The sequence below is a fragment of the Plectropomus leopardus genome, chromosome 7 (genome assembly GCF_026936395.1).
Source record: "Plectropomus leopardus strain MGB_pleo_1.0 chromosome 7, ASM2693639v1, whole genome shotgun sequence".
NCBI lineage: Eukaryota > Metazoa > Chordata > Actinopteri > Perciformes > Serranidae > Plectropomus > Plectropomus leopardus.
Window position 1 is genome coordinate 20,013,980 of NC_142182.1, and position 260,151 is coordinate 20,274,130.

At 37.7% G+C, this 260,151-nt stretch overlaps 11 protein-coding genes and 1 long non-coding RNA gene across 19 annotated transcripts; 7 read left to right on the forward strand and 5 right to left on the reverse strand.

The window, feature by feature from the left end:
• The first annotated feature begins 1,465 nt into the window (after positions 1-1,465).
• On the forward strand, positions 1,466-45,083 carry LOC121950145 (chemokine-like protein TAFA-5). 2 transcript variants are annotated; one of them, XM_042496063.2, is made up of 4 exons: positions 1,466-2,376; positions 15,418-15,567; positions 29,455-29,582; positions 32,709-34,632. In XM_042496063.2, the coding sequence occupies exons 1-4, from the start codon at positions 2,286-2,288 to the stop codon at positions 32,739-32,741; spliced, it is 402 nt and encodes a 133-aa protein (XP_042351997.1). In that variant the 5' UTR covers positions 1,466-2,285; the 3' UTR covers positions 32,742-34,632. The 2 variants fall into 2 exon arrangements, with proteins under 2 accessions (XP_042351997.1, XP_087936288.1); XM_088080162.1 differs by lacking the exon at positions 32,709-34,632 and adding an exon at positions 43,091-45,083 and having other exon boundaries at positions 1,506-2,376.
• A 40,893-nt stretch (positions 45,084-85,976) lies between these two features.
• LOC121949941 (zona pellucida sperm-binding protein 3-like) lies at positions 85,977-92,058 on the forward strand. Its single transcript, XM_042495809.2, has 9 exons — positions 85,977-86,164; positions 87,629-87,936; positions 88,641-88,759; positions 89,031-89,134; positions 89,784-89,961; positions 90,106-90,223; positions 90,414-90,496; positions 91,093-91,181; positions 91,947-92,058. The coding sequence occupies exons 1-9, from the start codon at positions 86,020-86,022 to the stop codon at positions 92,009-92,011; spliced, it is 1,209 nt and encodes a 402-aa protein (XP_042351743.1). The 5' UTR covers positions 85,977-86,019; the 3' UTR covers positions 92,012-92,058.
• Positions 91,578-95,734, reverse strand: LOC121949940 (E3 ubiquitin-protein ligase TRIM21-like). The gene is made up of 2 exons (XM_042495808.2): positions 95,607-95,734; positions 91,578-94,027 (listed from the first exon to the last, which is right to left on the reverse strand). Exon 2 carries the CDS (start codon positions 94,016-94,018, stop codon positions 92,369-92,371), a length of 1,650 nt encoding a protein of 549 aa, XP_042351742.2. The 5' UTR covers positions 94,019-94,027; positions 95,607-95,734; the 3' UTR covers positions 91,578-92,368.
• Positions 95,735-100,552: 4,818 nt separating this feature from the next.
• Positions 100,553-122,219, forward strand: LOC121950743 (ceramide kinase-like). Of its 2 annotated transcripts, XM_088080163.1 has the most exons (14): positions 100,553-100,893; positions 105,219-105,257; positions 106,774-106,914; positions 107,166-107,288; positions 107,378-107,503; positions 107,595-107,661; positions 107,957-108,102; positions 108,958-109,032; positions 111,256-111,408; positions 112,054-112,159; positions 112,336-112,415; positions 113,327-113,532; positions 113,651-113,865; positions 113,948-122,219. In XM_088080163.1, exons 1-14 carry the CDS (start codon positions 100,758-100,760, stop codon positions 114,033-114,035), a joined length of 1,701 nt encoding a protein of 566 aa, XP_087936289.1. In that variant the 5' UTR covers positions 100,553-100,757; the 3' UTR covers positions 114,036-122,219. The 2 variants fall into 2 exon arrangements, with proteins under 2 accessions (XP_087936289.1, XP_042352776.2); XM_042496842.2 differs by lacking the exon at positions 105,219-105,257.
• Positions 122,220-123,958: 1,739 nt separating this feature from the next.
• On the forward strand, positions 123,959-127,267 carry LOC148189177 (uncharacterized). Its single transcript, XM_088079433.1, has 5 exons — positions 123,959-124,047; positions 124,266-124,369; positions 124,799-124,897; positions 126,151-126,294; positions 126,860-127,267. Exons 2-5 carry the CDS (start codon positions 124,296-124,298, stop codon positions 126,948-126,950), a joined length of 408 nt encoding a protein of 135 aa, XP_087935559.1. The 5' UTR covers positions 123,959-124,047; positions 124,266-124,295; the 3' UTR covers positions 126,951-127,267.
• A 1,890-nt stretch (positions 127,268-129,157) lies between these two features.
• cdhr5b (cadherin-related family member 5b) lies at positions 129,158-184,847 on the forward strand. Of its 3 annotated transcripts, none has more exons than XM_042496608.2 (15): positions 129,158-129,439; positions 133,754-133,932; positions 134,009-134,065; positions 135,242-135,331; positions 136,957-137,043; positions 137,251-137,352; positions 137,982-138,167; positions 139,627-139,717; positions 139,828-139,925; positions 141,380-141,583; positions 143,411-143,521; positions 143,610-143,676; positions 145,461-145,748; positions 181,676-181,845; positions 182,850-184,847. In XM_042496608.2, the coding sequence occupies exons 1-15, from the start codon at positions 129,418-129,420 to the stop codon at positions 183,393-183,395; spliced, it is 2,298 nt and encodes a 765-aa protein (XP_042352542.2). In that variant the 5' UTR covers positions 129,158-129,417; the 3' UTR covers positions 183,396-184,847. The 3 variants fall into 3 exon arrangements, with proteins under 3 accessions (XP_042352542.2, XP_087936292.1, XP_087936291.1); XM_088080165.1 differs by lacking the exon at positions 129,158-129,439 and adding an exon at positions 132,092-132,345; XM_088080166.1 differs by lacking the exons at positions 129,158-129,439; positions 145,461-145,748 and adding an exon at positions 132,085-132,345.
• Positions 175,570-181,566, reverse strand: LOC148189178 (uncharacterized). The gene is made up of 2 exons (XR_015777004.1): positions 181,439-181,566; positions 175,570-175,990 (listed from the first exon to the last, which is right to left on the reverse strand). It is a non-coding gene; the product is annotated as an uncharacterized LOC148189178 (long non-coding RNA).
• Positions 184,848-185,482: 635 nt separating the features above from the next.
• Positions 185,483-210,385, reverse strand: LOC121950505 (GRAM domain-containing protein 4-like). 3 transcript variants are annotated; one of them, XM_088080167.1, is made up of 20 exons: positions 210,163-210,385; positions 205,783-206,015; positions 204,410-204,515; positions 203,014-203,134; positions 202,812-202,879; positions 201,538-201,670; positions 200,685-200,710; positions 200,357-200,448; positions 199,657-199,748; positions 198,670-198,718; positions 197,017-197,088; positions 196,884-196,927; positions 196,661-196,770; positions 195,373-195,527; positions 195,183-195,200; positions 194,283-194,430; positions 193,261-193,354; positions 191,790-191,880; positions 191,373-191,441; positions 185,483-190,001 (listed from the first exon to the last, which is right to left on the reverse strand). In XM_088080167.1, exons 2-20 carry the CDS (start codon positions 205,966-205,968, stop codon positions 189,894-189,896), a joined length of 1,782 nt encoding a protein of 593 aa, XP_087936293.1. In that variant the 5' UTR covers positions 205,969-206,015; positions 210,163-210,385; the 3' UTR covers positions 185,483-189,893. The 3 variants fall into 3 exon arrangements, with proteins under 3 accessions (XP_087936293.1, XP_042352459.1, XP_087936294.1); XM_042496525.2 differs by lacking the exon at positions 195,183-195,200 and having other exon boundaries at positions 210,163-210,383; XM_088080168.1 differs by lacking the exons at positions 204,410-204,515; positions 205,783-206,015; positions 210,163-210,385 and adding an exon at positions 204,090-204,394.
• Positions 210,386-210,472: 87 nt separating this feature from the next.
• Positions 210,473-215,030, forward strand: LOC121950439 (cytosolic 5'-nucleotidase 1A). Its single transcript, XM_042496435.2, has 6 exons — positions 210,473-210,659; positions 211,774-211,887; positions 212,300-212,435; positions 212,666-212,788; positions 213,433-213,557; positions 213,676-215,030. The coding sequence occupies exons 1-6, from the start codon at positions 210,624-210,626 to the stop codon at positions 213,919-213,921; spliced, it is 780 nt and encodes a 259-aa protein (XP_042352369.2). The 5' UTR covers positions 210,473-210,623; the 3' UTR covers positions 213,922-215,030.
• Positions 215,031-222,330: 7,300 nt separating this feature from the next.
• Positions 222,331-235,998, forward strand: drd4a (dopamine receptor D4a). The gene is made up of 4 exons (XM_042496558.2): positions 222,331-223,056; positions 225,912-226,024; positions 230,640-231,229; positions 235,048-235,998. Exons 1-4 carry the CDS (start codon positions 222,814-222,816, stop codon positions 235,263-235,265), a joined length of 1,164 nt encoding a protein of 387 aa, XP_042352492.1. The 5' UTR covers positions 222,331-222,813; the 3' UTR covers positions 235,266-235,998.
• Positions 235,999-238,144: 2,146 nt separating this feature from the next.
• On the reverse strand, positions 238,145-252,386 carry deaf1 (DEAF1 transcription factor). Of its 2 annotated transcripts, none has more exons than XM_088080171.1 (13): positions 251,842-252,386; positions 250,144-250,241; positions 249,711-249,837; positions 249,340-249,489; positions 248,644-248,783; positions 248,402-248,467; positions 247,754-247,789; positions 246,972-247,095; positions 246,277-246,423; positions 240,922-241,214; positions 240,588-240,686; positions 240,233-240,322; positions 238,145-238,873 (listed from the first exon to the last, which is right to left on the reverse strand). In XM_088080171.1, the coding sequence occupies exons 1-13, from the start codon at positions 252,038-252,040 to the stop codon at positions 238,772-238,774; spliced, it is 1,671 nt and encodes a 556-aa protein (XP_087936297.1). In that variant the 5' UTR covers positions 252,041-252,386; the 3' UTR covers positions 238,145-238,771. The 2 variants fall into 2 exon arrangements, with proteins under 2 accessions (XP_087936297.1, XP_087936296.1); XM_088080170.1 differs by having other exon boundaries at positions 247,745-247,789; positions 251,842-252,376.
• A 745-nt stretch (positions 252,387-253,131) lies between these two features.
• bet1l (Bet1 golgi vesicular membrane trafficking protein like) lies at positions 253,132-258,031 on the reverse strand. The gene is made up of 4 exons (XM_042496222.2): positions 257,898-258,031; positions 256,184-256,269; positions 255,830-255,886; positions 253,132-255,469 (listed from the first exon to the last, which is right to left on the reverse strand). The coding sequence occupies exons 1-4, from the start codon at positions 257,914-257,916 to the stop codon at positions 255,302-255,304; spliced, it is 330 nt and encodes a 109-aa protein (XP_042352156.1). The 5' UTR covers positions 257,917-258,031; the 3' UTR covers positions 253,132-255,301.
• Positions 258,032-260,151: the final 2,120 nt, after the last annotated feature.

The following is a 260,151-nucleotide window of genomic DNA, read 5'->3' on the forward strand; positions in this document are numbered from 1 at the left end:
CTGTTTCAGTTTGTCTCCTCATGTTTTTATATGAATAACACACATGTCCAGCTAGCAGTTTCCCTCTGCTTCTGGTCTCTGGTTGATGCTGCTGCTACAACTGCATTCCCCCTCTGACAACCAATATGTCTAATCTAATCATTTCACCATTTAAATGTACATAGAGACCAACTAATTTTCTAGCATGAAGGGCAGTCTAGAGGGCACTTTAACATGTTTTATCTGCCACAGGGAGGCGTCCAACAGGGCCTGGTTGTGGCGTTTGTTTGTGGGGCTAACATGAGTCCATAAGTGCTGTTAGCAGACATTAGCTATTGTGATGAAGCAATCATGACTCTCCCATTTGGCTACTTTGGAAATGATTGTTTTGCCAGCTACAATAATAAATCAGCTTCTAGAGCTACACATCAGCATTGTGGTGCTCAAGATCTGTCATTTTTTGAAGGTCTCATATTGAACTCAACCATGTTTTTCTCAGCCTTGTCCCAGTCTCAGAGGAAGAGGACTGTGAATTTTATTCAAAGTACAATCAAGCCCGCAGTTGCAAGGATATCACTGATGTGTAAAAAGAAGTGTTGCATTACTTACGGTGAAGTTGGTTTGAAGCTCCTTAGAATTTGTATTTCTTTCGTCATAGAAAACAGCAGGAAATTCACACACATTTGCCAAAATCATCACTGCAATGCATTTTGATATTATCAAGATACTTCTCATGATGCACTCATACATACACACATACAAACAATATGCATGCAAAAAGATGCAAGAAGAGCAATCTTAATTTGTTGTTGATGGTTTGCATTTTCCAGTTATCATAAAAAGTTTGTTTCAGTGTTAAACTTGCAACAGTCTGATCATGACTTGTACTCAGTTTAGGTGGACTTGTACAGTGGCCCTGAGGGCCAAAACACAACAATTATTCTGAAAACACCACAACATTTCCCGAAACATTTTCCAAAACACTACACTATTTTAGAAAAGTCTTCTTCATTTTCCAAAACACTACATTTCTTAAAACACTACAACCTTTCAGAAAAACAAAACATTTCCCAAAACAAAATTTCCCCCCAAAAAATGAAAATTATTTAATTAAATTAACATTTAATTAATTTAAATGTTGTAGTGTTTTAGGAAGGATTTCATTTTGGGAAATATTTGGTTTTCTTAAATGTGTTTTGCTTTTGGAAATGTTGTGTTTTAACAAATGTTGTAGTGTTTTGACCCTCAGGGCCACTGCAGTCTTGACTGCAATGCTGCTACATATTTTGCAAAGAATCATGGTTATGTTCGGCTGTGAAGATGCTTTAATGAGAAAGAAGTCTGACAGGTTAAGAAAAACGAGTGGCCAAAGTTATTTTCACTTTTTATTAATCTGCTGAGCATTTCCTCAGTTAAACAAACAAACACACACACACACACACACACACACACACACAGAGTGACCCACAGATTCCTGTTTTCCGCCCCTGCTGTACAGCATCAGTCCCGGTACCTTACAGCCGGTGGATGGATTTGGATTTGACACGAGTTATTGTAACCGGCGTGACGTCAGTCAGTGAAAAGACAGACAGAGAGAGAGTGAGTGAGAGAGAGAGAGTTAGTGTGAGGGAGAGAGTGAGAGAGAGAGAGAGAGAGTCGGTGTGGACGCTGCAGATCGCGGCGGATATTCAGACCTGGAGGTTGCTGCTGCATCTTCTTCTCCTCCTATACTCTTCACCACCGGACAGCCGGGCAACGACCTGCCGGTCCGCGGGGCGACATACCCGGCGAAAGAGCGTGCAACATGCCCGCTGAGCAGCTTCAGCCGGGCCCGGTGTCGGTTTTTCCACTTCTGGTGGGATTTACGTGGACAAGCGGACGGAGACTCCCGGTGGATCCGAAGCGCAGAGAGCTGTAAGTTGGAGGTGGAGAATTGGAAAACTTCACACCCGGAGCAGATCTTGTATTTTGATGAACATGCTGAAGTGAAGGGGATCCCGAAGGGCATCTGCTGCCGCTGGCCGCTGCTGCGCACCGTGACGCGCCGGGGAACGCGTCGAGGACCCCGGCAGCTTCTCCAGGAGTGGGAAAACAAAAACCTCACAGCTGCTTAAAAATCTCCTCCACTGTGGATTTGTCACTTCAGGCTCGTGTGTGGTTTTATATCCCAGAGATGCCAGCCGTCTCTGCTCTCCATCCTCCTCTGGGTCGAACCGAGATGGATGTGGCGCAGTGAGGAGGCACCCGCCTGCGGATAATCACAGTTTGGACTTTTTGGATCCCCGTGCGGCTCGCGGCTCTCCCTCATGCAGCTCCTCCGGCTGGCCTGGGCTCTGACTGCCGCTGCGGTCTGCTTCCTGCTCCTTCTGCTGCTCCACAACCACATCCTCAGAGAAGGTACAGCTCTGTAGTCCGGTCACAGACTTTGTGTGTGTGTGTGTGCGCGCGCGCGCGTGTGTGAGGTCAAGTGAGTATCCAGAGTGCCTCAACAGGTCACAGAGAGGGTGTTTTTTTCTTTTAATTTTTTTTTAAAATTCTGATTATTTTAATGCTCTAACGATAGAGCAGAGATAAAATCTAGCCTACATGTGTGCGCGCGTGTGCATGCGTGTTTTGCGCACCTGTCGTCCCGTGTGCGCGTGAGCAGTGGATGACATGCTGACAAAAGGCGGGAGATAGAGAAGAGATTAGCAGTAGCAGCAAAACAGCTAAATGAGCACAAGCTTTCGACCAGGCCGGACTGGGCCGTTTGGCCGGGCTGTGGCGCTCAGGAGGAGGACTGAGCTCCAGCGCAGGTCCGCTATTTTTTTCTGGAAAAATCCAGACCGATTAAAACCAGATGATAGCCTACAAAGAGGAAACACTATGACTCTAGCTCTCTCTCTACCTGACTCTCCCTTACTATGAAAAATGTCTTTAAAACTATAATTATTATATATGTAAAGCTATGTCACAGGAAAAAACAATACAAAAACACTTTATGTTCACTTTTTTTCCAGACATTTTTATCTGTTTGTTTTGTCCTTTCTTTTTTTCTCTTTTATTTCCTTTGCTTATTTTCAGGTAATTTTCTTGTAACTTTTTGCAGATTTCTTACTATAATTTGGGCCATTTCATGTTAAGTAGCTCATAGCCTTATTCCCGTGATTTTGAAAGAAATACAGTCAATTTGCTGGGGTTTAAAAGGGTTAATCAATATGAACATAAATATATTTTTTACATATTCATAAATGGTTTACTCTATAAAATGTCAGACACTTAAGAAAAATATCCATCCCAGTTCCAAATATCTTGTTTTATAGTTATGTTAAACAGCACATCATAAAGAAGCTGACGTCAGAAAATAAAAAATAAAAATAAAAAAATCAGTTTTGAAATAGCTGGTGATACATTTTTGGCCAAGTGATTAATCAATGAATCAACCAATTGTTTCAAGTCTAAAAGGCAAAACAGTCTCTGTAACACTTTACTGAAAGCATTAGAAATGACCTGATACTTAGTGAGTTGTTTTCCCTGCCACGTTCCAACTCTCCTCTCATTTCAGATCCCTCCCTCTGAACATCCCCCATCATCACCTGAATCACCCGTCCACCTGCACACCTGTTCCTTCTTCCACCATCAGCCCTGCAGTATAAACACACCAGCCTAGTCCCATCCCACTCTTTGCCAGATTGTCTTTTGTGCTTCTGCTCTGTCTTCCCAGCCATCTGTTCTGCCTGTTTGACGCTTTGCACCTCAGCAGCCGCAACCTATCTGGATATGTTTTTTTTTATGCCTGCATGCCAGTGTTGAAGGAAGTATTCAGACCCTTTACTTAAAGATGAAATCAGTAATTCTGGAGAAAGATTGTCAATATGGAGTTTGGTTTGTTATTGTGTGTTAGATTTAATGTCCCTCTCGCTCCTACAGCCTTTCTCCTGTCCTGTGCACAAGCAAGAACACCGCCAGTTCCTTATTTGCTGGAATAGTGTTGTGTGGCTCAGTCTGCGCCACTTTGTTTGTTCCTATTTAGGAAGCCTGTGCCATTAAGCAAGTTAGGGATACACAGGATGTTTTTTTATCATGTGGCTTCAATAAGCAGTGTACGCTTGTCTGCGAGGGTCTGGTTTGGTCCTTGGTAAAGAAAAGGCAACCCACCCCCACATGTTCCCATTCCAAGTCATCACATATTGCCACTTTGCAGTGGACTTTCCTGTCTATATATTGCCGTTTTAGGTATCCTCTGTGTCTGCCCTTTAAATTTCGGGATGTTGCTACTGTGATGTCAACACAAGCAAATGGTGGGATTAGACTGCACGTGGTTATGTTTAGGCAACAACAGCACATGGTAACCAACGCCGGGATGCCAACAAACGCACATGCACCGATGGTTAGGATTAACATTACATTCAGACGGGAAGCGAACACCAGATTCATGGAAGTCTAGGGTTTGTTGGACTCATCCATCGCCCCTCCCACCCTGCCTATGGATGCCCTTGCACTCCTTATACTACATTGTTACCGGCAGCTTTTTAACTGGACGTGGTCTTGCCGCATCTCATGTTGATGTGGCACCACTTGCATTTCGAGTGTCTACCTTGAAACTGTGCTGATTACATAGATCTTCTGTGCTGCCGGAGGGAAGACGCGTGTGAAGCATGCATGTTTTCACAGACATGGATGTAAACTGTAAATGCCACTTGACTGGTTTGCAGCATCATATTTTTGGTAATGTTACACCTGCTGGCATGTACTGAGAAATACATTTAAAGTCCCTTTTAAAGACCCTAACGAACCTGTTTTTGGAGTTAGTGTCTGCTGGTGTCTCTTCTTCACTGGTCATCTCAGTGTGAAAAACTTTAATGAGCACAAACTGCAGACTAAATTTCATTCCTCCATGCTCTCTGTTTACTGTATTTCTCTTTTCTTTCTCTCTGCCTGTTCATAAAGCTCATTTAGGTCCTGGAAACAAGCCTATTATGCAGCAGATACACTGTTGTGCCTGTGGTGTAGAAAAGCTTACCTAAGGAGCCTGCAGAGTCCAAATTAATTCTCAATGCTCCATTAAGTCGAGCACATATTCATGGGAATTATGAACACACTGAATGAAAGAAAAAATCAGCAGCTGAGAGGAAAAAAAACAAAGCAAAACACAAACAGAAATTAACGGAGCAAAAAGCTGCAGAGGGTGTAATTGGATTTGAATAAATTCATCTGGAGGAGGAACGTCTGCGTGTGATTCAACAGTGAGCATGAAAGTGAGGCTCTTTTTAAAATTTAAATCACACTGTCCTCAGCCCCTCAGCTCACCGAGACAAAAACAAGATGATTAACTGCTGTGACACTGACAGACTTCACAATAAGACTCTCACAGCGACAAACAGTAAAGTCTGGCTGAAAGTTGTCATGGAAAAATGTTTTTACAATATAGATTAAACTCCTTTTAATAAATCACCGTGTTGCTACATGATTCTAGCTTTGTATTGTGAAACATACCTTTACCATAAACATCAGTAAATCTTGAAATTGTCCTTTAACAGGAGAAAATATAATACAGAATTCATTATTATAATTGAATAACAACAACAACAACAACACCACCACCACCACCACCACCACCACCACCAACAACAACAACAACAACAACAACAACAACAATAATAATAATAAAAATCATTGTTCTCCAAGTTACAAGTAAATCTAAGGCTTTGCACTCAGATCCAGTTTGTATTTTGCTGACCACCATTTACAGTTTGCATGCAAAACTTACAATTCTTCACGTTTCTCATCTGCAGCTTGACTGGATGCTGCTGGATTGGTTCAATCAGAGTGGATCTGGGGAATTAAGTAGTGACTCGCTGGTTATTATTAGTGTTAACATTAGATGATTCAGGAAATGAAGGGAAATCAACTGTTTTGTGGCATACTTTTTAAATAACATACTATTTAATCTTTGGACTTGGGGGAAGGTATAAAGTATTCCAAACAAAAATGCTTGAGTCAAAGTGAAGTTGGTATTAAAATCTATGTCAATTTGCTAGCCTTTTTTTTAATTATGTCAAGTCAGGTCTAAAATCATCAAATTTGTGAATTGAGTCCGACTTGAATCCAAGTCCCATGACTGAAGTCCAAACCTCTGATAAACACCATGTTGCTGGTCTGTTTAAAACTTAATCCGTTAGTCCCTGTCTCCTCTGAGAAACATCCTCTATGATGGTGGACCTTAACTGATTTCAGGGTTACGGGCTGGAGGAGGAGGAGGAGGAGGAGGAGGCAGAATCATCAATACAAGAAGCACAGTCTGATCTTTGACCTCTCTGTCTCAGTGTCACTTCCTGTTTGAAAGCTGCTCTCAGTCATCTTGTTAAAACACGCCCAACAGTAGTGACCTTGACTCGTATTGAAGTCCTCTGCAACGGTTTCTGTTTCCAAACAGCTTCAGAGACTTTGTGTTGGATTTGTGTCGTGCTGCAGAGACTCATTAACCATCATCAGAGGATCAGCAAACCGTTACGGCGTTGCATCAAAACCAATTTTAGCCTCATCATTATTCCTTTGTCTTCCCTCTCAGGACAAACACGGTGACTCCAGTTTCCCTACTCGGTGATTGTTGTTCTTATTTTCAATTTGCAGGGGATTTTAAAAAAAGGATGATGGATAATAAAAACTAATATCAACTAGATGTCGGTGTAGCACCCTTCCTCTCGTTCAGGAATAGATTACACGTCAGCTGTGATTGAGGAAACAACAGTCTGAGCAGAGAAAACAACGTGCTGTAATTTCATTATTCTGCTGTAATGTGAGCGAGCTGTTCCGAGACTTTATGTTGATTCATTCAGCCGAGTCGAATAAGAGTTTTACTGCACACATCAATCCCTGCAGGCAGGAAGTCATCACACTTAGATTACTGCTGTGAAAAAGGAATAATAATAAAGTTATACAAGATATAAAAAATTGAATAAGACATTATCTGTGTGGACAGTTTTCTTTATGAAGGTAATAAAGATTTTACTGCCACTGGAAAAACTGCATTTTCCAAACTAAAGTTTGGAGCTGAACTGAACTTAACACCAAATCTGACTTCTGGCAGGAAGCTGAAACATGTGTAGTATTACATGTGTTCTTAGCTGATGGACAAACATTTTCACATTCAGAAAAAGTTAATGTGAAGAAGTTCGACTAATGTTCCTTGTATTACACAAAAAATGATTTAGGAAAATACATAAAACACCCACCCACCCACACACATATGTTTTTGCAATTGAACCCTGCGTTTGAACTTTTGATCTTGTGGACCTCAGGTACCAACCCAATCAGAAGAAAAACTGTTTGTATTATATGTCTATGCAAACCACGTATTTGTTACATTTGTGCATATACTTTGAATGTTTTAGTCGAAATTTTGAAGGTGTAGTTAGGTTAAGACACTAAAACTACTTGGATATAGTTAGGAAAGGATCATGTTTTGTCTGAAATACCCAGTGTTTCCTGCTGGACACACAGCGCTGTCTAAACAATGCAATCTCTTTCGGTGCCACTTTCGGGTCACTACAGTACTCTTATGTGGACCTTTAGTTATTTTTATGTGTCAAAAAACAACTCATCTCATGTGACTCACAAGTAAAGCTAACAGTTAACAGTTTTGTCAAGAACACCTGGTTGTCAATGTTGAATTAAAAAGATTAATATTATAACCTTTATTTATTTACCATTTATTTAAAAGGGTCACAGCATATTAATGAACATTAGTATAAAATACAAATGTAAATATGCCGAACTTAGCAGGAATGCTAATTTACATTCGTAGTCCCTTGGCAGGTAACAGACAATAGAAATAAAGAACAATATGGCTGTACAAGAAAGCTGAAGTAAATAGATGCAGGTGCGTTCGCTGTAATATTAATGGCATTTATTTTTTGACTTTATCTTGACTTTATTCTGTCCAGAGGTTTTTTTTATCTCAGTAGTTGGAACAGGTTATTCATTTTTTAAAGAAAAGTTTGAAGTTTATGACACACACTCATGTCCTCACAACCTTCAGTGCTATCATTAAATTTTAATGCTACTTAATACATCACATTACTTTTTATTACACCACTTTATTTTTAATATGTTGCACGTTCTGTTCAGGGACTTTGGCTGCAAATGAGCCCCGAGCTTACCGTGGTAGGACTGGTTTTAAACTGGACATGAATACATAAAACTGTAAACTAAACAAAGAACACAGTGAGGTGCAGACACAACTTCAGTAATGACATTATCAGGGTGTCGGTGGCTAGGTGGATAGAGCGGGCGCCCCATGTTCAGAGGCTGTGGCCGAGGGTTTGAGTCCAGCCTTGGCCCTTTGCTGAATGTCATCCCCTCTCTCTCTCCCCCTTTCACACTGTCCTGATTGATAGGACTGCTGTGATATCAATTAAAGGCAAAAACACCCTAAAAAATATCTTTAAAAAAAAAAGCAATGACATTATTGTCACAATCATTACATATAACTAACACTCGCCAACACTTTTGACAACCAAATTCTTATCAGTTAATTCCTGTGACCTTCCTAAATCTCTTTTTGGCTTTATTTCAAGAAGAGCCTCAGTTGTCAGATTTCCTTCATTTTCTCCATCTTTTGTTTTCTGACCATTTCAATGAATGCCGCTGTCTCTTTAATCATGTTTACAGTGAACACCCTGTTCACTCGTCTTCTCCCAGCATCCTCTGCTCATACCAATAGAGACGAGACGATAACAGTTTCCCTCTGGTGTGTTGCAGCAGATGGAGAGTTAAAGAAGGCTGGTGACGAGCTGCAGCTAATGAGCAAACAGAGGCCCACCGCCGCTGCCTCTGCTGCTATCTCTGGTTACTATGGGATACCTGTTCCTGAGCAGTGTCTCTTACATCATCTACATGCAGACTGAATCCCAATTATTGTAGAAAGCTCTGGGGCTTCTTGGCCCTCAGTAGCTCCAAGGGCTTAGGGTCGTTGAAAGAGAAAAGTGGAACTGTAATACTGATCCTCTTGATTTGAACTTTTATCTTTTTTTTATTGACTTCACTTTAAAGGCTCGTCACACCCAAATATTTGGTTCTAGATGTTTGGTGACTTAATGACAGCAGTGGAATGCATGAGAAACGTCATAATGTTATCAATCTTCTCATCTAATTCTTCACAAGAGAGTGAATAACCCTATGTACCAAAATGTTGAATGTCTTGTTATTTTTTGATAAAGTACGGATGTCTCATGCTTCAAGTCATTGTTGACTTTTCAAATCTTTAACCAAGGTCACCATCTTTCCTGGTCTGAAACCTTAAGCCAATGCTGAAGTGCCTTAAACTTGTAATTATTTCTAATGACCAGCAGGTGGTGATTCCACTTGCTGCAAAACAAAGTCTGATTGTTAAGAAGTCTGAAAAAATAACCCCACTTTTCACTTGATTAAACAGGGGTTTGTCATTTTGGGTTCTCAATCAGATTCACCCCTCACTCCTCAACAGCCCCACCCTCTTGTCTAAATACTATGATCACTTCTGGTTCAAACATACCAAGATGGCATTGATCAAAGTGCAGAAGTTGAGGTCTGTAATATGGTAGTCCACAAATCAATGGTTGATGTCATGATGGCTGTTCTCATGCACTGTTTGTACATATACCTACAAAAATTATTGCACTAGAATTTGTGTATTACCCACGTAATAGGGAAGACTGCAATGACATGACCAACTTACTGACGGGAGTGATGTAGAAAGTAGTATAAAGAGCAGAAGTCGGCAGCATGGTGGATGGGTCAAACAAATACAGGACTTTCCAGACCAGTGTTTGTATTCCATGCGAAACCAAGTGAGCTTTTAGTTTTTTTTAAGGTATGTATGTTGTCAACATATTTGTTTTTCTAACTGTGGCCTATGTAATTTAACAATCCTAAATCCAGCCTATGAGACTTGACTTTCCTTAACCACACCTAAGTGACTTTTAATTTAGTACATTATGCAACAATGCCAAACCATGTTCCTTTTTCTAATCTTAAATAATATACTTTTACTTTCTGAAACCTACCTTACTTTTATAAACCTTACCTATGCAACTATATTTTTGTAAACCAAACCTGTTTGACTTTATATTAAGTACTTAACATGACAACACCGTCTGTGTGCTGCTAACTTTTTTTACATTTCATTCAAACAGTGGCATAAGGATACATTGTCGTCTTATATACAGTTATGCAATATGATATGATAACACTTAGTGGAGTGAATGTTCATATCTGATGGCCAGGGAAACGCTGTGTCCCTGGCCATCAGATATGAAATTCCAAGACTTTCCTTTGTGACCTGTAACCCTTTAAACATCAACGTATATTAAGTGCTGAGCTCACAGAGCTCTATCTGTATTCATACAGAGAGCCGGAGGAGGTGATAACCATCATCACAGCAGCTCTCAGACAGAGATGAGGGAGTTTATTAGCTTACATGTAGCCTCCAGGCTAAGAGGAGGAGGGGGAGAACACATCAGACAGAGAGCAGAAGTCGTGTTAATGCACGCTGTCAGATGTAATTATGAGCTTCATTAAAACAGCGGAGAGTCTCAACACAGAGATCTCAACAGTGTTAGTGTTTTTAAGAGCAGAGGTGGTGGAAGTAATAAAATCCTTTAATGTGGTGGAAGTACGAATACTACACTAAAGCCATACTTTAGTAATACTATGTATTGTCAGCAAAACGTACTTTAAGTGCTTAAAGTAAAAGTATTCAACGCAAAGTAAAACAGTGTTCTCCTATTCTATCTGATGTTTTTGGATTAATATTCCTGCAGCATTAATATGTATGCTGCATTGTACTGCTGTAGACATTTAAGGTAGTGCTCATTTTAATTCCTTTGTATCCTGTTGGCTATTTAATCTACAAATCTGAAAAATCACTGAAGCTGTGACACAAATATAGTGGAGCTACAATATTTCTCTCCGAGATAATGTGGATAAATGGACATACTCAAATCAAGTACAAACACCTCAAAATTGTATGGTATTTAACTACAGTACTTGAGCCAATGTACTTAGTTACATTCCACCTTTGTTTGAAAAAAACCATCAGTCTGTTAAATCTGTTTTTTTATGAAACATAACTAGTTACTACTACGTGAATCCTTTAAACTGGAGCTCACAGTCATACAGCAGTATAACTCCAGTAATATTATTGGCTATACAATGTTTTTTTAAATTTTGTCATGTCATTTTCCTGTAGCAGTGGAAGAGCTTGTGTGTTTTGGCAGGAAATTATTCTCGTCCTCACACAGACATTAATCCTCCTGAATGATAACTCAGCTGACGGACAACATCGATGACGCTGATCTGATAGAAACAACAACAAAGGTCTTCATTAATGTTTTACAAAAACGCTGCTTACAGGGAAACGCTGCTCGCCACATCAAAACCTGACGCTGCATTGTGTTTCAGGCTGAAGCTTTTCACTCTGACAGTCACGACTTCAGACAGCTACAGCTGCAGGAATGACAGAAAAGAGTAAAAAAACAAAGATGAGGGAAAGAGTGGCCTTTAAAACTATAAAATAACAATTTATACTCAACAATTCCCTTACAAAGCTTTTGTCAAGAGAGGATCTCTTACATTTCACCTTAAACGCAAGATAACCAAGAAAAAGCATGTCTCCTCAGAAATATTTTAAAATCTCTGTTTTATCTGGTCTTAGCCAACTATTATTTTTGTTATTTTTATTTTGCATTTTTTAGAAATAGCAGGGTTCATCCTATTTTATTTTATTCTGTTAAGTACACCGTAACAGTGTTAGTGCTATGAAAGATAAAGTTTTTTATTATTATTATTATTATCTTAAAGGTAATTATCGTACTTTCACCCCACTAAGTCTATTTGATATCTTCAGTCACTTTGCAGATTTACATTTTAATGCAAAATATAAATGAAATTTAAAAAATCTGATATATAATTTAGAGGTTAAGACTATCCAGCAATACATAAAGGAATTAAAATTGGCCCCACAACATTAAATTGAATAACACATTATGCACCATGAATTATAATCTAGTAACAGAATATATTTGGTTCTAAAATGTGCCATTCTGCATAATTTAACTTTTACTTTTTGTACTTGACTTATATTTTAATGGTAATACTTTTTTACTTTTACTTATGAACTTGATAAGCTGCCTCCATTGATCATGTGACCCTCACCTCGCGGGTTGTTGTGATCCCTCAAGGGTCCCTGTCTGTATCACTGCTTCATGGAAGTCTATTGAACCTTTTTAGTAGTTAGTGCTTCTCAGAAAGACTAAATGAGCTGCTGCTGTTGTTGGCTGTTGTTCCTGCTCTGACCCCACTGCCCTCCGTCTTTCTGAAGAACTGCTCCCTCTGTTCTCCTGACTCTGAGGTCCTGGTCCTTTCTGAAGAGGGGGGATGCTCCATGGCTCTATTGATGACAGTTCATCAGCATGCAGGAGGGGTTTCTGCCATCACCACAGTGACCAAATACAGCTTCTGTCCCCTCTGATTCACCCAGCACTCATCCCTCCGTCACTTAGCCTCAGCCTCAGCTGAGCACAGTGGACATTTCTATTATCAATACTGTGAGTCTTCCAAAAAAAGTCCAAAGAAATTTTTCAAACTTTTTTTAAGACACTCGAGTTGGGTTACAGCGATATTTCAGTTTCAAGGCATACCATCATATGAACATTTATGGTTATCATACTATGTACATTTGCTTATCTATTGTATTGAAAAACATATGCAACTGGTAAGCATATGCAAATGGAAATTTGCACCTTTATTTTAGTTCTTTTCAAATGAGAGACTACACATACTTTGGCTTTAAAAAAAAGTGGTTTCAAGTTCAAATTATAGTGATAAAACATACTGATATGCGACAGGGTCACACCCCAATATTTTCTCAGATGGTTAACAAACTGGAGTTTGAATGACGTGTGATTTATGATAACTTCACAGGAAAAAGCCTCGTCAGTCTTCCGTGACTGAGAGAAAGTTGAATTCAAAAGCTGTACAGTTGTGTTTCTCTGTTAAATAGGGTATGAGAATAATAATTTTCTTAATATTTTGTCGGGTTCTATAGTATATTTATTAGACTTGGCGCTGCACACTTACGCCTTTATATATATACAGTAGGCCCATAGCCTACCTCAGTGAAATTTCAGGAAGGTATGAAGGCCGACTGCCCAAACCTAAAAGGTAATAAAGTGTATTGGCAAAAATTACCATTTTCAAAGCAGGGTTCCCCAGAATCTTAAAAAGTCTTCAAATTCATTGAATTCCTGAATAGAAAAAATATACATTAACTGGCAACAAAAACTCTTAAATTGGTCTTTGAAAAAATCTTAAAAATAGGAAGAAGAAGAAGAAGGCTAATTGTTCTTTTATGACACTGCATTTAGGTCTGAAACTAAAACCCAATTATGCAAACTGACTGCATCAAAGCTTCTTCTCTCCGTGTTTGACACGGATGATTATCACTGTGGCACAGCGCATTTACGCTGTTAAGCGCGAGACCGAAGTGACGTGAAGACGCCACTTCAAAAATAAATACTCAAAACAGACGACTGCAAAATGACGGAAGAGAGAGAAGATATCGAAGAGAAGAGACGGGACAGAAGTATTGACAGAAAGTGTCCAAAATTTTGCAGTCAAGTTGACACAAAAACTCTGTACAGTTTTTGTCTGTTGTAAAACCAGCAGGTTTACGGCGTCGCAGCAGTCCACGGAGCTGACGCAGCACAAGGTAACATTAACATCAGCGTTAACGTGACACTGTCCTCCGGGCTGCCTGCGCCTTCAGCCACCGACTCCCCGCTCCTCCGCCGGCAAAGGTCCGCAGGACGACGGGGAATCCGCGGGGCCCCGCCGGCAGGTGAGCGGGGAGCCCCGGGCAGCACGGAGGGAGGCCATACACCATTCACCTGCACAAACAGCTCACACTGCGGTGTAAACAAAGCAGTATGTAAATCTGCAACGTTTCCCTTTTGAGAACATAAATCAGTGATTTTGACTTTCACAAAGTGAACACAAAAGTGTTTTTTTACCCCAAAACCTTCATGCTGACTAACACACTTGAACAAAATTGGTTTCATGTCGTACACCGATTTTCATTAATAATGTTTAAGTCATTTGTTTTTACATAAATATTTTAATAGAAAATAATGGCAGTTTTTCCCCAATAATGAATGGCTACACTGGACGCACATGACAGGGCTCTTCATGTGGTATTTTAGTCCTTTTTCTGTTTTTTAAAATATTTTTTATGATAGAATTTACCGTTTAAGCCAGCCGCTGCTTGGATTTTGATGTCTGTCTGTTACAGTAGCAAAACACTGTTTGATGTGCCCCTTTTTTAACTTTGAGCACCTGCACCTCTGAAGGTCTCTGCGTGGGTCTGCGTTCCAGTCGTCCTTCTGATGCTCAGTTATCCTCAAGACGGTTTTAAATGTTGCTAAAGGGGACTTAAAGGTCATAGAAGAGTGAATTTATTGTGTAATTAGTGAAATCCCCGCTGTTGCTTTAATTACCTGCAGTTTAATACAACCTGAACTCTGATTTAGAGACCTGTGTTTGAGGTGAACACATATAACACTTGACAAATGTCTGCCTGCCAATCAGAGAGCAGGATTTTGTTTCTATGGTTACTGCGGTATCATTTCTGTGATAGGTTGGATGAGGACGGGGTCAGCCGACTGACAGGAAACAATCAGCTGTGGGTCAGTTCAGACTGTCGGCAGCCATCAGTCAAAACTCTGAAGTGTTGTTTTAAAGCTCGTGCAGCGGTGCAGCAGCAGTGAAGAGGAACACTTATTTCTATCTCACTTTTTAAACTTTCATCTCAGGAGAGAATTGCAGCCTCTAATCGTCATGTTTCAGCTGATGGAGGCTGAAGTGGCTGAAAAACTGTTTAATAATTCACCCAAACTCAGAATCAACCTCTTTCCATCAATAATCATTTTGAGAACTGAATCTAATTCTGTATTTTCAGAGATGTGATTTTAACTCTCAGTCTGTCTGTAAATTGGTTTCAAATGGCAGCAGTTTGCCAGTCATGGCACGAATGAGGGGAATATCAAAATGGAAGACTTTGCCGTGTGGAGAAAACAGCATGAAAACAATACTGTCACACACCTGCTGCTGGGAAGAGATGCTTTAATTTTCATTCATAGACAGGAAATAAATCCAGAGGAGCACAAACACGAGTCAGTGATTCAGCTGATGACAGTCACATGACCACAGTGATCCTCATCTAGTCTTTATTATTATTCACCATCAATAACTATTTATCAACTCTCAAACTGAGGCCACTGCAAACTGATCAACAGCAACGGAACAAAAGCGCAAATTATAGCAAACATTACAAATTATATTTTGAGTGAATATAAAAATTGTCCTCAAAATTAGAACAGTAAAAATATTTATCTACATGATGTACTTTTATTCTTTGCTCAGGTCAGCTGGCGGCGGGGACCTGTGAGATTGTAACCCTGGACCGGGACAGCAGCCAGCCGAGGAGGACCATCGCCCGACAGACGGCCCGCTGTGCCTGCAGGAAGGGACAGATCGCTGGCACGACACGAGCCAGACCCGCCTGCGTGGACGGTAAGGCACTTGTTGTATTTTGACGGCTGCTGCCAAAAACAACAAGCTTTCCGAATTAGACAAAATATGCTGTTTGTCCATGCCCAGCCCAGTCACCAGGAGAAAATGGTGGCGTTTTACGTTTCTGCAAACAGAAATTATGTCTCATTTGTACATTTCATATGTACTGTGTCTAAAACAAAACTGGTTGTGTTTTAGCGACTCGTTCCATTGGCTGTATAGCTAGAAAATGTAGAGTTTTTTTTATCGACACATTGCTGTTTTTACTGAAACATTTCAGCGTCTCCTGCCAGAATAGTGCCAGGAAAACCTTTTTTTTTTTTTTTTTAACCAAGACATTGGTCAGTTCCTGCCAACATAGTGCCATGAAATGAAATGCAGTTGTTCATTACTGTCACATCGTTGCGTTTCCTGCCAGAATAGTGTCGCAAAAAGTGGTTGTTTTTATGGAGACATTGCTGTGTTTCCTGCTGGGATAGTGCCATAAGAAAAGCTTTTTTTTTGTTTTGTTTTTTTGACGAGTTACTAGGTTGTTGCTATTTCCCGCTGGGATAATGCTGTGAAAGGCAGTATTTTTACTTTTAACCCAAAGTATGATCTTTCCATAACCCTGACCACGTGGGTTTTGTGCCCTAACCAAACCACGTTAACCACAGCGTTGTTGTAGCATAAAGAAGAATAAAGTTTTAGTGGATCCACTACATAATAGCAGAGAAAGCCAGTGTATTTGTGGTTTGAAAAAATGTTAATGCCAAGATTTTTCCTGAAGATCGGGTTGCCATGTCCTTGGAAATTCCATTAAGCATTTTATGATCTCAGGTCTATCAGTATGACGACTTAATTTGTCTGTGTGTTTCAAATCAATTAATTCGCTTTATGAGGTGACAGTATTTGGGTTAAGGTTTGTTTAGGTTGAGACACAAAAACGACACGACTTGCTTTGTGTGAGGTAAAGGTAGTGGTTTGTGTTAAAATGAACACTTTGTTAGGGTTAGAGAAGAAGCAAGCATGATTTGTTCATGATGATTTGTTCAGCAGTTCATTCACCACGACCTCCTGCCTACGTGTTTTTCCATTACTGTCTCTCCTGTCTCGCTTTATATTTACTGCAGTTAACAAGCTCAGTTTATGGTTCTTATTTATGTCCATAAAGACCACTTGGATAATTTAGGTCTTTGGTGTGTGTTTAGGGCTAAATTAAGAATTAATAGTGGATATTTCAGTGTGTGAAGATGTCGCCAGTCTGCAGAATCTCTTCTGAGGATGAAGGTCGGTTCACAGCTTGAGGCTAAACTTACAGTTTATGAAGAAAGCAAACACACAGATATCTGCAGCTTCCCCTCTGAATCCTCCACATCTCTTCATCTGGACGGCAAAGTTCACAAAGTCAAAGCCCAGATGGGAACAGCCCAGAGTTGCATTGCATTTCATCACCTGCTGTCTCCTCCTTTTTCCTCCTCTCTCTCTTTCTGCCATCTGGAGACGATGACAACAGCTGGAGGGATTCGTTCAGCTCTGCAGGGATTTTACAGGCTCTCCTGGTGATTTTCAGAGACTGTGAACAGTTGTTTGGCTGAGTTAAAGAACCTCTGCAGTCTCTCCTGCTGCTTTCTCCTCTGTAAAACTGCAGGTGAAATGGAACGTTTTTACTCACATCAGCATTGATTTCCTTTAGAGCTGTTACAGTTAGGACAAACTATCCGAAAGTATCATATTCAGCAAGATTCAACAAAGATTGTTTTCATGTAATCAGCAGGGGCAAGAGGAAATCAGATACCTTTGGAGGTGTTGGAAGGTGGATTTTTAAGTTACAGGACTGTAAACAGCTGGCTGCCAGCAGGCAGAGAGAGATCTTGGGAAATAACAGCATGTTTTGTTTTTTGTTTTTGTTTTGAAACATCTAACTTGGTGATTTAAGGATTTATGTCGACCAAACTGTAGCTGGTTATTGTTGGAACAGTGGACTTACTAACTAGATTACTAGCAAGAGTAACCAAGGTGGTTTGAGTGAATTTTATTTTTTTCTGTTGAGCTTGATTAAAGTCTATTTTATGAGTTAACACGCCAGTTAAGCCTCATCAGTCTTCTATGGTGTTGTTCTCTGTTTAGTAAGGGAAGGAGGGTGTAAATATAATGCTTTTCTTAACATTTTGTTGATTTCTATTGTATATTTATTAGTCTGAAAAGCTGCAGTAAATAGTGCACTTGCTGTCAGGTGGTGTCAGGGATGGAGGGTGTTTGCGCTGCATACTTGTACCGTATAAGGAAGGTATGAAATATTACACACCTCGTTCTATTGTACATCTAATTGTTTTTAGCTGGACTGCAGCAGAGCAAGGCCAGTTGTATAAATGTAAAAGTCTTGAATAATGACACACTCAGTGAGTGATGAGTTACAACATTGGTCGATTGAGTGTAGGAGTTTCCCCATTGGCAGGTACTCTTTCAAAATAAAAGTAGCAAACACTCCTGTATTGTGTCCCATCATGTGCTTGTGTTGACATCACAGTTGCGACATCCCGAAATGTCAACAGCAGATGTAGGAGGATATCTACTGCGTAATATGTAGACAGGGAAGTCCACTGCCAAGTCTGAAGACGAGTCTGAGAAAGTGTTGGAGCTTATGTTTTCTCTATTTCCTCCTTTTGGGGACTTCTGGGCAGTAAGCACAGCAGGACACATTCCTCCGCAGATGACATGGAAATGTTCTGGTCGGCCCTATATTGCACTATAGTATTCATAGATGGCTTAGTTGGTTTTATTGGGGCTGAACAGGTTAAAATTTTTGCTGTCAATGATTTAAAGTGTCTGAGCGTGCTCTGCAGCTCTGGGAGGATATTTTCTGCAGCGGACTGGATGCTGCTGTTTGCTGCAACCTGTTTTCTGAGCTCAGAGACTCATCAGCAGCTTCCTGTTTTTTTTTTTTCTCCCTGTATTACTCCAAAAAAAAAAAAGAATCAACCTGGAGCTGTGTGACAGAGTATTAAGGGTGAAAATGTAGAACGCCTGTTCGTAAAAGCATGTTCTTGACTTCATCTCCTCTTGGTGTTTTCACATGTTAGATGCCGGTGTACCTCATAGTGGATGGGTTGTGTTTGAATGAGTTGAATTGCACAGCCACATGGTTCTTTTGGTCGTTAATCTGTCTGCTGCTTCTCGGCTCTCGGCTTGTTTTTACTACATAGTATAAGCCATGGGGACGTTTTATCATATAAATGACATTTTTTGTGTTACAAGTAATGATACCTTTAATGTTGCATTTTTATGGGAAGGTGGAGGAGTATACGAATGGCATTTAAAAGTAAAATTTCATAGCATGCACTGTGCACAGTTGTTATTGCCAACTGGAATGGCTGATAAAAGTGAGTAGGTTGTTCTAGCAGTGGGTTGGCTCGGACTTTGAGGTTACGAATGCTTGGAGCACATTGTAAACAATGTGTGGAGAATTTTTTTAAATTGATTGATTCTGTAAACTATGAACATCTCAGAGAGCAGAGAGGAGCTGCTGTCTGACTTCACATTAAGAGAGAGAGAGAGATGTGCTGGGCACATTTACCGCCAACTTCTCCAATTTCCCGTATCCACAATGTAACTGGCAGTGCACCAGGTGCATTCATGTTACCCTAAAACACACTTATCTTTAATTAAGGGATTAAATACAAGACTTTGACCCTTTCACCTTACTTGTGCTCAGATTATGCACAGTTTAACTAGAAAAGTGGAATAGGATATGCTGTAAATGCACTTGCACCAAGCACTTTAGTCCACGAGCTATAGATGATTTAAACGGGGCCCTGAGTGTGACTGACATTGAGAACACTAATACAAATGTTACTGCTGCAAAAGGCAGACTGATGTATTGATCACTCTACTCGTCAATCTTAGTCAACATGAAGTAAATCTTTGTAACTGTCCAAAAGAAAGAGTTGTATTTCATAAAGAATTTCAGTAGCCTCTACCTGAGTCTCTCAGTGACCTTTACAGAGCTTCGTGCTCATGTTGGTATTTATGTCAGGTTTTGTTTTCTGTTGCAATCTCAGGAAACTTTTAAAGTCTCTTAAGTGTTTCTGTGAAAAAAAAATAGTGCAGTTCAGATAGAATAAAAAAACTTTTATTCACCCCAAGAGATAATAATTCCAAGAAAAAAAGGTAAACACAAAACTTTCCTCACTCACATCATGGGAAAGAAAAGATAGAGCTTTATTTATCCAGAGGGAAGTTGTTGTGCAGCAGTTGTTGTACAAAGAGGAGAAAAGTGCAAAAATAAAATCTATCAGTGAAGTTGCATATAGAGAAATATCAATAAACATTAGCTATGATATGAAATATGCACAATGCCAGTCTCTCAGTCTCTCAGTCTCAAGAATCAGAAGGATCATGTTCACAGTGGTGTTAGAAGTATTCGCAACATTTACTGAACTACAAGTTGCAATACCACACATCGGAAATACTCCATTGCAAGTAAAAGTAAATGTACAGATGTATCAGAAAATATATTTTTACAAAAGTAAAAGTTCTCATTATGCAGAAATGCTCATGTTATGTAAGCTGTACTTTAAAGTCTGTGTAAAGCAAACCCAGAGATTTCTTTCAAAACACCGTATAAATGTTGGAAATCAAAAGTTGAAAATGTGTAAAAAGTGTCAGTTCATTTCTACTTATATGTACGTAATTAAATGTTCAAGAGAAAAGCTCATTTGAACTTAAACACCTTTACTGTTTAATCAAATAGGTTTTAAAAAAACAAAACCTATTCCATCTTTTAAATGAATGTAGTGCAGTAAAAAGTTCAATATTTCTATCTAGCATGCTTCTCTTTGTACAGTTTTGTTTATGTGTAGTTTTTCAAATAGTGATACAGTAACATATATGCATATTTCTGCACAGTTATTGATTGCTTCTCATTTGAACAGTGAAAGTGTTCACACCCTCATAGTGTGAACACACACCCTCATAGCCATGTTTCTACATTGCTATATATAGTATAATACCTTTAGCACGTATGTAACCTATCCAGACATGTACCAAGACTCTAGATCTGTCTACAGCAGCTAACTGTTAACTAGTAATGATGAAGAGGCAGCAAAATGTCCTTTTCATTTTATAGTTATAGTTGTTCAATTTCTGTTGAATTAAGTTCTGTTTTACTTACTAACTCATTTTCAAAAAGTTTTTTTTTGTTCAGAATCTTAAACTCTGTGAGTTCAGAGAGTCGTAAATACACCTCAGATCTCAGCAGCTGCTCCGTTTGGATCTCAGTGACCTTTAAGCTGCATGTTTGTATCAGAGTCAGTTTGTATCTGAGGTGGCTGCTTGCAGAGGTCTGCAGCTGAAATCCACCAGAAAGAGCTTCCACCGATCAGACTGTAGTCAGCTCTTGTCGGTCCTCTCACTTCTCAAAGCTCCGGCTGGGATATTACGTCTGACTTTAACTGGACTCTGAGTCCTGGTTACTGTGTGAAGGGATAATCCCAGCATGCATTGCAAAGCCACAAGGCTCTGAGCCTGTGTCATGAAACAAACACAAGAGACACGCGAGACCTTTTTGTTCTTATCAGGTGAAGAAGAAGTGAAAAGGGCAGAGCGGCAGTGGTGTGTTGAAGGGGATTCCTGCTTTGACCTCGGACCTGAAGACAGAAAAAAGAAAATATGGTGGAAATGAAATTAATGGCAATAAGCGAAAGAACACCACAGAGGCAGCAAAATGTTTACAAAAGATTATCTCATAATTATATTAATCCCAGAACTAAGAGCGCCATAGGTTAGATGAAATTATCATGACATCTGTTACATGAACTTATTTTTATACCTCTGTGCCCACGATAGCTGTGGACGGAGGCATCATGTTTCCAGGTTGTCTGTTCATCTGAGCCATTCTAGTGACCACAATATCTAAAAAATGTCTCAAGTGAATCCCTTCAAATTTAGCACAAACATCCACTTGGACTCAAGGATAAACTGATTAGATTTCGGTCATTATAGGACAAGGCCACTGTGAACTTACACCCGTCTTATTTTCATGAATGCAATTTCTTAAAAAAAGCCTCAAAGGAATTTCTTTAAATTTGGCTCCAACTTCCACTTGGACTAAAAGATGAATTGATAAGATTTTGGTGGTCATAAGTCAAAGGCTAAAGTCACTATTCATTCTTGTGAACACAATATCTCTTAAACACCTTGAGTGATTATAAAAAAAAGCCACAGATGTCCATTTGGACTCAAGGATAAACTAATTATAATTCTGTGACCAAAGGTCAAGGTCACTGTGTACTTAAAAAAAAACGTGTTTTTGACCATAACCCAATAATTCATATGCTAATTATGACAACATTTCACACAAATGTCTAGAAGGATATAATGAGGAAGTGATGATAATTTTTTTATCCAAATGGTCAAAGGTCAACTTCACTGTGACATCATAATGTTGCAAAACACTTTCCTGGCCATTATTCAGCGTCATATCTCTCGAGCAGGCGGGGAGACACTTGGTTAGATACTGATTTGGTGACACTTATCTTGGGTATCCAGCTTGAAGCTGTGCTGATTGTATAGATCGTCTGCGCTGCCTGTGGGAAGATGTGTGTGAAGAATCCATATTTTCAGACATGGATGGAAACTGTAAGTGCTGCTTGACTGGCGCCTGAAGGCATACAGCCGTGAGGCAGTAGTTCTAGTTCTGATGATGAAATTTGTATCTTTATAGCAGGAAAAACTGATGAATGATCCCATCAGGAGCTCATATTTATAACATCATTATTTTTTAATCAGGACATGTTTGTCCTATAATTACAAGATAATCTTGTAACTGATTGTGAGAGGTGTATCAAACTCTGTCTCGTTGTTTAAAGACTTCTCTTGATCCTGAGGTCCTATAAAAGCTTTATGCTAATTATGAAATCTGGATCTCATGATTAGAATAAAACATCTCCTTTTTTCTTTGTTGAACAAAGTGCACGTCTAAAGAAAATAAAGGAAACAGACGCCAGGGGCAGAAGGCTTAAAGACGGAAAAAGAGGATAAGAAAAGGGCAAAACATTGCAATAAAAGGGAGGAGAAAAAGAAACAAAAATGAGAGTAAGCAAAAAAAAATGCACAAATAAATAATTTTCTAATCTTACCGTTCTTTGAAACAGGAATAATGTTTAGACTGTAGCACAGTTTTTATTTTCTTCCATTTGTTTGTCCTTCGCCTTGTTTCTTTTTTCTTCGTTCCTCTCTGTTCCTCTCAGGGGACAAAGCAGTGTCCCTCCTTCTGGACGCTGTCTTTGATGAATGAAGCGATTACAAAATGGCCGCCTCTTTTTTTGGATAAATGAACTGCGCTGAGCGGCGGCGGCGGCGGATGGATCTGCGTTGGGGCCGTTCATTAATCAGCACTCGCAGGTGTTCAGGTGTTCACTGATACCTGAGATTAATCCACTGAGTCTCTGTTACACACAGTTTGTTAATGTGAAAGTTTCTGACTGTTTTCTATATTTAACTCCTGGTTGTACAGATTTTTTATGTGAATCTTCACTAAACAAAGTATAATTCGCATTGTTTTCCAGTCCAGAAAAGTGTTAGGGACCCTCAGTTGTTGTTAAACTGCGGTGAATCTACGCTCCACGTATTCAGCTAATCCATTTTTTCTGTTTCCAGAGCTTCACTAAGCTTGTCTACTAGTTGTGAGAGGCATCACTTTTGTAATTTTGGGCTACTCCTATAAATATATCATTTTGTAAATTACAAACACAAATTTTTTTTTCCTATGTTAATTCCAAGCCTCTAATTCCAACCTTTAAGCATTAAAGGTTCATTGCTCTTTGAGCGGGCGTACTTGCATTATTATTCTTTTACATTGTCATCTTATCAGATGTATAAAATAGTAACAAAAACACGATAATATTGTTTAATGCAATTATTTCTATATATCGTCATGTATCGTAACATATATCGTCCAACAAAACTTGTTACCATGACAGGCCTAGCTAGACCCAAACTAACCTGTTTCTATTGTAAAGTTTGGAGAGGAGCTAAAAAGCAACACTCCCAATTGTGTTCCTAAACCCCAGACCTAAGGATGAATCCCAAATGATGAATCCCGCTGTCCTCGTGTGTTGACAGCATGCCCCTGTCGATGCTAATCAGCGCAGGTAAACGCCCAATGATTCCCCATAAAGGGCTGTGAGACTGCAGTGCCGTGTGCATACACAGAGACTGAAGATTAAGAAAAGCTGAGAGAAACAGAATTCTGCAGAGGGCACAGCGCTGCACTGTGAACCAAGAAAAATAATCAGCTGCAGTGGAGTTAGTCCTGCAGGAGGTGAACGCCGAACAGGTTGTCATATTTAGTAGTGTCAGTAGCAGATATGAAATAACACAAAAAGATGCTCAAAATGCTAAAAATACACATTAATCAACCACCCGAACTGCAAAGTTAATGCATTATAATAGCACAACTGTCAGAACAGAGGAGAACCTGTGCGCTGTGGTGCTGTCCAAGTAGTGTGTGTGTTCACAATGAGACAGAGCGTGTACGGAGAGAAGGTGAAGGCGAAGAATTACAGACAGTATTTCTGTAATTAATAACTAACTCTGAATGCTGCTTTGTCACTTTTTGTCCTGCCTGTCCAAACCACCTGTGATATTTTCCAGCGCAGCGTTTCCCAAACCTCTCCTCGAGTTCCACTTGTCCTGCTTGTTTTAGATCTGTCCCTGCTGCAACACACCTGATTCAAACAATGAACTCCTTATGAACTCCTGAAGCTGCTTGATAAAAGGCTGCAGCAGGGAGACATCTAGAACATGCAGGACAAGTGGTACTCGAGGAGAAGTTTGGGAAACGCTGCTCTAGTGTTGTCACTAATTATTACTCCTGTTATCATGACCAATGTAAACTTAAGTGTTAGGGCTGTGATTGTTTTAAAAGGTGATGTTTTTCTTTTTAAATGATGAAAGTAATGATAAAATGATATTGTAATATAAATCGTATTATATTATATAACTATACAACTGAAGAAAACACAATAACCCGTTATTCTGCACAGACATGTCAGCACAAAATATGCATCTTTTACATGCGTAGATTCTGTTCTTACCTAAAAAAAAAAAAACAATAAGAAGACATTGATGAATGTCCGAATCATCATAAAAACTGCTTAAGGGAGTTTTAGGAAGAAATTTCTTCTTATGAATTGTTGCTACATGGGGCCCGTTGTGTTTTAATTCCAGCTTGTTAGAGGCATTATTGTGCACTCAACAGTGAAACAGGAACGTGTTCGTGTTTAAATCTGGACACATCTTGATGCTAAGCTTCCAGATTCTTTGACCAACAAAATGTTGATTTCTTCTGTTTTTATTCAGCTGTTGCTCAGAGTGATCTTTGTCTCTTTCAGGTGTCAGTCTGGTCGAACAGTGTTTTGTTCTCCATGTAAGAAACAAACCCTTGATACAAAATAACATCTAAAGAGGAACCTAAAGGCATCAGAGAGCATTCAAACATATAGAGCAGACATCTGACTTTATCTAAGCTAACTTAGGTGGCAGGCTTGTAATGTACCTGAAATTTACGGGCAAACAGTCACTGATTTTGTGGCTGTGACCTTGGATACAGTGCTGATCAGTGCAGATGAAATATTCCATATATTTTTATCAGATCCTCTGTGGGTCTTGATGGGTTCAGTGTGAACATCAGCTGATTACAGTAAACAGCAGCATTTACAGCTTCGCTCTGAGGCGTCTGAGAAAAGCCGCTGAGATAACGGTGGCGTTATGGAGGGAGGCGTGCGGTGTGTTGCTCACTCGTGGGACAACAGGGAAGAAGAGACAAATCAACAAACAGTGGTGGCTGCTGTCGGCCTCTGTCCTTCTCCTCAGCGGGAAGTCGGAGAAGCTGTGATTACATGTCGTTCCTCTCTGTTTCCTGCTGCTCTGCTCTCTGACATCTCTTATTGTGTCTCAAGGGAGAATCTGAGCGCGCTCAGCGTTTCACCGCCGAGCCACTGGGAGGGAGGTGGTGAAACATTTTCAGTCCGACCTGAGCAGGATGACACCCAGCAGGGGGATCATTAATTTTACTGGATTTTTAGCCTCTGTTGTGCATATTTTCCAGATAACATCATCATCAGATGGTCAATTAGCATTTGGTATCTCTGAACAAGAAGATTTACGTAAAAAAAGGTTGAAATACTCTTTGGACACAACCTTTGTGTTATTTGTCATTTTAAATCTTAAAGCTAATTTCTAAAAAATAAGCTTTACATCAAAGAAGCTGTTAACGTATTTCCTCACCCAGGAGGATCCCTCTCCATCATGACAGAGGTGTGATCAATGTGAGGATTTAATTAAGTATCATGGCTGAGAGGAGCTGCTGCTGTTCAATAGGAAATTGGTTTGATAATTGGGGGCTAACGGGCTATCACAATCACACCGCTGCTCTGCTGCTTCAAAGGGACAACTGATTACCTGGTTATGTATTACAGGCCTGTACAGATGCTCATTCTCTTCGTCTTTCCGCGGGCTCGCAGAGTGTAATTTAGTGCCGGGACTGAGAGCGAGGCTGGAACGGTGTGAATGATTGGGTCAGAGAAGTGTCGCCCAAACAGCAGGAAATCCCTCAGAGTGAAGAATTCATTTTTAAATGAAAGAGAGGCGAGACACAGGATCGGCTGGAGCTGACAGACCGTGTGTGTGTGTGTGTGTGTGTGTGTGTGTGTGTGTGTGTGTGTGTGTGTGTGTGTGTGTGTGCGCGTGTGTGCGTGTTTGCTTCCCACAGATTTTGTTTTACTTTGGGTCTCCACGCCGCTGATAGCCGAAATCGTCTGCACGTACGTAGCTTCAAGACAACATTTCAAGGATGCCTTGAGGGAATTTCTTCAAATTAAGCACAAACATCCACTTGGATTTAACGATTAGTTGACAAGAATTTGGTGCTCAAAGGTCAAGGTCACTGCGACGTTATCTGTCTCATTCCTTTGAATGAGATATCAAAATAACACCTTGAGGGAATCTTTTCAGATTTATCACAAATGTTTGCGTAGGTTAAGTATTCGTCAAAGGATGAGGTCACTTGCATCAGTCTTATTTTTGTGAAAGAAAAATCTGAAGATGGCTTTGGCGGAATTTCCTCAAACTTGGCACAAACGTCCACTTGTACTTAAGAATGAACTAATTAGAATCTTGAAGGTCAGAGGTCAAGGTCACGGTGACCACATAAAACATATTTTTGGCCATGACAAAGGAATTCATACACTCAAATTTCCCAGAAATGTAAGATAGGATATAAGGATGAAATAATGACATTTATATCCAAGAGGTCAGAGGTCAACTGTGACATCATTCTGCAAAAACCCTTTCTGGCCATTACTCGACGCCATAACTCGAAGGGGAGATATTTGGTCTCATACTGTGAATCTTGGGTTTCCACTTTGAAACTTTGCTGGTTGTATATATCTTCTGTGCTGTCGGGGGGAAGATGTGTGTGAGGCATCAATGTTTTCAACGTTGGTATTTCTATTTTTCAATGCTATATTACATCATGTAATGTTATATCATGTTTTAAACATTTTAACGGCCCTGTACACGTGTACAGGGCCGTTATGCTGATATTTTGAAAATTGATTTCCCCTTCATTTAAAACAAATCTTCCCATAAAAGCCACCAGAACATAAAATACAAGACCAAATGCTCACTTTACACAAAACGATCAAAATCACAAGTGTGCCATAACTTTTGTATGTTGTTTTGTAAAAGGCCAGCACAAGCAAGCTCTTTATTATGATATATAGTGAGTTAACCTTAAGCAATAAATATTGCAAAAGTATACATAATTAGTATTTCTGAACCACATGTGTAATATACTGTATAATGTCAGTCATGATAATCTTAAGAGAAGAGTGACCTTTGCAGCCTCATTAATTTCATGCATATGTTTATATTCGAAACTTCCTCCTCGTATGTTTTCACTTCATAATGAGGAACATCACTTTCTCTTCTCCCTTGTGGTTGTTTTTATCTCCTCCGGGGCTGGCGACCATTTTTAATGAGATGCACATACTCATAAATGATGACAGATGTATATTTCTTATTCTGGTGACATAAACAGAATATTCTTTATTTCATTGTGTGTCATGTGAGATTCACTACGTGTGACCAAATAATGATGAAATGTAGGATCCAGTTTTTTTTAGAGCTTGACCCATAACGAGGAACTAAAAGAAAGGATATCTCTGAGCCCTCTGAACATCCAGTGATGCTGTTTATTTCTTGTTAGTTATTTCCTGCTCAATTAAACTCCCCCTCATCTTCCTCCTCTTCATCACCCCCTCCTCTCTCTCCGTGGGCCAATCAGAGAGCCACAATATGGAAATGTGCCTGTGAGAATGCCCTATTTCTTTATAAATAGCTGGGTGTGATGAAGAGGAGGTGTGTACAGTAAACAGAATCAGTCCTCTGATGTTGGACTGAGTTCAGTTTGGTTTTTTGATTCGTGAGTTTGCTCCTCTCTGTTGCCTTTGGAGATTCACAGAATGAAAAACATTCATAACTTTAGGAGGAGAGTCAATATCTGATGAGAATAAAACTGAAATAAAAAAGTCATATGAGAAACACACATAAGAAAAAGTCAATGTTATGAGAACAATCATGATTTAATAGAAATGTTATTTTAAAGGAGCAGTGTGAGATTAAGGCAGATTCAGATGCATCTAAACGTGAGGATTACAAGCAGCTGAAACTTAACCTGGTTGGAATCTTGCCCTCTCCAAAACAAATGGAACAGGTGATTAAAACCGATAAAAACGGTGAAGAAAGCAGCTTCATGTTTAAAAAAATCGTATTTTTCTTATGCTCTCATCTAAGAGTGGCTACCAACTATGGTGGCCAACACAAAAACGCAAATGTCCCTGACCAGAGCCAGTGTTTGCTTTGTCTGTTCTGGGCTTTTGGAGAAACGTGGAGCTACAACATGGTACTCTCTATAGACGAGGACCTGCTCCCTATTTAGGCGAAGGCACTGAAAACACTATGGTGTTTATGTTCAGGTGATTATACATAAAAGTAAACATAGTTATTACTCAATATTCCATTTCTGCAAATATATGCCCCCAAAATCCTACACTCTGGACCTTTAAGTGATAAAGATGTATTTTTGTAAAAAATGACCTCTAAAGTTGTCCAATTTTTAGAAATGAGTCATACTTTTAAGAGAATTGAGTTTTAATTGTAAAAGAAGGCTGTTAAAAAGTCTGTATATTGTGAGAAATTAAATGTTTTTGACAAGAATACTACTGCCAGATGAAAACTGCCATATGGGGAACGAAACAGTCTTAATATTCAGAGAAAAAAAGGTTCCTCATGTTGAAATATCTTTGGGCGAGATACTGAATCATATTGCTCCTGATAGCTGCTCTGCAGTGTGTGTGAATGTCTAAACTGAGTAGCAGATGGCACCTTATGTGGCCTCGGCCACCAGTGTGTGTGTGAATGTGACTCTGTAGTGTAAAGAGCACTGTAAGAGGTCTATATTTATGAATGATTTCACATCATACAGGAACAGTAAATATAATAAGGCAGTGATAATGTGATAACAGTTGAATGAACATGGATCAAAATTTAAGAGATCATTTTTTAAAAACATCTATTTTGAATAATTAAAAAAATGAACTCGTCTTGTGTAGCGGCACAATGGCGACACAAGAAAAGTAATTTTTCTGTTTATTACCTCTACACCAGTAAGAATCTAAAAACACTAACTAATTAATGTTAAAATATAATTCCTTGTGATGAAGTGAAATTTTGTGGTCACTTTCACACAGCCTTTTCACACAGCTGTAAGTCACTGAGGGATGTAAACAAATAAAAATAAAGATAGAACAAATAAACTCATCCATCTCTCCTCTTCCTCCTCAGTCCGTATCGTGTGGAGTCGACAGTGGTGTGAAATGTCTCCGTGTTTGGATGACGAAGGTTGTGATCTCCTGGTCAATCAGTCGGGCTGGACCTGCACGCAACCAGGAGGCCGAGTCAAGACCACCACGGTGAGAACCGAACCAGTCTAAACTAGCATGAACCTGAACCTGTGAGGCATTATCTACATGTGATTGGCATTCGTTGGCACTTGATTGTTGTTGTAAGACCAGCAGAAGGTACTTTAACTCAAGTATTGTTCTTAAGTACAATGTTGGGGTAGCTGTACTTGAGTGTTTCTAGGTATTATTTTTGTCTTTCAAACACACAATAGGAATCAAGGCAGTGGAATCGCACACGCAGAGTGACAAACAAATTCACCAGGGAAACGTACAAACTGAATATATGAGGAAAAACTCATGAGCATGGAGAGACTGCTGGATGATGCAGGGCAGGTGTGTCGATGGGCAAATGAGGGAAAGGCACAGGAACGTAGGAGGGGAAAATCACAGTAAACCAAAACCCAAAACCCCATGCAACACAGTCTACCCAACAATAAGTCCAGCAAGTGAAAACAAAGACAGACAGGAAAAAAACATGTTTTATTTTACAAAAAGCATTCAGACAGAAGTTTTCCAAACCTTACATAATGTAATTTAGTATTTCTAACCTCTTTTTGGTTATTGAAAGATTGCTCTTAAATTTAATCCCAAGTTACATTAAAAAGTCTTATAAAGTCTGAAATCAAACTTGCTGTAGGAACTCTTCTCCTTCTCCCCAAGACAGATAAACTCCATAAAAACCCTCTTGAATCAGCTGGAAAATGCATCATCACAAAACCGAAAACATGGCTGGTTTTCTGATGTTTCAGCGATATGTGGTTCTCACAGGACAGCCACGCTACCAACATATGAAGATCTTATAGTATAGAATATGATTCATTGCTGTAGATTAAACTAGAGTATATAAAGGAGTTTGAAGTCTAAAACAGTTCTTTTATTTGTAGGTGTTTTGAGAAAAAAAGTAACTTTCACAGTAAGAAATAGACAGAAAGACCAGTAGTAAAATTACCATGATAAAAAGATAATATTTAAGAGAATTAAAGATTTTCGGTAAAATCAGTGTGAGGTCATTGTGAAGAGAGCATATGAGTGTGCTGATATACATTGTTGGATTTTATTTCCATCATACACCTTTACATATCGCTACGATATACCGATATATTCATTTCCTCTTTACTGTGAATCATCATCACACGCATGCATCTTAAAGGACACACACCTTGTTTCTATCATTCAAACTCAGCCAGAAACACTCAATAAAGGAAAATATTTCAAAATTAGAATAAATCTGGTAATGTTCTTTTGAATTAGAGACCTTCACTCCTCTGTGTGTTCAATTTCAATCAAAGATCCAATTTTAAACATCAGCTTACAATAACATAATGATATCTAACGAGGACACTGCTGGCCCTTATTCAAATCACAGCCAGTGTGTGTGTTTTTGAGTGTGTGTGTGTGTGTGTGCACTGATTGAATAATTGCTACCCATGAGCACTCTCTTCTCCGTCTGTCACTCCTCATGGCGGCTGATTAACCGGAGTCGTTTCAAAAGCCTCTTCATGCAGCAGTTATGATCTTCACACTAACCAAACCTCATTCAACTTTTGTTGATTTTTTTTTTAACAGGGCACTTCTTCTTTCGGCCCTCTGTTACTCTCTGTTGGAGACTGCTCCTTTTAATGAGGCTGATTGTCTGATTATGTTTCATTACTGTCTATTGAAAAACCTTCAGGCAGCATCAGTTGTGAGTGTTAATAGTTTCTTTTTTCGTGGCTCTGCAGCAGCATTTGTTCACCTGCAGTCTGATTAGCACCTTCAAACTGTTCTGTGATAGTTTAAAAGAAAAACTCTTCACCAGCAAATTGACCTTTTTTATTTCAATTTCAGTCACCTTGAATTTGTTAAGGAAACACTGTTTTTCTCGCATGCCTCCGCTGAAATGAAGGATCCATGAAAGGCAAACGTTTTTCATGAACTGAAATGCACAGGGACCACATTTAACAACAGAAAAACTATTTGGTTTGTTTTATTGTGTAATGTTTTGGTAAATATCCATGAGTTTGGTAAGTGCCGAGCATGAGACTTGGATTATACTGCATAAGTTGTTTGAGAATTTGGAAATGGATGTTTTGATATTGTTTCACTGTTGGTAAATGCTGTCCCAAATAACTTCAATTCATGGTTTTATTTTAATTCTCCATTCACATTGGAAGCATGCAAGAAAAACAGGGTTTCCTACAAATTCATCTACAAAGTATTTGTGGCGGCCCACCACGATTAAAACATCTGCCACCACAAATATATTTTTAATTGATGGAGCTGGACCATTTACTTTATTTATATTTTATTATTTATTTATATCAACTTTATTTCCATTTGGTTATGTATTGCAGCTTTAGGAGCACAGATAAAGCAGCAGAACTCCATTGAAAGTGAAACTTCACTAGCAGCAGCTGCTCCTCTCATCCATCAACCACCTCTGAACAGATCAACAGATCAGTTATCCATCCCACTAGTCACAAACTAGGGACACAGAACAAAGGGACACACAGACAAAAGACAAAAACAAGAGTTTGCTGTTGTTGTCGTCGTCGTCACAGACAACTTCCTGTCAGCGTTACTACAGACAAGTGGAACAATGTACATGTAATTACTGACTGAGCGTGGAAAAACTGAGAGTAGCTAAACTCCAGGTCCTAGAAATGTCTTAAAAATCTTAGAAACGTCCAAAAATCTGAGAAACGTCATAAGTCCTTTAAATGTCCAAAAATCCGAAAAAACGTCCTAAAATCCCAGAAACAAGCCTTCAAGCAAAGCAAGATGAGTATCCCTGCTCTACGTGCACCCTCAAGTCTGTGTCCTTCATGCTCACATGTGAAGATCCTACTACAGCCTCGGTATTGTGACGTAATTATGGCCAAGAAATCAGCTCCCTCCAAGATACATTTTTTTAATCCCTGAATTCCAGAAACCAACTCTCAGTTTACATTTACTGCTGTCAATTGCATGCGAGAGCTGAGTTTTCTCTGAAAGCTGATATCCTGCATCAAAACACCAAACCCCCCTGCTCACTTCTGCTTCCCTGCGTTCTGGTTGGTCAGTTTGAGTCAAGTCGATCCGCTCTCTGAATAATGAAGTCTGTCAAACCGCTGCTGACTTTTATAAACCTCCCTCCTCTCTCTGCCCTGTCTGAAGCGCTTCTCCTCCGGTGGGAACTTGTTGTTGTAAAGATGGACAGCAGAGCGAGGAGGTGCTTGCCGTCATGAAATTCGGAGTACGATCATTGGAGCGTCGCCTCTCTGCCTCGTGGGGAAACAGACACTGCTCCAGCACGTCAGGACATCTGAAGTCACATACATATTGAGGGATTTCGTCTTTTGACTCCCAGACTGCAAAATACAATTCTCTGTTTTTAAACGCCCTTTCTTTAAACTTTGTGAAATACATTTTTATGGTATGTTTCGCACGCTCATCAGTCTCTCCCATTCTCGTGAACACAATCATGAACACCGTGAGCGAATTTCTTCAGATTTGGCACAAATCTCAACTATGAAGTGATTAGATTTTGGCAGTCAAACGTCACTGTAACTGCTTCTGTCTCTTTCTTATGAAGAAAATATCTGAAGAACACCTTAAGGGATTTTTTTATTTTTTCAGTTTGGAACGAATATTCACTTGTCTGTCTGTCATGGACATCAAGTAATGATAGTGTTTTCCCTAATCCTCAACATTGTTTGTCATTGTTGTGAGATTAATCCACTATTAAAACATCTCAATACAGTCAACCTAATTTAGGTAAAAATGTACCATTAAGCATAACAAGTAAGCCAGTCTGCTTAAAATCACACCGTCTCCCTCCAATTCTCTGGCTGATTTCGGTTCACTAACTATCTGGTGCGAGCGGAGACTGATGCTGAATTGCCTTCCCAATTTCACTTGTCTCTATAAACCAAACTCAACTTGAAGTAATCGTTTTTCGTCTCCCACACCACGGCTCTGATAATTCATTTAAACAAATCTGACATTTATTTTGGTGCTGCACATGCTTTGCGCACAGAGGAGAAGTTGCAGCCATGGCATGTGTATGTTCTCTGGGATTCTTTAATATTTAAAGTTTATTTAGAGGTTCATTTTAAGTATCCGTACATGACTATTTAATGAAATCACAGTAGTTTTCCTATATACACAGACTTTATTATTTATTAGGTGGTATATTGAATAAGAAAAAAAAAACATGAATTTAATTTATTTATGAACCGACAGGAAATATAGCAACATTTAATTGGATCACAAGTTAATGGGAAAAATAACAGTAAGAGGAAATACAAAACAAGCCCTGCAGCTAAGGTATGAAGAAAAGAAACATGTTGAAAAGCTAAATTTGATGTAAATGAAGCAAACTTCCCCCCCAAAAAGCTTTTTTTTTTTCTCTTCTGCACTTTCTTCCCTGCATATCGAACTGAACTTTGACTGACCTTTGTGTCATCTGTTCGGTGCGTTGGTGTGTCAGAGCAGCTTCTACTCTGTATATCCAGAACAGTTTAAACCTCAATGCAAAGACTTTCTTTTATACGCAGTAAAACGTGTGTTAACTCAGCAAGAAAAAATATATAAAAGAAATACTAAATGCCTGAGTCTTACTGCATTATATAATATACAAAATCACCATAATGCAGGAAATTAAGTGTTTGATGCTCAAAACTTCCTGGGGGAGGACAACCAGAGCCTCCACTTAATATGGGCCCGCAGCAATGTTCAGACAAAATGAAGTCATTATCTGAATCGCTGTACAGGCATTAAAATAAATGTGTAATTAAGCAAGACATGGGTTGCTGTATTATTATTTTTTTTTAAGAGAGGGGTGGCCTTTTTTGCTAGAGCACCTGCCCTCCAAAATGTCTTTATACGGGACTGGGCATGATATACTGAGCATTGCAATAACTGACTTTTTTCAACTGTGAATTATGTCCCCGAAGGAAATTTTAATAATTATATTATAATAATAGAAATAAAATGATACTTGGAGTCTTGTCTTGTATTGATACGATATTGCCACTTGATATATATAGAGATACTATGCAGTATCCTTTTTTATAACTCCCAACCCTTATACCCAAATGTAAACTGTGTGCAGCGTAACTGGTGCAGGGAGGCATATAACCGTGAGGCGGTATTTATAATTTGGTAATTCTGAAAAATGAACACAAATGGCATTAGGAAAAAATCAACAGAGCATCTCTGCATGCACTCATGAATAAATATCTTCTATGTAATCATTTTTTTAAATAATATAAAACTTTGGTGCAGCAGTTGCAGAACAAATCAGGAAAGATTGCCAATGTAAAATAAAAGATATCACTAACTTGCAGATCCAAAAAATATAGAATGCCAAAAATATTAACATGATAACAGTAAGGATCAGTCATATACATGAGTAGTAAATCGTAGAAATAAATGATTGATCTTTATTTTAATGTAGATATTAAGAACATGTCAAGTCTGAATAATGAGCCACAAAACAGCGTGATATTAAATGTCTTGACCGCGATCCTGACTCTAACAGGAAGCAGAGCATGCTGGGAGAAGATGTTTGATCCTCTGAGCTCCAGCCGATGAATGTCTCTGACACAACAACAACTCTCTCATCTCTCCTCTTCATTTGGCTGAAAGATGGCAGCGCGTTGTTGCGTCTGCCCCTTTAGGCTCTAGAAAACCTTTTTTTTTAAGATGGGAGCTTCACGCAAACAAGCTCCTCTTGCTAATGAAGGACAGCAGATCTGATTGCCTCGCTGTGAGGTAACTTAAATTACAGAGGCGCAGTGCTGAGTGGGCGGACCGATGCAAAACTCAACTGTGTTTACATGAGGAGAGGAGTGAGCGTTCATTAAAGCTCAGAAAGCGGGATCAGAGGAACAAATGATGTTCAATTAGCCCCGGGGAAGCTTTACAGGCTTACAGGGACGTACAGAAAGTGTAGAGGATTTAATTAGTGATATATAATGAGTCTAGATTGTGCTCCTTCACACAGTCTGATGGAGAGGCTCTTACAAGGATACAACTGTTGTTATACGGACCCTTTTTGGTGTGATGAAAGACTGCCATCTTCCTCCTAAAGGAAATACAAGACTTTTTAACATCATTTAAGAACCGTTTCTTATCCAAATCCTCTCTGCACGGTGTGATTCTTGTCTGTCCCAGATCAAGGCTGATGGTTCAAATCCTGACGGTGTATGAAATGCAGACCGAAATCATGCAATGTTTACTGTGTTTGAGGCTGCTCTGTCTCGTGGAAATCATATTTATATGCCAGTAATTTGCATCAGTAAATACCAACACGTTCTCATCCCAAGTCATCACATATTGTTGCTTTTCAGTGGACGTCCTCATCTACATATTAAGCTTTTTGGTATTCTTGTTCATTGGCTGTTTACCTTCTGAGATGCCGCTATTGTGATGTCAAAAAAAGCACATGGTGGATTACGCTCACATTGACAACAAAAGCACATGGCAACCAACGCTGGGACATCAACAAACGTGCATGCTGGCATGGATGGTTTGGGTTTTCTGTTTGTAATCTTATCTTGTGAATTTTGCTTGGGGGGGGTCTCTTTGTTTTATCCACGTTTAATGTATCTTTTACGGTATCCTGTTTATTGAGAAAGTCAGCTCCTTATGTGCAATGACTTCCTGCCTGTTTTCCCACCTGTTTTCTGTTACACCTGTCTTACATTAGTTGGTCCCTCTCTAATCCCAGAGTCTTCCTGTTCAGTAAAAGTCTTGTTTGCTCCACCCTAGTGTCAGGCAGTCCTTGTGTTTCTGTCCTTTTGCCCGTGTCCACCCACCCCAGCTGCGTCTCATTCTTGTGATTAGTTTTCTATATACCTGTGGTTTTCCCTTTGTTCCTTGTCAGTTCATCGTCCATGTTTCACCAGCCTAAGTATGTTTTCCAGAGTTTTGAGTGTTTCAGCCTTTGCAGCAAGAGTTTAGTTTTATTTTAGTACATTGTGTTCCTGGAATTTGGTGCTTCTTGTCATCCGCCTGGCTTGGGACTCCTGCTTATTAAACCTTCAAACTTTTCCTGTAGCTTCCTCCACTGATTCTTCGTTTGGGTCCAGACCTGTTTATCCAAAATAATGCAGACTTATATCAAACCTGGATAACATTATTGTATAAAGAACAGGACTCTGGAGTATTTCTTACAAGCTCTTACAGAAGAAGAGAATACAAATCATAGTTCTGTTAGTGTTACCTCAGAAAAACCCGAGACATCTTTTCACCCAAATATTCACCTGTGTGTTTCAGAGCCGGACTGTAATTTCTCAGGAGGATTTTCAAATATCTCTGAAAACATTAAAAATGGGTTTTATAGCTCCATTTAATATTTTAAGAAGCTGCAGCTTTGGAATATAAATGAGACGATATCTGGCTTGTTTTTGCTTTGGAACTGAAATAAATAGTAACGCAGCTCATTGTTTCTCATCACCAGCCGCAATTCATCATAAAGCAATTATGGTGGAAACAAAGCCGCCTGCTTTCCAGTTTACTCCCAGCTGCAGTGTTTATCATAGAAGCAGCAGATAACACACACACACACACACACACACACACCTCTGATTACTGAAGGCAGTTGTTGTGCAGTGATGTAATTTAATCTGATGTCAAATGAACAACAAGATTAGGCTCATTTCTGTCCTCTAATTTCATTTCTTTGTGGTATTTTTCTCCTTTAATGAGCTGCAAACAGTAATGTTCTGTAATTAATGCCAGCTACTGATTGGTTGGTTTTCACGCTTTTATTTTATTGCGCTGTATGTCTGTGGTCAAAAAACTAAATTATTGTTATCACAGCTTGTGTTTAAATCAAAATCATCATCGTTATCATATCATGTCGTATGTGATATTGTGTCGTTTTTAGAGAAAAAGCTGTAAAAAGCCACTGTAAACTACCTGCTCAGTAACAAACAGCAGACCAACTCAGTTAGCTGGTGCAAATGGTGGAGCCTCTGGCATCTAAAGAGACAGATATTTTCCTCAGTAGCTGATGGAGACCAAATACAGAGCAAAAAGAAAGACATTCTTTAGCCGACTAAAAATGTTTGAACCATGCGAGTCTGTAAAAATGAAGCTGCTGGTGCATTCAAGTGGTAGTTGAAGAGGTTAAACCTGCACACTGCTTTTCATCTGTTATAGCTTAACAGCTGAAAGTGCTGAACATTTCATTTCCAACATTGGTACATGATCATTACAGCCTGTGGAGCGAGGGTGTAATTTGCCGTTGCAAAGGTGTAATCAGGCGTCGTCGCAGCAGAGAGCAGAACTCATTTGTGTCTCGCTGCATCAGCTCGCTTGTAGTTTTTTCTTTCTACAACATAACCGTCCTTGAAAATGAGTGTGTGACTTTACCTGTCTGCATGTTTCTATATGTTGGAGTGTGTTTGTGTGCTGGAGCCTCCTGTCTGGTGGAATCCTGCAGAGGTGCTTTGAATTTATTTTCCATCGCACCAGGAGAGAAAAAGACACAGGAACAAATCACAGTCTGCTCAATCAGACAGAAATCCAATTCTCCTTGGAGAGGAGAACAACTATTTACTTTGAATGTGAACACGGCGTGATGCAAATTCAGACACTGAATATCCTGTAAATGTTTTCTTTTAAAACCAAGAGGCTGTTTGTGTTCTGCTCAGATAGAAACTCTGACTGAAACCTGTAAACGGTCACAGGTTACGGATTCTGTTTTCTTATCGCTTTACTTTAAACCAAGGATGTCAAGACATTTACTCAAGTAGATACTCGTGCTTTACTTTAGTTTTTTCATTTTTTGCTACTTTATTCTATTCCACTACATCTTAGAGGTATTATTGTACTTTTTACTCCACTTTTTTGTCGTGATCCTGCGTTTTTGTAAATATTCTGTTGTCTTTTGAATTGTGTTTGAAGGGTTTGAAGGGTTTTCTGTTTGTTTTTCCTTATTTCATGTCTTCATTGTCTGCTTCCTAATTTATTTTGTGGGTTATCTCCTTATGTGTCATGTCTTGTGTTACTTTCTGCCTTTGTCTGTTTCCTGCCTGTTTTCTTTAACACCTGTCTCACATCAGCCTCGTTAGTCCTTCCCTGCTCGTCAGTTTCTCTCAGCCAATCAGCTCCCTGCCTGCTCTTCTGCCTCATCACCTTATTCTCCTCACCTGAGCTTCTTCTCCCTTTTTCTCCAGCTGCACTTCATCCCCTCGTCAGTCTAGTTTGTTTTAAGTCCTGGTTTTCCAGTTCAGTCTTTGTTGAATCCTTTGTGTGTTCAGTTACTGTTAGCATTAAATAAAGAGTGATCTTTTGAATTCATGTTGCTTGCCATCTCCTGCATTTGGGTCCACCTGCTCTGCATTACATGGCACAGATAAGTTTTTTTTTATCGCCTGTCCAGTGAATATTTAGTTCAATTCAATTTTATTTATAAAGGCCATTATCACAAACTCTCACTATCTCACTATTTGCCTCAAAGCGCTTTCACAACATATGACATTGCTCTGTCCTTAGACCCTCACAGCAACTAAGGACCCCCCCCCCCCCAAAAAAAAAAAAACAAGGATAAAAGTAATTTCGTTTTTTAAACTTTGTTTAAAAAATGACCAATAAATCTACCTTCTGCCTCCTATAATGGGGATAAAAAATAGTAGAAACCTCTTCCAGGACAAACAGATGTGCACTAGATGTGATAAAGAACACTAAAATTACAGTAGTTCACAAAATAATGCATAAGAAAGAGAGGGGGAGTGACAGAGGGAGGGAGAGAGGTAGAAATGCACAGTGACAGTAACCATGAAAACCTTGATGTGTTGATGCTGAATGTTTGTGATAAACTGAAGAATAAAGTGTTCTTTCATGTGTTGAGGAAATGGTTCTTAAAGGTCTGTAGTGTATGCTTTAGTGACATCGTCTGATGAGGTTTCATTTTGCAATCACCTGAAACTTCTCCTGCGTGTTAAACGTGTAGAGGAACTATGATGGACGACTTGATAATGCCAGTTTAGAGCCAGTATTTAGTTTGCCCCTTCTGGGCTACTGTAGAAACAACATGATGTATTCTGTGAAAGTGCACACTGGCTGGACATGAGCGTTTGTTATTATATGCCGGCAGATGTCCAGATGGCACCTGCCACGGCAGCATAATAGACAGAAGTTCAGCGTCAGTGTACAACGCGGCCAGACAGAACTTGCGTCCACATGAGACACCGTTGGACGCTGTCAGGTTGAAATGCTGTTAACAACTTAATATAGGGAGCATGAAGGTCCCTATTAAGTGGGTGGGTTCAAACAGACCCCAGACTTTCATACGAGCGTCCAGTGTTAATGTTAGGCTTCCCGTCTGAATGTGATGTATTTTTCTACACCTTACCGTGTGCCTCCTTTACCTAAACCTAACCATCTGTGCCAGTATGTGCGTTTGTTGACATCCCAGCATTTGTTGCCATATGATTTTGTCGCCTAAAAATAACCACGTGCAGCATAATCCAATCGTGTGCTTGTGTTGACGTCACGGTAGCAGCATCCTGGAATATCAACAGCAGACACAGAAGGATACCTGATGTGTAATATGTAGATATGGAAGTCCACTGTAAAGCAGTGATATGTGACGATTTGGGATGTGAAGGTGAAACCCAGTGAAACATGATGATAATGAGACAACATATAAACAAAATAAGGACTGTCTGTTTTATGATTTTCAAGCTGATTTACATCATTTTTTTTATCTTCAGGACATAAATGGAAATCAGAGACTTATTATTGTAAAGATGAAGTTGTTGCTTTTTATGTGTGATGTTTCCTACATGTTGTGCCATCTGAGTGCATCAGGGAGCTTGTTATGTGGGATACTGAGGACCAAAGTGTCTACCTGTTGTGTCCCCGAGAACAAGACTGACAACTGAAACTAAGAGCAGTTTTTTAGGTTGTTTTTTTTTAGTGTTCACTTTGACCTGAGCTCAGTGTATCACTGCAGCAGTGTTGCCTCCTTTTCTTGCAAAGTTGTAAGAAAAGTAGTGCTCCAACACACCTTCATCTCCATGTTTAATCAGCTGTGAGCGGAGTGTTTAGGCCGCTCTGAATGTCGATGCTGTTTTAAGAGTGATGTATGGTTCTCAGTATAATCCAGCTCGTCCTTGTCTGACTCCTCCAGCTCTTTTTAGGATTCCAGCTGCAGTCAAACAGGATGGACATGAATAATTCAGGTGCTTAGTGGCTTGTAGGTTCTTCTTCTTCTTCTTTTTCTTCTTCTTCTTCTTCTTCTTCTTCGTCTTCGTCTTCGTCTTCGTCTTGTGAGGCTTCAATTGGAAGCAGTTACAGCTACAGCTCGGCCTCCACAGAGGCAAAAGAAATCAGTGTCCCAGTGCATCCTCAGACCTTCCTGTTTTTTAATCACGATCTCAGAGTCTTCTGGAGGACATATCGAGTCACCAGAAAAAATGTTTGCATTGTACATTTCTGCCATAAAAACATTATATTTGTATATTTCATAGATAACATGTCAACACTTCTAAAGTGCCATAGTACATGAGCTGTCTTTGTCATGGAGGAGACGGTGGGGCATCATACGTACGCGTAAGGTGTAGGTATCTTACACCAAAAGTAGCAGTTAGTAGTATTTGACGACTTAGGAATGAGAACGGGCTGGTGCATAACCAATTAGACGATTGCTGAATTCCAGTCAGCTGCTTTGATTTTAGGATCCTTGTATCATGCTTGCTTACTCACTTTCACTCCCACAAGAGCATTTAAATAGAAAGCCATCCTGCTCTTTCTACTATGATAAGTCAAAATGTCTGGCTCACGTTCTCAAATCGTCTTGCATCGTTTACAGTTTCTGGAATGAACTTCATTTTCCTGAAACGTTCTGCAACGTTGTGAGACGGGCATTGAGTTATGTTTTCTCCCGCCTGGTGGGTGAGTCAGACGTGTTACCCAATCAGCAGTAACGTGTATTTAAAAAAAAACAGTAGACCTTCACTTATTATACTTACATGTTTTGTGTACATTTCACACTTGCTTTGGTAATGTATCATACATTATTTCACGTTCCATTTTAACTGAACTGAGTGAAGACTGCAGTACTAAAAGGCAGTGCAACCTTCATAACACAACAGGGTGTTCAACCTACCACCATTTCTGACTGAATATATGTTTTGCCACATTTTGCTACAGCTAAACGCAGCCCTGGTGTGACAAAGACCTACAGCCTTGACTGAAAGCCAAAGGCAGAAAGTCACATTGCTGGTTTTGTGGAGAAAAGGTTTTTAAAAAAGGGGACTCTTGAGGTTTCCTGGTGGCATAATGTTTCATATATTCCATGTTTGTTGTATGTCAGACCCCTCTGTCTATCCCCATATTTCGTGACCTTACCTGACAGAAGAAAATGTTAAATAAAAGATTGTTAGCTTCAACACCTGCAGAAGAATACCCAGACTGTTTCTTAGATAAACCCTGAAAAAGCTCACAATTGTCACACTACTGAAACAAAACTGCCTGTTTTGGTAAACAGTATGCCTCAGGGGGTGTTGGAGCTTTTTCTCTGCAAACAGCTGCCTGCTGCGGCTAAAAACGAAGCTGTTCAGTTTGAGTTCCAGCTCAGCTGCTGTTAATTGGATGAAGGACTGTGTGGTTTTTAATTCTGTGGTCTGTGTGAGGCTTGTTTCCTCTAATGAAACCCAGCGGAGTCAAGATGCTCCCCGACACCAGCTGGAAGAAAAACATGAAGCTGAGGACTCAAACTGAACTGCTTTTGTTTTTAATCAACCAGTCTGATCCTAGTCAATAACTTTTTTATGATTTTTATATGTTTTTGCATATTTAATTCATAGCGACAGCTTAGGAGTTATATAATGCATATTGTTATATTTAAAACTGCACTTTATCAACACTCATTGTACCTCATCTGATGCGAACATCTAGAATTGTTCTGTCAGTATTTTATTATTTCGTTCAGTATGTGGCTGTCTGTGTGTCTGACTGTGAGGGAATGTAACTAAGTACCATGCTGTGCTAAAATAGGCTTACAGCTTTGACTTACTTGAACTTGTAATAATGAATAGGCTTATTTCCATTCTATTCTACTTTCTACTAAAGCTCCACTACATCTGCTTCATTTATTGACACTCACTTTATTAATAAATAAAATAAATTCATGTTAATCTGATGTGAGGTGGTGCTATACTACTGATCTGTTCGGTCGCAAAGCAAACAAAGTATCGTCAATTGGCTCCACACTGACAAATTAATCTTTTGATTTAATCTTTACATGAATATACTTTCACACTGAGCTCATCATTTGCACGTATGTGATTTTAGATATCGGCTGTGTGGCTATGACATCACATCACAAAATGATGGATACTTTGTAATTGCTATGTATTTTGTTATGGGATGTAATGGTAAATCTCATTTTTTAAAAATCATATTAATATTAATCTGTCTATTTTTCTATCTATTTTATATCTTTCATACTGAAACATGACCTCATGCTAATGAAGCTGATGACCAGCAGACGCTCTGATTGGTTGTAACAGATTCTCTCTGTAATTTCTATCCTGCAGGTCTCCTGACAGCGGCGGCGAGGACAGGCGCTCCCCAGAGAGAGACTGGCTCCCATTGTCCATCACCCATCATCGCCAAGCGGAGCATCTGCCGCCATTACTGCTGGCGACCCAATCATCCGCCACTATCAGAGCTGAAGGGCGCGGCGGTGGTATTGTCACTTCCTGCGTCATGCTTGAGCGACCTGTGGCACTTCCAGCCTGAAGTTGTTCTTTATTACTGGGAGGAAAGTGTTGATTTTCCAGGACGTTTGAAAGAAAAGCAGATTGTTTTGACCAGCTGCTGGATGAATTTCTTTTTGTTTGGCACAAAAAACTCTGTTTCGTTTTACAGACCAAAGATGAACAGAGCCAACAATGAGACGTTTTTAGACACACAAACTATAGCTATGTAAAGAAATGAACTCATTGTGATATTATACATTAAGTGACTTAACTGAGCAAAGTAAAAATTGTATATGAGTTAATGATAAAAACATGTATCTGTACGAGGAAAACTGTCCATGTTATGTTTCGGTACAGTTCAGACGTTCATGGCCTGAACATCATTCGGGTTGAGAAGGTTGAAAATCACATCAGTCATTTTTATGATGAGACCATAAAACTTTAAGACATGTTTTAAAGATTAGAGGCAGTCTGACGGTGGTGGAATGAAACTTCAAGTGCTGTACTTAAAGAGTAACTTTGGTATTTATCAACCTGGACCCTATTTCTACACGTTTTTGTGTCCGAGTGACAAATACAAACAACAATCTTTGAAATTGATATAGTATTTAGAAAGAGCACAGCAGCAACGGCAAAACAGGCTGCAGTGTGACAGCTAGAGGTGTGTTTGTACTGTCAATGACATCCACAAAACACGCATTTTTTATGCCACTGACAGATTTAGATTTAGCCTCACTGACCTGCTGTTATTAAAAAGAAATTTCTTCAAGAGCCACTTATGCAGTTTTTCCCAAGCCTCTTACATTCATCAGTGTTTTCTTCTTTGAGATTCGTTCTTGAAAAACATGAAAATAGGATCCGGGGTTAGATATTCCAAAGTTTCCTTTCATATACAAGTTTGAGGCACACCTAATGGACTTTGTCAACGTCCAACTTTAAAGTACCGTCCAAAGTGTTTGGTATCATTGTGCAGAGTTTCCACTTCCATCATAGAAACTGCAGAACACAGATGATTTTCACCTCTTCTCCACCGGACCACATCATGCATTCAGATTCAGATTTTACATTTTGAGTGCAACATGCAGTCAGCATGGTAGGTTTTAATGAAACAAGCAAACCATTTCACACTAGAATTATGTCTGTTTGGGGGGGAAAGAAGCGTTAAATGTATTTTCAAAAGCCTAAAGTTCTATATTTAACAATTTTATATATTGTATCTTTGTAGAGAACTTTTATTTCACACATCGCTGCTGTTCAAAGCTTGCTTTTGGTTTCTGACTGTCGAACTGCTTCTCAGCAGGGACGCAGGAGGAGTTTTTATACCACTTTCTAACTTTCACCATTTATAAGCTGTAACTTGACTTGAATACTGACCTGTTAATACATTAACTTTTAGTTTGCTTGGTCCTTTGGCTAATTATGTCCTCAGTTCTCTCAGTTCTTGCATTATTTTCACAATAATCCATCAAGTCTGAAGCTAAAAATATGGGTAAATCATCCAATTAGTTACTGTATATAAACAGAATATCAGAGTGCTGAATTAAACAGCTAAACAGACAAATCAAGCGTCGTGTTGCAGGAAGGGTTAGCGTTAATAAATAATCAGTGAACAAAGTCATTAGTTACAACTTATAAATCTCTTCTCTTATAAAGAGAAAGTGGTGTTGATTTTTCCTCCTGTTATTGTAGGTTATTTTACACCAAATCCCAGAATGCAGTGTGTCATTGCCTTATTTACTCATGTCAGCCTGGAGGAGATTAACTCATTGTCTCTGTTTTCTCTGCCAGTATGAACCATATTTTTCATTAAACAGAAAACACAAGTTCATATGTGTTTTATGTCAAACGTTTTCTTCTGATGACAGATACGGGCAACAGCATCTTGATGTGTTGGGTGGATGGATTATTATAGAAGTGCTCACTTACATGGATTTTAACAAATTTGCGATCAAAATTTGAAGGACATATAATGAGCGCATTAAAAATATCTAATAACTTTATAAACCTGTGAAAAATGGGGGCAAAAACAGAAGTGTTGTGTTTAAACTTTTGTTCCGTTTATATATTTATCGTTCCAGCAGGGCATGGTTGCCCCCCCTTTATACCTCGCTGAGTATTTGGCCTTTGTTGTAAACAGGAGATTTGTACCCACAGCTGGTTCTTCAGACTGACGGCTGTTACAGACTCACTCGTCTCCCTGTCAAACAGAAGCCCTCAGATGTTTTCCCGCTGAATTCAGTGACTGAATGTATCAGTTTTCAGGCGTCAGATGAACTAAAAATACAGAGCAGAATGTAGGCTGAGCTCTCTGAGACTTCTCTGCTCTTATATTATCCTTTTTTATTTATTAACTTTATATCCTGGCCTACTTCCCGCCCCCCACCCCCCTCAGCACTATTAGCCCACTTTCACATACATAGCAAGAAATCGCCAGAAATCTTCTCTTTGGGATCAGAGAGAGCTGATGAGAAATCATCACAGTGGCTTTAAAGTTCATTCAGAGCAGCAACTGAATAAGACTATATAAACTTCATCAATCGCGTCTTTTGTATGAATGATATGAATACAAATGTCTGAATTCCCTACACCTGCAGCCTCCGAAAGAGGCTTTAACCCTTTAAAACCTGGATTGACATCACTTTTCGTGTCCTGTGTTAAGATGCCTTCACAAGTATTCAGACCTTATAACTACTGATTTGATTTTTTCTTCGTGAACACGAGGGAGAAGGCAATGAGCAAGAAACTGTTAGATTTAGAAAATTACATTAAGCAAAAAAGCTTGTGAAAAAATTATACTTATCTTTTTTAAAGCACTTCTTTACTTGTTTGTTTTTGTTTTGAACTTTTGTTATCTTTTCTTTGCTATTTTTCAGGTAATTTTCTTGTACTTTTAAAACTTATTAAAACTGCCTATTCCCGATGTTTTTAAAAGAAATCAAGCCAATTTTTTTAGGTTCCAAAGGGTTAAGCTGGATGCACAGTTGGCAAAGAGAAGAGGACCAAAGCGACTGCAGGGTTCAGGTAGTGCATGCATGCTTTTAATGTTGTTGGCCTCTTTGTGGCTGGAGCAGCTATAAAGCTTAGCTGTCAGCCAGCTTTCTGTGCGTTTGTTCTGCTCAGCCTCTCATGCTACCCCAAAACTCACCGGTTCTTTGTCTGATTCCCTCCACTGTCTTTTGTTTTTCCCTTTGTCTTGAAGCAGATTCATAAAGCCTCAATTTTTTCACCAAAGTTTATATATTTTCAACCCTCAGATGTAGCCTGAAATCTGTTTGCACTAAATTGGCATCTGCATGCTCCCATTGAGTTTTTTTGCAATCACCAATAAAATGCACATTGTGTTCTGTTAAAGCTCAGTCTGAACAACAAATTACATTTCCAGTAACACCTGTGCCAAGATACTGGTCAAGAAGATAAAAAAATGTGTGCATACAATTTAGTTCAAAATAAACTTACATTTTTTTAGTTTACTTCCTTATGTTTAGGCAACAAAAACATGTTGTTAAAAAAAACATTTTTTTGGCTTAAAATAAGTGTGTTTGTTACTAATGTAATGCAGCATAAAACATGTCACCTTGTATGCTACATATACTTATACACTACATCGTTGTAAAAATATTTCGATTGACTTTTTTTTTTTTCTTCTGGACGCTTACAGCGGGCTCCTGGGTGAACGTCGTAAATTTTCTTATACCTTACCGATTAGCCCACTGACCGAGTGCCGGTATGTGACGAGTTGGGAGTGTGCGTCAACATTTGCATTGACTTTCTTTCACAAAACCAGCAAGAGTTGATGAACAATTACTTGCTTAATCAGTCAGTTGATTCGCAGAAATGTAATCGCAGCAAATGTGAAAATGAATGATTGTTTCAGTAATTTATCAACAAAATGATTTGTAGTTGCAGCACTTTTTCTCTGTTTTATATTGTTGCAAAATGAATTTCTTCAGCATCCAAAACAAAACATTTCAAGACATCAACATGGATGCTTGCAGTGGTAGACCTTCCTGTGCAAAATTGCATTTTAAAAAAATCAATTACAAGAGAAATGGTGCAGTGGAGTGGAGGCCTCTGTAAAGAGCATAATAGTAAAAAAAAAAAAAGAAAGCCACCCAGGGCAATGTACAAAACAAGGAAATTAAATTTGCAAATTTGCACATACCATATTCTTTTATTGTTTATAATTATTTTATTGTTTGTTAGCTAATTTTATCGTGGTAGTCTCTAATAAGCTATTGCTGTTGTTGTGATGCCCCCCTGCTTGTTTCCTCTACCGCTGCTGTGTTTTCTCATTCCAGGGCAGCAGACTCGATTGACTGCAATCAGTGATATGGGACACACCTGGGCCTCATGTGCTCCATGCACATAAGAGACTGATCAGCAGTCAGTCCCGACTGGCAGACCTCCTCACCACACCTTTGCTTTGCGTCTTTTGTTTCCTTTTACAGCACAACACCCCTACAGCACATTTGCACTCATCCAGTCCCTAGGCTACTGACTCTACCGAGTTCTCCTACTTGTGAGCTTATTTGACTAATTTGTTTTAGTCAATAAATAACTTTATTTGCTATTTCACTCATGCGTTTTCCACTTGTTATGCAATAAATGCTAATAATAATATATTGGGGAAAACCTATCTAAGCCATGCAATGTGCTAGGTCTGGGTTTGGACACTTGAGAACTGAGATGGTGATTTGTTGTCACCCTAACAGGAAACTAAAGCCCCTTTTCCACTGCACAAATAACCTGGCTTTTTAATGCAATGTGAACAGTCAAAATTGGCATTTACATCTGGCATTGATCAAAATACAACACCCAGGTGAACACACTAATTTTAGCAAGATGCAATGACACACTGACACAAAATACCACAAGCAGCGCTCAAACATTGATCCAAATTAGTCTGTGCCGAATTTGAAAGAGAGACTGAATAGAGGCAGGTTTACCTGTGTTAAAAGGAGTGCACACACAAACTTATTTGGATGAAAAAAAGGTATAAATAAGGAAAAAGTCACACCTTTTTTTAATGACTGTCTTCCAAAATGAGACATCAGTCCGTCATTTAGTGTCAATATACTGTGTTAATTACAATATCTTGATGAATGTAATGCTGAGATGTAACTCTGTGATTCCCTCCGTCTTCATGGCTGCAGGGAGTCGATCTGATGTCAGCCAGTCACCATGCTCCATTTAACATCACTAACAGCCCAAATACATTAAATCTATTTCTAAAATTCAACATATGACTAATAAATTACGACGCAATATTGTGTTCACAATGACAGTATTGAATAGCATTAATATAAACGTTTTAATATCCTAATATTCTGCAGGCAGAGCTGGAAAATGTTTGATGGGGAGCAGGACGCCTGGAATACTCTGCTTCGCCTGTTGCCCACAAGACCCGGCCCTGAATAAACGGAAGAAAATGGATGGATGGATGGATAGATGGATGCATATCCTAAAAGAGGATAAACAAAAAACAAATACACAATTCTAACACAGATTTTACAAATGCAAATAATTTCCTGCCTGAACAAATACAAATCCTGGGCTCTCTGCATGGCCCTGGTGTGTATGCTCTTATCTAAAAGTCACAAGTTTAAAAAACATCCTAAGGAGCTTTTCATAAACTTACAAACCAGCTTTATGTCACTTTTGTGCTAATCCAGCCTCAGTTGTCCTGTGGCTTCTTCCATCATGAACTGAACGTGCCTGGGTTTAAACCAGAAGTGTTTTGTCAGATATAATCCTCCTTTCTTAGAAACGCTTCGTTGTTGTTGGTGAGCAGCTGTGACAGCATGAATTATCACAGTAATACACCAGTCAACAGCTATTTTTTGTGTTTTCCCTGAACTGAAGACGTTACCGTGATCCAACTTTGCAATCTGCTGCTCTTCACATTCTGCTCTAATTACTGAGTTTGTTTTTCCCGTAGAGGGATTAATTATTCAGAGTTTCTAGAAACCGAAGCTGCGCGCAGAATCCGTAATGATGCAGAACTGTACTTTAAATAACACTTATAATATATCTAGGAATATGTCCAATTATGAGTATGTGTATATATGTAAATATATATATATATACATACATACATACATACATACATACCTACATACATATACATATAAGGCATTGTGGCATTTCTCTGGAGTTGTTATACATTTCTGGTTATAGGAAAGATAACATGTAGTCTATATAGGCTTCAGTGTTTAATTATAAATTATTTATTAAGTACAAATGTTTTAATTAGATTTTATTTAAACAATACATATTTAAAGTAAAACAAATATAAACAAAAACGGAAAACTAATAAATACACCAATGATGCATGTAAATATAAAATATGTAAAATTAATAAAAAAGAGATTGCTTGAGTTAATAGAAAATACTCCCTTATTCTGTCTTCAAATATTTAAATTGTAATTAATAAATTTAATATTTGTATTATTATATGCATTTAGTAAAAAGACTTAAAGTAATAACTAAGATGCTTTTTTATCATGCTGTTTTTACTTTCAATACATATTGGCTGCATATTTGATCATTTTGACAATCAGCCGCTTTTTTTCCTACTGAGCAATGAGGCGTTCAGGGTCAGACCTCTCTGTCTCTCTCTCCTTCTCCATCATGGTGTGTTTACTTGCACTCTGACTTCTCATTGTTCTGCTGTCTGACACAAACAAAGGTCATCTGGCTGCTTCCTCACCTGTCAATCAACCTGCTGAGATGACACAAGTTGAAACTGGGAGCATGTGGAGAGGATGATACTGCCTCTGTGTGTGCACACGTGCAAGTGTGTGTCTTCCTGTACCTCTATCCTTATGGGGACCAAGTAACAGTCATTATAAGTGGGGACATTTTAGTTTATTTTCATTTTAGAATACCTTTCCCAAAAAGATTTTTTGCACACAAACATTCAAATGTTTAAATTAAACTACTGTACCTCACAATATAAAGGTAAAAGACATTTTAAAAAAATACATAAAAACAAGTATCATTTAGTATCAAAATAGTATCACAGTATAAGAACAGTAAAAAAAGAACTCTTAAGAATGTCATGACAAAGTGCCCTCATACACACACACACACACACACACACACACACACACACACACAAGCACACACTCACTCCAAAGCCTCAAGCACCAAGTGCATTATCTTTTGCTTGCTTTATTTAATAGTGCAAAAGCAGCAGGTGCAAAATTATTCCTACACACTCAAGTCCTGCACCTGGGGGCTACAAGCCAATGGTCAGAATAAAAAAGCTGAAATCCACTATTTTTTAAGTACAGTTAAAGGATTAGTTAATGAACTGATCAGCTGATTGACCAAACATTTCATGGTTGGAACTTATCAAATGTGAAGATTTGCTGCTTTTCCTTTAGATGATTGTAATAATTGTAATGTATTAGTGATAATGTTCACGTTTGGACTGTTGAATGGACAAAACAACATTGTGAAGGCGTCACTTTGGGCTTAGTCACTACTTTTACAAACCAAACAATTAATAGATTAATGAAGGAACTAATTATCAGATTAATCCCAAATGAAAATAATCATTAGTTATTACTTTAAGATGAAGCTCCAACTCGAACGACTACAACATTTAAATCCTGCTTTTATTCAAACGCACGAGTCATAATCTTCTACTTTTACAATATTAGCTGAAGTAACATAACAGTCAATAGGGACTTGTTTCTTATTTCAAGAGGTACATTTTCTTGTTTATACTTAAATAGTTTTACTGAATTAACATTTTCAATGCAGGTCTTTAAATACTTGTGAAGGGCGTCTGACAGCAGCTATGATGTCAATCTAGGTTTCAAAGGGCTAATACTTCCCCAGATCTGAACCGGCACACTATAAGGTCAAATACACTTATTTAAAAGATCTGAAAACTGCCTCCATCACTGGTAAAATATGATATATTGTGTCCCTGTTCAGTAGAAGGATATTCTGTATGAACATCAGAGCTATCTGAAAATGTTAATTTACCAAATAATTTTTCATTTGTTGAGCAAACAGTAATTTTTCGAATATTTCCCGCAGAAATGTCTCTCTCCTCCCTGTACAGTGATTGGAGATGAACGATGGGAGAGGAAACAGTTGGTTGTTGGTGGAGACGTTTGACAGCAGCAGCAGAGCATCTCTCCTCTCTGGATGAATCCATCTAGCCGATTGATGGTTCAGGTTACATTGAGACTCTTATCCAAGCTCTCAGCAGCTCTCGTCTGTCAGGTAGACTTCATCACGACTGCCCTCCTGCTCTGACGGGGATCTGTCTCAGTCGGGTCGTGCTCTCTGGGCCTCTGGTGGCTGTGATTATTGCTGATGTTTTTCCACCATCGATTAGCTTTCCACAGAGCCGTCAGTCAGCGGGCAGAGGCGTCGTATGAGACCAGTCCGTAAAGAAAGATCAACACAAACGCTGTCAGGTGTCATGTGGTGTCTGTAACGGGAAATGAGAAGCGTCTGTTTGAGAGGGTTTGAAATGAACACCTGACACATAAGTGAGACCCAGTGGTGAAAAGTACTCTAACTAAAAAAGTATCCAGGAATTTTGTGAGGGTTCCTTTGCCTTAAGGGATGAAGTGGTGCTTGAGTCTCTTTAATAGATCACAGAGATCCCTACAGGGAGTCAAGGACACCTTGAAGGTGGGCGGGATGTTTACAAAAGTTTACAATTTTTTTGACAGCGTTAGTGGTTCAACGTGCCGAAATGCCACCAAAATGTTAGCCACCTTATTCACAATACGGGTGTCGTATGAAGTATTCTGATTTGCTGTTTTAAGAATACTGGTATCATCATTTGTTTAACATTGTTGTATAATATATTCAACTATATAATATAGTTTTGCTGTGTTCGTACTCAAATAAAACCAAACAGACACACAGCGATTCAGACTCTATTCTTCTCTGAGAAAATGACAAAAGAAAACGTCACAATGAGATGATACTGAGCATGAAATGTGGGGTGATATGCAACAGAAATCTCTGATCCTGATCCAAACTAGAAGCATTGTTACACATTAACACCATAAACCTCTGACAGTGTTTTGAATGAGGTGTCAGTTATATAGAAACACAAATGTGAGTCTTTGTATTTTGCTGTGAACTGTTGAATTAAAGGCTCTCATTAGCAGGTATGATCTGTCCACACACTTTCTACTCATCAACAAACAGACAGAGTGAATCTGTCCCTGCTACCGAGGTAATTTGGCTCCTGGAGGGACAAAATAAAACTTAGACACTAAAGAAACAAACAGAGAAACTGATCCTCAGCTTTGAATTAGAGAGAAAGTGTCTCCATCTAAATCAAGAGAATCACTCCTGGTTTTAAAGTCAGCTGCATTGCTCTCATTGATTGTGTGCAGGGTTTTGGGTTTTTTTTTTTTGTGAATTTGCATTTGTTTCATGCTGACTGAAGTGTTTCCTCTGCTTCCTTCACGCTTGCTGAAAATTACTGTAACGCAGTCTAAAAGAGTTTTGAAGGCGAAGCACACATGGAGCTGATTTCCATGAAATAAACACAAACACCCCCTGAGGGTTTTTAATGTGGCGAAAACTTTGTTCTTCACGAAATAATGATGACACACTTTTCTCTGTTCTTGCAAAATATTCATAAAATAAGGTATCAAGAACTGATAGCCAGCCCTACCCAGAACCCAACATAAAGGCCTATACCTGGATCCATCTGTGAAAGTTCCCACCCACAAACCTCGAAGAGAGGTTCTACAGATAGCCCTTTTATTGTATAATGGTTTCACCTAAAGACGAATATTAAAACCAGTCCATTCTCATTTCAAACTCAGAAAATACGATCGCTTTGACAGTGCTTTTGGTGTAAGATTGCATTGTCAAAAGCCACTTTTCTTGTCCACTATAGACAACTTCAGGTGAGAATGTGGTCAGACAGATCTGGTTATTACACGCCAGATGGCACCTGCCATGTCCCCGGAGAACGTGGACAGACAGAACCTGTTGAGACCACATAGAAAGCAGCAGGACAGCGTCAGGTTGAAACAAACCCCAGACTTTCATGCGGGAGTCTTTTGTTTTTTGTTAACACCTTTTTATGTGCCCCCTTTCCCTAATCCTAACCTAAAACTACCCTAAAGTGAAATTACTTAGTATGCAAAATGGCCCATTTCAGAATAGCATGTATGATATTGATGGATTATAATCAGTGATGCATTTATGTGTTAATCACAGCTGGTAAAGGTGAAGCTCATTTTTAATTACTTTATAAACTGCTGCATCGTTGAAATAATAATATATTATAATTTATTAGCTGACTGTATTTTGTATCGATAATCTGAAACTACAAACTAAAGTTATCAAATAAATCTAGTGGTGTTAAAATTATAATATTTGCCTAAAGTGTAGTACAGTTGAAGTACATGTAGAAAGTAGCATAAAAATTAAAACATTCAAGTAAAGGACATGTACCTCAAAACTATACATTTCTTGAGTAAATGTACTTAGTTATATGCAATCACTGACTGAGCCACTGTTTGACTAGATTATTTATACTTAAGTTTTCTTTATAGCTTGAAAATGTTGAGTGAAGTCATCGTCAAATCATTGCCTGTAGGATTATATGCAACTGTATTCGTGTGTGTGTGTGTGTGTGTGTGTGTGTGTGTGTGAATTACGAGTCTCTGACAGCAGCAGACTGATTACACACAGTGGCAGTAAAAAAGTGATTAAACACGACACATTTTATCACTGTGTGAGTCAGTAAGTCACTGCAGACTGAACCCTGCAAACGCTAAGGGGAAATATATAAATATAATCTGCAGAACAAATATTCAATAAACGCCTGCAGGGAAACAAGAAAATCGCTTCTGCAAACACGACTGCAGCTCAGCCACATGTGGAGGGACGTTCTTTAACAGAGACAGTATGTTAGTTTTTCTCTGTATGACCACACAGAGAGAGAAGCTTTTCAAAAATCTGAAGGTACTGTAGACCTCATGTTTTAATCTATATTCATACAAAAACTGAGGTTGCTGAATATGTGTCTTCAAGGCATTTAGTAGAACTCTTGACACGTGTTAACCTGGTGAAAAAAGTCACTCATTGCAGAGGGAAGTGGCGAACACAAAAATGCAACAGTCCTATCTAGAGCCAGTGTTTGTTTGGTCGATTCTGAGCTACTGTAGAAACATGGTGGTGAAACATGGTGATCTCTGAAGATGCTCCACATAAACGACTCATTCTGAGGTAACCAAAACACGACATTTCTTATTTTGAGGTGATTATACACTAAAGAAAACATACATATTATATTATATATTCCCTTTCTGCCAATACATCCCCCTAAATCCTACACACTGGACCTTCAGATAACATTTTCAGTGCTGGACTCTTACTCATAACAGAGTATTTATCAGTGTGGAGTCTAATGTTGTGTCATGTTTTACATGTTTTGTTTCATGATTTATTTTTTAGTATCACTTTTAATGTTTTTTTACTTCCTGTCTTTGTGTTTTCCCAACTTAGTGTGTCCCTGATTAGTTTCACCTGTCCCTAATTGTACAGTCCTCTCACCTGTTCTTTCTTTCCCTTGTAGGTTTTCTGTGTTGTTAGTTCTTCTGTTGTCTGTTTCTCACGTTTTCTATCACACCTGTCTTTTATTGGTCTTGTTTGTCCTTGTGTTTCCTGCCACACCCTTGTTAACCATCCTTGTGTTTCCCTTCTTATGCAGGTCCCCTCTTAGTCCAGCTGTGTCTCATTCTCTGTCTTTGTCCCTGTGTATATTAACCTGTGTCTTTATCTTTGTTCTTTGTCTATTCGCCTTCCTTGTGATTATTGTGTGTTCCTAGTTGCTTTCAATTTAGTTTTTGATGTGTTTCTTTTTTACTTTGAATTTTGGTAACCTTCTTGTTTTGGGGAGATTTTAAGCTAAATTAGAGCTCATTTTCTTTAATTTTACCTCCTGTCTGATGGTTTGCTCTGCATTTGGGTTCACCCAATGAATGAATTGGGTTTTCCCAATGAAGTCAAGAAGGAAAGGACCACACATTAACATCTTAATTTGTCAAAATGTTGTTTTTGTTTTAAATCACTTTTGTTGTTTCATTCTATTATTCCACTGAGGATATAATAACCAACAAAGTTAAAAACAGCCTTTAAAATGAAACTTTTTAATCTCCTGACCTTTCTTATTTCTGTAAAGCTTCACTTGCAGAGAAACGTTATCGAGTGTTAAACGATTCATCTCCAGGTCTGCCTGCAGTAAAGATGAGCAATAGATTTTTTTTAACAGACTGTCTTGAAAACAAGCAGAGACAATTCCAAGAGCCATCTCTCCTGCAGATATTGCAGCTGTAAAACAACTTAAACAGTGTCTGAGAGCCAAGACTCTGGTTCCCCAGTTGCTGAAGAAAGAGGGAGAGAGCTGAAACAAGTTTAATGTTCCTATAAAAAAGAGCAGGAATGAAGTGAATGAAACTGGCCTCAGGTCAGCAGTGGGCACATCACATCCAAATTCAATCTGGAATTTACATGCTACTTCCTATCATTGCTATGCAGAACACAGAGTTTCTCAAGGCAATGCATAAATAAGAGAAAATCCAAGAAAACTAAAATACAACTCAACTTCTCTCTTCATCTCTTACTCAGGGTTTCGCAGCAGAGGTCCATCAGGAAAATGTGCAGAAAGTAGAAAAATCTTGTCTGTCATTAAAAAACATTAAAACATAACGCGCTGGTTCACATGCATTTATCTCTTTTATTACTCTTAGCAAACGCTTTACAAAATAAAACACCATTTTCGAGATGCAATGTAGAATTTTATAGTGGAGCTTCTGAATAGATTATTTTCATAGTACCAGCAGCCATTTTTAATGAACAAAACATACAAAAATAAAAGTTATAACCCATTCAACCTGGTAACTATCAGCCCAGTGCCAGAAGAAAATGTTGGCATCTTAAGTTTCTGCAAATGACAAATATGTTTTATACATAAAATCAGCTCATCTAAAGTGATACAGTATATGTGCTGATTTTGTCACCATGAGGTGGAGGGGATGGTGGATGGTGTGAGACCTTGAGACACTTGACAAGCTGCAGACCACTGTTCAAGACAAACAACAAAATGATTGTTTTTTAGAGTCATTGCTGTTTTTTCCAGCAACTTGTCAGCTCCCAAAGGTGGGTTGGTTTTACAGATAATATCACTGCATTCCAAGCGGGGCTGTGCCTGCAAGACATGGTATTTAAAGCCAAAACACGATCATTACTTAACCATTTAAGTAACATTTGTGCCTAACCTGACCACACACTATTTACTGTGTTGTTGAAATGAAAAGTTTCAATGTATTTGTTACATAATACAGTGCAAATGCAATATATTCCTGGTTTACATAAACATACAATGTCAGCATCTTTTCCTGGCAACTGGTTTGGTTTCATATTGTTGATTTGCTATGTATTGAGTGTTTTTAATGTAATATCTGTACTGAACATATCCACAAATTGTTCACTGTTTCACTGTTACTGATGTTGTTGTTACTGATGCTACTGTTACTGATGCTACTGTTACTGATTCCCAAATGTTTTCAGAAACATGTTTTAATTCACTGTAACTGTAACACCAGTGAGCAAAAGCCAATACCACAATTATTCTCCTCTATTTAAGAAATCTGCAGTTATGTATTATCCTGTGCAGATATTTTTGGAAGACTCATTATGTTTGTGGATGGATTACAGAATTGGCCTATTTGGGACAGGGCCTTTACTTGTAAAATAATACTCAAATTAATGTTCACTAACTCAAAAAAAAATCACAAAGAGAAGGAAATATACTGCTAAAATGTAGCTACAAAAGACACAAAATGATGTCTGCATAGAGAAACAAAATAACCAAAAAGACATAAAATTACCTCAAAATTACCATAAAAAATAATCAACTACAGAAAGACTAATGGAAACAAAAACTGACACAAAACCATTAAAAAGATTCATAATGACTGCAAAGTGACACAAAACTAACTAAAATCTAAAAGTTTGGGTGCTATATTTCAGGTCAGTTTTCTCTCACAGGTTAAACTCAAAGCTGAGAATAAGCCCCTCCCTCCTCCTCCTGACCCCGCCCCCCACTGCATCCCTCCTTATCATCTAATGGCCACATTATTCACTCGGCGTCTCTAAAGGCTCCTCTGGATTTATGGTCCAGCTTTAAGTCAGAGGTAGAGCAGCACATTAGGCAGATCACAGCGGCCTGTGTGGAATTATTACACTCACTTTACTGCACAGGAGGAGGATTAATTAAAAGAAACACAGCAGCGATACATCATCAGGCCGTCACTTCATTTCCCACCGCAGACACACACACACACACACACACACACACACACACACACACACACACACACACACTGTGTTTAAAACACAGTGTGAAGCTGCTGTACTGAGAGAGTATCAGTAATAAAGTTACCTAAAAAGTCATCTTCACTGCGGCACAACAAGCTTTCAAGTATCGGGCTTCATATTTCATTGCAGTCTTGATGCCTCCATGAAAAATATTAAACAAAGAACACATTTCATGTTTGTAACTTTGTGCACACAGAGTTGAGAATGAGCTGCTTTTAAAAAGACACTGCAGATATTCCACACACCTGACAGGTGTTTTATATCAGGATACTGATTAAACAGCGTCATTCCTACACAGGTGTGTCTTGGGATGGTCACAGTCCATGCTCCGGCGGTGCAAACTGAGTCAAACACGTCTTCACTTTCATTCATTCTGTAAGTTCTGAAACTTCTCCTGTGTGTCAAGCATGAAGTCTGGTTAGGATTCCTTCAATGTTTGTTTTTCAAGATGTTTACAATTGCAGAAAATGAAATAGACATTCAAAAATCCATGTTTGATGGGCTGCAACCAACAGGCCAAAACATAGAGTAAAGTATCCATTTTATTAACTATCTGTACACGTGTAGACAGGACCTGAGGGTCAGCGCCTTGCTCAAACGCTAACTGAACATTAAACACCTAAACAGAGCAGAGAACGAGGATAAACTTTATACTTTGCCTTCTGTTTTCAACTGAGCCGAGTTAATCCATGCTGACATTTATCCTGATATCTTATTATAGCAGAAAGTTCGGGCTGAAAGTTTGGAGGAAACTTTTTTCACATTTAGTTAATCCACTTCCCTCCAAGCAGAGCACGTTTCAGCACATGCACAGCTCCCTGAATCAGATTCACACAGATTCACACACCTCAGGTGTTTACTGTCATAAAATAACACAGACATTATTTGGATTAGCAGGCTGGACTCAGAAGCCTGTAACCACACAAATGGACATGTAGTTATAAGAAGTTAACAACTGAACATTTTGGCCAAAAGAAACACCTTAATAACATATAATTAGCCATAATAGTCTGATCACAAATTCTTATATTTTAAACGTAATGTTGTGCAAAAAAACTAAAGTTTATTAACCTAACAAAATAAAGTGATATGTTGTTATACCAAGAAGAGTTTATTTTAAACATTAGCATATTTAAAACATAAATAAAAATGAGAATTATTAATTAATTATTCCTGTAACAAAAAACTAAATACATTTCTTTGATGTCATGATTTTTAAAGCTGCCGTAGCTTTAAAAAATATGTGCCTAGAAATGATAATTAATGGTTTGTAGGCTGCTAAACACTGAAGTGATATTCAGAGCTTATATTTTACTGCAAATGAAAATTAGTGAGTGTGTTATGTATGTAGAGAACAATGTATAGATATGTAGATAATATAAAAGAGGCAGAGGTTTAGCTCTGCAAGTTGACTTGTCAGTTGTGTAGTGAGTATTGTAATGAAGTAATTAGTCAACAACAACAGGTCAACAGGTTTGTTTCTCTCTGATTAAGATTAAAAAGTGTCCAATCTGTGACTGTTTCACTCTGCACAGTGAAAACATGAAATCAAAGAAAGCTTCCCTCAAATCACTGTTTATGAGATTTTGAAACTCAAGAGGTTTTTTCTGGTTAAATATAGGCTAAATAAATAAATAAATTTGCTTTTGCTTGCCTGACAGAAACAGAAAAATAATTAAATTCAAGCAGCTTAACGCTAAGTGTATGCGCAGGAGAGGACTGACAGGTTTAACCAGCTGACTGTCTGCTGCACTGCAATAATATAGACACACACACACACACACACACACACACACACACACACATATATATATAAGAACAAAATGATCAACAGGTGTATAATACTAAATGAATAAAATCAGGCCAAGTACTGAGCCTTGTGGGACAAGACAAGACATAAAAACCAAAAGTTAAAATTTAAACCAAAGCAATATGTCACTTTTTCAGCATTAACACAGATGAATACGTTAAATCCCCAAATATCCCATGTTTCCCCATACCAAAATAATATTAATGATTAAGTTAATTCAAATGGTTGACAGAATCTAGTTTGAAATATTTTCTAAAGGCATTTTAAAAAAATGAATAAATTAATGAATAAATAATATATTAAGGTCACAGTTATATTTAAATTACATTAAATTCAGCTGATTCAGTCTGTAAAAATGCTTTGTTTGTTGACTCCAAATAATCAAACTCTCCTTTATAATCAGAATAAGTTTTAATTCAGTGTCTCTGTCAGGTTTTTAATTTCAAGGAGTGCTGCTGGATCCAGTGTTTTTTTTAAGTGGGTATCTCCATTTAGGAATAAGGAATAAAGCTCATTTGTAACCGTCCCATGAATTAATTTGTGTAATGAGGCGCTGCTACAGTTTCTCTGCTGAAGAAATATGAAGCTGCAGCTGATTAAATTAAAGTGATGAGTCTCTGCTAAGTACTGAAACACTGACCAGGTCCATGTTGCTGTTACTGAGTCACTAACCTGAGCGCTGAGTGTGTTTCAACACAGTCTTATTTGACAAAATGTGTTGTGGTGCCCCCTATTCGAAATCTAAATCACATGAGTGAAATGAATCAAAATCACTCAATCAAGTAGTGTGAAAAAACCTTATAATGTAAAATAATGGACATAGCTACTTTGATGTCACCTATTGGTTTGTGGACTGAATGTTGAAATTATTAATGGAGACAAAGTCTGTTTTTTGGCACCAGGCTGTAAACACTACATTATACTAATAGTCTTAATGTATTTAAAATTATGTTGTAGAATCACTATTGTTTTAAAAGCCCTTTTTGTGAGTAATTTCCCTTTTTTTTCAACTTTTTAAAAAATATTTATTTATTTTTAGTAATTTTCAGGTAGTATTCTACTTGTACTTTTTTTGGCTAATTTTTTGAGTAGTTTCTTCTTTTGTTATTTATTTTTTGTCTTGCCATGTTTCTGAGAGAAATCAAGCCAATTTGCTCAGGTTACGAATGGTTAGTGAATATTGCAAACTACTGATAACTTGTACAACATTTTGTTGATGACAATTCAGTCCTCAGACTAGTAAACACCTTTTTGTTTTTCTTTCCACATCACAACTGAGTAACTGAAAAGTTACTCTAAGGGTGCAATAATTTCTTATTTCTCCACCAGGAGAGGATGTTGTTTGGCTCTCATTATATTGAGAAGCAAAACAGATTCTAGAAAGACTAGAAAGATCAGCAGCCTTTATAAATAACATTTTTGAAATGACAGTGAAATGTTGTGCCTTTCTTCCTTCTATCCTTTACTCTGGTATTATAATGACTTCCATCACTGAGAAGACATGCACATTTTTTTGGTTCATTCAGGTCTTGTAGATGAAAATTATTTTGAGTATTTTGACTCTGCAACTAAAACATCCATGTGCATTTTCCAAATGTGGCCTTTGGATCTGAATGTGTAGAAACAATAATGTTAAATTTTTTTTAAACTTTGATGCATTTCCTTCCTCTGATTTCTATCTGGGTTTTACGGTTTAAATCCCCCATGCAGCAGGCAAAATGTCATTTCAAAGCACATGCTTTTGTCTCTGAAATTCCCTCAGATAGGCTACCTCCTGTGGCAGGCGGGGTGCCGTCCCCTTGTCTGTCTTGTATGTAAACTCCTCAGATGAATGAAAGGAGGGTTTTGTGTGTCAGTGGAAACAAGGCCAGCAGGTGACTCCGAGAAGCAGGTGATAAGAAAACAGGATGAATCAAAGTGTTATCGGAGAAAAGCTATTATTGCTCTTTTGTTTACTGCTCATCCTCAGATGAACGAGCTGCCAGGGAGTGTCATTAAACATCCTGCAGACACTGCACCACCACTTCAGGCAGAAAATATAAAGCCACAGAGTGGAGTTATACCTGTGAGGAGAACATATTTGGAGTCTCATCATACAGTAGAGTGTAGCCTGCAAAATAAAATGAAATCAATTAAAATCTGGGTATAGATGTTTCTTTTATTCCATGGTTGAGCCCTGATATGTATAATCAGTTAAGAAAGAACAAACATTATATCGGAAGTGAACCTACAACCTCTGTGCTTTAAACCTGCTTTTTACTGAGGTGAGCTATACTGAAGAGTTTCAGCTAGAGACAAACTGCACAAAGATAATACTGATATTAAACTGTTTTCACAAGAGATTTGAAGCAGTTCACTTAACCATCCTGAGCTACCAGACCTCCAACACCAACATGAGATCACATCCAATGTGACAGTTTGAACTGGACTTCAGTTTGTCAGTGTGAACATGTTTCAGTCCAAATGTCTGTTTAGTCTTAAGTTTATAGCTAAAGATTGTCTCTCTGCAGATTCATGAAGGTGAATTTCTACAGATTTCCTCCTTCAGTCTGATGTTCTTTCTCTTTCTGGATTTTTGGAGGTGGTCCAGTGGGGAAGGACGTTGACTGGAAACCTTATGATCTGCAATTGAAATCCGGCTGGGACAAAGGCATCCTGCCTTTGTCCCAGGTGGGTGTGAATGTCATGAGTGTGTGTGAATGTCATGAGTGTGTGTGAATTTTAAAACTGAGCTAGCTTGCATTTGTTTCATTCGGCTCATGAATTTTCGTCGTGGATCAATTTAAAACCATCAGTAATAGTTGAGAAAATAATCAAGAAAAAGAAATTACCATATTATAATGTTTGTTGCAGCCTTAGTTGTGAAAGTTGAACATCACCTTGAGCTATTTTGGCTGACTGTGGTGGACATTTAAGATTTTTTTTCCCAAGAGAAATTAATCATTTAATATACCATGAAATTACATGAAATTGTGAATTTATGTAATTAATCCAATAAATATTGAAAACTGTGTCAAGGTCCCTTTTTTTTAGAAAGTCTGTCATATATTTCACACCAAATTTACAATGACAATTGTTATTCATAACGACACTTTTTTTGTCTTGACTTCGTCTAATCAAATTGCCAAAAGATAAGTTAAAAAGAAAGTTAGGTCTAACCACAAAATGTTTAGATGCACTATAAAGAAAAAGAAAGAGGAGTAGAAGCAGGAGGAAAATAAAGAGTGGATGATGAGGGACAAAAAGATGAAGATCATTAAGAAGAAAATGTGTAAATGTGTTTGATCAGGCAAATTTTTCATCTATTATTTTCTGACTAAATCAGATTACAGACGAAATATTATAAGAGTGAAAAATGTTTTGTTTCAAAAATAGAGCCAAGTGACTGTAATGAGTAGATATTAGGATCAGTGCACATCTGCTGCACAAGACATAAATAGCTCCAGTCTTTAATAACTCCACCAACCACCATTACATAAAGCTGGAGTCTCTAAATCCAGACGCTCCGTAGAAAAGAGACACAACATGATATTTTGGTGGTGGTTTCTGTACAAAAACCTTTTTAAGAAAGTACTATATGAAAATGAGTTATAGAAATATATCATATTTATTGATTGTTTAGTGTTTGACCATGGCTGATACTAATCAAACTGAGTAAGATGAGTCAACGTCTTCATGTCTGTTGATTACTGCTGGTCATGGACAGATTTTGAGACACTGGGCCCCTGGGCACAGATATGCTAAGGGACCCACCACCTCTCCTATTCAGGAGCAGGACACACAGGTAACAGTGGTGGTTTCGCATCTCTTTGTAGTTGTAATCCATCTTTTTGTGGTTTTGTGTAGCATTTTTGGTGGTTTGGCATTGCCTTGTAGTCATTTTGTGTCTCTTTGTGGTTGCTTTACCCGTTTTTGTCGTTAATCTGCATCTCTTTGCTGTTCCTCTGTATCTCATTTTGGTTTTTTTGTGTCTCGTTAGGGTTAATTTTGTGTCTTTTAAATTTGTTTTCACTCTTTGTTGTCATTTTTTGTCTCATTGTTCTTGTTATGTGTAATTTTGTAGTCATTTAGGTCTCTTTGTGGTTCTTTTTTTTATTTTTGTACTTATCTAACACCTGTTATGCAAGAAGTCATTTTTTTCTTCAATTCATGAAAATTGTTCACTTTTTTTAACTCTCTGTTTACCCTGGAGGCAGGTGAAGCATCAATATGTTCTCATCCCAAGTTGTCACTGTCATAATCTTTTGTTTTTGTTTGCATTCTGTTACATTGTGGACTTGTGCACTGTTTTAGGGTTTTCTGTTTGTGTTTTCCTGTTTCATATGTTTTATTTATATCCTGTTTTACTTTGAAAGTCAAGCTCCTCATGTCTTGTTTTACATCCTGTCTTTGTTTTTTCCTGCCAAGTGTTTATAAGCCCCTCCTTGATTATTCTCACCTGCTCTCACTTTCCCTTGTGGTTTTCCTGTGTTGTGAGTGTTTGCTGCCTTTGGGACTTTCCCTCGTTTTCTGTCACACCTGTCTTCTATCAGTCTCATTTGTCCTTCCCTGTGCCCTGAGTCTTCCCTGCACACCTGAGTTTCCCTCCTTTTACCTGCAAGGCTACCAGCTTTGTCTCGTTCTTGTGATTGGTTCCTCGTGTATATATACACCTGTGTGTTTCTCTTTGTGTCATGCCAGTTTGCTTGTTGTCACCACTGTGTTTGCTGCTGTTATTTGCCTTGTGATCCTCATGTGCTTTTGGCTAGTTTCAGTTTAGTTTTTTGATTCATGCTTTATTTGAGTTTTGTTACCAGCTTGTGTTTTAATATTTTTCATCAGCATTAAAGCTCGCTTTTCATTTGTGCTACTTGTCAGCCCTTTTGTTCTCTGTTTGGGTTCTCATCTGCACTTATATCTGACAGTCACATATTGCTGCTTTGCAGTGAACTTCCACATGAAAGTCCAGTCCCTCCTGCACCCTCATGCTCTTTATATTACCTCATTACCGGCGGCAATTCCACCTGAAGCCATCCCAACGCATCTCAGACAGACGCAACAGGTTCTGTCTGGCCTCGTTTTAAAGCGATGCTGTCCGTGTGTGAATCATGTAGAGGCAGCAGGTACCATCCAGCCATCTGGTGGCATATAATAACACGGTGACCAGTTTTGTCCAGCCGTGATCTCAGCTGACACCGTCCAGCAGCGTTTCATGTGGATGCAAATGGTGACTTTTGATGTTGCAATCTTACCAAAAGCCCTGTCAAAGCGACAGTATTTTTTTTTTTTTGCGGCCATGATTCAAACCGCCAATCTTCTGATTGTGGATGACTGTACCTACTGAGCTATAGTCACTATGGATGTGAGCACATACAATAAATTTAACTCTTAATAAACTTAGAACAATTTACAAAAAGGTGGAAACAGGCATGCAGCTAAAACAAGGACAACAAAGCTGAACAAAGACATCGAGTCCCTTGTTTGCTATAGATTGTAGACAAACACAATAATGCAAAAATTGAATTACATGTGTATATGTTAAAGAATGTAAAAGACAACAGTATCTGCAGGTTTCCTCTAAATTCAAAACCTGACAGATGTTCCTGTGTGACTGCAGCTGCACCGACACTAATGTTAACCAGCAGGAGCTCCATAAATCCATCACTGATACTGACTGATTGGTCTGCCGTGTCGCCTCCTGGAGCTTTAAACAGCAGCTTCCAGCAGTCAGATAACAACCGTCATCGTCTCAGCAGCAGCAGCAGAAATAGCAGAGCCATTATCCTGCTGTGCGTTATCAGGCAACGGATGAGGAGGCAGGATATCAGCTCCTAATCTCCCCCCGCTGCTGTCGCTCGCCACCGCCGCCGCCACCACCACCACCGCTGCTGCAGCAGGCCAAGGAAAATGAATTCTTCACGCTCACCACCAAAACATTCCTCCTCCCTCCTTCCTCTTTTGGCAAACACTTTGGTGAAAAATGAAATGTTGGCAGGAGAGACAGAAGGAGTGGAGCTCTGTGACCACAAACAAACAATCAGTCTGACTTTTAATTAAAGTAAAGAGAAACAAACTGTTTCAGGAAGTCAAGGGAGTTAAAAGTGATGCACAACTGTCAAACACACACACACCAAACTGTGCCGCCTGTGTGACGTCAGTCAGTGGGCACCTGACCAAAGTAACCATTTACTCGCAACATTAGCAGAGTTGGGGAAAAAAAGCAGCACACCGCTCCACTGAGTTGAAGAACACTGCAAGTATGAAGTAAATGAAGAAATCGTCGGTCTGTGAAATGTTTTGCCGTCCTGCAGGTTCAGTTCATCTGCAGAAATGCTGGAAACTGGAGCCTCTGTGCAGCTGAGGTGGCAAACCCTCCAGAGAGGGTTATAAAAATGTCAGGGAGGAGGAGATGCAGGAGGTGCAGATAACCAACAAAGACACAGATGGTTGCAGGTTTCTGACCTTTGAACGCTTCAGAGAACTTTACAGTGAAGACGTATGAATCTGGAGCATGACGTCTCCCCTTAATGCTCCAGAAAACTGTGAAAAATTGAAGCTTTTAAAGGCCAGAGATTCTGATTACAACTCGGAATTCATTGGAACACAAGACGCCTTTAACCACAGGACATTATTTTTCATTTCCTTCTAAAATCACCTCAGATAATCTTAGGAAATCACATTTTATAACCTTACAACACAAGGGTTAAAGCACCTACCATCAGTGTTATTATAATAACAGTTCAGCAAATTACCTTGTGAAAACAATAACCAGGTTCACATCCAAAAGTTAAATCTCTGTGAGATTCAGTGTATGATTTGTTTGTGAATGTTTCTCAATTGAGCCCATGGGAAGCAACTGGCATTGCTAACTTCATTAACAGCACTAAATAAAAGCAACAGAGCTAATGGGGTTAACCAGGTAGGAACAGGAGAGTAGGCACTAGGCTCCTGCGATGACGCCATCTCGATATAAGTGATAACTGTCGTACGAGGGCAGTGTAAAGCTGCAACGATGAGCAAGCCAGTTGGGTGCAAATATGTGCTAACATATATGTACCCCTGGACCAGCTTACCTCAACAAATAACAGAGAAGCATCCAGCAAACCCCAGAGTTTCATGCAGAAGTCTGGTGTTTGCTTCCCATCTGAATATGATGTTTTTTTCTAAACCTTACCATGTGCCTGTTTTGCCTAATCTTACCCCCCTTTTGTTGACGTCCCAGCGTTGGTTGCCATGTGTTTTTGTTGCCTAAACATAACCACATGCAGCGTAATCCCACCATGTGCTTTTGTAGACATCACGGTAACGGCATAGCGGAACATCAACAGCAGATGCAAAAGGATACCTAAAATGTAGTGTAATATGTTCACTGAAAAGCGGCAATACGTGACGACCTGGGAACAGAACATGTTGGGTCTAAACAGGCTCATAGTGACTCTACAGGGTGCCCTGTGTGTCGTTACAAGATGTTGGGGGGCATGGCAGTGTAAGTGTCAGTATTTGATAACAGGAGGAAAATGACCATAAAGAAATCCAAAATAACCACAAAAGAGAGAACAAAAAAAAATGAGATAAATAAAGTAATAAATAAAGATAAAGCAGAAAAACTGTGATGTTCTTTTAACCACTTGATTCTGGTTGAAAGAAATCAGTGCTGACTGTTGGTAGAGGACAGGAAACAAACAATAATCACACGTCTATCCTTCGAGCCCGATGGCTCCACAAGGTTTTGAGGCTCTCTAGTGCCATCAGTACTTCCAGAGAGAGTATTTCAGCTCAATGTGCAGACAGTGTGACATGTAACAAAGTTCAGACTCAAACTGCTGATACAGACAGAACAGGACCTGGACCTGCACACACTGACCCCCCTCCTCTCTCCTTCAGGCTGTAATCTTCTTGATAAAGTTGTTTTTTCTCTAAGTAGATTTTTTTTAATCTCCTGATGCAGCTGATGGCGCTCTGATAGGCCTCGTCATTATTCTCAGCATCGTCCTGCCTGCAAAGCCTCGCAGGGGCAGTTGTGACCTTGCCAGCGGGGTTCCTCTCCGAAGCACTAATGAGGAGAGTTTGGGAGACAGAAAAAAGCTGCATCAGGAGATAAAAAAATGCACAGACACAGTGAGAGATTAGATTCACTGAAACACTTCAACAACATCACTGATTCAGTTTATAACCACTGACTGTGTGTGTGGAAATTACAATCATGTAAGTGCCTCGACTGCAACACAAGCAGTCAGTCGGTGGAGAACAAATATAAAATAATAAAACCACAGTTTCAAAATAAGGCTTAGCTCAGTGCAACATTACTTAACCATCTTCAGGTATTGATCAGAGTGACTCGGAGACGTAATTCAGAACAAAGTGAGCAGTTATTGACATGTTGGGGTTAATTTGTCTCCTGAGACAAACAGTCAGCTGTGTTTCTGTGTTTCCTCCATCAGTGTTTTTACAGCCAATCACATCTGCAGAAATCAATATCCCCACAGTTAATCTGACAAACTGAAACCACTGATTTGCTCCTGATCCCATTAACCTTTGACCCCTGTGTGCATCTGAGTGGGAGCTGTAGATGTTTGATGGAGACAGAGAAAAATGCAGACTCCCACTAAGGACAAAATTAAATTAAGAGGTCTGGATCCATACTGAGGTCAGAGGTCAAGTGCTGCAGATGAAGAAGGGGCAGCGAAAAGAGGATGGGGGGGTGAAAGATAATGATCAATAAGTGTTAGGAAGGAGTGTCCTAGTTTTTTGTGTGAGTCAGTAAAAGAAGAGAGAAGAAATCTTGGGCATGTCCGGGGATAAAAATAGAGAATACTGGACAAAACAAGGGCTAAACCACCACTGAATACTAAACAAAAGAAAGGTTACACCAGAAAGTATTAAACAAAAGAGAGGCTAAAATATTGGACAAAAATCAATGCTAAAACAACTGAACATTTAACAAAACTGTGGCTAAAATACCAGGGACTACTGGACAAAACCAGAGCTAAAAAACTACTGGACTACTGGAAAAATCAAAGCTAATGTAGCAATAACAGTAAACAATGCTTCAAATGTGGATGTTGCAACAATTCAGTATCTGAACAAATGTCTCCTCTTCTGAGTTATGACATTGAATAATGACCAGAAAAGTATGTTTACAGGACATTATGATGTCACAGTTGGCCTTTGAATTTAGACATGACATGTCAACACTTCATGATGTTATCCAATCAGACATTTGTGTGAAATTTTGTCATAATTAGCAAATGAATTTGAGTGAGTTACGGGCATGTTTCTTGAGGTCACAGTGACCTTGAACTTTGACCACAAAATTGAAATTGTTGAGTCCAAGTGGACATTTGTGGCACACTTGAAGAAATTCCCTCAAGGTTGTCACAGCGACCTCAACCTCTGACCATCAAAATCTAATTAATATATCCTTAAGTACGATCAAACGTTTGTGGCAATTCAAAGAAATTTCCTCAAGGTGCAAGTTAACCAGGTAGGTGGTCTTAAGATATTGTGTTGAGAATGGGACATACAGATGGGCAACCCGAAAACATAGTGCATACAGGCTGTCACTAGTGCTGAGGCATAAAAATAGAGAATATAGGACATCATGGCTATAAAAAAGACAATACTGGAAAAAATCAGGTCTAAAAACTATTGAATATTATACAAAAAAGGGGTTAAAATCAGACATTAATGGAGAAAATCAAGCTAAAAACAGACAATGTTGAAAATATCTAGGGCTAAAACACATTGAAGATTATTGCACAAAACCGGGGCTAAAACATTAAATAAAACATCACACATACTTGAAGCATGTATTAAATGCCGATTGAAGCATTTTTCAACTAGTACTCAACATCAGACGACCTCAGAGTTAAATACCAGAGTTAAACCTCCTGAGTTTTTGTTTCTGAAGATATTTCTCAGTCTCTGGGGAGTCCTCTGCCTCCTGCAGAGCTCCTCTCCCAACTGTGCTTCTTCTTCTGTGACAGAAAACTGTTTTTTAAGACATCAGTGAGTGTTCTTTTCCGTTGCATATTCACGCTGAGTTGCGTTTGTGAGCCGAAGAAACATGCAGACTTGCAGTTTGTTTCTAACAGCAGCGATTAACCAAAAGTCTACCTGAAGCTGTTTGATTGATGCTGATGAAGGAGAAACTGGTTCACAACATCAGACTCAGTTTATCTGCTGAGACACACACTTTACATGAAAGGAGAAATCTTAATTACCTGTGAAATACAAACTGGGGCTGATTGACTTAAAGAGAATATGAATTTTCAGACAAAATTACAATTGTTCTCTATAAATTAAACTGTGCATATTATTAATCAAGACAGAATTGTACTATGCATAATGACAGTTTTTGGTTGTACAATGAGGGAACTATGATAAAAAGACTTAGTTGCTCATTGTTCATTTCTTTCTACCTGTTTGGTCAAAGAAAACTTACAAGAATTTTAAAATCCTCTGTAGAAAAAGAAAATTATCAAAATGACTTTTGAGTACTGACACTAAAATTTTCTCTCATTCTGCAGCAGTGATGATAAAAATGATGTAAACTGTTCCTTCCTTCAATGGATGAAGAAGGGAAAAGAAAAGAATTGGCTCAGATAAAAAAGGCTGATGGAAGGATATTTTCTGTATTTTTTTTCTCTGTACGTGTGCTGTGATTTGTCCCATTACTGAAGAAATTGACTTCTTCAGAGGCAGGAACTGATAAATAAAACATGTGTTTGGTTTAAAGACACCAAATAATGAAATTCATAAACACACAGAAATCAAACAAAGTTCTATATTTTTTTTTTAATTTTAGAGACTGATTTCCTTTACTTAATTAAGTAAAAGTACTAATACCACACTGTAAAAATACTCTGCTACAAGTAAAAGTCCTGCACTGAAGACATCACATCACATAATGGTATATAATGTGCAGTTTTTCAGCTGTGTCACCGCATTTTAGGAATGTGTGCAGGTTTCTAACACTCGAATTCAAAGATGAAGGTGCCTTTAGTTCCCTTCTTCTTCTTCTTCTTGTGGTCTATCTAACACACAAAGCGACAGGGGTTAAAGGTCACAGCAGCTGGAGCGCTTTGAACAGGATTACATGTATGTATCCAGTACTAGGATGTCAGTTCTGATCCCCAACTGAGACCAAACATACACATCTTTCGTTTTTTTTCTCTCTCTCTGACCTGAATTACTGTCTCTGATCTCCTCACCACCGTCTGACCTTGACGACAGAAACCTTCCATGACCGCCACCGCTGCCGCCGGGAGAAAAGGCCGCCACTCGCCCACAGAGAGCTCTCAGCACTGGTGGTAATTGGATCCTGGTGTTGCTCGCCCCCCGTCGCTCCTCTTTGCTCTCTCTGCTGGAGGTGTCATCATCAGCTCTCTAATAAGGCGGAGGCCACGAGCGCCTTCAGCGAGTCATTATTCACAGTAATGACTTCTCTCTCACTCGGCTCCTCGGTTACAGGACAAGTTGTATCTGAGCACTTCAAACTGCAGTTTAAAGACTCAGGTCAGCAGATACTCACAGTACTAGGATGTAACTAAATAAATTTTTGAGGTACCTCTACAGTTGTGAGGACACTCATTGACAAAATGCATTCCCCTTATCTTAACCTAAACCTACTTTAATCAAGAGAGACTCATTCTGAGTGACAAGAATATTTATTTGCATGTGTACATGAGTATGAGAAATGAGAAAGTTCTACAATGATTAGACCCCATTGTGAAAACGTATATTTGTTGACGTTTGGGCTTTGGTTGCCATGTGCTTTTGTTGTCTAAACATAACCACATACAGCGTCATCCCACCATGTGCTTGTGTTGACATCACAGTAGCGATACAAGAGCAGATGCAGAAGGATACCCAGAACATAATATTTAGATACAGAAGTCCATTGCAAAGCTGCAATATGTGACGATTTTGGATGACAATGTGTTGCAAGGGTGCAACAATTCTGCCAAAAGTGACAGCAGAGAGGGGAACAGATTTAAAGTTTGAAAGCAGCAACATGATTGGCTGATAGAGATGGCAGCAAAGATTGACTGGTTAATTAGGAGGGAAAACGGCCATAATCAACTGGTTAGAGGAAGCAGTGGGAGTTAGATGGAGAGACAATTTTAAATGAATGAAACATAACAAAAGTCTTCCTGATTGAACTCACACTGAGCTTAATTTCCAGCACATGGGAGAAGTTGATTAGAGTTCAGGACACGAATACTATTCGATTATCCACAATGTTGAAATTTTCCAATGGTTTCGCCCTTACACATCCCATAAAAAAATACATATGACAATACATAAAACAGCAATAAACATCCACATACAATCCAAATACAGTCCAGTATAACTCATAACATACAAGTCAGTGATACATGGTATTCATGAAATGGACTGACCATTGAAAGAGCTAAATTTTTAGAGATTTTATAGATTTTATAACTTTACAGCATAATGTCCTCCACATACTCAAGTACATCTCAGATTAAGACATGCTTACAAATAGATAAAGTTGATAATAACAATAACATTAACAAAATAATAACAACAATAATAGTAAAAATAATGATGATAATTAGACAAGAATTAAAGTAGAAAAATTAAAGGGGAAAGACCTGAGTTTCATTTAAAGGATTTCTTGCAGATGTTTCTAGCCATCTAAAGTCTATAATGCCTCCCTGAGGGTAAAAGTTGAAATTCACAGTGCAGAGGGTGGGAGAGTTGTTAATTATTCTGTTTGCTGTCCTCAATAAGAGTTTTTCATGTTCAGTTCTAGATGCCACTGAGCTGCCTTTGGGGCTTGCCTATCATTTCTGAGGCCACGTTCACTGCTTTCTGCAGCTTGTTTCTCCTGCTCTCAATGTTTACATTAACACACACAGAAATATATTACTAGCAGAAATTCATTAATTTTAACCCAAATCAAGACTTTTTTTCTCAACCTTAACCAAGTAATATCTTTGTGGCAGAAAGCTAGTCAGACTTACCGAAACCTCAAAGACTGCATTTGTGGTTTTTTTTTTCAAAAATTTCCTTTCAAGGAAATTCAAGGAAAGTCTTTGTGGAAATGTCCTAACTGTTACCATTCATAGGTCTACAAAGTCTGACACTTTGTCATGTCCCTCTGTGTCTCATACTGCACAGGACACCCTTTACATCTCTGTGACACATAGCTGAAAGACATTGTAACACAGGGTTAATGTTGTGAAACAGTCACAGAAAAGATTATGTACAAACACAAAAAAGATTATGTTTTGGGTTAAAATATGTATGTGCATTAGGTAATTATAAAATAATGTATCATGGATGGATTACACACACACACGCAAATGACCTCAAAGACACAAATCACAGAAAGATGCAAAACAGCACATACAACAACAATTAAAAGTCACAGATCTGAACACCAACTCTCGCCTGCACACTGGTGACACGATTACAGCCTTCCAAAATACACGAATTACCAACAATGCATGAGAACAGCCTGGTTTACACTGGTATTTACTGAAGGCCCAGGGCATCTCTTAAAGATGCTCAAGGATGCCCCTGGCATTGGTATCACATGCTGGGAAGTGAGACAAAGTGTTGATATTTGACAAACTGGGGGTGTAAAAATGATGTGTGTCCATATTAGTTAATTTTTCTATCTTCAGATATAATGTTCAGACGTGTCTCATATCTTAGGGTACAATTTAAGGACAAATTACAGACATGAAAATATATATTGCATGAAAATGTCTGTTCTCAGTGAATGCTAGGAGGCATCAGGCTAATGGGAAATGCAGTCTTAATGTGGAAGTGTGTGACAAAAAGTGTCCAGTCCTGTTCATTACAGATTCTTAAGGATAATGATGCAGTGTAATTACTGTGAACATGCCACTATAAAAACACTCACATTTAATCCTTCATGACATTAGCTCCTGATCTGAGCTGCTGTGATTGATTCACATCTATTAACTTTATCCAAAACAACCACATGAATAAATCAATCATAGTCCAGCTTCATACATAAACTGTCTGTGTGTTAAACTGTTGGTGTCAGAGCTGCATTGTGTTAAACGGTTGTCTCATTAATTCTGTAAACAAAATCAGAATCATCACTACAAGTGTCAAATGCAGTGATTATATCTTTATTCAAACACGAGCTGCTGACAGACGGGTTTCAGATGATTCATAACAGGAAGAAAAAAAGACCGAGTGACAGTCAGCTGATTAACACACAGTGAAGACAGTGGTGGAGTGTAACTAGTGCTTAAAATTTGAGACACTTGTGTTTTATTTGAGTGTCTCCATTTTTTCTGCTACTTTATACTTATTTTACAGCTTTAGTTAAATTTAGATGATTATAACAAACTTTAAATAAACTAATAAATGACGATGTAACTTGTACTTTAGTATATTTTATTGTCAATACCATGGATGGATTACTGACTGAGCATAAGTCAAAGGCCCAGGGGCCCAAAGAGTCAGGGTCAATGTTTCATCATCTGCTGTTTGGTTTATGCTCTTCAGTCAGACAGGAAGTTAGGTGTGTTGCAGCAGCTCACGTTCATTCGCTGGCTTGAGAAACCTGGCGCCCTCGAGGGGTGTGTCGTGGAGATGATGTGTTTGATGTGTGCGGCTGATTTGTGATGTCACCATCTGTGTTTATGCCTGTTAATGTCACATCAAACATTTATGAGACACAAAAGACGATGAGGAGGAAACAGAGCGTTCGATGGTAGCAGGATCAGCTTATCAGTGTCATGCTGACGGTGTCTTCCCCTGTCACCAGTCAGTCAAGTGATGTTTGATTGACAGGTGGTATTAAAAAACATCTGTGTCCATCACTCATCGTGAACACGTCATCATCTCTGACGTACAGCGTCTCCTGCTGAAAAGTTAACGCCTGCAGGAGTTCCACGTACATCAGCCAATCACAGACGTCCTGCTGACAGGTCGTCAGCTCTCATTTTGGCGTCAGACGGCAGGAAGTGCCACCTGCCACTGACACAGTGTGAGACATCAGCACGGACAGACAGAAAGACGTGAAGTCGCCTCTGGCAAAGTCACGACCAGAGGACGACAACACCGCAGCGAGGAGGACGTGATGATGATGATGAGACAGCTGCAAAGAGCTGAAACAAGAGCTGCTGAAGGGGAAACACAAAGATCATTATCATTTATCAGTTAGTGACATATTAATACCAGAGCTAATAAAAAAGAGTTTTATCAAATCAAAAATGGAGCCAAGCTTTCAGATCCAGTGAAAGGATTTGTTTGTTTATTGTTTCCACAGCTATAGTCTGAGAACAGTTTCACCATCTAAACTACCATCTACTTTTAAGGTTTCTCTTTGTAAGTTGAACTTCATTTATTCAGGAATATACAGAAAAGTAGAAGACAATAATAGACAGAGTTCACAGGTCACCATACATAATTCACTGTTGTCATGCATGCACCGTGTCCAATAGATGTTTAAGGTGGCTCCTGAGATCCCAGCTCATTCTCATTCACAACTCATCAGTGCTCCTGCTTTGTCAGTTGACCTCACGTCATAGCGATGCACAGACTCACCCTTAGCAGCGGCATTATACACACCAGGTGGTGGCTGTTTGTGATGCTGACTGCAGTTACCTTGGTTTAAAGAGCAAGAAAGTCTGCATAGGGTGGGTGGGAGGGTGGGAGTGGAGATGGATTGACCAAACAAAGTTTACTCTAAACTAGGAGACTGTTTGTTTCCCATGTGAAACCAAAATGCATATTATGAGCAAAAACGGTCCCTGATTGTCCAAAACTGATGTAGGAGGGTACTTAGCATGTCATATTTTAATGTGTAGGTCAATGTTATACCAGTACAAACAGTGAAGCATACGCTTACTGCCGTATGAACTGATTTGAAATTTGAAAGGAAATGTGAGCTCCAAAAAATGAATTGCACTGTGTTTATAGCCCACCTTTACTCCCAGTTTGTCAAATACAACTATAGGCAGTGGACCTTGGTGGCAGGTTCCAACGCACAAAGATACCCTTTGCAGTGGTACGTTATGGAGCAGGCAGTGGCTGTTTCTGATGCTGTGGGCAATAACCATAGCATAAAGAGTCAGGAAGTCCGTATAGGGCAGCTGGGAAGGGAGGTGGATGGGTCAAATAAACTCTGCGCTTTCACGCAGCAGTCCACTGTTCATTTCCCATATGAGACCAAAACCCAATCCATTTCTTTTATAATAACAGTATAGTGTGCTAGTGTGTGTAGAATGCTACGTTAGTGACATATATCACATGATGATACATTACATGAGTAGCAAGCGTACTTTTTAAAACCTAAACCATGTTTTTTATAATCCTAAGTACATCCATTTGTTGCTTGAACTTAACAAAGTAAGTCAAACAAAGAAGGGTTTTACCCTATTTTCTAACGGTACAATTTGTGTAAGAAGCATTAATTGACACTTAGCTTCCAAAGCTGATGCAGAAGGGTAGGTAGCACGTCATATTTTGACGTATAGGTCTAAAACACCTGTATTTGACAAGCTGGGATGAGAACGCTGGTGTTACATCCCACCTTTGGGCAGCCCTATGTTGTGAACAACACTTCACCACTGACCCAAATTAACCACAGAGGACACCTTTAAAACCATGGGATTTATAAATATCAGACATGCAAACAAGACAATGAAATCACAGACTGAGAGGCAGCAAGGCCAGCAGTCCCCATGCCAAAGGCCTCTTTGCTCTGAGCTCTTTAGCTCCTCCCTCCCAGGCCAGGTGCACCTCATGAGTAATACACCTGGTGAAGCAGCACACTTGATGGACAGCAGAGCTTCCAGAGAGGGAAAGGGGGAAACAGCACAGGTACGCCATAACAACAGTCAGTGAGTATGAATCTTCAATAATTATCTGAACGAAAGTATTTTCATCAGAAAAGTGATGTTAATTTTTGCCTGAGTTCAGGATTATATGGCTGTGATCAGGGTTTGAACCAGGCCATCACAGAATTTTAATGTGGTATAAAGATGCTATTGACCACAATTAAATTAATTTCTGAATGTTCCAGAAATATCTAAGGCTATGAAAGAGGAAACAACATCAAAACTAGTGAAGGTTATGAGAATATTGTCAAAGGTTTTCCACATGACTGGAGGGACAAATTAAAGACCAAACTGCAACTGAAAACACTATATTATCTCTTCTCGCCTTAAATGTAAGCATGAAATCACTCAACAAAGAAATAATAAACGCTGGCACAGCGTCAAAGCTGATATCCTCTGTTGCGTGTACAGGTGTTTTCCTTTTCATGTTGCATAAAGCGATCAGCCTTGAGCGGCAGCGGCTGATATTTACAATCCTTGTCATCCAGTCAGCAGCAGGAAACACATCACTTTTATGGAGGGGGCCATTAATTCGACTGTTATTCAGATATTTATGAGTCCATCCTGCAGCGGCCGTTTGTCCCAGCAGGCACTTAAATGCACCACAGTGTTATAACCAGCATAAGATGTTTAACAGCAGACTATAAACCCTCCAAATGAGTGTGCATTGAAACATGTTAGTTGTCTTTACAAGCAGTGATCATACTGTATCAGTAGATCTGCAAATCTCATTCTCCCACCCGGCCTCATTGCATGCTCAAACTTCAACACACTTCAACATGTTTATGTTTATAGTATATTTTACTTTTATTTTGGGGGATTAAGTATGTTAGTGTTTTTATCTTAGTATATTAAAATGTATTTTGGTGCAGATCAAACAAAAGAGATATAACATGTTAGCCTGTGATCTTGGAGATGCTTTTAAGTAATTTTTTTTCACTGTAAAACATGTTTGTCAGTGACTTTGTTATTTGTGTGACAGTTTGTGTACTTATGCAACCAAGGAGGTGATTTTGTGTTTGAGGGGACTTTTTATCCTTGGGAGATGGCTTCAAACCAACAAATATATAAAATACAATGTAGGCTAATAAGTTTATTGTAACAAAAGAAACAGTGGGTGGGTAATGGCCACTTTTCGAAATCTTCTGACAAAAAGCTTTGTGTGTTGTTTAAGACTGGCTGCTTTCAGACTAACACACTTTTACTCCTTTTCCCAGCTCGGTCATTTTATGTTCAGCTGATGAGTTTTCTTTCCACCAAAAATATATATTTAGAGAGAGATCTCTAAGTATTTGTGAGTCAGCCTGCAGCTCTGAGTGTTTGCTGTGGGTCCGGTAAACATCTGTGTGTTATCCAGTGACTGAGGGAGGTGAGGTGACCTGGATCTGATTGGTGGAGGTCCTCTGAGGATGCGATGCAGAGACTCTCCCTCGAGCTCATTTACTGCCGCAGATGTCTGCAGGGTCCGACTGATCAATAAGTCACAGAAGATGGAAGAATCTCACCGACCTGAGTATCGATTCACAGGAGACACTTTTCTCATCATCCTCATCTGTTTTCATGACTTCTCCCAACACGTCTGAATATAAACCTGTGAAAGTGAGTGACAGCAGATTTGTGAGAATACCTGAAGATGCTGCAGGAGCTGATTGAAGACGAAGAGTCTGCAGCCATCCTGACAACTCTGTGAGGCTGTATTAATGCACAGTGGAGCTTTGAGCTAACAGCAAGATCCTTACATGCTCACAGTAAATGGAAAAATGAGAATAAAACCATCTCAGTAACATTCGGAAGTCATCAAATATTGCTGCTTGGTCAGTGATTTCTACATCACACACAAATGAAAAAAGCCATCCTTTTGCCGCAGTATGATACACCGCCATGTGGTATCAGAGTGTAACGCCACAGGACAGCGTCAGTCACCAGACCACAACGTAACTTAAGGAACAGGAAAGTCCATGTAAGCAGGGTGGGAGGGGTGGTGGTGGGTGGATGGGTCCAACAAACATTGGACTCTCACCCAGGAGTCTGGTGTATTCTGGTGTATTTCCCATATGAATGTAAAGCCAAACAATGATGGGTTTTTTTCTAAACTTAAACATGCATTTGTTGCTTAAAGCTAATCACCAGCAACATTTGGCCAGTCAAGTTTAAAAAAGGATGCTAAGCAGTCGTCAACCTGATTTATTGGTGTTTAGGATGGATTACAGAGTTAAAGACTGACAGACCAGCCTGTTTTCATTCCAAAGTCATAAAATACTGCTGCCTTTGCAGTGTTTCAGCATAAAATCCCAACGCCAAAAGACATCTTTCACATCCTCATGATACGCCACTGGACGTCATCAACTTAGAATGCAGCTGAACAGAAGTGGTCGCAGTGTTATAATACACAGCGAGCCGGCTGAATAGAACTGGTCACATCCGCATGATCTGCCACTGGATGGCATCAGGTTGAAATGCTGCCAGTAGCGACATAATATAAAGAGCACAAGGGGATCCATGGGTTGGATGGGAGGGGCTTTGGATGGATCAAACAAACCCTGAATTTTCATGCTAGAGTCCGGTGTTTGCTTCCTGTCTGAATGTTTTTTTTCTAGACCTTACCATGTGCCTTCTTCTCCTAATCCTAACCATCCGTGCCAGCATGAGCTTTTGTTGACGCCCCGGCATTGATTATGTGTTTGTGTTGCCTAAACATAATCAGGTGCATCGTAATTCCACTGTGTTGACAACATGGTAGTGGTATCCTTTAATGTCAACAGCAGACACAGAAGGATACCTAGCGCATGATATATAGACGTGAAGTCCACTGTAAAGTGACAAAATGTGATGTCTTGGTATGAGAACTTGTTGGTTTATTAGTAAATCTGCAGGTCGTCTCTTGTTTTCTTGAAAAGTTCAGGTGAACTTTGAGCCAGCAGAAGGAGTTTAAGTTTTCTCAGTGGATGGATCGATATCTATTATAAAATGAGATTCTGCTCAAAGTCTGTAGGTGAGTGACTCACCGTGAGTCTGTCAACTGGAATGAGTTCATTACTTCAGCAGATGTGAGAGGTTCAATCACTTTGTCTGTCTGTCTGACTTCTGACTTTGAGAACTTACACACTCAGCAGGGTGAAGATCAGTGTGATCTTCAATACAAGTCTGTCAAAATGAAAACACTCACAACTCGTCTCCAACACACTGTGCTTACAAACGGTTTTTGGCTGCCCGTTCTTCATCAGGTTGGTCAGTCTAATGAAGGACAGGAAGCTGATCTGAATATTAATTATCTCAATAATGACTTATAATGATCAGTGAGTTCACACACTAATAAAAATATGCCTGATTCAGAGAGTTTTCTTCACCTGGCCACTAACACTAACAATGCTGGCCAGCGGTCAGTTATAATCCGCACAAATAGGTAAAGGTCAAAAGTGAGCCACAATGAGCAACAAGAAGAAATAACCCAAAAAATAGCAAGAAATTAGTAAAGTAAGTATTTTTTAAGAATACCTGAAAATTATTTAAAAACAAAAACAAAAACAACAAAATAAACACAGAAAGAAGGAGAAGGTGAAAAAAGCAAGCAAGGCAAACAAGGCTTTGAAAAAATGTTTCCATAACAAGATTTTAAATGTGTAATTAATGTCATAAATGTACTTTTTCCTTAGCTTTGTTCTTCTTTCTGTAGACATTTTTCCTAGCTTTTTAAAAATAATTTTCTATAGCTACTAATTTTTTGCAATTTCTTACCAAGATGCTACTTGCTTTTTCCTCGTGTTTTTGAAAGAAATCACACCAGTTGGCTCAGGGTTCAAAGGTTTAAATACTTGTGAAAGGTGTGTGAAAGCAGCACAAGAAAAGTGATGTCACTGCAGGTTTCAAAGGTCCAATAAACTAACATTGATGTACAAAAAAAAACAACTTATTTTGGGAAATGAATAAAAACAGATATATCTGATTTTGCAAATGAATCCTTTCTATTTTGTTTATTTCACCTGTTTTGGTAAAGTTTAGGGGGTTTGATGTTTCCTGATATTACTATTGGACACCTTAGTAATAGAGAAACATGACTCCTGTTGGTGTGTTTCAGTAAACTGATCAGAGTGCGAAACTTTCTAATTTCTTCAGGCGTTTCTTTAAACTTTAAATATTCATCATCCTGCAGGCTGAGATCTCCTCTCTCTCTGAATGAAATGAAATGAGGATGAACATCAATTATATAATGAAACATGCTGTAATTGAGGGCGTAGCTCATTATGCCACATTAGTCTGATATAAATAGTGAGCTATTAGCTCTAATTTATTAGAAATCTGCCTCTTATTAAAGAGCTTGAACCCTCATTATCTGCTGCAGCTCCTCAGTCCCAAAACTGCGGAGAAACAATCAGAAATTTATATTGAGACACATCTTCTCAATTCACCTGTTGACTGGTTTCTAAATGGTCCGCATCCATGTCACGTCACTCTAATTCACCCATTCTCTCTCGCTCACACACACACATATTACACTCTTGCTATCCTTCTGTGTCTGCTGTTGATATTCCGTGTTGCTGCTACCATGATGTCAACACAAGCACATGGTGAGATAATGCTGCAACAACAGCACGTGGCATCCAATGCCGGGACATCAACAAACACATGCTGCAAAGGGCCCTCAGATACGTGGACTCTGCTGATTTAATGTCAGACAGTTTCAGTTGTTGTTGATGATGATGGTGTTTCATGTTGTCTGACAGCAGACAGCTGTTCATCTCTGACATCCACACTCCGGTTTCTCATTTCTCCAGAGCTCAATTTTTTCCCCCCATGGTCCTCTCTGAGCAGGGTGCCTCATCTGTCACCGGCTCACACCTGCGTCAGAACAATAATATCCCTGCCAGGTGTGATGGACAGCCGAGAGGAGGCAGTGACAGCGGCATCGTGTCCGGACACAGATTGAAGGTGGAGCGGCAGAGACAAACGTTGACATTTCCATCAGAAGTCTGTTCACGATGCCTGGAGACGTTGTGTCCTCAATAAAACACCTCCGCCCTCCGAAAGGTTCTTCAAGGCCTCGGCCGTGATTGCAGTGCCGCGTCGTTCATTGAAAAACTCATTGAAAACACTTCACTTTATTGGATCAAAAAGTTTCTTCTCCACTTTAAAATTTATTGTCTGTTGCTCAGAGAGTGACAGCTGAGGGGAGCAAAAACTCAGAAATCATGCTTTCTGCTTCCTTAACTCCTCGAGAACATACGAAGTCTGGCAGCCCAGTCGCCAGAAGCAAATATTGGTACTGTAAATTTTTGCAAACAATGGATACATTACATTTGCACATTTTATACATATATCAACCCCTTTTAAAGTGACATAGTATATGAGCTAACTTTGTCATCGGGAGGTGGAGGTGGTGGTGAGTGGTGTGTCAACTGGGTGAGACACCTGCTAAGCTGCAGACAACCGATTAAGACCAACACACAACAAAAGCAGTTTTGATATAGCGAGTCATTGCTGTGGTTACAATGGCTTTTTAGCCATTAAATGTGGGTGTTTCTAGTGACCCATCACTGTTTTTCCATGTGTAAAGGACAGTGCCAAGAAAAGTGTTTGTTTTCTGATGAGACATTGCTGCTTTTGCTGCTGGGAATGTGCCCCCTAAATAGATATTTTAAGTCAAGAGGGTACTCGATTTTTTGATTGAAGTAGAAGTACTAATAGCACACTGTGAAAATATGCACTTCCTTACAAGCAAGTACCACCGCTCAAGAAATGTTTTTATCTAACACTGGTGGTCCAAATCCTCTGTTTCCCCTCTTTTTTCTGTTTGATTTGTATTTGTTTCCTCTCACTTTATTGGGAGCTCAGGCTTTTATTTCATGACAGTGATGCCTCACTGTCTCTCATTTTGTCATATTTTAATAAAGTTTTATTCTGCTCGCGTGTTGTCAAACTTGCACTGCAATAGACAATAAAGTTGTTTGTAATAAAAGCTATCTATCTACTTGAAAGCGACGGAGAGCGAGTTTCAATTTTGAAGTTTTTCAGTGGTTTATATCAAATTTACTGATGTGTGTTCGTCTCAACTAAGGGTACACTTGCTTTCAACCACATCTCACAGTCGTCCTTTGTCTCTGGTGTCAGTTATTGCCCACCTTGATGTTTTTTCCAGCCTTTCACTGAAATTTTATTAACATATATGGCTACGTAACATGTTTTTGTATGTGTGTGTGTGTGTGTGTGTGTTTGTCGCAGACTAATTAAGGTCCTGGTGGAGTTCATCCTGTTAAAATTGTTTATGAATCATTAGAGGTGGAAAAATGCGCTCTCCCTCCTGTGTCCTCCATATAAATAATTAGTCCAGACAAGGTCACACTTATGCTAACACACACACACACACACACACACACAAACATGCACACACACTGGTTTCCTGGTGATGGAGGTCTTGTGAGGGGAAAAAGAAGAGAGAAAAATGAGAAACAAAAAAGGAGGGAAGAAAGATGAAGAGAGGAAGCCTGCACAAAAATCTGACATGTTATATATAACTTTTTAATACTTAATATGCTTTTGTTGACGTCCTGGCATTGGTTGCCATGTGCTTGTGTTGTCTGATCATAAACACATATAGTGTAATCCCACCACATGCATTTTTTTACATCACTGCAGCGCCTTCCTGCAATGTCAGCAGCAGACACAGAAAACCAATCAGTGGAGGTGACACACATAACACAATATGCAGCTGTACACATTCCTCGCATGTATTATTAAAAATCTAAAACAAGTTTTTGTATCCAATACATTTCCACAAATGGGAATGTATTTGTCACACACATTGTAATATATGAGGTATAGATATGTAACTGTATTGCCTCTTATACTGAAACAAATATTCTAAAAATACTTTTGTTATAATGACATTGATGTAATAAAACATTGGTAATTATCAGTAGTAATTATATTGTTTCCCTCTGGGAAATAGAAAACTCTCTTTAATACTTTGCAAGTATTGAAAATTGCATATTACACTTCATATTTCCTGTGGGATACATTTCACAAAGGAGTTGCAATTCATGTTGTTCATCCATATGTAATGTACAGACATTAAATACACAAATAAATAAATAGATTGAAAAATTAAATAAAATGCATAAACATAACTTAGTCCAATTTTATTTTATACTGATGATAAAATTATGATTAAAGAATGTCAGTATCTGAAAAAAATCAGTTACATATCTGATTATCGTCAAATATCACCATAAATTTGAGGTCTAATAGGCAAAAATAGTCATGACTCAACAAAACACTGAAGATAATGTTGTGAACAAATGAAAAGTAAATTTTGATACCTTTGTTGTTGATGTTTGTAAAAGAAGACATTTTAATAATTGATCATAATCTTGTTTTCTCCAGTATTATCCAAAACATCTTTTTGTGAGGGATTATGGATCTTTCTGTCTTTTTTTACTTGATGTAGTATCCTCTGAGAATATATAGGCACAAGGAAACCAGTGTGTGTGTGTCTGTGTTTGTGTGTGTGTGTGTGTGTGTGTGTGTGTGTGTTAACATGAAAGTTAGCTCTGGTTGTCTCCCTCCATTCATTTCCCGTATTAACAGCAGCAGCCTCCTGGGGCTGTTAGCTACTCACCTTCACTGATATTAATGAGCTCTCTCTCCGCTCATTTCCTTTATTTATTAACAGCTAACAGCCACAGGAAAGAAGTGTGTGTGTGTGTGTGTGTGTGTGTGTGTGTGTGTGTGTGTGTGTGCGTGTTTGTGTGTGGATGTGTGTCTGCGTAAAGGGTTCAGTCGTTTAAGTTTAATGTCGTGTTGTTTTTACGCAGACGTGGCTGTTTTTTTGTTTCTTTTTGTTTCTGGAAAACAAAGCAGTTTGTTAATGATGATGACGGCAGCAAGTTTTTGGGACGACCTTGATGAGGGAGAGGAGAGTTTTTTGATGACAAAACTCTGCTGTGATGGGACTGTTCACAGGCAAACGAACAAAAAATAAAAACAACAAAAACAATTATTATTAATGTTATTATTAATATTATTAATATTATTTTAGGTTTAGGTAACTACTACATAGGTTTTCAGTGTTTTGGGGTTTTTGTAAGGTTGTAGGAAATATGCACACACATGAATATAGCAAAAAAGTGCATCTTTATCCTACGGGTATGTAAGCATATATACTCAAAGTTTTATTACAACAACAAAGTAAAAAACAGTATTCCAATTCCAGTACAAAATAGATTACAGGCTACAGCGTGTTTGTGTGTGTACAGTTAGTGTGTGATGGGAGACATTTTGGGGACATGGTGGAGGAAGCTGCTTGGACAGGTGAGGTCAGAGGTCGTTGGAAGACAAGCGACCGCTGTTGTGGAATCTGCTGAGCGCCGCACTTCCTGTTTGACCTCTGACCTCCACCATCCATCCTATAATAACAACCCTGCTCTGTCCCCCTCTGCTGTCTGACTCCTTACACTGACTCAGAAATACACCAACTGGCTCTGTGTGTCTGCTTTTATGAATACAGATCCATATTAAAAAACAAACACATTCTCCCTCAAACACTGAAGTAAATCTTGATTTGTAAACTCAGATAAATTTATTTGGATATGGAAAATACTACTGAGCATCTACTTAAGAGCTCATTTCTTTTCATGTAACACACATGGTTTATATGTTGTATGAATGAGCTGCACTTTTGCAGGTTTGGCTGTTTGACCGCTGAGGCTGGTAGATGTCCCACCCAATATTAGATACATGAACAAATAAGTCTAATTTGTCTCTAAATTTCTGGTCTGGTGAGCACCTGCATTTCTTTTCATCATCATCATGTTAACGTCTCATTAAACCAGAAACTCCAAGAGATGCTTTGTCAGAGACTTCCTGCAGACAGACAAACAGACATTTTTGTGTCTGAAATCTTTCTAACATTAGATCCTCTGTGCTTCAGAGGGAGGAGAGGCTGGAGCAGAGCACAAACACGTCTGACATGTCTGAGATAAAGTGAGGATGAGCAGATGGAGGGAGACGGTAGGTCCAGGAGGAGCAGCAGAAGTGGAAGAGCAGGATGTTTAGCCTCTTAAACATTGACTCAGAGAGCTGGAAAATCCCTCCAGATCTCTGAGGAGTCAAAACATGTTTCAATTTATCTTCATTATTCATGTCTGGAGCAAACAGGGCAGACACTGAGAGAGAGCATGAACCAACACAGTGTTCAGACAACAGCGAAAGATTTAGAATGAATTAACCAAAGCTCTCATGACTGACGGGCTGAGAAAAAAATCTTCATTGATTAAACGTCACACTTTTAGAAAATTGTAACCAAAGCAGAACCCAAGATCATCCTTTTATTTCATGCTTTCTCATTTCCTGTCACCTTGGGGGCTTGCACTACCCAAAATGCAACTAGTCAACACCTCTGAATGATTTTCCAACTTGTAGCCTTCACACCCAACTGACACTTACTTAAGTGAGCTGATATTTTAAACATCTACTGCATCTTTTTTAGACTCATTTTCCTCAAAATTCAGATTTCTGGAAACCTAATATATTTTTTTAATTTTTTGAATTATAAAATCAGTCTCTGTGTGTTTTGAATGTGGCTCAGCTGAGTCTCAGCAGGTTGGTGCAGGTGAACGAGGCACAGCTGGAGAGCCATTAGGTCAATCAGATGGTGGGCGGAGCCAAACTGCAGCTCTACAAATCCACCTGCTGCACAGGTGAGTTTGTTTCAAACAGAGAGAACACAGAATAAACTCTTCAGTATGAAACTTTCCATCAGAATTTTTCTTTTCTGTCTGCTCTGTGGAGCTTTATCAGCAGCTTGGGACTCTAACAGGAACATTCAGCCTGCAGCCGGCACCTTCGGACACCAGAAACAAGACCAGCCTGAAGGCCAGGAACCACCAGGTAGACTTGATCCACACCACAGGAGTCACTACAACAACGACTACCCTAATACCCGATCAAAAGTGTTTTATTGATGGATTAGGTGTTATTATAAGTTACACCGTGATGGAGGGATAGCTTGATTTTGACATTGGTGCAGTACTTTGAGTATTTTATGTTACAGATGATGATCATAAAGAATGTCGTTTACAGTGTCACTTGTTTGCTGTGCATTGCATTTGGTTTAATGCTGAAATGTTACTCAAAGACAACACAAGTGTTTAAGTATTGGCCCCAAACAAATACCCAGGGTGCTCTGTGTTTTTTTTTTGGTTGACTTCCTTAACAACATCACGCTTTTCACAAGTATTTAAACCTTTCACTTTTTCCATGTCACTTTCTTATTTGTTAGATTCTTTTGTGTTTTTTGTTATCATTAATCTTAAAAAGTATAATGATTGACAAGTTTAATCACGTAATACTCGTTCAATTGCGATGAACAAAGTCGTAATTAAGAATTAAGTCATAATATTAAGCGAATAGAGTGCTCCAGGGATGATGTTTTTCTGAAGGCCGATCTGGGAGTTCGCTTCACACATGCTTGCTTGCGAAAAACCCTATTGGATTTTTTTTTCATTGGATTTTGGATTTTAGCGAAAAATAAGCTCTGTGGTAAATATACTGTATGGTGATGATCCCTATGTTTTCTTCAGCAAGATAATCTTCACAAATTGACTTTGACTTTCTTATTGACTGTGAGACGAGGGAGCCCGAGGTACTGAAATGCTAATGACTTAATGGATTTTAGGACTCATTCCTAGGGTTCATTATTCAATGTCTTTTGTTGTTGTTGTTGTTGTTGTTGTTGTTGTTGTTGTTGTTGTTTTTCCAATATGGCCTAATCCTCTTTCATACGCACATAACTGCTCACAGCGGTATAGGCTATGGTGTGGAGCCCAACAACTATAAATTTTCCTTTTGTGGCAGAAAATTCTTTCTTGTCATGGGGCAGGTAGTTTTTTTAAGATAGTTTTAAAGAAATAGTTGGTGATGTTCCCAAACCAGTCTGTTGAAACGTCTACTCAGGGTAGTATTAATAATACTTAGCAAAATCAAACTTTTAAGCATTACTCATCTAATGTTTATCAGTACTCGATCATAAAGCGTAAATCTCATCTTTGTGCATTTTCTCAAAATGTAACATGGTTGGCTCATTACTGCTCCCTTTGGCTAGAGAGCAGAAAACCTTCACATGTTTAAGCCATTTTGGTGTGAAGGTGAGACACGAAGGATTTCTGCTCTCTCGAATGTTTTAAAGTGTTTGTTTTACAGGAGGAAAAAAAACATCAGTGCTAAGATTATAATTGGTTGTTGTCCTGATAAATAAAGCTGAATCAAACTGACAAACACTTTCCAAGGATGAGAGTACACATTTGTGTTATTTAGAGCTAGACAAATCAAACAATTTCTACCTCTCTGTCCCAGATGTCCTCCAGGAGAAGCAGTCTTTCCGAGAACCGTTGTCTTGGAGGTATCCAGACCCTCCGCCTGAGGAGGAGCCTCGGTTTCCTCCAGACTTTGAGCTGAAGGCTCCAGTGGCACCTGATAGTGTCAGCGCCGTCTGCGGGGAAAACTCTGTCCGGGTGGAGGCCAAGATGGACTTGCTGGGGATTGGTAAACCTGTCCTGGCTGCAGACGTCACACTCGGAGGATGTCCTGCCACAGGGGAGGATCCCGAAGCTCAGGTCCTGATCTTTGAGTCAGAGCTGCATGGATGTGGAAGCCAGCTGCTGGTGAGGATTAAATGCGAACAGTAGATATAATAGTTTCTTGTTTGTTGATCAGACACTTGTTAACATCCAGATGAGTCAGTTTTTAGGATTTCTCTAACTTGAGAAGCAGGATTAGTGTTGTAGTAGTGTGTCCACCTGCTAAATGTAAGTTCAATATTCTATTTTTTTTCCTCTGTTTTTGGTCTCCACCAATTCCTCAGGGAAATGTCTCTCTTTAGCAGCAAAACTTTCTTAAATGATCATGAAATGGTCTGTGTCTGTATATCATAATCATATCATATCATATCATATCATATCATATCATATCATATCATATCATATCATATCATAATATGGTTTGTTTGCTGCTGAGAAGGTAGTATACCTTACAGCAGCAACTAAGACTAAACTAGATGGTAAATGTGCTTTACAAAGTGAAAGAGTTGTTGATCCTATTTGCTTGCAACCACCAGACACACACCTATCTGTAAATTGATGTGCTAATGTTAAAGAAAAAGGTTAAATGGTTGGTAACTGTTTTCATTGATTAGGTTAGGTTTAATAAATTATGTCATTATCACTTTTCTACTTGTGTGTACTGTTCATATTTAAGTAGATGTACCATTATTATGTTTGTGTAAACATTTTTAAAAAAAAAATCTTTAAAAAATAATAATAATGGAACCTGACTTATGTCTTAACCCTTAACATAAACTGTGTTTCAGATGTCAGAGGACTCATTCATCTACGCCTTTACATTGCATTACACCCCCAGTCCTCTGGGGGACAGTCAAATCATCCGAACCAGAGACGTCACAGTCAGCATCCAGTGTCACTACCAGAGGTCTGAAATTTATTCATCTGAACCAAAGGAAATTTGAGTACATGTCATTTATAGCAGCCATGGAAGAAACATTTGAGTAAAAGTAGCAATACTACAGTGAAGAAATACCAGTAAAATCCTGCATTAAAAATCATACTTGAGGGTTAGTATTGAAATTAAAATATACTTACAGTATCAAATGTAGAAGTATTCATTTTGCAGAATGGTCCATTTCAGTATTATGTTCCTGGATAGTTGAAAATAATTATTGATTTCTGCTGCTTGTTTTTAGGAAGCATGATGTGAGCAGCGGGCTGTTGAAGCCGATCTGGAGGCCGCTCAGTGTCACTAAAGCTTCAGAGGAAAGTCTCTACTTCTCCATCAAACTCATGACTGGTGGGTGTTTGTTGACATTCAGGAAATTAACTTTATTAAAGTGTGTCTTGGTACATAAAAATACACAAAAGTCCTTTTTAAATTGCCAAATTTCTGTTTGTTTGTCCTTGAATATTGTAAAGTGTTTGCATTAGTTTCAAAATCAGTAAAAATAATATAATTAATCCAAAACGGTATTAAAAAATAATTACAAGTAAAAGTTTTGTTTTCAAAATTTCACTTGAGTAAAGTCCAAATTATTAGCAAAATTCTGTACTAAAAGTCAAAGTACTCATAATGCTGCAATCTTGTCTCAGAGAAATTATTTTTAACTTCTTTGATTATTTTTGGCTTATTTTCAGGTCATTTTCTTGTAGCTGTTATACATTTCCTGCTAACTTTTGGGCCATATCTTAAGTTGCTCATTGCTTCTTCCCATGTTTTAAAAAAGAAATCCAGCTTATTTGCTCAGACGTTAATTTCATTATGTACAACAATTTCATTACATTCATTCATTCAGTTGACTAAATGTATTTAATTACTTTTCACTGTAAATGAGTTTGTCTGTATTCCGGGAAGCCGCAGTATTTTGTTGGATTACCTATAAAGTTAAAATAAAGGTGAACATCTCCTCTGTCCTGAACACTCTTGATGTCTTTTTGTCTCTCAGATGATTGGCAGTCCCCTCGTCCGTCCACTCAGTTCCTGCTGGGAGACATGATGAAGTTTGAAGTTTCAGTCAGACAGTTTCATCACATCCCTCTCAAAGTGACGGTGGACAGCTGCGTCGCCACTGTGGTCCCAAACATCGACACCGTCCCTCGATACGCCTTCCTGGGGAACAACGGGTCAGTTTTTGTACTGGTGGTTTTAGAGACCAGCTCCACTCAGAAACAATCACCTTAAATATAAATTTAACACATGGGATGTTTTTGCGTGACTGTTGCTTGATCAGCTGTCTTGTTTGTTTAACACTCGTGTGTTGTGTTCAGGTGCCTGTTTGACAGTCAGCTGACACACTCCAGCTCTCAGTTCCTGCCTCGGTCTCAGGATGACAAATTGCAGTTTGAGGTGGAGGCGTTCAGGTTCCAGCAGGATGACAGTGGTGTGGTAAGACTCAGCACATCAAATAGAGACCTCTTTATTGTCCACTCACACGGAAATTTGTCTTCCTGCACACTTCCTGTTAATCTGCTGCTTGACTGAAATTTAACTGTTATTTTCTAACTGGTTTCCATTCTTGCAAACCGCAGTTGGTCTCTATTTTGACTAACTTAAATGAACAACTTCTCTGTTTTAGATCTACATCACCTGTAGTGTGAAAGCCACAGCAGCTTCTGCAGCTGTTGATGCCACCAATAAGGCCTGTTCGTTCTCCAACGGGTGAGACCAGCACTACGACTCCCATCATCCTTTCTTCTGCGCTTGTTCTCAGCGGGTTTAACGCTTTGAAATCTGAGCACATCAGTGTGATTTCTTTCGAAATATGGGAAGAAGGCGATGAACAACGAGAGAGGATATGACCCAAAATTAAGCAAGAAAGTTGTAATAACTACAAAAAATTAGTTGAAACTGAAAAAGGAAGTTGAGAAAAAATTAAAGGGGTGAAAAAAGGGAATTTACCTGGAGAAAATATTTATATATAATGTAAATATGCAATTAGGATATGTATACATATACTTTTTCTTAAGCTTTAAGATTTTTTGGGAACAATGGTTTAGTATTCCATTCAGTTAACATAGATCATATGTGGTGAATGGAGAAAACTATATATTGATCTTAAACCTGACAGACAAAATGTCTTTAAAAATCAAAAATAAGGTGACTATAAGGTAATGTTTGAAGTTGAATTAGGTGCACTGCAGTGAACATGAAGCGATTACATTTACTGGTAATGGATACAATGTTATTTATGTAAAGGGATAAAAGAAACAACCTTTTTGTAATAAATTCTAAGAGGCGGGCCTTTTGATTGACAGTTGGAGGGAGGCCAGTGGCAGCCATCAGGTGTGTACCTGCTGTGATACAGACTGTGGGTCAGGAAGCCATAATCAACTGGCTGGTACAGGTGAGTGGATGGACTCCAAAAACATTTTTTCCCCCCACTTAAACTCGGCACAGAGACAGAGCATGCTCATGCTCTTCTCCTCTGTAAACACCAAGAGCACTGAAGAAGACAAGGCTGTACTTGAATTAAAGGTGTATAATTGAGATTTGTAGGTATGTCTATGCCTGAGAAATATAAATGCCTTTATAGTGTGACGGAGTTCCTTTTGAGACTTTTAACTTTAGTCCTATTAATTTAATCTTTTTAATAAAACATGGTAAATTAACCTCTTGAAACCTTTTGTTTGACATCCATTTTTTTCTCCTATCTGAGATAAGTAGAACCTGATAAGTGTGTGTATGTGTATATGACCATTTTTAACATCCAAGTAGTTTTGGAGATAAAAAGGAGCTCATATGGGGACATTGGGCTTATTTTAATAGTCAAAAATGCAATACAAGTGTAAAACTGTTATTTAAATGTGTGAACATTGTTGTGTGAAAAATAAATTACAAACAATGCTGTATGATGATGATGATTAAAACAATTTGGCTATATATATAGTGTATATATACACCAAAGGGCTGTTTTCTTTTAAGGATGGCTGTATTTCTTTTTAATTTTAATATTTTTTCCCCTAAAAATACCCTTAAACTGTGACTTGGTCATCCATTACAAAAAAACCCTTTAAATTACTGCAATTATTGCCAATTAGCCCAAAGTTTTTGGGGTGGACCTTCTGAATTGTCCTCTTTAAAGGTTATGGGTCTTGTTTCTGTGTTGCAGGTTCTCAGTGGGAACAGGAGACATCTGTGGGACCAATCACAGTGAAGGAGAGACCTCTACAGTGAAAAAAAAAGAACTTTACAAATAAAATATAAGGTCTTTCTACTCTTGAGCTCTTGACCTGGTTTGTTCTCATAGTTAAATTGGAGGGCACAAAAAAGTGGGTCCACCTTCTGAGCGAATGATATTTCTGACTTTTTTTGTTAAAAGTAACAACCCCCACCCCCCATTTTTTGCTTGAGTGCCTCTTCCCTGAAGTGTGAGGGCTGGGAGGGGGGTTGCAGTAGCAGGTTTCAACCTTGGGACTGCAGCTGCCAGCATAAGCTGGGTTTTAGTTGTTTTTTTTCCAGCAGGACACAAATAATGTACATTTATTACAAAAAATTATAATAAATCTTCCCATAGAAAATTACACGGGTGTTCTACTCTGTGTGACTGACAGGAGAGATGATCAGAGGGGCAGAGTTTTTACCACCATTATTAAGAAATGGACCAAGGTACGGGTAAAGTTTCTCAGTGAAGGAGCAGCCGGTAAAGTAGTAGATGAGAGCTGCAGCATCAACGTCATAAAATGAGACCAAACCCTCCTCGTAATCCACAAACACCCCCACCTTCTGAGGCTGGGACTTCAAAGAGAGAACGACTGAGGGTTCAGCAAGAGCTTTGTACTCATTTTCATTCCGCAGCCATATTGTCCAGTAACCGTTCTCAGGAGTCAATGTGATTTGTCCCTTTCTGTTCACTGACTCTCTGACCACTCCTAAATCCCAGTCAGTTTTCCCCTTAACTTGAACCTCGTAATAAAATCTTCCTGAGGAGAAACTCTGCTTTCCTAAAACACAAGTGCAAGAAGAAAATCTCTTTGGATTGTCTGCAAGAGTCATTACCATCCCCACATCGTTATCATGTACTTGTTTTCCATCATCAGACAGGATGAGTTCAGGATTTGCAGTATCAGGATCAAGAGTCACATCTACTGCATACTGCTGGACCCTCTTCAGCTCGGCCTCAAACAGCTTCTTCATCTGCTTACTGAGCGTCTCCTCCAGCTGATGCACAGCTCTAACCACAGTTCCCTCATATGAACGTGGACGGACGCTGACCTCTGTCCAGTCTTTGGTGGGAGGAGAAGCGTTTAGGGATGTGAAGCTTTGGAGGAGGTTGAGGTGGTCTTCAGAGCATGAGAGCTGCTCCACCTCAGTGCTTCTATTTTTCAGCTCAGAGATTTCCTGTTCCAGCTCTTTGATGAAGCCCTCAGCCTGTTTCTCCGTCTTTCTCTGCCTCTCTTTGATCGTGGCGATGAGCTTGGCCTGGCTTTTCTCAACCGACTCCTTCAGAGCTGTGAAGAACTGAACACCATCTGCAATCTCTCCGTCCGCATCTTCCCTACTGAGCTCCAGTGAGTGTTTGATCTCCTCAATCTTCAGTTGTCTCTTCTTGATCATCTGCTGAATTTCAGCGTCTGTCTCCCACAGCTCGGCCTTCTTTTCTTCATATTCCTCTTCCAGAGGAACAACATCATGTGTCTTGTGGTCTGAATAGGTGCAGAGCATGCAGACACACATCTGGTCAGTCTTACAGAACAGCTCTAGCAGTTTATCGTGCTTCGTACACATCCTGCCCTCCAGGTTCTCCAAAGGGTCAATCAGCTGATGTCTTTTCAGGCCTGACACTGTCAGATGAGGCTCAAGGTGAGTCTCACAGTAGGATACCAGACACACCAGGCAGGACTTCAGGGCCTTCAGTTTGGTTCCAGTGCAAATGTCACAGGGGACTTCTCCTGGTTTGGCAACTTGTTGCTCTGAGCTTCTGCTGCTGGCTTTTTGTTGAGCTGACTGTTTGAACTGAGCAGCCATCGCAGAGATGAAAGTGTTGATCCGCAGCTTTGGTCTGGATAAGAAAACATCTTTGCAGTTAGGACACTGGTAGGGGACATTGATTTTCCAGTGTTCAGTGATGCAGGTTTTACAGAAGTTGTGTCCACATGGTATGGTGATTGGATCAGTGAACACATCCAGGCAGATGGAGCACAGAAACTGATCTTCAGTCCACAGACAGCTGTCAGCAGACATACTGACACTCTGTGGACAAAAAGTATTTAAAAAAATGAATAAAATTGTAGTTACATATATTTTGAACGTTTGTTCAATAAAAATAAAAGTATGGTTGGAATATGAGGACAATCCTCCTGAATTCTGTTGTTATATTATACAGTAAACATTTTCTGTGAGTGAGGGAAAGCTCAGATGTGTAGCATGAGAGGTGTTGCCTAGCTGGCACTAAGTCCAGAGGTCCTTAAATAAGTTGACGTCTGGATGGCAGCATATGTTGCTCCAAAATGTGTACGTCCTTTCAGCCTTCGTGATGCCCTCACCGATGTGCAAGTTACCCATGATGCAATGGTTAACACACCCCCATATTTTCATGGTTGTTCGCATGTCCCATGTCTTTCCCCTTAAGCCCAGAAGACAAATTTAAATCTGGACTCATTAGACCACAGCACACTTTCAGACTCTGACAAGTCTATAAGCCCAGAGAAGTCGGAGGTGTTTCTAGGTGTTGTTTATATATGACTTCCACTTTTGTATGGTGGAGTCTTAACTTAGATTTGTAAGTGCAGCCACAAACTGTGTTTATTGACAATAGTTTTTCATGGTGTTCTCGAGCCTGTGTAATAATATCCTCAATACTATCATGTTGGTATTAAATGCAGCGCTGCCTGAGGGGTCAGTGGTCACGGGCATCCAGTGCTGGTGTTTTCAGCCTTGCTCCTAATGTGCAGATTTCTTTGCATTCTCTAAATCTTTTGATGATATTATGGTAAAATTCTTTGCAACTGTAGACTGCTGGACATGTTTACAACTGAGCCTCTCCTTTTATATCTGTTAATGATACTATCGCCTGTTACCAATTAACCTGCATACCTGTGAAATGTTTTTTTTTTAGCATTACACAACTTTCCCTGTCTATTAGTGCCCTGTCCCAACTTTTTTTAAACCCAATCCAAAAAAATTATAATGAGTTTGTATTTTATGAAAAACAAAAGCAAACCATTGCATTCTGTTTTTATGAACATTTTGAAAATATTTTGAACATTTTGAACTTCACTTTAATGTTGAATTCAACACATTTACTTCAGTTTTCTGGGATATATTTAGCCAGTTTTGTTTCACTTGTTCATTTGTTTTATTGTAGTGTCTCAGGGAGTACAGCAAAATAAAAAGTGCTTCTCTGTCCAAGAAACTTTAGTGTCAGCGAGTCAGCTTGGACAAAGAGGAGGTACACAGAGACTGATGATACAGAGAGCAGACAAGCAGGCAGGAAAATACGATGGAGGCTGCTGTTTTTGACTACATTAAATATTATTTGTCTCCACAACCCCCACAGCCACCTAAAACATTTGTCCTGAGTTGAACTTCCTGTTTGAGTAGAGCTGAGGTTTTACGTTTGTTCAAGAAACAGGTCTGTAAATTAGCTTTAAGATAATGCTCATTATAACAGTATTTTGCCTGACCTAAACAAGAATTTATTATATATTATATAAAATCACACATTTGTATGGTATAATATTCTTTATATGGTGAAACAGATCTAAAACAGTCAGATTCTGGTTTGAACTAAACTTTGACCCAATATTTAGTTATAGGACAGTGTACTCACCAGTGTTTGTTTTTGAGAAAAAAACTGCTGGATTCAGTTGAATGTTTCTTTAGAGAGAAACAGAGAGACTTTTCTCAACTGCAGCTCTGCTGTTGCTCACACAAACTTTCACTTTCATTTCAGGAATTGTGGCTCCCTCTGAAGTTCTCCTATTTCACTTGTTGCTCCACCTCTCAGTGACCAGTTGCCAAGAGGGAGAGCTAAAGGAAGTGTTTATATCCTTTACCAAGGTAAAAGTATGAATATGACACTGTCAGAATTTTCCACTGCAATGAAAAGAAAATCCTGCATTCAAAACATTACGGAAAACTCTGCCACCAGCGTCATGTATTTAAAGTATAAAACATAAAAGTATTGACTGTGCAGTAAAATGTTCCCTGTCAGTGTTTTCCTATTCTACCTGATGTTTATGGATTAATATTCCTGCTGCATTAATGTATATGTTGCATTTTACTGCTCTAAATCTGTAAGTTTGTGCTCATTTAACTCCCTTATATATTATTGGGTAGTTTAATCTACAGGGATGCATCAGAAGCGTAGCTGTCCTGTGAGAACTACGTATTTCTAAAAATTCAACCTTTCATAGTTTCAAGAAAACTGCCCTGTTTTCAGCTGTGTGATGAGTTCTCTGAGGTGATTTGATAAGTTTAATAAAGAAACTGATAAACACAAAATAACATAATCACTGTGACAGAAACACAAAGTTCATCATTGAGTTTCCATGTGTTAAAGACTTTTATTTTGAAGTTTGACCCTGTGACCTCTCAGTTTTAGGTCATGCAGCCAGCAGTCGTCCTCTCCTCCCCAGAGAGGTGGAGAGCTGGAGATGGATGAGTCTGACAGGAAGCCCCTCTCCGGTCTGTGATGGATGCTGCTGCCTCTGATGCTCAGGCCACAGCGAGGGAACATGGCGAGGAGGAGAAGGGTGTAGGTCAGGGTTATATATAGAAAACAGATGATAAGCCCTTTGCTCCGCCCTGTCTGTGATGCATGATGACAGCTTCTCCAGCTGTGTCCACTCAGGTGATGTCATCTACAATGGACGATGGGCGAAGTGGCACAGCAGCTGTCCCAGCGCAGCACCAAGCAACGCAGTAAACTCACCACAGCATGAGGACACCGGACAGGTTAGACTGAAGGTCGAAGGTCGCAGCACATTAATGGAAAACATAGGATGTGTTTAGAAAACATCCTAAAGAATCTCTTGAGAGTAAATCACAAGACATTTTAGTGGCTAAAGAAGCTCTAAAGTGTGAGAGAAGTTAAAACCGGGATCTTCAATTTGTTTTGCTTGAGGGCCACTTTTGCAAAATGAGCGGAGGCCAGGGGCCAGTCGCAGCAGCATACTTAAATCCCATACATGTTTCTGGGATTTAAGGACATTCCTAGGGATTAGGATTTTTGTAGGATTTTATGAAATTTCTAAGATTTTAGGACAATTCAGGAATTTAAGGACATTTCTATGGTTTCAAGATTTTTCTCCAGGATTTAAAGATGTTTCTAGGATTTTAGGAAATTAGAGGCTTAGCCAGGACCTTTGTCAGGGGGTGTGGGGTATCCTCCACTGGCACATTTTTTGATAAACAAGCTCTATTTTGAAGGTGTTTTTAGCTCTCTGGCACCTTATGTATACTAAAATTAGTGTGAATCACTTCATTTTTATAATAAATTGGGGGGCCAACTATTACCTTATTTGGGGCCAGATTTGGCCCACGGGCCATAAATTGAGTATCACTAAGTTAGTCTGGAGGAGTGAAGACCAGCTCACAATGCAGTGTTGAAAGAAGTATCCAGATCCTTTACCAAAGAAAAAGCACCAATACTACACTGTAAAATACTACATTTACTCAGGTATTGTACTGAAATAAATTGAGGTACTTTTACTTTCCTTGAGAATTTCCATTTTGTGCTACTTTATATACTTATTGTCCACAACAGAGGTACTCAGAGGCAAATATTGTTCTTTTAACTCTACTATACTACATTTGTGTGACAGCTTAAGTTATTTTCAAACTAGTTTTTCAATCCCCTTCCTGCCCGGTAAAAAAAAAACTTGTACCTCCAGTTCTGTTAATGTTAAATGTTTGTGAATATTTGGTTTTCCTACTTCTTAAGACACGCCAGAGTAAGCATTTACAAAATATCTATCCTGCGTGTAACGATTCCCCTGCCGACTAGAGCTATGAGTACTCTCATTTAAATCACAAAAGCATTAATTAAATGTAACCTGAGTGAAAACCAAGATGAACCCAGCAGGCTGAGTTTAAATTGTCAACACTCGTAAATCAGGAATTTAAAACCAGTCTGGTTTTATTGAGTTGTTCAGTTCTGAGGGATTTGAGAGTTAAAAATTTGAGCTTAGATCTTATTTATTCAAACTAAACTCATCATATTAAGGGAAAATGACTGAAACCAAAAACAGAAAACAGTTTCTGAGCGGAACACACACACACACACACACACACACACACACACACACACACACACACACACACACACACACACTCACAGAGAGAGAGAGAGAGAGAGAGAGAAAGAGAGCAGAGAGTGCTACAGCAGCACCTCCTGCTGGCTCTGAGCGGAGCAACACTGTCTGGAAATCCCGAAACTATCTTCCAATCCTGCAAAAAAATGTCTTGTGGAATCACTGCATCAGTCACATAATTTTTTTTTGTTTCCATTTAAAAAACAAAAACAAAATTAATGGAAAAAGAAAATCTACAAATTTTGTTTTGTTAGATATTAATTAGGTCAAGGAAAGGACATATATTTATTGAGAACCATTAAAAAAACAGTCGCTGCTCAAGTGGCAGAATAAACTGTGGTTATCAGTGTTATCAGTGCATGTTTTTAAGGATGAATAGGCCCAAACTGAACCTAAATATAGGCTTTGAAAAGACAGTTGAAATACAATTGAGTAATCAAAAACATTTGCAAAAACAGTTATGAAGCCTCATACAAGCTTCAGCTGAACTGCACAGATCATTTACAATGATACACTGAAATCCATGTGCATATGTTTTACAAATACACTTGAAAATAATGTGAATTTATACTTTCAAAGTGATTAGCAGTTGTTAGTTGTAGTTCCCGTCATAAAAAATAACTTGTAGGTACTTCACCTGAGTATTTCCTCATGGGTGAGGTTTCAGCTGGATGCAGTATGAAATCCTCACTGGTATGCCGCTTAACTCTACACACTGCTCCCTTAAATAAAACTTTGAAGCCAAAACCAGTAAAATTATCCAACATTTCACCAAGAGGAAAACTTTATTGGAAAACTTTAAAAAATGAATGCAGATTTGTGTTTCAGGACAAGAGTTTATTTTTCAAGGGGCCAACCCCTTTAGCTTGTGACTGAACCTGTATATAAAGCAGTTAAACTATCTCCACCTCCAGCTACAACAGTAACATGTTGTCAACACATCTATGCATCAGAAATAACAATCTACTAATGTCACATATAATAACATATCAGTCACAGGAGACATTTTACTGCAGAATAATACTTTTATTTTGATCCATTAGTAAACTGAGCTGATAATACTACTGCACTTTGATAAGAATTTAAATGCAGGAATTGTAATTAAGTTTTTTTGTATTGTTGTAATGGTCCTTTTACTTAAGTGAAGGATCTGAATAGGACTTTTTACACCACTGGCATGGTGTAGGTATATAGTGAAGAAAACATACAGCTGATCCTGAACAGCTGACCAAACAAGCTCCACTCAAGGCTTACTTACTCACTGGCTCTGGAGCTCATATGAGTTTCCTCAGATGTCATGGACCAGTAGATGTTCAAACTTGTTATTATTATCATCAGTGGAGAAGAAAGAATTCAGACTCTTTAAGTAAAACTACCAGTTGTGGATAAAGTATCTGAAAGCCATAATTTACTTTTTGAATTACTATTTGAATATTATTTGAGCAAAGGCCTTAAAGTATCTGATATTTACTGTACTTATTAAGTATTAAAATAATTTTATATTAAATGTAATTAGGTTTTAAATGTAAAAAAAAAATACAAGTAAATGCCGGTGATAAAAACCAAGTGGTCAGAAGTCTGAGGATTATGAAGTTTATTTATTTGTAACATCAAGCGTACATTACACTTAAAGAATTAGTTGGACATTTCTTTGGACAATTGGACTCATTTTAGACTGCTGAAAACTTGTTTTTGGGGATGTGATGACGTGTCTGACGACAGACGCAAGAGATTTTTGATGCATTCATGTACTATGGGAAATGTTGTAATTTAACAACAACACAAACAACCAGTCAGTGAGAATGTAGGAGAATAATTCAAATCATTTTAAAAGACTAAATCAGTATGATGAAGAGATGTTTAAGGTTGGTTAAGCCCCTCCTTTATTTTTGAAAAAATCAAAATCACTGTTGACCAGCAACTTTAATCACATGCACTTTGAAATGTTTGATATTTTTGGACACTTTCATCTTTATAGAAGTTTTTTTCTGAGAAAGCTTAGGGTCCATTGCGACACCAATCTCAACTCCATGGATAGATGTGACTGTGAAAATCCCCTTTATGATGTAATTTTAAGATATATATTAATTGTTAATAATTAAGCATTTTGATTCCAAGTGTTTGGTCCACTTAATATCATGTATTGGTTTGATATCTTTGGTGAGCAATTAGTTGCAATTTAAAGACGAAACAGCTAGACAACAAGATTGCAACCAAGATGAATGATGGTTTCTTCACAAAAATCAAATGTGTATAGAAACCCCCCAAAATATCCAGATAGAGAAATAATTTATATTTCAATTTGAGTGTCTAATTTTCTGTTAATACAATTATTAACAAACAGGCGTGAATAGGGGTAAAATCCCCAAAATAGGTGAATAACAAAAAATGTAGAATAGTCAGAGTTTTATGGTAGCACATGAATGCACCATCAGGCTCCTCCTACTTCCGGTAAGAAACCGCTATCTGTCAGAGAAAAAACATCCAGAGTTAAAATCCGCTACACGGACGGACTTTTGGCGACACAACAGCTGTTCGGTATTTATTTTGGGGGTTTGAAACCTCTCCAGACACATAGAGAACATGCCCGGACGAAGGTAACCGTTCCCGGGCTGCTGCTGCCTCCTCAGCCGGCTGAAGGACAGGAGCAGGACGGAGAGACGCAGATGGAGAGGCCGGGCAGGCTGTTGCTGCTGTCCGAGCTCCGCGTCAGAAACGCGGCGTACGATGTGAGCCTGAGCCGGTCCCTACTCACCTGGAAGAGACGGGTCTCCAGCCCGGTGTACCACCCGTTCAGACCCAGTAAGACCCAGATAATGTGTCTGTTTATGTCTGTGTCTCTTTATCTTTCTAGTTGGCGGCCCTTAACACACCGCGGTATCTTGTGTGATAAACAAAGGACATAAAGGACAAACAGAGGACACATTGGACAATGTGTTTGGACCTGGAGATAACGCACTCGTTAATGTATTTAACACAACATGATGAAGTCCGGGCTGTAAACAATAAGTGAGACATGATATATCCGGTTACATAATGCACAGTATGTGGAGGTCACAGAGAGGCTGCAGGCAGAGAGGAACAATACAAACCAAACCTCACGCATTTTTTACAGGATTTAACTTTCAGGGTCATGTGGAGAAATAGAGGAGTTAAAACTAAACATATTTTCATACTTCTCACCTTTGAGGTACCTGTAACGTTACTCTGCTTGAGTTACATCACTATATAATAATTCTGTTTACTGCATTTCAGAAGCAGATGTTGTGCTTTTTCCTGAATTTGGGTTAAATCAGGTAAAAGGTTTTTGGTAGATAACCTAGAAACCCACCTTTTGCCTGTCAATTTTAGTTACTTATGGTTATCTGCTATGTTTCTTCAAGGAAAATATGAGGTTAAGTAAAATAATTGAGAAACTCTGGAGCTTTTAACAAGCTAAAAAGCCCTATCTCACTCTAATGATGTGTTCAGGTAAAATGGGACAATCATGTTAGTTTCTTAAACAGTTAAATCCATCTATCAGTTCAGTCATTAATTCATTAAATTATACTGTAACCTAGCTATTCACTACAAAAGACTGTCCAACCTTTCTGCCATGCTGTCTCTGTTGTTTTGTTGCCAGTTTCCCTGGTGCCACATTGTCTACGTTGGACGTGCGTGTGTGCAACAATAATGGCTAATTCTGGAATATTGTGGCTGACATAGACTCACAGCATTTTTTATATATATTCTTTTTTTCTTAAGTGACTAAAATACTAAAAATGTCTGAAATGTGACAGGGTGACACACAGTAGCATAAGTGATTATTTTATGGCACCTGGTAACCTAAAAACCGCCTGGTTTTACTGTTAAAAAATGTCAAATTTTAGCATTTTTAAGCCTGTTTACCTAAATGCCATTAAGTCTTCACTCAAAAGAAATTTTCCATGAAAAGCAAAGAGTGTTGTGAAAATATTTAGATTGCAACCATTATATCCTATAATCATCTCTGTTGTTATTGGCTTCTCTTAGTGCTTTAGCTGCAGTACTCTTATTACCAGCATGAAAAAAACAATATGCCACATTGCTTTCCTTGCAGGTTTTGGGACCAGTGAACTTTTGACTCTTTACTATACTAGTGGCTCAAATCAATAGAATGATTGTTTCATGTGAAGTGCATTTGTAGCAACTACTTTTTACTATTTATCTGATAATTGGAGCTTCTTTTCAGATATTAAAGATCCAGTGTGAAGTATTTAGGAGGATATATTGGAAGAAATGGAATATATTAAGAATGTTTTCATTAGTGTATCATCACTTGAAAATCTACTTCATCTTTATTTAAGAAGGGACAATGTACATTCATTAAATTAATACATTTAAATAATTGTAAATGCACCTGCATTAGCTAGAGAGCTAGTTTCCATTGGGAGTCCCTTTGCCTGATGTTAATATGTTGATGTTAATAATATGCAGAATACAATATGCACAATGGTTAAGGACATTAAACACTGAGGTAAAAAGATACACAATACAGTTAAACACGTACAAGTCAAGCTTATACAACCCCATTTGACAACATGAGCAGAAAACAAATTCAGTTGCTTCAATATTAGGTAAAAATACCTTAGTATCAATTGTTTGTTCTCAATAAAGCATTTCTTAACACCACACTTAAATGAATGATATGATCAGGACTCCATAATTGAGTTCCATTGATGAGATGCTCTAAAGAAAAAGAAAAAAATGCATTTTTCCTTGTTATTGGTATCAAACAGATCATGGCTCTAGTGATCCCATTCTCCTCCCATAATTACAGACAGAGCCATGATCTGTCTGGAGACCGGTAACAAGAAAAACGAACATACATATTTAGATAAAAAATAACAGTCAAAGTCAAATAATGTGTTTTTTAATTTGGTGGAAGGAGTTTTCAGTCAAAGCTGAAAAAAGAAAACATACGATAGGTAATGGGATTCGTCGGGCCGTCTCCAATGCCATTCTCTGGACTCTGGAGCTGCAGCATTGATCAACGGCGACCAACATCCTAATTTGTCTTCATCCTTGTACAGATTTTCCAGTCTTCTGTTGATGTTTATTGGGGTTTCTCCCTCTGCAAAAAGTAATTCTATGACAGCTTTTTGTGTCTGAAAAACCTCAGGAGCAGTGGCCCTGTCGAGCTTTGCTGAAATTCCTGTGTGCAACAATTGTTTTACATTAATCTCAAGAAGATCAATACAGATATGTGTGTACCAAATTTTAACAAGTTTGATAAAAAAAAATATCTGCTTGCAACTGAGTTGGGGGAATTACTTTTTGAACTTTTCTCGTAGTAATTATCTAAATACAATCATTATTTACAGAGCACTTTTTAAATGAAAAAGTGCTTCTCAGAAGCGTCTCATCTTTAGACCCTCCTTGTTTGTCCAGGTGTGCCGTGAGTCAAACAGGTGAGCTGTGTTCAGTAAACTGACGATTTGAAAATGCAAAGCAGCAGATCAGACTGAGGCTGTTTTCACTGTGACCTGCTGACTGATTCTGGATCAGTTCAGCTGAGGCAGACTGCAGTCAGATTTATTTAAGCTGCTGGATGTTTCTGCAGGTAAGCATTAGCCTAAGCTTTGTAGAAACAACAATATTTGAAGCTCGGTCGTTTATTCCTGGGGGATGAAGTCGATTTTCGATTCTGTAGTGTTTATAACCACAGGCGAGTAACTTTGACTTATTTCTGTTAAAAAAAGAGAATGTGTTCACATTTAATGAGTCGGGAGAGATTCATGTTGGTAAAGACCTGTCACCCACCTCACATTGTCTCTGTGAACAGGTTAAGCTCCTTATTATCACTTTTTTTTTCACAGGTGATGACAGTCCAGCTGTTTCTGTTATCGTGTTGACAACAAAAATAGCTGCAGGATGTTTAAACCTGACAGACAGCAGTGTGTGTTTGTGTTGTGATTGTGTTTCAAGTGTTAATGTTTAATGTCTGACCTGCTTTCTGTCTGCTGCTGCTGCTGCTGCTGTTTTCATAAATTTTTAATTTAGAATTACATATTAAGAAGACATAGTGTGTCATAACTTGCACAGTGAACCTTTAAGATCAGATAAGAAATTAATTTATATTTATTCCCAAGGGAAATGGCTGTGCAATGGTTGCAATGCAAAGTTAAAGGAGTGCAGGTAAATAGCGTGCAATAGCAGAAAAAGCAAATGTAAAGCAAATATAAAATACAGCATTTGGCAAATATGAACTAAATATGAAACTAAATAACAGGCGGAAAATAGCATACAGCAAGGTATAAATAGGTGCAAAATATAAATGTTTCAAAAGGCATAAACAGGTTTTCACACGAATAAATACAGAGTAGAAACCCACAAAATATTAAAAGTAATATTCTTACACCTATTTAACCTTATCAAACCAATAAATACAACTGTACACCCTTTGAATTCAACTTTCTCTTGATCACGGAAAACTAAAAAACTGCCAAAATTCCCTCATAAACCATAAGCAGTTTATCAGCGACTGATCCAAGGAAAGAGAAGAACTAAACCGAGCTATACCAAAAAGTGATTCTAGTAAATTAATTTTACACTATTTTAATTTTTCAACGCTCTGAAAATTGAGCAAATTTGCTTGATTTCTTTCAAAAACATGGGGAGAAGGCAATATGCAACACAAGAGGAAATGACCCAGAAATTGTCAAGAAATTTGTAAAAAAAAAAAAAAAAAATCAAGAAAAAAACACACTTTTCTTTGTCTATTAGTAAAAACATAACAACAGCAAACAAAATAAAACAAACAAAAAAAGAAACATTAAAAGAAAGTCAAAAAACCCAAACATACAAGGGAATCAAGACTTGGGGAAATGTGCTTAAATTATAATTCTGTGATATAATCTTGTTATAATGTAATTGTGATAATTAGAAATATTATTTTTTCCCAAGACATTTTCTCTAGCTTTTTTTTCTAAATTTATGAAATTCTTGCAATTTGAGGAACATTTCTTACCAAGCTGCTCATTGCCTTTTTCCTGCGTTTTTGAAACTAATTGCATCAACTTGCTCAGGCAAGGAAAAACTGAGGCTGAGGGTCTCCTGTGTGGCCCCTGCTCTGTGGAGCTCATGGTAACCATTTGGTTTTCCTGCAGGGTTTTGTGTTCCTTCGTTCTTTCATCGACCAGACTCAGGTAGGAGATTTAGATCCCACAATGCAGTGGGCCACCTCCACCTGCCGGAGTGCAGGTTAAGTGATTGTGGTGCTGCTGTTTAGAAACATGTTTCTGTGTTTGATGGCTCATTTATGAACCCTGTTCCCAAGCTGAACCTGCAGTTCTGTTCCAAAATGATGCAAATCTTCACTTCCTGCTTCCTCATCAGGAATCTTAAATATTAACTAAAATCTTAAAAAAAGAACTTATCCAATCCAAACTCCAGAGTCCTGTTGAACCATCAAACTTTCATTTTAAAACTCACATTTTGGAATAAAACTCTCGTTTTCAGAGAAGCAGATGGTGTCAGTTTTGTTGCTGTTTTCCATCAACATCCAGCAGAAACATGCTGCCCTCCTTGCTGCCTCTGGTTCAGTGTCCGTCGTGTGGCTGAGTAGTTTTAATACCTCTGCTGTAGTTTGTTTAGTTTGTAGAATCATGTGTTGCTGCTTTCAGACAAAAAAAAAATCCTGTTTGATCACATATTTTCTTTAAAAGGACTAGTTCAACATTTTGGGTGATCTTCTCTTTCTTTGTGAGGGTGAGAGGTTCAGACGGATATCAGTGTCATGTCTGTGTGTTGAGGTCCAGATACACCAAACTGACATCACAGAACGAGCAGCGACAAAAGCCAACTGTTGATTTACCACGTCACCTGTGTCTGGGCCAAAAAGTTGCACATGAACACACCACAAAGACTACAACTAAAGAAGTGATGCACGATATTGGATTATTGCCTATATCTGATATGCCAATGTTTTCTAGCCCATTTAGGCTGATTGCAGATGCGAATACAGATACATGCGCATATGTTTCTCCAACTAATTGCAGAGATCATCGAGTCTCTCCTGTAGTGGAATTAACATATAATGTTTACTCTTATTGCGATGGCTCACAGGTGGCAGAAGGAGACATCGAATACAATGCTTTCCAAATCACTGAGCAAAACTAAAAAGATTCCCTAACTTAAGTTACATGGAAAACATGCCATATTTACATTTATGCAACACATTTTAAGCAAAACTTTAAAATCCTCAAATATAAAAACTTATTTTTCCTTGCACTGGGCAGCAATTTGTGGCCTGTGAAAGCGAAAGCAATGTGTTTGTCTTATCTTGGTGCTCTCAACCACTCGAAAAATGTTCTCTTGTCCCAGTTGTTTGTGTGATTTTAGATGAAGTTTCATTACCTCTGGAACAAAATCTGGAAGTTTTGGTTTCACTTCAGCTCAGATTTTAGATCAGACTGTTCAAAACCTGAAACAACTCTTTCTCAATCCACACTGAATCTTTTCTTCTTGTGGTTCAGTCCCAGTTCAGGTTTCAGTTCATTTCTTTAAATATCTTCTGAAACCTGAAACTCGTGGTGCATTCATGTGCTTCAGAGAGGCTCCAAAATACCGATGTTCAAACAACTAACCAACAAAACTCTGTGTGTGTGTGTGTGTGTGTGTGTGTGTGTGTGTGTGTGTGTGTGTGTGTGCGCGCGCGCGCAGGTGTGTGTCACAGTGTGTCAGTGTCAGAGATCATCTCTGTCAGAGAGGAAGAGGAGGAGAACGGCAGCAGACGAAGAGACGATGGCAGCTGGAAAAAGATCAAGGAGAGAGAAGGAAAGGACTGCAGGCAGGCCTTCACAGGTAAACATACCTGGAAACACAGTAACAAAACATCTGGGAACATGCCTGTGCACGCACATGGGATCACACATGAAAACACACCTGTACCTATAGTATAATAACATCTGGAAATACACCTGTAAATATAGTAATTTAATCCCTAATAATAATAATAATAATAATTTAATCCCTCGTTAATCACTGGATGGTCAGTTATAAAATAGAAATTTAATCTGTTTCTGTGTGTATCTGTTTTGTTTTTTTTCTTTCAGTGCTGTACGTGGAGAGATGTCAGCAGCACCGCTGGCGGTGTGCTGAGGTTACCTTCACATGTTCAGAGGGGGCGCTGTGTCAACACTGGGTCAACAGTATCAGAGAGCAGCTCGCAGCTATCAGTACGACTTAATGTCAACACACACTCACAAACACGCATTAGACTGTGGCCAGAAATGATCACTAACGTGGCTGTTGTTGTTGTTTATAGGCAACAGACCCAAACACCTGCTGGTCTACATCAACCCATACGGCGGAAAGAAACAGGGAAAACACATCTACGAACAGAAGGTAGCCCCGTTGTTCGCCCAAGCAGGTGTCTCCACACATGTCATCGGTAAGTTTCATATCCCTTACCCATTCTTGGGCTACCCATGTCTGGGATTTTACATCTAATGCACGTTGTGTCCATGTGTTTGTTGTCATAGTGACAGAGTATGCCAATTATGCAAGGGATCACCTGAGGACGCAGGCGGAGCTGAAGAAGTTTGATGGGTGAGAGTTGAGGTTCTTCCCAAAACAAAGTTTTAAATGAACTATATCACATCAAAGAGCCCAAAATACACTGTAAAACAGCTGATATAGGTTACCTGCTAAAATAAAAGCACCACGGAGAACCCACCTTCTGCCGACTTTTCACGCTTAAAGTATACTGATTACACTTTAAACATGCTGATAAGGCAGAGACATTTTCGTTTCTGTTAAAAATCTAAAAAAAACAAAAAAAACAAAAAAAACAATCTGTACCCTAAAACATCTCATGTTGACACTTCCTTTGACCCCGGCCCAGGGTGGTGTGTGTCGGAGGGGACGGCATGTTCAGTGAGATCATCCATGGGCTGGTCTGGAGGACGCAGATCGACAGTGGAGTAGATCCAAACTGTCCGGATGAAGCACTGCTTCCCTGTTCACTTCGCATTGGAATCATTCCTGCAGGTCAGAAACACTGATGTGACAATCTGAAATTCTGCTTTTTTTATTTTATTTATTTATTTATTTTGGTGGTTTAAATGTTGGCAATGTTGAAGTAGTTCTTGAGAAGGTTACAGATTTCAGTAAGATGGTTCCATTAGTTACTGGTTGGGTTTCAGATGATTTTTGAAGAGGTTGTATTGGTCAGTCACTGAAAGTCACTGAAAACGTCTGTGAAAATGTTATTTTATGGTCCACAGACATAAATGAGATACTGTTTTAAAGGTCCACATAAGCACTTCCAGCAATTTTCTTGGCTTGTCTCTGCACAGTTTAGAAATAAAGTCCTGTTACTATTAATAAAACGTTCAAACTGAGGGTTAAAGTAGTTTAAGCTCTGATTTTAAACAAAGGTTAAAACTGTGCTGACATGAACAATGTTTGAGATGAATGCTGATGTCATTCTGAAAGACAGCTGAAGGCCAATCAGAGCGCAGGATTCTCTGTTACCGAGGTATAAATGCAGGTACTGACTGTGGCCTCATTTCTCAGCAGCTTGTTCTGTCCTGTTTGTTTGTGTCCTTTTTTTGTTTTCTGTTGTTCTGCTTAAGTGCTCTATAAATACACACACACATGGAGAGTCATCAGGGAGACATTAATTTTCTCTGCAGCAGTACAGAAGCAGCAGCTCACCTGGTTAATTAATGGCTGCTGGTGTTCGGTGCAGCAGTGTTGTTGTAAAATGTGCAATTTTAAAACTTTGTGTCTAAAAAGGCATCATTTATGAAAATGGTCAGAATATTTAATTCTGTAAGAACCATCAGTCTCGCTCTTCACCTCACTGAAACATCACACAATCTGTTTGTTTATTTGTTTCAGGTTCAACTGACTGTATCTGCTTCGCCACTGTGGGCACCAACGACCCCGTGACCTCTGCACTGCACATCATTGTGGGTCAGTCACCTGGTTTCACTACATATCAGCTATAACATCACTCACTTCAGCACCAGACGTTGTACATGTTATGCACACGAAAAAAGCCTCAAGAAGGTCAAAAGTCAATGAAGGTCCTCTAATAAAAATGAGGATAATAAACAACAACAACAAAAAATTATTGGTCAGCTATTGGTCAATATCTTCCTAACATTACACATTCATTGTTTTGATTTTTTGAAGGATCCCTATTAGAAGCAGGTGAATGTGCCTCTGGTCTTCTTGGGCTCGTGCACTTTCAAACACAGTACAGACATTAATGAAAGTAGAGACAACTGAAGAATGTTAGACTGATATCCAAATGGAAGAAATAAAAAGGATGATGTGATCACAGCAGTACAATTAACGCTTTGAAACCTGGAGCAACATCACTTTTCTTGTGCTGCCTTCAGACGCCTTTCACAAATATACAAACCTTTAAACCCTGAGCAAATTAGTGTGGTAGAGTAGAGTTTTAAAAAGCTGTGAAAATTCTCAGGGGGAAAAAGCTAAGGAAAAACTAGATTTATAATGATCATAATTGTATATTTAAACTATGTCACAGTATTATATTTTAAGCACCTTTTCAGGTCATTTACTTGTTTATTCTTTCTTTCTTTCATTTTTTTTTAAGTTTCAGGTTATTTCCTTTCAAATAATTTCTTGACAATGTTTGGGTCATTTCTTCTTTCCTTGCTCATTGACTTCTTCCCATGTTTTTAAAATGAATCAAGCAAATTCGCTTAGTAGCCAAAGGGTTAACATAGCAACCAAAAAGGACACAAAGATAAAGTGATAATGAGGCAAGGCAGTCTAGAAAGTTACATTTATGACAGAATTTGAGGATATAAAATAACAAATCGCAAAGAACGTAAGTACATGCATGTAGCGCTATGTGCGTATCTTGTTATTTGGCAAGATATTTCTGTCAAGCTTTTAAAAAGACATTTTGTCAGTGATATATTCACGCATTTCTCTCAAATATTTGCATCTACTGATGGAGGTTCTGCCCATTTTAAACAGTCTCACCTTATATACAAAATTTAAATGAAGAGCTGCGATGATTAGTTGATTAACAAATAATACTTTTGATTATTAAAATATGAACTGAAATATGTATTTACATATAAAAATCTGTCTATTATTTGATAATCGCATTATAGTTACATTTCCCAAGTTATAATGCCAGGTTTCTTTTTGTCAATCGTTAGTGGGTTTTTTTCATGATCGTGCATAAATAAAAAACTAAATACCTTTGGGCTTTTGACTGTTGGTCGGACAAAACTTGGGAAGTCATCTTGAACTCTGGTGATTTATAGAGCAAATGATTAACGAAATTATTTAGAAAATAAACAGAATGTAATAGTCGGTAGTTGCAGCCCCACTCAAATTTACAGACTTGAGAGTTGAAATTGGTCTAATTTTCCAAAAGATATTAATTTCTAAATCATCTTATATTGTTTTATCATACAGATGTTTAAAATTAATTTTCTGATTTTGAATATACACTGTAATTTCTGCCATTTTGTAAAACATTCTCCAAATATTGTTCAGTGTTCCTGGATGTGATTGATAATGCCAAAATTGCGGTGCAAATCCTGTTATCCTGTTTTTTTTTCCAATATAGTCACACCAAATGTAATAAAAACATTGATACACAGTTTCCCAGGGTCTCAAGCTGCCATCTAGTGTTCTTTCAGGAAAGTGGCTCTGAATCTGCGCTTGATAGCGAGCCAAATACACAAACAACAGTAGCCATAATAACAACAACAACAATAATAAACTTTATTTATACAGAACTTTTCCAAACAAAATTACTAAGTGGTGTACATGGTAGAACCAGGATTAAAACATGCTAGGACTGCAAATAAAATCAAACAAATGGAATAATACAAAAATGATATACCCCAAAATACTATGAGAAAATAATAACAACAACAACAATAATAATAATAATAATAATAATAATAATAATAATAATATTAATGATAATAATTAATAGTAATACAGATCAGAAACAGTGTGGTAGAATAAAGAGGTTTTATGAAAATATACATTTTAATGTGTGTTAACCTGTGAGAGCCTCATGCTGCAATTCTTCAGTGTTACTTTGGGTTGGTTGCAGGTGAAGTTTTTTAATTGTGTTTCTTAAAAACAAACAATTAATGTGTTTACGTGTGTGTGTGTGTGTGTGTGTGTGTTCAGGAGACTCTCAGCCGATGGACGTGTGCTCAGTTCACCACAACAACACTTTCCTGCGATACTCCGTCTCCCTGCTGGGATACGGGTTCTATGGTGACGTGCTAACTGACAGTGAGAGGAAGAGATGGATGGGACCTGCTAGATATGACCTCTCAGGTCGGAAAACAGCACTTGTTCAGATGTTTGATTTTGCTTGAGTATTTATATTTTATGCTACTATTTACTACCCTGACATCTCCAGACTAAACCATAAATGTGAGGTCCTCTGAAAGTTACATTTTCTAAAAAGCGTTATAAATGGCTTTAGATCAAATTACTTCCTGATGCAATTAAATAGAACTACAACCAATCGGAGCAATGAAACAAGTTTCATATTTCTCTGATTTTTGGACTTTACTAGGATTGTAGGACATTTCTGGGATTTGGGACGATTCTAGGATTTAAGGACCTTTCTAGGATTTTAGGACATAATCTTAGCTAGATGGTCTGTCAGGGGGTATGGGGGATCCTTCGTTGGCACTTTATTTTTTGATAAACAAGCACTGTTTGGAAAGTTAAAAAAAGATTTGCAATGTTTATTCACTTTATTTTTCTTGTGAATTTAAAATGATTGGGGGTCCCCCCGGCACCCTATCGGTTGTTAGATTTGGCCCGTGCGCCGTTAGTTAAGTATCACTGTTTCAGGCTCTTGCCTTATGTTGTGGACAAGGGGTAAATCTAATTGCAAGTACTATATGAGAGATAGACAATGAGAGTAATCCTTGGTCGTCCCAAATGATTTACTCTGATGACCCTCTCCAGGTGTGAAGATGTTCCTGACTCATCATTATTATGAAGGAACAGTGTCCTACCTCCCAGCCAGAGGCATCATGGGAACTCCACGAGATGCCACCAGGTGTCGATCTGGGTAAGAGAGATTCTGTATAGATGTGAAACATTTGGAATTGTTTTAAGTGTTTGGTTTAGGTGATCAAACCGATGAGTTCAGGTAAAACAGATGTGACGTGGTTATATGATCTGGGAACTGATAATCCATCTTTTTTATGCCTATTTTAAAATAACATTTGTGTGCTAACATTACAGCTGTTTGGTTTGTCAGCACAACGGGCGGCTTCATTTAGAGAAAGCTGACATGTACAAGACGGATGAAGCATTAGACAGCGGTGAGTCCAACAAAATTCACGTCTGGAGCTTCTTAAATGCTGTCTTTGGATTAAAATATCCAATCAAGCAGCAGAGGCAGAGGGGAACTGAACTGAAAGTCTGTCTTTATCAAAAGTACTAACAAATATACCCTCCAACATGTCTAAAGCCTTCTGGTTTACACATAGTATCTTAGAATATATTGTATTTAGAAATACAAGTAGTCCATAAGTGGAGCCCTGGGGAGCACCAAGGGATAATCCTGTATACAAGAAAAATAATCACCAACATTGACATGAAAAGATAATTTTTTAATGTTGACAAAACAATCTTCCCTCAGTAACCATCCATTTAGTACCTGTGATGGAGCTGTCAACCATATGATGACCATCAACAGTGGGCGTTTGTCATGTTATGTCATGTTTTCCCATCATGGAATTGCAGATGGTAAAATATCTAGTGAAATTCTTGTTCATGTTGGCTTAAAAATTTAAATTCTAAGTTCATTCTTGACCTTAAAAACTACAATTGATAGAACAGTCTTACTTCAGGGACTATTTGGTAGCTATTCTGAGGGTCTTTTAACGTCAGCTTTTTAAAGCCTTCCAGTATATTGTCAGTCCCTCCAGGATTGGGGATTGGCTGAATTTGTGTGAATTTCTTGAAATCCAGGAGGGACTGAATTATTGTGTGATATTAAGATGGATTGCTTTTCTCACTCTTCCTCTCCATATTAGTATCTGGCTGGTCTTAGGTGCAACTCAGTATATTCATTATTGACTGTGGTTAAACTCCTGCCACTCTGTAGTCAATGTTGTTTAAAGCTCAGTGTTTTCCACAATGAAAGCCAAACGTTTTTAAAACATGCACACAATTTTGCAGCAACAACAAGCAAGGTGAATTCTTTCTTTTGGGGTGGGGTTGGTTTTAGAAACTGACAGCGAGTGGAGGACAATCCGGGGGAAGTTCCTGGCTATAAACGCTGCCAGTATGAGCTGTGCTTGTCCTCGCAGCCCCAAAGGCCTCTCACCTGCAGCTCACCTGGCCGACGGCACCACCGACCTCATTCTTGTCCGAAAATGTTCCCGTTTCAACTTCCTCAGACACCTCCTGCGACACACCAGCAAAGACGACCAGGTAATAAATCAGTATTCAGATTTATGGTCTATATAATAAAAAAAAAAGAATCCCAAGATTCCTTACAGTTGGTAGGATCCCTCACTATATCCCTCTTTTTCTGCTGTTTCTTGTGCAGTTTGACATGACCTTTGTTGAGGTCCACCGGGTTCGGCGTTTCCGCTTCACACCGCGTCACTGCCAGACCGACTCAGACTTGGACCTACGGGAGAGCGGAAAACACCAGCTCTTTAGCCAGATCTGCCGAGACCACCCGGCTTGTGGCTGTGCCCCCGCCTACAGCAGCTGGAACTGCGATGGCGAGATCCTGACCCACACGGCCATTGATGTCAGGTACCAAGACCCATTAGGATTGTCTTACTCTGCCACTGTCATATAATTTAACCAAGTCTAAACACCTGTGTTATTTTCTCAGAGTGCACTGCCAGTTGATCAAGCTGTTTGCACGAGGCATCGAAGAACCAACGGTGTTTGAGGATCTCACCAACCCCTGTGCAATATAGGCCCACACCCCCATTATTCCCTGTCAGACACTGGAGTCGTCTCTCTGTTTCCAGCCTCGGGCCTACGTCGCTGTTGCAGCCGCCGTCATGTGACACCAACACATCCTTCACCAGGAGACTTCACAGGTTTCACCGACTCTGCAATGAGTTTTGCTGTTACTCAACAAAGACAAGCTGTAGGGAAGGCGACAACACTTTACTCTCTGCAGCTGAAAGTCCACAATGATTTCCTCACAGACAGAAAGGGGGTGAAGTTTTTTTAAAACATACTGAACAGCTTTAAATATATTCCCTGGAAACAGAGTACCTCAGTAGTGAGTCCTAAAACCTGGAAATAAGACTTTCACGTTTTGTTCAATGACATAAAAAACATCAGTGAATACACAACTGTGAATTCTGTAGCTTTATATATCTTAAAAAACGCGGTTGCTAACAAGTGGCTAAATGAGACTACACAATGTCATCACATTAAACCGCGCCGAATATGGCTTTACCGCCTTGTAGAGGTGGCAACACATCGTAGTGTCGTTCGTCTGTAGCCTAAAATGAGCTTTTTACTTATGGCAACTGCATTTTGGCTTCAAATATGCTGAAAATGTTCGTTTGTGAAGATTATGCTGTTGAACAAAACGTGTAAGTATAATTTCTTCATCACAGAGCTTATTTTCTGCAATGACCCAAAATCCAATGGAAAAATCCCATAGGTCTTTAGGCAACGTTAGCTTCCAGGTGGGCCTACAGAAAAACGTCATCCCTGTGGCATTGTACTAACAGCTTCTTTAAAGGTGATGTGTGTAAAATTTAGGGGGATTTAGTGGCATCTAGTGGTGAATAACAGATTGCAACCATCTAAAACTTCCCTCAGTTTTCATTATTCAGGAGATTTTTATCAGGACAGCTCCTGAATTACATACAGAGGTCTTTTCCTTTACAAAACAGACAAACCAGGCGATTAAAACTGCTATAAACACAGAGCAAAGCCATTTTCAGTTACAAATCAGTGAATCTCCAACTTGGTTTGGCATCTCAGGGATGGGCTGCTAGCCCACAACATGCTCACCCCTTTTCACTCCTAAGTTATTGTGTGCTGACTTTTTCTGATCCAGACATTTAGGAGGTTTTCACCGGTTCATTCTAAGGTGACGAAAACAAAAAAATGAAAAAAATCTTATCAGGTGGTTATACACTAAAGAAAACATACTTATTATATCATATTCCATTACTGCCAATGAATCCCCCTAAATCCTACACACTGGACTTTTAAAGAAATAATCAGGAAATGATTTATATGGATAGTAAAGCGTCACACATTTTCTTCTGGGTGTTTATGCTGAATGGTTGTTGGGTGTCTGGCACAGATTTATTTTTAATATTGAACTCCGGTTCTGCTCTGTTTGATAATGTTTTTTTTCCCCCACAATCTTTACATCTTGACTCGATGATCTTGTAACATAATGTGAAAACAAACAACATGGACTTGTTTCTGCATTGCCCAAACCTTGTGTGTCACTGCCTTCATATCAGGCTTAAGTACTCAAATCTGCTTTCAAATCTTTAGTGTCTGTCTCTTTAACACTTAACTTTTTCTGGGTCACATAGATTTTTTGACCTGAACTCATTTCTGTCATGTGGCCGTTTTGACTCAGGCTTGTCATTGCTGTTTTGACTTGGATTCGCCACATATTGGCCACCAGTCTTACGGACATTTGTCTCCACCAAGTCTGAGGTCTCGTTCATAGCCATTGCGTATGCACAAATTAAAGCGTGCGCTAATTCCTACGCAAAAGTCGTGATCTATAAAAGCACATTTGACGGAGAGCTTGTGCGCCTGTAGGAAACCCGTTAGGTACATGCGCACACTCTGCGCTGTCCAGTCACCCCACTCAACAAATCTTGACCATCTACGCATAAAGAGAGTGTAATTTAGCAAAGTCTTGAAATAAAGCCAGTGACAGCTCTAGCATAATCATTACACTCCATATCCTCATTGTGAGTCCTAATCATTTGTTATGTTTTACTATTACATTTTTCCACATTGTTTCGTAGTGCTGTAGTCTTCAAATCTGGTCTTAAGTCCAATCGCAAGGCGTTTTTTCCATTATCTCACACTTGTCTGTCTTGTGGGCATTTTGACTCTGTGCAGCCCTGCTGCTTATGAGAAAAAACTGAGAGAAATTTTATTTATTTTGCATCTAAGTAGAGTATACATTGTTACAGACATGCTAGCTTCTTTGCACTTTTTGGATAGTTTTGAGTATTTTGAATATTGAAAGATTATCCTGGAATTATATGTTGCTTATTTTAAGGATGCCAGACACCTGCCAGTCATTCCCAGGGTCATTTTGAATAGTCATCAGTTGATTCACATTAATGAAAAGTAGAAAGTAAATCTCCTTCATATGTCAGTACTTGTGAAAAATAAGGTTGACGGAGATTTATTTTCCACTGCTGAACTTTCCTCTCATAGATAGTCTGTGAAGGTTAATTTTACTTTCTGCTTCCCAATTGATTTGTCCCCAGTCCTCCATGTTTCTGTCCTTCCTCAGGAAAACCTGAGCTGAATCATAAGTATGAAATTGTATTTTTACATATTTTAATTCCCAGCAACTTAGAAGAAAAAGAAATTATGAAAAATCTTAAATTTTAGTTTTACTTAAGACCATTTTGTGTCAGTCAAGCTGGTTGTGGCTGAGTGAGCTGAACAGCGCACATGTGAATGTTTTTAATCTTCCATTTCTGCTCAATATGCAAATGAACTGAGCAAACACAGGACTCAAAGTAAATCATCTGAAAATGTACTGCTTTAACACCAATGTTTCACTCAAACTGTGCACTCTTACTTCAAAAACAAGCTGAACCAGTAGCTGAAACTTCAATTTCCTCTCAGTGTGACGTGATGGTCTGAACTTTTCTGTTGGGTGTCTTTTGTTTTGTAAAAACCTCAAGTTAATCATCTGAACCTTCCACGGATCAAATAAGATTCACATTGAGCTCAAAGCACCAGTGTTGCTCCTTCTTCTCCAAATTCAGATCAGATTCTTGAAACCTTGATGCTATCTAGCAAACCAGCCTGTGTTTCCACAGGTTTTGAATGTAACCAATAGAATCAAGGATGCATCATAAACAGAAGGCGTTGCACAATGCATAACGAAAGTAAACAAAACTTTTGTACTTGAGGTTTATGAGTTGCGCCTATACTTATGCAGGTTATAAAATAAAAACATGGAGGCTCCCTAGTCTGAAGCATTTTGAACCAAGGTGACAAGAACTTCATTATTGTTTACCTTCTCCACGACAATAAATCACAGCTTCACCCCTCCCATATTTACCTTTCACAGTAAAAGCCCAACTTTTTTTTACTTATAGTAGCAAGATGGCAGATTGCAGTGATAACATGCAGGCTTTTGTTCTGTTATTACAGACAGTTGTTTTTAATCAAAAACAAGCATGGACTAACCATTAGGGGAAAGTACATGTAGAAGGCTATTGCATGCATCACTTCTTCTGCTCCTTTCAACCTTTAGAACATGACAAGCCCACTGATGTCATAACCATTCATACTGAAGGTTGAGAAAAATCTGCTATTTTTTGGCTCAAGGAACCAATTTTTTGGGTATCAAACTAATTTATTTCTGGGTTGAAATGCACATATCTGCAAAACTAACCGGAGCCAGAACAGAGCTCTTTCCATGTTGGTGGAGAGGGGCTATATGTGCAAGTCAAGTCAGTTTTATTTATAAAATTATAAATATTATATCACGACTCACAAAAAAACATCTCATCTGAATGTCTCAAAACCAGTGGACATGCAACCTGTACCAAGGAGTCATGAATAGACATAGCCTTGTTTTAGAGGGTCTGAAGTGAAAAAGGTAGGAATTACTCGAATAAAAGGTTTTGACTTTTGCCAACATGTTTATGCACAACACTCAAAATTTTCTCCATTGAATCCAAACTTCTGAACTTCTTTCCAAACTGTCTGTATAAATTAATCAATTTCAGTGTGACATATGCTGATTATTTCACACAAAACCCAATTAGGAATTTATTTTGTAAGTGGAAGGTTCAAATTATTGATTTGAAGATTTTCTAAAGAAAGTTGTACTGTAAAGTCCAGTGTTGATATTCAACCAACTGCTCAAAAAAAAAAATTAATTCTTTGATCGTTATAGGTTTTAAATTGTAAAAGTTCACAGCTCTGAGCACATCGTAGCCTAATGCTATCCATATCTGTAGCCACAGCCCAATGTGTCCACACGGTTGATATATTTGAAAAGACAAACTACATGTAGCAGCGTCATTTATGATGTTATTTTTCCATATTCCTTAGTTATTTACAGTGAAGTTGCATTTTCTTTACAAAGCTTCAGGATAGTCATGTCAGTTTGGGCCACAGATATTTTCAGATCATCATAAAATATCCTGACCTCATTTCTGCTTACAGGAGGATGAACCCTTTTTGATTTTAAAGACCACCACCTCAGGACAATTTCAATATTTTTAGCTCCCTAAGGACTCTAAATAATGAGGATGTTGGTGGCAAACATTGCAGCTCTTAGGGGTGATAAATTTAATAGATTTGAAATAATATTATTTTTCGAGAACACTTTCAAAACTAAATGGAAATAGTTTAAACTCTGACCCAGAGATGAACCAGAACCAAAGTTGAGTATCAGCACTGGATTGTCAGACTGTATATGCTGTTTATCTGTGTACTGTTTGTTGACAAGCAATCCTGTTTCCCCTCTGCTGAATTCGAGCTGGACTCAAACTGATGGAGGAGGGAACCAGTAGCAGCTCACGGTGCTCCAAAACGCAAACCAATCAGCTTTCTATTGATCCTAATTTGACCAAATACCAGCCGGGGTTTGATGATGTAGCTGTCTGTCTGTCTGTCTGTCTGTCTCTGACAGTTGTAGCTTAACATAGAGGTCTTCACAGGTCTAAAATCTTGGACCCAATCAAAAAAGTACCAGAAGACTGAATCCAAATGGGCAAGTTAGAGCTGCTTCGATATAAACTGGAAGAAGTTTAGACTTGAATGTGGTGGACCTGACCAGACCTGAACAGAGAGAAAATAAATATACAATATAACAACAATTCAACAGGACCCTTAGAGGACCTGATTAGACCGACTGTAATAGGCATTTTGGATCAAACAGTTCTGAGAAATCCCTGAGAGGAACTGACCACTGGGGAGCCCTAGGACTACCAATGGTCGAGAGCTCTCTGTCTGTTTGAACCAGCCAGCAGTTGGTATACCAACTTTAACTTTGGTGAGTCAAACTTTTTCCCTATCGGATCTATGCTCTGATAAACCTGGACTTCACTGTCAGTCCATTTTTCCATGTTTTCTTCCATTTTTATGCCTCTGCTCTGGCGACAATCAAGCCATAGTCAAGTCAGTTTTCTTTAAAAAGACCATTATCACAAATCACTGTTTGCCTCAGAGGACTTTATAGTATACGACATCCCTCTATACTTAGACCCTCATCGACTAAGGAAAAACTCCTCATTATTTTTCGTCATGACTCCACTATTAAAATACATGTGACTGTTATCGCCACTTGAAGCATTTGCATGTAACATCACATGCTATCATAAATTGCATTTATTAATTTTATGTCTATCACTATTGTTTTTTGTTATGTTATTGTTACCATTATTGCTATGCATCTCTCCTACTCTCTCTTTCTCTTCTCTCTTTTCTTCTACTGTATTTATTTGTTTTTTACGACATCTGTTTTACTTCTGTCCATCCTGGAAGAGGGATCCCTCCTCACTCGCTCTTCCTGAGTTTTTTAGCTATAGGCATGGGTTTTTTGGGTTGTCTGTTCATCTGTTCTAGTAAATGCAATATCTCAAGAATACCATGACGAAATTACTAAAGATTTAGCACAAACATTCACTTTGACCCAAAGATGAACTGGTGGTCAAAGGTCAAGGTCACTGTGACCCTGCATCTGTCTTGTTCTTGTTAACACAATAACTCAAGAATGCCGTGAGGAAATCTCTTCAAATTTGGCACAAACATCCACCTGGAGTCAAGAATGAGTTGATCAGAATAGAAAGCCCAAAAAATAATTTTCAGAATAAAAAAATGGTGGTCCAAGGTAGAGGCCTTTATGATCTTACAACAATGTTTTACAAATGTTCAAAAATTCATATACCAATTTTGGCAAAATTTCACACAAATATCTAAATTATGAAGCAGTGTCAACTTCACTGTGGCATTCATGATGTTTTGCAACAATATTTTGATGAAACTATGAACTATGAAACCGTGAAAATGTTCCTACAGTCTGAAAACGCCTATTGTTTGTTGGATCCAAGTGGACCTGTGAAGACCTTTTAGCTCAGTTGTCTGTCCCATATTAATTTTTCTCTTAATTTTGTATTGACGTACAATCAAGTCTAAATGTTTGCTGTAAAACCTCCAAACAACAACAAACCAAATGTGTATGTCATGTGCACACAGAGGTCGACTGATGACTGATGTGGATTTTTAATTAGGAGAGGATGAATATATTTATTAAGCTGCCTATAATTATACATTAAATGTGTTTGCGCTTTAGTACTATTTTAGTGGCCGTTTAACCTATGAACGGGCAAATTGATTTGCATGTTTTCGTAAAAGGGTCTCTGCTGGAGGCTTGGTGACATGGTAAATACATGGCAAGCTACTTTAGCTGATGAGCTAACCGCTAACATACTATTTTACCAAGAACATGCCCTAGCCAGCTATAAAAGTCCACATAGCAAGCTCATTTGCTAAGAGGCTGTATCTTGCCTGTTCAGCCACATGAATTATCTGTCAAGCTAGCTTGCATGCTACTAGCTGATCTTGCAATCTGACAGAAAAGAGTACACAAGATAGGGCATAGCATAATTCATTTGTGCATCTTTACTAAAATTTTAAAAAAGGCAGTGCTCCTACCTTGTAATATGATCCACAAGAGCGTTTCCCAAAAAAGCGCCACAACAGGTGTTATACCTAAACTGCAGAATAGGTAGTATACCACTCTTTACTCTCGCTGGTAGAATACAGGGTTAATGTGAAAGAGTCCCCATTGCGCCAAAACCACCTGGTTACAGGATTACAAAAAAGGTCTAAGTTTGGGTTAAAATCAGTATGTTTGGTATCCTGAGGTGTGTCATGTGACATATGTCATATAAAGTTAAGATAACTCAACGTTAACTTTTGGCTTGATTCAGGACACAAACAGGTATCTCCTGGGTTAAAGTCTTGTGTTTTTTGACCCATCAACCACCCTGACCTCCTCTCTTAATATTGTTAGTCTTTATAGAATGTACAATCTGACTTTCTCCTTTTCTCCCATTAAATTAACAACAGCCACTTAAGGTTGCGACCTAACGATAACATAAATGGGTTGCAATAAGCTGCTTGCATAACAATTAGTGGCCGTATTTTAGAAGACAGTCTCGCAAACTAGCAATGCTAACTGGACAATGACGCAAAGTTAGTGAAAGGAACAAAAGACAATGCTGCATCTCTTTGTGGAGAGCAGTTAAGTATAAAACTGCTGGTGACAAACAGCTGACATGATAGCCTCCCCAATTTCCCAGCTCCCAATTCCCTCTTAGTTCAACACTGTTAAGACTTTTTGGATGTGATTGACCGTGAAGATTTGCATTTTTAAGTTTAATTCTTCTTGACGATTAAATTTATTCCTGATAGTGAATCCACTGATTGCAGTGAAAATATTGAAATTAAGCGATTTTGTCATAAAATGTTTGCTGTTTTTATGAGTGCTTTGACTTAAAAGCAGCACAAAGTAAAATATCTACAAACCTAGATTATAACTGAACAAGTAGATTGACAAAATCATGAGATCACTAGTATTCTGTTAACTTTTTTTGCAAACAGCACTTAGAAAATGTAGAATGCACGATTGTATAGTTATCTCTAAAATGTCAAAATAAACTTAAATGTCTGTCTTTAGTTCTCAGAGTTTAAAGTGATTCAACTTTCAGATTCTTTCAACCTCTCCAACTAATGGAATATTTTTATTTTACACACTAGTTTAATCTGAAGCTGAAAAACTAGTTTGATGAAGTGAATCAGTCGACCTCTAGCTGTAATCTGAGCTGTAACTAATCTTTACCTTCTGCTGTAGCTGTTTCATTATCAGGAATTAAAGACATATTCAACTCTTCCATGCACACAGTCAATGGTTTTATCATTTATCATTACACCACTGAAGTAATTATTTAAAGGAATACCTTATTCATCAATTAGTTGTGATGTGTTGCCTTGAATTTATGAAGAAAACTTTTTTTTCTTGCATGCCTCCACATAAAACAGTGATCATACTGATTTAATGATTGACCAGGAACCAGATTTAACTACTGCAAAATGATGTCAAATATCCTTTTACAAACTGTCACACAATTCATGTAGTTTAATCCATGTCTCATTTATCTAGTCTCATGCTTAATACTACCTAAGTACCTGCATTTTTTGGTAAATCCTTATTGAGGCCTGACTTCCAAGACAACATATAAGTTTCACTTTCAGTTTATTTTTAAATTACTAACATTTATAGCAAAAATACATGTGTTTTGGAGCTGCTGAGCAAAAGACTGGATAAACGGATTAGATTAGAGAGATTAGATTATACTGCAGTAATTGTGTGAGTAGTTGTATGTGCTTTGCTTGGGGGCCACTTTTGCAAAATGACAGGAGGCCAGGGGCCTTCAGAACATTTCTAAGATTTTATGACAGTTCTCAGATTTTAGGACATTGCTAGGATTTTATGAATTTCCAATGATTTTAGTATGTTTCTTGCTGTTTTATGGACTCTGCTATCTTATTTATACTAAGTACAAAAACAAGTCCCAGTATGAATCACTTTATTTTATTGTGGATTAGATAATGGTTGGGAGGCCACCCAGCACACCATTTGGGAGCCACCGGTCTGTGAGTCATAAGTTGAGTATCATTGCTGTGTTGTACCTGTAGTGTATAGTACATATAGTATGCACTACTTGCAGAATCTAGAACATATATGCATGTAGTACCTGTAGCATGTAGCAGACACATAGTATGTGGCTGGTGTACCTAAAAAGTGGAGCTTCTGCTATTAATACTTGCTTAGCACTGGGAAATATACAGTATCAAGCACACATTCAAAATTTCATGGAACATTTTCTGTTTTTCTTTCCAGCTGTATGTAATAATTGTTTTCATGTTGTTTTATCTTCTAATTGTTTTCTCAGTTGATTGATTTTTTTTTCTTTGGTAGAAGATAGCCAACATTTGTGCTGCTTTATTGTACCCGTATTGTGGACCTCACAGATACTCGACTTGTCTGCACAGGTGAGTATTTATGTTTGCTGGCTGATGCCAATTTAAAACCTTTATATTTAAAACCTTATTAAAAGTGAGTTTGACAGTGGTGAACAAAGTTATGTAAGTAAAAGTACCAACACAACAATGTAAAAATACTCCACAACAAGTCACAGAAGTCCACAAAAGTCCTACATTTAAAATCCTACTCAAGTATAAGTACAAAAAAATGCACTTTAAGTATGAGAAGTAAAAGTACTCACTATTGAAAAGTGGTCCATGTGACTCATATATGACGTGATTAAATTGTGTCAGTGATGATTTTCTTGTGAACAGAGCAAACAGAAGCACAAATTACAGCGATAAAAAGATAGAAACATGTGCTTGTGGATCAATACTCTGTATTGATTTGAGGATGATTTCATGAGAACAAACAGCTGGCAGCTCTCACAGGTGATTAGAGCTCATTAAGGAAGTGAGATCCAATAATTTCATTAAGATTTCAGGAAGCCCACAAACTGGAAAATCTGGATCCTAACTCAACACGTGTTGACATGGTAAATATCCAGACCAATAAAATCAGGGGGAAGTCCGTTGGAGGGTCGATACCTGAGGGATAATAAAAGGAAGCAGCTCGGACTTGGACACCCAGTCTGCAGGTCTGATCCCATCTGATCTGGTCTCTGAGCAGCGTCTGTCCAGGTGAGTCTTCATACATCTACTGCACACAACATTTGTTCATTTAAGTGTTGTTTTGTTGAGTGTTTTACACTCACAAACTACAACAAAGATAAAAACAAACTATTGTCTACGATATCTTTTGATGGTACACGATAAATATTAAACAGACCAAAACCAAAGTGACATTAGAAGAAGAGCTTGTCTGTTTGGAGGTCTCAAAAAATATCTTGTCTCCTCAGGAAACCATCATCATCTTCATCATCCTAAGGATGCCGTCCATCACTGTGACTCAGGTGTTTCTGCTGTTGGCCCTCCTCCACCTCACCACATCACTTCCTGTCAGGTACCATCAACAGACACTGTAGAGCAACTACAATCCAGTCAACTCTTTTAAACCTGAGCAAATTGATGGATCTGATTTCTTTCAAAAATATGGAGAGAAGGCAAAAAGCAACAAAAGAAGGCATGAACAAAAATTAGCAAGAAATTAGTGAAAAGTACAAAATTACATGAAAATGATTATAATTATTTTTGAAAGAGAGTTTTAAAAAAAACAACATGTAAAATGACCTGGAAAAAAAAACTTAAACAGTCATAAAACTTTTGTAACATAGTATTAAATATGTAGTTATGATCATTATAAAAACATTTTCCTGTTGCTTTTTTTCTGCCTAGGTTTTTGCTCTCTTCTGGAGGAAACAGAGTTTGTATATGTTGATATTGTCCTTTGCATGTGGTTCATTTGCTGTCTCTTTCTGTCATGTGACTTTAGGGATGAAGATGAGGAGAGTTTCCTGACTCAGATCAGACATCTGAATGCACCGTGGTCTCTGTCTGGGACTGCAGACGCCCTGCTGGAAGCCAGACTCAAGTTAGTTTACTCACAAAATATTTAAAATTTTTGGTGGAGAAAATGAATCAGCATTTACCTCTGGACCTTGAAGCTATTATAGACACAAATTCTACAGACTTGATGTTCAAACAGTCCCTTAAAGCAGCTACAGTTTATATTTTTACTATAGATATAATAGGTATCTGACATGACATTGCAAAAAACAGTGTATGTTCTCAGTGATGAACCTTCACAGAATCTTCATGTGAGTCTGCAGCTTCACTGAGCTTTATGCAGGGCTCATACGGTCATGAAAAACCTTGAAAAGTCTGGGAATTTGCCAGTAGCAATTTTCAGGCCTGGAAAAGTTTTGGAAACTAAATTATTATTATAAATAATAAGTTTGACTTTTAACACTTTGAACGTGTTGTTAAGGTTATGGAAATCAGTTTCACAAACCTGTATAACAGTCCAAACTAAGAACCATCAGAAATTTTAAAATCTAATGATTATTTCTGTTTTAAAACGCCCTTAAGGATGAGTGGATCCAAAAGGATCCAAAAGTGCATCTTTTATAAAACTTAATCCAGGCTAAAGATTTTCAGAGGATTTTAAGATTTTCAGTTTTAATGTGTAGAGAGGGAAAACAGGTTTTGGATGCTGTTTTATTTGTAAGGCACCACAAATGAGGCATCATTTTTTTGCAATTATGGACATGGTCGCAGCCGTGCTGGTTCTAACTTTTTTTTTACATAATTTACATATAAACACAAGGTCACTCTACCACTATATAGAGGAAAAGAGGTGTCAGAATACACTACGGAGTTCACTGCTCTGGGTAGCTTTCCGGTAAGAGCTTTTTTTCAGGCTTCCGATTGACATCTTCTTTGGGTGGCTTTAGGGTTATCAATGCCTGTTATTTTAGCTGTTTGCAACGCTTCAGTTATGTTTTGTTTGTTTGTTTGTTTTTTTTGAATGGTACTTGAGTCGACAGGCTTTTTTTAAAGAAGGAAGGAAAAGCCATGTTTTCAAATATACCTGTGTGAATGAGGCAATAGATTTAAACACTGTCATTCAGTGTTACATATTCTCAAGCATGTGGTGAGTCTACAGCTCTTTATTTTTATTTCTATGATATAACATTCTGTACATAGTTCATGCAAGTCTAATTGATACTGTATATTGTCTTGCATTGATTGTTTAAAAAAAATTGACAACAACAAAACATAAATCCAACCATGAAACCATCTAAATTGTAAAGGTGCACCAAAAATGTTCTGATTGTGTTTCAGGCAGCTGCTGTCTGGAAGACTGGACCGTAGGAGACAGCTGGGAGACATCGAGTTCTCCAACCGATACGCAGAGTTCCTGCGATCTAAAGCCAAACACAGCTCCATCTGTGCTTTCCTGCACCGCATGCAGGGCGTCAAGAAGAGGTGTGACACTTCAGATACATTATTACAACAATAACACGTTAGAACAACTGTCTGCCCAAGATCTGCTCTGATTCTGCTGATGTTTGACAATATGTTTTTCTAAGTGTTAGAATGAAAATGGGATGTGTTCACAAACTGGTGTGAGCACAGGTTCGGACATGCTGTAATGCTGCAGGAATTGCTGAAGTTGCTGTGGTCTTGGTTGCACATGTTGAGTGTTTGCAGTCATGTTGATTTGATGCTCAGGTGTCATGAATTTCAACTAGTTGGTGCTGTTCAAGCAGCTGTTAGTTTGCCGGGTTGAAGGAGGAAAGAAGAAGAGAGGAAAGTGAGCGCTTCCCAAAGTCAGCTCATATATTATGACACTTTGGAAACTTAGATATGATACATTTAACACATACAAATGGAATGTCTGTAAGATTTGCAGAAATTTAAAATGCCCAGACACTTTTTGTGTGTTGACATCAAGATAAACATAAAAGAAACGTGATAAAAACATGGTAAAAATAGATTTTTGCTCTTTCCTCTCTGCAGTCTTTAACCCTCACTGTGTTTCTGTTTGCAGTAGTGTGGGAGGAGACATGGAAAGGGTGAACATGCTGCTGAAACAGTACATGTGTCCATCCGTCTACAACAACTGGCCAACCGACCTGTAGATGACAATAAAGAAAAAAAAGATTCAAGCTGAAATAAAGACGTTACTTTTTTTCTGAATACATTTCTTTATACACATCTGTAATTGATATGAAAATACAGACTTCTTTGTTATTAAAATACATTTTATGAAATGTTTGACGTCTTTATTTTGTTTGGTAACTGTGTGGATTGTTTCATATTTTACTTTATTTGTAAGGCTGTTAAATTAAAATTATTGATGTTAGTAAAAGAAGTGTACAATTCTGATGTGTTGATTATTAAAATTAAACAAAAAGTCTAATGAAAGGTAAGAACAAAGTTTGTCCTGAGGGTGGAACAAGAGAAAACATCATGGGGTCATTGCTCTGGGAAGCAGGAATGGGATCAGGACATTTGAGGACATTCTCACCAGCAGTTGCTAATAGGCTTTGGCAGTATGTAATTTTTCATACGTTGCGTCCTGAAATTTCACTGGGGTACACAGAAATGACGGTATAACTATATGCCAAGTACATTACCTATTCAGCTTTTCAGAGTAATACATAATAATAGAAACCCACAAAATGTTAAAAAAAGTCAAATTCTCTCTCCCGTTTTCTTTATTAACTAGAGAAATACAACCGTAAAGCTTTTGAATTCATCTTTCTCTTGGTCACCTTCCTCTCAATCAGGAAGACTGACGAGGCTTAATTGCCCTGTTAACTCATCATAAAACATATTTCATTTAATCTCAACAGAAACAAAATAAAAGTCATCCAAACCATCTTGGTAATAGTTGTTCGTAATCTGAATGATGTGACTAAGGGGGAGCATATAAATGGAAAATAACAGTGGTCCAAGAATGGACCCTTGAGGCACCCCATATTTGAAAGGAGACACAGAGGAGCTGGTGTTTTCTGAGACGCAGAGAAGGTTCTGTTAGAAAGGTAAGAACTCAACAGCTGTAGTGCTTTTCCCTTTAAACCAACCCAGGATTCAAGTCAGAGCAGGAGAGCAGAGTGAAAGCACCAGGACTGAGCATTAAAGTAAGTCATTGCAAACTATTATAAGGGCTGTCTCAGTGCTATGTCCGGCTCTAAAACCAGACTGAAAACTACTAAAAATATTGTTGTTAATAGAAGAGATTATTTGAGTTAAAATGACCTTCTCCAGCATCTTTGATAAAAATGAAAGTTTAGATATTGGGTGGCAATTACTGCATAAAAGGAGATCCAGATTGGGGTTTTTCAGTAGTAGCTGATTTGTAACGTGTTTAAAACCATTTGGAAAGATAACAGAAATCAGTGAACTGTTAATAATTGACAAAATAAAAAAAACAGTTGGGAAAACCTGCCTTAAACATTTTGTGGGAATAGTCCACTAATTCCATATTTTCTGGGCAGAAACCAGAGGAAAGAACCAAGTCTAAAATATGACCTTTAGACATGTGAGCTGTTTAACAGATTGAACCAGGTTAAAATAATCCACTAGTTCAAGAAAATCACTAGACATGGAGTATGATGGACAACAGACATGGACACAGATATAAAGTTGTTGTGGCGTGGTGGTCTATAAATTAAAATACATAATAAAGGAGGATGACCTGTGATAAGAAAGCATAGGACTTCAAATGAGATTAAAATTGCCATTAGATATAAGAGAACACTTAAAACATTTTTTTTTGTAAAAACCAGCTAGACCTTATTTAAATGGCCGAGGAAGAAAGAAATGTTTAAATCAAGCAGTGAAGCTTCCACTAAAACACCACAGCTGGCAGGGGACAACCAGGTTTCTGTTATCACAAGAAAGTCTAAGTTATTTGCAACAATTAGGCCAGTAATTAAAAAAGTTTTGTTGCACAAGCACCGTGCATTAAGTAGGCCAATTTGTTTTATAGTACCAGATTTGATTTGAGGGCAGCTGAGCTGTTTCCTTATTAAAGTGAGGTAAGTTGCAGGAGTTGGCTCCCCCCTGAGGTCTCCTGGAGCAGATGGGTCTATTGTTATTGATTATCGGGATGTTAGAGACCGGGAATGACTGACAGGGGGAGCACTGTGCAGATCTGACAGGTGGTGAAGGAGCTGGAGGAGGTGAAGACGGAGGTGGTTCCGGGGTGTTTGTGTCAGATGTAAACAGTCACATATGAAGTGTCTTACGGTATGTAAGCCTGTTTGGGTTCACTCCGTCGGTCTTAAGAAGGGAGGAAAGGGGAGCAGTTCCAGAACAAATTAAAATGATCAATTAAACGTACATGGTGAGCTCTACAAGCAGACAGCAACCACGTTTTTAGGGACAATATTCTGTTAAAGCGCGCAGCGCCTGGAGACAGCGTGGGAATGGGACCAGAGATAAAAGCAGACTTTCCACAGTTACTTAAAACGTTTAAAAGCAGGTTGAAATCTTTGTCGGTTTTCTCGGACTGCTGACACCCGGTGAGAGCCTACATGGACAGTAACTCGGTGTACCGAGGACAGGAGCGGGCGCAGCAGCCCGGGGAGCTTCTCCGTGATGACCGGGACCATGGCTCCGGGTAAGCAGCGGGTGGTGGTGTTAAAGAAGCGGATGTTTCTGGTGATGGAGTCCCCAATTATTAATGTGGACGAAGAGGTGACGGTGGTCGAGGATGGGGAAGAGGGCCAGGTGGATGTTGTGGTGCGGCAGTGACAGGGCTGGGAGAGGGGCCAGGTAAACCTCCTGAGCGTCTATTAACGGCCTCCTCCAGGAGCTTGCGCCGGAAAGAGGAGGTCAGTGGACGGGATGAGGATCTAGCAGCGGCGGAGAGGCTAGCATGCTGTAATACCGTGATACCGACCAGACCTAGTTGGTTTATCTGCCTCTGAAAAGTTGACAGTGTATTTACAGACAAACATCAGCATCTTCAAACGTCTGTGGAGACTGTCAGTCATCCAGGTCTTTGTATATCATGATGTGCTGAGTCAAGGGCAGCTGCACTTACTTTAGATTCTCTTCCACAAGCCTAGTTTCCATGACTCAGCATTTTCAGATACATTGTCCACAGACCTGCTGCTTGCAGACTGGAGGCTTATATGTATATGATGTGTATGATGTATATGATAATAATTTCTACAGGATCCATCCGTATCTCCCTTCATGCTGTTGAAAATAACGGCATACTCTTAGTTCCAAGATAGTAGGTGAATTTTTAAAACATGAGTTGAACCCCTAGGAATTCAAGAAAAAATCAAAATATTAATTGATTTGTTAAAAAATTTTTTTTACAATTGGCTGAAGTGAAGGTGGTGTATCTTAATCAAAAATACGAGAAATTGAAATAGAAACAGACTGAATAAATCATGATGTACATGAAGCGTGTAACTTAAACTCCCACTGAAGAGCTGAAAACATCACTTCAGTCAGAACTACTTAGTTAAAGAAAGCTTTATTTTCATTTGCAGTAAGATAAGATAATCCTTTATTAGTCCCACAATGGAAAATGTTGCATTGTTACAGCAGCAAACTGTGTACAAGATAAGAAAGCGAGCAAAGAAACAAGAAAAATAGTAGTATAAAATAGTAAAAAAAAAAAAAAACAAGGTGCAATATGAAAAATCAACAAGGTGCAATTGTAAAAAACTAAGTGCAATAATGTTATATTGTGATATTTGGCAGAAGCAAAGACTCCTTGGGTCCAGAACAAAGAAAGCAATAATGACAAACCGAAATAACACTGATAAGTCGGACACAGCATTAAAAGGAGGAGGAGCTGGCATGGCGGTGGATTGCAAAGCAGCTTGCAGAGAAAGCATCAACAGTCGACAGGCTAAAGCAATTAAAATAGGGCACAACTAGTGGACCAGGTGGTTTAAAACAGTTAAAACATTGAATAAAGCACATTGAAATTACACATCAGTGTTTCTCCGATGCTGTTGGTTTGTTGGAGCTAGCACCTTTAAATGTTTGCTCACCTTTTTTCTGATCCAGATATTAAGGAGGTTTTTACCAAGAGCCAAATTGTCCACTGAGGTCTGAAGGAGTTTTTCTCTTGGTTGCTGCAAGTAGAAAAACTCTCACCCTCCCAGGGCGAGCGCTATGTTCAGAATTCTTAAAAGCAACTCAATAAACAGTAAATAACTGAATGGCCACACAAAATTTAGAATTTTGAGTTCAAACCTTTTAGTGAATCTTTTTCAAGCAAGCAGTGAGCAGTTACAGAGCTCTGGATCAGAAATGCATCTCCCTAGCCGATAACATCAGCGAGTCAGCCTGCATTCTGACAACCTGTCTTTCCCCGATCCAGTATTTTATACTATTTACAATGAGGAAATGTGAATGAAGGTAGAATCATCTTCTGGTTGGTCCCCCTCGTCATCTGGCTCCCCATTCAGCGTGGCACTTTCTCTGGATTGGTCAACTTCGAGGACAGTCCCTTTTTAGGAGTTGTTTTTTCCTTTTCTGCATGACCTGTTGAACTCAGTCACAGAGACCAGACACCCACACTCTTTTTTTCTTCATTTACACATTAAATATTTCCTCATTTTTGTCTCTGTTTACAGGTGACCTTAACATGACACTCCTAAATGACCTGTACAGTAGCTGTACGGTAGTTTCAACATTTTTACTTCAGCATTCTTGCAATTGCATAACAATTTTAACCCTGCTTGGACAGAGCCTTAAGGGCTCATGTCACATGAAACTTATCCTAGCATTATAATCACACTTTAGCTGAAATCATTGTTCGGTTACAGAGCTTTAGGTTACATACTTACATACTCCAACAGGTCTCTTCCTCTTCAAAAAGAAATAGACCAGTTAATTTAAATCGGTTAAAACACTAAATAAAACTTTTAAATCAGTGTTGCAGTGTAACAAGTCGACATATTTGCTGTTTTAAAGCAGTGTTAGGGGTAGTAATAGTAGTTTGGATATCCACATTTTTTAAACCCTCAGAAATCTGACCTTCCACATTAAATATGTCCAAGATTTCTTTGGATTCTTCTGCGTATTTGATGTTATGTTTGTTTCATCATTGTTGCCAACCATAAATGGAAACCAGGACACATGAGCTCTTTTTAAAGGGAGGGTGGGGATGACAGAGGACATGCTTAAATAATGACATTAGTCCACAGAAAATCTAACAAAAGCTATCATTAGTTATTTGTACTTCTGTATACATGTAAACATGAAAGCACAATGTGTCTCATGTCAAATCAATCAAATAAAACAATTTGTCAACCCCCCCCCAAAAAAAACACGTATACAACTTCCCAGCAAACAGACCTGTCTTATGTTTTTATGGCAGGGAAAAGTCCACTGTGGCCATATAACAGGGAAGATAAGCTGAAGACAGATAGGTGATGATCAGTTCAGACAGGACAGACACAGACATGGACGGGATTCAGACACACTTTACTTTGAGGACTTTCTTTAGCTTTCTCCTTCTTTTTCTGCTTCAAACGTCCACTGATGCCCAGAACAGTGAGTACTGAAATACGCTGGTTCAGCTGAGGCTTGTTTGTTTTACTGATGACTGCTGGTGTCTGGTGACTTTACAGCGTGCTAACTCGATACAGACAGACCAGCTCTAACTACCGACAATGTGTGAATTTAAATAAATGATCTGTACAATTTTAATAAAAGGAGACAAACCACAAATTCGTTACATTTGTATGTTTTCCTGAATTGAATACCTTGAAACTTTACGTTTTAACAACGCTGTGTTTAACCCTGTGGAACTTGGACTGACATCAGTTAACTTACGCTTCAGAAGCCTTTGACAAGTATTTATTCCTGTGAACCTTAAGCATATTGAAAAAATAGAAATTTAAAAGATTATTTTAAAAAATGTGAAATTATTTAACAGAATTATTATGATTTTCAAGCACTTTTTTGGGTAATTTCCTTTCCTTTCCTTTTTTCCTGTCCCATCTGTTTATTTTTTGGCAGCGTTTTGGGGTAATTTATTTTTTGGCAGTGTTTTTGGGTAATTTATTTGTGTAAGTTTTACTATTTTTTTGTTAATTTGTGGTAATTTCCTCTTTAGTTGCTCATGTTTTTTTGGTTTTTTTTGAGAAAAAAAAACCTATTTGCTCAAATTTCAAAGGGTTAACATGTGGCCAGGTTTAGGTAAAAAAAACCCACTTGGTTACAGTTAGGAAAAGATTATTTTTTGGGTTTAAAATGCATGGTTGTCATGGCACTATCCGTACTGGAACCACAGCAACTGTTCACGACCAAAAACCCATACCTGGTGCCTAAATAACCACCAGAAACACACTGATGACTCACTAAATGGCATCATCTAATGATAAAGTGATGACATTTTAGATCAACTAGCCTACACAGTGACGTGATGTTTTCAGTACATCATTTGTAATAACTCAGGATGATGACACTAACACACACTCTTGGGTCAGAGTGAGCAAAAGAGCTGGTAAAAGATGTGTGTGAGCAGTCCATGTTTTCACAGATACGAATGTGAACTGAAAATGCAACTTGACTGGTTCACAGAGGTGTACAACTGCAAGGTGGTGATTCTGGTTGACAGTATTTTAGTGCATGCTGGATCTGGAGCTCTAACTGTGTAGAACTTTTAAGTTTTTCATGTTTTCGAGTTAGAACTCGATTGACATCCTTTTTTGTTCTAAAAGCCTCCAAAGCTAGTAGTGATTTGTGATACTGGACTTTATAGATCAAATTGAAACTGAATTGAATTTAGATTATTATTTGTACAGCCCTTTGGGGCATACTAGTGACTGTGCTACAATGAACTTAGACTTTTATAATCTGTAAAGCACTTTGAATTGCCTTTGGGTAAGAGATGTGCTATATAAAAAAATACTTTACCTTGCCTATTTCTAATCAATTTTCTTTTCTCCTCCAATAGTTTGTTCGGCTCCATCATCTGTGAATTTTGCAGAAAACAACACAGTGGGTGCTGTCGTGCAGACGATTCATGTCCTACCAGGGGTGACCCTCAAGCTTGAGCTTAACCCTGACAACCCCTACAACCCATTCATCCTCGAGGGAAACCAGCTGAGAGCTGCAATGGTGTTCGACTATGAGGTACAGTAGAGCCCAACCAACATCGCACTTTGTGAAATTACCGGACTGTTGAGAATAAAGTTTGTTCTGTTTTCAGACTGAAACTACTCATGTAGCCTCGATCCTCTGCACTGAAGCAGCCACAAGCCTCGAGGTAAAACTTACCTTATACACTGAACATTTTAAGATGCATTGCATTGTACTAATGTCTTTTTTTTATTTTTGACTTTGTGGATCATTCAAATTGTTAAATTGACAAAGGAGTTTTTTTTGTTTACCTTATAAAAGGCCTAAATTAAGCTTTACTTTTGAGCGTTATTAAGCCCCATTGCCAACAACCTGCTTGGTTGATCCCGATATGGTTGGTACCAATGGATGACTCACATTATGTTCACACTGCAGGCCCAGGTGGCCCGAATCTGATTTTTTTTCCCCTGTGCGATCCAGATGTGGTTGTTTATTGACAGTGTGAAAAGCACAAATCACATGGAATCTGATTTTTTCAAAATACATCTTGGTCCCTTTCATATGTGATTCTAAATCAGATACAGATCTGATATTTTGAAATGCAACTTCAGTCTGAACAGCCATGCAACCTGTATCTGAATTCAGTGCAACTTTTATGTCACTCTAGATCAACATCCTTCTATAAAATGAGGAAACTCCATCCAGCTGTCTGTCTGTCTTTCTGAATCAATTGTTGTCCTCGATGGGTTGCCTAATCAATCTGAAATTGCGCATGGGCATTAAGCATTGCTGCAGGTAGAGACTGACAAAGCCCTTTTGCCTCATTTACCCCCTGACTATGCCTGTGTTGTATAAAAATACTTCATAAATAACATTGACTTGCTTTTTCTTCTGCCTGAGGAGTTACTAAGTGAAAAAACATTGTGGTCAAAGGTGGGATTGCAGCTTGATTTACAGAAATAAAGCGCTATTTTTTCATTCTTTCACAGCAGTCCAAAACACATGTTGTTACATAGAAATGCTTCCACATTCGCCCTCTTCTACCGCACAATAACTTATAAATTAAACTGTCAGCGGTCAGATCAGTGGCCTCCATGATTATCATAGGTTTCTCATCCTTGTTTACTCTTGCATACACAGCATGCTGTGTGCGATGTCGCGTTCTTCTGGGCTTGCAGTCTGAACATAGTATTAGGCTATCTAGTTTCAGGTGCTCAAGCACACAGACAGAAAATCCCTGAATCATGTCACCTTAGTCAGATATATATATATATATATACATATATATATATATATATATATATATATATAATCAATAGCAAGATATGTAGTTAACACAAAGGCTGTGTCTCTTTGTTTCCAGCTAAACATCATCATTGTTGTATCTGTGACCAATGTGAATGATAACCCTCCCGTCTTCAGTCAGAGTCTCTACCACATCAGTGTCAATGAGGTAAGAGTCTAAGAAATACCCTTTTGAATACACAAATCTGACCAACAACTTAATGTTATTTTCATCGATTTGTTTTTTCTCCAGCTAGCAACAAAGTTTTTCTGAATTACAGTACACTATATGGCCAGAAGTATGTGGACTGTTTGTTTCAATGTACTTTTGGTATGGAGCTGATTTTCATGGTTTAGTTCCAATGAAAGGAAATCTGAATGCAACAACACACAATGATATTTTAGACTCTGGATTGTCTACCTTTGTGCCGACAGTTTGTTTTTGGCCCTCTTGTATCTCAACATGACAATGACACCATACACAGACAGCTCCATAAAGAGATGATTTTCCCAGTTTGGTGTGGGGAGGCTTGATGGGCCAGCACAGAGCCCTGACCTCAACCTCATTCAGCACCTTTGGGATGAACTGGACTGTGAGACAGACCTTATCATGCTCTGATTAAGGTGCCCTAAAATGTATTTTAGGGCACCTTAACTATTCACATCAAATGATATTATACTATTCACATCACTATTCACAACTATTCACATCAAAATATGTAAAGGGGTAATGGCTGGAGCCGCTTATGCCAATGTACTTCTTTTTCAGTTTTCTTCTAGTGGTGGACTTACTGCAAAAAAACATACCCGCCCTCTTTTATTCCTTCAACCACTCCACGTTCTTGGACAGGCCTGCGTTGCATAATTTCCAGAAATTAATTTTAAAAAAAAGAACAAAACAAAACAACTGTTGATATCCAAGTCGTTCATAATGTTTAGAAGAAGAGATGTTGCTTCTTCTGAACAGAAATTTGAGCTTTTATTGTGGGCATGCAGCCCTGCAGTATATTCTACATGGCTTAATTGGAAAATGCACAATTCCAGAAAGAAAGAAAAAAATTTGCAGATGTGTCTGAATGGGAGCAAAGAGGAATCGAGGATGTTAAAGCTGCAGATTAATGCTCATCATTTTGGATATCATATTCAACACATGTTGTCCGCATTCTTGCTTCCTTTCGCTACCTTCCTGTTACCATTTCCAAATCCCCTATGCTATGGAAGATAACAAAAACCTCTAAGCAAGCTACAAGCTGAAAATGGCACATTGTGACAAAGATTTGGATTATGCAATAAGTCCTGCCTGGTTTGTTGTTTTGGCTAATTGTTGTAAAGATCTGCAACAGATAAAATAACTTGTGAACACACGTTAAAAAAGCCCAGACTTTGTCTTGCAGTACTCTAATGCCCGATGTTGATATATTTTCAGTCACGGCCAGCAACTTTGGTTTAAATTTGTCCAGTGAGTTCCTCCAGAGTTTAGGTGTAGTCAGGCCTCACCTCTATGGCACCAAATTATGTTGTCTTTTTCACTGCTAAAAGTTGAATCATATAGTGACATATGACTATTAATGTTTGTTTTGCATAGCCATATTAATGACAGTACTTGCAAATGTTCCACCAAAACATGTCTACCTTCCCATACACTGTGAGTGGTTTCATGAAACAGCAGTATGAGTTAGGTCTCTTGGTGATGTAGTGTCACAGAGACTTTTCACAACAAAGCAGTATTGTGGCCACTTCCTGAGAGTTGCACTTGTGATTATTCAGTGAAATATTGAAATGTTTTTGTTCCAGATGACTCCTCAAGACACAAGCGTGGGCTTCTACCCTGCCACAGACTTAGATGATCAAACAATCTACTATACACTGACATCTGAATCTGTAAGTCCTCATGTTTTTATTTTGTCCCCCAGTGGAGCCAACGTGTAGATAAAATCCTCTTGTTGTTTGTCTTTCCCAGAGCCAGATGAGATACACATTTTGGCTATTTTAGCAGAAAAAATTGAAACATAGTTTAGAGAATATAGAGAAAAGTACTAGCTTAAGATGCAGAGTTTGAATTGTTCTTATTGTCGTTGATTTTTGCAGAATGGCTTTAAACTGAAGTCGCCCACCAACCCGGAACTCCTTGTTCAGACACCTCTCGACTACGATAAAGTCAAAAATGTCAAACTGATATTATCTGCACAGGTAAGTGCTTCTCACTGCTGGCTCTAAATACTGATTTAGGAGTTAATGATATTAAATATTTTTTACAGTCTTTGGAGGTTAGGTATGAAGCAGGTTGAGTGGGTTGTTCCCCAATCTAAAAAACTGAGTAGCAGGTGGCACCTTGTACAGTAGCCTTGGTCAACAGTGTATGTATGTGTGTGTGAGTGGGTGAATGTGACTTGTAATGTAAAAGGCCTTTGAGTGGTCAAACTGACTAGAAAAGTGTTATTCAAGTGCAGGTCCATATAGCATGAGATGAGATTGTTACAGTAATCTTACATGAATAACCTTCCCACCGTGTGCTTGTGTTGACATCACAGTAGCAGCATCCCGGAACATGTAGAGCAAACACAGAGTAATACCTACAGCATAATCATAATATATAGACGTGGAAGTTCACTGCAAAGTGGCAATATGTCACAACTTGGGATGAGAACGTGTTTGTCAGCCAGGGTGCTTGGACAGGGTCTTTACAGTAATTGGACTTCACAGAATCTTGAGTTCCTGAACTTGTGAGACAAGTTTCAGTCCAGTTTCTCAGACTTCTCCTGACTGTCATACTGTATCTATTTGTGACTGAAATGATCAGAATGTCATTTTGTTTTTAGGATACTCCATTGGTACCAGCTAATAGCAGGGCTTCATTCACCGCCACCACCACCATCATGGTTACCATCCTAGATGTGGACAACAGACCACCGTGGTTCCAGCCCTGCAGCATGCACGAGAATGGGGGAGCTGTAATTTGCCAGAGCACTGGTTACACCACCAGGGTCACCTTGAATGAACAAGAGGTGTGACACTCTATCTGAAAAGTCCAGCACTGATACTGAACCGCTGATGAATGTGATTGATTGAAGCATCCAGTCACGTCTGAAGTGAGAGTGTTTCTATCTTTTGTACATTTCCACATTGGATGGCTCCTGACTGCATCATACTGTCTCCCAGATCTCCCTCCAACAACTCTGTTTCAAATCAATCTCACAAGAAAAATGTTGGCATAACAGCTTTCTGCACTCAATAGATATGTGTGTTACATTTGCTCATATCTTGAAACTTAATGTTTCAACAACATTGTGGTTAATATGTGGTCAGGTTTGTGCACAAAAAACACTTGGTGATGGTTAGGAAAAAAACGTGTTTTAACCTAAAGTACCTGGCTTTGGGGGCACAATCCCTGCAGGAAGCAGCAATGTCTAGGTTAAAAAAAGGCTGCTTTTCTTGATACTATCCTCATTGAGGACACCCATGTTGAGCCAAAAAGCAGTTGAAAAACCTGAAAAGTCCTTTCTTTATGCCGCCTTTGTATTTTTACACAGAACTAAACAACGATGGCATCATGCCACTCCAGCCTGATATTAGACAGCATGCAACAATCCCAAAAGCAAACGAGACATGACTGGTGTGACATGTAACATAATAGTGTCGGCTTCTTGTGTGACATATAACTTATACATTGGCAGTCCTTTGTAAATAATCGCAATGCCATAACATGACAATAACATTTACTGTCCCTGTCTTATGGCAGCTGATCTGGGCCTCTGATCGGAGCTCCTGGACCTCCTGGACCTCATTGTTTTCCCATTTTGCAGACAATTATGATTACTGTTCTTCTTTGACTTAGCCACCAACTGCTGCTAGCTGCCACACACATAACACACTGTCAAAACAAAATAAATGATTCCCCATTTTTCTGAATACCCCTGGTATTCCTTTAAGGACCCCATGGGGTTTAACGGCACCCAACTGGAATATTTGCACTACCAACTGTTAAACTGTTAAACGAACAAACTCCTAATAACTGCAGAACTTTAGTGAATGCAAATGTGCTTTGATTTGCATTTCCCCTTGCCCATTTACTCAAAATTGGCTTAAAATATCTGTTACATTAGGATGGGAACCTAGCTAGTCTCTCCTCTGAACTTTCATGATGCACTCAGATGAACAAATGAAGAGACAGAAGTACAGTAGTTGTGTGATGAATGAAAAAGAGACAGAGAGAGAAAGTGCTCACACTGACTGATTACAGAAAGTATGCATGATTGTTGAATCGTTGGTTTCGGACAAAAATTATCGGATGCAGCCAGTTCTGTCTTCAAAGAAGGTTTCAGACACTGTTAGATGATCTTTTTACTACTTAATTTGAAGCAAGTCTTAATACAGCCTCTAAAGTCGGTTTTCCACCGTGCTCATGCTAATGGAGGACTTTCACCGCCATGTTAGACGAGTAATAATGTGTTTTCTCCTCTGCAGACAGGAGCGTTACCCCTGAAACCGGGACCACTGTACGCCATCGATGGAGATTTTGGAATAAATGAGGGAATAACATACTCATTCCTGGGCGGTAAGAAGCACGGGTTATAAGATGCAGCAGTGATTTGTTTTTCATCTATCCACAGACATAAATTGTTGATGATTTACAGGTAGAAGTATCTCAGTCTGTCTGTGTTTTAGGAGACGCTCAAGGTCTGTTTGAGATCAATCCGATCACAGGGAACATCACCATGCTGAAGGCTGCTGATGTGTTGGGGACAATCAGTCTGACAGTTCTGGTAAAAACAAAATATTCACTTGTTTTTATTCAATTTATTCAAATGATTGTGTCTTTAAAGGTGTCATTGATCTGTATTGTTGTCTCTTGCTGCGACTAAATTTTCCTTTGGGTTTCTTATAATAGAAATGAAAGAAACCCACACAAAAAACTACATCCAATCTAACTGCCTTGAACATCTTTTCACCAAGGCTATAAGCTGTGGCCTCAGTCATATCTGTGGGAATTTGTAAGGTTTTACTGTGAAATGTATAAAATAAAGTACATAGATACCACAACCTCACCCATCGGTTTGTGGACTCTCGTTTTGAGCCTTGATTTTTGGCATTTTGGACATTGCCATGTTAGTTTTGTTTTGAGTCAGAAGTGACCATATTTGGATGAAAGGGTGGCACTGTGGAGGAGTAAGGGGTGTATCTGACTCACAGACTGTAAGATGCCCCACATCATGCTCTTAACCCTTTGAAACATGAGCAAATTGGCTTGATTTCTTTCAAAAACATGGGAAAAAGGCAAGGAGCAACAAAAGAAGAAATACACAGTGCATGCACAATCTAGCTAGCCAAGTCTTTGGATCCCATGTATGTTAAATGTGACTGAAGTGAGCTGTTATCCAGCTGTATTTTAAGTGGCAACCCCTGAGGCAATTCTTCTAATAGCCACTTGAGGATTGCTCCAAAACAGAGTCGATCCCCATGGAACCCTATGTTAAAATGTCAAACGTTACAGCAGAAATACATATGTTTACAGCCTGGTACAAAAGTACAAATTAAAATAAAAATACAGGATGGCAACAGCCAAAATGCTAAACACAAGACTACAAAACAGGAGTCAAAAAAAAAATCACCCTTTTGTTGAGCACTAGTTTTGTGTATATGTACAACGGAACAGCTCTTCATGACAGTCCACTGCTTTGCCAATGCTATACTGTGTGTGATGAGAAAGAAGCCCACCAGTGCTGTGCATGAGCGCATTTGTTTTACAAACATTGATTGCCTTTATTGCATGCCTGACAGTGTAGGGATTATTAAAAAATGAAGGCCAGTGGTTCCCAACTGATCCAGCCGCAGGGTCCAGAAGTTCATTAGTTCAAGGTCCACACATTATAAATTACCACATACATTTGTTGGCTAAGAACACAAAGAAATACAGCATATTGCAATAATTAACTGAAACTGCACTTTAAAAATAAAAGCTCAGTGGCAGAAATTCACTGTACTTCAAAATAAGGTGTTAATTTAACAGACTTGACACTTTGACAAGTCTCTCGCGGTCCATTCAGAATGAACTTGCAAACTTTTGGACCGCAACCAATTGTGAACCACTGGTTTAGACCATATTGTAAGGAGACAACATTAACACAAATCCAATTAAACTGTTTGGTCAATAAATTAATGGAGTTGGGATCCTGGATTTCTGAAATCCTGATTACAGTCCTGCTGTTTTCTCTTCCAGGCTGCTCAGAAGAGAAACATATATCAGTTTTCCACCACCACCGTCACAGTCAGTGTTCAGGTGAAGAGTCTCCACCATCCACAGTTTCAGAAGCCTCTGTACGAAGGTGTCGTTACTGCAGTGGGCGTCATGGCAGTGGACCCAACGAATAAGGATGAGCCACTGCGGATCCTTGCTACTGATGATGACTACGCTGCCACTGGGGTAAACACTGATGCCAGTACACTGTGTTTCTAATTCAGTCTGTTGAATCTTTGTTCTGTCTTTATTTTTATCCACCTGTTTTTCATTTCTTTTCATTTCATTTTTCATGATTAACTTGTTAGCACAAGAAATACAGAATACATATTACCTTTTGGGACTTCCGGAACCCTAAAATAACTTCTGTGGAAATGGCAGTAATTTTAAAAAGTCAGATTTTTGCCAAAACGTTTTCATTCCTGGCTCAGTTGTTCAAGATTGGCTTGATAAATGTAAAATTTGATCAAATGTAATGGAAACAGACTTAACTAATGGGTCATAACGTAAATGATGTATGTGACCTTTTGTCTTCATTGTGGAGATAAAAATTTTCCTCAGACGATTCATGTAGGAATGTCTTCAACTATTTAATATATAGAGGAAATTGTTAATGAGTTAAATGGAAGTTTTTGTTAGTCCAGGCTTTTGTTGGTAAGGCCCAAACTTGGCAAAATGAATTAATCTTCCAAGACATGGAGATAATAATTATGATTTTGCTTTTAATAAGAATAATTCAATGTTCCTTGGTGGAGTTTGTGAGAGGGATTTGTTACAAGTGGTAAGAAGAAAGTTTATGAATAAAAAAAATTACAATTTGTTGTAGTATCAATATGTCACTTATATAAGAAGTAATTGGATGTGTCCTCAAACCACTTATTATTTATAAATAATAAATCTTTCCTAACCGGTTCCTTTTCCGAAAAATTAAAATAGCAAAAGTGGTTCCGATCTATAAAACTGGTGACAAGCCTATTTTATTTTGATTATAGATCTGTGTCATTGCTAACTGAGTTTTACTTGAAAAAACAAATGTTTACAGACTTGATGATTTTGTTAAGAAACAGCACACTGTAGGTGTTTTTACTGATGTATGTTAAGTGTTTTACACAGCCGATCATTCCTTACCTCTTCAGAAATGTGAAAGCCAGGGTATAAGAGGTGTTGCACAAGATTGGTTTAAAATAATTAAAATAATAGGTTTGAATTGTATATTAGAAGAGTACCCTGTGGTGTTCCACAAGGTTCAGTTTTGGGACCTAAGTTATTTATACTTTATTTAAATGTTTTTTTTACAGTATAAAACATGTTGAAATTTGTAACATTTGCAGATGATACACATTTATTTAGTTCAAGTGAGGACATGAAAGAGTAAATACAAACAGTAGAAGGGATTTGATTATGTTAAAAAGGGATTTGCTGTTAATGAACTGTCACTAAATGAAAATAAAACAAAATGTATGGGGTTTAATGGTATTAGGGTAACTGTGAAATAAAAACTGAATTAAAATGGTGCTGAAATCTAAAAAGTATATGAAACAAACTTTTTGGGAGTGAATAATTATCATTAACTTTATTGGAAGCCACACATAGACAACTGTTGAGTAAGAAAGATCTGTATATAAATAAAGCTAGTTATCATGAGTTTACTAATATTTTTATAGGATCCTACACCTTAAAATTTGAAGACATTGTGTATTTAAAGATTAGAAATACTTTTTGGGGTTATAAACACAAGCCCTCCTTTCTGTATTTTTTTTAACTGGGAGAAGTAAATTATTATTTAAGGGGGTTGTTTAGTTTTCAAAACATGTGAAGTGAGAACACATGTGAAAAACAGATCTTGACCTCAGCTAACTCTGCTGGCTAACGCAGCTTCATTGCAAACTAGAAGTGGTGGGCCAGTGTTTAGTTGAATACTAATCATATCAATTTGAGTTTTTGATGACTGACAAACTCAGTGTTCTGTCTACTCGATTTGTAGCTCACACCTTTTCATTTGTGTTCAAACAGGGCCTAAATCCCCACATCACTTACTACGTTAATGGAAACAGTGATTTCTCCATCATTGATGGCTATTTCTTCATGACAAAGGATCTCCCAGAGGCCACATTATCTTTGCAAGTGAGTTTACAAATCTAATTGAATTTAAAGTGACTGATTGATCGGTCATTTCCTTATTAAGCACTCATGTTCATCTTTGCACTTCTAGGTGGTGGCAATAGATGAGTCTAACAACGAATCAGCTACAGCTCGGCTCTCAGTGCAGGTGACTTCAGGTAGGAAGAAAATATTTCACAAAAGGTCTCTACTTAAAGGTAGTCAACAAAACCGTTCATGCTATGCTTCATGTATGGCTCAGTGCAGTGTGCTGCTTGTAACATGCAAATTGTAATGTGCAAATTAGCTGCACAGAAGATCCTTTCATTAGTTTCAGGTTCACAATTGGTCCATTTCTACCACAGAACTTTTCCAGGAAACTTTTTTATAAATTTAGTAGATTTAGGCTGCCTCTTCCCTGATAATTGATAATTGCCTGATATTTATTTTGGCACAGTCCTGTGGTTGGTCTTTTCTGATGTCACTCAAACTTAACAGGAGTGTATTTGAATGTGGTCAAAGACGTTTTCATGCAGTCTAAGTGCAAGTCTTTGGAATGCAGTGATGAATTGGAAGTGCTCTCATCAGTTTGACATTGTTTGTTTCAAGCACAAGAGGTCAGATATGAAACTCTGTAAGGTTCAGAATGAGCAAAAAGTGGATTTCAGAGGTGTCACTGTCACGTGAAGTAACAAAAGTATGGGATCCAAAGTGGGTTTTCTTCAGGTGGTGAGGGTGGATGTGGAGATGCATATGCAAGAGCTGACATCCTTCAACTTGTGCAAAAGATTTGTGAATTTCCTGAAGCTTTATGATTTCACATGAAGAGCATTTACAGACAGGACAAGAAAATTGAAAAACTAAAGGGAGCATTTGAAGCTCCTGGAAAGTTTCAAGATCAGATGCTGAGTGCTGACATTCCCACATTGCCAGAGGAAAATGTTGGTGTTGTACATTTCTGCAAATCACAAATATGTTAAATTTCATAGGTATCATTGCAACATTTTTAAAGTGACTTAGTATATGAGCTGACTTTGTCAATGTGAAGTGGATGGTGTGAGACCTAGGCAAGGGGTTTGCTAAGCTGCCGACCACTGTGGACCATTGTGCAAGAACAACAAACAACAAAACTGTTTGTTTTTAAAGTGTGTCATTGCTGTTTTTGCAAGCATTTTTTAGGCACCAAATGTGGTTGTTTTCTAGCGGCCTAATGCTGGGTATAGTGGCTTGTAAAGTGATAGTTTTTTTGTGCTTTTTGTGCCTAAACATAACTACATATTAACAAAAGCGTTAAATAATGTCAGACTGATTCAGTTGATGCCAAATATCTGAAAACGTGATGGTACTCGTTCCGGTTCAGTACTGTGGGTACCACGGATGCAGTTCTTTAGACAGGGCAGCGTATATGTTCTAGTCTGTCGCTGAATGACAAAGGAAGAAGAACAGCGCCTACCAGTATTGAAGAATAACAACATCACTTGGAAGTTGCCGAAAACTGCAGCTGCAGAGACAGCTCCACCTCAGCTCGGCGAAAAAGAAAACCTTTTGTTTTCCCAAGGAAAGTGTATTTTTTGAATTCTTTGCAGTGGGAGCGCTGGGTATTTACTCTCTGCTCCAAACACCATCAGTCTGACAAGGGTTGGCATGTACTTTGAGTTGAGTGCTGCTCGTAACGCTTTTTTTTTCTGGATACGCTTGTAACTTTCACCTTTTATCAGCTGTAGCTTGTGCGGCAATTGGAATCACATAGCCTGCCACAAATAGCTCCCGCAGTAAAAACAATAATACATTTGGCCAAGGCATATTCTTTCTTCTCTGACGGAAAGTCCGTCCTCTTTCTACACACAGTTTGATAAATGAGGTGGTGGTCTGAGCTGCCACCAAGATGAAGCAACTTTAAGGTTCAGAGAAAACAGGAGCATGAGGTAAAACCATTAAGCTTCAAAGTATGCTCTCTTCCCAGGTCTTACCACCACCAATTTGCCTCTGAGCACTACAGACAGTGTGGCCTCGACATCCATAGCAGAATCCACCACCAACAACATGAACACAGAAGATACCTTGTCCACTACTGACTCCAGTGCGTCCACTATCAGTGTCCTCTCAACCACCACCCCGAGCATGACCAGTGAAATCATCATCTCAACCACTAATCCAAGTATGACAAGTGAAGGAAGCGTTTCCACCACAAATCCCAGTTTGACCAGTGAAGGAAGCATCTCCACAGCCAGCACAGCTCACCCTCTCACAGGTGGCCACACTTTCCTTTCTTTTAGTCATATCAAATATTCAGCTGTTGAGTAAAAATTAAGCAAAGCTGAGAGCAATCCTCCCATGGTTAACATATATTATGATACTACCCGTGATTTAAAAAAACAAAACAAAACAGTGACACAGTAAGGATGGTACTTTTTTGCAAGGTAGCAAAAAAAACAAATTATATGATATGATTATGAGAGTCCACTTCTTCTTTCTGTAAAGGCCCTGACGAACCAAGCCTGCTGTCGGCCATAGATCAATATTGGGCTGTCACTGAGCGTCTGTTGCCTTAACTTTTGCGATGTTGGCATTAGTTGGCCCATGTCAGTGGCTTTTTGGTCAGTAGGCATGTTGAATCTGCGGTGAAGCCAGTGGAGCCCATTGTTGAGAGAAATCACTCAAGAGAGGAGCACTAGAAGAGATGGGGAAGTAAAGAAACAACTTAAGTCAAGGATGGGTGAAAACAAATCAATCTTATTTTACCTGGTATGATTTTTTTTAGCTATTTAATCTCTTAAACAGCAGCTGTTCAGCAATTGTTTGTGTTACTGTTACTGTTGATAGCACACAGTAAATATCCTTTGTTCTAATGCCTCTGCGTCGGCCAAAGCTAGAGGCATTATTTTTTCAGGTTGTCTGTAAGTGCGTATCAACGTTTGTACGCACGTACATACATCCAGCCAGCCCATTATTGTGAATGCAACATCTCAAGAACAGTGTGAGGGAATTTCTTCAAATTTGGCACAAACATGGACTCAAGGATGAACTTATTACAATCTGGTTGTCAAAAGTCAAAGGTCAAGGTCATGGTGACCTTATGAAACATGTATTTGGCCATAAGTCTAGACGTCATTCATTCAAATTTCACACACATGTCTAATAGGATAAAATGAAGTTCTGATATTTTATATCCAAGAGGTCAAAGGTCAACTGAGACATCATAATTTCCTGCAAAACACTTTTCTGGCTTTTCATGGTTTACTAGCATCTTAAATCAGTCCTGTTGGTATCCAGTTTTCCTTTTTAATGACATACAAACTGCCAGTGTCTGCTGGAATGAACTTATTTCCTCTCATACAGGTGCAGAACATATGTACATGCTGGCCATTGGCTGTAGTCTATGTGGTATGCTCAAGTGCAACTTTGTGACTGACACACATGCAGTTTAAGGAAATGCAACAGTCAGCCTTCGTTGCCATTAGTTCTTTGATGTTGGTTTGATGTGTCTGGGTCTTAGTGGTGGAGATTACAATGTGCTCAAGAGCTTTCTACTTGGACTTGTTGTTGACATTCAGTGCGACCAACCACAGGCCTGTGCAGCAACAGCTGTCAGGTATGTGTTATAAAAATATAATTTAAAAAAATAATATTATATCTTATTATATAATAATATTATAGTATGGCATAAAATATTTAAAAAGTCATAGTATAGTATGGCACAAAAAAATATTATTGAAAAAGTCATAGTGCAGTACAGCTTAAAAATGTGATCAAAAAATTTCAAAGCATAGTATGGTATAAAATAGCAATTTAGAAATTCATTGTCTATTATGGCATAAGATTATGATTTCAAAAAGTCAGTATGGCATGAAAATATCATTAAGAAATTCTAGTATAGTATGGCATAAACATATGATCAAGAATGTCATAAAAATATGGCATAAAATTAGCATTTAAAAAGTCATGATAAGAATGGCACAGAAATTGATCAAAAAAGTCATAGTTTACTATATATACTATGACTTTTTTGTGATATTTTGAATAACATACTATATTATGACTATTAGGTGCTATTTTGGACGACATACTATAGTGTGACTTGTTTGTGAAATTTTGGACAACATACAATACTGTGACATTTTTGTGCTATTTTAGACGACATACTATAGCATGACTTTGTCATGGTATTTTGGATGACATGCTATAGCTTAATTTCACAAAAAAGTCACACTATATTATGTCGTCCAAAATAGCACCTAATAGTCATTATATAGTATGTTATTCAAAATGTCCCAAAAAAGTCATACTATAGTCTGTCGTCCAAAATTGCACAGAAAAGTCATGCTATAGTATGTTGTTCAAAATTGCATAAAAATGTCATACTATAGAGTGTCGTCTAAAATGCCATAAAAATGTCATACTATAGAGTGTCGTCTAAAATGCCATAAAAATGTCATACTATAGAGTGTCGTCTAAAATGCCATGAAAAAGTCATACTATAGTATGTTGTCCAAAATTGCACAGAAAAGTCATACTATAGTATGCCAGTCAAAGTTGCATAAAAATGTCATACTATTGTATGTCGTCCAAATTTGCACAAAAATGTCATACTATAGTATGTCATCCTAAATTGCATAAGAATGTCATACTATAGTATGTCGTCCAGAATTGCACAGAAAATTCATACTATAGTATGTCGTCTAAAATTGCATAAAAATGTCATACTATAGCATGTCGTCCAAAATACCATGAAAAAGTAATACTACAATATGTATTCCAAAATAACACAAAATAGTCATACTATAGTATGTTGTCCAAAATTGCACAGAGAAGTCACACGACAGCATGTCGTCCAAAATTGCATAAAAATGTCATACTGCAGTCTGTCATTCAAAATACCATGAAAAAGTCATACTTTAGTATGTCGTACAAAATTGCATTAAAATGTCATACTATAGCGTGTCGTCCAAAATTGTATAAAAATGCCATAATATGGTATGTTGTCCAAAATTGCACAAAAAAGTGACACTATCGTATGTCATCCAAAATTGCATAAAAATATCACACTCTCGTATGTCGTCCAAAATACCACCGAATAGTTATAACATAGTATGTTGTTCAAAATAACCAGAAAAAGTCAGAATATAGTATGTCTTCCAAAATAAACGATAAAGTCATACTATAGTATTTCGTCCAAAATTGCACAAAGGTCATACTATAATATGTCGTCAAAAATTGCACAAAAGTCATACTATAGTATGTCGTGCAAAATTGCATAAACAAGTCAAACTATAGTCTGTGTGTATGTAGGAGTTTGATGAAAAATGTAAAATTTTGACATGTCAAAAACAAAATGGCTGAAAACTACATATAATACCTTTTGGAAATGCGTCATAAGATACAATGTTGAAAGAAAACGTAAAAAATGGCATGACCAAAAAAACTCAATTTAAACATTGTAGAGACGCATCATAGTATACAAAGTAGGAATAAAGGCCAAAAAAGGCCCAAAATCTCATAGTTTAGCATGTCAAATTTCAAAAACAGCAATGACACACTTCAAATGTCAAAAAAAGTCAAATTTTGACTGCTCCTAAAAATAGCTGAAAACAACATATAATATCTTGCAGAGATGCGTCATAGTATACAAAGTGGAAAAAAAGTCAAAAAAAGGCCAAAAACCTCATAATTTAGCATGTCAAAAAAATGGCGACAAAGGCAATAGTATAGTATGTCGAAAAAAGTCAAATTTTGACTGCTCCTAAAAATGGCTGAAAACGACATATAATAGCTTTTAGAGTCGCGTCATAGTATTCAAAGTGGAAATGAATGCCAAAAAGGCAAAAAAAACTCATAATTTAGCATGTCAAAAAAATGGCGACAAAGGCAATAGTATAGTATGTCGAAAAAAGTCAAATTTTGACTGCTCCTAAAAATGGCTGAAAACAACATATAATAGCTTGTAGAGACGCGTCATAGTACACAAAGTGGAAAGTAATTGCAAAAAGGCAAAAAAACTCATAATTTAGCATGTCAAAAAAATGGCGACAAAGGCAATAGTATAGTATGTCGAAAAAAGTCAAATTTTGACTGCTCCTAAAAATGGCTGAAAACAACATATAATAGCTTGTAGAGACGCGTCATAGTACACAAAGTGGAAAGAAATTGCAAAAAGGCAAAAAAACTCATTATTAAGCATGTCAAAAAAATGGCGAAAAAAAGGCAATAGTGTAGTATGTCGAAAAAAGTCAAATTTTGACTGCTCCTAAAAATGGCTGAAAACAACATATAATAGCTTGTAGAGACGCCTCATAGTAAACAAAGTGGGAAAAAAGGCCAAAAAAAGGCCAAAACCCTCATAATTTAGCATGTCAAAAAAATGGCAAAAAAAAGGCAATGGTACAGTATGTCGAAAAAGTCAAATTTTGACTGCTCCTAAAAATGGCTGAAAACGACATATAATAGCTTTTAGAGTTGCGTCATAGTATTCAAAGTGGAAATGAATGCCAAATAGGAAAAAAAAACCCTCATAATTTAGCATGTCAAAAAAATGGCGAAAAAAAGGCAATAGTATAGTATGTCGAAAAAGTCAAATTTTGACTGCTCCTAAAAATGGCTGAAAACGACATATAATAGCTTTTAGAGTCGCGTTACAGTATTCAAAGTTCAAAAGAATGCCAAGAAAGGCATAAAAAAAAAAAAACTCATAATTTAGCATGTCAAAAAAAAACCAAAAAGGCAATAGTATAGTATGTCGAAAAAAGTCAAATTTTGACTGCTCCTAAAAATGGCTGAAAATGACATATAATAGCTTTTAGAGTAAGGTTATAGTATACAAAGTGGAAATGAATGCCAAAAAGGAAAAAAAAACCTCATAATTTAGCATGTCAAAAAAATGGTGACAAAGGCAATAGTATAGTATGTCGAAAAAGTCAAATTTTGACTGCTCCTAAAAATGGCTGAAAACGACATATAATAGCTTTTAGAGTTGGGTTATAGTATACAAAGTGGAAATGAATGCCAAAAAGGAAAAAAAAACCTCATAATTTAGCATGTCAAAAAAATGGTGACAAAGGCAATAGTATAGTATGTTGAAAAAAGTCAAATTTTGACTGCTCCTAAAAATGGCTGAAAATGACATATAATAGCTTTTAGAGTAAGGTTATAGTATACAAAGTGGAAATGAATGCCAAAAAAGGAAAAAAAACTCATAATTTAGCATGTCAAAAAAATGGCGACAAAAAGGCAATAGTATAGTATGTTGAAAAAGTCAAATTTTGACTGCTCCTAAAAATGGCTGAAAACGACATATAATAGCTTTTAGAGTTGGGTTATAGTATACAAAGTGGAAATGAAGGCCAAAAAGGAAAAAAAAACCTCATAATTTAGCAAGTCAAAAAAAATGGTGACAAAGGCAATAGTATAGTATGTCGAAAAAAGTCAAATTTTGACTGCTCCTCAAAATGGCTGAAAACGACATGTAATAGCTTTTAGAGTAAGGTTATAGTATACAAAGTGGAAATGAAGGCCAAAAAGGAAAAAAAAAACCTCATAATTTAGCATGTCAAAAAAATGGTGACAAAGGCAATAGTATAGTATGTCGAAAAAGTCAAATTTTGACTGCTCCTAAAAATGGCTGAAAACGACATATAATAGCTTGTAGAGACGCGTCATAGTAAACAAAGTGGGAAAAAAGGCCAAAAAAAGGCCAAAACCCGCATAATTTAGCATGTCAAACAAAATGGCGAAAAAAAGTCAAATTTTGACTGCTCCTAAAAATGGCTGAAAACGACATATAATAGCTTTTAGAAATGGGTTATAGTATACAAAGTGGAAATGAATGCCAATGAGGAAAAAAAAAACCTCATAATTTAGCATGTCAAAAAAATGGCGAAAAAAAGGCAATAGTATAGTATGTCGAAAAAGTCAAATTTTGACTGCTCCTAAAAATGGCTGAAAACGACATATAATAGCTTTTAGAGTTGGGTTATAGTATACAAAGTGGAAATGAAGGCCAAAAACGAAAAAAAAAACTCATAATTTAGCATGTCAAAAAAATGGTGACAAAGGCAATAGTATAGTATGTCGAAAAAAGTCAAATTTTGACTGCTCCTAAAAATGGCTGAAAACGACATATAATAGCTTTTAGAGTAAGGTTGTAGTATACAAAGTGGAAATGAAGGCCAAAAAGGAAAAAAAAACCTCATAATTTAGCATGTCAAAAAAATGGTGACAAAGGCAATAGTATAGTATGTCGAAAAAAGTCAAATTTTGACTGCTCCTAAAAATGGCTGAAAACGACATATAATAGCTTTTAGAGTTGGGTTATAGTATACAAAGTGGAAATGAAAGCCAAAAGGAAAAAAAACTCATAATTTAGCATGTCAAAAAATGGTGACAAAGGCAATAGTATAGTATGTTGAAAAAGTCAAATTTTGACTGCGCCTAAAAATGGCTGAAAACGACATATAATAGCTTTTAGAGTAAGGTTATAGTATACAAAGTGGAAATGAATGCCAAAAAGGAAAAAAAACCCTCATAATTTAGCATGTCAAAAAAATGGTGACAAAGGCAATAGTATAGTATGTCGAAAAAGTCAAATTTTGACTGCTCCTAAAAATGGCTGAAAACGACATATAATAGCTTTTAGAGTTGGGTTATAGTATACAAAGTGGAAATGAATGCCAAAAAGGAAAAAAACCTCATGATTTAGCATGTCAAAAAAAGGGGGACAAAGGCAATAGTATAGTATGTCGAAAAAGTCAAATTTTGACTGCTCCTAAAAATGGCTGAAAACGACATATAATAGCTTTTAGAGTAAGGTTATAGTATACAAAGTGGAAATGAATGCCAAAAAGGAAAAAAAAACCTCATAATTTAGCATGTCAAAAAAATGGCGACAAAGGCAATAGTATAGTATGTCGAAAAAAGTCAAATTTTGACTGCTCCTAAAAATGGCTGAAAACGACATATAATAGCTTTTAGAGTTGGGTTATAGTATACAAAGTGGAAATGAATGCCAATGAGGCAAAAAAACTCATAATTTAGCATGTCAAAAAATGGCGAAAAAGGCAATAGTTTAGTATGTCGAAAAAGTCAAATTTTGACTGCTCCTAAAAATGGCTGAAAACGACATATAATAGCTTTTAGAGTTGGGTTATAGTATACAAAGTGGAAATGAATGCCAATAAGGCAAAAAAACCTCATAATTTAGCATGTCAAAAAAATGGCGACAAAGGCAATAGTATAGTATGTCGAAAAAAGTCAAATTTTGACTGCTCCTAAAAATGGCTGAAAACGACATATAATAGCTTTTAGAGTAAGGTTATAGTATACAAAGTGGAAATGAATGCCAAAAAGGAAAAAAAAACCTCATAATTTAGCATGTCAAAAAAATGGCGACAAAGGCAATAGTATAGTATGTCGAAACAGTCAAATTTTGACTGCTCCTAAAAATGGCTGAAAACGACATATAATAGCTTTTAGAGTTGGGTTATAGTATACAAAGTGGAAATGAATGCCAATAAGGCAAAAAAAACCTCATAATTTAGCATGTCAAACAAAATGGCGACAAAGGCAATAGTATAGTATGTCGAAAAAGTCAAATTTTGACTGCTCCTAAAAATGGCTGAAAACGACATATAATAGCTTTTAGAGTAAGGTTATAGTATACAAAGTGGAAATGAATGCCAATTAGGCAAAAAAACTCATAATTTAGCATGTCAAAAAATGGCGACAAAGGCAATAGTATAGTATGTCGAAACAGTCAAATTTTGACTGCTCCTAAAAATGGCTGAAAACGACATATAATAGCTTTTAGAGTAAGGTTATAGTATACAAAGTGGAAATGAATGCCAAAAAGGAAAAAAAAACCTCATAATTTAGCATGTCAAACAAAATGGCGACAAAGGCAATAGTATAGTATGTCGAAAAAGTCAAATTTTGACTGCTCCTAAAAATGTCTGAAAACGACATATAATATCTTTTAGAGTTGGGTTATAGTATACAAAGTGGAAATGAATGCCAATAAGGCAAAAAAACTCATAATTTAGCATGTCAAAAAAATGGCGAAAAAAAGGCAATAGTATAGTATGTCGAAAAAAGTCAAATTTTGACTGCTCGTAAAAATGGCTGAAAACGACATATAATAGCTTTTAGAGTTGGGTTATAGTATACAAAGTGGAAATGAATGCCAATAAGGCAAAAAAACCTCATAATTTAGCATGTCAAAAAAATGGCGACAAAGGCAATAGTATAGTATGTCGAAAAAAGTCAAATTTTGACTGCTCCTAAAAATGGTTGAAAATGACATATAATAGCTTTTAGAGTTGGGTTATAGTATACAAAGTGGAAATGAAGGCCAAAAAGGAAAAAAAAACCTCATAATTTAGCATGTCAAAAAAATGGTGACAAAGGCAATAGTATAGTATGTCGAAAAAAGTCAAATTTTGACTGCTCCTAAAAATGTCTGAAAACGACATATAATATCTTTTAGAGTTGGGTTATAGTATACAAAGTGGAAATGAATGCCAATAAGGCAAAAAAACTCATAATTTAGCATGTCAAAAAAATGGCGAAAAAAAGGCAATAGTATAGTATGTCGAAAAAGTCAAATTTTGACTGCTCCTAAAAATGGCTGAAAACGACATATAATAGCTTTTAGAGTTGGGTTATAGTATACAAAGTGGAAATGAAGGCCAAAAACGAAAAAAAAAACTCATAATTTAGCATGTCAAAAAAATGGTGACAAAGGCAATAGTATAGTATGTCGAAAAAGTAAAATTTTGACTGCTCCTAAAAATGGTTGAAAACGACATAAAATAGCTTTTAGAGTAAGGTTGTAGAAAAAAAAGTGGAAATGAAGGCCAAAAAGGAAAAAAAAAACCTCATAATTTAGCATGTCAAAAAAATGGTGACAAAGGCAATAGTATAGTATGTCGAAAAAAGTCAAATTTTGACTGCTCCTAAAAATGGCTGAAAACGACATATAATAGCTTTTAGAGTTGGGTTATAGTATACAAAGTGGAAATGAATGCCAAAAAGGAAAAAAAAAACTCATAATTTAGCATGTCAAAAAAATGGTGACAAAGGCAATAGTATAGTATGTCGAAAAAAGTCAAATTTTGACTGCTCCTAAAAATGGCTGAAAACGACATATAATAGCTTTTAGAGTAAGGTTATAGTATACAAAGTGGAAATGAATGCCAAAAAGGAAAAAAAAACCTCATAATTTAGCATGTCAAAAAAATGGCGACAAAGGCAATAGTATAGTATGTCGAAAAAAGTCAAATTTTGACTGCTCCTAAAAATGGCTGAAAACGACATATAATAGCTTTTAGAGTTGGGTTATAGTATACAAAGTGGAAATGAATGCCAAAAAGGAAAAAAAAACCTCATAATTTAGCATGTCAAAAAAATGGTGACAAAGGCAATAGTATAGTATGTCGAAAAAAGTCAAATTTTGACTGCTCCTCAAAATGGCTGAAAACGACATATAATAGCTTTTAGAGTAAGGTTATAGTATACAAAGTGGAAATGAATGCCAAAAAGGAAAAAAAACCCTCATAATTTAGCATGTCAAAAAAATGGCGACAAAGGCAATAGTATAGTATGTCGAAAAAAGTCAAATTTTGACTGCTCCTAAAAATGGCTGAAAACGACATATAATAGCTTTTAGAGTTGGGTTATAGTATACAAAGTGGAAATGAATGCCAATAAGGCAAAAAAACCTCATAATTTAGCATGTCAAAAAAATGGCGACAAAGGCAATAGTATAGTATGTCGAAAAAAGTCAAATTTTGACTGCTCCTAAAAATGGCTGAAAACGACATATAATAGCTTTTAGAGTAAGGTTATAGTATACAAAGTGGAAATGAATGCCAATAAGGCAAAAAAAACCTCATAATTTAGCATGTCAAAAAAATGGCGACAAAGGCAATAGTATAGTATGTCGAAAAAAGTCAAATTTTGACTGCTCCTAAAAATGGCTGAAAACGACATATAATAGCTTTTAGAGTAAGGTTATAGTATACAAAGTGGAAATGAATGCCAAAAAGGAAAAAAAAACCTCATAATTTAGCATGTCAAAAAAATGGCGACAAAGGCAATAGTATAGTATGTCGAAAAAAGTCAAATTTTGACTGCTCCTAAAAATGGCTGAAAACGACATATAATAGCTTTTAGAGTTGGGTTATAGTATACAAAGTGGAAATGAATGCCAATAAGGCAAAAAAACCTCATAATTTAGCATGTCAAAAAAATGGCGACAAAGGCAATAGTATAGTATGTCGAAAAAAGTCAAATTTTGACTGCTCCTAAAAATGGCTGAAAACGACATATAATAGCTTTTAGAGTAAGGTTATAGTATACAAAGTGGAAATGAATGCCAATAAGGCAAAAAAACCCCTCATAATTTAGCATGTCAAAAAAATGGCGACAAAGGCAATAGTATAGTATGTCGAAAAAAGTCAAATTTTGACTGCTCCTAAAAATGGCTGAAAACGACATATAATAGCTTTTAGAGTAAGGTTATAGTATACAAAGTGGAAATGAATGCCAAAAAGGAAAAAAAAACCTCATAATTTAGCATGTCAAACAAAATGGCGACAAAGGCAATAGTATAGTATGTCAAAAAAGTCAAATTTTGACTGCTCCTAAAAATGTCTGAAAACGACATATAATATCTTTTAGAGTTGGGTTATAGTATACAAAGTGGAAATGAATGCCAATAAGGCAAAAAAACTCATAATTTAGCATGTCAAAAAAATGGCGAAAAAAAGGCAATAGTATAGTATGTCGAAAAAGTCAAATTTTGACTGCTCCTAAAAATGGCTGAAAACGACATATAATAGCTTTTAGAGTTGGGTTATAGTATACAAAGTGGAAATGAATGCCAATAAGGCAAAAAAACCTCATAATTTAGCATGTCAAAAAAATGGCGACAAAGGCAATAGTATAGTATGTCGAAAAAAGTCAAATTTTGACTGCTCCTAAAAATGGTTGAAAATGACATATAATAGCTTTTAGAGTTGGGTTATAGTATACAAAGTGGAAATGAATGCCAAAAAGGAAAAAAAAACCTCATAATTTAGCATGTCAAAAAAATGGTGACAAAGGCAATAGTATAGTATGTCGAAAAAAGTCAAATTTTGACTGCTCCTAAAAATGTCTGAAAACGACATATAATATCTTTTAGAGTTGGGTTATAGTATACAAAGTGGAAATGAATGCCAATAAGGCAAAAAAACTCATAATTTAGCATGTCAAAAAAATGGCGAAAAAAAGGCAATAGTATAGTATGTCGAAAAAGTCAAATTTTGACTGCTCCTAAAAATGGCTGAAAACGACATATAATAGCTTTTAGAGTTGGGTTATAGTATACAAAGTGGAAATGAATGCCAATAAGGCAAAAAAACCTCATAATTTAGCATGTCAAAAAAATGGCGACAAAGGCAATAGTATAGTATGTCGAAAAAAGTCAAATTTTGACTGCTCCTAAAAATGGCTGAAAACGACATATAATAGCTTTTAGAGTTGGGTTATAGAATACAAAGTGGAAATGAAGGCCAAAAAGGAAAAAAAACCTCATAATTTAGCATGTCAAAAAAATGGTGACAAAGGCAATAGTATAGTATGTCGAAAAAAGTCAAATTTTGACTGCTCCTAAAAATGGCTGAAAACGACATATAATAGCTTTTAGAGTTGGGTTATAGTATACAAAGTGGAAATGAAGGCCAAAAAGGAAAAAAAAAACTCATAATTTAGCATGTCAAAAAAATGGTGACAAAGGCAATAGTATAGTATGTCGAAAAAAGTCAAATTTTGACTGCTCCTAAAAATGGCTGAAAACGACATATAATAGCTTTTAGAGTAAGGTTATAGTATACAAAGTGGAAATGAATGCCAAAAGGAAAAAAAACTCATAATTTAGCATGTCAAAAAAATGGCGACAAAAAGGCAATAGTATAGTATGTCGAAAAAGTCAAATTTTGACTGCTCCTAAAAATGGCTGAAAACGACATATAATAGCTTTTAGAGTTGGGTTATAGTATACAAAGTGGAAATGAAGGCCAAAAATGAAAAAAAACCCTCATAATTTAGCATGTCAAAAAAATGGTGACAAAGGCAATAGTATAGTATGTCGAAAAAAGTCAAATTTTGACTGCTCCTAAAATGGCTGAAAACGACATATAATAGCTTTTAGAGTAAGGTTATAGTATACAAAGTGGAAATGAATGCCAAAAAGGAAAAAAAACCTCATAATTTAGCATGTCAAAAAAATGGTGACAAAGGCAATAGTATAGTATGTCGAAAAAAGTCAAATTTTGACTGCTCCTAAAAATGGCTGAAAACGACATATAATAGCTTTTAGAGTAAGGTTGTAGTATACAAAGTGGAAATGAAGGCCAAAAAGGAAAAAAAAACCTCATAACTTAGCATGTCAAAAAAATGGTGACAAAGGCAATAGTATAGTATGTCGAAAAAAGTCAAATTTTGACTGCTCCTAAAAATGGCTGAAAACGACATATAATAGCTTTTAGAGTAAGGTTATAGTATACAAAGTGGAAATGAATGCCAAAAAGGAAAAAAAACCTCATAATTTAGCATGTCAAACAAAATGGCGACAAAGGCAATAGTATAGTATGTCGAAAAAGTCAAATTTTGACTGCTCCTAAAAATGTCTGAAAACGACATATAATATCTTTTAGAGTTGGGTTATAGTATACAAAGTGGAAATGAATGCCAATAAGGCAAAAAAACTCATAATTTAGCATGTCAAAAAAATGGCGAAAAAAAGGCAATAGTATAGTATGTCGAAAAAGTCAAATTTTGACTGCTCCTAAAAATGGCTGAAAACGACATATAATAGCTTTTAGAGTTGGGTTATAGTATACAAAGTGGAAATGAATGCCAATAAGGCAAAAAAACCTCATAATTTAGCATGTCAAAAAAATGGCGACAAAGGCAATAGTATAGTATGTCGAAAAAAGTCAAATTTTGACTGCTCCTAAAAATGGTTGAAAATGACATATAATAGCTTTTAGAGTTGGGTTATAGTATACAAAGTGGAAATGAAGGCCAAAAAGGAAAAAAACCTCATAATTTAGCATGTCAAAAAAATGGGGACAAAGGCAATAGTATAGTATGTCGAAAAAAGTCAAATTTTGACTGCTCCTAAAAATGTCTGAAAACGACATATAATATCTTTTAGAGTTGGGTTATAGTATACAAAGTGGAAATGAATGCCAATGAGGCAAAAAAACTCATAATTTAGCATGTCAAAAAAATGGCGAAAAAAAGGCAATAGTATAGTATGTCGAAAAAGTCAAATTTTGACTGCTCCTAAAAATGGCTGAAAACGACATATAATAGCTTTTAGAGTTGGGTTATAGTATACAAAGTGGAAATGAATGCCAATAAGGCAAAAAAACCCTCATAATTTAGCATGTCAAAAAAATGGCGACAAAGGCAATAGTATAGTATGTCGAAAAAAGTCAAATTTTGACTGCTCCTAAAAATGGCTGAAAACGACATATAATAGCTTTTAGAGTTGGGTTATAGTATACAAAGTGGAAATGAAGGCCAAAAATGAAAAAAAAAAACTCATAATTTAGCATGTCAAAAAAATGGTGACAAAGGCAATAGTATAGTATGTCGAAAAAAGTCAAATTTTGACTGCTCCTAAAAATGGCTGAAAACGACATATAATAGCTTTTAGAGTTGGGTTATAGTATACAAAGTGGAAATGAATGCCAAAAGGAAAAAAAACTCATAATTTAGCATGTCAAAAAATGGTGACAAAGGCAATAGTATAGTATGTCGAAAAAAGTCAAATTTTGACTGCTCCTAAAATGGCTGAAAACGACATATAATAGCTTTTAGAGTAAGGTTATAGTATACAAAGTGGAAATGAATGCCAAAAGGAAAAAAACTCATAATTTAGCATGTCAAAAAATGGTGACAAAGGCAATAGTATAGTATGTCGAAAAAGTCAAATTTTGACTGCTCCTAAAATGGCTGAAAACGACATATAATAGCTTTTAGAGTTGGGTTATAGTATACAAAGTGGAAATGAAGGCCAAAAATGAAAAAAAACCCTCATAATTTAGCATGTCAAAAAAATGGTGACAAAGGCAATAGTATAGTATGTCGAAAAAAGTCAAATTTTGACTGCTCCTAAAAATGGCTGAAAACGACATATAATAGCTTTTAGAGTAAGGTTATAGTATACAAAGTGGAAATGAATGCCAAAAAGGAAAAAAAACCTCATAATTTAGCATGTCAAAAAAATGGTGACAAAGGCAATAGTATAGTATGTCGAAAAAAGTCAAATTTTGACTGCTCCTAAAAATGGCTGAAAACGACATATAATAGCTTTTAGAGTAAGGTTGTAGTATACAAAGTGGAAATGAAGGCCAAAAAGGAAAAAAAAACCTCATAATTTAGCATGTCAAAAAAATGGTGACAAAGGCAATAGTATAGTATGTCGAAAAAAGTCAAATTTTGACTGATCCTAAAATGGCTGAAAACGACATATAATAGCTTTTAGAGTTGGGTTATAGTATACAAAGTGGAAATGAAGGCCAAAAAGGAAAAAAACCTCATAATTTAGCATGTCAAAAAAATGGTGACAAAGGCAATAGTATAGTATGTCGAAAAAGTCAAATTTTGACTGCTCCTAAAAATGGCTGAAAACGACATATAATAGCTTTTAGAGTTGGGTTATAGTATACAAAGTGGAAATGAATGCCAAAAAGGAAAAAAAAACCTCATAATTTAGCATGTCAAAAAAATGGTGACAAAGGCAATAGTATAGTATGTCGAAAAAAGTCAAATTTTGACTGCTCCTAAAAATGGCTGAAAACGACATATAATATCTTTTAGAGTTGGGTTATAGTATACAAAGTGGAAATGAATGCCAATAAGGCAAAAAAACTCATAATTTAGCATGTCAAAAAAATGGCGAAAAAAAGGCAATAGTATAGTATGTCGAAAAAGTCAAATTTTGACTGCTCCTAAAAATGGCTGAAAACGACATATAATAGCTTTTAGAGTTGGGTTATAGTATACAAAGTGGAAATGAATGCCAATAAGGCAAAAAAACCTCATAATTTAGCATGTCAAAAAAATGGCGACAAAGGCAATAGTATAGTATGTCAAAAAGTCAAATTTTGACTGCTCCTAAAATGGCTGAAAACGACATATAATAGCTTTTAGAGTTGGGTTATAGTATACAAAGTGGAAATGAAGGCCAAAAAGGAAAAAAAAACCTCATAATTTAGCATGTCAAAAAAATGGTGACAAAGGCAATAGTATAGTATGTCGAAAAAAGTCAAATTTTGACTGCTCCTAAAAATGGCTGAAAACGACATATAATAGCTTTTAGAGTTGGGTTATAGTATACAAAGTGGAAATGAAGGCCAAAAAGGAAAAAAAAAACTCATAATTTAGCATGTCAAAAAAATGGTGACAAAGGCAATAGTATAGTATGTCGAAAAAAGTCAAATTTTGACTGCTCCTAAAAATGGCTGAAAACGACATATAATAGCTTTTAGAGTAAGGTTATAGTATACAAAGTGGAAATGAATGCCAAAAAGGAAAAAAAAACCTCATAATTTAGCATGTCAAAAAAATGGTGACAAAGGCAATAGTATAGTATGTCGAAAAAGTCAAATTTTGACTGCTCCTAAAAATGGCTGAAAACGACATATAATAGCTTTTAGAGTTGGGTTATAGTATACAAAGTGGAAATGAAGGCCAAAAATGAAAAAAAAACCTCATAATTTAGCATGTCAAAAAAATGGTGACAAAGGCAATAGTATAGTATGTAGAAAAAGTCAAATTTTGACTGCTCCTAAAAATGGCTGAAAACGACATATAATAGCTTTTAGAGTTGGGTTATAGTATACAAAGTGGAAATGAAGGCCAAAAAGGAAAAAAAAAACTCATAATTTAGCATGTCAAAAAAATGGTGACAAAGGCAATAGTATAGTATGTCGAAAAAAGTCAAATTTTGACTGCTCCTAAAAATGGCTGAAAACGACATATAATAGCTTTTAGAGTAAGGTTATAGTATACAAAGTGGAAATGAATGCCAAAAAGGAAAAAAAAAACTCATAATTTAGCATGTCAAAAAAATGGTGACAAAGGAAATATTATAGGATGTTGAAAAAGTCAAATTTTGACTGCTCCTAAAAATGGCTGAAAACGACATATAATAGCTTTTAGAGTTGGGTTATAGTATACAAAGTGGAAATGAAGGCCAAAAAGGAAAAAAAACCCTCATAATTTAGCATGTCAAAAAAATGGTGACAAAGGCAATAGTATAGTATGTCGAAAAAAGTCAAATTTTGACTGCTCCTAAAAATGGCTGAAAACGACATATAATAGCTTTTAGAGTTGGGTTATAGTATACAAAGTGGAAATGAATGCCAATAAGGCAAAAAAACCCTCATAATTTAGCATGTCAAAAAAATGGCGACAAAGGCAATAGTATAGTATGTCGAAAAAGTCAAATTTTGACTGCTCCTAAAAATGGCTGAAAACGACATATAATAGCTTTTAGAGTTGGGTTATAGTATACAAAGTGGAAATGAAGGCCAAAAAGGAAAAAAAACCTCATAATTTAGCATGTCAAAAAAATGGTGACAAAGGCAATAGTATAGTATGTCGAAAAAAGTCAAATTTTGACTGCTCCTAAAAATGGCTGAAAACGACATATAATAGCTTTTAGAGTTGGGTTATAGTATACAAAGTGGAAATGAAGGCCAAAAAGGAAAAAAAAAACTCATAATTTAGCATGTCAAAAAAATGGCGACAAAGGCAATAGTATAGTAGGTCGAAAAAAGTCAAATTTTGACTGCTCCTAAAAATGGCTGAAAACGACATATAATAGCTTTTAGAGTAAGGTTATAGTATACAAAGTGGAAATGAATGCCAAAAAGGAAAAAAAAAACTCATAATTTAGCATGTCAAAAAAATGGTGACAAAGGCAATAGTATAGTATGTCGAAAAAAGTCAAATTTTGACTGCTCCTAAAAATGGCTGAAAACGACATATAATAGCTTTTAGAGTTGGGTTATAGTATACAAAGTGGAAATGAAGGCCAAAAATGAAAAAAAAAACTCATAATTTAGCATGTCAAAAAAATGGTGACAAAGGCAATAGTATAGTATGTCGAAAAAAGTCAAATTTTGACTGCTCCTAAAAATGGCTGAAAACGACATATAATAGCTTTTAGAGTTGGGTTATAGTATACAAAGTGGAAATGAAGGCCAAAAAGGAAAAAAAAAACTCATAATTTAGCATGTCAAAAAAATGGTGACAAAGGCAATAGTATAGTATGTCGAAAAAGTCAAATTTTGACTGCTCCTAAAAATAGCTGAAAACGACATATAATAGCTTTTAGAGTAAGGTTATAGTATTCAAAGTTGAAATGAATGCCAAAAAGGAAAAAAACTCATAATTTAGCATGTCAAAAAAATGGTGACAAAGGCAATAGTATAGTATGTCGAAAAAGTCAAATTTTGACTGCTCCTAAAAATGGCTGAAAACGACATATAATAGCTTTTAGAGTTGGGTTATAGTATACAAAGTGGAAATGAAGGCCAAAAATGAAAAAAAACCCTCATAATTTAGCATGTCAAAAAAATGGTGACAAAGGCAATAGTATAGTATGTCGAAAAAGTCAAATTTTGACTGCTCCTAAAAATGGCTGAAAACGACATATAATAGCTTTTAGAGTTGGGTTATAGTATACAAAGTGGAAATGAAGGCCAAAAAGGAAAAAGACTCATAATTTAGCATGTCAAAAAAATGGTGACAAAGGCAATAGTATAGTATGTCGAAAAAAGTCAAATTTTGACTGCTCCTAAAAATGGCTGAAAACGACATATAATAGCTTTTAGAGTAAGGTTATAGTATACAAAGTGGAAATGAATGCCAAAAAAGAAAAAAAACTCATAATTTAGCATGTCAAAAAATGGTGACAAAGGCAATAGTATAGTATGTCGAAAAAAGTCAAATTTTGACTGCTCCTAAAATGGCTGAAAACGACATATAATAGCTTTTAGAGTTGGGTTATAGTATACAAAGTGGAAATGAAGGCCAAAATGAAAAAACCTCATAATTTAGCATGTCAAAAAAATGGCGACAAAGGCAATAGTATAGTATGTCGAAAAAAGTCAAATTTTGACTGCTCCTAAAAATGGCTGAAAACGACATATAATAGCTTTTAGAGTAAGGTTGTAGTATACAAAGTGGAAATGAAGGCCAAAAAGGAAAAAAAAACCTCATAATTTAGCATGGCAAAAAATGGTGACAAAGGCAATAGTATAGTATGTCGAAAAAGTCAAATTTTGACTGCTCCTAAAATGTCTGAAAACGACATATAATATCTTTTAGAGTTGGGTTATAGTATACAAAGTGGAAATGAAGGCCAATAAGGCAAAAAAACTCATAATTTAGCATGTCAAAAAAATGGCGAAAAAAAGGCAATAGTATAGTATGTCGAAAAAAGTCAAATTTTGACTGCTCCTAAAAATGGCTGAAAACGACATATAATAGCTTTTAGAGTTGGGTTATAGTATACAAAGTGGAAATGAATGCCAATAAGGCAAAAAACCTCATAATTTAGCATGTCAAAAAAATGGCGACAAAGGCAATAGTATAGTATGTCGAAAAAAGTCAAATTTTGACTGCTCCTAAAAATGGTTGAAAATGACATATAATAGCTTTTAGAGTTGGGTTATAGTATACAAAGTGGAAATGAAGGCCAAAAAGGAAAAAAAACCCTCATAATTTAGCATGTCAAAAAAATGGTGACAAAGGCAATAGTATAGTATGTCGAAAAAAGTCAAATTTTGACTGCTCCTAAAAATGGCTGAAAACGACATATAATAGCTTTTAGAGTAAGGTTATAGTATACAAAGTGGAAATGAATGCCAAAAGGAAAAAAACCTCATAATTTAGCATGTCAAAAAAATGGTGACAAAGGCAATAGTATAGTATGTCGAAAAAGTCAAATTTTGACTGCTCCTAAAAATGGCTGAAAACGACATATAATAGCTTTTAGAGTTGGGTTATAGTATACAAAGTGGAAATGAATGCCAAAAAGGAAAAAAAAACTCATAATTTAGCATGTCAAAAAAATGGTGACAAAGGCAATAGTATAGTATGTCGAAAAAAGTCAAATTTTGACTGCTCCTAAAAATGGCTGAAAACGACATATAATAGCTTTTAGAGTAAGGTTATAGTATACAAAGTGGAAATGAATGCCAAAAGGAAAAAAACCTCATAATTTAGCATGTCAAAAAAATGGTGACAAAGGCAATAGTATAGTATGTCGAAAAAAGTCAAATTTTGACTGCTCCTCAAAATGGCTGAAAACGACATATAATAGCTTTTAGAGTAAGGTTATAGTATACAAAGTGGAAATGAAGGCCAAAAAGGAAAAAAAAAACCTCATAATTTAGCATGTCAAAAAAATGGTGACAAAGGCAATAGTATAGTATGTCGAAAAAGGCAAATTTTGACTGCTCCTAAAAATGGCTAAAAACGACATATAATAGCTTTTAGAGTAAGGTTGTAGTATACAAAGTGGAAATGAAGGCCAAAAAGGAAAAAAAAACCTCATAATTTAGCATGTCAAAAAAATGGTGACAAAGGCAATAGTATAGTATGTTGAAAAAGTCAAATTTTGACTGCTCCTAAAAATGGCTGAAAACGACATATAATAGCTTTTAGAGTTGGGTTATAGTATACAAAGTGGAAATTAAGGCCAAAAAGGAAAAAAAACCTCATAATTTAGCATGTCAAAAAATGGTGACAAAGGCAATAGTATAGTATGTCGAAAAAGTCAAATTTTGACTGCTCCTAAAAATGGCTGAAAGCAACATATAATAGCTTTTAGAGTTGGGTTATTGTATACAAAGTGGAAATGAATGCCAAAAAGGAAAAAAAAACTCATAATTTAGCATGTCAAAAAAATGGTGACAAAGGAAAAAGAATAGAATGTCAAAAAAGTCAAATTTTGACTGCTCCTAAAAATGGCTGAAAACGACATATAATAGCTTTTAGAGTTGGGTTATAGTATACAAAGTGGAAATGAAGGCCAAAAAGGAAAAAAACTTCATAATTAAGAATGTCAAAAAAATGGTGACAAAGGCAATAGTATAGTATGTCGAAAAAGTCAAATTTTGACTGCTCCTAAAAATGGCTGAAAACGACATATAATAGCTTTTAGAGTAAGGTTATAGTATACAAAGTGGAAATGAAGGCCAAAAGGAAAAAAACTCATAATTTAGCATGTCAAAAAATGGTGACAAAGGCAATAGTATAGTATGTCGAAAAAGTCAAATTTTGACTGCTCCTAAAAATGGCTGAAAACGACATATAATAGCTTTTAGAGTTGGGTTATAGTATACAAAGTGGAAATGAAGGCCAAAAAGGAAAAAAAAACCTCATAATTTAGCATGTCAAAAAATGGTGACAAAGGCAATAGTATAGTATGTCGAAAAAGTCAAATTTTGACTGCTCCTAAAAATGGCTGAAACGACATATAATAGCTTTTAGAGTTGGGTTATAGTATACAAAGTGGAAATGAATGCCAAAAAGGAAAAAAACTCATAATTTAGCATGTCAAAAAATGGTGACAAAGGCAATAGTATAGTATGTCGAAAAAAGTCAAATTTTGACTGCTCCTAAAAATGGCTGAAAACGACATATAATAGCTTTTAGAGTTGGGTTATAGTATACAAAGTGGAAATGAAGGCCAAAAATGAAAAAAAAAACTCATAATTTAGCATGTCAAAAAATGGTGACAAAGGCAATAGTATAGTATGTCGAAAAAGTCAAATTTTGACTGCTCCTAAAAATGGTTGAAAACGACATATAATAGCTTTTAGAGTAAGGTTATAGTATACAAAGTGGAAATGAAGGCCAAAAAGGAAAAAAAAACCTCATAATTTAGCATGTCAAAAAAATGGTGACAAAGGCAATAGTATAGTATGTCGAAAAAAGTCAAATTTTGACTGCTCCTAAAAATGGCTGAAAACGACATATAATAGCTTTTAGAGTTGGGTTATAGTATACAAAGTGGAAATGAAGGCCAAAAATGAAAAAAAAACCTCATAATTTAGCATGTCAAAAACATGGTGACAAAGGCAATAGTATAGTATGTCGAAAAAAGTCAAATTTTGACTGCTCCTAAAATGGCTGAAAACGACATATAATAGCTTTTAGAGTAAGGTTATAGTATTCAAAGTGGAAATGAATGCCAAAAAGGAAAAAAAAACTCATAATTTAGCATGTCAAAAAAATGGCGACAAAGGCAATAGTATAGTATGTCGAAAAAAGTCAAATTTTGACTGCTCCTAAAAATGGCTGAAAACGACTTATAATAGCTTTTAGAGTAAGGTTATAGTATACAAAGTGGAAATGAATGCCAAAAAGGAAAAAAAAACCTCATAATTTAGCATGTCAAAAAAATGGTGACAAAGGCAATAGTATAGTATGTCGAAAAAGTCAAATTTTGACTGCTCCTAAAAATGGCTGAAAACGACATATAATAGCTTTTAGAGTTGGGTTATAGTATACAAAGTGGAAATGACTGCCAACAAGGCAAAAAAACCTCATAATTTAGCATGTCAAAAAAATGGCGACAAAGGCAATAGTATAGTATGTCGAAAAAGTCAAATTTTGACTGCTCCTAAAAATGGCTGAAAACGACATATAATAGCTTTTAGAGTAAGGTTATAGTATACAAAGTGGAAATGAAGGCCAAAAAGGAAAAAAAAACCTCATAATTTAGCATGTCAAAAAATGGTGACAAAGGCAATAGTATAGTATGTCGAAAAAAGTCAAATTTTGACTGCTCCTAAAAATGGCTGAAAACGACATATAATAGCTTTTAGAGTTGGGTGATAGTATACAAAGTGGAAATGAATGCCAATAAGGCAAAAAAAACTCATAATTTAGCATGTCAAAAAAATGGTGACAAAGGCAATAGTATAGTATGTCGAAAAAAGTCAAATTTTGACTGCTCCTAAAAATGGCTGAAAACGACATATAATAGCTTTTAGAGTTGGGTTATAGTATACAAAGTGGAAATGAAGGCCAAAAATGAAAAAAAAAACTCATAATTTATCAAGTCAAAAAATGGTGACAAAGGCAATAGTATAGTATGTCGAAAAAGTCAAATTTTGACTGCTCCTAAAAATGGCTGAAAACGACATATAATAGCTTTTAGAGTTGGGTTATAGTATACAAAGTGGAAATGAAGGCCAAAAAGGAAAAAAAAAACTCATAATTTAGCATGTCAAAAAAATGGTGACAAAGGCAATAGTATAGTATGTCGAAAAAGTCAAATTTTGACTGCTCCTAAAATGGCTGAAAACGACATATAATAGCTTTTAGAGTTGGGTTATAGTATACAAAGTGGAAATGAAGGCCAAAAGGAAAAAAACCTCATAATTTAGCATGTCAAAAAATGGTGACAAAGGCAATAGTATAGTATGTCGAAAAAAGTCAAATTTTGACTGCTCCTAAAAATGGCTGAAAACGACATATAATAGCTTTTAGAGTAAGGTTATAGTATACAAAGTGGAAATGAATGCCAAAAAGGAAAAAAAAACCTCATAATTTAGCATGTCAAAAAAATGGTGACAAAGGCAATAGTATAGTATGTCGAAAAAGTCAAATTTTGACTGCTCCTAAAAATGGCTGAAAACGACATATAATAGCTTTTAGAGTTGGGTTATAGTATACAAAGTGGAAATGAAGGCCAAAAAGGAAAAAAAAACCTCATAATTTAGCATGTCAAAAAAATGGTGACAAAGGCAATAGTATAGTATGTCGAAAAAAGTCAAATTTTGACTGCTCCTAAAAATGGCTGAAAACGACATATAATAGCTTTTAGAGTAAGGTTATAGTATACAAAGTGGAAATGAAGGCCAAAAAGGAAAAAAAACCTCATAATTTAGCATGTCAAAAAATGGTGACAAAGGCAATAGTATAGTATGTCGAAAAAAAGTCAAATTTTGACTGCTCCTAAAAATGGCTGAAAACGACATATAATAGCTTTTAGAGTTGGGTTATAGTATACAAAGTGGAAATGAAGGCCAAAAGGAAAAAAACCTCATAATTTAGCATGTCAAAAAAATGGTGACAAAGGCAATAGTATAGTATGTCGAAAAAAGTCAAATTTTGACTGCTCCTAAAAATGGCTGAAAACGACATATAATAGCTTTTAGAGTTGGGTTATAGTATACAAAGTGGAAATGAATGCCAAAAAGGAAAAAAAAACCTCATAATTTAGCATGTCAAAAAAATGGTGACAAAGGCAATAGTATAGTATGTCGAAAAAAGTCAAATTTTGACTGCTCCTAAAAATGGCTGAAAACGACATATAATAGCTTTTAGAGTTGGGTTATAGTATACAAAGTGGAAATGAATGCCAATAAGGCAAAAAAACCTCATAATTTAGCATGTCAAAAAAATGGTGACAAAGGCAATAGTATAGTATGTCGAAAAAAGTCAAATTTTGACTGCTCCTAAAATGGCTGAAAACGACATATAATAGCTTTTAGAGTTGGGTTATAGTATACAAAGTGGAAATGAATGCCAAAAAGGAAAAAAACCTCATAATTTAGCATGTCAAAAAATGGTGACAAAGGCAATAGTATAGTATGTCGAAAAAAGTCAAATTTTGACTGCTCCTAAAAATGGCTGAAAAAAACGACATATAATAGCTTTTAGAGTAAGGTTATAGTATACAAAGTGAAATGAATGCCAAAAAGGAAAAAAAACCTCATAATTTAGCATGTCAAAAAATGGTGACAAAGGCAATAGTATAGTATGTCGAAAAAAGTCAAATTTTGACTGCTCCTAAAATGGCTGAAAACGACATATAATAGCTTTTAGAGTTGGGTTATAGTATACAAAGTGGAAATGAAGGCCAAAAGGAAAAAACCTCATAATTTAGCATGTCAAAAAATGGTGACAAAGGCAATAGTATAGTATGTCGAAAAAAGTCAAATTTTGACTGCTCCTAAAAATGGCTGAAAACGACATATAATAGCTTTTAGAGTTGGGTTATAGTATACAAAGTGGAAATGAAGGCCAAAAAGGAAAAAAAACCTCATAATTTAGCATGTCAAAAAAATGGCGACAAAGGCAATAGTATAATATGTCGAAAAAAGTCAAATTTTGACTGCTCGTAAAAATGGCTGAAAACGACATATAATAGCTTTTAGAGTTGGGTTATAGTATACAAAGTGGAAATGAATGCCAAAAGGAAAAAAAACTCATAATTTAGCATGTCAAAAAATGGTGACAAAGGCAATAGTATAGTATGTCGAAAAAGTCAAATTTTGACTGCTCCTAAAATAATGGCTGAAAACGACATATAATAGCTTTTAGAGTAAGGTTATAGTATACAAAGTGGAAATGAATGCCAAAAAGGAAAAAAAACCTCATAATTTAGCATGTCAAAAAAATGGTGACAAAGGCAATAGTATAGTATGTCGAAAAAGTCAAATTTTGACTGCTCCTAAAAATGGCTGAAAACGACATATAATAGCTTTTAGAGTTGGGTTATAGTATACAAAGTGGAAATGAAGGCCAAAAAGGAAAAAACTCATAATTTAGCATGTCAAAAAATGGGGACAAAGGCAATAGTATAGTATGTCGAAAAAAGTCAAATTTTGACTGCTCCTAAAAATGGCTGAAAACGACATATAATAGCTTTTAGAGTTGGGTTATAGTATACAAAGTGGAAATGAATGCCAAAAAGGAAAAAAAAACCTCATAATTTAGCATGTCAAAAAAATGGTGACAAAGGCAATAGTATAGTATGTCGAAAAAGTCAAATTTTGACTGCTCCTAAAAATGGCTGAAAACGACATATAATAGCTTTTAGAGTTGGGTTATAGTATACAAAGTGGAAATGAAGGCCAAAAATGAAAAAAAAACTCATAATTTAGCATGTCAAAAAATGGTGACAAAGGCAATAGTATAGTATGTCGAAAAAGTCAAATTTTGACTGCTCCTAAAAATGGCTGAAAACGACATATAATAGCTTTTAGAGTTGGGTTATAGTATACAAAGTGGAAATGAAGGCCAAAAAGGAAAAAAAAACCTCATAATTTAGCATGTCAAAAAAATGGTGACAAAGGCAATAGTATAGTATGTCGAAAAAAGTCAAATTTTGACTGCTCCTAAAAATGGCTGAAAACGACATATAATAGCTTTTAGAGTAAGGTTATAGTATACAAAGTGGAAATGAATGCCAATAAGGCAAAAAAAACTCATAATTTAGCATGTCAAAAAAATGGCGACAAAGGCAATAGTATAGTATGTCGAAAAAAGTCAAATTTTGACTGCTCCTAAAAATGGCTGAAAACGACATATAATAGCTTTTAGAGTAAGGTTATAGTATACAAAGTGGAAATGAATGCCAAAAAGGAAAAAAAAAACTCATAATTTAGCATGTCAAAAAATGGCGACAAAGGCAATAGTATAGTATGTCGAAAAAGTCAAATTTTGACTGCTCCTAAAAATGGCTGAAAACGACATATAATAGCTTTTAGAGTAAGGTTATAGTATACAAAGTGGAAATGAATGCCAAAAAGGAAAAAAACCTCATAATTTAGCATGTCAAAAAATGGTGACAAAGGCAATAGTATAGTATGTTGAAAAAGTCAAATTTTGACTGCTCCTAAAAATGGCTGAAAACGACATATAATAGCTTTTAGAGTTGGGTTATAGTATACAAAGTGGAAATGAAGGCCAAAAAGGAAAAAAAAACCTCATAATTTAGCATGTCAAAAAAATGGTGACAAAGGCAATAGTATAGTATGTCGAAAAAAGTCAAATTTTGACTGCTCCTAAAAATGGCTGAAAACGACATATAATAGCTTTTAGAGTAAGGTTATAGTATACAAAGTGGAAATGAATGCCAATTAGGCAAAAAAACTCATAATTTAGCATGTCAAAAAATGGCGACAAAGGCAATAGTATAGTATGTCGAAACAGTCAAATTTTGACTGCTCCTAAAAATGGCTGAAAACGACATATAATAGCTCTTAGAGTAAGGTTATAGTATACAAAGTTGAAATGAATGCCAAAAAGGAAAAAAACCTCATAATTTAGCATGTCAAAAAATGGTGACAAAGGCAATAGTATAGTATGTCGAAAAAGTCAAATTTTGACTGCTCCTAAAATGGCTGAAAACGACATATAATAGCTTTTAGAGTAAGGTTATAGTATACAAAGTGGAAATGAATGCCAATTAGGCAAAAAAACTCATAATTTAGCATGTCAAAAAAATGGCGACAAAGGCAATAGTATAGTATGTCGAAAAAAGTCAAATTTTGACTGCTCCTAAAAATGGCTGAAAACGACATATAATAGCTTTTAGAGTAAGGTTGTAGTATACAAAGTGGAAATGAAGGCCAAAAAGGAAAAAAAAACCTCATAATTTAGCATGTCAAAAAAATGGTGACAAAGGCAATAGTATAGTATGTCGAAAAAAGTCAAATTTTGACTGCTCCTAAAAATGGCTGAAAACGACATATAATAGCTTTTAGAGTCGCGTCATAGTATTCAAAGTTGAAATGAATGCCAAAAAGGCAAAAAAACTCATAATTTAGCATGTCAAAAAATGGTGACAAAGGCAATAGTATAGTATGTCGAAAAAAGTCAAATTTTGACTGCTCCTAAAAATGGCTGAAAACGACATATAATAGCTTTTAGAGTAAGGTTATAGTATACAAAGTGGAAATGAATGCCAAAAGGAAAAAAAACCTCATAATTTAGCATGTCAAAAAATGGTGACAAAGGCAATAGTATAGTATGTCGAAAAAGTCAAATTTTGACTGCTCCTAAAATGGCTGAAAACGACATATAATAGCTTTTAGAGTTGGGTTATAGTATACAAAGTGGAAATGAAGGCCAAAAAGGAAAAAAAAAACTCATAATTTAGCATGTCAAAAAAATGGTGACAAAGGCAATAGTATAGTATGTCGAAAAAAGTCAAATTTTGACTGCTCCTAAAAATGGCTGAAAACGACATATAATAGCTTTTAGAGTAAGGTTATAGTATACAAAGTGGAAATGAATGCCAAAAAGGAAAAAAAAACTCATAATTTAGCATGTCAAAAAAATGGCGACAAAGGCAATAGTATAGTATGTCGAAAAAAGTCAAATTTTGACTGCTCCTAAAAATGGCTGAAAACGACATATAATAGCTTTTAGAGTAAGGTTATAGTATACAAAGTGGAAATGAATGCCAAAAAGGAAAAAAAACCTCATAATTTAGCATGTCAAAAAAATGGTGACAAAGGCAATAGTATAGTATGTCGAAAAAAGTCAAATTTTGACTGCTCCTAAAAATGGCTGAAAACGACATATAATAGCTTTTAGAGTTGGGTTATAGTATACAAAGCGGAAATGAAGGCCAAAAAGGAAAAAAAAAACTCATAATTTAGCATGTCAAAAAAATGGCGACAAAGGCAATAGTATAGTATGTCGAAAAAAGTCAAATTTTGACTGCTCCTAAAAATGGCTGAAAACGACATATAATAGCTTTTAGAGTAAGGTTATAGTATACAAAGTGGAAATGAATGCCAAAAAGGAAAAAAAAACCTCATAATTTAGCATGTCAAAAAAATGGTGACAAAGGCAATAGTATAGTATGTCGAAAAAGTCAAATTTTGACTGCTCCTAAAAATGGCTGAAAACGACATATAATAGCTTTTAGAGTTGGGTTATAGTATACAAAGTGGAAATGAAGGCCAAAAATGAAAAAAACTCATAATTTAGCATGTCAAAAAATGGCGACAAAGGCAATAGTATAGTATGTCGAAAAAGTCAAATTTTGACTGCTCCTAAAAATGGCTGAAAACGACATATAATAGCTTTTAGAGTTGGGTTATAGTATACAAAGTGGAAATGAATGCCAAAAAGGAAAAAAACCTCATAATTTAGCATGTCAAAAAAATGGCGAAAAAAAGGCAATAGTAGTATGTCGAAAAAGTCAAATTTTGACTGCTCCTAAAAATGGCTGAAAACGACATATAATAGCTTTTAGAGTTGGGTTATAGTATACAAAGTTGAAATGAATGCCAAAAAGGAAAAAAAAACTCATAATTTAGCATGTCAAAAAAATGGCGAAAAAAAGGCAATAGTATAGTATGTCGAAAAAGTCAAATTTTGACTGCTCCTAAAAATGGCTGAAAACGACATATAATAGCTTGTAGAGACGCGTCATAGTAAACAAAGTGGGAAAAAAGGTCAAAAAAAGGCCAAAACCCTCATAATTTAGCATGTCAAAAAAATGGCGACAAAGGCAATAGTATAGTATGTCGAAAAAGTCAAATTTTGACTGCTCCTAAAAATGGCTGAAAACGACATATAATAGCTTTTAGAGTTGGGTTATAGTATACAAAGTGGAAATGAAGGCCAAAAAGGAAAAAAAACCCTCATAATTTAGCATGTCAAAAAAATGGCGACAAAGGCAATAGTATAGTATGTCGAAAAAAGTCAAATTTTGACTGCTCCTAAAAATACCTGAAAACGACATATAATAGCTTTTAGAGTCGCGTCATAGTATTCAAAGTTGAAATGAATTGCAAAAAGGAAAGAAAACCTCATAATTTAGCATGTCAAAAAAATGTCGAAAGAAAGGCAATAGTATAGTATGTCGAAAAAGTCAAATTTTGACTGCTCCTAAAAATGGCTGAAAACAACATATAATAGCTTTTAGAGTCGCGTCATAGTATTCAAAGTTGAAATGAATGCCAAAAAGGAAAAAAAAACTCATAATTATAAAAAAAATGGCGAAAAAAAGGCAATAGTATAGTATGTCGAAAAAGTCAAATTTTGACTGCTCCTAAAAATGGCTGAAAGCGACATATAATAGCTTTTAGAGTAAGGTTATAGTATACAAAGTGGAAATGAATGCCAATAAGGAAAAAAAAACCTCATAATTTAGCATGTCAAAAAAATGGCGAAAAAAAGGCAATAGTATAGTATGTCGAAAAAAGTCAAATTATGACTGCTCCTAAAAATGGCTGAAAACGACATATAATACCTTTTAGAGACGCGTCAAAGTACACAAAGTTGAAATGAATGCCACAAAAGGCAAAAAAAGCCAGAATTCAACATGTCAAAAAAATGGCGAAAAAGGCAATAGTATAGCATGTCGAAAAAGTCAAATTTCGACTGCTCCTAAAAATGGCTGAAAACGACATATAATATTTTGCAGAGATGCATCATGGCATACAAAGTGGAAATAAAGGCCAATAAAAGCCCAAAAACCTCATAATTTACATGTTACAAAAATTGCAAAAAAGGCAATAGTATAGTATGTCGAAAAAAGTCCAATTTTGACTGCTCCTAAAAATGGCTAAAGACGACTTGTAATAGGTTTTAGAGACGCATCATAGTATACAACATGGGAATAAAGGCCAAAGATGACCAAGACCTCATAATTTAGCATGTGTAAAAAATGGCCAAAAAGGCAATAGTACAGTATGTTGAAAAAAGTCAAATTTACTTTTTTTGTAGCATAACTTGTAGAAACATGTCATAGCGTACAAAGATGAAAAAAGGCCAAATATTCTTAATTTAGCATGTCCAAAACATCGCAGTCAACACCCCAGCATAGTATGTCGTTTCCAGATGTCGAAAAGAGTTATATTATAGCATGTTTAAGTATCTTTTAGCATAGCTTGTTGAAAAACTGTCCAATAACTCAATATTAAAAGTGCTTTAAAGCCAAAGTATCGTATGTCAAAAAATGCTACACAGCATAAATTCCAGTGTTGAATTAAATCCCGCAGAGTTGATTTCAACACTTTTTCAGGTTTGATATAGCTCCCCAATTTTCAGAGTTAAATTAGCACTTTTGAATAGTTAATAATTTAACACTATGCCACAGTTACCTTTTTAACTCATAAAATAGTTAAAGCAACACCATGAGATTAGATCTATAACACTGTCCTGAGTTATACATTGTACTGTTTGACCAACGTTAGTTAGTCACTCCCTAATGTGTCCGGATCTTCATAAGAATTAATTCCAACACACAAAACAATTTTCCATTAGCATTTATTTTTACTTTTCAAACTTATATTCACTTCACACAACATTTTGAATTATGGTACACTGAACGCACTTTTATCTGAAACATTGTATGTGCTTTTCCTGGCATGAGATGAGGTACTTGAACATGGTGATGTAGAAGTTGTCAGTCTTGCTCTTGTGACACCCAGCAGTGAGGAGGTATGGCTGCCAACCAGGCTTGTTGTGTAGATGCTCCTCCAAACTGCAGCATGACTAGAGTTGAGATAAGGAAACTCAAATTAAACACGAGCAAAATGCAGTCAGAGAAAAGTGATAACTAAAACATCTCCTTATCAGCCAGTGCAAGATGGGGATGCTGATCCTCCACTGGACTGTTTTCAGACGCCAAGAAATGTATCCTGAGCTGCTTGCAACATAAAAGAGGTGTTCCTGAAATTAGAAAAATAAAAAAAATGCCTTGTCGTATTAAAATCATTAGAAATTTAAGTGAAAGCAGGCCAAACAACGTCATAATTTAGCATAGCCAAAAATGTCTGAAAACGCCATGGTATAGCATGTCGAAAATGTCAAATTTTGATGTGTCCAAAAGAATGTGTGAAAACGACATATTGTCACTATAAGAGACGCGTCAGAGTATACAAGAGTGGAAAAAAAGACCAAAAACATCATAATTTAGGATGTCAAAAAAATCGCAAAAAAAAACATAGTCTGGGATGTCGAAAATGTTGATATGTCCCAAAAATGCCTGAAAACAACATATAATAGCTTGTAGAGACATGTCATAGTATACAAAGTGGAAATAAAGGCCAAAAAGGCCAAGAACCCCATATTTATGCATGTCAAAGGATGGCCAAAAAGACAATAGTATAGTATGTCAAAAAAAGTCAAATTTTGACTGCTCCTAAAAATTCCTGAAAACAACATATAATAGCTTTTAGAGTCGCGTCATAGTATTCAAAGTTGAAATGAATGCCAAAAAGGAAAAAAAAAACTCATAATTTAGCATGTCAAAAAAAATGGCGACAAAGGCAATAGTATAGTATGTCGAAAAAAGTCAAATTTTGACTGCTCCTAAAAATGGCTGAAAACGACATATAATAGCTTTTAGAGTCGCGTCATAGTATTCAAAGTTGAAATGAATGCCAAAAAGGAAAAAAAAACTCATAATTTAGCATGTCAAAAAAATGGCGACAAAGGCAATAGTATAGTATGTCGAAAAAAGTCAAATTTTGACTGCTCCTAAAAATGGCTGAAAACGACATATAATAGCTTTTAGAGTTGGGTTATAGTATACAAAGTGGAAATGAATGCCAAAAAGGAAAAAAAACCCTCATAATTTAGCATGTCAAAAAAATGGCGAAAAAAAGGCAATAGTATAGTATGTCAAAAAAGTCAAATTTTGACTGCTCCTAAAAATGGCTGAAAACGACATATAATAGCTTTTAGAGTCGCGTCATAGTATTCAAAGTTGAAATGAATGCCAAAAAGGAAAAAAAAACCTCATAATTTAGCATGTCAAAAAAATGGCGAAAAAAAGGCAATAGTATAGTATGTCGAAAAAGTCAAATTTTGACTGCTCCTAAAAATGGCTGAAAACGACATATGATAGCTTTTAAATTGGGTTATAGTATACAAAGTGGAAATGAAGGCCAAAAAGGAAAAAAAAACCTCATAATTTAGCATGTCAAAAAAATGGCGACAAAGTCAATAGTATAGTATGTCGAAAAAGTCACATTTTGACTGCTCCTAAAAATGGCTGAAAACGACATATAATAGCTTTTAGAGTTGGGTTATAGTATACAAAGCGGAAATGAAGGCCAAAAAGGAAAAAAAAACCTCATAATTTAGCATGTCAAAAAAATGGCAAAAAAAAGGCAATAGTATAGTATGTTGAAAAAGTCAAATTTTGACTGCTCCTAAAAATGGCTGAAAACGACATTAAATAGCTTGTAGAGACGCGTCATAGTAAACAAAGTGGAAAAAAAGGCCAAAAAAAGGCCAAAACCCTCATAATTTAGCATGTCAAAAAAATGGCGAAAAAAAGGCAATAGTATAGTATGTCGAAAAAGTCAAATTTTGACTGCTCCTAAAAATGGCTGAAAACAACATATAATAGCTTGTAGAGACACGTCATAGTACACAAAGTGGAAATAAAGCCCCAAAAAAGGCCAAAACCCTCATAATTTAGCATGTCAAAAAAATGGTGACAAAGGCAATAGTATAGTATGTCGAAAAAAGTCAAATTTTGACTGCTCCTAAAAATGGCTGAAAACGACATATAATAGCTTATAGAAACGCGTCATAGTACACAAAGTGGAAATGAATGCCAAAAAGGAAAAAAAACCTCATAATTTAGCATGTCAAAAAAATGGCGAAAAAAAGGCAATAGTATAGTATGTCGAAAAAGTCAAATTTTGACTGCTCCTAAAAATTGCTGAAAACGACATATAATAGCTTGAAGAGACGCGTCATAGTACACAAAGTGGAAATAAAGGCCAAAAAAGGCCAAAACCCTCATAATTTAGCATGTCAAAAAAATGGCGAAAAAGACAATAGTATAGTATGTCAAAAAAAGTCAAATTTTGACTGCTCCTAAAAATGGCTGAAAATGACATATAATAGCTTTTAGAGTCGTGTCATAGTATTCAAAGTTGAAATGAATGCCAAAAAGGAAAAAAACCTCATAATTTAGCATGTCAAAAAAATGGTGACAAAGGCAATAGTATAGTATGTCAAAAAAAGTCAAATTTTGACTGCTCCTAAAAATTCCTGAAAACAACATATAATAGCTTTTAGAGTCGCGTCATAGTATTCAAAGTTGAAATGAATGCCAAAAAGGAAAAAAAAAACTCATAATTTAGCATGTCAAAAAAAATGGTGACAAAGGCAATAGTATAGTATGTCGAAAAAAGTCAAATTTTGACTGCTCCTAAAAATGGCTGAAAACGACATATAATAGCTTTTAGAGTTGGGTTATAGTATACAAAGTGGAAATGAATGCCAAAAAGGAAAAAAAACCCTCATAATTTAGCATGTCAAAAAAATGGCGACAAAGGCAATAGTATAGTATGTCGAAAAAAGTCAAATTTTGACTGCTCCTAAAAATGGCTGAAAATGACATATAATAGCTTTAAGAGTCGTGTCATAGTATTCAAAGTTGAAATGAATGCCAAAAAGGAAAAAAACCTCATAATTTAGCATGTCAAAAAAATGGCGAAAAAAAGGCAATAGTATAGTATGTCGAAAAAGTCAAATTTTGACTGCTCCTAAAAATTGCTGAAAACGACATATAATAGCTTTTAGAGTCGCGTCATAGTATTCAAAGTTGAAATGAATGCCAAAAAGGAAAAAAAAAACTCATAATTTAGCATGTCAAAAAAAATGGCGACAAAGGCAATAGTATAGTATGTCGAAAAAAGTCAAATTTTGACTGCTCCTAAAAATACCTGAAAACGACATATAATAGCTTTTAGAGTTGGGTTATAGTATACAAAGTGGAAATGAATGCCAAAAAGGAAAAAAAACCCTCATAATTTAGCATGTCAAAAAAATGGCGACAAAGGCAATAGTATAGTATGTCAAAAAAAGTCAAATTTTGACTGCTCCTAAAAATGGCTGAAAACAACATATAATAGCTTTTAGAGACACGTCATAGTATACAAAGTGGAAATAAAGGCCAAAAAAAGGCCAAAACCTTCATAATTTAGCATGTCAAAAAAACTGGTGACAAAGGCAATAGTATAGTATGTCGAAAAAAGTCAAATTTTGACTGCTCCTAAAAATACCTGAAAACGACATATAATAGCTTTTAGAGTCGCGTCATAGTATTCAAAGTTGAAATGAATTGCAAAAAGGAAAAAAAACTCATAATTTAGCATGTCAAAAAAATGGCGAAAGAAAGGCAATAGTATAGTATGTCGAAAAAGTCAAATTTTGACTGCTCCTAAAAATGGCTGAAAACAACATATAATAGCTTGTAGAGACGCGTCATAGTAAACAAAGTGGGGAAAAAGGCCAAAAAAAGGCCAAAACCCTCATAATTTAGCATGTCAAAAAAATGGCAAAAAAAGGCAATAGTATAGTATGTTGAAAAAGTCACATTTTGACTGCTCCGAAAAATGGCTGAAAACGACATATAATAGCTTTTAGAATTGCGTCATAGTATTCAAAGTGGAAATGAATGCCAAAAAGGAAAAAAAACTCATAATTTAGCATGTCAAAAAAATGGCGACAAAGGCAATAGTATAGTATGTCGAAAAAGTCAAATTTTGACTGCTCCGAAAAATGGCTGAAAACGACATATAATAGCTTTTAGAGTTGCGTCATAGTATTCAAAGTGGAAATGAATGCCAAAAAGGAAAAAAAAACCTCATAATTTAGCATGTCAAAAAAATGGCGACAAAGGCAATAGTATAGTATGTCGAAAAAAGTCAAATTTTGACTGCTCCTAAAAATGGCTGAAAACAACCTATAATAGTTTTTAGAGACACGTCATAGTATACAAAGTGGAAATAAAGGCCAAAAAAAGGCCAAAACCTTCATAATTTAGCATGTCAAAAAAATGGCGACAAAGGCAATAGTATAGTATGTCGAAAAAAGTCAAATTTTGACTGCTCCTAAAAATACCTGAAAACGACATATAATAGCTTTTAGAGTCGCGTCATAGTATTCAAAGTTGAAATGAATTGCAAAAAGGAAAAAAAACTCATAATTTAGCATGTCAAAAAAATGGCGACAAAGGCAATAGTATAGTATGTCGAAAAAAGTCAAATTTTGACTGCTCCTAAAAATGGCTGAAAACGACATATAATAGCTTTTAGAGTTGGGTTATAGTATACAAAGTGGAAATGAATGCCAAAAAGGAAAAAAAAAACTCATAATTTAGCATGTCAAAAAAATGGCGACAAAGGCAATAGTATAGTATGTCGAAAAAAGTCAAATTTTGACTGCTCCTAAAAATGGCTGAAAACAACATATAATACCTTGTAGAGGCGCGTTATAGTATACAAAGGTGGAATAAAGTCTAAAAAAAGGTCAAAAACCTCATAATTTAGTATGTCAAAAAAATAACAAAAAAGGCAATAGTATGTCGAAAAAAGTCAAATTTTGACTGCTCCTAAAAATGGCTGAAAACGACATATAATACCCTGTAGAGGCGCGTTATAGTATACAAAGTTGGAATAAAGTCTAAAAAAAGCCCAAAATCCTCATAATTTATCATGTCAAAAAAATGGCGAAAAAGGCAATAGTATAGTATGTTGAAAAAAGTCAAATTTTGACTGCTCCTAAAAATGGCTGAAAATGACATATAATACCTTGTAGAGTTGGCTTATAGTATACAAAGTGGAAATAAAGTCTAAAAAAAGCCAAAAACCTCATAATTTAGCATGTCAAAAAAAATGGCGAAAAAGGCAATAGTTTAGTATGTCGAAAAAAGTCAAATTTTGACTGCTCTTAAAAATTGCTGAAAACGACATATAATACCTTGCAGAGACGTGTTATAGTATACAAAGTTGGAATAAAGTCTAAAAAAGGCCAAAAACCTCATAATTTATCATGTCAAAAAATGGCAAAAAAGGCAATAGTATAGTATGTCGAAAATGTCAAATTTTACTATTTTACTGACCTTTGACAATCAAATGTCAAAGGTCAGTAAAATATTCCATGAAGACATCATTCAAAAGAAATAGTATATTATGGCATAAAAATATCATGAAAAAGTCATATTATAGTATGCCATAAAAAAATGTTCTTTTTCGTGGGGAGATTTGCCTTCATCCAGAATTTAAAAACGAATGGATGCCATGAAATCTTAATTTCGTATTTATAAACTATGCTGTTTTTTTTTTTTTTAAATGACTGATTTCTGCCTTGTACCTTGTATCCATTGGTCCAATCCAGAGGCAGTAATCCCTTCAAATGGATCAATCGAAGGGCATCGCCATTTTCTCGTCGCCTTTCTTCACACACACGTACACACTGAGGGGAGGAAAGAGAGATCTTACACATCGAAACAATTTAGACTGCAGTCACATTTTAGATTGACGACCATGTTGGTTTAAGACTCTGCTGTATTTTGGTGACACCTCGATTTGGTCACCTTTGTCCCCGCAGTGATCGTACCATCAGGTGGCTTTGACACGAAGGACATGGCAATACTTGGTGCAACCCTGGGTGTCCTGCTGTTCACGTGTCTGGTGGTCATAGTGGTGCTCGCCCTTCAAATTCGGAGGGGGAAAGCAGCCTGGAGGAAAATCTTTGAAGCCAGCATGTTCCAAAGCTCGGTAAGTATAAACTGGCTGTTGTGCTCAGACTAAGGTCCAGCACAGGAAGTAGAGAAACGTTTTCTAACCCTCCAGATTTATCACTGTACTTCCATATGGGCTCAAGAAATCCAAATCTCTTCAGACATTTAAGCCAGAAGGCTCTGGACAATCTCGTCTGCCAATCAAATACATAATTATTGGAAAAGTAGCCCTAACCCTAACCTTATATCGTTACCCTAGTCCTTATATTGTTACCCTAGTCCTAACCTGTCTCACTCCTCAACCAACTCAACCAACGAAGGAAAGAGTCAATCAGAGGGAGATTTAGGGGGGTCATGCCAAGTCTCTGACTTGTAAAGGTTTTAGTAACGTTCACATTTGAATTTATACTGGTACTTTGAATAGTAGCGATATTTTCATCTCAAAACTACCCAAGGTACGTGGGGCTACTGCCCCAGGGCTCTGTGGCTAGCTTCCCCGCTTCCCACTTTGTAGCGCTTCATTGAAATGACTCATTTCACTGTCAGAATTTGATCCATTCAGTCAGAGAATATTTAGAAAGTATAGAAGAGCGGCTAATTGAATCATTTTTATCCCCGTTCAAGTTAGCAGAGTGCTGAACCGGAACTAGCTTGTAGCGGTCGTAAGTTTCTAATGTGCCTGTTTTATGGGCCATGCAGTGAGGAAACCGTGCCAATCATCTGCATAATTTTATTATTATTTTTTTGGCTTCATGTGCCATTGAGCAATTTCAGTAGGGGCATCATCCTTGACACGGTATTCAATTGATCTTGGTAAATCGGAGAGTTCTTTCGCAAAAGGTCTCTGACCTGCATTCATACTGAAGACAGCAAGGCTCCCCAGGTTTAAAGGGAGAGACAGTACCATATATGTGAGATTAAGATCTGACAAAGAGCTTCAGTAACCATATTGTTGGATGTAAAGGAAACTGTAGCTTCCAGTGGTCACCAACAGAACTTCAGCCTGTTACTCTTGTTTTTCACTGTGTTGTCCCTCCACAGCTGGGTCAAGGTTCAGGTGGTCCAAAGGAGGGCATCCAGTACACCAACAAGGCCTTCCAGAACGATGAAGACGAAGGCAGCATCGGCTCCGGCAGTCCAGTGGGGGGGGGCCTCATGGCCGGTGGAGTCGCAAGGGACTTTGCACTCAGTGAGGCCATCGTGAAGTCTACAGTACCGCTGCATGCCCTCCTGCATGACGACACCAGCCAGGCGGGCTCAGACAAGGCCGACAATGAGAAGGAGGTGAAACCCATCCTCACCAAGGAAAGACGCATGGATGAGGGGTACAAGTCTGTCTGGTTTAAGGAGGACATCGACCCCAACGCCAAGGAGGAGGTGGTCATTATCCCAGACAGCAGGGAGGATGATAGCGAGGAGGAAGACGAGGAGCAGTCATCCAGCGTCAGAGAGGAGGACGAGGACAACAGCCTGCAGACCCCAAAGGTCATGTTTAATGATGCAGATCTGGACAGTGGACTCGGGGTGAAGATGGAGGACCCAGAAGAGGACTCGGAGGGTGATGAAATGTTGACTGTTGATCTGTGAAAGGAGACGAGTACATTGTGAGAAACACCCATAATAAAATCTGATTATAATTTATCAGCAGTGGTGTAACACTCTACCTTATTAGTCCATCACAGAGCCAGGACTGAGCACACCCTACAGAAAGATTTGAAAAACTCAAGTAATTAGGAATCTGAATTTAATTCATAATCTTTAGCCTGTGTGTGGAGGTTTAGATTTTAAGTAAATCTAACCTTTTACATGTTTTAATCTTTACATAAATACAAATACAAGTCAGACGTGTATTTTAAACTTGTGTGAGAAGGTATTACGGCTTAGTTTCAGCAAGTGCATAGGCATACATACATTTGATATAAACCCTTTGAAACCTGAGCAAATTTGCTAAATTTCTTTCAAAAACATGGGATGAAGGCAATGAGCAAGACGAAAAATTTTGCAAGAAATAAATGATAGAAAAAGTACGAGATAGTTACCTGAAAAATAGCAACATAAAAAAGCAAAGTAAAAAACAAACAAGGAACTGGCCCGGCAAAAAAGTGCTTAAAAATAATGATACTGTGAAATAATCTTAAATATATATGAAAAATATAAAGTTTATAGACTTTTTTTTTTAAATGTATAGAATTTTGGATGTAATTAAATTTTTTTTCAAACAATTTTCAACATTTCAAGTTGCACATTGCCTTTGTCCCCATGTTTGTTTGGAAAGAAATAGAACAAATTTGCTCCGGCTCCAAAAGTTTAAATACTTGTGAAAGAACGGTGATGGTGACCCAGCTGTCAAAGGGTTAACTATTAAGATGTAATAGTAGGCTCTCACATTATTTAATTACTGGACACATTTTATCCATTTTTTAAAGTTGTGTCTGTATGTTTAATGCTTCAGCCTCTCCCTCCTGTTCCTGTGTTGCAGTATAATTCAGGGAGTTACTGGTACTTTGAGTTGATCATTTACTGGTTGTATTGCTTGTTCAGTGCTGACGGATGAATGGGTCATGCTGTGTAAAACCAGAAATGCAGAGACACGGCAGGTGATAAAAACAGAAACATCTGCTGTTATAGTCTGTGATAATAAACTCCTCCCTGCTGATCCTGAAGGCTGTAAAACATTAATACAGAAACAATGTCTGAACTTTAGTTAAATAACCCTCAGCAGAAGACTAATCAATATGTCATATTATATAATATTGATAAAACCTTAAACTGAGCAATAATGTGCTTTAAGGTTCTGATTGTTTAAAGTCATCCAAGAATGTATTAAGAAGAGATTACTGTAAATATGAACTTCCTGTTTATAGTGAAATTGTGGTTTTAAGAGAGAAATATTTGTTTAATCCTGTTTGAACTGTGCCATGAAATACACATTTTTTGTTTGTCACTTTGCAGGTTTCCCACACATTTTCATGGACAAAATTTACAAGCTTTTCTATGTCATTTTTAAGGATCCGTAATAAAGTTTTTTTTCTTGCCTCACTTGCCCAGTGTTATTCAAATATATTAGATCCAAATTCTATTCAAACCTAATTTCAGCTAGCTGGCATACAGGAATGGCAATGAACTCAGGGAGAAAATGCAGAAACGTATGTGATGGCAAAGAAAACGTCACGCATCGACAAATATTAGAGCTATGTTACGTTGACGGTTACATAAAATAAATTTGCCGTTATGTTACATGTTGTTAGAAAAATCTTTTAAATTGACAAACATCACATATGTAATTCATAGCACAATTCAAGTGTGATCAAAAAATGATTTGTCTCTTGCCTACCGTGCATAACAATAATAATAATAATAATAAGAGTATGGAATTATATAGTGTCTTTCTGAGCACACAATTTCTGAGATGCATTACAAAGAAAACAATTCATAGCTGAAATAATCCATTAGAAGGGGAACAATGCAGAGATGGAGAAGAAGAACAGTTTGTAAGTGCTTGTAGGCATATTTTTTTCCAAAAAGAGCTGCCATAGTGGACACCAGAGGGTGCAGGGATTTTGCCTCTCTATATGGTCTCAAACTTTCCCTCTGAAACCACAGAGGAAGAATGATGATTCTCTATTGACACCAACAGGCTGAAGCCGGTTCTGCACAGAAACAACAACAGGAGATTGTTGGTGTTTAAGATCTGATTTTACTTAAATAAAAAAAAAAATGCACATCACATTTTAACAACAGAAATAATTTCATTTTAGAAAAATGACACGTATTTGTACAATGACACCATTTTATAAAACCATTACACCTGAAAGACACAACAAGCCAACAGAGAAAAGTTCACACCACTGATGAGATGAAAGAGAAACCTGAGAAACCACAAAATAAACCAAGGAAGATTCGAAAGTTAAAGCTGAGGAAAATCAGGAAGCGCGCAAAACAATACGTCTGATTGAGGCAACATGGCATCAACAACTGGAATCAATATTGCAAAAGTTAGAGAAAAAACTACAAAAGACAAAATATTTTGCAACGAAACAGCTTTGTGGGCCCGATCACACCAGTGAGAAAGATTTATCAAAATTATGTTTTGGAAAAAACATTGCTATAATGTGTTACTGACTCCAGGAGAAAACAAACTGCAGCCATTCATGCTACATGTTTCATGTGTAATTTAGAAACAATTCTGTAGTTATGTCACGTTTACTGACTAAAAATTACAGCCTCATCCTTTGTTTTTGTTTGTCACAGGTCAAATTTGTGAGAGTGAATTTAACATGAAAATAAATTGATAAATGCTGGTGTGACAGCCTTCAGGCTGACAGTTAATACATAGTTGATACACAGTTACAGACCAGCGGTGGTTTTGGGAACAGACAATAGTTTAAAATGTATGCTACATAGCTGCACTTCAGCTGGCTAACAACACTTTATCAGGCTGCCAAAAAAATGTTTCATTTTTATCAAATTTGAAAAGCCTGACAAGTGTTAAAGAGAAAAAAACACATTTGCTTATAGAAGTTAATAGGATGTTAATCTGAAGTATATTGAGATCTTGGTTCAAACTAAAAAAAGTTTTAAATTCAGTCATTTAGATCCAACTTATAGCAATTTAAGAGCAGCAATTAATTATTCATTTGTGTGAATGAATTAGTTGTTTGTTTTTTTTCTTTTAATTTAACGACACCTGTGGCTCCATACAAAGTGAAGTGTAGCTTATGTGAAAAGAAAAAAACTCAATTGTACCATTTTAACTTGTTTAGCTTACGCCATTTAGGTGGCATTAAAAAAAAAGGTTGAACAAATGCTTAACAGAATAAAGTCAATATTTCAACCTCTTTTGGCCTCTTAGCTTATTGGCAATGAAAGAAAGCTAAACTTAAAAGTTGACTGAACTATATTAAAACACATCTCAGGTCTTTGTGTTTTCAATCGTTTAGCTTTAGCCGATAACTTGATAAGCCGATAAGTTTAAAAAAGAGAACAGATAGAGAAAAGGGTAACATTTAAGCCTTTTTAGCCTTTTAGCTTCTTGGTTATAAAAGAAGGCTAAACCTTGAGATAACTGAACTGTGAAAAACCAAAACATTTCAGGTCTTTGTGTTTTCAACTTTAACTGAGTAGCATTAATCTGGGAGAAAAGCTAACGCTGAAAGTTGGACAAAAAGCCAATATTAGAAATCCTTCAGTATTTTAGCTTTAGCTTCTTAGCCTTTTGATTCTGAAAGAAAGCTGAAGTATTAGCTTAATTAATGTTTAGACAACTTCAGTATTACAGTCTGCATTTGTGTTGTTAGCTTTAGCATAAGAAAAGCTACTTTGAGGTTAATTTTGTGGTTTACATTAATTGTTCTTCAACATTCATATAAAATACAAACAGTCTCTCACCATCACATTAAAAAAACATCATACTGTTATATTAACTGATCGTAAGGCTTTGCTGCTAAGTACAATACATAGTCATATAATGTAGATTTTACAATTCCCTGAAGACACCAATGTAAATTAATGAGTTTATATGCAAATACTGTGAAAGCAATTCTTATTAGGTGCAATTTTTTTTTTTTTTTTTTAAGTAGTTAGAATACGTTCAGAATACAGTTTGAGCACAAACACATTATGTAATAAACTTCCCGTTGTAAAATATAACAGTGTAGCAACAGTCATTTCGCTCATATGACGTTAGAAAAAGTCAAATTATTGTGACAGTCCGAATAAAACTGGACTTTTAAAATACATGTAAACATGTTAGTCCAACTGAAATCGTACTAAATTGAATTTCTCAAAGTTGGACAAACACACCTTAATAATGTGATTGTAAGTCAAGCTACTCCGCCATGAATACACCTCAGTCAGAACTGATCTGGCCTAGGCCTTCTGCGCATGCCGCTTGAACATTTATTATTTATGACAGGGGAGGGACTGGTGAAAAATGGGTAAAGCATTTTAAAAAATTACGCAAAGAGGAGGAACTTGTACTTTTATTTTGGCTTAAGTGAGCGACATACTACTTTAAATCTAAGTATTTTGTTTTCCTTTTAATAAAAAAAGTCACACCCCAGTCACCCCCCTCCTCTGATAAATAAAGTACAGTCCCTTCAACACAGGCATGGATGCTAAGCAATGTACTGTTGTGAATGGGGCTTCAGCAATATGCAAAAAATAAATAAATAAAAACTTGAAAAACCTGGCATAAAAAGCTTGGTTTTGTTTTCAATTCTTAATCAATAATTAGTGTCATAGCTACGATAAAATTGGCTGAATAAATCAACTAAAAGACTGACCTTTGTATTAAAAAATAGTAGAAGCTCTCTGAGGCCCCCTCACCCCTTTAAGGTGCAAAAGTCCTACTGTGCATTAGAATTTGTCTCTTAACGCAGCTAGAGCTGAAAGGTGCATGAGAGAGACATGGATTAAGAGAATAAGGGCCCAGAATTTTGTGCTACGCCTCTGCAGAGAAGTAAACTGAAATTACAGAATCAGTCACATGACACAGCTGACTGATGCGCTGCAGGCGACAGGTGTACTGGTTCAGCTGACCGGCCTGAACAACCTGCAGCGATCAAAGTCAAATTTAAAAAACACATCTTTTAGATTTCACACTACTGATTGTTTTTTTCTATTTTTCTGAAACAAAACATGCTTTAATTAAAAGCCTACCACAAAAGGTAGGGATTGTACCTTTGAAAGACTTTCAACGCAAAAAAAAAAATTGAGCAGGAAGAGTTGAGATTCATAGAGAGGCGAAGTCCCTCAATTTCCAGTGGGACCTTACTTTGGAAAATATATATACAGTCGTCCATGGGGAGAGACAAATAGTTTTTTGATCTCGCTTTAATTGTCCCATGAATTATACATGATGTTTGTCAATTTAAAATATAATTTTGCAAGTCAAGAAACATATGAGACTCTCATAGAACAATATGCACCTGCAATATAGGAAATTTTCGGGAGCAAGACCAACATATCAGGCCATGGTCTTCTCCTAAGCACCTGTCGATTCTCAGGTGTGCAAAAATTTTGCTTTGTGAAGTACAAGACTGTAAAAATACTTTATTAGAAATATTACAAAAGTCGCTTAAGTGACATTTTAACTTTTTATCTTTGAAGCAACGACAGGGATGCCCTCACATAAGCTCTCGCTCATTATTTCACCTCCCGGCTGACAAAAAGACCAAGCGTCGCTGGATAAACACGTCGGGTGAGAAAATGTTTGTGCGCGTAACGTAGCTAGCTAGCAGGTGATAGTGATTACATCTTGTGAGATGATAGATGTAATTTACTGAACAGTTTTGCACAAAACTAAATGGTGCCTCAATAAATCTTTGACAACCTGCAACTTTTTTTGACTTGCAAAATTGTCTTTTATATCTGATGTCAGAGAGAGAGGAAGGTAATGTGTAACGTTGTTGTTTTTTCTTATCATGTATGGTCTCATCCTTTTTACATCAAACTACAACTTTCGTGGCTTGAAAAATTATCTTCCACATTGGCAAACATCATATGTGTAATTCACAGCACAAATCAAAAGTCTTCCAAAAATGATTTGTCTCTTTCTGCTGACTGCTGTACATATTTTTTTCTGAAATAAGGTCCTGTGGAGGACAGTGGAAGGGGAGGGACTAGGGCCTCTATATTGACTGCAAAAAAAAAGCAAAAGCAAAGTAGAAGCAACTGGAAGAATGTATTTTCAGAAGAGTGGTAAATATGACATGACTGTTGTTTTATGGTGTAAATGTACTTTATACAGTGTTTTCAATTGAGAAATTCTACTAAAGGTAACTCCACCCTTCTCACTTTTTTACTTGGCCTCTACTTTTTATACAGACGATCATTTGAGATTTGAATACCTGCCTTTAACTTCTTAATGGCCGGTATTATTAAATAAATCTTAATGCCTGATTCTGACATGATATCAGGAATTAGCTGGAATCAGCAGATGTTATATCAATCGACGTCACCAGATCATTTAGTTTGCTGATCACATGAGAGAAGCTCAAACTGGAGTCAGCAGCTGTTTGGTGAACACAGTGAAACAGTTGCAGTGTTTGTGTGTGTGAATGCAGCCCTCTTGTGAAGGTGTTACTATGTCTCTGGGTCGGTGGCCGCAGCCATGGTAACAATCTTCATGTACTGATTGAAGATGGCGTCGAAGGCCTCGTCTCTGTGGATCATCGCACCAAACACCATCGGCTGCAACAGATTAGAGGGTCAGTAAGTACATTTACTCAAAAGTACAATTTCTACGTACTTTTTCAATGTTATGTAACTTAATACTTTTACATCACTACATTTCAGTGGCAAATGTGGTAGTTTTTACTTCACTTACTATATTTTACAAGTATAGTTATTAGTTATATTGCGTATTAAAGGCTCTGCAAAGACACCCAAGTGTTTGCAATCACTCTGGCTGATTAGACCTGTTATGATGTGTTCACCTGAATGAGATGCGAGCGTTTCGCGAGGCAAGTTTACATACAGAGTCAATGCAAAGATGCAGCTAGACGCAAATTCACTGCAGGCGACGCAATGAACGGGATGGACGCAACACAATGGATGCGAAGACACAACTTTTACGTCTTTTCGCTCATACAGTGATGCCATCTTGGTTCACTCTGCTTCAGGGCAAGGAGACTCAGTGTTATATCCAACTATCTGTTGTGCTTCCCTGCAAACCAAACTCACCGTTAGCTGCCCCTCCTGGCTAATTTTAGCACAACCACAGCTGTTGAGGGCGAATTTTGCCGAATTGCAAAATGCTCCAAAAATAATGCAGAAGCTGTAAAAGCGTGATTAACGCAACGCAAAAATGCTTCCAGTGTGAAAACTGCATTTGTCTGGTTTAAGTTCTCCAGAGTTGTTACCAAACTCTTTCGGTGTGTTTCCATCCACCTGTTTAAAGCACATTTTCATTTTGTGCATAGAAAACCTGACTGGAAATCCCGGAAATTTGTAAAAAAGAAAAAACTGTTTTCACGCTTGGCTGAGCTGGAATATTTGCTGCATCCTTAAAAGCAAAATGGGAAAAAGTTAAAAGGGAACAGACTTAATAAATAAATTCTGCCGTACAATTGAAGCATGTGACTTAAATGTCTACTGACTAACTGAAAACATCAGATCTGTGTATAGTGATGAGCCTGACACATTCCTCACATTGATGCATAAAAAATGTACAGAATTAGAATGAATAAAATATTTACATTTCATGTTTTATTTTTTTTGATTGGCGCTGTATTAATAACATCATCTTGTTGCATCATATCTTCTGCAGCGACATTTGACAGGAGAATTAGTTCCACCAACTGTTTATCTCAACGAAGCAGCACCTACTATTCACACGGATGATTGAACCAGAAATGCAAACACGCTTACTCATTTCTGGCTTTTAAGACTTACTGCTGCGTCACTCTGTTGCTACTTCCAGTTAAGTAAAGCATGTGAATACACTGCTGACAGTCACCATTCAATTCGCAATATTATATGTACGTCTTTGTATTTATTTAATTGAACTAATTTTAACTTTGACATAAGGTGGGAACATAGCTCCTCCCTCTGAGCTCTTACCTTTTGGGTGGATGGCGTCGCAATGGAGATGCCCATCCCAGATCCAGGCAGCACAGACAAAACTTTGTACTGTGAGGGGCAGAGAGGATACCGTTAAGTAAGCTTTATTGTCATGAATCAGCATCAGATACTGATGGAAAATAAAAAGTTTAAGACACAAACATGAAAAAACCTGAAAACAAAACAAAGGGATAAAAATATACCAAACTCTTATTAACCTCATGATGAATAAATGATTGATAAGAGCAGGAACAACAGAGACAAGTCATGAGGAATATACTGTGTATTGTATAAAGCAGCGATGCCTTCCTGCAGCAAACAGAGAGGCCCCCTTTATATGACAGTGTAACACACTAATGGTGATGATGACGGGTGATGTTGCTTAAAGACACTGAAACAGAATGAGACTCTACAAACCTTCTGGATGTCTGTAATGTCGAGCAGTTTGATGACTTTGTTCCTTTTAGTGGATCCAGATCTGGAGCTGGAGCTCTCGAAACACAGATGACTGAGGAGACAGAGAAGATTTATTTATGGTGATCCCCCATTAAAGCACAAACTGAGTCAAATACTGGAACAGAGACAAGATCCCACGACTAGAAAAATGAACTAACTACTGGTTGAAGTCTATGAAGATGAACTAAAAAAGGTTATAGATTTATGGATTAAATTTAACTAAAACAAACAAACTCTTCTGTAGACGTCACCTCCCACCGCTGAACATTTTACTGTTTGGGCACATTGACGCTGAGATCTCTGCTGTTTGTCTGTCTCTGTCACTGTGCTGCCCTGCGCTGTCAGTCTGCTGGGATCTGTCCACCAGCTGTGTGATCAGCCAGGTGTGTTATTTGTTTTCATTATTACTACTTGTTGTTGTTGATGGTTGAAAGTAGTAAAATTAATCTCGTGGGCTCAGTTGCTTTGGTTCAGCTAGGAATGTGCGGCCCGAGCCGCACTCTAGTATCCAAATGTACACACACCTGGCACAGAGTCTGTTTCAGTATTAACTCTCCAACCAGCTGCTGCATGTTGGATGTTCAGTAAAACATAGGACTCACACAGAGTGATAATTTTTTGGGAGGGTCATATTTTCCTCTTTTGTATATTGGGGCAGACGTGACCCTAATCCCTGGTGGAGATTACGTGCATGGCTGAAGGGCTCTATATTGGGTGAAATACGGGAAAAATGTGACACCGGGAGGACTACGGGAGAGGGCAGAGAAAACCAGGAGCCTCCTGGGAAACTCAGGAGGGCCGGCAAGTGTGGGAGTAGGACAGAGAACAAATATCTGTCACAATACACCACAACCTGTATACATTTACTTAAATTTGGAGTAGGTCATTCTGTTAGGCGGATAAGGTTATTTTGATAGGCATAAATATCTATGGAAATAGACCACAACCTGTGTAAATGTAGTTAAATGTAGAGTAGGCACACTTGACAATCAATGAATGAAATCAGAGCAAGGCAGTCTTGGGCACCAGGACACGGCCTAGTTTTCCCCCCTCCCCTCCTGTCGGAGATACAGGGTGATTAAATGAAGCTCAAACAGACTAAAAAACAGCTTCTTTCCCAAAGCTTTCAAACATCCCTGCATCTTAGCTTATCTTATCTTCATGAACCTTGTTAGTCTGTGACGTTTTGCGAAAATCCTTGCTCTGCATCTACAGCCTCTGATTGATCTCATTTCCCTGCGGTCTCTGTTATCTCCCTCTCGTCTGTCTACTTTTCTGAGGTGGAATAATAAAGACCTGGGACCAGCACACATTTTTTGCTCAAGTCGACACATGCAGACGGCTCTTTGCCTCACTTCATGCCACGTCCCCTTTGCATTGTTCCTCTGACTTTGTAAGATGAAACTGAGCTGACAGGAATTGAAGGACTTACTTCTCAGTGACGTAGAGGACTCCGTTGCGGATGTAGTCTGTCGGTGTCCTTCTGTCTCTGTTGATGAGGCAGCAGCGCCAGCCGTTCTCACACACTGAGATGACAACACAAAGAATCAGACAACAGTTTATGTCACCTGCTGCAGGTAAGGTCATGTACCTTTACTTGAAATGTGGGGGTTTTATCAGCAACATCACACAAGCTGGTTAGTGGACTGATTCAATTTTTTTTCTTAGTATATTTAATTTTGACTGTTTTTAAGGGTAATAAAGGAGTAAAGAATTCAGTGTTTCTCATCAGAGTTCAATTTCTGGTAAAAGAATTTAGACCTTTACGTTTGCAGATAAAAACTTGTTAATAATTGAACATTTAACTCAAGGGTTGGCAACCCTTGAGTTATCTGTCCCAAAAGTAAATGAATAAAATCTGCCTAGAGCTGCAAAACACTTTAGAGCCTTAAAATGAAGGTAATATAGCCTATTAAGTCTAAATTAGCCTATCAACATCACTTTTGTGTATAAAGAGCATTCATTTACATGTTTAACCACAAGCATGGCTACTCTGCAGTGGAATTTTCATGATTATTTGGTACTTTAACTTTCAACATTGACAAAGAAAACAAACTAATCCGTCCACACACTATGAAATTCCCTGTTTTGGTCCACCCCTTTTCTTTTTTGAGTATACGATGTAATTTTTAGCTGACAAAATGGTGAAACCTTTTTTCAAACTACGTAGAGGCTAAACATTTCTACAGCTGGATAAGGTAAGACTCACTCTAGGTCGCCAAAAATTATAAATGTATATTAAAATGTTAAAAACTATGGTATTTATTACATGATTTATTTTTTCACATGATAAATATTGAGTCAGGGGACTTTTTGACTAAATTCTTGGCTACAGTCCTGTAAAAACAATATGTATAAATTGTATGAAAGCTTTTATTTTAAACTCAGAGGCTTTCAATTTGAAATCTGAAGTTGAAATAACTTGTGGACCAAGGTTTTGTCCTCCTACCCCACCTGCCAGAGGGCGCTCGCTCTCCGGCAGGTTGAAGACTTCGTGAAAAGCTCCTCTCTTGGTGCTGTAGTATCGTCCTCCGTCCTCATCCCGGCCAACACCCAGAGGAGCTGCAGTGCCGACACTGCCTCGGCCGGCTTGCACAGTAGCCTGAACAGTAGGACAGAAGGGGGGCAAAGCAGATAGTGGATTAGCAAATCAGTTGCAAGAGAGATACTCGAGTGGCACCCTGAGCATCACAGTAACTCTCAGTAACGCCGCGGCAGAGAACAACTCACCTGTCCAGGTTTGTTCACAGCTGTTTGAAACAATCACGTTCTCTTTTTCAGTGATGTTACTAAAACGTACCAGAAATCTCTCTACAGTGTTTATTCCAGCTACAATATGAATAAACAACATCTTCATGATTTAGCTATTTCTATCTGTACTCAAACTAAAAATGTAAAGTTTGTCCTGAGGGTGGTGCTAGAGGAAAGAAACAACATTTATATTTGTATGGACACAAATTTGAGCAAAAAACAGCAAAGACTTTGAGTAAGACTCAAACTAGGTCAAGCAGAAACTTTAAATGTAAATACAAACATGACAACATTCGTGTATGGGCACCAAATGTTGGTAAAACCCTGAAAATCTGAGTAAGATCTGACCTACGTTTGACCCGAGGGAGACACGTGAGGAAAGGTCATTAATATCTAAAGGAATTAGTGGTTCACTGACAATCTGACCACTGGGTTTTGGGATATCTCTATCTAACAGACTATCACAGTAGTTAAAAATAACAGCAGCTGGTTGGTCACATTCAGGGATGTCCGAATGTACTCTACATCTCTAACTACAATAACCACTACTGACCTCCTCACTGTCACTGTAATACACACAGAGCACACACATCAGGATCCTACCTGTTCACACTCAGACAGCTGAGAGAGAAAAACAACAGAGAACTGAATCCAACACAGACCACCTACTGGGACCAGTAAGAAGCTGTAACCAGACTGTACAAGGACATTTGTGAGCCAGCGGCTGACTTCAGACCAGCGCTTCGGTCTGTGAGATGTATTTTCTGGATATTTTAAAATACTTTGGACTGACCCGTCTGCTCAGCGTGGTGTTGCTGCGCTCCTTCAGCTGCAGATCAGTGGGTAAATTGGTCCAGATGATGTAGGGGGTGTCGTAGCGCTGCTTGAGCTTGGGACATCTACTAAAGATGAAGTTGATGATGAAGAACTTTATACCTGCATACACACCTGAGGAGAAGAAGAGGGCCACGATTCAGAGACAATCAGGAAGACGCAAACCCAACTATAACAGATAATCATGTTGATTTGTGTCTGTTGAATGTAGAAGTAGGCATTTTGGCCACAAAAACCACATAATCTAATAATATGTCAGAGCTGTGTGTCTTTCAGCTTGTTTGTGAGTCTTTCTGTCCCCCAAAAAAATGACCAAAACTCACTTTATGACACTAACATGATCGGGGTGGGTTACCATACTGTAGTGTTTGGAGGTGTGGGGCAGTACAAAAACAACCTCTATAAATTCTCCATGTACACTACAGAGAAAGGCAGTAAGACTCAAATTCAAAGGAGCAAACAAACTGACGTTAGAGGCAACACGTCTGTAGAGTTTAGCTGAATTAGATGCATTTTTTTTAGAGCTAAATTAGAAAAACCACCACATGGTTGTATGCCTCCGCCCTCCAGTCAAGTTGCACTTTCAGTTTACATCCATGTCTGAGAAAACATGAATGCTTCACACCTATTCAGTCAGTTTCAAGGTGAACATCTGATATTAGTGTCACCAAATCAGTATCTGACCAAATATCTCCCTTCTAGGGTCTGATGGTGAATAAAGGCAAGAAAAGTGTTTATGCAGAACATTATGATGTCACAGTTGATGTTCGACCCTTTTGAATATAAAATGTCAAAACTTCATTCTATCCTGTTAGACATTGGTGTGGAATCTGAGCATATGAGCATTTGAGTTATGGCAAACAACATGTTTCAGGAGGTCATCGAGACCTTTGACAACCAAATTCTAATCAGTTCATCCGTCAGTCCACTTGAACGTTTGTGCCAAATTTGAAAAAAAATCCGTCAAGGTGTTTTGGAGCTATCACACACACAAGAATGAGACAGACAATGTCACAGAATCCTTGACCTTTGACCTATGAACCCTAAAATCTAATCATTTCATCCTTGAGTCCAAGTGGACAATTGTGCAAAGTTTGCCCTCAAGGCGTTCTTACAACAATACAACAAATTTGCAGATGACAGCTTGTAATACGCATAAAATGTTATGTTGGAGGTACACAGTGAGGTGATTAAAGTCAATGTTTAATAAGGACAGTATCAAGTGTATACAATATAATATTAAGTACCTATGATGAATCCCAGGAGTGGATACGGCAGCAGGCAGGAGGAGATGAAGGCAATCCACAGACCGACGTACAGCTTCTGAGTCAACTCCGGCTGAACCCACATGAACAAACTGCAAGCACGCGCACACAAACACATGCACGCACGCACGCACACGCACACACACACACAATATTAAAGATCTCTGTGTGAACCTGAAACAAGGTGTGTCTCACTCAAACTCACTTCTTTATTTTCTCCAGGATGTTTGCCATCTTCCCAAACAGATTCTGTAAATACAAATAAAAAAAATAGTCGTGAAATCTGTCATCAGACATCACACTGACGTAAAGTTGACGACTCCTCCGTCACGTCTCACCTGTGCTTTTTGAGCAACGTCAAGAACCAGCTGGAACTTCTCCGACACCGTTAGGTCTTCTTTAGGAGGTTCCTGGAAAAGACAGAGGAGACAGTCACAATACAATAATGCATTCATGGAAAAAAACTTTTCATTCTATGAAAAGTGCTTGTGCAGAGTGCACATTATTGATTTTTTAACACTAGTCAGTGTTTCCCACACGATGACAGAGTGTGTGGCAGCAGCTGACAACAAATCATTACCATAAAATCAAATCACTCTGTCTCCTCACTCTAAAATCTGATGTTTTCGTGGGTCTGTGAACACAGTGCAGCAGAGATATTTTTCTCCTCAGTAGCAGTTTGTCACTTGCATGGTGGAGAGAGGATGTAGATTCCCCCTGATGCCTTAAGGTAGTCATGTAGTATAATATAATATAATATAATATAGTAATAAAGTGACTGCATATTCTCTATGTACATTTACAGCTTCTGCACACCCATCATCAACCCACAAAGGTATTTTCATTTATGTTGTCTAATTAGACCTCTTCTCAGAACAATGTGGGGTTGCGTCTGTTTGACATCTAACTCACCTGTCTGTTGGTTTTGTTGTACCTATTAGGGTGAGGCAACCTAACCACAGTGACTCCAAACACCTGGGTGGTTATGCAGAGCCTTTAATTTGCAATATGACTACTAACTCCATGTGAAAAATCAATGTAGTGGTGACAAAAGTACAATATTTGCACCTGAAATATGTTCAAGTAGACATATAAAGTTGCATGAAATAGAAATACTTGAGTAAAGTAGGGCTGCAACTAACAATTATTTTCATTGTCTATGAATCTGTCGATTCATTTCTCTATTAACCCTTTGAAGCTAGAGCAAATTGGCTCAATTTCTTTCAAAAACATTGGGGAAAACGCTATGAACAACTTAAGAAAAAAAAGACACATTGAAACATGTCAATGTGACAATGACACATTGTCAAAAAAATTAGGGGGGAAAACAATAGAAAAATAAGAAAAAGGGCTTCAAATAATAATAATAATTATGGAGATGATTTTAAAAAATATATAATTATGATAATTAGAAATAGATTTTTTTTGGACATTTTTAATAAGTTTTTTCAAAATAATTTTCCACATCTATTTATTTCTTGCAATTTATGGAGCACTTCTTGACAAATCGCTCATTACCTTTTTGCCACAATTTTAAAAGAAAGCAAACTAATGTAATGAAAGTACGAGTAATGAAACCAGAAAAAACACATTTTAAAAAGTGGAATAAGAGATTTTTTTTGTAATTTGTAATTTTCCTGAAACACTAATTAATAATTAATTATCAAATCAAACACTTTTCCGTTTCAATGATTAAACATCCTTCCTGCTTTAAACTACATGGGATAATGTGACCTCCATCAGATGGGGTTGTTTCTTCTATGACGGTGAAGGCCTGACTCTTTCTCCTGATTGGCTAGTATTGATTGGTTGGTTTGGTTAGGTTTAGGCAAGAGGAGCGAGACTGGTCATAGGTTTGGATTATGGTAAGAGTGCAGAATAGGGTCGTGCCTTTTCCATCCTAGGCAAAGGAATGCATCCGTGGAGGATGTCAGGACAGTTTTACATGCATCTTTTTCATGTGTAAGATAAAACACACAGAGATTTCTCACCACGGGTTCTGAGACTTCAGGTACGATGCTCCACTGGATCCTCCAGCCTCTGAGAGCAGTGCATCATGGGAACACACAGGTGGCAGATCATTTCACACTCAATACATACCTATGTGTGTCAAAGAGTTAAATCCAAACTGCACAGAATCATCAAAACACAGTAAAGGCTTCCTGTGATGATAAAACCAGCAACTTTTCTATTGTTTTTAAAATCAGTCAAGTTTCTTTTCCCTGAGGGCAATACTTTTCTCCATTAAACCTATTAACTCATTGAGTGCCAGCGCTATTATATAATGGAAAGTGGCTTGTGCCAGCTTTTCTGGCCATTTTGAGTCGTCTTTCAAGACCCACAGAATATTTTGTCCAAACTGAAAACACAGAATAGCTCAAATGAAAGAAGAAACTCTTTTTCGTCATGGAAAAAAACCTTTGTCGGCACCTTGTTCCATTCTTGATTTATCTGAAGTTGAATAGAGACTAGTTTTATCAAAAAGACCACTTTTTTTCTAGAAATCCGAGAAAAATGCATTTTTGTAAAATGGAGTCTGTCAAGCAAAACAGTGATTTGAATGTTATAATTTTGCCTTCAGTGACATAAAAGACATCTGAAAATTGTATTACAAATGTTATTTTATAGTAAAATAAATATGCAAAGTACAGCACAATGCAACAAGTCCTATTCCATTATTCCTACCTGCAGTATTCCGGTGACCAAAGTGCACCCTGCTTTTTCTGGCTGAGCCACTGTTAATCTGTTTCTCCTGCACTTTTCCTGCTTTGATGAGCCAAAATTTCTGCTGTGAAATATCTTAGTTTTATCAGTCCCTTTACGAAGTGGAAATGGCTGATACACCAGAGCATCCATGTTATTTTGAGGGGAGCCTAGATTTAATGTATGTAATAACAAGTACTGAACCTGATTCACGTTTTCTGGTTCTGGACATGCGATTGGCTGACAGAGGGGGAAGGGGCGGGGCTTGTACTGACCTGGCTATGAGGTAATTCAAGGAGAGGCGGAGGATGGCGAGGAAAAGGAACATGGGAACGGTCCAGCCGTGCCACGCTGCATACATGTACATCTGTGCAGAAAAGTCAACTTGTGAGGCAGTGTGGCTTTATATAGATAGTTAAAAAATCACATGACTTCACTCACTGGTTTGTGGAGTCATGTTTTAAGCTTAAAACAGTAAATTAAAACAAATGTACTTACCAGCAAAAAACACTGAACAAGATTTTTTATGAGACCAAAACATTACAATTAACATTCATGAACTAAAAACACCTGCAAATAGTTAAAGCTATGGCTGCAGATGGCTGAGATTGCAAATTGATTAAATGTCTCGAAAAAAATAATGAAGCATTTCTGAAAAAATTAAAAGATGGCAACGATTTAAAAAATATGTGCATGGACATGAAACTGACACAAAACAAAAGGAAATTCTTCATCCAAAGAATCCTGTAATTTGCTCGAGGCACAAAAAAAACCTGCTATATCATGGTCTGATCAGTTATAAAGTACATGTTTTCATGTGTCATCATGTTCATTTGTCATAAACATCAGATTATTGTGTGTGTGTTTGTCCCAGAGGTGTTCATTAATATCCTTCATCAGTAACCCGTTCACTGTGTGTGTGTTTGTGTGTGTGTGTGTGTGTGTGAGAGAGAGAGAGAGAGAGTATAAACTCACAATGAAAGCGATGGCTGACGTGTAGCCGGAGTACCAGCTGGATAAGGCAGAGAGGTTCCTCTTGAAATTGGTCACAGGTTTGAATCCTCGTTCTGAAAACAAAACGGACCAACTGACCAATCACAGACTGAGAATTTATCAAGACAGAGAAAACTCAGCTATGTGTCTTCTGTGTTGTCTTAAAGAAACAGTAAAAGAAAGCCCCAAAGTGTCGAATGTGGCCAAAGGTATGTGGACACCCCTGTACTTTTGGGTGTGAATGTGTTGTATGTGTTGTACTGAGCGAGACTTCCACAGCCTCAATGTTCAACCAGGAAGAAGTACTCACTGAGTCGTCTCATGTTTTCAGTCAATCTGTGGATCAGAAAGCAGATGTTTATTTTAGATTTAGGACAAATAAAACTTAAACACAGTAAACCAAAACAACCACAGAGACCTTCCTGAGGAGGTGGTCTTGGTACTGCAACCAGCAAACTCTAGTGTGGTTCGTTTGTACTGTGAAAGTGCCCGACCTCGATATGCCGCAACCACCTGGTGTACTCCACAAGCCTGAGCTAAAAAGGCTCCCGTAGTTGAGCCGCGCTTCACTTTCAAACTGTATCATTTTTCGAGAGTGATACATACAAACGATAATGAATGCAACGACCAGCACCAGGAACAACACGGTCGGGACTCGGGAGTCATGGAAACATGACGCTCCGTATTCTTTTTCCCGGCTGGGAGTAATGGAAACAAGATTCTCCGCTAGTGCTGCGGCCTTTGGACCAGAGCAAAAAACAAGGTTTGTGAAAGCGAGCGGCACTATCTGAAAAATGAAATAATGTACAATTTTCACATCTGAAGCGCACCAAGGAACCGCACTAACATATGCTAAAACTACCTATAGATGGACAGACAGACACACAGACAGACAGAGAAACATTTAGATAGACAGAGCTATAAAATGAATAAATATGTCTACGAAATAAATGAATATAATATAAATGTGGAAGTAAGTCACCTAAAATGAATAAAAGTCTTCCTTTTATTCATTATTCAATATGCCTTTTTTTTAAATGTATGTATTTATTTAACATTGACACTACTGGCTTTCCATACATGACAGCTTCAGTTTCTTTAAGTCATTGTGTTGAGGCGTTGTGTTGTGCCAACATGTTTATCTGCTGTGTTTTCCTCCTCACCTCTTGGCACTCAGCGGCTCCTCCGTCTCCACCGTCTGCTCCTCCGGCTGGAATCGGAAGTCCTCGATATAAACGCCAAAACGATCATAAAGCCACTTCAGGAGGCTGTCGGATAAAGTGTCTTTCTGTTTGTCTGAAGACAAGAAAAGAAACGAGTCTGATGGAGGCGTCTGACATGCTTGTTAACATTATAGCACTTTAAGTTTATATACATAAAATTTACACAAAATTTTAACCTGTATGACAATCTCAGAGTCAGATATCTGATAACCTGCATAATAAAAAATAAACCAGAATTACTTCCTAGTAAAGAAACAACACTAAAATGTTTACAAATTCAACTCTGGAGGTCTGTAACTCAGTGATGGAGGAAGTATTCAGGTCCTTTATGTAAAATTACTAACTGTCAAAAATACTCTGCTACAAGTAAAAGCCCTGTATTGAAAGGTTACTGAAGTAAAAGTATGTATCAGGAAACATTCTTAGTATTAAAGGTAGAAAAATGTCCCGTGACTGTTATATTATGATATCATTAGATCATATGAGTCATGCGTTAATGTAAAAGCAGGATTTCACTGTTGTAGTTGGTCAGTGTTGGGAAGGTTACCTTTGAAATGTAATAGGTTACAGATTACTAGATACCCTGTTAAAAATGTAATACGTTACATAACTATTTTAAATACTTCATCAAACTAATGTAACTTACTACACTTTTACTTTTACACTATTACTTTTTGATTACTTTTCTAACAAATGTTTTAAACAGGACAATAAGTCTGAAAAGACCTAAAAACAAAAGTGCATAAATGTTGCACTCCAATTCTTCTCAACGGCTTTGCTGAATCGTGTTGTCCAAAAATATGCCAAAAGGGCATTCTTGCCCAGCAAACAAGATGTAAAGCAACAGAATCAGTTTTTTATTGAATATATTAACCTTTTACTAAAAATATGTTTTCATATGTATCTATAGAGTCTATACAACATTTGATGAACATACCTACACATTCTCAGAATAACTTTGCTTAACTTAATAAAACTTTATTAATATTCATTCAACCTTTGCAGCATGTGTTGGGTAAATGGTTAAACTAAATTATTCTGACAATATGTAGTGTTTTGTTAGATTAAATATCTACAGACTGAGCACAACAATTGCATTGTTTAATCTCAGCTAATAAGATGCTGAAATGTTAGAAATACTCTTTAACCTCTGTAGGCAGACAGCCCAAATAACGTGTTACCAGCTGGCCAGTAACTCTAAGTTAAAAGTTCACCTGTACTGTTGACTGCAGGTGGAGGAGGAGACGGGGCTTTTGGTGTCTGAGAAGGTGAGTCTTCAAGTCTGTGAAGTGACAGAAACAATGAGTCAGTGTCAGAACTAACCGACAGAAACAAGCTGCTCTGTCTGATGTCTCACATTAGCAACTAAAGCTTGATTTTTTTTTTTTAATAATTTTTTTTTTTTTAAACAACCACCTGGGTTTCAGGACGTCGTTGATCTTCTGTTCCAGCTCGATGCACCTGCTGCGCTCCCTCTCCAGCTCCTGTTTCAGTGAATCCATGTTGGACTCCTCTTTAAGTTTCCTCAGCTCCTCCTCTAAAACAGATGATGATGGTCACATGATCAGAGACAAAGGGAATACCTCTGAGCAGTATTTTCACATTCTCAAGAATTTGTCTCCAAAGAGGAGATTTTAAGCTGTCCACATTAAAAATATTTAAGACAGAGGATTATGAAGGACATCAAAGTTTTGCCTTGGCTTTCTTTAGATATTTGTCTTGAGCAAAGAGACAAGAGTAGATTTTCATTTTGATCTGAATCTAATCATACAATTTTTTAGCACTGTACCAGCTAAATCTGGTATGGCTTGATTGTTTACTTTATTTTCAGAAAATAATTTCACTTTCCAAAAATGACTTAATTTCCAAAATACTGACTTTCCTATTGAGCATGTTAAGCTGCAAACTGCTCTATTTAGCCGTGTGATGAGATTACAATAGGCAGCAGCGGCAGTCTGTATGACACAGAGGCGACGTAGCTACACCAATGATTTTGTCCCCCATGACTTACATTGGAATCGCATTATGACGGGGTATCTTCATGGTCAGTATTGGGAGGAGGGACAATTACACTAATAAAAAACTGTTTTAACGTAGACATAAACTTGTGAATTTTGTTTTAAGATAAAATAATTTGTAACAATTGTTTATCAATACTTTTATTGAAGGTAAACCAAGGTCCTTGTTCACCTCTGTGTCTGTGAGTGTCTTTGTCAGACAAGGTCAGCTGGGTTATTAATAGCTGTGTGAGTTACATAAAGCCGATGAGCAGATATTGACAGATTACCCAGCATGCTGTTGTGCTGTGGGACGTTTGACTCCAAACTAATGTAAGAAGCCACAATGAGCCGACAGCCAATCAACACGCAACTCTTCTTACCACAAATTAAAAGGACACTTTACTTTTTTGTAAAGTGTCCCTTAAATCTGCATTTTTTGTTTGAATGTGGATGTTAGTCTGATAAAATTATCTTAAGTCAAGGTTCACTTACTAGCTTCAACCCAGTTGAAACAGTCTGGCTCTGGGTCTGAATGGGCGGTGTAAATCTCAGTAGTTGTTTTTCCAAATAATATCTCCCAGAAAAACATGAACTCCAAAAACAAAAATAAAATTTCATATATTTTGCTCTTCAGATAGACACCCAGGCGATGCTTAAAGCTAATACAGATCTGTGAACTACTTACTTTGTAAAACAGAAACACATATGAAATGTATTTCATCTCTCTTCTTAAGTTCATGTAATCCATTTTTTATGTTTTATAAAACCAAAGAAACCCCAACACAGAGAGAAGTTCAGGTCAGAATACTCACGTAAGAAGTGTTTCTCTAACAAGGCAATTTCTAGGTGACCTTTGACCTCATTGAGATCTGTCCTCGAGTCATCTTGGAGAGCTGCAGAAAATAATCCTGGACCAGCCTGAGACACAAACACATGGACAGATATATCATATAGTCAGACAAAATAAAGATGAAATAACACAGATATTTTAAAAAAAGCTACAAATGTTTTTCTACTCTGGGGTGCCACAGGGGTCCATCCTGGGTCTTCTTCTATTGACACTTCACAACATTATTGACCTTAACTTCACCAGATGAGTTAAAATGTAAACATTATAAATCTTAAAAGCAGATGACAGGCAGCATGGCATAGATGTACGACAATTTTTCCTCAGTAAGATGAACAATCAATTATGCCAAAAAGCGCGATACAAGTGTGGTACAATAATGTGGGACATTTCAAATTAGTAAGTAGTTTTAGCCTGCACTTGTTTTCTCAAAAATAATTAGGAAAGCATCCTATATTTGTGTTACCGCATCTCTTCTCACATAGCCTTTCTCCAGCCAGTAATGCTTGGTGTAGGCTATAATGAATGCGGTTGTTACTGACGTTCTGGAGCTTAAACCTTTTCACCAAGGTATTCTGTAATCAAGGCGAGTTGTTTTGAATGCGTCTATATGCCAATTTTTTTTCATTGCCTTAATTTATGGTAATAAGATATCTGGGATTTTTGTTTGGCTCTTATAGTCTCTCTTATAGTTATGTTGCCTCTACAAGAACCCCTACATTATTATTATTATTATTATTATTATTATTATTATTATTATTATTTAAACATATATAACATAGAACTCAAACACAAACCATTTCTAGATGTGTGTATCATTTCATGAGTTTGGGCAAGATTCTGACAATAAATCACACTATTACTTAAAAGAAAATATACACAAACACCAAGTCAGTTTCAAGGCGGCTTCTTCTCTGAATCAGTTTATACAAAATTCAGCTACATCAGTACATAAGTAAAGGGACACCGTTGTTATATAAAACCAGATGTCTCAGTAGATACAAAACTACAATTTTAGGGGGTACTTTACCTTGATGCTTCTATTCAGTTACATTTCTGAAGAAAAAAAATGCTCTTTTAACTCCACCACAATTACTTTTTTCAGTCTTTTACAATCTTTTAGATTTGTAACCAAATCTATCTGATAAAATTGTAATTTAACTTAAGAAGTACCTTAAATGCAGGAGTTTTAATGGAGAATTTTTGTGTTCTTGTGTTGTTCACAACAGATTCCAGCAGCAACACGAGCATTTAAACAAGCAGCTGGTGAGGAAACAAACCTGCAGGAGTCTCTTTTTAAAGCCCTGGTTGATGTATTTCTCAGTGGTGTTTGAGTACCTGAGTGTCACTCTGCTGCTCTCCCTCCCCCTCCCTCTGCTCCTCCGAATCTCTGGAGAGGAGGCGAGGTTTAATCACAACTTCCTCTGTGCATTCTGTGTCAGACGTGTTGGGCGAGTCAACCAGATCCAGGAACTCGTCCCGTCTCTGGCCCCGGAACCGGATCCTGTCCAGATGCTTCCGCATGATGGGCGCTGTGTAGCCAATCTCTACCGAAACATGGCTGAGGAACACTGAGAAATGAGCCATAAAATATTCATTAACAATCTGTTTATAATAAACTGACAACGGACATGTGTTTCCATGGTGATCAGCAGACTCTAAGAATGGCCATGTTGGTAAGACGATCCACTACATTGGTCCTCACTTAAATACCTCAACAGCTGGATCAGCATGACATTTTTTTTTTTACAAATGTAAATGGTTCTTAGATGGTGTATAATGACTTTAGTAATGCTCAGATTTTCTCACATTTAAGACGAAGGAAATCTGTAAATATATGGCCATTTTGCTTTTAAAAAATACATAAATGATTATTTATGATTTTAAAAAAAATGTCAGTTAAGTTTCTGTTGATTGACTGCTCGATTTATACTAGCAGCTCTACTACCATCATGTCCAAGTTTTCCCACATCCCATGAAACATGTCAGTATCTAATGGATTGGGACAAAATATACTTCAGAAGTTCACAGTTCACAGACAATATATTAAAATAACTTGTGACTTACTGACCTTTCCTTCTCCACAATTACATCTGTTTTTTGTTGTTAAAATATCTGAACAACTATTGGATGGATTGTCATCAGTAAACATGTTTATGTTCCCCTCAGGATGAGCTGTAATAACTTTGATGATCCCTAAACTTCACTTTAAAGCCACATCATCATCTGTAATTTTAAATTATCCAATACTTAGGTTATGATCAAATACCAGCAAAACTAAAAACAATAGCAATATTAAGATGATGATTTTTAGAAGATACAATGTCAGCCATGTTCTCCATCATATTTGTTTTATTAAGCTAAAATGTTGTTAATTACCATTTAACACAAAGTAACTGAGGCTGATGGGAATGTTATGTGTTTAGTCATTAAACAGTGTTGGCTAAATGTGCCTGATGATGGTATTAAATGAATGTATGTTTCAGGGATCAAAATCCCTTACATTTTCATTACTATTCATCGCGTGGGTTAGATGAATATTTGGACCAAATTTTATAGCAACCAATCCAAAGGTTCTGGAGATATTTCCTGCAAAACCACAAATGTGACCATATTATGGCACAAGAAAAAACGTCAGGATTCAGGAAACCTCAAGTCCGCAGCACTCATCCTCAAGGAACCATAAATGTGTAAAAGTTTGCTCCTGTTCCTTCAGTAGATTTTGAGATATTTCACTGGAGGCATGAAAACTTTGGCCTGCTTGTGGCATTAGAGGAAAGTTCAGAAAATTACCAAAGTCATGAGGCTTTATACTCTGGGGAGCATGAATGTCTGTAAAAAAAATGTATGACAGTGCCTTCAATAATTCAGTCTGGACCAAAGTAATGGACAGACAAACTGACTCATCCCAACATATAAGCTTCCTGGATACATAGTGACATATTTGCAATATCAATATTTCTCTCGTGCGACTAAATTTACAAGAATTAAACAGAATCAACATCACTTTTAAAATCTGATACACATTAAAGCTGCTGTTTATTTACATCCTTTCAGACAATTCAACACATTAACTGACAGCAGAACTGAACCTGAAACAGAAAATGACTAACCTGAGTGTGAGGCTCCTTCAAATTCAAAGAAATGTACACAGGGAGAGTCGACACTCAACACCTCAGCCCACTCCCATAAAGACTCGAACAAACAACTAAATCATCCGATCAGATGCTCCACTGTGTGGTCACGATCATACTGTTTGTTCAGGGAGGAGGAATTGTTTCAGCCTCTGCTGTCAAACAGAGACCATAAGACACAACTGTAGGACAGTGATGAAATATAATCAAGCACATTTACTCGGGTACTGTATTGAAGCAAAAATTTGAAGTACTTTTACTTGAAATATTTCCATTTTATGCAACTTTATACTCCTACTCCACCACATCTCAGATGAAAATATTTTAATTTTTAGACATGATAGAAAAACACTGACGGGGGACATTTTACCGCACAATGAATAATTTTACATTTCATATATTAAGTATAATTTGCTCATACATGATTTTCTTAAGTAAGGTTTTGAATGCAGAACTGTTACATGTAATTGAAAGGATGTGAATACTTCTTCCATCGCTGCTGTAAGAATTTGTGTGGTCTCCCCGTCTCCAGATTTTATTTTTTGCTAAATGAACCACCTGCTGGCTTTAGCCTGTAGAAGACAGTTTGTTCAGTCTGAGGATCAGTGAGCTGTCTGACTGGTCTGACAACTCATAATGATTATAGTCCAAAAATGTATTATATCTAAAACTGCCTGTAGATGTAGGTGTGACAGTGTACTAACTGACTGATAACACTGTTAGACAAACATTGTGGAATAAAAAGTAGGCCTACAATATTTACCTCTAAGATGTAGTTGAATAGAAGCATAAAGTTTCATAGTTTCAAAGTTTGAAGTTTGAAGTTTTGTTTCAAAGTGAAGAACAAGTACCTCGAATTTGTGGTTAAAGTCATTAAAAGGATAGTTCTGATTTTTGGAGTGGAGTTGACTGAGGTACTTATCCCTAGTCAGTGTATTACAGTCAGTATTACAGTAGATGTCGGTCAACACACCCCCAGTTTAAAGAAACAGGCTAAAGTCTGACACGAAAGCTAAGTAATGTACTGCTAGTGATGGCGTTAGCAACTATATGTATTTTAGCCACCTAAAAAATCTATAACAGTTTAGGTGTATGTTCTATTGAGAGTATTTTCATCGCTTTAACTTTCCATCATACAGCCCCTTCTGACTGAGAAACCCTTAACAACTTTAGTTCCCTGTCTTTGCTCCTGTCAAAGCCACCAGACTTCATTGACAAAAACAGTCATTTTAGCTGGCTGAACACAGGAGCTGCTGGTCTGCTGCTGCTTTCACCAGTGAGTAAGTTTGTGTTATTGTGTGACTTTGGGTAATGCAAACTAACACTTTTTAATGCCGAAGTCACACAATATCGCAAATTAAATAACTGTTAAAGGCAGTGGTAGACCAGCAGCTCCTGTATTCAGCAATCCTGAATCACTGTTATTCTCAATAGAGCCAGGCTTTGAAAAAGGCGAAACATCTCCATTTTCACATTAATAATCACTGTCTAAAATTACAAGAGAACATTACCATGTATCAGCATTAACTTCATCTATTAAAGTACGAAGTATATTGTGAAATACTACAACATATTTTGTGTGTTCTCTGTGTCCGTCAACTACATAACACAGTGAGCTCTGACTAAAACCAGAAGCACACATTTCGCCCGTTTTAAAAACTTTTATTTGTTAGCTGTTCCACAGAGCAAAACTAAAAAGTTTAGTGATTCTGCTTTCAGCCATTATGTCCCAAAACGCTGTAACAGCCAGCCACAGGATCTGAGAGGAGCTGAAAATATTTATACTTTTAAATTATAAACTTATTTTTTTAAGTCTGGCTTTTATGTAGGGTCTTACTATCAAAATTTTGTTTATATACTTATTCTGTCTTTTAAGTTTTGTTTTTTTTTGCTTATTTTTTATGTTGTTTGTGTTTTTGTTTCTTCAATCAAACTGTAAAGCACTTTGAATTGCATTTGATTTGTCTGAAAGGCCTTATATAAATTAAATTTGATTGATTAACTGAAAAAATGCATAGACTGAAATGATGATGATTCATGTTTCAGGTGGGACTATTTTTGGTGGCTTAAACACGTTTTGTTGCTGACCTCCGTCCACAGCAGGACATTACTTCACATTTACATTACATTACCTAGCTTCCATATCAGCCTGCTTCTCCAAACTGGGGGTAACCATTGACATCTACTGTATGTAACACTGATGATTGATAAGTACCTCATAAACCCCCCGCCCAAAAAATCTGAACTATCCCTTTAAGCTACTTGAGTAAATGGTCTTTATTTCATTACACTACTGCTTACAGACTGACTGCTAATTCAAAGTTTACTGACAAAAAACTAGCTAACAGTTACTGTTTTACTGAGAGCCTGGTGTCTCTGCTAACAGAAAACCGTCTCCCTCCGTTTCTTTTCGCCACCTGAGCCGGTGTTAGCCTGTCACCTGCGGTTTACCTGTGGACCTCCAGGAAGCTCAACAGGAACCGGTCCGCGGCGTCCACATTGGACACACCGGGACCTCCCAAAACCGAGAAGAAGAAGGTAAGAAGTGAGACAGAAAAGACGGAACACGACGATGGTTTCTCACCGTGAACCGAAGCTGCAGCAAACTTTCCCTCCTTCTCGCTTTCCCAACGGTCCAGACAGGTTACAAAACCAGCTCCAAACCGGATCAAATCCGCTCCAAACCGGACCACGCTCCTCTCACACCCGCTCCCGACCGCCCTCCCTTCTCTGCCACAAATGCTAAGTCCAAATGTGGACGTTTTCGGGGGTAAAACCCAGACAGTGTTTCGCTATCGGACACAATAATCACTGCTGTGGGCGGGGTGCTCAGCGGCACACAAACACGGAAGTGACGCCATCACGCTACGCTCGGACGTCGGAGGCGGAACAACGGACAGTTCTGTGTTTTGGGGGGAAGTTTATTAGTTAGTTTGACAGCTAGTTCAGTGGTAGTTAGTGACTGTGTTATGACAGGTGAACAGCTCGGTAGATACCCCTGTTAAGACTCGTTATAACCGGCAGGGTTTCAGCTGATGAGCGGTCATGGTCTCCACGATCCAGAACACCGACGTGAAGCAGGTAAGGCTCACCTGAGGAAGGCTGTGTAGACTGTTTCACCCACAAAAACCGCGAGACAGGTGAGATCACAAACTTCCAGCTGTGGCAAATTTTCATAATATCACACTGTATTTTTCTGCCATTTCTCAGGGTTTACACCAGCTTACTTTTTTGTTTTAATTTCATACCCAACAAAACACTTACAGCTCGATGTATCAGAGTCCTCTGGCAAATAAAGCTAATAAGGCACTGTTCTTTACTCATCAGAGGAGGGGGGTGTTATATATATTTATTTTATACTTTATTTTGACCCTACCAAAAGCTCCAAATATTTGAATATTTTTCTAAACGTACGCTTTGATGTTTGAATCCTGGAGTTGAGAAAAGTCATGTTTTTCACTCATGTTTTGCACGCTGGTTAGTTCATGTGAACAGTTTATTCTTGGCAAGATTTTAATTTAAATGTAGAATAAAGCAATTTTAATGAAATGACACTGTTTTAAGCTCAAATTTAGGTGTTGTTTTTCCTGAAAGAAGCGTTTGCTACACGTGATGTGTCTGAGGACCGCTGGAAATTTTATAATCCAAAGACAATTTTTGTTTTTACAGTTTCTGGCTTTGATAAAAGGTGTAATTTGGGTGATTTTCTTTTTAGAAAAAAAATTACAAAATACAGCAATTCAAGTTAAAAAAAAAAAAAAAAGTCCCTCCCCCATAAAAATGACAGTCCCTTTAATTCACCATGCAGCCCATCCTTGCACTAAAGTTCAAACTCTTAATCTTAAATCTCCCAGAGTGGGAGAAAGTATTTTATAAAGTTAATATTAAATCAAAAATGGCTGTATAGAGTGGATAGAATGGGCATTGAATACCAAATTGATGAGTTGGACTTAATAGTTTTTAAAGACACCATAAGTAATTTTCTATCTGTGACATACCTTTACCAATTAGAAACGCAATGCTTAAAAAGCATATTTTGTAATGGGAATTTGGACCATTAGAGTATGAGGCTAAAGTTAGGGTTGTGTTATGTTTCAAAAAGAGTCTGGCTACACAGAACCTCTGTGTCCTGTGTGATTTAAATGTCAGATGAAAAGTGCAGATGAAGATGCAGGTTCTGTGTGTCCCCCTGCAGAAAGATGCTGATTGTGCAGTGGTTGTTGCGGTAACAGCTCGTGCAGTGTTTGAATCTGGAGTTGATGATGATGATGACGTGTACGGAGCAGGCGTGGCTTTTCCATTGCTGCAGGTCAGTATTAAGCACATCAATTTAAATTTTAAATTATTCTGAAGGTTTCAAATTATTACCCATCTTAGATGCCTGCATGTGAGAATAGTGATTTTCATTCATTAAATAGCATATACCTTAATAAAACCCATCAATGACGCAAAGTGTTTCACAGGGTGACATTTTACGTTAGTATTACAAGCACACACACTGTAGTTTATTTTTGCTTCAATCCCATACACACCATCCTGCTGGCCCAAATATTCACTATAGCACCAAATGTGGATTCATCCACAGCTGAAAATAGTCCCCACAAATGCACCATTCCCTGATGTTTGAGAAACATTTGCAAAAAAGTAAAGTGAACAGTGACTAAAGAATAACACCAGACTGAGGCTTTAAAGAAACATTTTCAATTTAATTTATAATTCAGGCACTTCAGAGAGTGAATGAACGTCTGTTGGAGGAAAATCCTGCTGAATCACTGCTGTTTGATGTCATCCTGATCACCACCGACAGCCAGCAACAGCAGCAGAGCTCCCGCATCATCAGCAGCACCAGACATTACGGTAATCGAACTTAAAACGTCATCTCTTGCAACAGACATTAGGGTAATCTAACTTTAACTGCCAGCAGCAGCACCAGACATTACAGTAATCTAACTTTTATCATCACCAGCAACACCAAACGTCATGGTAATCTAATGTTGACCACCATCAGACAGATTACAGTCAGATCTGTGTTGGAGTTTTTGTAGTTGATGACTTCTCAACGTGATATCATCCTCGCTCTGTTACAGGTCTCGAAGTCAGCAGATTCTGTTTTTCCAGTGAGGAGGATTTCATCGAAAGTTTACTGAAAAATAAGGTGCAGCTCTTCCTGTCAACAAACAGAAATGAGGCACCACAGGCATCACAGAAAGGTCAGGAAGCTTCTTCTTCTCTAGCATGTATTACTGCTAATGTGTGATGGATTTGAGGAGGAGTTTTTACCGTTGATTGCAGTCTCTGTCATATGATAAAGCCGAAACACAAACGTCTGAAATCAAATTTTAATGGCAGTCTGTCTGTTAAGACATTTCACTAAAACCACAAAGTCACCCTCATGGTGGCGCTAGAGAAATGAAGCAAGAAAAAGGAGGGAACATCCTCTGGGGGTCATGAATGTCTGTCAGATCTCCATGATAATCGATCTCATAGTTTTTAAGATATTAAGACCAAAGAAATATCACAAATTCCTTGTCAAAATACCATGACTTTTCTTTTTTCTAAATTTTCAATAATAATTTTCAGTATTCAGTTATCTGTTACACTGTGCAAATATGAATTTTGAAAAACAGCCTTGTTGGTTGTCTCAACTTGTGTAGTTTTGTCCTGAAAGTTTAAGGTTTAACCAGAATTTAGCTTGTTCTGATATTGATTGATAATGTATTGATGACACGGACAATGAATGAATGAATGAATGAATGAATGAATGAATGTATTGATGACGACTGATAATGCATTGATAGGTGTGCAGGTGAGTGTGGGGTTAGAAAGGGAGTCATACTCTTTGTCATTGGTCCAGGTGTTCTCTCAGCACTGCTGGACCAGCAGGTAGCCCCGTCAGAGCAGCTCAGAGTAATGTTCTGTGGGGACGCAGTCATCAGGTCCAACACTGGCCCAGTGCCAGCAAGCCGAGAGGCCTCTCAGGTACTCACAGCAACATCCTGCTGGTGTGTCGTCTTTACTTTTTAATTCTGTAAAGCTGGCTTAAAGATCTCAGATGTTTGAGATGTCTCAGATTATTACTCACATTTTTCCTCCTCAGAGTTTCTTGGCTCAGCTTGGTGAGATGCGGCGGAGGTTCAGCATGTTGAACAGCCCTCTCAGCATCGTCCTGGTGACGTCAAGCGGCGGCAGGGAAAGCTGCTGCTGTGCCCTGCGGACGTTGCGGTCCTGCGGAGTGAACGTGGATGAGGCGTACTGCCTTGCCGGGGCCCCACGGAGCCCCATCCTGTCCGTGCTCCAATCTCACTTCCTGCTCAACGATGGCTTCAGCGGCCTGGAGGAGTGATGAACTCATTAGGCGGATGAACTCATGACTTCACAAAAAAACTCCAGTGTGTCTTTGAAACAAGCTGCTAAATCCTAATTTGAACAGATCGTTTCAACTCATTGAGCTTTAAGAAGCCAATCAGTGATCCTGATGTAAAGCAAAGCCCCGCCCACAAACCCAAGGGTTGGACACTGTCACACAGCAGTAAACTGGCTGTACCTTTTGTGGACAAACATCTATTTCAGCTTTCTAATTGGATGATATAAACATACTCGACTAAATTAGGATGCAGTCTCACTGTGATACTTTAATTCTGATCTGTTAACTTTGAAAACTGGAGCGACATCACTTATCTTGTGCGGCTTTAAGATGCCTTTTAAACCTTTGAACCCTGATCAAATTAGTGTGATTTCTTTCACAAACACTGGACAAAGAAGGGCATAGAGTAACTTAGTAAGTTTATAATTATCATAATTGCATATTTAAAATAATGTTACACAATTATTAAGCACATTTTCCAACTCTTGTTTCCCTTGTTTTTACTATGTTTTTTGTTGTTTTGTTTTTGTTTGTTTTTTTTTACTAACAATCACGTATTTTTCTTGTACATATTACTAATTTTTTGCTAAATTTCGTGTCATTTCTTCTTTTGCTGCTCATTGCTTTCTTCACATGTTTTTTGAAAGAAATCAAGCCAGTTGTCTCAGGTTTCAAAGGGTTAATTCGGAGAAGAAATGTTTTTTTTTAATTCTACAATGAATTGTACTCATGGTTTGACTTATGACCCTTAATGCTGGGTCTGCTGAGCAGCGGCTGTATCTTCTTTAGTTTCATCAGTGCAACTTGACAGTGTTTCGAAGTCTGTTACTCACAGCTGTATGTTTGATCACCACGTCCTCCGCTGCTGAACAGACTCATTCTGTTTCTGAAGCTCTGTCTATGAAAACAGTGAGATATTTCAGAGCCTCTGAAGTCCTGAAAGATAGTAATTATCCAAATCTTGTGTACACAACTTGAAAAAAAACCTCACAAAAGTGGCAGAGGCTCTGTCTCAGTGCCATCTCTGTGGTCCCGACCTGTGGATATGGAAGATATGCCTAAATAAAGAATTGAACAGAAAAAAGAAATACAGCGTTGGGTTTTTGTTGCTGTTATGTTTAAAAAGACCAGCTGGTGGCAGCAGAGAACTTCAGTGCGTAAAAACAGAAGAGTTTAAGACACAGTCACACCCACGAGAAAGGCAGTCTATATGAAAGTACCTGATTCTACTTAAATTATCTTTTTACAGCAGGTGTATTTGAAACAGTGCCAGTTGTCCTTGAGGAGGCACCAGGAGTCCTTGATAAGGTTTCAGTGATCATTGGGGAGGTTCCAGGGGTCCCTAATTAGGTTCTCCTGCAGTCCTTAATGTTACAATATGTCCTTGAGAAACTTCCAGGTGTTCTTAAAGAGGCAACAGCGGTTTTTGATGCAGTTCTAAAGTCATTGTGGGGGTTATAGGGGTGTGAGAAGGTTCAGGGGGTGCTTGAAGAGGTAACAGCGGACCTTGAGGTGGTTCCAGGGGTCAGTGAGGGGGTTAAAGCTGTGTGAGAAGGTGCTTGAAAGAAGTCCAGCAATCCATAGGAAGGTTCCTCGTGTACTGGAAGAGGTTTCAAAGTCCTTGAAGAGACTCCGGGTTTTAGGGGTCCACAGGCAGTTACAGGTATCCAAGAGAAGTTTCCAGGGGTCTACAGGCTAGTGGTCCTTGAGGTGGTTCCTGGAGTCCCCAGAGTCCTTGATAAGCTTCCAGGGGCTCTTAAAGAGGTAACAGCGGATCTTGAGGCGGTTACAGGGGCCACCGAGGGAGTTGGACTAGTGTAACAAGGTTTCAGGGGTCCTTGAAAGGACTCCAGCAGTCCATAGGAAGGTTTTGGGGGTTTTCAAAGAGGCTTCAAATTCCTTGAAGAGGCTCCAGGTATTAGGGATCCAAAAGCAGTTACAGAGATCCACGAGAAGAGAAGTTTCCAGGGGGTCCATGGGCTACAGTGTTCCTTGAGGTGATGGTTACTGAGGCCTTTCGCAAGGTTACGGAGGTCTTGAAAATCTTCCAGGGGTTCTTGAAACAGTTCTTGGGTTCATCAAGGGGGCTATAGCAGTGTGAGAAGGTACCAGTGGTCCTTGAAAGCAATCCAGCAGTCCATAGAAGGGGCTTGGGGGTTCTTGAAGAGCTTAGAAGTCCTTGAAGGCTCCAGGTTCCAGGTGTCCATAGGCAGTGACATGTATCCTTGGCGAATTCTCAAGGGTGGCCAGGCATCATGTGACAGTAAGTACATGTTATATACTGTTCGTCATTCCAGGAGACCTTGAGAACATTTAATAGATAATAAACATTATCCGAGCAACAGTGTGAATCCGGAGAATCCAGCAGGTACGTGGGATCAGTTTTGGTCATGAGAGGATGTAAATCAGACGGAGACTGAGCTGATTGTCATCAGGAGCCGCCGCCATCTTGTATTGTCTCTTCTGCCACAAATTGAAACATGTTCAGTGAAATGAAGCAGCCCGATGTGGTCGTCTGTTTCTGACAGTCTCATGTCATCTAAATTATCTGAAGCAAAAAATATTATGTTTTTCATTATCCTGAGTGAGGTTTCTGATGAACACTGACATCCACAGCTCGTGTTCAGCTCCACCTTCTGAACACAACATCTTTAATTTAAATCAACCTACAGGAGGCTTCCTTCATGCCACTGAAAAACTAATTCAGTCTGTCAATGAACTTAAGATGATTGTTTTTTGTTTTGTTTTTTTTTCTGGAGAAGACGTTTGTCTTATTTCTATCACTGTAACAACTCAGGACAATTCTATTAGGTTACATTCATTGTTAGTTTTCACTTTCTCTCTGCCTTTGATTGGTTTTAGAGGTCCTTCAGGAGGTTTTAGCTGTCCTTGAGAAGGCTCCACTGGTCCTTGAGGATGTTTTGTGGCTCTGTAAAGTGGTTCCAATGGTCACTGATATCAGGGACACTGAGCCTCAGGCCTGGACCCAAATGCAGACCCAGACACAGTAGGGGAAATTAACAACCAGTCCTTGATTGTAAAGCCAGGTCAGTACACATGCGATCCAGAAAATCAAGCAGAAATACATAAAACGGCAGGCAAAAGTAGAGTATAAGAGCATAAAACTGGTCTAAATCTCAAAGGCATACAATACTTACTCAAGGGAGTGCTGGGACACTGACAGAGGATCAAGGAGGAAGGGAGCACAGAGACTAAATACTAGTTAGACACAGGTGCAACACATTGGGGCTGGGAAGGTAACCACACAGGAGGAAGAAACACAGGGAAGGAAGTGCAGGACTGGAAATTAAACAAGATGTGAGCATCAAAGTAAAACAGGAAGTGCAAGACAGTGAAACACAAGGGGAACAAATGAGATAACTTACATGACACCTGAAATGAATTCTTCTTTAAGAAACTTCCAGAGATCGTTGAGGAATCCCAGTGGTCCTTGAAGTGGCTCCAGGGGTCTTTGATGTCCTAATAGTCCTTGAAAAGGGTTACAGCGGTGGGTCTTTAAAGTGTAAGTGCTTCAATAGTCACGGACGAGGTCAATATCCCTCAGAAGGCTCCTGGTGGTAGAGTGGTAGTGACTTCAGGAGGTTTCATCAGTCGTTAATTATCTCCTGGAAATCTCATTAGGAATACCTTAATTACATCATTATTCTATACTGTGAGTAAATTAAATTTTAAATCAACAGCCAAGCCATAAAATTAAGTTATCAGTGGATGATTATGATAAATTAAGATATTTTAATGGATTATCTATTTTTAAAAGGCAAACCCTTTTCAGTTGGCCAAAAAACATTAAAGCCCCTTAAAGAACCCCAGTTTCTAAGTTAAGGTGAAAATTCAGGTTTGCTTATATTACTGTTAAGTTCATTTTAACTGGACCCATTCAAAACACCTTAAACATGCAGATAATACATTTAAACATATGATAATACATTTTTTATTTATTTTATTTAGCTGGTGTTATTGCACATCAATCTAATTTTAGCATATGAATGTATCAGTTAAGTCATTTGGTAATTGAAAATTAAGGATTTCCTTTTTGCCTTTTCATATGAATGGACAAATGAAGGTATCTCAGGTTAAACCTTAGACCTTATTTAGTCCTAATTTTATGATCTTTGAACCAAAGTATCCATGATCATAGTTTCAGAATAAAAGCCTTGGAGAGATTTGGAGACTTAAACTTGTCAGCAGGACATTTTTTGCAGTTTAGAGTGAAGCACTGTAGTGGATTAAACTGAGCAGAGAGCTGCTGGGTCAGACAGGAGCCAGCCTCCCCCCTCCCACAGGTTAACCTATGGTCAAGCAGTTTGAGTGAGGTTGTTTGAAAATATAAAATCTATTGAGGTCTGACATATTTAAACCTCTCCAATCATAATGTTATTTGAAAATATTTCCCCTGCAACTGTATACACCTAAATAAGCCTAAACCTAAAAAACTTAAACTAAACTTAACAGAAAGCAAACCTCTCTGTCCACACCCAGTCCTTTAGAGTAACTATATCCCCTAACCACTGAGTTCAGTTGAAAAACAATATTTATTTAGTATTTAGTAGAGTTGCTGATGACCTTTGACAGCAAAGTATTAAAATTGTACATAGTGTATATAAATATACATAGTGACTACCCTCTACAGGTTGAAACCTGGATTTTGAATTTTGCTATTGGCTGATTCTGAAAGCAACAGCATGCTTTCATCACCAACCGAGTATCCTGTCGCCGCCCCCCGTCACTAGGTGTGTCTTGTCCCCACCCCCACCCCCCAAGGCCTGCCCATCTTTGAGACTTTTTTCAAATTTCAGGGAGGAGGCACTCAAGCCAAAGGTGGGGGGTTTAGTTACTTATTAAACGTCATGTAAACAAACCAGGTATAGGTTACCAGCTGTGTGCTCGGGATCAGAGGCTTAAGATGTAACCCCTTGAAAGATTTGTTACTAACGTGACTTGCTGCTTTTCTTTGTTTGCACTTTTAAAACAAATTTTACATTGTGATATTTACTGTAAATTAGATACAATATAGCCAAAAGCAAGTCACAAAAAAGTTCAGTTCCAGTTTGTGGGTTTGCAAATCGAGTCATTTATTAACGCTAATGTTTACAGGTTGGGTGGATTGACTCTCATAACGGGCCCGAATTTGTGTGGGGTTACAAAAAGCCCTGACCTGTCCATCACTTCTGGGAAGCCACAGGCAAAGAAGCCCATCGAGGTCCTGGTGATTGCACAAACTGTTGCATCTAAGGTTGCATGTGTGACAGTTACAGTAACAGACCGTCCTAATTAATGGTATCCAGCTATCAGACAGACGCTAGACGGTTGAACTGTATAGTGCCTTCATAGGAGGTTAAAGAGAGTTCATATTTGTCTCTGAAAAATGTGTTAGTATGAGCATAAGTGGCTAATGAGGGCCCCTTTTCAAAAATGTTTTAGATCGTGCCATGGATGTATAAAAAGAGCTGGAGACAGGATCCAGCTCATTCCTATGAAAGTTGCTTAGAGGCACTTAAAGCCAAAACCATTCATCTGTGGCCTAGAAAATGACCATAGAGTTATAATAATAACTTGATACCTGATGCCAAGATGGCACTTATACATTTCATTGAAGTTGCTCACCTGGCACAAATGCCAAAAACGTTTATAGCTTCCAAGTTTACTTCTGTGGGATGCTGCCCACTGAATATGTACAATCGTGTTTCTCCTGCTGGTCCCGCCCATGAGTTCTTGCTCGGCCCATAGACTTAACATTGTGATGATGTCACAAATTTAAAAAAAGCTTTTCTTGACTCAAGCCCTCATGGCTCAAAAACACATTATAGAGAAAGTCATAATTGACTATTGACTGTCTTGTTTGCAGTCGGAGGTGTCCTGTCAACACTTGCACAGACCTTTCTTTTACAATGGTAGCATATGGAGGAATTGCTTTTTGGGCTGCATGGGATTGTTTTCGCTGCCAACACATTTCTTAGATATAAGAAGATATGCAATCACTGTGATGTTTAGCATTAAAGAATAAAAAAGTAAGAGTGCTCTAAAAAACAGGTGGCGCTGTTTTACTACAAACAGATTTATCAAAAGTTTTAATAATAATCAGAGTGAAGGTTTACACATGTAGTTCCTTTAGTCAAAAATAAGAGTCTTCTCCAGATGTCTAAAGGGAGGCTAAAAATAGTCCTCAGAGTGACAGCGGTCCCTGAGGGAAGCTGTAGTAATCAGGCAGACAGGGCTGCCAGTGTCCTCCACCTTTTGGTTTATGTCAATCAGATGTATGAACGGGTGTAAATGAATCTGTATGATTCAGATTCAGGGGCTCAGAGCTCAGCTGCTGTTTGAAGTCAGTCAGTCAGAAATCACAGCCGCCGGTCAGACTGAGCGTCTGAACATCAGTCTGCCTTTCAGGAAACTGAGCTGTGATCAAATGAGCTGATGCAGTCACATGACCTCACCTGCTTAATCACCGTCTTGGGTCAGAGGTCACCTTTAATCTTTTTTTTTACTAGGACTGTGTATTGGCAATACGTGTCTGGTGATACTATACGTATCACGATACAGGGGTTTATAATCCAATATACTGCGATATATTGGTATTTTTTGTCAATCTAATTTTAGGCAAGCTGTCGTGGTATAAAGAACACACGACCATAAACAAACAAAAGTTCATTATTTTTGTGCAATCTGCATAAAGGAATTAATATTTTTTCTGTAACAGTAAAAAAACTAAAATAAAAGTGCTTGCTGGATCTTTTAGGTAAGAAAAACTTTAACCAATTAAAAATTGATAGTGTTACAATACAGTATCACAAATCAGAATATTATGGTACTCAATTGTGTTGATATTTTCTTACAACCCTAAAACACACTGTTGAAATGTTCAGAATTAAGTAAAGAACTGACATGGCATTTGAGTCAGTTGTTAAAGAAAATACTTGTCAATGTTATATATGGAAAATTATCAATCTAATAAAAGATTTTCTGTTTAAAAATATTGCCTCGTGAAGTATTGGGCTTGACATTTTAAACATAATGTAGGAAAATCAATTTTGCAGTTAAAAATATGAATAACATTTTATTTTGTTTTCAATCCTCGAAAAATTCTACAGTGTTTGGTTTGTGGCCAGTCTTACGTAAGCAGGATGATGTGATTTATATATTTCAATTTTTTATCTTTTTATGATTTAAAAAAATATGATTAAACAGTCATAAAATGCCAGTTTTATGTTCATAAATGACTAAATCTGGTCACAGTTTTTTTCACAGTGTTTCTCAGTCAACTAATATTTTCAGACTGCTTTCAGATGTGTCATTTTTATATTGCTGCTTCCCTTCAGTTTGCTTGGGGATCCAACAGATGCTTCAGCATCCTCCTCCTCCTCCTCCTCCTCCTCCTCTTCCCTCCATCCACACCCTCCTGCCTGTAGCTGAAAGCAGCCGGAGTAGAGAAAAGAAAAGAGGAGGGAGGATGATATTAATCTCATGATTTAGTTCCTTTTTAACAACATAAACAGCTGCATCGTGAGAGTGCTCTTGTTCACTTTTAGTTCTAGGTTTTACATCATTAAAAAGAAACGTCTTCTTTTGTTGTTGTTGTTGTTCTGTTTTGTAGGAAAGGGACATCAGATGTTGTGGACAAGCATCAATTTAAATAGACCTGATGTTGTTATTGATTTTCTATCAGGTTTATTTGGAATCCACGGCCCTGCTGACACTGACGCAAAGCGGCTGGTGGTTGAATCACTTCATTGTTTTTCAGTTTGCTTCACTGAAGCACTGTGATCCTTTAATTTTCTATACTTTACTACTCTGTGATTTGTATTTAACTAATTTCAAACAGCCTCACAGACACTGACGAAGGTCTGGACTCGCCCTTCTCATGAGGATAATCTAGGTTTTCAGGATATTTTTTAGATTGTTTCCCAGATTTTAGATTTTAACCTTTGGATTTAAATTTCTAGGATTTTAGGACATTTCTAGGATGTTTCTAGGATTTTGAGACATTTCTTGGATTTTAGGACATTTCTAGAATTTTAAGATATGAGGAGTTTAGCTTGGAGCTTTGTCTGGGGGTGTGGGGTATCCTCCACTGGTACTGTTTTTGATAAAAAAATCTCTATTTTGATGCTGTTTCATGCACTTTAGCACCTTATGTAGCCTATACTAAAAGTACAAAACAATTTCCAGTTTTTACAGCGTCAGTACACACGCACACACACACACACACACACACACACACACACAGACACAAACGCACGGACAGACATACAGATGGACAAACTGTCTGGAGCTCAAGGACTGAAGGACACCGTAAAGCGCAGCCGATTAGCGGCTTTAATCGGCTAATTTGCCCCCGGTGGCCTTTAGCAGGCTGCAGGTAAACACACCGGAGCTGAAAACACACGCAGTCAGACACACGGACGCTGGTGTGACCGAGAGACTCTCCGCCTGGTCGTCACTCTGCAACTTGAGCCTTTCAACACAGGCGATGGATTCCCTTTTTAACTTTCTCACGATTTGAGGATTTTCTTTTGATCAACTCTGTTTTTTCATCTTGACGACCCAAAATGTTCTTTCTAAAGGGGACAAACAGAACTTTAACAGCGCCTGTTTATCAACTATGAGTTAATGGTGTTGACGCGTTTTATTTCGTAAATTGAACCAAACTCTGCCTGGTTCCAACCTGTTTTACGCGGAGGGTTTTTTGCGTAAAGTGCGCACCGGAGCTCCATGTTAGAGTCTGTTAGAGTCTCCGTGATACCATGATGAGACCACAGAGCGAGGACCAGAGTCCAGCCCGGCCTTCATGAGAGCCCACTGGCCGCTCTGCTGTGGCTCGGAGCGGGACGGAGCGGAGGAGCCGCGGCGGAGATGGCGGCCAACGTGAGCGCGGCGGCGGAGGGGGAGGAAGCGGCGGTGCGGGGACACAACCTGCCGGCCCTGTTGTTCGGGGTGCTGCTGATCGTGGTGATCATCTGCGGGAACCTGCTGGTGTGTCTGAGCGTGTTCACCGAGAAGGCGCTGAAGACCACCACCAACTATTTCATCGTCAGTCTCGCGGTGGCGGATCTGATGCTTGCGGTGCTCGTGCTGCCGCTTTTCGTTTATTCCGAGGTGAGATCAGCCGAAAAACACTTAAGTTTGTGTAAATTTAAGCTCAGGATAGGCACCTCGACTGTTTCAGGGGCCCCTCAGAGTCCAGATCCGGCAGGTGTGATGGATTCTGAGTTTTTAACACGTTACAAAAAACCTCTTAAATGTCCAAATAAACTCTAATTTGCCAGAAACCCATTTGTCCATTAATTAAGGGAAGCAGTAAAATCCCTTAAAAATGCTTTATCTAAGGAGTGCTTTACCCTTATTTTACACACGAATTTGAATTAACAAGCTCATAAAACAGTCTATATATCTTTTTTTGTATTGGCTGTGTGATATGAATCATTGAGGCATACAATTGATTGTGTAGAGTTTTTAATTATCACATTCAGTAGGTTTAAGGGACACAAGTCTTTCAATATGAATTAGCCACTGCTGACAAAAACAATATGTCATCTATGTATTCAAATAAACCTTAATTCACTCCTGAAATCATACCAAACACCTCATTTAAATTAAGATGGTATCCAGAGACCCTTTTTTCCCATTTACTTTGAAAAGTAAAAATCCCTTAAAAACCCTTTATCTAAGAGGTGCTTTGCTTTCCCCGTGACACACTCAAAGTTTTGAAATATATAACAAGCAATTAACTATTTCTATATCATTTTTGTGTATGTAATAAGTGTTATTAATTAAGCCTTTAATTAGGCTATCACATTAAGTAGATTTTAAGGGGTACAAGCCTTTCCCCACAATGTACTTATTAATCAGTTTCTGACAAAACGTTAGGCTACCTTATCTATGTTTTGGGGTTTAAAACTTCATGGAGTTGCCCAAGAGGCATGCAAGTCATATGAAAACAATTATATTTTTCAAGGGTTTAAGTCAAAGGATGGCTGTCATGTAATTTGTTCCGGGGTTGGAAGAGGTTTTTACATCTTAAAATGGATTGAACCATCAAGATTACCTGCTAATATATCTTAATCCATTAATTTATCCATTAATAAGACAGTGATTGTAGACTTACTGTATTGTAAGGGAAACTTCATGGGCTTTTGAGTTAAACAATTGGGGATTCAGTTTCATTTAAAGGTTTGCTGCAGCGAGAAACAGTATTTTCAACTTTTAACGTTTTGTTCTCACAGTTCAGATTTTTATTGAAATTCTTTCAGCAGAAAAGCCTAATAAGAAGCATAAACGCGACAATGCAACACAATGGATGACATTGAAAGTGAGAAGAGGAGAAAGTGTTGAGTTAGGAGAGAGTTTATTGTGTGTTAGAATTAAAAATACATATTGCACATGGGATTAATAAAAACTTTTTTTACTTTATACGCTGCTGAGTAGTTTAATCTGTAATAATATTGCCCATTTTATTCATTTATATTATAGTCATATTAGATTATATTTTCTCTGAAAACATAGAATCTGAAAATGAATAATCTTAATTTTAATGGAGTAGACATATAAAGTGGCAGAAATGGCCTACCCAAGTAAAGTGCGAATACCTCAAATTTGTTAAGTACACACAAGTGCTAATATAACACCGTGAAAATACACTGTTAAAAGTAAAAGTCACTTACCTAAATAGTGTTACTTATATAAAAGTACAAAAGTATCATCAGGAAAACGCAGTGAATTAAAAGTACATTTAGTATGTTAAATTGTGTAAAATTAGTGAACTGTCCCTTTAACCATCAGCTCTGAACTCCAGCTGACCCTCGGCTGAAGCCACGCCCTCTAAAGTGACATCACTGAGACTCAGACTCAGAATTACCTCATCTGACAGCAGAGTGACCTGCAATTTAATAATACTTAGTCTGAGTTTATTTCTGTATATTATTTTATTCTCATTATTAAAACTTCAATATTTTCCTTGATCAGAGATCAACAGAAAAAAAACAACCTATACATTCCTACTGAGGTCAGTTCAGCCCCAGGGGTCAAAGGTCAGCCGAGGGGCTCCACACTTGACAACGGATTTTAGCAAAACAATAGAAAATGAGTCCATGTTTGTCAATTAGTGTCCATTCTTTTGTCTCTTTGTTTATCCATTCATCATGTTGTTTACTCCTCACAGATTATGCTTTCTTTGTTTTTAATGTACTCTGTTTGTTTGTGTGTTTTTAATGTAATCCGTTTGTTTTTATTGTCACAACAAACAATTGACAACAACTAAACTAATTAACTGATTGCCTTTTACCTAATTAAGAGCAGGAAGACCACAATATCAAATTGCCAATAAAGTACCATGAAATATTAAAAAAAAAAAACAAATAAGTAAAAGAACACCATTCACAGAAAATGCTTTAAAATATAATTTAATACTGTGTGCATTTTTTAAAATGTATTTGTAATATTGATTTTATAGTTATTTCATTTTTTTTTTATAAACAATTTGTTGTTGTATGCGATATGTATTTATTAGCTTTTTCTTCAATGTCCACGTTAACCAATGTACAGCATTATTAAAAAAAAAGAAATCCAGTTTGTAATGCACTCATATTTTATTTTGTTTATTTATGTAATTTGGGGGCCTTTTTTGTTTATTTGTTCTTTGATTAAATTGTGTATGCATGATATGATATTTTTCTGTCATATATTTGTATGATTATAAGTTATTTAATTGGATTTTTATTTACTTGTATCTCATAAATCAGTTTAATATATATACATGTGCGCACTGCTTTCTTGCAATGTAATCTGTTGTGTGTAGCTGTACAGGTGCTGATAATTTAGATAATTTGGATGACGGTTAAAGTACACAAATATTATTGGCACAGTTACAGTACTTGGTTCAATGTATTTCAAGTAAGATGGTATATATGTGAGTTAATGTTAATGAATGAACATACTAAGTTTGTTCCTTTCAGTTCCAGGACGGTGTGTGGACCCTCAGCACCACTGTCTGTGACGGCCTGATGACCATGGATGTGATGCTGTGCACCGCCTCCATCTTCAACCTTTGTGCCATCAGCGTCGACAGGTCAGTGCTCACCTGTACAGGTACACACAACAAGTAAACAGCAGGTCAGTCTGTGTGAAAAAAGGTTTTATTGTTGTTTTAGTAGGCTTTAGTAGTTGGCTGTCTGATCTTTGACATGCTGCAAGTTTTAAATTGTTTTGAACTTGTCATTGGTGGAAGAAGTATTTAGATATTATAGAAAAGTAAAAGTCCTAATACCATAGTGCATAATTTAAAACTTTAAAACTCAAAGTGGTACACACCTTTACACATTGTGTCTCCTCCTCCTCTGAAACCAAACGTAAACCCTTTGCTGATTCTAAACCAAAAACAAACTTTCAGTGAGAACAGTCTTTATCCAGCAGCTGCCGAGATATTTCAGAGAAGCACAAATTACAAACGATGGTGGCGCTGGAGAAAAAGTCAGCGTATCATCAAGGTTGTAAGGATTCATCATCAGGAGACTTTACTGTTTGTGTAAAATTTCAGAGGTAGAACAACCAACCGCCATCATGAGAGCTGCCAGCATATAAATGAAGATATGGATTTGGGTTAAAGGGGTAGTTTGAGTTTTTTGAAGTGAGGTTGTTATTGATTATCAGTATATTACCCACAGTATATGGTGGTTGGCTCGCTTCAAGTTTGGAGAAGCAGGCAGGAGTACTGTCAGAAAAGCTAAGCAATATAGTACTGTGAATGGGGGCAGCAACAATGTATACTTTATACACCTAAAAAAATCAATATCAGTTTAAGGGCTTCCTATATTTAGAATAATTTTACTGCTTTACCTTGCCGTCAGGTGGCTTTTTCCGATGGGGAAGAAATCATAATTTTCAGTTCCCCATCTATGTTTTCGTCAAAGCACCAGACTCAACAAAAATAGTAATTTTACTTACAGAACACATGAGCTTCTGGTCTCCTGCTGCCTTAGTGCTTTAATGATTAATTATTGTGTGACTTTGGGGTTTAAAAGGATAAGTGTGCATTCACCCAAGTGACACAATACCACAAAATTGATACACCACACATTTAAAGCTAAACTGACCAGTTTTACTGCCAGGCAAAGACCTGTTTCTTTGCTCTGTATATTCTGATGCATTCACTGACACTCGTATCATCTGCTCACACGCTTTAGTGCAACCACTCACACCATACGCTCACAGATACACGCACTGCCCCCACGCTAAAGGAGCCACACCACTCTTATAACTCAATCTAACCAACGACGGCACAGAGCGCTAGCCAGTCAGAGGCAGAGTACATGGGGTTCACGATTTCTGTCTCATAAGGGGAAAAATATAGTGTACTCTGCCGTTTTACGCAAACCTCAGCCTCATTGGCCTGGCGGTGTGTGAGGCATGTAATATGTAATATATATACTTGATGATCACTAAAATTAGGTGGGAAAAAGCAGATGTATCAATATTGGTATCATTTATCAGCCAAATTTGTTGTTATATATATCGATAGTCTGAGTTTATTTCTGTATTTTATTTTAGTCTCATTATTAAAACTTCAATGTTTTCCTTGATCAGAGACTAACAGAAAAAAAAAACCAACCTGTACATTCCTACTGAGGTCAGTTCAGCCCCAGGGGTCAAAGGTCAGCCGAGGGGCTCCACACTTGACAATGGATTTTAGCAAAACAATAGAAAATGAGTCCATGTTTGTCAATTAGTGTCCATTCTTTTGTCGTCTCTGTTTGTTTATCCATTCATCATGTTGTTTACTCCTCACAGATTATGCTTTCTTTGTTTTTAATGTACTCTGTTTGTTTTTATTGTCACAACAATTGACAACAACTAAACCAATTAACTGATTGCCTTTTACCTAATTAAAAGCAGGAATACCACATTTACCATTTAATTATTTATTTATTTATTCTTATTATTAAAACTTCAATATTTTCCTTGATCAAATTTGTTGTTATGTATCGGTACATTGGCAAAAAAATCCAATAGCGTGCATCTCTATAGATAACAATTTTAGTTCCCTACCGTAACAGGCTGTTTGACTTTAAGGTGAAGCGGTGAGAATAGTCTAAATATAGCATACACCTTAACTATAGATTTTTTTAAGTGGCTAAAATATCTTTTGTTGCTGACCCGCCCACAGCAACAATAGCTTCTGTACCGCAGCCTGCTTCTCCAAACTGCGGGTGTGTCGACTACCATCCACTGTATGTAATACACGGACTATGGACAAGTACCTCATACAGCCCCACTTCAAAAAACTCAACTGTCCCTTTAAAGTCCATTTTTTTTCGAATGCAGCTCTGCAGCACAAACAAACCTGAAACTCCTGAAGGAATATCAGAGGAAACTCTGCGCAGATGATTAAAAGGAAGAGGCCAAAGTTCTGCCATAACTCACAGACTCCTGTCATAAACGGAGCTTTAAATCGGCCTTGGGCCGGGTCAACCAGCTGATTAATCACACCAGAGCCCTTAAGACACCATTTAAAGGTCGATAGGGTCAGACAGTCACGCCACAGTTCGATCTCATGTGGAAATATGACAATGACCTTTTTGTCTGTTTCCTGTAAAATATCCAAACGAATAAAAAACAGAACAATTTAAAGCCTCAAATGAAGGAATGCATCTGCGGTGATGAAGTGGCATCTTTGCTCTGCGCTTGTTGGTTAGACGTAACACGATTATGTGAACTCTCAGCTGATGTTGAGGGATGAAACTCTGAGCTAAAAAGCCAGAGCTGCTCCTCAAATCTGATGTCCCAGCTCCAGATAAATATGATTACATGTGAGACTGATGGAGGCAGTGAGGTTAACGTGGACTGATGGTGATGATCCGAAGCTTTTTGGAGCAGCCGGCAGCAGTTAGAGGTCTAAGAGTCTGAATAATTCAAGAGAGCGGGCAGGAAACAGATCCTGAAGGTCTGCAGAGAGTCCACCTGTCCACAGGCTTCTGGTCTCTGTAGGTTTGATGATTTTAACAGCGAACTGACTGATGACTTGCTGTCATTCAGGGACGGATTACTGAACAAGACCAGGGGCCCAAGGGCTCTGGGGGCCCTGGGCCAGAGGTGCCTTTGAACAAAGTGACTGATAATATTTATTTTTCTTGAAAGTCAGAAAGGTCGTTCAGAAGTATGTCTTTTGTCCTTATCACATGTTTTTGCTTCTGATCACGATTTAAGTCAGGGATACTCAACTTGCTTTGCTTGGGGGCCACTTTTGCAAAATGACAGGAGGACAGGGGCCAGTCGCAGCAGCCCCATACATGTTTCTAGGATTTAAGGACATTTCTAGGAGAATTCAAGGATTTTAGCATGTTTCCAGGATTTTGGGGAATTTCTAGGATTTTTTTATTGCATTAAATGAGAAGATTGATTCCACTCTCATGTCTGCTTTATATGAAGCTGCAACCAGAGGCCATTTAGCTTAGCTAAGCATAAATACTAGAAACACACCGCAAATTAAAAACAAACAAAAACAAAAACCATCCAAATAGACACAGCACAAACAAATGAAGAAACACCTTCTTCTGTTTCTCCAAACTGGGGGCGTGCCGACTGACATCTACTATACCCCATATGACCCCACTTCCAAAAATCCCTTTAAAGTGTAACCTCCTCTTTGCGTATTTTTGTCCATTCTCATGCTGTTTGTTTTCTTGTACAAAGGTCATTTTAAAAATATGTTTTGATCTCGATAAGACTACCTATTTAAAGAAAGAATTAAATAAACAACTCTGGACATTTTGACCCATAAAAAACAAGTCACATTAATGCCGTTAGTTCCGGCTGTGAAAGGTCAAAGTGTCTGCTGTAAAAATAAAAGCTCTGTGAATTGGATTCATTTGGGAACGCTGGAGAAAGATGAGTGCTCTGAATCTGTCAAGACTCAGGTTAGAAAGATTTATTTAGACTGAAAAAAAAAACTGACTGCTCAAGGATTGCAATTATAAAGATGATGAACCATGGAAGACGTTATCTGTGTGGTTTATTCTGTTTTTATTGCCATGTATTTTATTTTATTATTTGTTAATTGTTTATCATTATTACTTTTCTCTATAATATGTTAAGTGATGTTTGGCTTTTTTTGTTTTAAACCATACTTTTCACTGCATTTTGTGAAAGGTGCTTTTAAAAATACAGTTTCTGATTACATTTATTATTGCGTATAATTTAATATAATTTTATTAACCCACAAAGGCAACTGATTTGGGCAAGTAAAAAACAGACAGGATTATTACTATAATTATTGTGATCATTGTTGTTATTAGTACACGGTGGAAAAACCAAGTGGCAACCTTGGGGCTGAAAAATGAAGCCAGCACGGAAGTGCCAAAACCTGCAGATTCCTCTTATGTCTACTTGAGGCTGGCTCTAAAACAGGGTAAATCCCCATAGACCCCCATGTTAAAAAGCCCAACTTAAAAGGACAAATAACCATGCTTACAGCCTGTCACAAAAAAAAAAACCAAAAAAAAGAAAACAGATTTGGTCTCTATTGCTAATTTCCTCGTTCATCACAATTGTACAGATACACATATTTAAGGGCGGGGCCACTTGAGTGACAGGCTGTCCGCAGATATTGTTCTGGGCTTCTCAATGAGACCATTTCAGTCTCTCTTTGTTGTTGTTACAGATTTTAAACTTTCTTTCACTTGTTGCAGGTTCATCGCAGTGTTAATCCCTCTCAACTACAACAGGAAGCATGTGGACCTGCGGCAGGCGGTGCTACTATCAGCCACCTGGATCATGGCCTTGGCGGTGGCCTCACCCATCATATTCGGCATCAACAACGTGGCAGGCCGTGACCCCACCGAGTGTAAACTAGAAAACGACGACTACGTCTTGTACTCATCCGTGTGCTCCTTCTTCATTCCATGTCCCATCATGCTGCTGCTGTACTGCGGCATGTTCCGGGGCCTGCGGCGCTGGGAGGAGGCACGTAAAGCCAAGTTGAAGAACAGCATTCAGGCCTGCCGCAAACTTCAAGAGGCTGCCGCCTCTCTGCCACCGCTGGCCTCACTGCCGCCACCGCTGCCACCCATCATAGAGAGGGAATTGACAGATAATCCAGATGAGCCGTCCACCTTCCCGTCCACAGACAAACCCTTCCCTTCATCAGAGTGCAAAGACAGTCCCCTGCCGACCATCAGCTTTGCAGAGATCAAGTTCAACCCTGACCCTCATAGGAGGAAGAGGGCCAAGATCAACAGCCGGGAGAGGAAGGCCATGAAGGTGCTTCCTGTCGTTGTGGGTGAGTTCATTCCCTATTAAGGCCCAGTCACGCCCGATATCTAAGAACTAGTGGGGACAAAAGCCGACTGTGTCACAGCCAAAAGATTGCACCTGAACACATCACAAAGGCTACTCAATGGCCCACCAGCAATCATGATCGCGCGTGCAAAAGAGAAAACAATAATAATAATCTCCATACTAGCAAGCGGCGGTAGATTGTATTCATCATTAAAAGAAACAGAAGTCTGACAGGACGGATTCAAGGCACTAGTTAGCCAGATAGCACATTAACGACACAAGCCAATGTTGTAGAACAAATTATATGTACCGTACAGGCGAACAGTAACACAAATAACTATAAACCGTTTTTGCTATGGAGCTCAATGACAAATATATATGACAAATTTGTTTTGATCTTACACCCTCTTGACTTTAGTGTTTTTTTGCTGTCTTAACTTGTCTTTCTTTTATTGTCCACTAGAAGAGATAGAGAACTGCCAATAAGAGAGATGATTTTTCTTACTGACAGACTCCACTGTCTCTCATGATGATTCAGCAAAAAAACAGCTGTCAAGGGCCGACTAGGGCCAACAAGTGCCAATGGTGTAGGACACACCGCAAAAGCCAAAAGCTCACAGTTTACAGCGTCAACTGGTTTGTGCTCATTGAAATACATTTTCATTAAATCTGGGCAAACACCGAAGCTTACAAACTCAAAAAGCAGTTAGAGATTCTGCTGCAAGCAGTCAGCATTGTAAAGGTGTTACACATACAGTAACACTAATATCTGTATCTGCAGGCAGATCTGAAGGCAAAAGGAGAACATTTTGGTAACTGAAGCATTATGGTTTCCATTTGTAGTCATTTTGTGGATGACGATCAGATCGTATGGAGAGGTGGAACCCACTAGCCAGAATACAATCTTTGAACCCATTGACTATCACATGATGCCAATTTCTCTTTAAATTGGTTCTTCTTTTAAAAAACATCTGCATTCATATGCAACTGGATACTGGACTTCCTTACATGCAAACCCTAGAGAGTTCAAATTGGCAGTCACACCTCCTCTACATTAGTGTTCAACACCGAAGCCCTCAGGGCTGTGTGCTCAGCCCCCTGCTGTTCACGCTGTACACCCATGACTGCACTCCCGGACATCAGGAGATCTCTACTGTGAAGCATATTTTCTATGATTGCGTCCTTAACAATGTTGACAAATAGAAAAAAAAGAAAGTATTGCTTTTTGCAATTATACTAAGAATATAAAGCTGCACTTGACTGGAAGATGAAGACAAAATAATCTGTCTGTTTTATTTTGATGACATTAGTCTACTTAACTGTGTAGAACTGCTCAAATGACTTAAAGCTGACACAATTGTCTGATTTTACAGAAGCCCATCTGATCATCCAACAGCCAGTTTGATGATTGATCGGTGATTTTGGAAATTTTGCCTGATTTTATAATCAGATGTACCATGTCTGCCTGGTTTAATGCATCCAGGATAAATTTGTCCACCGAATTGACAGATACGAAACTGATATCAACTCCTGGTAAAAAATGCAAACAAGGTGACTCCTTAATTGTTTAGTGACTGTAATGTGACTTAGTCTATACTGCTGTATGATCAAACACTGATTGTCAGACCAAAGTGTTTCAACTTCATCAGAAACAACCTGCAACGTGATAAAAAATATTTGTGAATTTTTGTTTTCTTCATTTGCAGACCTCCAGCCAGCAGCCACGTTTGGTCTCACATGGAACAAACTTTAGCTCACAAACATTCAATTTAGTTGTTACAAAGTTACTTTAGGGTTACGAAAGAGTTAGTAAAGAGTTACCTATCCATCCATCCATACACCATCATGCATGGTGATATAATGGGCACCACAGGTACCCGAACACCTCATCTCCACCTCTGATGTCTTTTCAGAGGCAAGAACATATGAATTAGAAAAGGTCGTCCTATTAATAGCAGCCAGTGTTGGTTCTAATGCCGAGAAGTGCTTCCCTTTAGCACACAGCAGCTAATCCTGCAGCTCCTTAATCTGAAATCCAATTATTACGTAAAGCTTGGCCAGACACGATTTTCAGTGTGCAGGTAGTTCTCATGAATCTCGGCCTTATTAGCTCGTCTGACAGTTTGGATGGTGACCAGAGAGCAGGATTTAACGTTATAAAGTAAATAATTTGCAAAATATCTGAACACTAAAATATGTTGTGTGAGCTTAAGTCTCTGCATGAGATAAAATGGTGTTGAACTCCTTTCAGGATGCTTCAGTCAGCAAAAAGTCAAATATCTGGTTTTCTATAATTTGCTGGAAGATACACTTTTGTCCACCTGCTGTCAGTCATTTACACTCGATTACCAATGAGCTATGTACAAAACTAACGTGAGATGATAACCTAAGGTCACCACTCTGTTGGCGGCCAACAATGCCCTGATGAAGGCCCTTTGTTGGCCGAAACATGTTTTTTTATTCTGTTCCTTCATGAACTAGCCTTTGCAGTAAAGCTTTTTATCAGAAAAAGAGTACCTTGGTTGAGCTCCCCTTTTTTCTTCTATGTTTTTTCTCTTCTTCCAACTGGCCAGACTGTGATAGACAGATGGTTCATCCAATCACCAATCCACCTGACAAGTTTTTTTTTTTTCTAATTGCCCGCCCTTTTTCCAAACGGTCTCCAATGAAGGTGTCTCAGATGGTTCTGTGTCACAAGGGTCAGGTTAGGTTAGGTTAGGTTTTTAGGTTGGTATTTACCTTGTGTGATGTCGTGAGAAATCGGGAGCTTTTCTCTTGGAGCGTTGGAGGTGTGGGTGCAGGAAATGACAGTCAAACATTGCTTTCCAACTTAAATTCAGTGTATTTGGTCTTCTTTAACAGGTCAACTTATTTCTTGCACACAGAAGTTACAATAAAGGTTTGTAAATCAAAATTCTAGTTCACTGTCTTCTGAGTAACATTACTAAAATACTCTGTTGTTCTCTGTCTGCCTCAGTCTTGGTCTTCTCCTCCACACGCACTGATTCCTCCTCACCTTCAGCTCCCTCACCAGGGAAATCAGCTGATTTATTTCAGCCGGCAGCAATCAGTGTCCTGACTGCTCTGCTTGCTTAATGTGGGTCATGTAGTCTTTTACTGGACGCCATGATGGTTTGTAGTCCTTGCTGCAACCACTGGGAGGGAGTGCATCTCCCCTCAATGGCTCTACCTGTTATGACATCACTGTCATCATCAGCTGTCCATGGATGTGGAAAGCATATCCGAGCCTAAGGTTCACAGGGGGGTAAAACTCTGCTTTATTAACACATGACTAGCCTGCGTCTTCCAACTTGTCTGTTAGAACTGAAAAAGCAGCCCGCATGAGATGCGAAATGTCTTCAAGAAACTCGAGCAAGTCCAGCTGTCTACGATATAGCACTTAACTTAGTAGGTTTTCATGTAGTTAGGTAAGATGGTTGCTATAGTAGCTCAACTAACGATTCACTGTATACATGGGGATGAAATCAAATTGGTAGATTGGTATGTCAGTTGGAAGGTAAGGTGGTTGTTTGGTAGATAGGTAAATTGGTTGATAGACTGGTGGATATAAGAATTAGTAGTTTGGTTAGCAGGTAGGTAAGTAGGTGACATTATGCTTTATTAGTTGAGCTGACTATTAAAGAGGGAACCTGAGAGAAGAGCTGAATGGTCGGTTGGTTGATTGATAGGTTTGTAGGTCAATACAGAAATATTAAAGAGTTCAGTCAAACCTTCGAGGAACATTTTGGGTATGTAAGCATCTGACTCTGGGTGTCTCTGTCGTACTGTAGACAAACTCTTCTCGTCCTCCTCCTGCAGGTGCCTTCCTGTTCTGCTGGACTCCCTTCTTTGTCCTCCACACGATGCGAGCTCGCTGTCAGGACTGCCACATCCCACCGGCCCTCATGAGTGTAGTGACATGGCTCGGCTACGTCAACAGCGCTCTCAACCCTGTCATCTACACCGTCTTCAACACAGAGTTCAGGAACTTCTTCAAAAAGGTCCTGCAACGCTGCTGCTCCAAGAACGCTGGATGAGGATGCCACTGCTGCTGCCGCTGCTTCCGCTGCATGGACGACTTTTCTGCTGCAGGAGACGCTGCTGTTTATTTAGTGTCTTTGGTCTGTGTACGCTGCCATTGTTTCCGTCCTCTGTGAGGTTTTTATTTTTCTACATGAGACGACAGCAAAGTTTGTTTGAGCTTCATGTTTCCTGTGAAAAGGCTGCAGTCTGAGAAACAAACTGTTTCAGTGGATCGGCAACACGTCTTCATCACACAACCATTAAGGACTGATTTTATATGTTGACATTCATCTTTTCAGAATAAAAGTTTTCACAAAAAATGATTAAGATCGTTGCGTTTGTGACCTCACAAAATATAATTTTGCCATAACCTGAGAATACATATGCTAATTGTGACATGCCATCCAAATGTTTAATAGGATATAACTGACAACATTTTATCTCCAAAATGTCAAAGGTCAACTTCATTGTGACACCATAGACTTTGGTCAGATATTGAACTGGTGACACTAATCTTGGGTGTCCTCCTTGAAACTGTGCTAACTGTAGAGATATCTGTGCTGTCGGGGGAAGATTTGTGCGAAACATCCCTGTTTTCACAGACATAGATTTGAAATGTAACTGCAACTTGGCTGATGAATGGAGGAGTACAACAGCACAGCAGTAATTCTAGTTTACATTTACATTTTGTATGAATAAGTCTGCAAAACAACTAAATTTAAATAAATGCAGTAGGAAAAAGTCAAATATTTCCCTCTGAATGTAGTGGAGTAGAAGCATAAAGTAGAATAAAACGAAGATACTCAAGTTAAGTAAGGGCACCTCAAAATAGTCCTTAGTACGTGAGAATTTCATACAAAATATACTTAAACTTTGGAGGATACCTTTCTTGATTTGTCAAACTTGGTTTGAGTGCTCATGGGAGCACCTGATAGTTATTTAAAGACTTCCCAAATTGCAAAGACCTTTAGAGTTTCCTACACTTACAGTCCAGGTGAGCGTGATTTTAATGTAGGGAATGTCTGGTCCTTCACTATCAGGGAGCAGCAGCAGACAGCTGAGTGCCGCTGGGATCGAGACGCAGCAGAATTAAATGCCATCATGTCTGAGGTGATCCATCAGGAGCCACTCTGACAGATCACCTGACTGCTGACTGTCGAAAATATTCAAAACTAAACTCTGTCCCCAGCTGCTGAACACAGAAAACTCAATATACATATAATATGCAAAGAATACAAATGTGAAACAAAATATACTGAATTCTGTGTGCAGGAAGGAATGATGAATTTTACCTCCAAGATCCGAGTTGGGTAAAAATAAAACCTCCTTAACACTTTATTTCATTAATAAATCAGCTTATTAAATAACCACGAGGAGATGAATGAAGACTTTCTCTTTTGAATCCTGCTGACAAACGTCCTGAACAGTCAGAAGAAAAATAAGTCTGATTCAAAACAGGATTCAATAAATGTCATTTGTAATTTCTATAAATCAGTGAAGAAGCCAATTCATGATACTAAAAAATGAAGAAAGCTTTATTTATCATGTGTTAGTGATATTGGTGTTGGTTTATTGTGTATTTATGTATTTGTCAGAGCTACGATTTATCTTGCATCTTGCTTAGCAGATGGAGTTTGGGGACTTAATGTAAAAAAGTGAAAGAAATATTAACTTCATTACAGATTATAAAAAAGTAAGATTAAGTGTAGCATAATCACTATCACTAATCACTAGTAAAACTCGACAGAAAATGTGAAACCTACACTTATAAATACAAACACAAACACAGGAATTCTGTTCTGACTTTGAGGCATTTCTAATTAAAATGAAATGGAAATTTGCCTCTTAAATCCACTGGAAGGGACATAAACAAATGCACCAATCACAAGACTCCCCATTCAACTGCTAATGCTGTTGTAATTCAAGAGGACTGGGAGAAAACTAGACTTCTGCAACTCTTGGCTGTCTTCAAGCTTTCAAAAATCTAGCCCACTATGTCACAGGTCTGATAGTTTGTCAGAAATTTCAGAAAGAGGGCATTCCTGTTGGCTGTACAAACGCAGATGTTTCTGCACATCCCTTCAGTGAAAGCCTGATCCAATGGCAGAGAATCCTGCAAAGGACGTCGCTATTCCAGCATCGGCAACATCTGCCCACACGGCAAAGCAGCCCAAAAAAATAGACAGACTTATCCAAAAAGAGTCAATATAGGCGAAGTGTTTCAGAGATAAAGAGAATGTTGAGCCCTGTTCCCCCTGCACAAAAAACCTGCCAACACCCCAACACATCTGGCTTTTTAATGCAATGGTAAAGTGTACAATCAGCATTCACACCTGAATCAAATGACTCTTCAGTAGTTATTTATCACCTCTGATTGGTATTAATGGAAACACAACACCCAAGTGAACATCCTAATTTTAGCCCCCTCACAGAACCATGTACACAGCTCTACTCTACTGGCAACCTCAACTTCATGCTAACGTAGCTAACGTTAACAAGAAATTTACCATAAAATTAGCTAAAAAATAATAAAAAAAAGAAATGACCTAGAAAGTGCTTAAAAGTTATAGTTCTGTAAAATAATTTTAAATATGTAATAAGCAGTAAATATAGTTTTCCCTAGCTTTTTATCCCTACACACTTTTCCATAGCTTTTAAAAAATATTTTTCTAAATTTAATAATTTCTTACCCAAGTGCTTTAAGCCCTTTTCTCCATGTTTTTTTTTTTTTTTTTTTTTGGAAATCACATCAATTTGCTCAGGATTCAAAGGTTTAAGTACTTGTGAGAGACGTCTGACAGCAGCAAAAGAGAAGTGATGCTGCTCCAGGTTTCAAAGGGTTAACTGAAACAGGAAAAAAAAAACTTAAGCTGGAAGAATAACAAAGACAACCTTTAAAAATCTGAATATATTTTGATTGAGACAATAATTCATCATGACTCACAATAATAACAATACTAAAAAAAGGAACCATTATTAACAAACAAAAGACAACTCATCTCTAAGTATTGTCCAGGGTGAGGTGGGGTTAATTTAATTGTATTTCTATTGTTTTTAAAAAAAAATATTAATATGCTTGACCTTTATATAGCCATGACGGTCTCTGGACGGAGATTTAAACTGTTTATCGAGAGTTAAAATGACAGCAGAATACTTTTTCATAAAACAACAGAGAGAAAACCGTCACTGAGGAAAGATGAGAAACAAAACTCATCATTAAAGTCATTCATGGAATAGTTAACGTTGAAAGTGACAGATTAATCAATAATGAAAATAATTTAGTTGCAGCCCAAACCTCTTTGATCTTACTTTATGAAACATAATCATAGAGGTAATGACCTTTGACTGTACTTAAGTGAATAGGAAAAGCATTCAACTTCTCTCCACATATAAAATTTAAATTTTCTCAAGAGATCGAGAGCATCTTTTCGGAGTGATAAACTCCGAACAATAAAAAGTTCCATCCAGACTTCCTGTCTGACTTCCTGTCTGATGACCTCGTGTTTGGACTGTCGCTCCTTCATTTCACTTTGACAATGTCGATGTCTGTGATTGGCTCCTCCTCCTGAACAGCCACACCCCCTGATGATTGACAGCAGGTATGCTGATGTTCTTTCCAGTCCTGCGGTGAAAAACAAGCCGATCTGTGAGTCTACTCGCAAACTGTCTATATTTTTGTTTCTTTTTAAATGTCAACCTCATAAAGGGGTCGTTAACAGTGCACTACGTACTTAAAGCTTTTCAGACTAATAAATACACAATAGAAACCCACAAAATGTGAAGAAAAGTAATTTTCCCACACCTATTGTCTTTATTAAACAGAGAAATACAACTGTACACCTTTTGAACTCAGCTTTCTCTCAGTCACGGAAGACTGACAAGACTTTTTGCCTCCTTCATTCATTCAAAATTGACAGAAATAAAAACAAAAAAAACTCATCCAAACCATCTGGGTTACTTTTGTTAACAATCTAGTTAGTAAGTCCACTGTTTCAACACTCATCAGCTCTGGTTTGATCAGAATAAATCTGTTTAGGTGTCGCGGTGTCTTTCAGCTCAGCTGCCTGTTCCATCAGTAAAGACTAGAGAGCTCTGGTGGTGCATGCTGTGCACTAGATACAATGAGTTTGATAGAAAAAGGAGCACCCGAATTTATGATGACTCTTAAAAATATACCTGCGGCATAAATACGCTGGTATACCACAATTCTGTGGTATTGCCCAAGCCTTCTACACATTACACACTGTAACATTACTATTTTTCGCACGCACACACACACACACACACACTTAAAAGACACAACAGATTATGTAAAGACTCCAGCTAAATGTTGCTAATGGCAAATAAATAAAGCTTATTTAATTCCTGACATCAGCATATTGTTTTCTATACGACTTCAATCAATGCCTATCAGACTGTGATAGAAGTTTTTGTTTGTAACTTAAGAATCACACTTGTGTGTATCTCTGATTGTCGCTAGGCTTGGAGTGGTATTAAGATAAACCAGCGTATTTAGAAATCCTGACAGTATGATTTTCAATATTGTCAAAAATATATATTTTATTACGAAGATAAGAAAATGCTTTATTGAGGTGATATAGTTCACAGCATGCTCCACCAAAGGCCAGTCTCTACTGGCACCAAACAGCAAACTAGCTAGCTTCAAAGCTAGAAAAATGAAGCCAATGTGGAAGTCCTGAAAACTGCAGTTTCTCTAATGGTCATGTTAATGACCATGTAACATGGAGCTGAGTTGAGATGGTGACTGCGGCTGGTGGAGAAAACGTTACAGGACTGTAAACAGCCGTCAACAGAGGAGTGGGACACTCCTGATGTTTGCTTGAATTTTTGTACACAAATACCTTCATATATCCATGATGAAATGAAGGTTTGAAGAGAGGCGTTCTTAGAGGAAAAGAAAAGGTTCAATCAAAACAAAAAACATGGCTGTACTTCAGAGGATGGCTCAGGTAAGTCTTACCTTCCTTTGACAGAAGGTGGAGCAGTAGTTGACCTTGTGACAGCCTGTACACTCACTCATCGCCACCCGGCCGCAGTTCACACACATTTGCTGCAGAGAGACACACATGAACACGTGTAAACACAGGAGATACAACTCAGTTAAACATGTCAGAATGTTGTGGTTTCTCATAGTAGAGTAAATATTACAGACGGCTACTTATTTTTGCCTGAATACGCTCCCTTTACATTTTCTAAAAATCAAACCCAGCGTTCTTCAACTGGGGTGGTGCTTCATGGTCTGCTGTGTGTAAATGTGTGTGTGTGTGTATGTGTGTGTGTGTGTGTGTGTGTGTGTGTGTATGTGTGTGTCATACATTGATGATGATCTCTGTGATTTCAGAGCTCCTCTTGGCCTCCGAGTCGTCTGGCTGCTGAAACGTTATCTGGTTCTGAAACGACTGAGGGAGACCACACTGAACACACACACACACACACACACACACACACACACAGACACACACACACACACACAGACACACACACACACACACACGCACAGACAGAGGGTGTAACTTAGTTATAAAGTCGTCTCATTATCATTTTCATTTGTGATCATCATGTGTATGTGTGTATCAGTGTGCAGTGTGAGTGTGTGTGTGTGTGTGTGTGTGTGCGTGCGTGCGTGCGTGCGTGTGTGTGTATTCTCACCTCCTTCCTACCTCCCTGACCTTTGACCCCTGTAGTATCCCCAGCAGAGTTTTTAGCCTGTTCTATCAAAGCCTTCAGCTGCTGGACGTTGCTCAGCAGCGTGTTGGCCATCTCCTCCAGGTACAGCCACGTGTTCTTTTGGCCCTCGTTGATCCCCGGCCCCGCGCCCCCTACGGGCCCCACCTCCAGGCCGCTCACCAGCCCCGCTGATGGAGACGCCGCTGTCACTGCCACTGCCATCTTGGCCTGAACTGGCTGAGGGGTCATGGCCAGAGCCGGCAACGCTGTCAGCACTGAGAGAGAAGAAAACAGTGTGTTTTTAGTTCATGTTTTTTTTTTTAAATGTTTTTCCTTTAAGGCGTATCAGACTGGGGGAGCTGAGATCATAACACTCAAGTAAAGTTTAATGTTTCACACCAAGAAACTACAGCTGTCTGAAGACTTGAACATCTGTAGTAAAGAAAAACACTACTATAAACATTATTTGGGATGCACCTAATGACTTCTTTCATTGTCATTTAAGCTCTCAATGTTTTTTTGGTAATCGTTTTATTTAATAAATGCTGGAAAATTCTAAAAAATGTCCATCGCAGTTTCCTAGACTCAAAGGCAGCGCTAACTTCTTCTGGTTGATTGTTTGGTTGGTAAATAAGATCTGGTCCCACCTAATTCTCTCTGCTCAAACAATCGTTGGTGTGACTTTCATAAGACCGTGTGTCCACCACGGCATACTTTTGCCAGCTATAAGACACTGGTCCGAAAACTCCCATCTGGGAGTGCTAGAGTGCTTTTGATACACGGGGTTTTATGCCTCTGTAATGGGTTTGGGCAGGCTGGGTATGGATTTTTTTTTTTTTTTTTTTTTAAATGAATAATATTACAAAATGGGCACTGCACTTAATTATTATTTCTTTGAAATGTAAATCTCTCATATAATACAGTTGTTATAAATGGACTGATAGACTGATAGAATGATTTATTGGCTGACTGATATCATCTCACATTTCAGCAGCTCCCTCTCCTCCTCACTCTGCAGGCACAGAGGCAGAAGGAGGAGCCGGGCTCTCTGTCCTTCCTCCTGGCTGGAGCAGGGAGATTCTCTGGTGGGGATGTGGAGAGTCGGTGAGCCACTGAGCTGGTCCATTTTCAACTGCCACACAGCCGGTGTGTCCCTGGCATGAGAAGCCAACTAGTGCATGTTGAGGGAAAGAGCTCGGTCGGGCTCAGTGTTTTAGGTGATGATACCAAATGGGCCGGTTTCAGGCTTCAACTCACAAGTGTCGGTTTAGTTTGGGATGTCATTTTTTTCCAGCCTGTTGAGAACTTCAGTCACAGTGACCTTGACCTTTGACAACTAAATTTTAATCAGTTAATTGTTGAGTCCAGGTGGACCTCTGAGTCAAATTTAAAGAAATTCCCTAAAAGAGTTCTTGAGATGTTGCGTTCATGAGAATGGGATGTACAGTGGGAAAACGCCCAGCCATGACGATGATTGACACGAGCCATAAAAACACTGGCCTAAGAAAATAAACACACTTTGGTGGACACACAACACTGCCAGGTAGAGTGCATTCAGAGCACTGAGGTTAATTTAGATAAGCTAGAGGAACATGCAGGTTTTACCTCCATCTAACAATTGACTGGTTGAAAAGCAGGGGTGGGAACCACCATACAATATTACCATAATATTCAAGTAACAATACAATATTTTTGTGATTTTAAATCATTTGCAATATGCTGAATGCTACAATAACATATATTGCAATTTATTACCATTTTCAACCGTAAATTATATCCCCAAAGGAAACAAAGTTTTCATATTGAAGTGACGATTCATCTCACGTCAATCATTTTTATTGCAGCAAAATGTTTCTTGTGGGAAGAAAAAAGCAACTGATTTTATTGATTTATTTATATTGTACTAGTAGGCTACCAAACATTTTATTTGTGTTTGCAATATGACTCATTTATGTAATATAGTAAAAGACATTTTGTTGGTGACCCCATCTTCAGTAGAGGGCCAACTCAACTTAAACATTCTGAACTATCGCTTTAAATGTTTATTGCGGGTATAGGTATCTATACAAACTGATGAACATTGGCTTAAACATTAGAAAGCCTAATCCGCACGCAGCCTTTCTCCATCAGAACCACAGGAGGTACGATTAACACTGCAGGTCTCCAGTGAAGGTTTCTCTACACCAGTCCTTTAGATGTTAAATGTTGAAGTGAAGCATGAAGAACTAAAACAGCAGGTGGTCTGAGCACAACCAGGTCACTGTGTCTGTGCATCCTCCATACATTCACTCGTGACCTACATACACAATATATTCCTGCTGGTGGTGGAGTCACCGACAGCTCGGAGCTCCTCTGAGAGTCCAAAAATAACTGGACATCCATCTCAGACTCTGATTCAACATGTCCTGGGGAAACTGTGTGTGTGTTCTCACAGGTAAATTCAGCGTTAAGAGAATATTGACTTATACTGGGATCTTGCTGTCCTACCTATCTGCTGCAAAACTGTCACAATCAGTACGTTTCCATGCACAGTTTAGGCAAGCTACAGTCATAGCTCGATTAGGCCATTTAATTGGATTAATTGGACTACTGTCCTTGTCCCAGTATACATGCACTGGGAGAGAACAGATTTATTGACAGAAGTATGTTCAAGTCCACTACAATAAGCCTATATTATAATGTGACCATGTCACAATCATAACTGTTTATTAAAATTATTTTGGGGTAGAAAACCGGGGCTTCACATACATAGAATCAGCTAAGCACTGAGGAAACTCAGCCTTCATTGAGTAGTTTAAAGCCCCCTAAAATAAAATCAATATCAGTGTGAGTGTGGCCTGTGCTATATTTATTTTATTTAGAAAAGTTTCACTGCGTTACCTTGCCGTAACAGAGCCTTCATCAAAATTTTAGGTGATTTTTAATTAAAACATGTTTTAAAAAATCACCAAAAATCACAGCTTTTATAGCAGCCAGAAAGTGTTAAACAGAAGTTATTGTTGGATTTTCAAAGTTCCGCTGCTCCTGTTTGTACAACAACATTCCAGGACTTTTCCAAAACTTCAGGGTATCTTCAGTTTTCCAAAACTTTTCCAGGCATGGAAATTGTTATTTGCAAATCCCATTACTTTTCCAGGTTTTTTATCACTGTATGTACCCTGACTGTTCCTTTAAAAACCCAAGGAGTCCTTCTCTCCTGGATATAAGTCATGTTTATTCATGGACTGCACTAGCCTATATAACATGTTTCTGTCATTCTGTCTGCTGGTTTTGATTCTTCATACAGTGGCTGTCATTCAGCAGCAGAGACTTCACTGCCCCCTACTGTCCCTCTGCCAAAAATGAAAATAACTGAAGGAAGAAAAGATCCAACAGCTTCTTCATCTTTTGTTGATTTAAAAATTGGCTATATAAATCTGACATTAGTTTTAGATTGTACCTGAATATTTAAATTACTTTCAGAGGCACATCCTTTCTGAAACTGCACACACCCAGGCCCAGGGTGCTTCATTAACCTCAGGGTGAAGGACAGAGAGACAGTACTGACAGCTGGATTACTGCTGTGTGAGTGTGTGCGAGTGTGTGTGTGTTGCCCAGCAGTCAGATGAAAAAAAATTAGCAGCCTTCCAGCCAATCACAACAGTCTCAGTGATGGTTAAAAACAGTTTGGGTTCTGGATGAAATTGGGAGTTTGAATGTTTTGTCAGCTGATTAGAAGTTAAAATATCAGCCTCAGGAATAAAAATGAATAACAATATTATCTAGTGATAGTGAACGCTGACAGAAGGACTGAGGATTTGGGGGAAATCTCTGAAGGTACTTTAAGCAAGATGTTCCGATCGAACACAGAAATCAGTCATATGAGCCGCCCTCTCCTGAGAGCTAATTACAGCAACATGACAACCAACAAGAATGCAGCTACACTGATTCCCTAACCCCTGATAGGATGACAGATAGGCTGTAAGACAGTGGCAATGCAGGGGATTGTGGGACAGATAATTAAGGAAGTGTACATATTAAATATCCTGAAAATGGACAGAGCTGAGTTTGTTTTTACATCCAGTCGAGATTTTTCACAGAATGAACTGCTGGTGTTGAAAAGTCAGGGACTAGGCAAAGAAAGATGAATTCTTTGTCTGGACACAAAGAATGTCTGCACAATTAATCCATTATTATCAAAACAGCACTGTGGCCAAGTAGGGCTACAAAATTAAATATTAATTACGATTATGATTTTGTCTTCCCACAATGAAATGAACATGACTGACTGTAATCTCGTCACTTAAAATGCATGCTTAGCCCCTAAAAAACTTGTCTGCATATTAAATCAAGACGTCCCTACACTAATAGCCAGCCTTCCCTTTTGAAGAGCTGTCATGTCGCAATGTGAGCACCCTGCAACGGTATGAAAAACTTTCCTTTTTCCTGTTTGGTCACAGGAGTGAACAAATTGTATGCAAAGAGTATTTTAAATCTGATTTTGCTGGAAAGATTTGTTAATTAGCAGAAATGTAGCACTACATGACAGTGCAGTGCACTGCTGATTTTAACTTTGGGTAAAAGGTTTTGATAGACCTCTGTGTATATATAATGCCTCTAGGAGATGCAGCGTGAATAAGGATCGGTCTTATTTTGATGTAAAGATTTGTACTTTGTACTTGTATTTGAAGGAATGCAGCACAGCATGGCAGTGAAAACTGTGCTGTTTATTCAAATTTGAAAGTGAAATGAAAAATGTTTTGAACCTAAAAACAGGAATGACTGTGATGAATAACAGTGATCTCGATATTTATCATAATAACTGTGATTATCAACTTTGTCATAATTGCGCAGCCCTATAGCCGATGAAATATCCCGTCTGCAGGAGCTGAAATTTCTCGATACATTTAAGATGTGTCACAATATACCATTATAAATGAAGCCTCGTGGTGCTGCTGAGATGCCCCACCCTCAGATCATAGATCTCAGATCAGACCTTGGCAAAAATCATCATTTTTTTTTTAGTGAAATTGAAATGCAAAAATGACACACATCACAATATCTATCAAAATAATCCCAATGTGATATGTTTTGTTGTATTTCTGAGGATTTTTTTCATAACTATGAGATATAGCGGTAATAATAATAATAATAATAATAATAATAATAATAATAATAATGAGAAGTTTTTTGTCTTTGGTAATTGCAATATGGTTCTGTAAAAAAAAAAAGGATGTTTGCTGGATCTGTTTAATACTTCTGGTCTTAATTCCATGTGTAACCCTCAGAAACAGCGGATGAAACACAAACACACTTCAGATGATGGGGAGTGTGAATGATTACAGTGATGGATGGTACCTGCTGTGCTGGCAAACACCTCGCTCTGCGCTGAGCCTTCAGAGATGATGGCAGCAGCAGCAGCAGCAGCAGTGGCGTCACTCGTTGGCGTGCGGTCAAAGGTCAAGGTACCGGAGGTGGTGAACTGTCCTGACGGGGACACCGTGACTGTTGGTGGAGGACAGAAGAAGACATACATGGTTTTATAATATATTTTTATTTCACAGTGTATTTCACTTTATTGAATCGTTTATTATCGACCTGGGCAGTTTAAATGATTAACGTCAGTCGACATCACAGAGTTTGTCAGCTTGTTGGCATGAATTGATTATATTTACATGGCATGATTTCCATTTTTCAAACATCCTGACCTGACGAAATTCCACGTGGAATTGAAACGTTGTCTATATTAAACTTTTGTGGCATGGAGTGGGTGTGAAGACTTTTTCCTCATGTTTGGATGCATTTAATATGAACATCTGGCATTGTAACATTTTATATTCATATACAAAAAAAATGGAAAAGCATCATAGATCCCCTTTAATTCTCAAACTTTTAAAACAAGCTGTGACTGTGAGCACATGAATCTCTGAAATAATCTGACATAAACCTGCTGAACCTGAAACACAAACTATCTTTTCCCTTCTTCCGCTGAGTGACACAGAAGCTGAGCTGTTTTCTCCGATCACACATCAGACTGAGGTCACCTGACGTACATGTGGTCCCCGGGGTCAGCGTGATGTTCTTGGTGACAGGAATTTCCTTTTTTGGGGAGGTGACTGGAGGATCGCTGTCCTTCTTCCTTCGCTTGTATGGGACAAAGAGGCGGACTGGACCAGTCTGAAGGAGACAGATAAAATCAACAGAGTGAAGTTATTTTAAATCAAATTAAATTAAATTAAATCAGCAACAATGAAATGAAAATGTTTTTTTTTTCCAAACCTTAAATATAAACCTGCCTTACTTATTGAAGTAAAAAAGAAACAAAAGTTGTGTAACATGTGTTACATCCTGTTATGCAAAATGACATATTTCAATGGGTGTTTTTGCAGGAGATGACCCAGAAATTTGTTAAAATAAAACACAAAAGACAATTACCTGAAAATTAGCAAATAGAAAAAAAAAAAAAGAAAAAGAAAAAAACAGGATCTTGGCTTTAAAATAAAAAACTGGAATCAGCCGACATGCTCATTTCTGATATCACAAACTAATGTACTTTTTTTTAATTGACTAAGTTAACGTGTACAAAACGTCAAACCTAAGCTGAAGTATTTTTCTTATTTTGCAAAATGAATGAATATTACAGATTGTACAGCACTTGAGAAAATATACTTTTATGTTAATCAATATTTCATTACTTACTAATAAGAAAAACTTGACCTGACATTTAATATCAACTCTCAGTGCTTTTCACTGAATCAGAAAACAGATAACAGAAATTTCATCCCAGGTAGAGATAATGAGGTCAGAGTTACAGGAAAAGAATTACCATACTGACGTTTTCTGCTACCACAGTCGCTCCATCCTTCGCACACTGAAGAGAGAAAAAGTGAGTCAGACAAACACAAACTGAGTTCTGCCCTCTGACTGAACTGAGCAGGTTAGTCATAACTAATTGTTATATGTAGCTATTTCTTCACTTTATCAATTAAACCTTTAGTTTAATTAGATATATAAAATTACAGCAAACGTCCATCTTTTGTTTCCAAAGTGTTTGACACTGATTGAGGTCATAATGAAGAAAATGTACACAGAAATTGGAGCCAGACAAAGTGATGCCTGACACCAGATATCCCAACAGGAGTCATAAACCCACCAAATCAAAGTAAAGGAAGCCTAATTTTAGATTTCGGGTGTGTAAATGAACTATGGTAAACTTTCCTCCATCTAACCAGTGCCTGAATCACCCAGACAGTTTTAAGACCATCTTTCCAGCAGTGAAATCAACAACTTTAATCTGTTCATTGTGTTTATGTAGCAGCTGTAAAAGGTGGAGCTCATTCTAACTATTTTATCCACTGCTCAATTGTTCAGTGTATTATAATATATCAGTATTTAATAGTTGATTTATATTCATCATTTAAATCTGCAAAGTAGACTAAAATGTAGTGGAGTAGAAATATTAAGTCAAGCTCCACTAACTCACTCCTGTCAGGTCATCACAGCAGGCTCCACAGGTACAGGAAGCAGCATGGGGGTTCAGGATACGCTCCTACACACACACACACACACACACACACACACACACACACACACACACACAAAGTTAAACCACAAACAGCTTTCCATTCAGAATCAGCCGCTCTGCATGCAAACTGAAAAAAGTGTAACACGGTAAAGCACAGCAGTAATACAGTGAAGTAGTATTAGTGGTAGTAGAAGTAGTACCTGTATGAGGCAGAGCAGAGGTCGGCCAGCATATCTGATGCTCCTTTTCCAGTCTTTGCTGCTTGCTCTTCCCGCCAAACCTTCAAACTCTGTGGGAGTGAACCACTGCTGGTTGTGTCTGATGCAGCGACCTTTACCCCCTGAAGACCAACACAACTGTCAGTGTGGGAAAAACTACAGCACAAATTACTCAAGAGCACAGTACAACAGAGTATACTGAAGCACAGTGTTACTCAGACTACAGGAGTTTTGGGACCTTGGTTGGTACCGATTTTGGCCCAAATTTTCAAGTAATGTGAGAGGTTTACAAATCCAGTCTTAAACCGGCTGATAATTCTGAACATGTTTGATCTAATATTAAAATGTTTGATGATTCAGTGTTAACTTAAGTCTCTAAAATGCAGTTTTTCAGGCAGAATAAATTATCAGAATTTATCATTTTGTTTGTACTGAAAAACACTTCAGCTCTACATATTTATTTGCCTAGAGCTTTTCAAAATGTGATAAATCAAACATGAAGAGTAATCTGATTTATGTTCACAGTGCAGCAGTAAATACCAACTGTCACAGAGGAACTCTGAGGACATGATAACTTCAGTCACTCTTATGTAAACCTTGTTTATGAAATACAAAATAAGCCTGCTTTACTATTAACCCTCTGTGCGAAACAATGCTCAGCACAGGCGCGTTGATCACCTGATCCCAGTCGGTTCTTGTAGAGGACACCGCTGGTGTTCCTGCAGCGGACCGGCAGCTCGTTATTGTACACTGAAGGGTCCCAGTTGTACTTGGAGCACGAGTCTTTGTCCTGAGGCGGGGTCAACGGGGTGGGCGGGGTCTGTGGGCCTGAATGAACCACAGGAGGATGAAACAAACAGACACAGATCAGTCTCATAGAGAAAAATAGAACAGAGCTGCTTCCAAAGCAACTGCCACTTAATGTCATTTGTGTCTTCACAACTGAGTTCAATATGGACATCTCCAAGACAGCAGGACCTTGTCAGTACTGCAGCACGCACGCACGTGCACACACACACACACACACACACACACACACACACACTTACCTGGTGCCATTGCAGCAGCAGACTTTAGGCCAGTAGCTTCCACGATGCTGCCATCAGTATGAACCACAATCAAGGTGGCCTTCTGGGTACTGAGACCATCACCCAGCTGCAGGGTTGTCCTTCCACTCTGTGACACACACACACACACACACACACACACACAGTGTATACGCTTGGATAAGAGGTTACAGATGGTGCAGGAGGTTCTAGTGGACCTTTGGGAGACTTCGGAGTGACTTTAGACAGCACTCCCCACCACCATTATCAACAAGTGAAATTAAATTTGGAAAAAAAGTTTCCACTTCTCTAAAGCAGCATTCGACAGATCAGCACCTGCAGGATGAGTTATGCACACGTGAAATTCATTTGAGGGTACAAATGACTCATTCCTACATACAACACTCTAATTAATGTACAAAATGTGCTTATTTACCAGCACGTGTTCAGGGAGACTTCCTGACGTGGCAACCGTAGTGGTGAAAACGTTGTCCTCTGCAGCTTGAACATCCCCCACCCTCACCGCTGTCACCTCTGATCAGCGAGAAGAGAATATTCATTATCATCACATACATCTCTGTATCACTAATTCTGCTCTTTTATAGCTTCTTGTAATATTAAGATAAAATTTAAAAATCAGTATTTTGACAGTATAGAATAAAAATGGGAAATTATAAATATCACCAGAACTAGATAACCTTCTCCATTCACCATATATGAAACAGTCTATTTAACACTTTGAAACCTGGAGCAGCATCGCTTTTCTTGTGCTGTGTTCAGTTGCCTTTAAACCCTGAGTGAATGGTGCAATTTCTTTCAAAAAGGGGAAAAAAGGCAATAAACAACTTGGTAAGAAATGTTCCTCAACTTGCAAGAAACTGGTAGATTTAGAGAATGATTTTTAAAAAGCTATGGAAAGAAGAAAAAAGCTAGGGAAAAAATGTCTAAAGAAAAATATAAAAAGCTAGGGAAAACTATATTTACAATCGTCATGATTGTATATTTAAAATTATGTTGCTGAATTGTTATAATTTTTAAGCACTTTATCCACATCTTCTTTTGCCTTGGGTGTTTTTTGTTTTGTTTTTTGTTTTAAACTAATTTTCAGATAAATTTCTTGTACTTTTTACTTATTTCTTGCTGTTGTTGACCAGCTCTCCCTCTTCCCATGTTTTTGAAAGAAATGAAGCCAGTTTGCTCAGGTTTTAAAAGGTTAAGTAAGAAAGCTCTAGTTTTACATTTTAGCTAATGGTTCCTGTCAGCAGGTTGCACGTTGACTCTCCTGCATTGTGAACATTTCAGACATCACCCTAATGCAGAACATAACATTGCTTTAAAAAGACGTGAGTTTTGCCTTATTATTAGTAGAAGTGGTAGTATTATTACAACATACTGTACTATGTATTATTCACAGCTGTTTTACGACCCCTCATCCAGCCTAGGCACCTGCGGAAGAATTGACACAAAAATTTCCCTCACCACACTAGATTCACTATCTTACATTTTAATTCCCGGAGAGCCGTAGAAATGCATAGCCTTTATCTCTTATTTCACTGGTTTACGGGTTCTCACATCTCTTCAGTTTGGCATATATGCAATTCATCATGCAAACCTTAACTGAGTCAAATATCGACTTCCAGCATACAGTCTATGCTTCAAACAGCTAACCTTGATCCACCAGTTCAGGTATTGTCGTGGGTTAGCAGTGTCAACCAAATTTATAAATTTGATTTTTTTTATATCAGTCCAAGCCGAATTGGGGAAAACATGCTAATTCAGTAAAATGAATATGTGCGATGTGATTACGTGAGATATATGCCACCAAAGGTCTACAAATCTTTTAGTTTCACATTAATTGAACGAAGTTTGGCGAGTATGTACTGTTGCTGTACACTACAAACTAAATAAGCTATTGTGGTAGTTTTACTTATGGATATATGAACAGAAAACTGATTGAACAATTGTGTTGTTTCATGTGAAAATCTTTACTGATTCACCATCACCTTTAAGAAGTGTTAATTTCACCAGGCATGTGTGCTCTCCACGTTAAAACACGGAGTGAAGCTAACTGCCATTATTTTTCACCACACTGTGTTTTAGCGCCACCCCGCACTGCAGCGGCCTGCTAGCTTGCCTGCGAATGCCGCCTCGGCCTCGTCTGAGTTCGGCAGGGACTCGGCTCCTATGTCGATGTTTCCCGGTTCCGCCATCACGGCCATCGTGGTGACTTCGGCCTCCGACTCGGTATCCGAGCCCACTACCTCCACCGGCGGTATGCCGATGGGCGGTTCAACCAGCCCGAGCGCCTTCGTGGCCGAGTCCGCTTCGTCCATTCCTCCGCCGTACGACAAGAGCCGAATGTGACCGAGCGGAGCGTGGTCCGAGCGCAGCCGAACCAGGTACTATCCGGAGGAGAGCCGCAAACACAAAACCCGTTTATCGATAATTCGTCAAATTAAAGAACAAAAGACAGTGAGAGAAATATCCAATTGACGGGGGAGCTTAAAGTGGTGAGAGAACGGCCGCTCCACTCCAGTGTTTGTTTTCATGAAGTCTCAGGAAAGAGATGCACCGGAGTTTACCGACAAAACACGAGCTGTTCCGAAGCGACACACAGCGGAGGACAGGACCATGATACTAATATAAATATATTAGACAATAATATATATTTATATATATTATTAAATTAAATTATTTACATATATTTTCCATTGGATTTGAAATTAAAGGAGTAGGATTACGTAAATGTATTTTTTTCTTCTTTTTGTTATTCATGTTTTTAACTGCTGTTTTTGTTTTTTTTTCAAAGACATCAATCAATATATATATATGTATGTGTGTGTGTGTAGGGAAATATTCATATTTTTCTCTTAAGCACTAATACACAAAATACTCAGACACTCAAGACACTAAGTATCAAAAGTGAAAGTCATCAAATATGTCCTCTATTATCTGTTTAGCCATTCATTATTATTATCTCATCATGTATCAAAGTAGGATTTTATGTTGTTGTTATGCTTTAACGCCAACTTTAAGACTGTATTTTCCAGTCAGGTCTTTATTTCTGGTTTGGTCAAACCATGAAAAATAAAAGTCATTTTATGTCTATAGGTGCAACATTTAGATCTCCATCTCTCAAAATAAAGATTTACATAAATTTATCTGATAAAAGTAGTTATTGAAATTTGTTCTATAGGGGCTTTTATTTAAATATAATCTATTCCTGTTTTGTTATCAAAATTAAGTCTTTATAATCTTCCAGAGTCATAACGATGGAAAATATAGTTTACATTTTTTTTAAATGGTAGACTACATTATAAAAGTGCAATTAATAAATATAAATATTTAGTATACGTAATGACTTGAAACTATTTAAATCATGCAAAAAAAAAAACAACAATCAGCAATTAACCCCCAAAAGGTCCACAGTGAAAAATAATTTATTACGTGTGTATTAATAATAAAAATAGTAAATGTTGGCTGAGGCTAATTTGCAGTCCAAACAGCTGGAATGTAAACATAGAGAAAGAAAATCTTTTTAACCTTCTTAAATCTCATCCAGACTCTTTTCTGTGGTGGTCTGCTGTACAGACTCTGAGACTGAATGTGGGATAAAAAAGAGAAAATAATATTTTACATAATATATACATGTAATAAACATAACAGGTCCCAACATTTAATATTAATTACTCGGGGGAAGCTTTACTGCAAAAACACCATTAACAAAAACTGCTCATCCAAGTCAAATAAAACAACCAAACACCTTGATGTTTTAAAGTTTAAAAATAAAATAAAATCACGTTACAGTATGCTGTGTGAGTATTTGCCTGTAGCCTTGTCTCCTGTTGATCACAATAAAAAAAATTGACCAAATGCTAACAAGAACTATCAGCTGACACAAATGCTTGCCAAAATTTTAAGGTGAAAAAAAAATTCCTTCAACACACGGTGGCATCGACTGGTGCACTGACGACCCGGCAGCAGCAGACAGCTGAGTCACTTCCTGCTCTCAGCTGCTGTGCCTTAATTCCACACTATAGAAAGTTATATATGAATTGTCACATTTTTGGGTGAAGCTGTTTTGATACAAGGATCTTTAAAGTCTTTTCTGTTTCATACTGATGGGAAATAATGAAATATGCTAGCTGACGTCAATCAAACTTTGACGATGATTTCACGATGAGTCATTCTCTCGTGTTTTTTCGTCAATAACATACAATTCTGAGTAGTTTTGTCACTTTTGCTGCAGGGTCAGAATAGGTCAGATTGGTGAGAAAAAACTTATTTTAAAGGTCCAGTGTGTAATACTCATAACTATGTTCTCATTAGTGTGTAATCGCCTGAAACAAAAGCCACCTTTAAACCGCCTTTCAAGGCAGGAATATTGCACCACAACACAGCCTTGCCGTTGTGTGTAAAAGGTATGATCGCAGAAAGGGAGGAGAGAGTTGCCTCGCCTTTAAGTCACCAAGGGAGGTAGTGACAGGGCTAAAAAACAGGCTAAAACAGTGTCTGTGTCACAGCATGGGAGTGAGGGTTTGATTAATTTTTAGGCGTGAGTTCATTCTTCACAGATATGTCAGCACAAAATGTGCATAAGAGTCCGATCCAAGAACAAATCCCAAATACCAAAAACATTGGTGAACATCAGAATCTTTGTAAAAACTGCATTAGTGGGTTTTAAGAGGAATTTTTTTCTGCAGAATGGTTGGTGAATGAGGCCCAATGAGATTCAGGAGCTCATAATCCTCCGAGCAGAGGAACGAGATCAGCCACCATGTACCAGAGACGGTAAGTGATTGTTATTGACATGTTATGCCTTTGTTGTTGTGTATACAGCGCTGGCAATGTGTATGTTATATGTCACACTAGAGGCGGATGCTGTTGTGTAACATGTCATGCCTCTTTTGATTCCACAATGCCAGCACACTGTCTAAAATAACATACTAGAGCGCCATGATGCCACTGTCATTTGGTTTTGAGTAAACATGTTAAACATGTGCCATGAAGAAGGGACTTTGCAGTGGCCATATGGTGTCTATAAGGGCCACTGGCTCTACATAGGGCCATTCATGTTTTCTCCCGTAGTTCTCCTACATGAAGGAAATGTGTCATTTCTGCAACCTCACTGCTACATGCCACTAAATCCTCAACACTAGACTTTTAGATTGTTGTATAGTCTGGACCCAAGACACAGATGCTTATTTGTGGTGGGCGTCTCTCCCACCTGAGCTATGTTTAGGCTCCACCTTCTCTTCGCCCACATTAGGACTTCCTGGCTGCAGCACACAGGGACAAGTTTGGTGCAGGGTTGAAAATTCACAAAGTCCAGGCATGTTTTTTTGTTTGTTTTTTTTAAATAGACTCCACCATCTTTGATATGACCATGCCTGCCACAGTTTCCCCTGCGAGCTCGCCAGCACCCCCTGCTGGTCAGTTCAACGATTTAAAAAAAAAAAAAGCTCTCTGTCTACTTCCTGTTTTTTTTCTTACTTTGGTGCAGAATAAAAAGTCTTTTCCTGTACAGGAGAGCCACAGAGATGATTTTAGCCTATAAAATGTGGGTCAGCTCCTGGCTGATCTTAGTTTTACTGTCAGCGTTGAATCCTGGAGACCATGTAGTAAAGCAGGAAGAAGACTATGACCAAGCCAATAGAGACGTAGCAGAGGATCCGGCGGTTGTCCCTGCCGGATCGGACCATGGTGGAGAAACGCTTTACACTGCCGCTCAGCAGTCCCGTTGCACTTAAGAAGTTTGAGTCCTGACAGGAAAAGGGAAAGAGGTATAACACTATATAAACAGATATTTGATGCAGAGTCAAACGGCATTTAAAAATGACTTATTGAACATTTTTAGTGGTGCCTACAGGACAGCCTCAGGACTTAAAGTAATTCCAATACTATACAGGAAACTTCAGGATGGAGAGATAGTCAGTACCGCCTATATTTAAAACAATGGGAAAGGGTAACTAACAGTTAGGGGCCATACTTGGTCTATAACTGTGTTTGGGTGGGTGAAGAGTGTCAGTTGGCATCAACATAAATGCCAAGTCCCAAGGCTTCAGAGTGTGTGTGTGTGTGTGTGTGTGTGTGTGTGTGTGTGTGTGTGTGTGCGCGCTAACCATGCCGTCCAGATACTCGTTCTGATCATCAGCTTCTCTGTCGATTTCGTATGCCAGCTGTCAGATTTAGAGACAGCACAGATAATGTAGTTAAAAACACACAGGTCTTACATTTAGAATTGTATTATTTCTAAAAGAGTATTAAATAATGACATTAAATTAATCTTTAAGTTATCTCGGGGGCAAACTACACAACAGAAACGAGAACATAAAGAACGCAGAAATCTGTCTCTCCACTAAGACAAGAATTACAAGTTTATTTGATTTTTATTTATATAGCCCAATATGTGCCAGGTGTATATGGGTATACAGGAAACTTATAGAAGAAGAGAGCAAATGTCGGTTGTGACTCACAGATTTCAGTCTGGAGACTTTGGTTGCCAGGTTATCAGCCAGCCGTTTGTTTTCAGCATCCAGCATGTCGTCCACCGAGCCATGACCTGGAGACCCACAAACAAACTGGATTAGAAATGAGACAGTGGTTGTTGAGGACACCCTATTTCTGCGTGAAGTCCTTAGTATGTTCCGTTTTCACATCCATACCATTATTTTACAAATGCGGATTTGATAATGAAATGAATAAAGCAGTGTTTTGCGCCTGCTGCAACATGTAAATCAGTTAGTAAACCTGGAACACTTTATTTTACCAGTTTCTATTCTAACTATCATGATCATTGACTCTGATGTTAGTCTGACACTTTAAAAGGATTATAGAAGGATAAATAATAAAGTGTGTGGCAGATCTCTACCATTGGTCTATGACCTGCAGAGACTTGTAGCCACTTAACTTTTGCATTAACTGATGTTAATATATTCAGTGGGGGAAATAAGTAATCAACTTATCAACATTTCTGTCAGTAAACATTTCCAATTCAGCTATTTACATGAAATTTACACCAGACACCGATATTAACTTAATATAGCGATACAGATAAAGACATCATAACATTTCAATCCACAAAAAAGTTATGTCCATTAATGTGGAAGAACACACACAAAATGTGTTTGAAATGCCAGATTTTAGGAAACTCCCTGTATGAAGACATCAACCTTTCCTCCACATTCTTCCACACAATCTTTTGTTTAAGATTTTTAAAAAAATATTTTAGCCTTTATTCAAGATAAAGCTGCTCAAGTGTGAATGGGGAGAGAAAAAAGGGGATGACATGCAGCAAAGGACCGCAGGTCAGAGTCAAACCCACGGCCACTGCGGCGAGGACACCAGCCTTTGCACATGGGGACACAGACAGTTTTTTTAATCTCCATGATTCTGGGGGGCCACCGGTGAATCTAGATCTTCAGTTTCAGACACATATGTTCTAGGTTTAAGTCTGGTACCTCAATTGGCCATTACAACACTTTTATTTTCTCCCTCTGGAGAAAAAAAAGCAAAATATATAAATATCAGACAGGCCTGAAAGATAAATAAAATATATAAATAAAATATTTAAATAATATAAAATAGCATTATGTAAGTGTTTCAAGTAAAAAGAGTGCTAAAGTAATAATAAACACACTTGGTAATAAAACCATAAAGTGACAAATGCTATAAGTATCAAACCATAAAAAACTTCGGGTTTGAGTCGAGTTTAGATAAGGGGACACAAATATCGACGGAGACACAGCACCTGTTAGAGGAGCTACAGGAAATGTTGACAGAACAATTATCGCCAACTTTATTGCACAGTGACAAACATAACAGAATTTACTCATAACTCAGAATGTTAAATGGTAACTGTGCGCATATATTAAGCACATATTAATCATCTTATCTCTGATTTGCGTCGTAAAATAACGCAAGATTAACGCGAACTTTTCCGTTCACAGCAGTCAAAACCTGTGTGATGTTTGAAAAGCTAAACTCCTCAGCTAGTTAGCCTGCTAGCTAAGATCCAGTGTGCTCGCCTCTAAATGAAGTAACTACAGAAGTAGATATTAAACACACGGCTGATCTGATAAATCATTTCGCTTATATACTCCTTCACACGGCTGTTACATTAGTTCTGTACTGCTGAAGGCGCATAATGGCTCAATATTAAGAAGTGAGTACGTGTCAAAAAACAAATACCTCTATTCCAGTCCGCCATGTTGACGAGTGACGTCACGATCAGCTGTGTTCAGGGCTGATGCACGAGCCCAAGTCGCCGTGGCCACACCCCCTGAGAGGCGAACAGCTCCCGCGTGTGTGCGTGTGTGTGTTTGTTTGTTTGTGTGCGTGTGTGTGTGTGTGTGTTCGTTTTTTCCCCAGTTTTTTCATACATGGCTCAAGCATATTTACAAATTCAGTTATGTAACAAACAGGAAATAAGACACTGTAAACTAATCATAAGAAAAACAACAACAACAAAAAGTCAAAACAAAGACAATAACCATGCAGGACAAAGTATATACAGCTATACAGTATATGCACGGGGGTATCGAACAAAAGTGTCAAACAAAAATGTTGAATGAATTACACGTGTCCAGTGTTTTTTTCAGCTTTGCTATGTTTCAGTCCCTGTGAAGTTTGCAAAAAAGTAAGATTTTTAACCTGCATTCCAAGTTGCAATATGTAGTTTTTTGTGTATTTTTTTAACTCACTGATATGTCCCTGCTTGATTTATACTACCCAAGATGACAATACACACACTGGTGCATGAAAATAGAGAGTGAACAATATTATAGATAAATAAAGGCTAACTTTTAATTTTGGTGCATAGTGTAGAAATCAGTTTAAAGGCCATGACACAGCAAGCCAACGGTCCAGCCAATTCCAAGGTTTGAGCTTGTTGAATCGGCGGTGGCCGTGGAGCCAGTTCGTGAACAAAATCTAAGAACTTTTCTTTTCTATGCCTCCGCACTGACCTGTGAATGCGATATCTCAAGAGCACTTCTCGGATTTTTTTTCATTGGTAGTAAACTGTAAGTGCTACATGACTGGTACGCAGAGGCATACAATCGTGAGGTGGTAATTCAAGTTTACCGTTGTCTCTGTGCCTCTGTTGAAATGGGGTCAGAGAACTAGATCTTTTAGGTAACTGACTATGTTGTTCAGATCATCATTGAATCTGATACCTTTAACCCTTTGAGCAAATTGGTTTCATTTCTGTCAAAAACATGGAAAGAAGGCAATGAGCATCCTAACAAGACATGGCCCAAAAACTAACAGGAAATTTGTGCAAAAGTTATGAGAAAATTACGTAAAAAATAACAACAACAACAACAACAACAACAACAACAACAACAAAGTAAAAGAACAAGAACAGGAAATGACCTGGAAAAAAGTGAGAAAATAAAATAATAAATATATATAATTAAATAAATATATTTTTAAATATGCAATTATTATATAAATATAGTTGTCTTGATATTTGTCCTGATTTATTTGATAATTTTCTAATGAGTTGTTCTCTCCTTTTTAAGCTAATTATCAGGTCATTTTCTTTTCCCTATTGACAATTCCTTTTTTTTTTTAATCTGTGGAACATTTCTTCCCTAAGTGCTTACTGCTGGAAATAGCTCAAATTTTGCTCAAGGGTCAAAGGGTTAAATGTTTCAGTAGGTTTTGCTGTTGTTATCACAGGTCTCCCCAAATCACCTGGCGCTTGGTTTTACCACTCAGTCAAGGTCGCAGGAGATGAGAGATTTTCCTGGATTCAAGGTCGCCAGTGTGTACTGTGTGTTGACTGTAAGTGGCCACTTGGTGGAAGCACGCACACACACACACACACACACACACACACACACACACACACACACACAAAGTGCAGAGATTGTTAAGCTTTTCCCAAGTCAGCTTGCCCAGTGTTACGTGAATCAATTCACCCAGAATGAACTTGAGTGAGTTTATCTCAGAGACTCTAATCTTTTGCACGAGATGAATTTATTTATTTAAGATAGTCTCCCAGTCCCTGCAGATCTGAGTTGTAAAATGCAGTTAAGTTTATACTACACTGAAATACCAGAAAGTTGTATCAATCATGGTTTTGTGTGGCTGCATGAATCAGAGCTTTAATGGACAGGTGAGCGTGGCTATTCTTTCGCTGATCTGCCCAACCCCTAAACTACTTTGGTAGAGTGAGTGTTATTGTGCAGGGTCAAAGGTCATGCTATTTAACTGTGAAAACACTATCATGCAAATGTGAAACAGTGATATCAACTAGTGTGTCCAGTTAATCCTCCTGTGTGTCTATGTGCTGTAATCCGCCTGTGTGTGTCACGTGTGTGTGTGTGCCACCTGACGTCAGCCACCATCACTGCTGCTCCGGGGGTTGGAGGTTATGTGCATGAGTTCTGTGCGTGTGTCTGAAAGGAAAAAAAAAGACAAAGAAAAAGAAATGCTA

What these genes read in the sequence shown, in the direction of transcription:
- LOC121950145 (XM_042496063.2), top strand. Translation starts at nt 2,286, where the DNA reads ATGCAGCTCCTCCGGCTGGCCTGGGCTCTGACTGCCGCTGCGGTCTGC. An exon ending in CAACCACATCCTCAGAGAAG is followed by an intron (nt 2,377 to 15,417) that starts GTACAGCTCTGT and finishes TTCTTTGCTCAG; the next exon opens with GTCAGCTGGCGGCGGGGACC. An exon ending in GCCGAGTCAAGACCACCACG is followed by an intron (nt 29,583 to 32,708) that starts GTGAGAACCGAA and finishes CCCTGTCTGAAG; the next exon opens with CGCTTCTCCTCCGGTGGGAA.
- LOC121949941 (XM_042495809.2), top strand. Translation starts at nt 86,020, where the DNA reads ATGAAACTTTCCATCAGAATTTTTCTTTTCTGTCTGCTCTGTGGAGCT. An exon ending in GATGTGGAAGCCAGCTGCTG is followed by an intron (nt 87,937 to 88,640) that starts GTGAGGATTAAA and finishes ACTGTGTTTCAG; the next exon opens with ATGTCAGAGGACTCATTCAT. An exon ending in AGCAGGATGACAGTGGTGTG is followed by an intron (nt 90,224 to 90,413) that starts GTAAGACTCAGC and finishes TCTCTGTTTTAG; the next exon opens with ATCTACATCACCTGTAGTGT.
- LOC121949940 (XM_042495808.2), bottom strand. Translation starts at nt 94,018, where the DNA reads ATGTCTGCTGACAGCTGTCTGTGGACTGAAGATCAGTTTCTGTGCTCC.
- LOC121950743 (XM_088080163.1), top strand. Translation starts at nt 100,758, where the DNA reads ATGGAGAGGCCGGGCAGGCTGTTGCTGCTGTCCGAGCTCCGCGTCAGA. An exon ending in TGTCTCCACACATGTCATCG is followed by an intron (nt 107,504 to 107,594) that starts GTAAGTTTCATA and finishes TTGTTGTCATAG; the next exon opens with TGACAGAGTATGCCAATTAT. An exon ending in CACACGGCCATTGATGTCAG is followed by an intron (nt 113,866 to 113,947) that starts GTACCAAGACCC and finishes TTATTTTCTCAG; the next exon opens with AGTGCACTGCCAGTTGATCA.
- LOC148189177 (XM_088079433.1), top strand. Translation starts at nt 124,296, where the DNA reads ATGCCGTCCATCACTGTGACTCAGGTGTTTCTGCTGTTGGCCCTCCTC. An exon ending in ACCACATCACTTCCTGTCAG is followed by an intron (nt 124,370 to 124,798) that starts GTACCATCAACA and finishes ATGTGACTTTAG; the next exon opens with GGATGAAGATGAGGAGAGTT. An exon ending in ATGCAGGGCGTCAAGAAGAG is followed by an intron (nt 126,295 to 126,859) that starts GTGTGACACTTC and finishes TTCTGTTTGCAG; the next exon opens with TAGTGTGGGAGGAGACATGG.
- cdhr5b (XM_088080165.1), top strand. Translation starts at nt 132,225, where the DNA reads ATGATCAGTTCAGACAGGACAGACACAGACATGGACGGGATTCAGACA. An exon ending in ACCACATCAGTGTCAATGAG is followed by an intron (nt 135,332 to 136,956) that starts GTAAGAGTCTAA and finishes TTTTTGTTCCAG; the next exon opens with ATGACTCCTCAAGACACAAG. An exon ending in CCAGCATGTTCCAAAGCTCG is followed by an intron (nt 181,846 to 182,849) that starts GTAAGTATAAAC and finishes GTCCCTCCACAG; the next exon opens with CTGGGTCAAGGTTCAGGTGG.
- LOC121950505 (XM_088080167.1), bottom strand. Translation starts at nt 205,968, where the DNA reads ATGCGGAAGCATCTGGACAGGATCCGGTTCCGGGGCCAGAGACGGGAC. An exon ending in AACGACGTCCTGAAACCCAG is followed by an intron (nt 202,880 to 203,013) that starts GTGGTTGTTTAA and finishes GTCACTTCACAG; the next exon opens with ACTTGAAGACTCACCTTCTC. An exon ending in GAGCGAGCGCCCTCTGGCAG is followed by an intron (nt 193,355 to 194,282) that starts GTGGGGTAGGAG and finishes TTGTCATCTCAG; the next exon opens with TGTGTGAGAACGGCTGGCGC.
- LOC121950439 (XM_042496435.2), top strand. Translation starts at nt 210,624, where the DNA reads ATGGTCTCCACGATCCAGAACACCGACGTGAAGCAG. An exon ending in CAGCAGCACCAGACATTACG is followed by an intron (nt 212,436 to 212,665) that starts GTAATCGAACTT and finishes GCTCTGTTACAG; the next exon opens with GTCTCGAAGTCAGCAGATTC. An exon ending in ACCACAGGCATCACAGAAAG is followed by an intron (nt 212,789 to 213,432) that starts GTCAGGAAGCTT and finishes TCATTGGTCCAG; the next exon opens with GTGTTCTCTCAGCACTGCTG.
- drd4a (XM_042496558.2), top strand. Translation starts at nt 222,814, where the DNA reads ATGGCGGCCAACGTGAGCGCGGCGGCGGAGGGGGAGGAAGCGGCGGTG. An exon ending in CGCTTTTCGTTTATTCCGAG is followed by an intron (nt 223,057 to 225,911) that starts GTGAGATCAGCC and finishes TGTTCCTTTCAG; the next exon opens with TTCCAGGACGGTGTGTGGAC. An exon ending in TGTGCCATCAGCGTCGACAG is followed by an intron (nt 226,025 to 230,639) that starts GTCAGTGCTCAC and finishes CACTTGTTGCAG; the next exon opens with GTTCATCGCAGTGTTAATCC.
- deaf1 (XM_088080170.1), bottom strand. Translation starts at nt 252,040, where the DNA reads ATGGACGAAGCGGACTCGGCCACGAAGGCGCTCGGGCTGGTTGAACCG. An exon ending in GCTGTGATGACCTGACAGGA is followed by an intron (nt 247,790 to 248,401) that starts GTGAGTTAGTGG and finishes TTCTCTCTTCAG; the next exon opens with TGTGCGAAGGATGGAGCGAC. An exon ending in TCACAGAGATCATCATCAAT is followed by an intron (nt 240,323 to 240,587) that starts GTATGACACACA and finishes GTCTCTCTGCAG; the next exon opens with CAAATGTGTGTGAACTGCGG.
- bet1l (XM_042496222.2), bottom strand. An exon ending in AAGTCTCCAGACTGAAATCT is followed by an intron (nt 255,887 to 256,183) that starts GTGAGTCACAAC and finishes TAAATCTGACAG; the next exon opens with CTGGCATACGAAATCGACAG. An exon ending in ACGAGTATCTGGACGGCATG is followed by an intron (nt 255,470 to 255,829) that starts GTTAGCGCGCAC and finishes TTTTCCTGTCAG; the next exon opens with GACTCAAACTTCTTAAGTGC.